This window comes from Pristiophorus japonicus, unplaced genomic scaffold, assembly GCF_044704955.1.
Source record: "Pristiophorus japonicus isolate sPriJap1 unplaced genomic scaffold, sPriJap1.hap1 HAP1_SCAFFOLD_224, whole genome shotgun sequence".
Classification (NCBI taxonomy): domain Eukaryota; kingdom Metazoa; phylum Chordata; class Chondrichthyes; family Pristiophoridae; genus Pristiophorus; species Pristiophorus japonicus.
In genome coordinates, this window is record NW_027251951.1 from 275,604 (window position 1) to 560,919 (window position 285,316).

The following is a 285,316-nucleotide window of genomic DNA, read 5'->3' on the forward strand; positions in this document are numbered from 1 at the left end:
GAAAGTTTGCTTAATGGTGCCTTTTATTTCAGCATTGTGGCCAAGAGGACACAGTGATGGTCAATATCAAAGGGAAGGTAAGGTGTGGGACAAATGTTGAAAGGGTAATTTGAGTTGAGATCACTGGTGCTGCAGGCAGATGATTTGATTCCGGATATCCCAGCCAGAAAGGGGCTATTTGCATTGCATCTTTCCTTCCGCTTCCTCCTCTTCTGTGTCTTCCTCTTCCCTTTGTGAGAAACTTTTCTCCTTTACTGCCTGTGCTTCATCTCTATGTGCCCTCCTGGACAGTGAACAAGTGGTCTTCTCAGAGGAAAAATACTGTGGATGCTGGAAATCTGAAATAAAAGCAGAAAATGCTGGAAATATTCAGCGGGTCAGGCAGCATCTTGACCTGAAACGTTAACTCTGTTCTCTCTCCACGGATGCTACTGATCTGCCCATTATTTCCAATATATTTTCTCTGCTCATATGCCATCCTTTACCATCCAAAGCCTTGCAAGCATACAGCAGCCACCCTGCATACTTAATAACTTTTATTAAACCTCTACTTCAATAAAATATCTTTTTTTTAAAAGTTAAAAAGCTGAAATCCAAACTTACCCGAAAGATGTGTGTGTCTCTTTAAGAAGCACTGCCAGCTTCTCTGCAGGGCTGCTAAGTGCACGTTTTGCTGTGTGTAGTTAGGAGAGGGTGTTATGGCATGCGGCGTCATCCAGAATAGCAGTCATGATGTCACAATCTGCACATTTAAATTTGAGAGGCCTGTGCTGGCAAAGGCAGTGCTATGGCCCTCACCAAAATGGCAGCCGCCATGTCCTGCACCAGGAGTGGGTGGAAGCGAGGCGGTTGCCATTTTTTGAAGAAATCCAGAGCAAACATGCGCCGCTAAGGTAGAGAATTTCTTGGCCAATAGCTTCGGAACACAGAAGGAGATGAAAAAGAGAGACAGAAACAGAAGTTGAGAACTCAGAGAGAAAAGTAGCAACACAAAGACAACAGAGACAGGTGAAAGAGAGAGAGACCATAGTCAATTAACTAGTGGTAGCATAAAAGGGCAGAATGTTTGGCTACCTGAAATCAGCCTTCCTTTGCAAATATGGCCAGGCTTGAGACACCTCTGTCCCCTTGTGCTGTCATAGCTCAGCATTCCTCCAAATCCTGCCATGCCCAGACTACACTGCTTTCTGAATCTCCCTTTCCATCACTCATGCTAACCCCAGACCCGAGTGCCCATGTAATAAGAACCTAAGAAATAGGCAGGAGTAATGCGGAAAAATGCAATAATATATTGCGCATTATGTGGCACAATGCTCCTGCCATTAGAAAACAGCATATCCTTTTACTCACCATGAGTCCTCTTCTTATTAGGCGGTCCCTTGTATCGAGGATGACTTTTATCCACACCAAAAAGGGATGAGTTCGCAGGTGTTTCAATGAAGGATCTGATATTCCAAGTCCAGAACTACACGTTGAAGGGTGGAAGATGCCAGTGTGTGGATTTTTTTAACATGTGATGACCGTTGCACACCAGCCACCACACGGGCTTGACAGAGCTAGGTCTTGGTCCAGTGGCAAGAGTTAACCAAGACGACTAGAGACCAGCTGTGCTGCACGGACCGAGTGCACACTCATATCGCAGTGTGGGCTGGCCTGAGTAATGCCACGCGATCTGCTAGTATATTATGGAAGCCCAATAAACCACATCCAAGCGAAATCTACAATCATTTCAATTTCATTTTGGGTTCATTGGGGTTACATAATAATTTGCCGCACATCAGACTTCATTTTGCAATAAACTAGCGTGGAGACGTGAATGGGAAATCGGTATGTTTTGACATAATGATGGAGAAGCAGATGACGACTCCTGGGGAAATGGCTGAGCAGCTCCACTGTGTAATTAGTAGGAAAAAAAAATCCTGGCAGTCATAATTGCCAACTTTACTGCATGCATTTTATTTTTATGTCATTTTAAACTCTTTAATGGTTATTGCTGTACGGTGCCAGACTTAATTTAGAACACTGTATGGGAAAGAACTCATTGAAAGTAAAAGCTGTATCAGGTTATGATTTTGGCTGGGCTCCAGAAAGCTGGTGCTCACAGCAGGAGAGCAGCCAATAAAGTACCTGGAGTAATTGTGCATTCAATTTGATAATTTCCACTTAGCCCACATGCCAGTAAAAGCAAGATATTTGTTTTACAATGTTCCGTTAGGTTCCAGGCATAAACTGTAAAACTTGGATCGAACTGCATTTGGAATAGATTTTGGCTTACTCCCTACTTACATCACAGCATAACAGAGGAAAACAGGTGATCAGCGGAGGAAATCTGGTCGGCGTCTTAGACACCCATTTGCCTGCCTGCTTCAATTTTAAGGCAGGCTTTTAAATGAGTGCCTAAAATAGCTGGGAGGCTCTATAAATATATAAATTGGTTCCTACGCTATTCATAGGGAATCGATTGCAATTTTAATGCACTGATGGGTGGAGCATGGTCTGTGCATGCGAGTCCGAATTGTAGCAAGTATTGACCAGTCTAACCAACGGTCCTTAAAGGGACCGCACAGAAAACAAATAAGGTTTTGTTTTTTTTGAAGATTTTGTTTGGCCCAAAATAATATTCCGGCCCGCTGTCAGCCCATTCTTGCCTCCCATTCACAGGGATCTGCTCTACTTCCATCACCAACCCCCCCACCCTACCCCGCCAATCCACACCACCGACAAGGCCTACCTGCCAGCCAATTCTGTGCAGAAGCTGGCTATTTTCTGCCATCTGAAACCAGCAATCTGCAGGGGAATGCCTGTTTGGCACCTGCATTTCTCTGGTACTATTCAACCATTCATAATTGCATTGATCTCTTGTAATGACCTCCCTACTCTGGCACCACACAGTCACCTGCAGTGTGCCCCTCGGCTCCCTCCAATTTCTCCTATACATGCTGTCCCTCAGATACATTATCTATGAGCATGGGGTTAGTTTCCATTTCTACCAGCACTGTTGACTCCATGATGGCTGTTGTGCTGTTGAACAACTACAGCTTCCTGCAACTAAACATTGACGAGACCCAAATCCATCCTGTTTTGTTCTTGTCGGAAACTTCGTAACTTCAGCCATGAGGAGATTCTGCCAAAAATAAAATTTAAGGAGGAACCATCCAATAAAATCAAAATTAATGATCCAGAAGAAATAGCAAAAGCAGCCAGGAGAAGCAAAAAGTAAAATTAGGAGGACTAAGAATATTAAAAAATAAAGAAAAATAGTAAAGGCTTTTATAAGCACATCAAAGCAGGTAGCTAGAGAAAGGTTGTGGCCACCAATAGACAAAGAATGGGCGTAATGCTTAACAAATATTATGCCCCTCTATTTACATTAGAGGATGAAAGAAGGAGTGCAGAAGTACCAGAGGTGCAAATAATAGATATAAATAAAAATTAAATTGCATTAAAAGATTTAATCGCACTTGAAGTTATGCTTCAGAAGGAGGCATTACTGGATCTGGTTCTGGAGAATGAGGTGGGTCAAGTAGAGCAAGTGTCTATAGGGGACTATTTTTGGAGCAGTGATCACAGTATCATAAGGTTTAGATGAGCAATGGAAAAGGACTGGGAGAAATCTAGAATAAAAATACTTAATTTCAGTGGGTTGAGAATAGATTTGGCCCGGGTAAACTGGAATCAAAGATTGGCAGGCAAAACTGTAATTGAACAATGGGCTGCCTTTGAAGAGGAGATGGTTCAGGTACAGTCGAGGTACATTCCCATAAGAAGGAAAGGTAGGGCAACCAAAACTAGAGCTATTTGGATGACGAAAGAGATATAGAGTAAGATGAAGAAGAATGACAGATGTCAGGTTGAAAAAACAAGTCAGAACCAAGCTGAATATAGAAAGTACGGAGGGGACGTGAAAAAGGAAATAGAAAGGCAAAGAGAGAGTATGAGAATAGATTGGCAGCTAACATAAAAGGGAATCCAATATTCTATAGGCATATAAAAAGTAAACAGATAGTTAGAGGAGGGATGGGGCCGATTAGGGAACGTAAATGGAGACCTACGCATGGAGGCAGAGGGAATGGCTGAGGTACTAAAATGAATACTTTGCATCTGTCTTTGCCAAGAAAGAAGATGCTGCCAAAGTCATAGTGAAAGAGAAGGTAGTTGAGATGCTGAATGGGATAAAAATTGATAAAGAAGAGGTACTAGAAAGGCTGGCTGTATTTAAAGTAGATAAGTCACCAGGACCGGATGGGATGCATCCTCGAATGCTGAGGGAAGTTAAAGATGGAAATTGTGGAGGTACTCGCCATAATCTTCCAATCCTCCTTGGATACAGGGCTGGTGCCAAAGGACGAGAGTATTGCAACCTTGTTCAAAAAAAGGGTGCAAGGATAAACCCAGCAACTACAGGCCAGTCAGTTTAACCTCGGCAGTGGGAAAGCTTTCAGAAACGATAATCCGGGATAAAATTAACAGTCACTTGGACACGTATGGATTTATTAAGGAAAGCCAGCATAGATTTGTTAAAGGCAGATCATGTTTAACTAACCTGATTGAGTTTTTTGTTGAGGTAACAGAAAGGGTTGATGAGGGCAATGCAGTTGATGTAGAAACATAGAAACATATAAATTTACAGCGCAGAAGGAGGCCATTTCGTCCCATCGTGTCCACACCAGCCGACAAAGAGCCGCACGGCCCTTGGTCAGCAGTCCTAAAGGTTACGTATAAACCTATGAACAATGGCGGAAAGGCAAAGAGCACCCAGCCCAACCAGTATGCCTCACACAACTGCGACACCCCTTATACTGAAACATTCTACACGCCTTCCCAACCGGAGCCATGTGATCTCCTGGGAGAGACAAAAACCAGATAAAAACCCAGGCAAATTTAGGGAGAAAAAATCTGGGAAAATTCCTCTCCAACCCATCCAGGTGATCGAAACTAGTCTAGGAGATCACCCTGGTCGTATTCTATTCCCTGCAGTACTTACCATTATATCTGCACCGTCCAACAAAAGGTCATCCAGTCTAATCCCAATTACCAGCTCTAAGTCCTTAAACCTGCAGGTTACTGCACTTTAAAAATGGTGAGGGTTTCTGCATTGACCACTCTTCCAGGCAGTGAGTTCCAGATCCCCACAATCCTCTGCGTAAAGAAGCACCCCCCCTCAAATCCCCCCTAAACCTTCCACCAACCACCTTAAACCTATGCCCCCTCATAATAAACCCCTCCACCAATGTAAATAGACCCTTACTATCCACTATGTCCAGGCCCCTCAATATTTTGTACACCTCGATGAGGCCTCTCAACCTCCTCTGTTCCAATGAGAACAAACCCAGCCTATCCAATCTGTCCTCATAACTAAGATTCTCCATTCCAGGCAGCATCCTAGTAAATCTCCTCTGCACCCTCTCTAGTGCAATCACGTCCTTCCTATAATACAGCGACAAGAACTGCATGCAGTACTCCAGCTGTATTCTAACCAAAGTATTATACAATTTAAGCATAACCTCCCTGCTCTTATATTCTATACTTCGGCAATAAAGGCAAGCATTTCGTATGCTTTCTTAACCACCTTATCCACCTGGCCTGCTACTTTCAGGGATCTGTGGACAAGCACTCCAAGGTCCGTTTGTTCATCTACACTATTAAGTGGCCTACTGCTTAATGTGGTATACCCTGTCCTGACATGTGGTGTACATGGACTTCCAAAAGGCATTTGATAAAGTGCCACATAATAGGCTTGCCAGCAAAGTTGAAGCCTGTGGAATAAAGGGGACAGTGGCAGCATGGTTATCAAATTGGCTAAATGACAGGAAACAGAGAGTAGTGGTGAACTGTTGTTTTTTGGATTGGAGGAAGGTATACAGTGGTGTTCCCCAGGGGTCGGTACTAGGACCACTACTTCTCTTGATATATAGTAATGACTTAGACCTGGGCGTACAGGGCACAATTTCAAAATTTGCAGCTGATACAAAACTTGGAAGTATAGTGAACAGTGAGGAGGATAGTGAAAGACTCCAAGAAAGCTTAGACAGGCTGGTAGAATGGGCGGACACATGGCAGATGAAATATAACGTAGAAGAGTGCGAAGTGATACATTTTGGTAGAAAGAACGAGGAGCGGCAATATAAACTAAAGGGTAGAATTGTAAAGCGGGTGCATGAACAGAGAGACCTGGGGGTATATGTGCACAAACCATTGAAGGTGGCAGGGCAGGTTGAGAAAGTAGTTAAAAAAACATATGGGGTTCTGGGCTTCATAAATAGAGGCGTAGAGTACAAAAGCCAGGAAGTTATGATGAACCTTTATAAAAGTGGTTTGATCTCAACTGGAGTATTGCATCCAATTCTAGACACCGCACTTTAGGAGGATGTGAAGGTCTTAGAGAGGGTGCTGAAAAGATTTACAAGAATGTTTCCAGGAATGATGGACTTCAGTTACGTAGATAGACTGGAGAAGCTGGGGTTGTTCGCCTTAGAGCAGAGAAGGTTGAGAGGAGATTTGATAGAGGTGTTCAAAATCATGAGGGGTGTAGGGGAGAGAGAAACTGTTCCCATTGGTGGAAGAGTCGAGAACCAGAGGACACCAATTTAAGGTGATTGGCAGAAGAACCAAAGGCAACATGAGGAAAAACTTTTTTACGTAGCGAGTGGTTAGAATCTGGAATGCACTGTCTGAAAAGGTAGTGGAGGCAGAATCAAACTTGGCTTTCAAAAGAGAATTGGATAAGTTCCTGAAGAAAAAAAAGCTGCAGGGCTATGGGGAATAAGCAGGGGAGTGGGACTAGCTGAAATGCTCTTTCAGAGAACCAGCATGGGCTCGATGGGTCGAATGGCCTCCTTCTGTACTGTCACCATTCTATGATTCAGAAAACATGACAAGTTTAATGATGCAATAGCACAGGTACTAACCATAATTTTCCAAAATAGGAATTGCACCAAAGGTTGAGCGATTATAATCAGGGATCCTCAGGAGGGCAGAATTATAGGTGCGCAGACATCTCGGAGGGCGGGGGTGGGCGGTTTGTGGGGCTGAAGGAAATTACAGAAATAGAGAGGGGCGAGGCCATGGAAGGATTTTAAAATAAGCATGACAATTTTGAAATCGAGGCGTTGCTTAACCGGAAGCGAATGTAGGTCAATGAACACAGATGTGATGGGTGAGCGGGACTTGGTGCGAGATAGGACACCGGCAGCGAGTTTTGGATCATTTCTCATTTACATAGGGTAGAATGTGGGAGCCAGCCAGGAGTGCTTTGGAATAGTCAAGTCTCGAGGTAGTAAAGGCAAGGATGAGGGCTTCAGCAGCGGATAAGCTGAGGCAAGAGCCTCATAAAGATAAAGGACCATGGTATTCCAGGTTATGGTGATGGCATGGATTAAGATGGATAGCTGAAAGACAGAAACCACAGAATAGAATGAGTATATGTATGTTTTTCATCTTGGCAAATTGAAGTTGCATAGCCTGGAGCTCTGTGTTGGGTCTTTCTTCTCCATTTACATTTGGACATAGTCATAGAGGGATTGATATAAAAATTTGTCAATGATCCTCAACTAAGGAACATAGCAAACTGAGGGTGCCCGAAGGAAACTACAGGATGGCGAAGTGGAGATGATAGATGTACAGTGAATGGATTCAAGATAGTTAAATATGAAGGAGTACATTTTGGGAAGAAAAAAAAGAGAACGGTGATTTACCTTAAATTGCATAACAATGGAGCAAAGGAACAGTGATCGAGAGATACGAATACATGGATCTTTAAAAACATGGTTGTGGCACAAAGAGCAATAAAAAGGTTTTATAAAGGGTCGTTGAACACAGGAGCAAGGAGGTAATGATGAATTCGTACAAGATATTGGTTAGACCATGAATACTGTGCAGATTTGGACACACAATTATAGAAAGGAAAAAGGTATGTAGATTGATTTGGTTAATACTGAAATTAAAGTGGTGCTAAGAACCTTTAAAAACCAGAGCTACTTGAGCAGAGAAGGGTCATCATCATCATCATCATCATAGGCGGTCCCTCGAAGCGAGGATGACTTGCTTCCACGTCAAAAAGGGATGAGTTCACAGGCGTTTCAATGAAGGGCCTAATATTCCAGATCCCGAACTACATGTTGAAGGGTAGAAGATGCTTGTGCATGGATTTTTTTAAACGTGTGGTGGCTGTTGCACACCAGCCACCACACAGGCTTGACAGAGTTAGGTCTTGGTCCAGTGGCAAGGATTACCCAAGACGAATGGAGACCAGCTCTGCTGCACGGACCCAGCGCGCACACGTATCGCAGTGTGGGCTGGCCTGTGCTGCCCCAAGGCCTCTGCTGAGCACCAAACTCACGCCTCTCCAGTGCCCCGGTCACTTCCCTCTACAAACTCTTGCCACTCCTTCACCCCTCCTGCTGTGTCTGCCCGCACTGCAATCAGCGACCTGGCTGCTCCCGCTAATGGTCTTGCAGGCCGGGACCGCGGCGATTTCCTGGCCGGACAGGGTAGATGCTGAGTGGTTGCTTCCCTTGGCTGAAGAGTTCAGAACTAGGGTCATAGTCTCCAGATAATGGGTCAGCCATTTAGGACTGAGATGAGAAGAAATTTGTTCACTCAGAGAGTTGTGAATCTTTGGAATTCTCTACCCCAGAAGGCTGTGGATGCTCAGTCGTTGAGTATATTGATAGATTTTTGGGCACCAAGGGAATCAAAGGATATGGGGATAAGGCGGGAAAGTGGGCTTGATGTACAAATTCAGCCATGATCTTATTGAATGGCAGAGCAGGCTCGAAGGGCTGTATGGCCTCCTGTTCCTTTTTCTTTTTTTAACAAAGTGACACAGGTTCAAACTAGTAAAAGGCAATTTTAGGACTGATATCAGGAAACTCTTTTTCACTCAGTGATCAGATATGGAATAAACTTCCAGATAGACTCATGGAGGCCATGCAGAGAAGAGCTGTGAGGTAGAATTCTGTCTTAGAGATCTCAGTTACGAGGAAAGAATGGATACTTGGGTCCTTCAACATTGAAAGGGGATCTTGTCGCGGTGATCTTAAAAGGTAAACAGGATTGTAAGCAGTATAGAAAAGGTAAATCCATAAAACTACTTTACATTGAACTGTGAGTGTAGAATAAGGAGTCACAGATCTAAAATAGTAAAGGACAAATTTAGAACAAATATTATGAAATTCTTCACACAAGTAATGGTCAATACATGGAATTGGCTCCCAGATAGAGTCGTGGAAATAAAAACACGAATCACTGAAGAACCAAGCAGATTCTGCAATGAGGAGACTTTAAAGTCTCTCTGGAGGGATAAACTGAGATGGGCTGAATGCCTCCACCACCTTATCAGTAATTATTTTGTGTTGTGTTTTCCCTTCCCCTTTTCTCCTCAAAAACTGTGAAAGGCACTGTTTAGTTAAATTTTCAATGTTATGATATTATGGGGCTGAAATTGCCCCCCTCCATAAGCTCTATTACTGCCTCTAAGGGGCGGGAATGGAATGGAGAGGGCTCTTGGGTGCTATGCCGCTGGCCCGGCCGAATCACTTCGGGTCCTAATAAAGCAGAGCCAGGTTTGTACCTGCGTTAGTTTATAGTATTCAGTCTATTAAGTTATTACATACATAACATTGGGTGACGAGGTAACTTAAGAACCTTCGCATACAAAAATGAGCACAATTGGAATTCTGGAGAGATTCTTGGAGAGAGAGGACTGGGCAGATTTTGTAGCTCACCTGGACCAGTACTTTGTGGCCAACAAAATGGAGGAACCTACTGACGCAGTTAGGCGCAGGGTGGTCTTCCTCGCGGTTTGCAGTCCGAAAATCTATGGACTCATAAAGAATCTTCTCTCGCCTGCAAGTCCAACGGATAAGGACTTTGAGGAATTGTGTGCTCTGGTATGTGACAATCTCAAACCAGAAGAAGGCATCATCATCTCACAATATCAATTCTACACACACGTTCGTTCTGAGGGCCAGAATGTGTCGGAATTAGTTGCCGACCTAAGATGTCTAGCTGGATCGTGTAAGTTTGAAAATGCGTTGGGAGACATGCTGCGGGACTTCTTTGTAATCGGCATCAACCACAAGGTGATCCTGCATAAGCTACTGGCGGCGGATACGGTGGATTTGAGCAAGGCCATCACGATTGCCCAGGCATGCATGATGACGGACAAGAACTTAAAGCAGATATAATCGAAAAATCTGAACTCAGCAAGTAATGTAAACAAGATTCTATTGTCGTTTGGCAGAGCTGTATATATGGCAGGGCCTACTCGACTGCATATGCGAAACCTGTGGCTGTCCAAAGTCTGCCAATGGGAATGAATCCGATTTCACTGTGTTGGCATTGTGGGGGCACGCATCAGCCTCATTAGTGTCTGTTTAAACAGTACATTTGTGAAGGCTGTTCGAGACTGGGGCATCCCAGCGCATATGTCTGCAACTGAGCAAGCGTGCTGTGACATACCACGTGGAGGATGATGACCAGTGTAGCGCGGATCCGGATATGCAATCTGAGATACCAGATTAGGAAGTGTATGGACTGTATTCGTTCCTAACAAAGAGTCAACCGATAATGATTAATGTAAAACTTAATGGTGTGCCGGTACCAATGGAATAGGACACGGGTGCGAGTCAATCAATAATGAGCTAGAGGACATTCGACAAGCTGTGGGATACTAAGGCTGTGAGGCCTAAGCTGAGTCCAATCAATGCCAAGTTGCGTATGTACACTAAAGAACTCATAACGGTGATTGGCAGTTCAGTAGTCAAGGTATTTTATGATGGTACGGTTCGTGATTTACCGTTATGGATTGTTCCAGACAATGGTCCAACGCTGTTCGGCACAAATCGGCAAGAAAAAATCAAATGGAAATGGAACGATATCAAAGCGTTGTTGTCGGAGGATGATACTCCATGTGCTCAAGTACTGAGCAAGTTCCCCTCGCTGTTTGAACCAGGCATCGGCAATTTCACGGGAGCCAAGGTGCAGATCCACGTGAACTCGGATGCAAGACAAGTCCATCATAAAGCTCAGGCAGTTCCGTACGTGATGAGAGAGAAGGTTGAAATCGAACTGGACAGACTCCAGTGTGAAGGGGTCATATCACCGGTCAAATTTAACGAATGGGCCAGTCCCATTGTTCCTGTGTTGAAGAGTGATGGCACTGTCAGGATTTGTGGAGACTACAAGGTTACGATCAACCGAGTTTCGAAACAGGATTAATATCTATTACCGAAGACTGATGACCTGTTTGCAATGCGAGCCGGGGGAAAGTCGTTCACTAAACTGGATCTGACATCAGCCTACATGACACAGGACTTGGTTGAGATGTCGAAGAAACTTACGTGCATCAACACTCATAAAGGACTGTTTATCTACAACAGGTGTCCTTTCGGAATTCACTCGGCTGCAGCCATACTTCAGAGGAACATGGAGAGTTTACTAAAATCCATCCCTAGAACCATCGTGTTCCAAGATGACAACATCCTGGTCACAGGTCGTGACACCGCCTAACATCTAAACAACCTGGAAGAGGTTCGACATCATCTGGACAAAGTGAGACATGGACTGAAACATCCGAATTGCGTATTCATGGCACTGGAAGTTGAATTCCTGGGGAGAAAAATTGCTGCTGACGGCATCAGGCCTACGAACTTGAAAACCAAGGCCATCAAAAATGGACCCAAGCCTCAGAATGTGACGGAGCTGCATTCGTTCCTTGGTCTACTCAACTACTTCGGTTATTTCCAACCTAGATTGAACACTTTATTAGAGCCACTGCACATGCTGCTAAGAAAAGGCGACAACTGGGTTTGGGATGTGTCTCAGGATTGGGCTTTTGAGAAAGCTACTAATCTGCTTTGCTCTAACAAGCTGCTGGTACATTATGATCCGTGTAAGCGTCTAGTATTGGCCTGTGATGCTTCGTCATATGGAGTTGGTTGCATGCTCCGACAAGCTAATGAGTCGGGTAAACTACAACCTGTTGCATATGCTTCTAAAAGTTTGTCAAAGGCGGAAAGAGCCTACAGCATAGTAGAAAAAGAAGCATTAGCCTGTGTGTATGGGGTTAAAAAGATGCATCTGTACCTGTTTGGTCTTCAGTTTGAACTGGAAACCGATCACAAACCCCTCATTTCATTGTTTTCGGAAAACAAACCAATACATCATCCCGCATCCAGAGGTGCGCTGACATTATCTGCCTATGATTATGTCATTTGCCATAGACCTGGCACTGAGAATTGTGCCGATGCACTGAGCGGTCTGCCATTGCCCACGCCGGAGGTGGAGATGCCACAACCTGCAGATCTACTGTTAGTCATGGATGCTTTTGAAAGTGAAGGGACCCCTGTCACAGCTCAACAAGTTAAGACCTGGATCAGCCAGGACCCGATATTATCGGTTGTGAAATGTTGTGTCCTTAGTGGTGATTGGTCTGTCATACCCAAGCGAATGTGTGAGGAGACCAAACCTTACATCCGTCGCAAAGACGAACTATCCATTCAGTCAGATTGTATACTGTGGGGTAATCGTGTTGTTATGCCTAAGAAAGGCAGAGAGAAATTTGTACATGATCTACATAGCACTCATTCTAGTATTGTCATGATGAAAGTCATTGCCAATTCTTATGTATGGTGGCCTGGAATTGTCTCTGATCTGGAATCATGTGTGCATCAGTGCAACACTTGCATGCAGCTAAGTAAAGCACCAGTGGAGCCGCTGCTGAGTCTGTGGTCGTGGCCATCTAAACCATGGTCCAGGATCCACATCGAATCTGCAGGTCCCTTCCTGGGAAAGATGTTTTTAGTTGTGGTGGATGCATATTCCAAGTGGATAGAGTGTATAATCATGTCATCTAGTACATCTACAGCTATCATTGAGAGACTTCGTGTCATGTTTGCCACTCATGGTCTGCCCAACATCGTTGTAAGCGACAACGGACCTTGCTTCACTAGTCTGGAGTTTCAAGAGTTCATAAAACTCAATGGTATCAAATATATGAGATCAGCAACATTCAAACCCACATCTAATGGTCAAGCAGAGCGTGCTGCCCAAACCATCAAGCAAAATCGTGTAACTCAAGGTTTATTGCAGACTCGCTTGTCATGCATATTGCTTAGTTACATGACAAGATCCCACACGCTTACCGGGGTCGCCCCTGCTGAACTATTGAGGAAGAAAGGTCTCAAGACCAAACTCTCTCTTGTCCACCCTGACTTGAACGATCATGTTGAATATAGATGTCAAAGTCAGCAGTGGTATCATGATTGCACTGCTGTGTCACGCAACATTTCTGTTAACGATCCTGTGTATGTACTAAATTATGGTCATGATCCCAAGTGGATCACCGGTACTGTTATGGCCAAGGAGGGTAACAGAGAGTTTATCGTCAAGCTCAAGAATGGGCAGACATGCAGGAAACATGTCGATCAGATAAAGCTGCGACACACGGATGAACCGGAACAGTCTGAGGAAGACACAATCAGTGACCAACCAACCTACCCTCAGTCATCAGAGGACTCCGCTGTCATCAATGAATTTGGACTTTCAAACACTGACATGGTCAATGAATCTGGACTTTCAATCCCTGACATGGTCATTGCCACTCCCATCAGATCGGCTACCCAGCCCCCAGTCATAACAGACTCAGAATGCTCACCCAAGGCTGGGGTTGAACTGAGACGATCAACTCTGGAGCAGAAAGCCCCAGACCGTCTCAATTTGTAAAAAGACAGTTACTAATATCTTAAAGGGGGATATTGTCATGTAAGTATGCTCGGGGTTACTAGCCACCAGGTGGCGCCACTGTCAGAGCTCATTGGGCTGTATGCACATCTGTGCGGCCCAGGTATAAAAGGCCGGCCATCATGTAATGTAATCACTTTGGGCCCTAATATAGCAAAGCCAGGTTTGTACCTGTGTTAGTTTACAGTATTCAGTCTATCGAGTTAATACATACATAACATTACTAATGCGCTCCTGTTTATTTATCAGCCGTTAAACTCCTCAGCCTTTCAATAGACTCCCTCAGTAACTCTGATGGGAGTCTGACAGAACAGCAGGAGGCTCTGCTGAATCCTGCTCGCAGTGACAGGTAGCTCATTGCTCCTATTAAGTGAGATGGCTTCCCACTGACCGTACGTACCCCAGCAGGGTCACCAGTGAGCGTGATCTCAATGTAATTCCTTGGATCGTGGTCCAAGCATTATCAGGCCCAGCATGTTTAAACACAGCACTTTTTTTTTTACAGACTTTCCTTCTTACTTTAATGGTCTTTCCAAGACTTCCACTCTTAATTAATCATTTTTTTTTGCTGCACTTTTAAGTTTTATCTCAAATACACACATATAAAAGATTCAACCAACCCCAAATACTCAAAATATATTACAAAATAAAGAATGAATACAACATTTCAAATGCTAGGTTTGACTTGTCACTTACAATGACTGTTATTCCTTTTCTTCTGGTCGTGATAGACAGACAGGGATGGAGAAGCAGACAGCGCAATCAAAATTGCAGTCATATCCTCTGAACTCTCACTGGCATAAATGTAGTTTTATGTTTAAATTATACTGCACAGCAAGCTTGTTTTATTTTTAAATAATACGTTTCACAGTGATTAATAGACAAAAATATTCAGAAATGAGTTCACATCAACCAGGAATTAAACTTACTGTGCAAGTGTCGGTGTGGTCACAGCTTGTTGGTGAAAGGATTGGGAGCATCTCACATTTCTGAAGCTATTTTTCTAAATTGCACTGACGTCCTTCAATTATCTTCCAAACCTTTCCTCTTTTGTTTATGATTTCAAACTACATTTATCAACTTCTTTCAGGTTGCACGAGTCCAGTACTCACAAGCTCCATTTCTTTTTAATTTAATGACTAAGTTATCACCTTTTTAATATTCCTCATTCTCTTTGATAAGGTGTTGAAAATCTTGTTACCTTCAAATATTCAGAAACAAAGTTTCTTCATGTCTTTCGTAAGTTTGGCCAACAGTTGCTATTTATCTTTGAAGGCTTCACTTAGTCTCTTGTGTCGCTCCTTGTCTGATTATGCTTCTATAAAATGCCATGTGACAGTTTTTCTACATTAAAGTTGGTATATAAATGTAAGCTGCTGTTGTTATGTTGACATTCTTTTTCTTGCTTATCGTCTCTGAACTCAAATGGAACACCCACATCGGCTCCTGTGCTGCCTCCAAAATGTTTGGTTTCCTTTTTCTTGCCAAGCAAGTTTGAACTCTCCGTGAAGCCCAAAACATTGCAAGACTAGAATTCTGCTCCCATATTTTGGCTGCCTCTTCTAACACCTGTCATCCACTCCTGAGCAACATAAAAGAGAAAGCTTGTCATCTGATTGGCAATCTCACTATCACCTCATTTCCACCTTTCTTGTCTCTATTTATTTTATTGACAAGCTCCTTGGAATGCTTCTCTCTTCTTCCTCCAAAATGACCGATGGCTTGGTGATACCATCATGAATAGTCTTTCTTGTCCCTTCGCTCTCACTGTTTTGAAACCAAGACGCCTGTTCTATTTCATTCTTTTTAATGACCTCCTCATTTTCTTCAGCCCTTACATCCTCCTACAATCGTCATGGTTTTAAAGACCTAAGCTCGGCATCATCTAATCACTAATTCCTGATTCACTTTGTTTGTCTTATTTCTTTCAACCTTGGCAGTAACCTCTATTATGAGTCTCGGTGCCGGATTTTCGGCTTTGATGATTTTGGGGCAGTAATGGCGGCAGGGCGGTAAAGTTTGCAGCCAGGAACAGTTTGCGCCTCTCATCAAAATTGAGCAGCTGGACCCCGAGTCTGGGGCGCAGCACGAAGGGAGGCGTTAGCATGGGAAAATCACAAGCTAAAAGCTGCCGCAGGAAAGACGCCTGGGTTAAAAAAAAACTGGAAAAAACCCCCCACAAAAACATCCCCAATGCATAGCTCACGCCACCATAACACAAATCGCAAAAAAATTAAAAGAAAAAGCAATCACACTTACCTTAGGACGCCGTTACTTACCCCTCTGTAGTCGGTCTAGGTTGGAATGCCCGTATTTACAGGCGGTCACAGCAGGGCATGCTGCGGGGCGTACGGGTCGGGCGGGATTCAAAAAGCGCGCCGGTGTCGCAACCAGGGACGGTGCACACTGTCCGGGCAGTGCTGCTCCATGCTGCCGCAAAACCGGCCCCAAAAACCCCCGCGGGGCACTGGCGGCTGACCACCCGCCCAGAAGACCTCACCGCGCCATTGCCCCCACTCTGGGGTGAAAAACGGAGCGCAAAAGACCGGTAAATGCGCCCCCTTAGGTCTTTCACATTGTATTTATTTTTTAAATTGATAAACCAATGGTGGACAGTGTGCTGATTGGAAAAGAAGTTATGGATTACATGGGTAAATCTAGGAAACAATTAAGGAAATAAAGAACTGGGTTGCATATTATAAATCAAAGGAATGTATTGTTTCTACATATAGGGCCTAAAATTGTGGTCAGAGGCCTGGATTCGCTATGCAGCACATGGGAAGATGCCTTTCAGGTACATAAATCCAAGCTGGAATCACACGGGTCTGGAAAACCAATCGCGTGCAGTATTCTCATTGATTTAAAACGGGAACTCCGTTTGTACGAGTTCCAATTACTATCAATGAGAAAACACCCAAATAAAGCATAATAAATAAATAAAACACCTCACATATTTAAAATTAATTGAAATTAAATGTAATTAAATCTTTTGGAAAAAAAAAGATTTTTTGGAATTTTTTTTAACGTGTTTTAATAGTGTTAAAAATCAACTTACCTTAATGGACAGGGTTTTTACTATAAAAATGTGTATTTAAATATAATTTTTACATGTTATAAAACTCTTACATTGGTAAAAATAGGCTATGCGCCTGCTTTCACTAGGCATAAAAGTTTGAAGGACATTTGCTGGGCACGAGTTGGGCAAATAGCCCAATCTCTCCCACGCGGATGTCCTTCTCCCAGGGATGCGGAGGATCTGCCAAGAGAAATCTTTGACAGATCGGAAAAGCTGGTTTCTGGCGCATGCGCATTGTACCCCAAAAAATGGCTTTTGCGAGACCTCGTCGGGTCGGTGCACACTTCGGAAAGGCCAGAATTTTAGGCCCAAGGTGTTGCTTGGACTATCATTGGAGTACTGTGTGCATTTTTGGTCACCTAATCATAAGTATATGTTTACCTTTGAGAAAAGTGTGAACAGAGACTTTAAGTTATAAGGAAAGGCTAAGAAAATTGTGCTTACTTTCCTCTCAAATGAAGGAAGGATCAAGTGCTTTGGCTGCCTTGTCCATTTAGCAAGGAGAAAGTGGATCAATGCCTCCTGACTACTCCGATGGAATTAAGACCATATTTGCCATGTTAAAAAAAGTGGAGATTGTCTCCTTATAATCTCTTTATATAGTTTCAGAACCTACAGTTTATTACTCTTTGTAATAACTTTGAGTTTGTCCTTTTGTACTTGCTCCTGTTCTTATGCCCAAAACATAAAATAAGAAAATTCAGAGCGAGGTAAGATAATTTGACACAATAACTCCAGTCCATCTAGAATCCTTATATGATTATTCTATCATGGACTTCCTGCTTGTTCATAGAATCATAGGGGCCGATTTTCATCAAGGCCTCCACCCGCCCAAGTGCCGCTCAAAGTGTTGTTGAGGTATTGGATGGTATTTCGGCAGGATATTCATCGCCGATGTCCCTCGACGGTTGGCAGGTGGCAAATGGACGACGTACGCCACCAATCTGGGCGGCAGCAGGCGGGAGATCTCACTCTCGGCGGCAAAGGCACTTGCTGCCCAAATGCCACCGAGGATGGAGTCGGGCCGAAGGGTCGAAGACCTGGAAAAAAAATGCAGCAGTAAAAAACGTAAAAACTATCAGACAGACCTCCAGGGAACCCCATGCAGAAACTGTAGCGGGGGAAAAAAATTAAAAATGCTCACTTACCTTTTCTTCAGGTTCTTCCTACTTACCGTCGGGGGCAGACCAGCCTCCACGTAGCGGTCCAACCCCGTCCTGCCGCCGACTCCCGCCCGCAGCCACCTGGGTGCTCCGTGGGCAGGAGGTCAGTTGCGCTACTCGGCCGTCGGCTGACGTCAGGGGGCGGTTCCCGCCGGCTCTCCCATCCTGCCCGCTCCAGGCCACCTCCAAAGTGGCACTGGGCAGATCAAGAAGAGCAATGTGGGCGGCAGTCGGCAGCAGTCGGCGGCAACGGCGGTGAAGTGATGAATTTCGGGCCCATAGAAACTTACAACACAGAAGAAGGCCATTTGACCCATCGTGCTTGTACTGGCTCTTTCAAAGAGCTGTCGTGCTCAGTCCCAACTCCCCACTTTTTGTCCGTAACCCTGTAAGTTCCTCATTCTCAAGTACCTGTCCAACTCCCTTTTAAAATTATTTGTGGAATCGGCATCGACCATCTTTTCAGGTAGAGCATTCCGGATCCCAACAACTCTGAGTGAAAAAAAATGATCCTCCTCTCCCCTCGATATTTTGCCAATGATTTTAAATAACCTCTGGTTATTGACCCGCTCACCAGAGGGAATAGTTTTTCTCTATCTATTTTATCAATACCTCTCATCATCTTGAAAACCTCTTATCCATCTCTGTTCCAAGGAGAACAGTCCTAACTTCACCAACCTCTCATCATAACTGAAGTCCCTTATTCCTGCTAACATCCTGGTAATCCTCCTTTTTACCCTTTCTAAGGCCTTTACATCTTTCCTGAAATGCGGTGCTCAGTGATTTATAAAATTCCTGCATTATCTCTGCTTTTATGTTGTATACTTCTACGAATAAATCCAAGTAACCCATATGCTTTTTTAACCACCTTATCAACTTACCCTGCCACCTTTAAGGATGTGTATATGGACACCAATGTCTCTGTGCTTATCTACACATTTCAAAATGGTGCTATTTATAGTATACTGTCTTTCTATATTAGTTCTCCCAAAGTGCATCACTTCACACTTCACCACATCAAACACCACCTGCCATGCCCTGCCCATTTCACCATCCTGTTGATGCCATCCTATTGATTTCCTACTTTAGAGAATTAAGGGGGTGAAATTTCCCTGCATCCCGATTGGGGACGGTAACCTGCTCGGGGCGTGACTTCCTGCGCCTGGGGCGTGACTTCCTGCGTCCGGTGTGGAACTCGCGCCCCGGCTGCTGAATTGAGCTTACCGGCCCTCAAAGGAAGTGAAGCGCAATCTCGTGCACTCCACTTCCTGTCGAGGCAGGACCAGAGGTGCTAACAGGGTGTATTCGGGAGCGCTACACGGATGCTCTGCGCAGCGCTGACGCGCTTCAACACCCGTCCCTTTTGCTTAAAGGGTCAGGCACACTGCAAGGCCTCTGAAGGCCTCCACTGGACCACCAGGGCAGTGTGATAGTGGGCCTGCAGCCTGGCACCCAAAACGGAATGCCGGGCTGCACGATGGCACGCTAGGGCGCCATTCTGTGGGCCGACCGGAGAGTCGGCAAAACTTTAAAGATGGTGGCGCACGGCACTGGCGACTTCGCTTTAACTTTTGCCCCACGAGCGGATTTCGGCCAGATTCATGGACCATGAAGATGGCACTGAAACCCACTTGGCCAGCCTCGCGGAGCAGAAAGGGGTCACCGCACACGCCAATGTCATCATTGGCGGTTGTGTGGTAGTCCGGAGCGCTACCTGTGGGGCATGGTGCTATCGATAGCGTGTCCCCCCACCCCCCTGGGCAAAATGTGTTTTGCATCCCGTTAGCACCCTCCAAAGGTGCTAACGAGTGTCGCATAAAGAGACAATTCCGCCCCCTAAGTTCCTTCCCTCACCTTCTCTGAAAAGAAAAATAAACAGTTAAATGCTATTACAGGGTATCTCTATGACCCTCAATTCTCCTTTTATCAATGCAGCTCTCTTGTAAAAACTCCAATTGATGGCAATTAACCACCTTTTCTTTGCTCTCTTGTAAAAATAAAACGTTTTCAAATCTCTAACCATGTTCAAGGTTTGTACCATGTATATATTTATTTGTGTATGTGTATTATGTCTTATGATCATTATATCAGTAAAGGATTTAAGTAATCAATAAAGACTTATATTTAAATGAGTACTAAAGCATTTTGCTTATCTGGTCATTTTCAGTTCCATTTATAATAGCGTTCGACCACCGTAAGACTGTTTATTTTCACAATAAGAATATTTTGACACCTTTTTGCAGAACTGCCTGTGGCTCACAAAGAAATGATTACTACCCTGACCGAATGTAGAAATGCCTACAGAATACATGAAGGGTGGAGTGCAGCATAAGTCTATTTTTTTTTTGCTGAATTGTAAGCATTCAAGGCCCATAAAATTAATATTGTGCACATTTAAACAGTTCTACCATATACTGAATGCTTAAAAAAATATTTTTATTTCCCATTCCTATAGGACTTTCCATGTCATTAGCAATTCAGTAACCAATAGGGAGGTTCTGGGTCTCTGTCAGCACCACTAGGAAATTATCCCTTAAGAGGTGAACAAGAACAATACTTTTTGATTTACCCACTGTTTTTTCTTTCTTCCTCTCCTTCGTCAGGGCAATTGCCGCATCTCTGTCCTATTAAGCCCTAATTGAGATTAGTAATTCACTCAGTGGAAAATCAGGGAGAGTTTGCAGTCGACTACTCTGATATCAGTGCTGCACATTACCAGAGGGACAAGCTTCAAATTACGTTTATTAGTATTAAATTATTTTCTAAATATTAAATGTTGTGAAACTCACAGTTGATAGCAGGAATATAGTTTAATATTTTTGAACTAATGTTATTCGTTCCCATCATTCATCCTGATTTAATTTGAGTTGGAGTCAAGAGTTAATGTCATACACGCACAAAAATTTGATTTGCTAAAGTTACTTAATATCGGAACAATGTGGCAGACTTGGCACTTTCTTCAACAGCTTTGAAGCTCCCATCAGATTCTGCTACAATGTATTTTCCATTGGGTCCTTTAAGAATCATTTGGTGTGAAGTGATCAATTCAATAGTGAAGTTAACAGGCACTTCCCCAGTGGCAGTGATAAAGCCCTCTTCATCTACTTCCCAGTATTTGTCCAGAAGTACTATTTTGAACTGATAAAAGCCATCATCAGTTAAAATTATTTTGCTTGCCTCGTACATAGGCCTGTTGCAAACCAATCTCTGCTTCCCAGGAATAGTGCCAATGAAACCAAAATCACTCTGGAGTATTAGCTGTGATCGGTTGGCAAGTTTGAAAACAAATTCCTCCTGTTTCCCAATTACAACTGGCCCTACCAAGAGTTGGCCACCAGCATTCAGAGTCACATATCTTGCATTTGATGTCTTTAGAGCTACCTTTTCCCCGTTGTACACAAGTTGAAACCAGCAGTGAAAATCTAGAGTCTTACAGACTTCAATGAAGCCTTTAGCAACAACTGCAAGATAGTAGTTTGAAATATTTTGGAAGCAGACTTTCTTTGTGGCGGAATCCTGCATAATTTGGAAGATTCCAGCATTATTTATATCAATAACATTTGAATAGACAGCTGGACCAGGTGTGCAGGAGATATACTTCCTATTCACCAACGACATGATACTGATCTGCCCAGGAGATGGGTCTATGACAAAAAGTTCATCCATGCTAGGATTCAAAGTTTTGATCGTTTTAACATTACAGTCCTTCACAGATAGGAATTTTCCATACATATCCTTCAGACCTATCATCCCATTCTTTATCTCTAGACGATATAATGTTCTGTGTGTTACTTCAGACTCAATCTTCCCATTGCAAGCAAGGAAGCTACCATTTCCAGTCCTTATGGCATATTTTTTCTCTTTGATGTCAAAGTAAAATGTCATTACACAGTCAGCGCCCCAGGGTAGGTTCTTATCACAGCACACTCTTCCACTTTGCTCATTCAACCGGAGGTAATTTTTCCTGCCAGGGTTGAACATGTTGACACTGGGGTGGGTGTCCAGGTGTAGCACCCACTTCTCGCTGTCTGAGATAGCCTGGGCAAAGCACGTGATGTTGTCCAGGTTTCCTCCTAAATACCGTTTGAAAGGTTCCGACTGGAAGGAAACTCTTCCGTCCGGATGAAGCATCATGAGGAAAACACAATTTGGATGGGGAGCCTCCTGATCACAGGTGATCTTGCCATTCTTGTCTGCAGCAATGTATCTGTTAAATGAACTCTTGATATGGATCATAGGAGAGTCCTCCCTGGTGAACTCAATTATCCATATCTGGCTCCTCTTCAGTGAGGAACCCGTTGCGTTCACTTTGTAGTTGAACACCTCTCCAGTCAAATATTTTTGGGCTGAATTAATTAGACCAAAAGAAAGCACTTTAAATTCCATGTCCCACTGCTTCACAACTTGTTGATGAATACGTGCTGTATCTGGTCAGTAACTGTTGTTATATGTCCAATGACATCATTGTCCTACTCCTTAGCAATGCTTGTGACATAGTACATAGTGACAAAAGTTCACTGACATTCAGCAATGCCATGTAAGGGGTTGTCTTAAACATTTCCACTCTTACCCCAATGTATGGTGTTTTTAACAGAATTCATGATTCACTTCCCCACTCCAAAAAATGAAACTGCACATAAAATAAACAGTGCTGAGAATAAATATGATTAAAATGAGATCTTTTTTCTAAGGAAACTGATTTTTTGATGCCTGTGTAATTTTAGCTCTGAAAATGCAGTCAGTGCCTATTATTGGGAGAATAATTGCTGTTGTGACATTGTAAGTGAAGATCTCTACTCGCTAGTACTTCCATGGAAATTGCAAACATGTTTTCAATCCTACACATGTTGACCAGAGCAGCTCTGCCTCCCACCACATGAGCAAACACTGAAGACAAATCCAAAATGAAGAAGGGAAGACAATTGACCACCACAGAAATAAAACAGTATTACCACTGAGGTATTTGGGGGCAGTCCCTATCTTTGCGGTTTAAACAAAATAAGGATCATCATGGCACCAAAGTCTCATAAAAATAATCATGATCAAATCACAGCAAAAAGTCATTAATGCCTCAAGCTGCAGCCTAGCTGTGATACCTTGTCTTGATTATACTAATCTTCATTATACTACCACTTGGGGTTTCCCTGGAGGCACAATCCACCAGTATGATGGGACAGGATTTCTGCCAACCCGACATCTTTTGCACTGATCCCTCCATAGTTTTGGGGACCATCTAAATTGGAATATTGAGGGTGATGACACCTCTTTGAGAGTGCACATGTGCAGGGGTTTCATATAGTGGTCTAGAAATCGGTTTGCTTCCTGCACCGGAACAGGTAGGTCCCAAGCACATCCGATATTGGGCCTTGTGTAAATGAGGCCAGCGAGTGGCAGACCCCTGCTGGGTGTCCCTTGGCAGCTAGCCAGAGAAGAGAATTTCAATTTCCGCAGTGGTCCTCGGAGATCCTTGAAGAGGCGCAGAAGCGATTGGTTGGGGGTATTTGCGGGGGAGGAGGGGGTGGGGAGAGATAAGTGAGGGGAAAGCCCTGAGGGAGGGAGCAAGGGAGGGTGCGATTGGGTAGGAGGGAGGGCGCTGAGTGGGGACTGAATAATCTTTGGCACTGTAGTGGAGCCTGGAGGAGCACTCCTTTTTTTAAAAAGACCGTGGGTTAGGTCGCATGCAGACCACGTTTTCCTGAGTGCAGCCGACACAGTGTCTCATCATGGCCTTAAACTTAGGCTGCTTATTAACATAACATAATAAATAGGAGCTGGAGCAGGATATTTGGCCCTTTGAGTCTGCTCTGCCATTCAACAAGATCATGGCTGATCTTCTACCTCAACTCCACCTTTCTGCACTATCCCCATATGCCTTAATTCACTTTGTTCCCAAAAATGTATCTACCTCTGTCTTGAATATACTCAATGACTGAGCAACCACCACTCTCTGGGACAGAGAATTCTAAAGATTCACATCCTTTGAGTGAAGAAATATCTCCTCATCTCAGTCCTAAATGGCCTACCCCTTATTCTGGGATTGTAACCCCGTGTTCTGGATTTCCCAGCCAGAGGAAACATTTTCTCAGCATTAACCCTGTCAAACTCCTTAAGAATTTTATATGTTTCAAGTAGATCACTTCTAAACTCTAGGGAATATAGGACTAGTCTGCTCAATCTCTCCTCACAGGGCAATCCCCTCATCCCAGGAACCAGTCTAGTGAACCTCCGTTGTACTCCCTATATGGCAAGTATGTCTTTCCTTAAGTAAGGAGATCAGAACTGTACACCGTACTCCAGTTATGGCCTCACCAATGCTCTGTATACTTGTAGTAAGACTTCTTTACTCTTATACTCTAATCTCTTTTGCTTATGTAAAGGGACTAATGCCTGTTTCAAGCGCGGGCCCTGGACGCTTCTTGATCTGCCTTCACCAATATGGTGGAATTGTACTTCTGGCACTGAAGAGTGCACGCACCCCACTCACCTTAACGGATGCTTTGGCACCTCAAAAACAGGCTTGGCGCCATCAAACTTTTAGACAGTTTGCTGCTGCAGGACTTAAACATTTGCAGCAGCTTAAAGGGTTAGGCATCATCAAAACATTTTTTGCTGCAAGCCAGGAAGGTTGGAGTATCACTGACTGGAACATATCAGATAGTTCTGCAGTAGCGCATAGAGCTCTCCGCCTCATTGATGCAGAAATTGAAGTGCTCCTGCAGGAGTGAGGTGCCTTTTGGAACTAGCAGTTAGAGAGCCCCAAGAAGAGTAGTCTGCAGAGAAATAGGAGAAGGTGACAAGGGCAGTAAATGTTCATTCCATTCTTCGGCACATGGCCACGCAATGCTGCAGAAGGTTAATCGCCTTAAGAGGTCAGAGGAGTCAGACTTTCCATGAATGCACTGTACTAAGCATATCTTTACTTACAACTATTTGCCCCTAATTGTCTTAAAATACTTGAAAAGCTTAACCTTATTGCTCATGAAGTGCCCTTCACACCAAAAAGTGATCTCTCACTCACATCCTGGCATGCAATCACCCTACTAAAAGCTTCACATGGTAGAGGACAGAGGAGGAAGACCAGGCAGATAGTGCAGGAGCCCCTGAGTGCATCTCGCTCTCCAACCAGTATTCTGTACTGAGTACTGGTGGGGGCGATGATTCTTCTGTGGAATGCAGCCAGAGCCAAGTCCACGTCACCACGGGTGGCTCAGCTGTACAGGGAGGGAAGAGGAAGAGAGGAAGAGTTATAGTGCTAGGGAATTCGATAATTAGGGTAGTAGACAGGCATTTCTGTGGACACAGATGTACTCCAGGATGGTATGTTGCCTCCCTGGTGCCAGGGTCAAGGATGTCACTGGGCGGCCACAGGACATTCTGAGGGGGGAGGGTGAACAGCCAGAGGTAGTGGTCCATATCGGCACCAATGACATAGGAAGAAAGAGGGCTGAGGTCCTGCAGGCAGATTTTAGGGAGCGAGGAGGGAGATTAAAAAGCAGGACCCAAAAGGTAGTAATCTCCGGATTACTCGTGGTGCCACATGCTAGTGAGTATAGAAATTGGAGGATAGAACAGATGAATATGTGGCTAGTGCAGGAGGGAGGGATTTAGATTCCTGAGGTATTGGGACTGCGTCTGGGGGAGATGGGACCTGTACAAGCCGTACAGGTTTCGTCTCAGCAGAGCCGGGTGGAGGGGGGGGAGGCGGGGCGCGAGGGGTGGTTGCTGGTGCTGTTGGGGAAGGTTTAAACTAGCTTGGCAGGGGGTTTGGAATCTGAGAGCATTGTCAGAAGGGAGAAGCGCCAAGCTGGAAATGGAAGGCAGGAAAATTAGTAAGCTAGTTTGGAAGGCAGAGGAAGCAAAGACTCGAAAATAGACAATGAGGAGGTAGGGCAATGTTACATGGTATACAGGTTGAACCTGTCTTATCCGGCACCACCCTTTGTCCGGCACCCCCCCTGGCCGCCGGGTGGCGCATGCGTAGACACTTCTTGGGGCCCACTCGGACCGCTGACCTCCTCCCCCCGCCCCACCCCGACCTCGGGCAACCTCCTCCCCTCCCTGACCTCGAGCGATCTCCTCCCCCAACCCTCACCCCAGGCGCCTCCGCCCCCCCCACCCACCCCTCCTCGGGCCGATGACTTTCCCTCATCCGGCAAAATATCTCATTCAGTACAGGCCAGGTCTCAAGAGTGCCGGCTAAGGGAGGTTCAACCTGTATACTTTAATGCAAGGAGTCTAGGAAATAAAGCAGATGAGCTAAAGACATAGTCAGACACATGGGATTATGGTATTATAGCCATTACTGAGACATGGCTGACAGAAGGGTAGGAATGGCAGCTCAACATTCCTAGTTACAGGGTTTTCAGGCGAGATAGAGAGGGAGTTAAAAAAGGAGGGTGGGGTGGGGGGGTGGTTACAGTATTGATTAAAGAAACAATTACAGCTGTGATGAGGGATGATATGTTAGAAGGATCATCAAATGAGGCTACAACTCCAGGCTAGAAGAAAAAAGGGGCAATCACACTGCTGGGAGTGTACTATAGACCCCCAAATAGTCTGAGGGAGAAAGAAGAGCAAATTTGCATGCAAATTTCTGAAAAGTGCAAAAACAATCGGACAGTAATAGTGGGGGCTTTCAATTACCCTAATATTAACTGGGATACTATCAGTGTAAAAGGTACAGAGGACAAAGAATTCCTAAATTGCATTCTGTATCTTTTAGCCAATATGTAGCAAGCCCAACAAGAGGGCGGGGGTGGCGTGCAGATCTGGATTTAGGGTTAGGGATTGAAGCTCAGCGGGTGGAATGCGTATCAGTGGGAGAGCATTTTTGTGGTAGTGATCATAATTTAGTTAGTTTTAGCATAAATATGGATAATGACAAAGAAGAAACAGGAGTAAAGGTTCTATATTGGGGGAAGGCCAAATTTACTAGGCGGAGATGTGATTTAGCAAAAATGAACTGGAAAGAGATACTTGAAGGTAAATCAGTGCCAGAGTAGTGGGAGACATTCAAGAGAGAGATATATGGAGTTCAGGGTAAACATATTCCCACAAAGAAAAAGGGTAGAACTGCCAAATTTAGAGCCCCTGGAAGACAAGGTGCATACAGGGTAAGATAAGGCAAAAAAGGGAAGCCTATATCAGAGATCGTGAGCTCAATACTGTAGAAAGCTTAAACGAGTATAGAAAGTGCAGGAAATTAGGAAAGCAAAATGAGGGCATGAAAAAATACTGGCAAGTAGGATCAAAGAAAACCCAGAAATGTTCTACAATTACATAAAGAGCAAGAGGATAACAAAGGAAAGAGTAGGGCCTATTAGGGACCAAAATGGTGATCTATGTGTGGAGGCAGAGGATGTGGGTATGGTACTAAATGAATACTTTGCGGCTGTCTTCAAAAAATATGGGGACGATGCCGACATTGAAGTTCAGGAGGAAGGTAGTGAAATATTAGATGGGATAAACATAGTAAGTGAGGAAGCATTATGGGGTTTAGCATCCTTGAAAGTAGATCAATCGCCAGGACTGAATGAAATATATGCGAGGCTATTAAAAGAAGCAAGGGAGGAAATTGCAGAGGCTCTGACCATCATTTTCCAATCCTCCCTGGCTACAGGAGTTGTGCCAGAGGATTGGAGAACTGCTAATATTGTACCATTTTTCAAAAATGAGGACGGGATAAACCGAATAATTACAGGCCAGTTAGTTTAACCTCGGTGGTAGGCAAATTACTGGAATCAGTTCTGAGGGACAGTGTAAACCTTCATTTAGAACCTTCTGGAAACACTAGGGGACTGCGGGTCTAGTGAGAAGGAGGAACTGAAGGAAATCCTTATTAGGCAGGAAATTGTGTTCTGGAAATTGATGGGATTGAAGGCTGGTAAATCTCCGGGGTCTGATGGTCTGCATCCCAGAGTACTTAAGGAAGTGGCCCTAGAAATAGTGGATGCATTGGTGATCATTTTCCAACAGTCTATCAACTCTTGGTCAGTACCTATGGACTGGAGGCAGCTAATGTAACCCCACTTTTTAAAAAAGGAGGGAGAGAGAAAACGGATAATTGTGGACCGGTTAGCCTGACATCAATAGTGGGGAAAATGTTGGAAGCAATTATTAAAGATGAAATAGCAGTGCATTTGGAAAGCAGTGACAGGATCAGTCCAAGTCAGCATGGATTTATGAAAGGGAAATCATGCTTGACAAATCTTCTGGAATTTTTTGAGGATGTAACTAGTAGAGTGGACAAGGGAGAACCAGTGGATGTGGTGTATTTGGACTTTCAAAAGGCTTTTTGACAAAGTCCCGCAAAAGAGATTAGTGTGCAAAATTAAAGCACATGGTATTGGGGGTAATGTACTGACATGGATAGAGAACTGGTTGGCAGACAGGAAGCAGAGAGTCGGGATAAATGGGTCCTTTTCAGAATGGCAAGCAGTGACTATTGGGATGCCGCAGGGCTCAGTGCTGGGACCCCAGCTATTTACAATATACATTAATGATTTAGATGATGGAATTGATTGTAATATCTCCAAGTTTGCAGATGACACTAAGCTGGGTGGCAGTGTGAGCTGTGAGGAGGATGCTAAGAGGCTGCAGGGTGACTTGGACAGGTTAGATGAGTGGGGAAATGCATGGCAGATGCAGTATAATATGGATAAATGTGAGGTTATCCACTTTGGTGGCAAAAACACGAAGGCAGAATATTATCTGAATGGCGGCAGATTAGAAAAAGTGGAGGTGCAACAAGACCTGGGTGTCATGGTACATCAGTCATTGAAAGTAGGCATACAGGTACAGCAGGCGGTGAAGAACGCAAATTGTATGTTGGCTTTCAAAGCTGGGGATTTGAGTATAGGAGCAGGGAGGTCTTACTGCAGTTGTACAGGGCCTTGGTGAGGCCTCACCTGGAATATTGCGTTCAGTTTTGGTCTCTTAATCTGAGGAAGGACGTTCTTGCTATTGAGGGATTGCAGCGAAGGTTTACCAGACTGATTCCCGGGATGACAGGACTGACATATGAGGAGAGACTGGATCGACTGGGCCGGTATTCACTGGAGTTTAGAAAGATGAGAGGGGATCTCATAGAAACATATAAAAGTCTGACGGGACTGGACAGGTTAGCTGCAGGAAGAATGTTCCCGATGTTGGGGGAGTCCAGAACCAGGGGACACTGTCTAAGGATAAGGAGTAAACCATTTAGGACTGAGATGAGGAAAAACTTCTTCTCAGTTGTTAATCTGTGGAATTCCCTACCGCAGAGAGTTGTTGATTCCAGTTCATTGGATATATTCAAGAGGGAGTTAGATATGGCCCTTAGGGTAAAAGGGATCAAGGGGTATGGAGAGAAAGCAGGAAAGGGGTACTGAGGTGAATGATCAGCCATGATCTTGAATGGTGGTGCAGGCTCGAAGGGCCGAATGGCCTACTCCTGCACCTATTTTCTATGTTTTTATGTTTCTATGTTTCTATCACCGCCGGAAACAGAATTTTAATTTGATTGGCAAATTCAATTTGATTCCCAGTTAATTTCTAAATTTATGGGTTCTAGTGCCCTTACTAAAAGGGGGCACTTGATTTAAAGTTTAGTTTAAAATAGTTGGAGAGCTTTTGAGTGGGAGTGGCTTAGCCAGTCACATGATGTTCACAAGACCCAATAAAACCCCAGCCAGTTGGGTTTGGGGAATCCATGATGTCGCAGGTGGTTGTGAGCCTGGTGGATGAACTGGTAATGTGTAGTGTGATTGTTAAACCTTTTGCTAATAAACCAACTAGTTCTTAATAGCAATATGTTGCTATAAATTCTTAAACAAAGAACCCAAGAAGCAAATACCTTACAGAAGTAGCAGTCCAGGAAGAAGAACAGTCAAGTCCCTCTGCTTCTGACCTGCAAGTATTTTGTGGCACCCACTTACAATCACTTTCTCTCTTCCAAGAACCTGACTAGAGACGCCATCCAAGGGTCACTAGAGAGAGAGTCAGTTGAGCATAAGTTGAGCAATTAGGATTGGAACATTATGAAATGTTGTCCCATAGCTGAAGAGCTTGGAGACCCATATCTCATGGATTCTGCTTTTAAAAGAAGAATGCTTGCAGTGCATCAAATTTACATGCAGGCACTGGGGTTTGATCTCCAAGCTATGTAGATGAATTGGAGAAGTCCAAAGCCCACATCTTCAGTACGTTGATAGATGTCTTCACAGTATTGCAGTTCATCCTGGAGCATGTATGGGCAGAATTGATAGGAAAATCCAATCTGATGTGTTGTCTCAAATATGGAAACTTTCTTAATATTCCACACTTTATATTGTGGTTGTTCTAACACTCGTGTTAAGAAATGCCAACATGGAAAGAAAGGAAACCATCTTGTCCATAGCATGATGTTACAGAGACAAATGTCTGGAAATTACTGTTGTACAAACATATAAAGCACTCATTATCAAGTCGGTCCTCCATTATTTAAATAGACACTAATCCATTTATTTTTAAACAGCGGAGAATTTAATAAAAATGCTTTAAGCATTTGTTTAATAACACCGTTCACTGAAATTTCCAGGCTAAAGCAATCTTTTTTTTAGTGACAACTTTTGTGGCTTATGATTTTGGCACTCATGATTTACACAGTTGCCCTCATTTCTCAAGGTAATTATCATGCGGTACATTTTATAAATTCAGGCACAGAGAGAGCTTCATGTGACATGAGTGTGCTTCGGAAGTTCGAGTGTGGAGGTCATCGCTCCGAATGTGATATGAAAAATCGTGCAAGTCTGGCTGCTAGAATGAGAAAAAATATTTCATTGATCATCAATAACATGCCTCATACTGATGAACTCAAATAAAGAGTCACTTAATGAATACTAATAATTAAGCTGGCATAAGTTAGATTCATTACAAGGTACCTACTTAAGTAATTGCATCCTACCATCCATTAGGCTGATACTTTTTCTGACTATCATGACCACAGTGGCTTTCAAATGAATTATGAGCATGTCCTTTAGTCCTTTATGTAATCTCTATGGTTACAACATAAGCCCTATGACATCACTGATGTATTGCAGCCTTTCAGAAGTTACAAAAGCACTCTTCCCTTGTAAGAAGAGGTATGACTTCACAAAGCTGAGACATCCTTTGGTTTTAAAATTAATTAAAATAATTAATTTCTCTTATTCAGCATGTTTATAAAAGTGCTTTATTATGCTTTACTTGCATGTTTATTTTTATTTGTTCGAGGCCAGCATTTAATGCCCATCCCTAATTGCCCTTGACAAGGTGATGGTGAGCCGCCTTCTTGAACTGCGAGGCCCATGAGCTGAAGATACTCCCATGGTGCTGTTAGGGAGGGAGTTCCAGGATTTTGACCCAGCGATGATGAAAGGAATGGCAATATATTTCCAAGTCAGGATGGTGTGTGACCTGGAGGGAAACTAGGAGGTGCTGATGTTCCCATGCACCAGCGCCTGTCCTTCTAGCTGGTAGAGGCCACGGGTTCGGGAGGTGCTGCCGAGGAAGCTTTGGTGAGTTGCTGCAGTGCCTCTTGTAGATTGTATACACCGCAGTCACGATGCGCCGGTGGTGGAGGTGAGGTGAATGTTTAAGGTGGTGGGTGGGGTGCCAATCAAGTGGGCTGCTTTGTCCTGGATGGTGTCAAACCTCTTGAATATTGTTGAGCTGCACTCATCCAGGTAAGTGGAGAGTATTTCATCACACTCCGGACTTGTGACTTGTAGATGATGGAAAGGCATTAGGGAGTCAGGAAGTGAGTCACTTGTCACAGAATACTCAGCCTCTTACCTGCTCTTGTTGCCATAGTATTTATGTGGCTAGTCCAGCTAAGTATCTGATCAGTAGTGACCTCCAGGATGTTGATGGTATGGGATTCAACAATGGTAATGCCGTTGAATGTCAACGGGTTGTGTTTAGAATCTCTCTTGTTGGAGATCGTCATTGCCTGGCACTTGTGTGGCACAAATGTCACTTGGCACTTATAGCCCAAGCCTGAATTTCAAGGTCTTGCTGCATGCGGGCACGGACTGCTTCATTATCTGAGGAGTTGCGTATGGAACTGAACATTGTGTAATCATCAGCAAACATCCCTAATTCTGACCTTATGATGGAGGGAAGGTCATTGATGAAGCTGGTTGGGTCTAGGTCACTGCCCTGAGGAACTCCTGCAGCAATGTCCTGGGGCTGAGAATTTGCCTCCAACAACCAAAACATCTTCCTTTGTGTTAAGGATGACTCCAGCCAGTGGAAAGTTTTCCCCTTGATACTATGGACTTCAGTTTTACTAAGGCTCCTTGATGCTACACTCGGTCAAATACCGCCTTCATGTCAAGGACAGTCACTCTCACCTCACCTCTGGAATTCAGTTCCTTTGCACATGTTTGGACCAAGGCTGTAAGAAAGTCTGGAGCCGAGTGGTGCTGATGGAACCCAAACTGAGGATCGGTGAGCAGGTTGTTGGTGAGTAAGTGCCGCTTGATAGCACTGTTGATGACTCCTTCCATCACTTTGCTGAGGATTGAGAGTAGACTAATGTGGAGCTAATTAGTCATATTGGATTTGTCATGCTTTTTGTGGACAGGACATACCTGGGCAATTTTCCATATTATTAGGTTGATGCCAGTATTGTAGCTGTACTGGAACAGCTTGGCTACAGGTGCACTAGTTCTGGAGCACAGGTCTTCAGCACAACAGCCGAGATGTTGTTGGAGCCCATTGCCTTTGCTGTATCCAGTATGCTCATCTGTTTCTTGATATCACATGGAGTGAATCGAATTGGCTGAAGACTGGCTTCTGTGATGGTGGGAGCCATGGGAGGAGGCTGAAATGGATCATCCACTTGGTACTTCTGGCCGGAGATGGTTGTAAACGCATCAGCCTTGTCTCGTGCACTCATTTGCTGGGCTCTGCCATCATTGAGGATGGGGTTGTTCATGGAGCCTCCTCCTCCTCCTGCCAGTTGTTTAATGGTCCACCACCATTCACGACTGGATGTGGCAGGACTGCAGAACTTTGATCTGATCCGTTGGTTGTGGGATTCCTTAGCTCTGTCTATAGTGTGCTGTTTCCGATGTTTAGCATGTAAGTAGTCCTGTGTTGTAGCTTCCCCAGGTTGGCACCTCATTTTTAGCTATGCATGGTGCTGATCCTTGCATTCTCTTCTACACTCCTCATTGAACCAGGATTGGTCCCCTGGCATGATGGTAATGCTAGAGTGAGGGATATGCCGGGCCTTGAGGTTACAGATTGTGATGGAATATAATTCTGCTGCTGCTGATGGTTCACAGTGCCTCAGGGATGCCCAGTTTTGAGCTGCTATATCTGTTCTGAATCTATCCCATTGAGCACGGTGGTAGTGCCACACAACACAATAGAGGGTGTCCTCAGTATGAAGATCAGATGAGATCAGTATGTTTTTCCCTCGTGTTGGTTCACTCACCATCTGCCACAAGCCCAGTCTGGCATCTATGTCCTTCAGGATTCTGCCAGCTTGATCAGTAGCGGTGCTACTCTTGGTGATGGACATCCAAAGTATGTTCTGGGCCCTTGCTACCCTCATTGCTTTTTCCAAGTAGCGTTCAACATGGAGGAGTACTGATTCATCAGCTGAGGGAGGGCGGTAGGTGGTAATCAGCAGGAGGTTTCCTTGCCTAATAGTTACAACAATGACAGAGGTATTAGGATTGGTACAGTTAATTGAGGAGGATGCAAAGAGGCTGCAAGGGGATATACACAGGTTAATGTGGAGAAATGTGAAGTTATCCACTTTGTAGGAAAAATAGAAAAGCAGAGTAATTTTAAATGGTGAGAGATTGGGAAATGTTGGACCTGGGTATCCTTGTATATGAACCACTGAAAGTAAAATCCAGGTACAGCAAGCAATTAGGAAAGCAAATGGTACATTGGCCTTTATTACAAAAGGATTTGAGTATAAGAGTAAAGACGTCTTACTGCAATTGTATAGGGCCCTGGTGAGACCACACCTGGAGTATGGTCTCCTTACCTAAGGAAGGATATACTTGCCATAGAGGGTGTGCAACAGAGGTTCAGGGGGGGATGCTGAGGGGACTGTCCTACGGGGAGAGATTGAGTAGATTAGGCCTATCGTCTCTTGAGTTGAGAAGAATGATAAGTGATCTTATTGAAACATACAAAATTCTTACAGAGCTTAACAGGCTAGATGCAGGGAGGATGTTTCCCCTGGCTGGGGAGTCTAGAACCAGGGGTCTGTAAGGGGGTGTGGTCTCTATGAGGGGGTCAGGTTCCCTTCTGACCAACTTGAGCGGTTCAAATCGCTCCCACTCCCTTGGGTTCTGTACTCTGGATTTATTTGGGGGATGTGGCAAAAGTGCAAAGGACACTGGTTTGATGCAAAGAACTTTATTTTTATTACAGTCAAGGTAATACAGGCGTATTACTCTAGTAAGAAAATATAAGGCCAAATTACAATCACTCTAATAAAGAACAATACAAGGAAAGGTGCAAGGTCAAACTTAAAATCACAAGTCACTCTAATAAAGAACCATGCACTACACATTCAAAGGGGGGTCACAGTAAATTATACCTCCCACCTCCCAATACCTAATTCTAGCTAGGTTAGACTCCAGGGCATGCAGGGACTATGCTTACCAACCCTTTTGATAGTTAACGGTAGATCGCGGTTATTTTTCCCTTGATACCACGTTGACTGTGGTCGGTCGCTGCTGCGATGGTGATGTTCTTCCTTCCTTCAGGACTTCAGGACTTCAAGGCTGGAGAAGTTAGTTTACAACTGTCGCGTTAGTTTCTCTCCTTGTCTTGATGACATACTCGCAGTATAGCACCTGGTGTAGTTTGGCAACTGAGGTAGTAGCAGCCTTGTAGCTACCTAGCAACCACCTACCCTCTGTCAATTATACGATTTCAGTGTTCTAATCTTGCCGCCAAATCTGTTCAAAATCCTTTGTATAATTTTGGTGGGCTTGGTTTTTTTCTGTAATATTTTGTCGGGCTCATTAAAAGTTGATATGTCTTGGGTGGGTTGATGTTTGAAAACTGATTCCTGATGGAAATATTAGTTTTGTAATTTCAATGTCCTTTTGTGCTTAGTCTTTCGCATACAGGCTGGATTGGGCCTCTTTGTGATGTATATGCTGAAATGGTTGTCCAGACCCATGTTGAGGGGTAGCTACCTCTGGGTGATTTTGTGATGTTAATGTCTCTTGTGGGGGAAGGATTTTCAAATACTCATTCTTCCAGACAGGTTAACTCAGTCCTCACACCCAGGTCGCTTTACTTAATTAGGTTGTCTCTTGCTAGTTCTGTAGGTCCGCCCACAGCCTTGAGTTTGTCTTTTAAAATCCAAAATTCTATTAAAGTTTCTTCCATAAGCACTTTAGAGTTCCAAACTTTTCAGTAGATAGTCCCAAATTAAATTTCTTTTTGAATGAGCCCAAACATAGCGGGGGGGTTCCTTATGAATTTTGCATTCCTTCAGATCACAGTCTCAGAATAAAGGTTCGGCCATTTAGGAGAAGTTGAAGAGAAATTTCTTCACTCAGAAGATGGGAAATCTTTGGAATTCTCTACCCCAGAGGGCTGTGCAGGTTCAGTCAAGTAGGCAGAGATCGATAGATTTTTGGATATTAAGGGAATCAAGGGATATAGGAAAGTGGAGTTGAGGTAGAAGATCAGCTATGATCTCATTAAATGGCAGAGCAGGCTCGAAGGGCCGAATGGCCTACTCCTGCTCCTATTTCTTATGTTCTTATGGAGCCTTCCAAAGCTTTGCACAACAGGGCTGTGAGTCATGGATTCATGCCTCAATTTCCTAGACATTGAAGCCTGCTCTCAGCCCTGCTGCTTTGGTTGGCACCAAGTAGAAGCCCAAATGCTTTTCCACAGAAAGGAAATGAAGATTTAAGTCATACTCATACAGCTCTTAGAGGCCAGTTTCAGAAAGCCAGTGGCAGAATCTTGGAAACAGCAAGGAGAAAACACTTCAAAGGGAGGGTAGCTCACCATCGGTGATTGGAGTGGCAGGCACAATTGTACAAGAGGACTGAAAAGCTGAAAGTTGAATGATTCTGTTTGCCAATGTGGTGCACGTTGCTGCTAGGATTTTCGCAGGTGAGAAATATTGGTCTAGATTTTGCAGTAGTGGGGCATCCAGCAGCATCTGCCATTAGTTAGACTTGTTACTGCACCCTTCAGCTTTTCTGCCCACTAAGTTGCTGAAAGAGCGAACTGGTAATGGCACAATGAGGGACCTCAGTGAGCAGAACAACCAGCAGGATAGCTCCGTAACCAATGAGATTTAAGGATTAGAAAAAAAACAACGGCAGGACTGAGAGCGAGGGAGAATAAAGAGGGGGTGAATTCAATGTAAAATCAGGTTACGAGAGGGAAAGAAAGATTGAAGTGAGAGAGAGGGAAACAAGAGATGGAAAGGAAAAGTAACCAAAAAGATGCAAAATTTAAAATTTGACATTTTTAAAATCTCCGAAAACAATTCACACCCCAAAGGAATGAGACTCCACATTTATAATAGTTAATTTTCAGTGCCTGAGAGGTTGATTTGCAGTGATTATCATTCATCACATTGTTAAAAACGGTACTTATACTTGTAATTACTAACTCTAAATATCTGCAGTGGATTTAGTTCCTATCTACTGTGCAAATACAGGAACTTTACGACATTCAATGCATGTCAATGGTGAGGCAGACAGTAAGACGCCATTTTCGCGAAGCAACTCAGACAGCAACTTGTGTTTGCATTTAACCGTGCATCTGCCCCTCGCCTGAAATTGTTGCACCATTTATACATAAATAACGGTGAGCGCCATTTGCCTCACCATTATTCTGACATCAAAATCTGGCCCATTAAAAAATAATTTCACAAATAAATTGCAATTCAGTTTAAATAATTTTTCATATTTTAAAGATGCATCATCTTCACAAAAATAAAATTTTTGTTGTGACGGAAAAGGGAGGAAAAAACAAAACCTAATTAGCCCAGATTTTCTGATGGGACATGACTCCTACCAGAAATATGATGGGGCAGGAAATCTGGTTATTGAATTAGATGAACACAGAAGTTTTCAGGGTCAGTTTAATTATGATATTGTGCGCAAGGCTCTCATTGAGGCCAGGATGTAGTCAGCTGCTGCTTCAGGATTTAAACGTCTGCAGCAGCTTAAAGCGCCAGCAATCTGAAAATTGATTTTGGAGCAGAGACTAACAATTTGTTCATTAAAAGTGCCTATTACTTTTGCAAAACTGCACAGAACCCCCCAGATCCTGTGAGCAGAGGAAGGAAGCCTTGTTTGGGACAAAGTGGTGAAGGCTCCCACCGAGATCTGTTCAGGTTCAATAGAAGATATAGCTGAAAATTGTACAATCCCACATATTGCAACTCAATGCCACAGAAGTTTTATTGACTTTACCAGCTCAGGCAACATTAAAGGAGCCAGCTACTCCTTCCACAAATGCACTCTACTAAGCATGCCTGATGCTTAAAGGTTCCTTCCTCTCACTGTGTTGATGTGTACCATCAAAGCTCAGGAGATAATGACTTTAGACCTTCAGCTTTCATCTGGAGGTGGACCTTCACTGGCAATCTTATCAGTCTGCCTCTGCACCTCATTAAAAGCTATTCATGGTATGTTAATATTTGATTCATGTGTCTGTCATGACTTTTATTATGGTTTGCAAGCTAACACCTGGGTTCACGGCAAGCAGACTGCATTTTTTATTAAAGGAGTAGACTGCTCATAACAGAGAGATTGGCTGCAGGTGGTTGGCTGCTTAAGCTCCACCATGTCACTTTTACAAGGAAGAAGCGATGGACCTCTGGTGAGGAAGGCAGAGACAGCGAAATATGAGGCAATATGCCAGCTACAGATTCATCATGGCATTCTGCTTCTCTTCGTTGTCATTCTAATGTGACCTGCATTGTTTGTCAGCAGACCAGATCACAAAAGCTTCATGTCGCTCCTACTGAAAGTGAGATGTGAACTCTGCTTCTCAGAAACTCACTCTAACCTCTCTTCATCTTGCCCTTCCTCGTGCCCTCCTCTACATGTGCCAAAAAAGCAGAGCAGGAAGAAGAACAACAAAGCTCCTCTGCTACTGGCCCTGCCAACACTTCATCAATCAGGTGCCAATCACTATCCCTCTTCCAAGCACCAGGCCAGAGACATCCACCTGGGGGAGTTATTAAAGAGTGAGCCAGTGGTAGATGCACAGAGGGATGCACAGAGCACAATAGGGCAGGAGAAGCTACAAGTAGGAAAACGAAAAGGAAGGTGCTGCTAGCTGGAAGGTCAGGAAATGTTGGGAACCTCAATCTGACGGGTTTCTCATAAAAGGATGCCCGCAGAGCAGAGCATGAGACATGTGTGCAGGAACTGGTGATGTGTCCAGCGACATGAGGTATATGGTAGGTCAATTGGAGAACGAGCCTACGACCCATATTGGAGAACGATTTTTCTTCCCTGACCACCCAGATTACATTGGTTTCTCAGCACAACGGCACAAGAAATTCAGGCTCCATAACTCCAGCTTCTTATGTCTCTTTTGACAGCTGCCAGTTCTGTTTCTCCATGAACAAGGATTGGAATCGGCCATGCCATGGAGGCGACCCTCCTTAAAAAATACATTTTATAGGAGTTGGGAATGAGCCCGAAGGTCAATCTGCGCACCTCAAATGATAATATATAGGGCCATATTTTGCTGTGAGTGGCAAATGAACAGCACCCGCCATTTGTTAGACTGTAAGTCTAAGTGGTTTTGCATTGGTGTTAGCTGTGGCTCAGTGGGCAGCACTCTCACCTCTGAGTCAGAAGGTTGTAGGTTCAAATTCCACTCCAGGGATTTGAGCACACAAATCTAGGCTGACACTCCAGTGCAATACTGAGGGAGTGCTGCACTGTTGGAGGTGTCGTCTTTCAGATGAGAAGTTAAACCGAGGCCCCATCTGCTCTCTCAGGCGGATGTAAAAGATCCTATGGCACTATTTCTAAGAAGAGCAGGGGAGTTATTCCCAGTGTCCTGGACAATATTTATCCCTCAATCAACACAGCTAGAACAGATTATCTGGTCATTATCATACTGCTGTTTGTGGGAGCTTGCTGTGCGCAAATTGGCTGCTGCGTTTCCTACGTTACAACAGTGAGTACACTTCAAAAAGTATTTAATTGGCTGTAAAGTGCTTTGGAATGTCGGTCATGAAAGGCGCTATATAAATATAGGTATTTTTTTCATTGCAACTTGCTGTCGGCTAACCATTCAAATAGTGCAGCACCCACTAGTGGGCATCTGGGACCTGTGAGTACAGAGCAAGCGACTGTTTATCCCCTTAACCAATCAGATTGAAGAATCATTGATGAGCAGCGCAGAGTCTGAACCAAGAAGTGTCAGTTAGAATAGTGAATTCAATGTCAAATCACGTACAGAAAGCAAAATTAAGAGAGGGATAGCACAGTTGGATAATGAGAGATAAAAGAGACAGAAAGAAAAAGTAAAAAAATTCTTTACATTTAAAAAAAATCTCCAACAATAATTAAAAGCTGAAGATTTGAGACTCCTCATTTGTAAAAGTCAATTTTCAGTGCCGGAGAGGTTGTTTAGCCGTAATTAAGATGTATCACTTTATTGAAAGGATACTTAGACTGGAATGGACCAACCCTAACTATTTGTGGTGAGTTTAGTCTGTATCTGTGACATCAATGCAGGAACTTTGCACCGTTCAAGCATTTGAATGGGAAGCCAGATGGCGAGATGCCGTTTTTGCAGTTTATGGAGGAGCAGTACATCTCGGACATCAACTTTTGGATTTTCATGTATAACTGCGTATGTGCGCTCGCAGGAAGTTACTGTTGTTATTTTTGCAGCACTATCTGGCGCATTATAATTTTGGTCTGGAGTGGGTTAAATTAATTCATGACTGACATGGATTGTTTGACTTCCTTGCATGGTATGGGTCATGACTGGAAGCAGATGCTTTTTAATTTAAATGCCTAGCAGTGCTGGCCCACGTGTGATTACCAATAACTTCCTATTACAACCGATTTATCTTATGTAGGGAGGCCATTACCACTCACTTATCACAACTGCTCATCTTTTTTCAAACGTTTTTTGAAAGTATAGTGAGTATTGCTGTAGGGGCGGATGGCGGGGTGGGGGAAGGTAACAGAAACGCTGGCTTTTTTCCCGTAGATGCTGCCATACTGCCGGACACAGCTGCTTTGTTTCTCCCAGACCTGCCTTGTTTCATTTGATGCTCATGGCGAAATGGAACTCACTTTTCCACTTTGGTTTGCCTGAATGCGTGACTCATTTTCAGCCCAGAAAACATTGATTCCAAACAAGTGTTTTCAAGCTTCAGTTGGAATACATTTATAAGAGTTGACACTTTATTAAAAGGCTGTAAAGTGGCACAATATAAAGTATACACTTTATACACGATATATAATGGGTCGGCACAGGCAACACTGCATTCTTGGAGCATGCATGCATGGAGGTTTAAAAATGCTAGGAAGAAAGGCACAGTAAAAGAAAGCAATCTCTAGGGAAGGAGGAATTCTCAAGCACCAGACCCCTGAGAGAGGGTGCTCCTCTGGTTGCAAAACTTATTGGCCTATATTATGGGTAAGTGTTACATGTTTGCGTCTTTCTACCTTCTTGATATAGATTCTATTCGGTTTCAGTACTTTGGATCACTCTCGACCAAGGGAACAGCAGCATAGTGGTTATGTTATTGGAGGCCTGGACTAATGATCCAAAGACATGAGGAGCTGAGGAATTTTAATTCAGTTAATTAAATAATTCAGTTAGCTAAATAAAAAGCGAGTATCAGTAATCGTGACCATGTAACTACTGGATTGTCATAAAAACCTATCTAATTCTCTAATGTCCTTTAGGGAATGAAATCTGCTGTCCTTACCCAGTCTGGCCTATATGTTACTCCAGATCTACAGCAATGTAGTTGACTCTTAACAGCCATTAAATGGCATAGCAAGTCTCTAAGTTGTACAAAACCACTGCAACACACCACACAGACTGCAGTGGTTCAAGAAGGTGGTTTACCCTCTCAAGGGCAATTACAGATGGGCAAGAAATGCTGGCCGTGCCAGCGATGCCCACATCCCGTGAACGAATAAATAAAAAACTCTCATAGGGGCTCCAAATTATCTATGCCTTTATGAATATGTTTATTAGCCTTGATATTTTGGTAAGCTTTTGGCATAATGAATAATGCTACCAGAGTAATGGACAGAAAACACTTTTGGTAATTATTTTCCAGCTACTAGAATTATTTGGTGCCTCTCCATTATCTTCGATACATAAATAGTCCATCACACCATCAGACCTTGTTTAAGTTTAAAAGCATCAAGCAAAATTGTTTAATAAAAGACAAACATAGAAACATAGAAAATAGTGCAGGAGTAGGCCATTCGGCCCTTCGAGCCTGCACCACCATTCAATAAGGTCATGGCTGATCATTCCTTCAGTACACCTTTCCTGCTTTCTCTCCATACCCCTTGATCCATTTAGCCATAAGGGCCATATCGAACTCCCTCTTGAATATATCCAATGAACTGGCATCAACAACTCTCTGCGGCAGGGAATTTCACAGGTTAACAACTCTCTGAGTGAAGAAGTTTCTCCCCATCTCAGTCCTAAACGGCCTGCCCCTTATCCTAAGACTGTGTCCCCTGGTTCTGGACTTCCCCAACATCGGGAACATTCTTCCCGCCTCTAGCCTGTCCAGTCCAGTCAGAATCTTATATGTTTCTATGAGATCCCCTCTCATCCTTCTAAACTCCAGTGAATAAAGGCCCAGTTGATCCAGTCTCTCCTCATATGTCAGTCCAGCCATTCCTGGAATCAGTCTGGTGAACCTTCGCTGCACTCCCTCAATAGCAAGAACGTCCTTCCTCAGATTAGGAGACCAAAACTGAACACAATATTCCAGGTGGGGCCTCACCAAGGCCCTGTACAACTGCAGCAAGACTTCCCTGCTCCTATACTCAAATCGCCTTGCTATGAAGGCCAACATACCATTTGCCTTCTTCACCACCTGCTGTACTTGCATGCCAACTTTCAATGACTGATGAACCATGACACCCAAGTCTCGCTGCACCTCCCGTTTTCCTAATCTGCCGCCATTCAGATAATATTCTGCCTTCGTGTTTTTGCCCCCAAAGTGGATAACCTCACATTTATCCACATTATACTGCATCTGCCATATATTTGCCCACTCACCTAACCTGTCCAAATCACCCTGCAGCCTCTTCGCATCCTCCTCACAGCTCACACCGCCACCCAGTTTAGTGTCATCTGCAAACTTGGAGATATTACACTCAATTCCATCATCTAAATCATTAATATATATTGTAAAGAGCTGGGGTCCCAGCACTGAGCCCTGCGGCACTCCATTAGTCACTGCCTGCCATTCTGAAAAGGACCCGCTAATCCCGACCCGCTGCTTCCTGTCTGCCAACCCGATCTCTATCCATGTCAGTACATTACCTCCAATAACATGTGATTTGATTTTGCACACCAATCTTCTGTGTGGGACCTTGTCAAAAGCCTTTCGAAATTCCAAATACATCACATCCACTGGTTCTCCCTTGTCCACTCTACTAGTTACATCCTCAAAAAATTCCAGAAGATTTGTCAAGCATGATTTCCCTTTCATAAATCCATGCTGACTTGGACCAATCCTATCACTGCTCTCCAAATGCACTGCTATTTCATCCTTAATGATTGATTCCAACATTTTCCCCAACACCGATGTCAGGCTAACCGATCTATAATTACCCGTTTTCTCTCTCTCTCCTTTTTTAAAAAGTGGTGTTACATTAGCAACCCTCCAATCCATAGGAATTGATCCAGAGTTGATAGACTGTTGGAAAATTATCACCAATGCATCCATTATTTCTAGGGCCACTTCCTTAAGTACTCTGGGATGTAGACTATCAGGCCCCGGGGATTTATCGGCCTTCAATCCCGTCAATTTCCCTAACACAATTTCCCGCCTAATAAGGATATCCTTCAGTTCCTCCTTCTCACTAGACCCTCGGTCCCCTAGTACATCCGGAAGGTTATTTGTGTCTTCCTTTGTGAAGACAGAACCAAAGTACACGTTCAATTGGTCTGCCATTTCTTTGTTCCCCATTATAAATTCACCCGAATCCGACTACAAGGGACCTACAAACAAATAAGTAATAGTGTTAAGTATTCACAGTAGAAATTCTTCAACTTACCTTGTCAGGATAATAAGAAAAGAAAAAAGACATGCATTTATATCGAAGCAAAATACTGCGGATGCTGGAATCTGGAATAAAAACAGAAAAATGCTGGAAATCTCAGCAGGTCAGGCAGCATCTGTGGAGAGAAAGTAGAGTTAACGTTTTTATGCCATAGTATTATTTTGATTTGGAACGAACTATTCAGCCAGTTTTCAGTTTCCTCGTTATTTAGAGAAAAAGAGTCATTATTTTATCCTCTCCTTGAAAAATTAAAAGAGTTACAACTTTGTAATTCTGATTTACATTGTCTTGTTTCTTTTTCTTTCTGCCTTTCTATAGATTTTTGAATATCTTTATTTCAATGGTGAGTGCCGATGAGTGATGACATCATTGGGTGAGGGTCGCCTGGCTCAGAGGAGTTACTGCAGCCAACGGTATGATGAAGCGGACATCAGTAGCTGCATTCATCGACTCGAAGGTGCTTCAGTGATCTTATCACACCAATCACATACAAGTTAAGACAACACCTGTGCATAGCTTGGATCAGTGGGGTAAATTTTCTAAGACCCCATGTCACCAGCAGGGCTTTGTGTGCAGCGAGGAGACTGATTGCAAAATCGTAGGTGCACTGGCTGCAATTTTCTGCCTGTTGAAAAAAATCAGCGAACTTGTGATTTTCCAACAAGTCATCTGCTAGCACTACATATCACCATGTCAGTGATAAGGGATCTCAGAAAATTTCCATCAATAATCTTTCAAGTTCATCATCACTTACCACATAACAGAAGTATTATAATTTCTTTCTGATTGATTACGGTGCCACATTGCATTAAAGTTTGCTCAGTGTGGTTTCTTCAAAAGGAATAAAAGATTTTAAAATAGATTAACTTTAAACTGGAATTATAGCTGCCCTTCTTAACAACTAATACAAAGTATTTTCCTCTCTCTAATTTGCAGCTCTACTTCTCTGCCCATTTGGCTTTTATAATTGTATTTGTGTTCATTTAAATCAGCAACACACATAGTTTGGAGTTCAGTTTCCATTTCCCACCGTATTTCTTATTGAGTCCCGAGGAGAGGAACGGGTAGGGAAAGCACATACATTTTAACACAAAAGTAAAATACTGCAGATGCTGGAATCTGAAATAAAAACAGAAAATGCTGGAAATCTCAGCATCTGTGGAGAGAGAAACAGAGTTATGTTTCAGGTTGAAGACTCTTCATCAGAACTGACAATAGTTTGAAATATAACAGATTCTTAAGTAAGTGCTGGGGCCCTGAAAAGGGGGTGGGGGAGGTGGGGGGGGAAAGAACAAAAAGGAAGGTATGTGATAGGGTGGAAGGCAGAAAAAATTTGAGAGACAAAGGGGTTTAATTGAGATGGTAATAGCACAAATTAGGAAACAAAAGGTGAGTCTAGAGGGTGTGAATGGCAGAATGATTACCAGCTGCCATGTAAAACAGAGCGAAACAAATTAAAAATAAAGAGGGGAGGGGAGTTTTTGTTAAAAAAGAAAACGAGGAAAGGGAACAAAATGTGGGCAGAGGTTATGGTCTGAAATTGTTGAACTCGATGTTGAGTCCGGAAGGCTGTAAAGGGCCTAAACGAAAGATGAGGTGCTGTTCCTTGAGCTTGCATTGAGCTTCATTGGAACAGTGCAAGAGGCTGAGGACGGAGAGGTCAGAATGGGAATGGAGCGGAGAATTAAAGTCACAGGTGACCGGAAGCTCGGGGTCACCTTGCGGACTGAACGGAGATGTTCTGCAAAGTGGTCACCCAATCTGCGTTTGGTCTTCCCAATGTAGAGGAGACCACATCGTGAGCAGCGAATACAGTATAGTAAATTGAAAGAAGTACACGTAAATCACTGTTTCGCCTGGAAGGAGTGTTTGGGGCCCTGGACAGTGGGAAGGGAGGAGGTAAAAGGGCAGGTGTTGCATCTCCTGCACTTGCACGGGAAGGTGCTATGGGAAGGTGAGGGGGTGCTGGGGTGACTGCGGAATGGACCAGGGTCTTGCAGAGGGGGCGGTCTCTTTGGAATGCTGAGAGGGGAGGGGAGGGGAAGATATGATTGGTGGTGGGATCACGCTGGAGATGGCGGAAATGGCGTAGGATGATCCGTTGAGCATAGAGGCTGGTGGGGTGAAAGGGGAATTCTGTCATGGTTCTGAGAGGGAGGGGAAGGGGTGAGATCAGAGGTGCAGGAAATAGAACAGACACAGTTGAGGGCCATGTTAACCATGAGGAAAAAGGAAGACATGTCAGAGGCACTCGTGCAGAAGGTGACATCATCAGAGCAGATGCGACGGAGACGGAGAAACTGGAAGAATGGAATAGAGTCCTTACAGGAAGTGGGGTGGGAGGACGTGTAGTCCAGGTAGCTGTGGGAGTCAGTGGGCTTATAGTGAATGTTTGTCAATACTCTATCCCCAGAAATTGAGACAGAGATGTCGAGGAAGGGAAGGGAAGAGTCGGAAATGGACCTTGTGAAGGTGAAAGAAGGGTGGAAATTGGATGCAAAGTGAATTACATTTTCTAGTTCAGGACGAGAGCAGGAAACTCATTTTAACTTGTGTCTAGATATCGAGTTAATGGGCTTTGTCATCTTACAAAAAAGCCCCTTGAATTCTGTGCTTTATACCTGGCACACAGAGAGGACTATCTGGGTCTGCATCATGTAGAAGTAGATGACCAGTGGAATCGCAGGCAGGTACTAAGCACTTGTCTCCAATAGCACAGTGGTGTTCAAGCTTTTCAGTGTGGGAGATATTGACCTACCCTAACTTCTGAAAGACCTTGTCAGCTGCTGAAGAGTGCTACCATTGCAGGCATCTTTTGCAATCGAAATTACTTTGAAGTAATTCAGCAATACAGAATAATAGGGAGATCTGATCACCCACAAAGATCGAGTGAGCTCACAGACCTCCTGGCTCCCCTCACAGACTCCTAGGATGCAGAGACTCCAGTTTAAAACCTATTCCATGAAACATTACTTGATACTAATTAGGAAGTTTTGATGTATAATTAATGTAAAAATAAACATTGATTTATGCATAACAATGGGAAAATCAATCACTTGGAATGTAAAAACCCATGCTGAGTAATTTTAGTTCAAATAGTTTGTAAAGTTTTGAATTCTTTCCGGTTTACAGAAACAACTATGTGCAGGCCTCAAGAGAAAACATTGCATTTGGCCGATGTGCTGCATGGAGTTCATGTGCCCCGCCATCTCGCTCTTGGGGGTTTCCTTTTTGGCAAATAATATGTGTGTCTCTTTCAGGGTCAATATTCTTCTATATGTGCAAAATGCTGTAGCTCATACAATGGAAGTGGTTGCAAAATTTTTTTAAAGACACTAACGGTCCAGTAGATTTCTGACATGTGAACGTGTGTCTTTTTCTTGTGGGGTCTGGCAGTCCCGTAGAGATGTCATCAATCACATCACCTGTCAAGAGAGCACTGCCCACTCCAGACAATCCCAGGCAGTGGGGACTGTAACTCTGAACTCTGGGTTGGCATCGGGGGATACTCATATCCAATGGCACGGGATAAGAACAAGGGCATCATTATGAATATAATTGTTCCAGTGACGGTACATGTTGAGGCTAATTTTCTGATTGTGTGCCCCTAGCCTGGCACCTTGCTCATTTGAAGCAGATATCAGAGAAATCATGTTCAAGCACTTCCCACTTCCCATTAATCATAATGAACAGAAAACCATGGGCCGAATACATGCATTTTTTCTGATGCACGCTCCCAGTACTGGGAGAAAATAATTGGAAAATTTGCCTTCCTGTGTTTTGGGACATAGAAACATAGAAGATAGGTGCAGGAGTAGGCCATTTGGCCCTTCGAGTCTGCACCGCCATTCAATAAGATCATGGCTAATCATTCCCTCAGTACCCCTTTCCTGCTTTCTCTCCATATCCCTTGATCCCCTTAGCCGTAAGGGCCATATCTAACTCCCTCTTGAATATATCCAATTAACTGGCATCAACAACTCTCTGCGGCAGGGAATTCCACAGGTTAACAATTCTCTAAGTGAAGAAGTTTCTCCTCATCTCAGTCCTAAATGGCTTACAACTTATCCTAAGACTGTGTCCCCTGGTTCTGGAGTTCCCCAACATCGGGAACATTCTACCCGCATCTAACCTGTCCCGTCCCGTCAGAATCTTATATGTTTCTGTGAGATCCCCTCTCATCTTTCTAAACTCCAATGTATAAAGGCCCAGTTGATCCAGTCTCTCCTCATATGTCAGTCCTGCCATTCCGGGAATCAGTCTGATGAACCTTCGCTGCACTCCCTCAATAGCAAGAACGTCCTTCCTCAGATTAGGAGACCAAAACTGAACACAATATTCCAGGTGAGGCCTCACCAAGGCCCTGTACAACTGCAGTAAGACCTCCCTGCTTCTATACTCAAATCCTCTAGCTATGAAGGCCAACTTACCATTTGCCTTCTTCACCGCCTGCTGTATCTGTATGCCCACTTTCAATGACTGATGAACCATAACATCCAGGTCTCATTGCACCTCCCATTTTCCTAATCTGCCGCCATTCAGATAATATTCTGTCTTCGCGTTTTTGCCCCCAAAGTGGATATCCTCACGTTTATCCACATTATACTGCATCTGCTATGCTTTTGCCCACTCACCTAACCTGTCCAAGTCGACCTGCAGCCTCCTAGCGTCCCTCTCACAGCTCACACCGCCATCCAGTTTAGTGTCATCCGCAAACTTGGAGATATTACACTCAATTCCTTCATCCAAATCATTGATGTATATTGTAAAGATCTGCGGTCCCAGCACTGAGCCCTGCGGCATTCTACTAGTCACTAGCTTCCATTCCGAAAAGGATGCATTTATCCCGACTCTCTGCTTCCTGTCTGCCAACCAGTTCTCTATCCACATCAGTATATTACCCCCAATACCATGTGCTTTGAATTTGCACACCAATCTCTTGTGTGGGACCTTGTCAAATGGCTTTTGAAAGTCCAAATACACCACATCCACTGGTTCTCCCTTGTCCACTCTACTAGTTAAATCCTCAAAAAATTCCAGAAGATTTGTCAAGCATGATTTCCCCTTCATAAATCCATGCTGACTTGGACCGTTCCTGTCACTACTTTCCAAATGCACTGCTATTTCATCCTTAATAATTGATTCCAACATTTTCCCCACCACTGATGTTAGGCTAACCTGTCTATAATTACCCGTTTTTTCTCTCCCTCCTTTTTTAAAAAGTGGTGTTACGTTAGCTACCCTCCAGTCCATAGCTATTTCATCCTTAATAATTGATTCCAACATTTTCCCCACTACTGATGATGTCAGAATTACTGTTTTCTCTCTCTCTCCTTTTTTAAAAAGTGGTGTTACATTAGCTACCCTCCAGTCCATAGGTACTGATCCAGAGTCGATAGACTGCTGGAAAATGATCACCAATGCATCCACTATTTCTAGGGCCACTTCCTTAAGTACTCTGGGATGCAGACTATTAAGCCCCGGGGATTTATCAGCCTTCAATCCCATCAATTTCCCGAACACAATTTCCCGCCTACTAAGGATATCCTTCAGTTCCTCCTTCTCACTAGACCCTCAGTCCCCTAGTACTTCCGAAAGGTTATTTGTGTCTTCCTTCATGAAGACAGAACCAAAGTATTTGTTCAATTGGTCTGCCATTTCTTTGTTCCTCATTATAAATTCATCTGAATCAGAATGCAAGGGACCTACGTTTGTCTTCACTAATATTTTTCTCTTCACATATCTATAGAAGCTTTTGTAGTCAGTTTTTATGTTCCCGGCAAGCTTCTTCTCGTTCTCTATTTTCCCCCTCTGAATTAAACCCTTTGTCCTCCTCTGCTGAATTCTAAATTTCTCCCAGTCGTCAGGTTTGTTGCTTTTTCTGACCAATTTATATGCCTCTTCCTTGGATTTAACACTATCCTTAATTTCCCTTGTTAGCCATGGTTGAGCCACCTTCACCATTTTATTTTTACTCCAGACAGGGATGTACAATTGCTGAAGTTCATCCATGTGATCTTTAAATGTTTGCCATTGCCTATCCACTGTCAACCCTTTAAGTATCATTTGCCAGTCTATTCTAGCCAATTCACGCCTCAAACCATCGAAGTTACCTTTCCTTAAGTTCAGGATCCTAGTTTCTGAATTAACTGTGTCACTTTCCATCTTAATACAGAATTCTACCATGTTATGGTTACTCTTCCCCAAGGAGCCTCGCACAACAAGATTGCTAATTAGTCCTTTCTCATTACACATCACCCAGTCTAGGATGGCCAGCTCCCTAGCTGGTTCCTCAACATATTGGTCTAGAAAATCATCCCTAAATACACTCCAGGAAATCCTCCTCCACCACATTGCTACCAGTTTGGTTAGCCCAATCTATATGTAGATTAAAGTCACCCATGGTAACTGCTGTACCTTTATTGCACACATCCCTAATTTCTTCTTTGATGCTGTCCTCAACCTCACTACTACTGTTTGGAGGTCTGTACACAACTCCCACTAGCGTTTTCTGCCCCTTGGTATTCCACAGCTCCATCCATACCGATTCCACATCATCCAAACTAATGTCTTTTCTTACTATTGCATTAATTTCCTCTTTAACCAGCAATGCCACCCCGCCTCCTTTTCCTTTCTGTCTATCCTTCCTAACTGTTGAATACCCCTGGATGTTGAGTTCCCAGCCTTGGTCACCCTGGAGCCATGTCTCTGTGATGCCAATTACATCATACCCTTTAACTGCTATCTGCGCAGTTAATTCGTCCACCTTATTCCGAATACTCCTCGCATTGAGGCACAGAGTTTTCAGGCTTGTGTTTCTAACACACTTTGCCCCTTTAGAATTTTGGTGTAATGTGGCCTTTTTTGCTTTTTGCCTTAGGTTTCTCTGCCCTCCACTTTTACTTTTCTTCTTTCTATCTTTTGCTTCTGCCCCATTCTACTTCCCTCTGTCTCCCTGCATAGGTTCCCATCCCCCTGCCATATTAGTTTAACTTCTCCCCAACAACACTAGCAAACACTCCCCCCCCCCCCCCCCCTAGGACATTGGTTCCGGTCCTGCCCAGGTGCAGACCGTCCGGTTTGTACTGGTCCCACCTCCCCCAGATCTGGTTCAAATGTCTCAGGAATTTGAATCCCTCCATTGTGCACCATTCCTCAAGCCACGTATTCATCTGAGCTATCCTGCGATTCCTACTCTGACTAGCATGTGGCACTGACAGAGTGCCATTACTGCTTTTGAGAATATAATTTCATGCATTATGTAAGAAATTTTTCTGAGCGGTAATGAACGGAAGCCCAGTGCCCAAGCCCGTACCCCAACAAAGAATGAATACCTTCAGGAGATGAAGGGAGATTATAACATTTGACTATAAGAATTTGTAAGCCTGTGTTATCCTATGAAGAGTACTCAGTCTTTTTAAGCAATTCACTAAAACAGTACTGCCAAAGTGAACACTTGCCCAAATAGTTCATGTTTGTTCTCAGATATAGCAGTTCATATCTTCTGAAAACTGTACTGTGGTTACTCCAAACTGCAACAATAACCAGCATCTATGCAGTGTCTTTAGCATAGAAAAATGTTCCAATATATAAATAATGTTCATTAATTTTGTTCAGATAAGTTTTTCGCACCCATTTTTCATCAATTCAAACCTAAGCCCCAGAGTTAAACATTGTTTTCTAAAAAAAAAACAGAAAATGCTGGAAATACTCAGCAAGTCAGGCAGCATCTGTGGAGAGAGAAACTGAGTTAATGGGCCCAATTTTGGCCATGACTTGCATCAATTTTTTTGGAGTAAATTGATTTTTCTGACGTAAGTTTAAAAAACCCCATTTTCTCCAATAAACTTGCTCCAGAGTAACTTTTAGTTCGGTACGATTTTTTTAGTTCAGTTCTTTTTTCAAAGGGGGGCGTTCCCAGACACTTACGCCTGTTTTGGCCAGCTGACACTTAACCAAATCGACTTAGGTCAGCGTATGTGGCCAGCTCTAAAAAACTTTGTGGGCAGTTATGAAATCGGCTCATGTAAGTAAGTAAGGACCTGCACCCAAGCACCAAGCAGCAAACATTCCAAATAAAAGTTAAAATAACGAAATAAAAATAAAGAACTCAGGTAAACAATTAATTAACAATTAAATATTTGAAGTAAATGCTATCTTGGGCTTGGGAAAGCAGCGGGCTGGCCTATACGGGAGTCCATTCAGTATGGGATAGGGGCGGTCGGCAAAGACGCATCGGGAGGCTTGCGGTGGGGGGGGGGGGGGTTGGGGGAAGGGAGAGGAAAGGCTGGGCTCCATGGCATCGGGAGGGAGGAAGAGGAAAGACAGGGCTTGACGGCATCGGAAGGAGGGAGAGGAATGGCTGGGCTTGACGACATCTCGGGTGGGTTCTGGCAGCCTGGGCTGCATTCAGACGTGGGCGACCATTCGGCCATGGCTAGGGGTGGTGAACATTGGGTCCTGCTGACAGCTTGCAGGACACACTGGGAGGGTAAGGAGTATGCGTGCAGACTCCACTGTGCATGCGGACTGCTGCCAGCAGTGTTTTCAGTGCAGGGCTGTAGTTCCGCGCCCCCACTCCACCATGGATGCCGCGCCAGAGCCCGGGACACTCGGCAGAAGGGCCAGGATACTAAGAACATTTTTTGCCGCCCTTTCCAGCGCACAAAGTTGGCACATAAAGGGTCAGTGCGCCAAAAAAACGGGTTGACCAAAATTGGGCCCACTGTTTCAGGATGAAGACCTTTCGTCAGAACTGGAAAAAGTTAGAGATGTAACAGTATTTTGAGCAAGTGTAGGGGCAGGGAATGTCTGGATGGGAGGCAAGAACAAAAGGGAAGGTGATAATAGAAGAGATTAAGAGACAAAAGGGATGATGGTGCAAGGCAAAAGGAGATGGTAATGGGACAAGTTAAGAAACAAAAGACAATCATTCCAAGTGAAACAACGATTTACTTGTACTTCTTTCAATTTAGTATACTGTGTTCGCTGCTCACGATGTGGTCTCCTCTACATTGGGGAGACCAATCTCAGATTGGGTGACCACTTTGCAGAACACCTTCATTCAGTCCGTGAGCATGACCCCGACCTTCCAGTGGCCTGTCACTTTAATTCTCTGCTCGGTTAGCCTGACATCAGTAGTGGGGAAAATGTTGGAATCAATTATTAAAGATGAAATAGCAGCACATTTGGAAAGCAGTGACAGGATTGGTCCAAGTCAGAATAGATTTATGAAAGGGAAATCATGCTTGACAAATCTTTTAGAATTTTTTGAGGATGTAACTAGTAGAGTGGACAAGGGAGAACCAGTGGATGTGGTATATTTGGACTTTCAAAAGGCTTTTGACAAGGTCCCACACAAGAGATTGGTGTGCAAAATTAAAGCACATGGTATTGGGGGTAATATATTGACGTGGATAGGGAACTGGTTGACAGACAGGAAGCAGAGAGTCGGGATCCTTTTCAGAATGGCAGACAGTGACTAGTGGGGTGCCGCAGGGCTTAGTGCTGGGACTCCAGCTATTTACAATATACATCAATGATTTAGAGGAAGGAATTGAGTGTAATATCTCCAAGTTTGCAGATGACACTAAGCTGGGTGGTGGTATGAGCTGTGAGGAGGTTGCTAAGAGGCTGCAGGGTGACTTGGACAGGTTAGGTGAGCGGGCAGATGCAGTGTAATGTGGATAAATGTGAGGTTATCCACTTTTGGGGCAAAAACATGAAGGTAGAATATTATCTGAATGGCGGCAGTTTAGGAAAAGGGGAGGTGCAATGAGACCTGGGTGTCATGGTACATCAATCATTGAAAGTTGGCATGCAGATACGGCATGCAGGTACAGCAGGCGGTGAAGAAGGCAACTGGCATGTTGGCCTTCATAGGTAGGGGATTTGAGTATAGGAGCAGGGAAGTCTTACTGCAGTTGTACAGGGCCTTGGTGAGGCCTCACCTGGAATATGTGTTCAGTTTTGGTCTCCTAATCTGAGGAAGGATGTTCTTGCTATTGAGGGAGTACAGCGAAGGTTCACCAGACTGATTTCTGGGGTGGCTTGACTGACATATGAGGAGAGACTGGATCGACTGGGCCTGTATTCACTGGAGTTTAGAAGAATGAGAGGGGATCTCATAGAAACATATAAAATTCTGACGGGACTGGACAGGTTAGATGCAGGAAGAATGTTCCCAATGTTGGGGAAGTCCAGAACCAGGGGTCACAGTCTAAGGATAAGGGGTAAACCAGTTAGGACTGAGATGAGGAGAAACTTCTTCACTCAGAGAGTTGTTAACCTGTGGAATTCTCTACCGCAGAGAGTTGTTGATGCCAGTTCATTGGATATATTCAAGAGGGAGTTAGATATGGCCCTTACGGCTAAAGGGATCGAGGGGTATGGAGAGAAAGCAGGAAAGGGGTACTGAGGTGAATGATCAGTCATGATCTTATTGAATGGTGGTGCGGGCTCGAAGGGCCGAATGGCCTACTCCTGCACCTATTTTCCATGTTTCTATTCTCTGATCTCTCCATCCTCAGCCTCTTGCACTGTTCCAATGAAGCTCAACATAAGCTCAAGGAACAGCACCTCATCTTTCGTTTAGGCACTTTATAACCTTCTGGACTCAACATCGAGTTCAACAATTTCAAATCATAACCTCTGTCGCTACTTTTTTTCTATTTTTCTGTTTTTTCTCTTTCCCACGGCAGGTGTTGATGATTCTGCTATTTCCGTTTGCACCCTATCAAGACTCATCCTTTGTTTCCACAAATGCTGCCTGACCTGCTGAGTATTTCCAGTATTTTCTGTTTTTATTTCAGATTCCAACAGTATTTTGCTTTTGTATTGTTTTTTGAAATACTGCTATTCCTTTCCCCAAAACAGGTGAAACCCTGATCACACGGATTAAAATCACCCAATTACTGAAGGTCATAATTTTAAAAGCTCCATTTAATCTGCACCATATTAGGTGGAACAGAGAAGCAAAGCTTCTAAGCTTTTGTATTGTGATGTTATCCTATCTTAACTATGTGATTTTATTGGGTTTTCATTGTAATGGTGATCCTTTATTTCAATGTGAAGGGTACCAGAAAATCTGTATAATTTGCTATATCTGATACACTGCCATCATAATTTCATTGATGCTATAGGTCAGTCACATATTTATTCTTTTATGTTAAAAAAAATCTGTACTTTTTGATCTGTTTTCTCATGCAAGACACATTTTATCAACATAAGGTGTTTCAACTTTAATCAGTATCAGTTACAGAGACTGACAGGGTGGAAGATCTAAATTAATCCATTAACTAGTTTTGACCTTTTCTCAGCTGTCAACAAGCACCATGTTAATGCAGGCACAAAAACAGACCAGGAACATTAATGATCATGCAAAGAATAGGACAACTGAGTCTGTAAACATGAGTGAGTGTTCTTCGGGGCAGGAAGCAAGGGAGATCATGCGGCAATTTAGCATCCAAAAGAAGTTTAGTGCTGAGTAATGAAGACAAGAAAATGATTGCCACCATCAGTTTCCTGGCACCAAGTAAAAGAAACATTAGCGGTGAATTTCTTCAGGGCATCTTCTTCTCCGCTGTCATAGCTTTGGTGGAAATTTGGCGGAGACCCCATTTACGTTTGCGAATAGGATTTACACGTGTAAATGGGATTTACGGTGGAGGAGAGAGGGAGACCGCGAGAGAATTAACCCCTAATAATGCTGAGAATATAAATAGTGATTTCACAACCTCTTTAATTGCAGTAAAAATATAAACATTCCCTTAAGGTGTCTTACATTTATCATAATTTTTATTTGCATCCTTGACTGAAGGAAACTGGAATCAGATCCAAATCAGAGAAATGGGATGTATGTCCCTTCTCTCTGCTGGCTAGCCTTAACCTAGTTCCCAGTGGATAAAAATTCACACCACGAAACTGTCTATAATTGAGCAGCTTTTCTCAGGGATGCCACACGTATGGCTGGTGTACATCATAGTGAAATCGCACTGCTGCATTAGCAGTGCTTATCTGTGGCTTTGAGATGATGGCATTTTGTGGGTGTAGTATAGAGGAAGCTTTGTCTTGTACCCAGCCAGTGCTTTACCAGACCTGATAAAAAGCTAAACGGTTCTTTTGCTCAGCAAGAGATATTTGTCACTTTGAAAATCATAAAAGTAAACAATTTTTTTTCAAAAAACAAGACTATATAGATAAGCACGTGGTTTATCAGATTATAGTAAATCAAAGCTCCGTGGAGCTACATGAACAAACTGCTTGGAAATCTTCATAAGAAATTTTGGAGCACATTAACCAGCCTGAATAAGGTGAAAAAAACACCATCTATTGCTTACCCAGGACAGAGATTAGAAGCCATGTTGCACAGCATGGATCTGACAGGTATAATTGGAAGACTCACCATTACATCTGCCAGCAGGTTAGACACTTGTCAGATCAAGCACGGTGTAATGAGTTAGTAATGTGACACAGTGGTTTTCAACATGCTATTCATCTAAAGTATGATGTGAGGTGGATAATACCGTGGGGCAGGAGCAGGTATCAGACAGTAACCAAATCTTATTTGTTGAAGGACTTAATGACCCTGGAGGATGAGAATCAAGAGGGACACACGTCTACATTAGATAACTCGTTATGGGCCTTTCACATAAATTTCCAGGGTGGGTAGGATGATTATACACATTAGCAGATCATTTTACCCTAATTGAAATATGCTGTTCCTACTGTCTGTTGTACTCTCATACTCAAGTATTGATACCTGTATCAGGTTGAGAGTACCATCACAAACTAGTCCTATGAAGCAGCAGACACATGCTGTTTGCTTATACAGTCTCCAATGCTGGAAAAAAATAAAGTTGAGAACATTTTCAAGGTAATGGATGTGAGTGCAGGGCATGCTTTTCCATTTTTACCATCAAATGTTAGCATCAAGCACTCCCTAATCAGGTATGTTTTTAATTGATGCAGAGTAAACCTCACTTTTCCCTGCCACAAGAAAATGCCTTAACCTAGTCTATATATACCAATCTAGAAAACTAGCAAAAGTTGACACTGGTCCTAACTTAAGAAAACTCTTTACATGTGAAAGCAAGTTGTTAATTTTGTAACTTAAGTGGTAGGTATATCCACGTGGTGATTGGCAAGGCCTTTACACTGCTGGAAAAATAAGTGTCCACTGGTGATTTTGGGAGATTTTTATGAGTTTCCTGGGTTAGAACATTTGCTTATTGGAATAGTGCTTGGTGTAAAGCTTGTGTAAAATGGGTGTAATCTGCTGGGATATATGAGAATTAGAGTGCTGCCATTCTGCCTGTAGATTGCAGCAATTGGATGGGGGAGCAGCAGTTAAGTAAGGGACGGTGCTTGACTCGCTTACCTGACAGTCAGCTAGCTTGACCGCATGCCTCATGAATGTTTTGTGCCATTTTGCAAAAATGTGTACCGCAGGAGCAGCTGGCACCTGCAGTCAAACAAAACAATTAGCACAGAAAATGCCACAGTTTCAAAGTCTGACCTGCAAGCTCTCCTTGATGAAATTGAGATTAGGGGTTATCAGCTGTGGGTGTCTGTGGCAGGAAACCTGCCAGAAGTATCACTCATGCTATGTGGAGGGAGGTAGCACTAGCACGGAGTCACAGGTGGGACAGATAGTCGTTGAGGGAAAGGGTTGGTGGGACAGATTTGCCGCATGCTCTTTCCACTGCCTGCGCTTGATTTCTGCATGGTCTCGGCAATGAGACTCAAGGTGCTCAGCGCCCTCCCGGATGCACTTCCTCCACTTAGGGGGGGTCTTTGGCCAGGGACTCCCAGGTGTTGATGAGAATGTTGCACTTTATCAGGGAGGCTTTGAGGGTGTCCTTGTAAAGTTTCCTCTGCCCACCTTTGGCTTGTTTGTCGTGAAGGAGTTCCGAGTAGAGCGCTTGCTTTGGGAGTCTCGTGTCTGACATGCGGACAATGTGGCCTGCCCAGCAGAGCTGATCAAGTGTAGTCAGTGCTTCAATGCTGGGGATGTTGGCCTGGTTGAGGATGCTAATGTTGGTGCATCTGTCCTCCCAGGGGATTTGTAGGATCTTGCGGAGACATCGTTGGTGGTATTTCTCCAGCGATTTGAGGTGTCTACATTGTCCATGTCTCTGAGCCATACAGGAGGGTGGGTATTACTACAGTCCTGTAGACCATGAGTTTGGTGGTAGATTTGAGGGCCTGGTCTTCGAACACTCTTTTCCTTAGGCGACCGAAGGCTGCACTGGCGTACTGGAGGCTGTGTTGAATCTCGTCATCAATGTCTGCTCTTGTTGATAAGGGGCACCCGAGATATGGGAAATGGTTCACATTGTCCAGGGCCGCGCCATGGATCTTGATGACTGGGGGCAGTGCTGTGCGGCGAGGACAGGCTGGTGGAGGACCTTAGTCTTCAAAAACAAAAGTAACAGCTGTACAACTAACTCTCATAATGCATTCTGTTTGGCGGGGTAGGGGTGAACTAACTCGGGATCTCACATCATAATTACCCATCTTTCCTAAAAGCAAGTATTTGCATGAACAGTCCTAACTCCCTTTCTCCACCTTAACAGGCTGATACCACCACATCTCTTACTCCAGTTCTCTCATATCACTTGGCACACACTCCTCAACTGCCAGCCTTCCACTAATTGACTTTTAGTCTCGTTGCAGCAGAAAATGGCGCACAATGCCTGCGAAAGGCAGGCCGCCGGATGGGATATCCCCAACCTTAAACACCTCATGCCCGACGAGGAAAAGACCATTGAGCTCATGTCATGGGAGATGGAAAGGTCATGGGCTGGAGCATCTGAGGAAGCAAGATAAGGACAACATCATGAATGTCATCCATATCTATGAGAGTTTTTCCTTCCATAACCACATCTGTATGACCTTTGAACTATTCAGCATGAACCTCTATGAACTCATCAAAAAGAATAAGTTCCAAGGATTCAGTCTGCCCTTGGTCCGTAAATTTGCACACTCCATCCTGCAGTGCCTTGATGCTTTGCATAAGAGCCATATCATCCATTGTGACTTGAAGCCTGAGAACATCCTGTTGAAGCAACAGGGCCGTAGTGGAGTTAAAGTGATTGACTTTGGGTCCAGCTGCTATGACCATCAAAGAATTTACACATACATTCAATCACGTTTTTACCGAGCTCCTGAGGTGATTCTCGGAGCACGGTATGGGATGTCTATTGATATGTGGAGTTTGGGATGCATTCTTGCTGAACTGCTGACTGGACATCCACTGCTACCAGGGGAAGATGAGGGAGATCAGCTAGCTTGCATGATGGAATTGTTAGGAATGCCATCTAAACTACTGCTGGAATTTTCCAAAAGGGCCAAAATGTTCATCAGTTCTAAGGGTTACCCTAGATATTCTTCGGTTGTAACACTTCCTGATGGGACTGTGCATTTAAATGGTGGACGATCTCGGAGAGGAAAAAATCGAGGTCCCCCTGGTCAACGGGACTGGACCAGCGCTCTAAAGGGCTGCGACGACCAATCCTTCATTGACTTCCTGAAACACTGCCTGGAGTGGGATCCTGCCTTACGCATGACACCAGCACAGGCCTTAAGGCACCCTTGGCTGCGAAGACGTCTGCCAAAGCCTCCAATGAATGACAAAACAACATTTGTAAAACGCATGTCAACAAGCCCGACTGCTCTCTTGGACGCAGTGGCTAAACTACCTCCTACTTCTGCCAGCATTGCCAACAAGCTGAGATCCAATCAAAATAATGATCCCAATCGCAACATGACTCAGACAACTGTACTGCCAAAGCTGGTCAGTTGATTGGAAACTTGAAGAAAAAGAAGTAATTACTGTTACTCAGTCAGAATATGAATTCGTGTGGCATGCGGTATACAGGGAACACAATTTCTTCCTTTCTACATTCCAATGTGACTTGAGCCAACAGGTCTTTAATTATTACAAGGCTGTAAGTCTGCACTGAGCATGCTCCAGGACTACTGGGCAGCACCTGCCTGGCCACACTGTACACATCGGTTTACACTGTTCAATGACACAAACTATCCATCGACATTCACAGTAAAGCAGTTGGGCTAGATGCACAAATTAAAAGGTGTTCTTTGATTGGATAATTATTTATTTTATATCAGTAGAACCCCACACAGAAATAGCTGTGTGGTACTCCTTTGCTCCCCACATATTTGAAGGCCAAAAGTGTCCTTGTATTTACTGATGAAACTGCTGTGAACAAAAGTGACTTTAACCCATTCACTTTCTAAAATAAAATAACCAAGGAAGACTATATTCATTTAAAAGATTCTCACTTAACAATGGATTTGGCCTGTTAGTTATTGTACTTTCACCTTAGTTAGGATCTATACTTCCATTGGAAACTGAATATTAGCTGGCAGTCTAAAGCGGACATTTATATGTATTGGAAGAGAGGTAGCAGTGTCCAGGCACATAGGGGGAATGAGCTAAGGGTTGCTGATTCCATTGGTTTGTCTGAGGTGCTGTGTTAATATATATGCAGAGATACCACTGTCTAGGTGCATTTGCAAATGAACAGCAACTCCATAGCATTGTGGTGATTTTTCTTAGTGACAAAGCTGCCAATGTCAAAAATCATAGGTAGTTCACCTCGATTTTTTAACAATTGAGGAGTGATAATTTGCCATTTATATTTTGAGTTTGTGTCCAGGATATTTTATTGCATCAGTTCCTGTTTTATGAAGGTATATGATACATTAAAGGAGTTTGCAGAAAGGAACTATCATTGGTACAGCTCAGATAGAGAAATACAAATCAGTTTATTTATTTGTATGCTATTTTATATTTTTGCCTCTTTCTCTTTTTTAGTCCCTTGTGCTATGTAATTTTCAAACTAAAAGGACAGGCAGGTAACCTGGCCGAGGACAATGGCACCCTACAAGCAGCAAACTGAGAAGTGTCTGAGGTGATCTTCTCTCCAATTTCCCATCCTTCCCTCTGGGAGCAGTGCCTGCACATGTGAGACTTTGAGCTTACCAAGTGGGAAATCAAAGGAACTTACCCATGCCTTGCTATTCTAAGACACGTTTTGAAGCTTCAACACACCACAACACTGTGCTGTCACAGTAAGTAGTGTCTAAAACCCCAAGTACCACACACAATTCAGAATTTTCTTCAATATGCAGTAACAGAAACCTACTGTAGGGTCCACATTTTAAAAGATCCCATAAAGGTAAGGACCCCTATTGATGTGCCAGGTAGGATTGTACACGGTTTTGTCTTGTAGCCTATTTAGCACATTTTAGGAGATGGCACTTTTGGAGAGGATCATTGGGAGGTTGGATTAAGCAGTTGTGCATGTGGTCAGACCATCCTATTTTTCCAGTTATTAGTAACAAGAAAATCAGGAGAGTTGTGAATGGGTTCACTACCTCTGTTGCTGATTGTTTGATCTGTCGTCCATCAAACAAGGCTGTGCGCCAGGTACACGATCTCATAAAATTTACCCCTTATAGCTGATAATCCAGTTTTGCTCATTATAAATGCACAGTTAATTTGAATATCATAGCTGTTCCCACAAACAATGACAACTTACTGAAACATTCATTGCACTCGCCAGGCAAAACGAAATAGACCTTGTTGTTTAGTTGGATAACGTATTCGTGGAAATTTCTGACCGCAATTCCAGTGGGGAGCTTTGCTAACCAGGAGCACCTATAAGAAATTATTGTAATGTATGCGCTCCACATGATGGTCAGAAAATCAGATGCAACACACACCCAAATTTCTGCTAGCTGTGCTGGTGATCGGGATCCTGCTGGCAGTGTAAAGTGGGAAAGGTCACCCATTTCCTTTAATAATGTCCCTTTAATAGGGAAGAGGATACAATCAACGAGGAATTTTTTTCCTGATTGCTATCCAGTGACCCCTGCCTGGAAGTGCATGTATGTGTGGGGATGTCAGATGGGGATATCATTGGGCTTTCCTGCTATCAGACCCCAACTAAGGGCAAGGCAATCTAGGCATGCCTCTAGGGAAGAGAAAGAAAGGGTTACAGTTTGACATTTTTGTGAGACTTGCTGTAGTTTAGAATGTACTCGTGCCTTTTCTTTGGGCAAGTTGAGGTCCTGACATGGTCTCCCAAGGTAATGATAAATTTGTATTTACATAAGATGTTGAGGCCGAAAATATGTGGGTCTGCAATTGTAATGTAGGCACCGAGGTATGCCTGCTGTGAGCCTCCGTTGCTGACCCCGGAAAAATATCCAGGATCGGGGGAGGCTTCCTCAGTTCAATAAAATCGCAGGACAGGAGAATATATTTGAACAAGGCAGAAGGGGTAAAAAAAATAGCAAGTGTCAGCTAATGTCCTGCGACCCAGATTCTATAACCAGACCACTGATTTATGGCCCCAATTTTAACTCCCCTGGCCTGGCAGAAACTGGGTGGAGGAGCAGTTAAAATGAAGGCAACAACTGGCCCCTCCTCTGCTTCCTGCCATGTCTTAATGCAAAGCTGTGCTTTTAAGCAGGCAAGAAGGACACCTGCAGGAAGGCAGCAGGCTCCTACTCCAAATATGATGTCTTTGGGACTTGATCTGAGCGGAGAAGCAGTGACGTCTTCCACGTCAGGCCAAAATAGCTGGGAGCTGAATCGTGAGCCAGAAGAGGCCAAGCAAGGCATTTTATTTTATTTTAGATTACCTTGTGGACAAAAGGAGGAGGTGTGCTCCTCCAGGCCTCAGAAGGAAGCCTTGGGCATCCCTTGCCTCAGACTCCCCCTCTCCCCCTCAATCGAATCCAGATCCCCCTCCCCTCTATAGCCCTGCCTATATCTATTAACTTGGATGGGCTGAGCCACTGCAATCTTCTGCACTTTTTGGCATCATCATCACCAAACTTCCATATAATTTCTTTTGTGCCTATGTCTAAATCATTTATATAAATAGAAAACTATTGAGGTTCCAACACAATTTCATGAGCACACCACTCCTGTTCTATCAAAAAATACATTTACCCCTATTTTTTGTGCCCTAGCCATCCCCCTATCCATATGGATGCATTCCATTTAGTACGATGTACCTACATTTTTGTCGCAAGTCTTTTACGTGCATTTGCATTCACAACAAAATAGATGAATTAATAGCACAGAAATAAATGGGTTTGTTCTAATAGCCATTACGGAGATGTGGTGACCAAGGTTGGGAACTAAATATCCAGGAAATTTGACTTTTAGAATAGGTAGGCAAAATGAAAAAAGTGTGTGTCAGGGTGGGGGGGGGGGGCAGCAGTAGCCCTGATAATAAAAGGATGGGATAAAAACAGTGGAGAGCAAGCTTATTAGCTCAGAAAATCAAGATGAAGAATCAGTTTGGACAGACTAAGAAATAACAAGGGACAGAAAACACTGGTAGGAGTAGTTTATAGGTTCCCTAACAGTAGTTGTAGTATTGGGCAGAGTATAAATCAGGAAATTAGAGGTGCATTTAAAAGTGTAATACACTAATCATAGGGGAACGTTAATTTTCATTTAGACTGGGCAAACCAAATTTGCAATGGAATGCATTCAAGATAGTTTTCTAGATTAGTATGTTGAGCAACCAACTTGGGAACACACTATTGTAGATCTAGTATTGTGCAATGAGACAGGGTTAATGAATAGCCTTGTAGTAAAGGAGCCTCAGGGGAAGGGTGATCATAATATGACAGAATTTTATATTGAGTTTGAGAGTGATTTAGTTTAATACAAAACTAGGGCCTTAAATCTGAACAAAGTAAACTACGTAGATATGAGGGACAAGTTGGCTAAGGCAAATTGGGAAGCTAGATTAAAAGATATGATTGTAGATAAGCAGAGGCAAACATTTAAAGAAATAATTCATAAGTCACAATGAATATACATTCTCTTCAGGAACAAAAGCCCCATAGGAAAAGTGGTCCAACCGTGGCTAACCAGAGAAGTTAAAGATGGTATTTGATTAAAGAAAGAGGCTTATAATGTTGCCAAAAAGAATAGTAAGCCTGAGGATTTGGAGGATTTTAGATTATAGCAAAAGATGACCAAGAAATTGATAAAGAGAGAGAAAACAGAATATGAGAGTAAACTAGCAAGAAACATAAAAACAAATTGTAAAAGCTTCTATAGGTATGTAAAAAGGAAGAGATTAGCAAAAGTAAACATGGGTCCCTTCGAGGGAGACAGGAGAAATTATAATGGGGAATAAGGAAATGGCAGAGACATTAAACAAATACTTTTTATCTGTCTTTTCTATAGAAGGCACAAAAACATTCCAGAAATAGTCGGGAAACAAGGGTCTAGTGAGAATGAGGAACTTAAAGAAATAAGTATTAGTAAAGAAATAGCATTGGAGAAATTAAAGGGACTAAAAGCCAACAAATCCCCTGGACCTGATGGCCTCCATCCTAGGGTTTTAAAACAGGTGGCTACAGAGATAGTAGATGCATTGGTTTTGATCTTCCAAAATTCCCTAGATTTTAGAATGGTCCCCGCAGATTGGAAGGTATTAAACATAGCCCTGCTATATAAGAAGGGAGGGAGAGAGAAAACAGGGAACTACAGGCCAGTTAGCCTGACATTAGTAGTAGGGAAAGTGCTGGAATCTATTATTAGGGACGTGGCAACAGGACACTTAGAAAATCACAATATGATTGGGCAGATTCAACACGGATTTATGAAAGGACAAATATGTTTGACAAATCTAATAGATTTGTTTTGAGGTTGTAACTAATAGGGTAGATAAGGGGGAACGAGTGGATGTAGTGTTTTTGGATTCGCAAAAAGCATTTAAAAAGGTGCCACACAAGAGATTATTACACAAAATGAGGGCTTATGGGATTAGGGGTAATATATTTGCGAGGATTGGTTAATGGAGAGAAAACATAGTGTAGGACTTAACACTTCATTTTCAGTTTGGCGGGCTGTAACTAATGGAGTACCACAAAGATCAGTGCTTGGGCCTCAGCTATTTACAATCTATATCAATTACTTAGATGAGGGGACCGAATGTAATGCATTTAAGTTTACTTACGATACAAAACTGGGTGGAAAAGTCAGCTATGATGATCCAAAGGGGTCGAGACAGGTTAAGTGATTGGGAAAGAACGTGGCAGGTGGAATATAATGTGGAGAAATGTAAAGTTATTCACTTTGGTAAGAAAAATAGAAAAGCAGAGTATGTTTTAAATGGTGAGAGATTGGGAAATGTTGGTGTTCAGAGGGACCTGAGTGTCCTTGTACACAAATCACATAAAGTTAGCATGCAGGTACAGCAAGCAATTAGCAAAGCAAATGGCATCTTAACATTTATTACAAAGGGATTGGAATATAAGAATAAAGAAGTTTTACTGCAATTATATAGGGCTTTGATGAGACCACACCTGAAAGACTCTGTACAGCTTTGGTCTTCTTACATAAGAAAGGATATACTTTCCTTAAAGGACGTGCAACAAAGATTCACCAGACTGATTCCTGGGATGAGGGGATTGTCCTACGAGGAGAGATTGAGTAGATTAGGCCTATATCCCCTAGAATTTAGACGAATGAGAGGTGATCTCAATGAAACATAAACATCTTACAAGGCTGAGAGGATGTTTCCCCTGGCTGGGGATTCTAGAACTAGGAGTCACAGTCTCAGAATAAAGGGTCAGCCATTTAGGACTGAGATGAGGAGACATTTCTTCACTCAAAGGGTTGTGAATCTTTGAAATTATCTACCCAGAGGGCTGTGGATACTCAGTCATTGACTATATTCAAGACAGGGATCAACAGATTTTTGGATACTAGGGGAATCAAGGGATTTGGGTTTAGAGTGGGAAAGTGGAGTTGAGATAGAAGTTCAGCCATGATCTTATTGAATGGCGGAGCAGGCTTGAAGGACTAAATAACCTACTCCTGCTCCTATTTCTTATTTTCTTATGTCGCATGTTATCAAAAACCTAATTGAAAATCCATATATAGGACATATGTTTCATTCCCTTTATTTGTACACTCTGATTTCTTCAGTGGTAAAGTCAGAAAATGGTGTCATGCTGTCTTGCAAATGCCTCTGATCATTGGAGTGAAAAAGGGGAGGGACCTAATATTTGCTGGAGTTCAAGTGGCTACACAGGGCTCTCATGGATCTCATGCTGCTGTGTATTTATTTGGCAGACCGTATGACAAAAAGCTCCAGTGACACAGGTAACACAGAAAATAATACATGTAAATAAAATATCCAATTAATAATCTACCTTAAGCAATTTGCTTAACCATGCAGTATCTTGCCCACATAAAAACAGAGATGATGCTATTTAATTGCCTAAGATGTTTGCCTAATGTTCTTTTCAGTTCCAGTTCTATTTTACAGCATGTACCACAGCTTGAGGGGTCCCTGAGCTAGGAAGGCGAAAAAAATCATCAGGACATTAGAGGCTGCAACAATGAGTTGAGGGAAAAGTGAGAATCTTTACACACATGCCAATCACCATTTTAAGATGCCAGCCAGTGTTCCAATGCATATTTGACCCTGAGCTGAGTTAAAAATCCCAAATCTTAGCCACCACAAAGACTGCTTATTTTCACCTCTGCAGCATTGCATGTGTCAGCTCTGACCTCACACCTAATCACTGAAATGCTTATTCACATCTTAGTCACATTCAGACTAAATTACTCCAATGCTCTCCCTAGTTCTGTCCTTCACAAATTGCAACTTGTCCAAAACTGCATCACTCGCATCCTGTCCCACTCCTTGGTCATCCTGCCTTGCCAACTTTCATTGGCTATCTACCCTCTATCACATCAGTTTCACGTCCTTGTCCTCATTTACAAGTCCCTCAATGCCCTGGCCCCTCCCTATCACTGCAACCTCCTTCATTCAAATACAAGTTTTCTGACTTTAAACTCTTTTTAATCTCTTTTGCATCCCTCACCCTCTGCCTCACCTTGAGCAATATGCAGAGCTTTAACCATCCTAGGCCCACACTTTGGAACTCTCTTCCTGAACCCATCAATCTTTATATCATTCTCTCTCCTCAGAACATATCTCTTTGATAAAGTCTTTGGTGAGCATCCTTCTCCCACGACTGCTGATGTCCAGTTATTATTGCCTCTGCTTAAGTTGCATTTATATTGCACCTTTATCATCTCACAAGAAAAAAATACTGTTTTCACTAAGATTGAAAGCTGTCAGCATCAACCATTTAGAAGGCAAGACTAGAGGCTATAGAACCAATCAGATTGTTTCAAGGTCAATGACCAATGGATAGAAAAAAATCATCTCAGTGGCGAGCAGAACTGGACGTTGTCAGATTGATTGGGGACTAAGTGATTAGTAACTAGAGGACACAGGTTTAAAATAATTGGCAAAAAAGCCAGGTGGAGGTGAGAATGTTATTTTATTCAGTGAGTTGTTATGATCTCGAATGCACTGCCTAAAAGGATGATGAAAGCAGATTTAATAATAACTTTCAAAAGGGAATTGGATCAACTTAAAAAAGAAAAATCTGGAGGACTATGGGGAAAGAGTGAGGGAATGAGACAATTGGATAGTTATTTGAAAGCTGGCACAGGCACGATGGGCTGTATGATTTTATTTCTGTGATGATTGGGTGCACACAAACTTGAGTGGCAAAGTTTTAAGGTGAGCTGATATCTTCTGAGAATTGTAGTTACAGCTGTTTGTTTAGTTTTTTTTTAAAACAGGTCATATTTAATAAAAACTGATAAATGCAGTTTTGAAATCTTTTCTTTATTTTCCAAAAGGAACTTTCTAGGGTATGTCTGGCTATAGCCTTATTCAAAGGTTTATTCATTTCAAGGCTCGTTCCAGCCATTTTGGGGATAATGAGGAGATTTCTTGGAGTGAATGCACTAATTGGCTTTATTTGATCCTTCCTGTCACTGCACTTGTAAAGTTGCCCAGATTTTGAATTTATTAGCAAAAATTACACTGAGATTCCTATGTTTAAGGATTTTACTTCTGTGTGCTACTGATGTGTGATGTGGACTGTTGGTCTGTTTGTGGGTGACAGTAGTACTCAATGGCAAACATTTAAAGATCACATGGATGAACTTCAACAATTATACATCCCTGTCTGGAGTAAAAATAAAACGGGGAAGGTGGCTCAACCGTGGCTAACAAGGGAAATTAAGGATAGTGTTAAACCCAAGGAAGAATTCTGGTTAGAAAAAGCAGCAAACCTGAGGATTGGGAGAAACTTAGAATTCAGCAGAGAAGGACAAAGGACTTAATTAGGAGGGGGGAAATAGAGTATGAGAGGAAGCTTACCCGGAACATAAAAACTGACTGCAAAAGCTTCTATAGATATGTGACGAGAAAAAGATTAGTGAAGACAAACCTAGGTCCTTTGCAGTCAGATTCAAGTGAATTTATAATGGGGAACAAAGAAATGGCAGACCAGTTGAACAAATACTTTGGTTCTGTCTTCACGAAGGAAGACACAAATAACCTTCCAGAAGTACTAGGGAACCGAGGGTCTAGTGAGAAGGAGGAACTGAAGGACATCCTTATTAGGCGGGAAAGTGTGTTAGGGAAACTGATGGGATTGAAGGCCGATAAATCCCCGGGGCCTAATAGTCTGCATCCCAGAGTACTTAAGGAAGTGGCCCTAGAAATAGTGGATGCATTGGTGATCATTTTCCAGCAGTCTATCGACTCTGGATCAGTACCTATGGACTGGAGGGTAGCTAATGTAACACCACTTTTTAAAAAAGGAGAGAGAGAGAAAACGGTAAATCTGACATCATCAGTAGTGGGGAAAATGTTGGAATCAATTATTAAGGATGAAATAGCAGCGCATTTGGAAAGCAGTGACAGGATCGATCCAAGTCAGCATGGATTTATGAAATGGAAATCATGCATGACAAATCTTCAGGAACTTTTTGAAGATGTAACAAGGGAGAACCAGTGGATGTGGTGTATTTGGACTTTCAAAAGGCTTTTGACAAGGTCCCACACAAGAGATTGGTGTGCAAGATCAAAGCACATGGTATTGGGGGTAATGTACTGACGTGGATAGAGAACTGGTTGGCAGACAGGAAGCAGAGAGTCGAGATAATCATTTTCAGAATGGCACGCAGTGACTAGTGGGCTGACGTAGGGCTCAGTGCTGGGACCCTAGCTATTTACAATATACATTAACGATTTCGATGAAGGAATTGAGTGTAATATCTCCAAGTTTGCAGATGACACTAAGCTGGGTGGTGGTGTGAGCTGTGAGGAGGATGCTAAGAGGCTGCAGGGTGACTTGGACAGGTTAGGTGAGTGGGCAAACGCATGGCAGATGCAGTATAATGTGGATAAATGTGAGGTTATCCACTTTGGTGGCAAAAACACGAAGGCAGAATATTATCTGAATGGCGGCAGATTAGGAAAAGGGGAGGTGCAACGAGATCTGGGTGTCATGGTTCATCAGGTCATTGAAAGTTGGCATGCAGGTACAGAAGGCGGTGAAGAAGGCAAATGGTATGTTGGCCTTCATAGCTAGGGGATTTGAGTATAGGAGCAGGGAGGTCTTACAGGGCCTTGGTGAGGCCGCACCTGGAATATTGTGTTCAGTTTTGGTCTCCTAATCTGAGGAAGGACATTCTTGCTATTGAGGGAGTGCAGCGAAGGTTTACCAGACTGATTCCCGGGATGGCTGGACTGACATATGAGGAGAGACTGGATCAACTGGGCCTTTATATACTGGAGTTTAGAAGGATGAGAGGGGATCTCATAGAAACATATAAGATTCTGACGGGACTGGACAGATTAGATACAGGAAGAATGTTCCCGATTTTGGCGAAGTCCAGAACCAGGGGACACAGTCTTAGGATAAGGAGTAGGCCATTTAGGACTGAGATGAGGAGAAACTTTTTCACTCAGAGAGTTGTTAACCAGTGGAATTCCCTACCGCAGAGAGTTGTTGATGCCAGTTCATTGGATATATTCAAGAGGGAGTTAGATATGGCCCTTACGGCTAAAGGGATCAAGGGGTATGGAGAGAAAGCAGGAAAGGAGTACTGAGGGAATGATCAGCCATGATCTTATTGAATGGTGGTGCAGGATCGAAGAGCCGATTGGCCTACTCCTGCACCTATTTGCTATGTTTCTATGTTTTTCTGTTATTTTCTGTAACATTGAAAGCTGTTTTCAGTTTGTTTATGTGGTTGTGATAGAGGCCACTTTGTTACTATGCAGTAACCAGAGCCCGGACTGCTCCTAATAGCACAGTTATTGTTCACTGGAAATGTAATGAATGATAATGAATAAGAGTATAATAGATTGCAAAACACAGATCAGAGGCAGTCAATCAAGTTCACTTGAGACCATATTATCCGGTCCCCAGTTCCTAGAAACCATAATTGTGTGGACTTTTTTTAATGAGTGTAGTCTACTTGCGAATTTTCAATAAAATTTCAACCAGTAAAGTGCATTTGTAAAATCAGCCCTGTATACTATTCTGTTTTCCCATTTGGTTAACTACAGTAGCATTCTTACGTGCTAAATTTTTATCGACCTATATAGCTGTCTACCAACTATAATGATGGAAGAATCTATCTAATTAATGGTTGAAATTATTTTACACCACACGCCACTAGCAGTGTCTTGCACATAGCGGGCCCAATTTGCGAGCCGCGCCTAGAACAGCGCATTCCCTAGCCCTGGCCAAATGGCCTCACTGGGGCTGCGTGAATAAGGCTCCTCCCACGGCCAGCTCCTGCTTCCTCCCGACCCGACTCGACTCCTGCTTCCCGCCTCCGGACCGGACCCGACACCAACCCCGACCCGACTCCCGCTCACCCCCCCCCGCCCCCGGAATGGATCCGACCTGACCTCCCTCCCCCCGACCTGACCTCCCTCTCCCTCCCTCCCCCGACCCGAACCGAATCAACCTCCCTCCCACCATCCTCCCGACCCGCGCTCCCCCCGACCCGACCCAACGCCACCTACCTGTAAATCTGGTGCTGGGGACGGGCCCTGCCCGAAGTCTAGGGCCCGGCCCGTTCAGCCTCCCTCCCCCTTCTCCTTTCCCCCCCCCCAATCTCCTTCCCCCTCAATCTCCTTCCCCCCATCTCCTTCCCCCCCATCTCCTTCCCCACCATCCCCTTTACCCCCCATCTCCTTTCCCCCCCATCTCCTTCCCCCCACCTCCTTCCCCCCCATCTCCTTTCCCCCATCTCCTTTCTCCCCCTTCTCCCCCCACCCCCTTCTCCCCCATCCATCCCCCTTCTCCCCCATCCCTCCCCCTTCCCTCCCTCTGCTCCCCCCCTCTCTCCCACTACCCCACTCCTCCCCCTCCCCTCGCTGTCAGAAACACAGACACTGACAGACAGAATGAGAGACACACACAGACAGACAGAGAGATAGAGACACTGACAGAGACACACTGGGGGGGGGGGGGGGGGGGGCATCCTAGCACGCTGTTGGAGGGCTCCCGGTGCTGCAGTTGGTAAGTAGAAAATGTTTTATTTATTGATTTAAAAAAAAAAAATTATTTCTTATTAATTTTTTTTGATTGATTTATTGATTGATTTATTGATGTTTTTATCATTTATTATTGATGATGGCTCTTTATTTGTAAAACTGAAGTGTTTAATGTTTGTAAACTTCCCTTTAAAACCCCCCCCCCCGCATTCCCTACGCCTGATTTGTAACCTACGCCTGATTTTCTAAAGTGTAGACAAGGTTTTTTCGAGCATACAAAAATCTTCACTTACTCCATTCTAAGTTAGTTTGGAGTAAGTTTTCACTGACGAAACTTTGAAAACAGGCGTAAGTGGCCGGACACGCACCCTTTTGAAAAAAAAATTCTGTTCCAAAGTGAAACTGTTCTAACTGACTAGAACTGGAGCAAACTAAATGCCGAGAATTCCGATTTTTAAGATACTCCGTTCTACACCAGTTGCTCCTAAAAATCAGGAGCAAATCATGTGGAAATTTGGGGCCAGCAAGTGGTGTATTAGAAAATCACAGGTGCACTAACTGTAATAAAATTAATGGATGGAAAGTTTTCTTCCTATTTGCTTCCTTTCATCCAGCATTTCATCATTTCAAACACTGTTCTCCTGTAGTCCAGTTTCTTAATATGTTTTATTATCTGCTCTGTCCTCAATTTAATATTAAAATTAAGCACTTTGTCATCACTAAACCACACATAGTTCCGGACTTCAACCTGACTCATTAGTGCACCTTCATTACTTCGGAGGAAATTCAATATCGCCTTCCCCCTTGTGGGCTCCTTCACTCGCTGTTTAAGAAAAGATTTTTGAAATACTTCAATAAATTCCTTCATGCATACTAATTCCCCCAGCACAGGTCCTAGCCGATGTCAGGAAGTTTAAAATCTCCTGTAATTACAACTGTGACCTCAGCACAAATCTCCCTGAGCTCCCACAGCAGTACACTCACTTCCATTTTATTTTGTGGTGGTGTATAATATGTTCCTACCATTAATATTTTCCCCTGTCTATCTTCCTGATCCATCCAGAAAGTCTTTCCCAATACCAGTTGCTAGTTCTTTCCTCGCAGCTCCATTTAAAGATTGACACCCTATACCTTTTCATTCAGTCTTTCCTGAGCATACATAGCCCTGCAGTTTGCTTCCTCACTCACTCCCTTCCTTTATTCAGGTTTCAGTAACTCCTACAATTTTCGATTAGCTCCTGATTTACCATCATTTCTAGCTATTTTGTTGCACTTCTAATGCTCTTTATCTATTTTGCTGTATTCACATGACTCCTTCCTAATAATTGGTCCATACTAGTTGGTTTGTTCTCAATATAGGAGCAGGAGTCGGCCTTTTGCCCCTCGAGCTTGCTTTGTCATTCAATAAGATCATGGCTGATCTGATCTTGGCCTCAACTCCACATTCCTGCCTGTTCCCCATAACTCTTGACTTCCCTGTAGTTCAAAAAACTGTCTATCTCCACCTTAAATATATTCAATGACCCAGCCTCCGTAGCTCTCTGGGGTAGATAATTCGACAGATTCATGACAATCTGAGAGAATAAATTCCTCCTCATTTCTGTTTTAAATGGGCGTCCCCTTATTCTGAAACTATTCCCCCTAGTTCTAGGTTGCTCCACGAGGGGAAACATCCTCTATGCATCTACTCTGTCAAGCCCTCTCAGAATCTTATATGTTTCAATAAGATCACCTTCCATTCTTCTAAACTCCAATGAATGTAGGCCCAACCTTCCTTCATAACTTCTCATAACAGGATCTTATCCATCTGCCTGGTCAAGACCTGAGCCCTGGCACCTGGGATGCAACGCCTTTCGAGATTCCATTCATGCGCGCAGAAAATTCTATCAATCTCTCTTAGAACATAAGAACATAAGAAATAGGAGCAAGAGTAGGCCATTTGGCCCCTTGAGACTGCTCCGCCATTTAATAAGATCATGGCTGATCTGATCATGGACTCAGCTCCATTTCCCTACCCGCTCCCCATAACCCTTTATTCCCTTATCGCTCAAAAAACTGTCTATCTACGCCTTAAATATATTCAATGACCCAGCCTCCACAGCTCTCTGGGGCAGAGAATTTCATAGATTTACAACCCTCTGAGAGAAGAAATTCCTCCACATCTCAGTTTTGAATGGGCGGCTCCTTATTCTGAGACTATGTCCCCTAGTTTCATTTTCCCCTATGAGTGGAAATGTCCACTTTGTCGAGCCCCCTCATTATCTTATACGTTTTGATAAGATCACCTCTCATTCTTCTGAACCCCAATATCAATAGGCCCAACCTACTCAACCTATCTTCATAAGTCAACCCCCTCATCTCCGGAATTAACCTAGTGAACCGTCTCTGAACAGCCTCTAATGCAAGTATATCCTTCTTTTAAATACGGAGACCAAAACTGTCGCAGTACTCTAGGTGAGGCCTCACCAATACCCTGCACAGTTGTAGCAGGGCTTCTCTGCTTTTATACTCTATCCCCCTTGAAATAAAGGCCAACATTACATTTGGCTTCCTGATTACTTGCTATACCTGCATACTAACTTTTTGTGTTTCATGCACAAGGACCCCCAGGTCCCTCTGTATTGCAGCACTTTGCATTTTTCTCCATTTAAATTATAATTTGCTTTTCTATTATTTTTGCCAAAGAGGATAACCTCACATTTTCCAATATTATGCTCCATCTGCTAAATTTTTGCCCACTCACTTAGCCTGTCTATACCCCTTTGCAGATTTTTTGTCCTCCTCACAATTTGTTTTCCCACCCATCTTTGTATCATCAGCAAACTCGGCTACATTACACTCGGTCCCTTCGTCCAAGTCATTAATATAGATTGTAAATAGTTGAGGACCCAGCACCGATCTCTGCGGCACTCCACTAGTTACTGTTTGCCAACCGGAAAATGACCCATTTATCCCGACTCTCTGTTTTTTGTTAGTTAGCCAATCCTCTATCTATGCTAATATATTACCCCCAACTCCGTGAACTTTTATCTTGTGCAGTAACATTTTATATGGCGCCTTATCGAATGCCTTCTGGAAATCCAAATAAACCACATCCATTGGTTCCCCCTTATCCACCCTGCTCATTATATCCTCAAAGAACTCCAGCAAATTTGTCAAACATGATTTCCCTTTCATAAAACCATGCTGGCTCCGCTTGACTAAATTATGCTTTTCCAAATGTCCCGCTACTGCTTCCGCAATAATGGACTCCAGCATTTTCCTAATGACAGATGTTAGACTAACTGGTCTATAGTTTCCTGCTTTTTGTCTGTCTCCTTTTTTTAAATAGGGGTGTTACATTTGCGGTTTTCCAATCCGTTGGGACTGCCCCAGAATCCAGAGAATTTTGGTAAATTACAATCAATGCATCCACTATCTCTGCAGTCACTTTTTTTAAGACCCTAGGAGGTAAGCCATCTGGTCCAGGGGACTTGTCCGCCTTTAGTTTCATTATTTTACCGAGTAATACTTCATTAGTGATAGTGATTGTATTAAGTTGCTCCCTCCCTGTAGCCCCTTGATTATCTACTATTGGGATGTTTTTAATGTCTTCTACCGTGAAGACCAATACAAAATATTTGTTCAACATCTCTGCCATTTCCCTGTTCTCCATTATTAATTCCCCAGTCTCATCCTCTAGGGGACCAACATTTATGCTAGCCACTCTTTTACTTTTATGTACCTGTAGAAACTCTTACTTTCTGTTTTTATATTTCATGCTAGATTACTTTCATAATCTATCTTCCCTCTCGTTATCATTTTTTTTAGTCGTTCTTTGCTGGCTTTTAAAAGTTTCTCAATCCTCTGGCCTCTCACTAGTCTTGGCCACATTGTATGCCCTTGTTTTCAATTTGATACCATCCCTTATTTCCTTCGTTAGCCACGGATGGTTATCCCTTCTCCTTGGGATATATTTTTGTTGCGAGTTATGAAATACCTTCTTAAATGTCTGCCACTGCTCATCAACTGTCCCATACTTTAATCTATTTTCCCAGTCCACTTTAGCCAACTATGCCCTCATGCCTTGTAGGCTCCTTTATTTAAGCTTGGGACGCTGGTTTGAGATCCAACTTTCTCACCCTCCAACTGAATTGAAATTTCACCATATTATGGTCACTCATTCATAGAGCATCCTTTACTAAGATAGCCTGCTCCATGGTTGGTTCCACAATGTACTGTTCAAGGAAACTATCCCGGATGGCTTGAGCAGTGGTGCAGCAGGGAGGGATTCAAATTCGTGGGGCATTGGAACAGGTTCTGGGGGAGGTGGGACCAGGACAAACTGGACGGTCTGCACTTGGGCAGGACTGGAACCAATGTCCTAGGGGGAGTGTTTGCTAGTGCTGTTGGGGAGGAGTTAAACTAATATGGCAGGGGGATGGGAACCAATACAGGGAGACAGAGGGAAACAAAAAGGAGACAAAAACAAAAGACAGAAAAGAGATGAGTAAAAGTGGAGGGCAGAGAAACCAAAAGCAAGAAACTAAAAGGGCCACTGAATATAAAAGGGCTGCAAGAGGGGTCAAAACTAAAAATCATGGGTTAAAAACTAGGATGAAAACACTCTACCCAAATGCACGCAGCATTCGAAATAAAGTAAATGAGTTGACGGCACAAATCATTACAAATGGGTATGATTTGGTGCCATTACAGAAACATGGTTCCAAGGTGACCAAGACTGGGAATTAAACATACAGGGGTATCTGACGATTCAGAAAGATAGGCAAGAAGGGAAAGGAGGTGGGGTAGCTCTGTTAATAAAAGATGATATCAGGGCAGTTGTGAGGGATGATATTGGCTCCAATGAACAAAATGTTGAATCATTGTGGGTGGAGATTAGAGATAGTAAGGGGAAAAAGTCACGGGTCAGCGTAGTTTATAGGGCCCCAAATAATAACTTCACGGTGGGCCGGGCAATAATCAAGGGAATAATGGAGGCATGTGAAAAAGGAACGGCAGTAGTCATGGGGGATTTTAACCGACATATCGATTGGTCAAATCAAATCGCACGGGGTAGCCTGGAGGAGGAATTCATAGAATGCATACGAGATTGTTTCTTAGAACAGTATGTAACAGAACCTACAAGGGAGCAAGCCATCTTAGATCTGGTCCTGTGTAATGAGACAGGAAAAATAAACGATCTCCTCGTAAAAGATCCTCTCGGAATGAGTGATCACAATTTGGTTGAATTTGTAATACAGATTGAGGATGAGGAAGTTGTGTCAGAAACGAGCGTACTATGCTTAAACAAAGGGGACTACAGTGGGATGAGGACAGAGTTGGCTAAAGTAGACTGGAAACACAGACTAAACGGTGGCACAATTGAGGAACAGTGGAGGACTTTTAAGGAGCTCTTTCATAGTGCGCAACAAAAATATATTCCAGTGAAAAAGAACGGCGGCAAGAGAAGGGATAACCAGCCGTGGATAACCAATGAAATAAAGGAAAGTATCAAATCAAAGACCAATGCGTATAATGTGGCCAAGGTTAGTGGGAAACTAGAGGATTGGGAAGATTTTAAGCAACAGCAAAGAATGACTAAAATAGCAATAAAGAAAGGAAAGATAGATTACGAAGGTAAACTTGCGCAAAACATAAAAACAGATAGTAAAAGCTTTTACAGATATATAAAACGGAAAAGAGTGACTAAAGTAAATGTTGGTCCCTTAGAAGATGAAAAGGGGGATTTAATAATGGGAAATGTGGAAATGGCTGAGACCTTAAACAATTATTTTGCTTCCGTCTTCACAGTGGACGACACAAAAACCATGCCAAAATTTGCAGGCCACAGGAATGTGGGAAGGGAGGACCTTGAAACAATCACTATCACTAGGGGGGTAGTGCTGGACAGGCTAATGGGACTGAAGGTAGACAAGTCCCCTGGTCCTGATGAAATGCATTCCAGGGTATTAAAAGAGATGGCGGAAGTTATAGCAGATGCATTCGTTATAATCTACCAAAATTCTCTGGACTCTGGGGAGGTACCAGCGGATTGGAAAGCAGCTAATGTACCGCCTCGGTTTAAAAAAGGGGGCAGGCAAAAGGCAGGTAACTATAGGCCGGTTAGTTTAACATCTGTAGTGGGGAAAATGCTTGAAACTATCATTAAGGAAGAAATAGCGGGACATCTAGATAGGAATAGTGCAATCAAGCAGACGCAGCATGGATTCATGAAAGGGAAATCATGTTTAACTAACTTACTGGAATTATTTGAGGATATAATGAGCATGGTGGATAGAGGTGTACCGATGGATGTGGTGTATTTAGATTTCCAAAAGGCATTTGGTAAGGTGTCACACAAAAGGTTACTGCAGAAGATAAAGGTACGCGGAATCAGAGGAAATGTATTAGCATGGATAGAGAATTGGCTGGCGAACAGTAAGCAGAGAGTCGGGATAAATGGGTCCTTTTCCGGTTGGAAATCAGTGGTTAGTGGTGTGCCACAGGGATCAGTGCTGGGACCACAACTGTTTACAATATACATAGATGACCTAGAAGAGGGGACAGAGTGTAGTGCAACAAAATTTGCAGATGACACTAAGATTAGTGGGAAAGCGGGTTGTGTAGAGGACTCAGAGAGGCTGCAAGGAGATTTGGGTAGGTTAAGCGAATGGGCTAAGGTTTGGCAGATGGAATACAATGTCGGAAAGTGTGAGGTCATCCACCTTGGGAAAAAAAAACAGTAAAAGAGAATATTATTTGAATGGGGAGAAATTACAACATGCTGCGGTGCAGAGGGACCTGGGGGTCCTTGTGCATGAATCCCAAAAGGTTAGTTTGCAGGTGCAGCAGGTAATCAGGAAGGCAAATGGAATGTTGGCCTTCATTGCGAGAGGGATGGAGTACAAAAGCAGGGAGGTTTTGCTGCAACTGTATAAGGTATTGGTAAGGCCGCACCTGGAGTACTGCATGCAGTTTTGGTCACCTTACTTAAGGAAGGATATACTAGCTTTAGAAGGGGTACAGAGACGTTTCACTAGGCTGATTCCAGAAATGAGGGGGTTACCTTATGATGATAGATTGAGTAGACTGGGTCTTTACTCCTTGGAGTTCAGAAGGATGAGGGGTGATCTTATAGAAACATTTAAAATCATGAAAGGGATAGACAAGATAGAGGCAGAGAGGTTGTTTCCATTGGTAGGGGAGACTAGAACTAGGGGGCACAGCCTCAAAATACGGAGGAGCCAATTTAAAACCGAGTTGAGAAAGAATTTCTTCTCCCAGAGGGTTGTGAATCTTTGGAATTCTCTGCCCAAGGAAGCAGTTGAGGCTAGCTCATTGAATGTTTTCAAGTCAAAGATCGATAGATTTTTAACCAATAAGGGAAGTAAGAGTTACGGGGAAAGGGCGGCAAAGTGGAGCTGAGTCCACGACCAGATCAGCCATGATCTTATTGAATGGCGGAGCAGGCTCGAGGGGCTAGATGGCCTACTCCTGTTCCTAATTCTTATGTTCTTATGTTCTTATACACTCTATGAACTCTTTCTCAAGGCTACCCTGGCCAATTTGCTTTGTCCAATCAAGATGAAGTTTAAAATCGCCCATGATTACTGTGGAATATCCAACAACTACAGTGTTTCCTTTAATCTTGTCAGATATCTGTTACCCTTCAGCAGACACTTGCTGTAATGCGCCTTTGGCGATCACCATCCCCTTTGGTTCCATACTTGTTCACTTCCAGTACTGAAAAGTTGTTGGGTAACTCTAGTTCCACAGATTTCCTGTGTTTCTTTTTACATACCCTCGGGACTGCCACCAATATTTTTGCTGCATTATCTGCCTATATCATGGCGGTGACCCTATGGAAGTCTCTTCCAGACACTTTTCCTCCTTGTGTATAGTGCACGGTGTATCTAGTTGGTCTTTGAGCACAGGAATTAATTTCGAGAAGGACTCAGTTAGTTGGCATTCCATGCAAACAGACTCTCTCTCGGTAGTTTGAGGATCTAAGGTGGCCCAAGTCTATCACACATGCTATAAGCTTAGCATCAACAACAGCCATTCAAATTCAGCTGTGTGGGACAGAGTAGTTGGTTAATCTTTTTTTAGAGTGTACTTTTATAAATTAACCCCATTTCTTTAGTCCCAACTCCCTTAAATTAAAAAAAAGCTTCTCACTCTGCCATATGTTTTTTCTACTTCACTGCTATTTTTATAGAATTATATGGAATTTTACAGTACAGCAACAGGCCATTTGGCCCAACAAGTCTATGCCAGTGCTTTTGTTCCATACGAGCCTGCTCCTACCTTACTTTATCTCACACTATCAATATATCCTTCTATTTACTTATCTAGCTTCCTCTCAGTTGCATCAACCACTCCACATGGTAGCGAGTTCCACATTCTCACCACTCTCTAGGTAAAGACGTCGCACCTGAATTCATTATTGGATTTATTAGTGACTATCTTATATTTATGGCCCTTAGTTTTGGACGCCCCACAAGTGGAAACATCTACTCTACTTCTACCCTATCGAACCCCTTCATAATTATAATTTTCATTAAAATGAAAACAAATTAATATTCTTTCCTATATGGGCACGTACTGATCACTACTGCAATCAGCTGCATTATATTATGCAAAAGCCTTTTGAAGAAAATGAAAACAACCCTTGCATCGATATCCGGGGTTTAAATGCTAGTTGATAGTAACAGCCCAATACAGGATATGTGAGTTGATCGTAATGGAACAGTAATATTACATGCTTATTACTGTGTAATTGTGCTTGGTAGTCTAGCCAATCTGTGGGCTGTTGTAATTCTGCAATTTAACGGGAGAGGGGAATATTTGTAACCGGAGAGTACTGTAAACATACAGGCCCAGTGATTATACTATGGGATATCAGCGAATATTGCTGAACACGGTCACCAGAAATTTGTCTCCCCACTATTTTAGTGATGATGTTAACCCCTTCATTTAAATTGGCTAGTACTTCTGCTGAGAGAACAGAGGGAGGAAACACAAACGTGTTAAGCAATCATATAGTAATATTCCACGCCATATTTTTGATGCCACAGAAATGAAAGATTGAGCCCTTGTGCTGAGTTGCAAGTGAATGGATTCTGTATGTGCCCGTATGTTTTTTCTTCATCATGACTTTCAATGAAATTGTAGATGTGGCATCAATTATTCAGATAATTTAGCTGGTCCAATGGGAATTGCCTGTATGTTAGTCTTGCTGGCAAGACTGTTTTTCTTTAATGATGGTAGTGCTGGAAACCAGTGACAAAAGAGTAAAAGGAGAGATGAAATTATTATTTTTTTCTATACAGGGCTGGAGAAAGCACATTTAGGGGTTAAGTCCAACATTGCCCATTGTATCTTGAAATGACACACTGCTGTAGCACAGAGCTGCACAGTAGGAGACAAGGTTTACCTACAATAAATTATTATCAATGATTGAATAGTTTGTTTGGACTCCCCACCCCCAGATAATGAAATTATGTCAGTGTTAATTATTTTCATGAAAACCAGCATTATTTTTGTGGAGTGGCTCGAAATGGGTAGGATTAGTAGGTATAGTATCTGTCCTTCCTTTTTATGATTATCTCAATAAAAAGTTGCCTTAAAGATGAGTGTGCTGAAATATAAGGGCTTATAACCTTAATTTTATGCTTATGGTGAAATAAGTTCTTAATTCAGGCCTAGCTGTGATGTCTTCTGGTGGCTTCCATTGTGGAACAGCCTGATAGCACTCATTGTCCAGGTGCACACGTTAATAATAGAAACATAGAAACATAGAAAATAGGTGCAGGAGTAGGCCATTCAGCCCTTCGAGCCTGTACCGCCATTCAATGAGTTCATGGCTGAACATGCAACTTCAGTACCCCATTCCTGCTTTCTCGCCATACCCCTTGATCCCGCTAGTAGTAAGGACTACATCTAACTCCTTTTTGAATATATTTAGTGAATTGGCCTCAACAACTTTCTGTGGTAGAGAATTCCACAGGTTCACCACTCTCTGGGTGAAGAAGTTTCTCCTCATCTCGGTCCTAAATGGCTTACCCCTTATCCTTAGATTGTGACCCCTGGTTCTGGACTTCCCCAACATTGGGAACATTCTTCCTGCATCTAACCTGTCCAAACCCATCAGAATTTTAAATGTTTCTATGAGATCCCCTCTCATTCTTCTGAACTCCAGTGAATACAAGCCCAGTTGAACCAGTCTTTCTTGATATGTCAGTCCCGCCATCCCGGGAATCAGTCTGGTGAACCTTCGCTGCACTCTCTCAATAGCAAGAATGTCCTTCCTCAAGTTAGGAGACCAAAACTGTACACAATACTCTCGGTGTGGCCTCACCAAGGCCCTGTATAACTGTAGTAACACCTCCCTGTCCCTGTACTCAAATCCCCTCGCTATGAAGGCCAACATGCCATTTGCTTTCTTAACCGCCTGCTGTACCTGCATAGCAATCTTCAATGACTGATGTACCATGACACCCAGGTCTCGTTGCACCTCCCCTTTTCCTAATTTGTCACCATTCAGATAATAGTCTGTCTCTCTGTTTTTACCACCAAAGTGGATAACCTCACATTTATCCACATTATGCTTCATCTGCCACGCATTTGCCCACTCACCTAACCTATCTAAGTCACTCTGCAGCCTCATAGCATCCTCCTCGCAGCTCACACTGCCACCCAACTGAGTGTCATCTGCAAATTTGGAGATACTACATTTAATCCCCTCGTCTAAATCATTAATGTACAATGTAAACAGCTGGGGCCCCAGCACAGAACCTTGCGGTACCCCACTAGTCACTGCCTGCCATTCTGAAAAGTACCCATTTACTCCTACTCTTTGCTTCCTGTCTGACACCAGTTTTCAACCCACGTCAGCACACAACCCCCAATCCCATGTGCTTTAACTTTGCACATTAATCTCTTGTGTGGGACCTTGTCAAAAGCTTTCTGAAAGTCCAAACACATGACATCAACTGGTTCTCCCTTGTCCACTCTATTGGAAACGTCCTCAAAAAATTCCAGAAGATTTGTCAAGCATGATTTCCCTTTCACAAATCCATGCTGACTTGGTCACTTTGGTGAGGTAACAGAGGGCTGCCAATACCTACAAAAATGTAGCCCAGCACGAGTCACCCCTTTCAGGAGAGGAAGGAGAAAAGTGGAGAAAATTGAAAAAAATCATTACAGCAGGCAGCTGTATTTATGCACTCTCTTTGCTGTGCTGCACCCAGGGTGGTAGAGTATGGATTTGTGCCATGTGTCTCTGCAATGTGAGTCTCTGTTCTTTCCCAGAACACAAGGTGAGGATAAGATTAGGCTTGATGGACAAGTTCTCCATAAAAAGAGTAGCCTGCTAGCGCTCACTGTCTCAATGACCACTTTGATTTTGCACTAGAGAGCAGTTTGCACTGTTGGAACTACTCCACATAAGTCAACTTTCAGAATAGGAAAGAGAGGGTGGGAGATTGCTTGTAACTTACTTATGGTTTCTGGACACCATTTTACTTTCTATTCAGAACTTGGATCAGAAGTTCCTTTACATCACTTCCCAGTTTAAAGACTTTAAAAAAAATCAGTTGAAAGTATTGAAAATAAACATTTTGAAAGGTGTTTTGAATTCTTTTCTGGTGTAAAGAAAGCTCCTTGTCTTTTGGTTGGCATTTCCCAAACAAGAAATGCTGCCAAAACTTCCTGGGAACACAGTGGTACCTTACCCTCTGATAGCCTGAGGGACCGCATGTAATTTCTGTTTTGCTGAACCTAAAGAAAAGCCCACTACGATGGTAATTGAACAGTTTGTCGCTCTCAGGTATATCACATGATGTAATCTCAGGCCAACCACCACACCGAATCTGAATCATGTGACTGGTGGTTACTCAGTGATATATATCAGTGGATAGGTTAGTTAATTGTAACTCAGTGTGTGAATTGATTTATGACACCATAATTGCCAAAACTTTGTTTTCCTCTTTGCAGATTACTTTGTTTTCTCCCCATTCTTTCATTTTAAATAAGTTCAGTCCTTCAGACTTTATAAGGTTAAACATTAAACCCAGAAGTCTAATTTTAATAGCAATATTTCTATATAATATAAAGGGTGTATGATGGCCATATAACATTTGGTGAATTAAAATTCTAGATTACTGCAGTAGTAGTCATGAGTTATGTGGTAAAATAGCACAGCTTGAGTCATTTGACTCGATCCTGATACTCGATTAATTCTCGGCCAGATTTCTGATGAAGTGTTAAGATGTTTAATTTTTTGTATATTAAGATAGTATGCTTAGAACAATATTTCAAGATATTAGCACATCTCGCGATTCAAATATCATGGTAGCTCCTCTTGCAGCTGTTTGTATTTTTCCTTTCTACTTTTCTGCAGTTTAAATGCAATTAGTAATACATTTTTGTATAAATATGACAAACATGATCGAATAACAACAATGGATTCCAAGCTGCACCTATAATTGGGGGATTACCACACCAGCCACAGTTTTAGCCTTTGGCTCTGCATTATCTGTAAACAATTTGTGGCATAATAAAACTCCCAATGTATTTATGTACACATCATGTCATTCATTATTGTCTACTTACCAGGAGTACTTTTCACAATAGCCATAATTTGATGCATTTAAAGGGCATTATCGCCAGTACAAACTGCCAACCTCTCTTCCACTGTTTCTCAACACACAACACAATGACAGTATCTGTATGAAAACATGTCATCACATTGCCATACAAATCATTGCATGACTTTCTATGTGATGAAAACAACACAGGGCTCCAAGCTCTAAAGCTGCCGTCCCTCTCTGGCTTGTTAGTTGGGATCTGGTTCTGTTTCAGTATTTCCAGACGTGTGCATCTTTTTTGAAACCTGATGGGTATGTCATAGAAATTCCCAGCTTGCAGGCCTGTGCCTTAACCCACTGTTACTACAGTAAAACCAATTTGTGCATTGTACAGGTGTGTCTATCACTTATTTACTGTTTTATCTGTTCAAGATGCTTTTACCCCAATAGGCAGATGTGATTCCTGATACCTCTGATTATTTAATGCAAATAAGAGATTAATATAAGGACTGTTTGTGTTGTATTTCTGTAGAAAAAGTGTTGGACCAGTTAAAGAATCAGCTTTGTTAATGACTGTTAGTGTTAGAGGATGTGTTACCTTGGCAATAGATACTTACTAGCATTGTAATATTTACTAAGATGATATTGTATGAAATATAGGTATGCAGTTGAGCCATTGCGTTCATAACATAATTTTAATTCTAACAGTTGTATTAATATTGTACGAAAAGAAAATCAGTTTTAAGGTGTTTTGGTTCGTGAATATATACACATATATGTTCAGTTACACCTTTACACTTTTTGTTTAGAATAAAGCGGAACACTAATAAATAATTTTGGATCATTGTTGCTCAGTTCTTCAAAAATGAGAGTTCTGAGTTGAGAGAACTGGTGGGGAAAAGTGGTCAAAGCTTCACTGGGATCTGGCTAATGTTATTATAAAATGATCCTTTCGAGTCAACACAATGGTGCAATATGTCTCACATCAGGATCAGAATGGTATTCCGATATTCATCCCCGTATGCCCCAGAAAAATGGGAAGTATGGAAACACTGCCTTTGGTAGTTTAGATTTGGCGAATAGTAAAGAATACATAGGCCCCTATTTTCGTCACGATTGGGCGCCGTTTTCTGGCGTGAAATCCTCCTTTTGCAACTTTGGCAAGTTTGCGCTCCGGCGCCCACTGTCAGCGGCAGTTTTATTTTGGGAGCGCTCGATGACATCATAACTGGATCGGGCGCCGAATTAGGCTGTTTTTTTACAGTTAAGTGATTTTCCCCGTGTGCGATTTTTTTTTTGCGCACGGCGCACAGTGGCCAAAAGCATCGCAAAAACAACCCTCTGTTAACTTAAGGAAGTCGGTGCGGTGCACAAGACGACATGGAGCGAGGCAAAAGACAAATTAAAATACAAATGCATGATTATTTTTTCACAGGGAACTCTGAAATTGGAGCAAGGGAAGATGATTTTTCAGAGGGAACTATTTAAGGGTTTTTCATCTGTTGGCCTAACCCGCTGTAATCCAGGGCCGAAAGGATTGCTCCCCCCGCTGTAACCTGGGCCGAATGCCCCCCCTCCCGGTCCTGCTGCAACCCCGGACTGTGGAACTTCCAACTCGCAGGGGGAGCAGGACCGGGAGCGGGGGGGTATTCGGCCCGGGATTACAGCGAGGGGAGCAATCCTTTCTGGCTGGGGTTACAGCAGAAGGGGGCGGGCTTCACCTTGCTTCAGCTGTCAGTGTGTCTCTGGTTGCCGTGGCAATCTCAGCTTTTTGCGCATGCCCACAGAGTTTTTGGCGCACACTTGGAGCTCTGCCCCCAGAATTAACTTCAGGTAGCGTGGCACCAAAATTAAATTTTACTTTGGGGAAGGTTGCGATTTCTTTTTTGGCGCAATCGGGCAAAAAAACATACGCGGGCGCCAAAAATCGGGAACGTGGAAAATAGGGGCCATTAGCTCTTTCTCACAGAGTCTGACTACCTCATGAGTCTTTAAGTGCCATTTTTACAAAGGGGTCCTGTGCATTGCAAATTGTATTGGTGATGCTACCGACGTCGTCATAGAGGATGTCGATGTACAACTGTTCTGTTTCGACTATTCTGTAATATCACAGATTTCAATTGCTGCTACCTGTTAGTGGTCTGTTAATGAGGATTGCAGTACATCCGGATAATATAACCTGACCTTTGTTTATTAGTAAGCAATTGTTGGTTATCAACCATTAAAGTTGCAGTCATGCCACAATCTACTGATCAAAAGATCTTATTTCCTGTTGTTACACTTTTATGTCAATTTTTTTCTATTATAAATTTCCATGCCTACAGTTGTAATGGAAATCGCTGATGTAAGCTCCTACGCTGTAATTAGAATCTGGCAACTGGGTGGCTTTTCCCCACAAATTGCTCAAAATGTTTCCTGAATAATTTTGATTCACCATTTTTCTTCAGTAATTAAATTTCTAGGGGCCGAAATTGCCCCCTCCGGATAGGCCTTACGAACCGGGGGCAAGTGGATGGGCCAACCCATCCTATATTGCCTCAGGGCTGGGAGCCGTGGGAACAGGATTCTGCGCCACCCGAGTACCCGAGTTGCCGCCCTTCGGGCATGCGCCGACCCCCTTCCAAACAGCAGCGACTCTCTTGGGAAAATGTCCTGTGAGAAATTGCCCCGTGGGAAATTGCCCTGCGGGAACGGCGCTGCTGCCGGTTGGTGCCACTGACAGCTTCCCCCTGTGGCGTGTCTGCCCTTAAAGGGGAGGGCGCCCTGCCACGGTCGCCATCTTATTTTAATTGTCAGCCGACTGCTAAATCGGCCCATGGGTTCGGTCAGGACACCAACAGGCAGCTCGGCACCTCCCTCTTGGGTGCCATGCCGCTGGCCCAGCCAAAATCCTCCCTGGTGGCCCAGTGTTTGGCACTAACATGGCTGCAGAGTTTTCAGTGGCCTTCCCCTTTAACTGAAGGAGAGGGTCGTTGTGACATCATCAGCACGGCGCTGATGACTCAGAGCGACGGCCGCTCCGATGCAAGGGCACTTCCACCCCGCAGCCAATAGCAACATCACCCCGACCGAAAAAACTAAACAATCAGCTGAATATCGGTCGACTCGCCACCCCATGGATTGGGGCGGAGGAAAAACTACAAAACCGGTGAGTGCGCCACTTTTTCGTCGGGGGGGCAAATTTCGGCCCCTAATGTCTAAAATAAGGGTTTAAACAAAATTTAAAAATTAGAATAACATGGAAGTCAAAAAGCTGGGTCATTCCTTGCTGAACTAAATTCAATTAAATTTGTGGGGTTAGTGTTCTGAAGAAGATCCAAAGTCAGACAGTGCAGTGAGCCACATTTTTCCAGAAAAACAGTGGCTGTTGCAGCCCTTTCACCTGCTGCAGCACCAGATTCTCCTGTCTCCCCTCCCCAACCCCACACCATAGTTGGACACCGTATAGAAGATGGTATTAGTGCCAAGAGCCCTCCATAAATATTTAATATAAGTACATCAGGAAAAATGTGTCTGGCTTTCAGTGATCGAACACCAGCCAGTAAAAACACAATTCCTGCCCAATTTTGATGGTAACTGACCAAGGAGAAACGTGTAGGATATAAGTGGCAAGTAAAATTCATGCCACACAAATGCCAGGCAATGACTATCTCCAACAATGGACTCTAGCCACTTCTCCTTAATGGTCAACAGAATTACCATCACCGAATCCTCTATCATCAATATCCTGGTGGGTCACCATTGACCAGAAACTTAACTGGACCAGCCACATAAACACTGTGGCTACAAGAACAGGTCAGAGGCTGAGTATTCTGTGGTAAGTGACTCACCTCCTGATTCCCCAAAGCATTTCCACTATCTATAAGGCACAAGTCAGAGGTGTGATGGAATACTCTCCACTTGCCTGGATGAGTGCACCTCCAACAATACTCAAAAAACTCAACATCATCCTGGACAAAACAGCCCGCTTGATTTGCACCCCATCTACCACCGACGCACCGTGGCTGCAGTGTGTACTATCTGTAAGATGCACTGCAGCAACTCGCCAAGGCTTCTTCGACAGCACTCCCAAACCCACGACCTCTACCACCGAGAAGCACAAAGGCAAGTTCCCCTCCAAGTTACACACTATTCTGATTTGGAAATATATCACTGTTCATTCATTGTTGCTGGGTCAAAATCCTAGAACTCCCTCCCTAGCAGCACTGTGGAAGTACCTTCACCACACGGACTGCAGTGGTTCAAGAAGGCGGCTCACCACCACCTTCTCAAGGGCAATTAAGGATGGACAATAAATGCTGGCTTTGTCAGCGATGCTCACATCCCATGAATGAATTTTTAAAAATTCTGTGTGCTGTTCACACCACAGACTGCACTGTATAGACCATGGGGCAATATTCACCAGATACAATTGTTCTTCCTTTATTTAAACAAATTATTTTCCTTTCCTCCCCATGAATGCATGAACTTCTTGGTAAGACAGTGAGATATATTTTGCTATGGGTGTTAATTAGATATGAGTAAACAGCTGGGAAGTATTAATAGACTATAATAATCTGAATCCTACTCACAGCTGAATTGGGTATAAGTAAATTAAGCAGATAAAACACCTGCAAAAACTACTTATTAAGGAGTGTGAAATCTTGTTAAAGGCCTATAAATGAGAAATGAGTCCTAAATCTCCATGGGATTTGTTATACAAAGGAAGGCTGAGATTTGGAGTTATCAACACTGCGTTTTCAGAAGTGAATAGTGTAGCCACACATGATGGGTGGTGCTGAAAGTATTGGTTATTTCACGTTTCAGTTGGAGGAGGAGCTGGATTAAAGGTCAGAGGTGCTCTACTCATAGCGAACAGAATTACCGAGATGGGCATTACAGAGTAGTCTATGAGTCGGCTTGGCCTCAGCCGGAAGGCTGTGACTGAGCTGTGGTTCTCGAAGACCTGCAGGCACGGTTAACAATAAGCTTTGCACTACCACTGGCAGTGAAGGTCATCACTGCTCTCAACGATCGTGTCACAGGAAATTTCCAGGCACCTATCGCAGACCTTGCAGGAGTCACTTCCTCGGCTGTGTACTGGTTGCATTAAGCAGGTAACTGATGTCCTGTTTTGCCATGCAGCCACCTGCAGATGTTTCAGTAAAGACCACCAACATTAGCAGATTTTCAACATTGGTAGCTTCCTCAAAGTACAAGGCCTTAGTCACTGTATGCATGCAACTATTTATTTGCCTACTCTCTCTTCTCTTGGGCAGTCCCTCGGATTCGAGGATGACTTGCTTCCACACTAAAAATGAGTTCTCAGGTGACTGAAGAGTCCAATGCGGGACCTACAGTCTCTGTCACAGGTGAGACGGACGGTGGTTGGAGGAACGGGAGGCTGGGATGCCTGGATTGCTGAGCACTCCTTCCGCTGTCTATGCTTGGCTTCAGCTTGCTCTCGGCGAAGAGACTCGAGGTGTTCAACGCCTTCCCGGATGTTTTTCCTCCAATTTGGGCAGTCTTCAGCCAGGGATTCCCAGGTGTCGATGAGGATGTTGTACATTTCAAGGGTGCTTTGAGGGTGTCCTTGAAGCATTTCATCTGCCCACCTGGGGCTTGTTTGCCGTATCGGAGCTCTGAGTATAGCGTTTGTTTTGGGAGCCTCGTGTCAGGCACACGTGCGATGTGGCCCGTCCAGCGGAGCTGATCAAACGTGATCATTGCTTCGATGCTGGGGATGTTGGCCTGGGCCAGAACACTGACGTTGGTGCGCTTATCCTGCCAATGGATTTGCAGGACCTTGCGGAGGCAGCGTTGGTGGTACTTCTCCAGTGTTTTGAGGTGCCTGCTGTATGTAGTCCATGTCACTGAGCCACTTGGAGGGCGGGTGTCACCACTGCTCTGCAGACCATGATCTTGGTGCCGGGTTTGAGGTCCTGGCCTTCAAACACTCTCTTCCTCAGGCAGCCGAAGGCTGCACTGGCACACTGAAAACGGTGTTGGGCCTCGTCATCAATGTCTGCCCTTGTTGACAGTAGGCTCCCAGGTATGTGAAATGGTTCATGTTGTCCAAAGCCTCGTCATGGATTTTGATAACCGGGGAGCAGTGCTGTGTGACGGGGACAATTTGGTAGATGATATGTCCTTACTATACAGTATAAATGCACATGAAGCCCATACTTGAGAGAAGGTCACTCTGTTACCTTTATTACCAAGCCCTCAAGAGACTCTAGATGGGTGGAGCTACCCCTTTTATACCGGAAAGTCCAGGTTAGGAGTGTCTCGCACAAGTTCACCCCCTTGTGGTCAGTGTTCTCACAGTGTACAACTTAGGTCAGCTTATACATGGGTTACAATGATAGTTGAATACATGACATCACCTCCCCCCCAAAGTCTTATTGGGATCACAGGTTAAGTCTCTCTGATGGTTTACGCTCCCTTGTAGAGCGCCTGAGTTGGGGCTCCGGTTGTTGGGTACTGGCCTGAGTGCCTGCTGTTTGTGATGCCTCAGACCTGTCCGGACTGCCCACAGTGACTGGGCTCTGCTCTGCTTGGTTCCGGTGTTTGGTCACCTGTGGTGGAGTACACTCTACATCGTGTTCTTCCTCTGCTTCTTCTATGGGGTTGCTGAACCTCCTTTTAGTTTGATCCACGTGTTTGCAGCAGATTTGTCCATTGGTAAGTTTAACTACCAGAATCCTATTCCCCTCTTTGGCAATCACAGTGCCTGCAAGCCATTTGAGCCCTGCAGCGTAATTAAGAACAAAAACAGGGTCATTGATATTAATACATCGCGCCCTCGTATTCCTGTCATGGTGGTCACATTGTGACTGACGCCTGCTCTCAACAATTTCTTCCATAGTAGGGTGTATAAGGGATAACCTGGTTTTGAGCGTCCTTTTCATTAGCAGCTCTGCGGGTGGAACCCCTGTGAGCGAGTGTGGTCGGGATCTATTGGCCAACAGGAGGCATGATAAGCGGCTTTGTAGGGAACCCCCTTGGACTCGTCGCTGCCCGAGTCAGTTTTACAGAGGGAATTCCCCCATTTTGTCCTTCACAAGGACAACTAAATCCATTCTGATCTTGTACAGTCTTTCTATTTCCATTTCCACACAAGAGCCTTCAGTAGTTGTTGCTACCATAACTCTAGCCGTGGTCTCGGTAGGTAACATGTTTTTTCCCACCCTGGCACAGCAACATTTAACCAAGACAAATAATAGATATAGGGCGAAGACTATCAGCAGGATATGATCAAACCCTGTACCACAGATCTCCCTAGGGATCTCAAACATCCCGATGCCCAACCCCACAAGGTGATACTGCCCTGGCCAACTGCGTGTTTATACTCTATTACCTTTTTCCTAATGTATTCAGCTAGACTGCCGATTTCTTCTGATTTATCCGGGATAAACGTACAGCATTCCCCACCTATTAATGCGCATGTCCCTCCTTCCTTGACTAGGAGATAATCTAAGGCCATACGATTTTGGAGAGCCACTGTTTGAATAGTTACCATTTCATCATTTACCCCTTCAAAGGCGTTGGAAGTCACGTTGGCTACTGATTCGACTAAGTTAGCCAGTTCCCGTAACTGCCATTCGGTTAATGCTATTCCATAGGGTGGCACCATTACCTTGAATATTCCATTTAGCCATGTCAAATCCCGTTTAAATCTATGACTTCCATAGGCATCCCTTAGAGTCTTTATTGATCTGATAAAGGGTACCACATATCCTAAGTAACAGGACCCTGTCCAGTTGGCTGGTAACCATGGGTAGGCTTTATGGCCACAAATAAAGTAGGTGCAATTATAGGACGTCAGCTCCTGGTCCTTTCGCGCCATCCCTACTCGAGTGGTCTCACCTTCCCACCCTTCACCTGGGGCTTTGTTATGGACCATTGTCCAGCCAATGGTTGCTGTCTTTCTCCCATTAGTGGGATTAGTTGTGGCTTGCCATTTAGCCATTTGGGAACACTTGCTGCGTCCCATTTCTGGTCCTTTAGTCTCATTACTCACTAGGCATATTATACCTTCAGGATTTCCTATTCTGGGAGTAATGCTTAGGAAGGGAGGCTGATGGTTATTATTATAATTGGGCTGGTACCATCCCTGGAAGGCTGTAAGTTTATACCCTGCTGACCTCCATTCTGTTTGCTCCTTCGTTTCTGACACCTTGGTTAGGTTTGTCCTATTTTGCACTATCAACCATTCTACCATTTCTGATTCATTAAAGGGGACAGATCTCAGGGGAATACTCCCTTCGGAGTGGACAGGTACATGGGAACATATCCAACAACTCGACAAGTTTCTTTCTTGAGCATACTTATGACTCAGTGCCATAAATATGTTTGCTTGCAGTTCCCTTCGGTGGCGTGTCTGTACCTCTGGTATAATCAATAATGCAAAGTAAAACCCTGTCAAGCTCAGCACCATCAGTCCCCATAGTCCATACAGTTCCTTATTCAGTCTTCCTTTTTCTGTTCCTCTGGTTCCTTCTTCCCTTCCTCCTGGTCGGGTGCCCTTTTGCAATGGGACGCATGGATCCATGTTGGTCTTTCCTTTACTTTGATTGCAGTATTAGTCGCCAGCAAGACCTGGTATGGTCCTTCAAATCTTGGCTGTAGACTGCTTTTTCTTTTAAAGATTTTGATGTAAACAAATTCCCCGGGCTCCAGGTTATGACACTTCCCTTCCGCTGGCTTGACTTGAGCTTCCTTTACCTGTGAATGAAAGCTGGAAATACATTTGGTTAGTGCAATACAATAATTCAACATATATTCCTCCATTTTGTGGATGACCATTGTTTTGCAGTAAATGGTGCTGTAAAAGGTAGTCATTAGGGACGTCCCATAACTATCTCATGCGGTGACAGGCCTGTTGTTCTGTTGGTTGCAGATCGCATTACCATCAAAGCTAAGGGCAGCAGTTCTGTCCGTTTTAGTCCAGTGTCATTCAATAATTTTGCCAGCTTATTTTTAAGCATTCCATTATATCTTTCAACAAGTCCAGCTGATTGTGGATGATAACTGCAATGAAAACGTTGATTAATCTGTAAAGCTTTACACATTTCTCTAATAACAGTTCCCGTGAAATGTGACCCGTTATCACTAGATAGCTTAGCAGGGATTCCGAAGCGCGGTACGATTTCTTTTAACAAACATTTAGCAACAGTAGTGGCATCGGCCTTTTTACATGGAAAGGCTTCAATCCATCTAGAGAACACATCTACAATAACTAATACATATTTGAATCCCATACCCATAGGTAATTCAATAAAATCCATTTGTAAATGTACAAAAGGCCCGACTGGATTTGGGTGGGAGGCAGATTCTACTTTTTCCGTCTTACCCGGATTCATTGTCTGACAGGTAACACAATTTTCACAGATTTGTTTTGTAATTGCCGAAATACCTGGTGCATACCAAGTTGCCAAAATATAATCTAACATCTCCCTTTGCCCGCATGTGTGAATGTATGAACACATCGGGCAATCCATGGAAGTAAGGATCTAGGGGCCACCACGCAGCCGTCATGGTGAACCCATATTCCTTCTGAAATTTTATAACATTGATCCTTCGTCCAGGTCACCACCTCCTCCGTACTGGCCTGTGTCTGAAAGGCCAGCATGTCATTAATAGTGGGTGGCGGGTCTGAGCAATTATTTTTCCTCAGTGGGAACAATGACACCTGCATCCCCCCTTTTGACAGAGCTGCTGACTTAGCTGCATTATCAACTCTGGCGTTCCCAAGTGCCACCTCATTCGACTGGCCTGTATGTGCTTGGCATTTGACAATGGCAAGTTTCAAGGGGCATTGAATGGCTCGCAGAAGATTTTCCACTTGTTCTGCATTTTTGATAGTGGTTCCTGAAGAAGTCAGGTACCCGCGAATCTTCCAAATTTGACCATAGTCATGTGATACCCCAAAAGCATACCTGGAGTCAGTGTAGATAGTAACTGTTTGTCCTTCAGCCAGAATACAGGCTCGAGTTAACGCAAACAATTCAGCTTGTTGGGCTGAAAAGGAGTCTGGAAGAGAGGCTGTTTTGACAACATTAAACTGCGTGACAATTGCATAAGCCGCTCTAGGTTGGCCCCGATCATTTCGTAAGGCTGATCCGTCAACATAGTACACTAGGTCAGGGTTACACATTGGTACATCTGTTAAATTGATACATGGTTTAGTCACTAATTGGGTTACCATTTCACATGAATGGGGTTCGCTGTCTTCTTCCATGGGGAGTAGAGTGGCTGGATTTAAGGTAGTACATCCTTTTAATAAGGTTCGGATTTTGTATCAGTTCAACTTCATATTTAGTGGTTCTTGCGGAGGTTAGATGTTGGGTGGCACATTTAGTAAGTAAAATATCGATAGAGTGTGGGATGTATAGAATGGTCTGATGATTTAGAGTTATTGTCTGAGCATGTTGTAAAGCATAATAAGCTGCTGCCAATGAAGGAAGACATTCTGGTAGTCCGCGTGCCATTGGGTCTAGTTAGGTATTGAAATACGCTACCGGTCGCTGCCTGTCCTCATGTAACTGAGTCAAAACAGATTGTGCAAAACCCGACTTGTGATGAACAAATAAGTTGAATGGCTTAGTGTAATCTGGTAATCCCAAGGCTGGTGCTGTAGTGAGGGACTGTTTAAGATTCTGGAAAGCATTCTGGGAGACTTCATTCCAAATCCTTCTTTAACATTGTGAGAATATAGTAGATTCATTCACAGCTCGTAGGTCTTGGACAAACCTCCATTTGTCACTATTGGACTTCTGAACCGGAAGAATTGGTGTGTTGCACGGACTTCTCATTTATGCTTCTCGTGATTCACAGATCACAGAATGTAAAGTATTTGTTTTATAATTTTATTAAAAGGCTTCCAAACCCAAGATTTTTCCAGTATATCCAAAATGTTGATCAAGGAGATCACCTGAAATATCTCAAAATCCCAATTCAAATATTGTACTGCCACTCTTTATCTAAAAAACAAATCCTCTTACTGAGCTAGAAGCTTTCGCGTCAAGATTTTACACTAAGGAGAATGGGAGCGTACTCCCCCAGCCTGAAGCCTCGAGAGACCCACAAAAGCTTATTTTTTTAAAAGGCATTACAACTTCCCAAGGCATTACAACTTCCCTTCCCCGTTCTTTATCTTACTCCTAGACTAAATTTATGTCTTTCATACAATGTAATCAATGATTGCGTGTCTTCTTTCGACAAGTAAGTGAGCGTGTCAAATAAATTCTCTTGTTTTTTAAACCACCGGGACCATGTCTCAACAAACCTACCCTTTGTGCATTTCCTAGCTCCGTAACTTCTCATCCGAATAAATCCACACCTGCGTTTCTAACTTAAAATGTTTTAAACTTCCCACATACAGGACAACACTATGAAGGGTTAAAAAAAAAACTTCACACTACTTGAAATAGTGGGTGGAGCACCACCTTTCCAAACAGGTTTCCAGACACGAGAGAAAAAAAACACAGAAGCACTCTCATTCAAAGACAGACATTCACAAAAGTCGTTCTTCATTCAATAAAGCTTTTTTTCTGTTGGCCAGCTTTATTTTTTTTTGAATCCATGAGTCACTATCAGGTTCTCTTTTTTTTTACATATTGATTTACTTCCTCTGTTAATTTTATATGGGCTTGAAGAATCGGAACCCAGGCCTTTTCGGTTGCTTTCCTTTTTTTTTACCTCTTCTACCTGGATCTGTTTATAAGACACTCTTCTAGACATGTTGTTCTCTCTAAATTAAATGAACCATCCGGTGGAAATGGCCTGTTTTCACCCTTCGTCCACTTTACCCATTTTTTTTGGTGGTCAATTGAAGACTGACCACAATTTTGGAGCATAAAATAGGCTGGTGTGCCTTTTGTGGTGTTTTAACTTGCTCCGGCACCCATTCTGGATGATTAAGATTTTCCACAGTTTCTGATCTCACAATCCTTTTGGCCAACCGAGTTCTCTACGCCCACTTCTCCTGGCTGTTATGTGGCCTGAAAAGGCTCTTAATTCGGGCTCAGACTGGGTGTGTGAGAGATGTTGGCACGAACCAACCATAGTTGATCAATCAGTTACTGTTTCTTCTCTTAATCAATCCTTGTTTTTCCAAATCACAACTTTTCCCTAGTGACTCTTCTCGTTTCTCTAATTGCAATGTCACGCCAAAGTATTGCACACAACAGTATAACAAGGACAACTAGGACAAACAACATTCACGCGAGTATACAAATCATAACATTAAACTCTATCCTGCTGCACCTGCAAACGAACTTTTTGGGATTCATGCACAAGGACCCCCAGGTCCCTCTGCACCACAGCATGTTGTAATTTCTCCCCATTCAAATAATATTCCCTTTTGCTGTTTTTTTTTCCAAAGTGGATGACCTCACATTTTCCGACATTGTATTCCATCTGCCAAACCTTAGCCCATTCGCTTAACCTATCTAAATCTCTTTGCAACCTCTCTGTGTCCTCTACACAACCCGCTTTCCCACTAAGCCAAGGAAGTGGCATACAAATTGGCCAGAAATAGCAGCGAACCTGGGGACTGGGAGAAATTTAGAACTCAGCAGAGGAGGACAAAGGGTTTGATTAGGGCAGGGAAAATGGAGTATGAGAAGAAGCTTGCAGGGAACATTAAGACGGATTGCAAAAGTTTCTATAGATATGTAAAGAGAAAAAGGTTAGTAAAGACAAACATAGGTCCCCTGCAGTCAGAATCAGGGGAAGTCATAACGGGGAACAAAGAAATGGCGGATCAATTGAACAAGTACTTTGGTTCGGTATTCACGAAGGAGGACACAAACAACCTTCCGGTTATAAAAGGGGTCGGGGGGTCTAGTAAGGAGGAGGAACTGAGGGAAATCCTTATTAGCCGGGAAATTGTGTTGGGGAAATTGATGGGACTGAAGGCCGATAAATCCCCAGGGCCTGATGGACTGCATCCCAGAGTACTTAAGGAGGTGACCTTGGAAATAGTGGATGCGTTGACAGTCATTTTCCAACATTCCATTGACTCTGGATCAGTTCCTATGGAGTGGAGGGTAGCCAATGTAACCCCACTTTTTAAAAAAGGAGGGAGAGAGAAAACAGGGAATTATAGACCGGTCAGCCTGACATCGGTAGTGGGTAAAATGATGGAATCAATTATTAAGGATGTCATAGCAGTGCATTTGGAAAGAGGTGACATGATAGGTCCAAGTCAGTATGGATTTGTGAAAGGGAAATCATGCTTGAGAAATCTTCTGGAATTTTTTGAGGATGTTTCCAGTAGAGTGGATAAGGGAGAACCAGTTGATGTGGTATATTTGGACTTTCAGAAGGCGTTCGACAAGGTCCCACACAAGAGATTGATGTGCAAAGTTAGAGCACATGGGATTGGGGGTAGTGTACTGACATGGATTGAGAACTGGTTGTCAGACAGGAAGCAAAGAGTAGGAGTAAATGGGTACTTTTCAGAATGGCAGGCAGTGACTAGTGGGGTACCGCAAGGTTCTGTGCTGGGGCCCCAGCTGTTTACACTGTACATTAATGATTTAGATGAGGGGATTAAATGTAGTATCTCCAAATTTGCGGATGACACTAAGTTGGGTGGCAGTGTGAGCTGCGAGGAGGATGCTGTGAGGCTGCAGAGCGACTTGGATAGGTTAGGTGAGTGGGCAAATGCATGGCAGGTGAAGTATAATGTGGATAAATGTGAGGTTATCCACTTTGGTGGTAAAAACAGAGAGACAGACTATTATCTGAATGGTGACAGATTAGGAAAAGGGGAGGTGCAAAGAGACCTGGGTGTCATGGTACATCAGTCATTGAAGGTTGGCATGCAGGTGCAGCAGGCGGTTAAGAAAGCAAATGGCATGTTGGCCTTCATAGCAAGGGGATTTGAGTACAGGGGCAGGGAGGTGTTGCTACAGTTGTACAGGGCATTGGTGAGGCCACACCTGGAGTATTGTGTACAGTTTTGGTCTCCTAACCTGAGGAAGGACATTCTTGCTATTGAGGGAGTGCAGCGAAGGTTCACCAGACTGATTCCCGGGATGGCGGGACTGACCTATCAAGAAAGACTGGATCAACTGGGCATGTATTCACTGGAGTTCAGAAGAATGAGAGGGGACTTCATAGAAACATTTAAAATTCTGACGGGGTTAGACAGGTTAGATGCAGGAAGAATGTTCCCAATGTTGGGGAAGTCCAGAACCAGAGGTCACAGTCTAAGGATAAGGGGTAAGCCATTTAGGACCGAGATGCGGAGGAACTTCTTCACCCAGAGAGTGGTGAACCTGTGGAATTCTCTACCACAGAAAGTTGTTGAGGCCAATTCACTAAATATATTCAAAAAGGAGTTAGATGAGGTCCTTACTACTAGGGGGATCAACGGCTATGGCGAGAAAGCAGGAATGGGGTACTGAAGTTGAATGTTGAGCCATGAACTCATTGAATGGCGGTGCAGGCTAGAAGGGCCGAATGGCCTACTCCTGCACCTATTTTCTATGTTTCTATGTTTCTATGTAATCTTTATGTCATCTGCAAATTTTGTTACACTACACTCTGTCCCCTCTTCCAAGTCATCTATGTATATTGTAAACAGTTGTGGTCCCAGCACCGATCCCTGTGGCACACCACTGACCACCGATTTCCAACCTGAAAAGGACCCAATTATCCCGACTCTCTGCTTTCTGTTAGCCAGCCAATTCCTTATCCATGCTAATACATTTCCTCTGACTCTGCGTACCTTTATCTTCTGCAGTAACCTTTTGTGTGGCACCTTATCGAATGCCTTTTGGAAATCTAAATACAACACATCCATCGGTGCACCTCTATCCACCATGCTCGTTATATCCTCAAAGAATTCCAGTAAGTTAGTTAAACATGATTTCCCCTTCATGAATCCATGTTGCGTCTGCTTGAATGCACTATTCCTATCTAGATGTCCCGCTATTTCTTCCTTAATGATAGCTTCAAGCATTTTCCCCACTACAGATGTTGAACTAACCGGCCTATAGTTACCTGCCTTTTGTCTGCCCCCTTTTTTAAATAGAGGAGTTACATTAGCTGCTTTCCAATCCAATGGTACCTCCCCAGAGTCCAGAGAATTTTGGTAGATTATAACGAATGCATCTGCCATAACTTCCGCCATTTCTTTTAATACCCTGGGATGCATGACATCAGGACCAGGGGACTTGTCTACCTTGAGTCCCATTATCCTGTCCAGCACTACCTCCCCAGTGATAGTGATTGTCTCGAGGTCCTCCCTTCCCACATTCCCGTGATCAGCAATTTTTGGCATGGTTTTTGTGTCTTCCACTGTGAAGACCGAAGCAAAATAATTTTTTAAGGTCTCAGCCATTTCCACATTTCCCATTATTAATTCCCCCTTCTGATCTTCTGTTAGCGCGAATGTTTTCCTGCAAGGATCACTCGACACTCTGGGTCGGTTCCAATGCCAAAACGGCTTTTATTACGCTGGCGGGGAGAGAGCCTTTGGTCCAACTCCAGGCACTCCACTCCACCGAACAAAGAAATTCATCGATATTTATATGTTTTACAATAGTTCATTACAGTTACTCAGCCCACTTCGGCTGGACACAATCCAATCATAATGATTATAGATTACATATAGGTTTAAATGGGCCAATAGAATTAACCCTGGTACATCAGGGAGCTGCATGATCAGTTTGTGACAGTTGGAGGCTGATTCCTATCCGTGTGATGCTCTCCAGGTCCCCCTTAACTTCGTTGCTCATGGATTCTGCCAGTGCCTAGCTCCTTATCTCTATGGTTGCTAGGCACCCTATATGGGGGTCACTGACTTGAGGACATTCCGTACTAGGTACCGCAGTGTTCTGTATACTATCTTGTCTCAAGCTGTTGATTCAAGACATTCCTGAGATCAGGCTCTGCAGAGTCAGTGTTCAGTCAGCAGCTTTAGTTAACTTGGCTAACCGAGCCCCCATCAAGCTTTGTTAAGCCCCCTGGCAGCCATTTTATATTTGGCTAACATTTTAAACATACATACATACATATATATTTATATATCCAGCAGGTGCCTTTGCCTTCCTACAACATCTTCTAAGGGACCAACATTTACTTGAGTCACTCTTTTCCGTTTTATATATCGGTAAAAGCTTTTACTATCTGTTTTTATGTTTGCGCAAGTTTACTTTCGTAATCTATCTTTCCTTTCTTTATTGCTTTCTTAGTCATTCTTGGCTGTCGTTTAAAATTTTCCCAATCTTCTAGTTTCCCACTAACTTTGGCCACCTTATACGCATTGGTTTTTAATTTGATACTCTCCTTTATTTCCTTGGTTATCCACGGCTGTTTATCCCTTCTCTTACCGCCCTTCTTTTTCACTGGAATATATTTTTGTTGAGCACTATGAAAGAGCGCCTTAAAAGTCCTCCACTGTTCCTCAATTGTGCCACCGTTTAGTCTGTGTTTCCAGTCAATTTAGCCAACTCTGCCCTCATCCCACTGTAGTCCCCTTTGTTTAAGCATAGTACGCTCGTTTGAGACACTACTTCCTCACCCTCAATCTGTATTACAAATTCAACCATACTGTGATCACTCATTCCGAGAGGATCTTTTACTGGGAGATCGTTTATTATTCCTGTCTCATTACACAGGACCAGATCGAAGATCGCTTGCTCCCTTGTAGGTTCTGTAACATACTGTTCTAAGAAACAATCCCGTATGCATTCTATGAATTCCTCCTCAAGGCTACCCGTGCAATTTGATTTGACCAATCGATATGTAGGTTAAAATCCCCCATGATTACTGCCATTCCTTTTTCACATGCCTCCATTATTCCCTTGATGATTGTCCGCCCCACCGTGAAGTTATTATTTGGGGGCCTATAAACTACGCCCACCAGTGACTTTTTCCCCTTACTATCTCTAATCTCCACCCACAATGATTCAACATTTTGTTCATTAGAGCCAATATCGTCTCTCACAACTGCCCTGATATCATCCTTTATTAACAGAGCTACCCCACCTCCTTTCCCTTCTTGTCTATCTTTCCGAATTGTCAGATACCCCTGTATGTTTAATTCCCAGTCTTGGCCACCCTGCAACCACGTTTCTGTAATGGCCACTAAATCATACCCATTTGTAATGATTTGTGCCGTCAACTCATTTACTTTGTTTCGAATGCTGCATATGTTTAGGTAAAGTGTTTCAATACTAGTTTTTAAACCATGATTTTTAGTTTTGACCCCTCCTGCAGCCCTTTTATATTCATAGATATTGTCCCTTCCTATCACCTTGTGGTTTACACTTACCCCAGTGCTACTCTGCTCTGTTGCCTCCTGCCTTTTGCATTCTTTCTTGGGGTTCTGTTCATCTGAACTCTCACCCACTCTAACTAGCTCAGAGACCCCTCCTGGGTTCCCATCCCCCTGCCAAGCTAGTTTAAAGCCCTCCCAACCGTACTATCAAAACCACCCGCGAGAACATTGGTCCCGTCTCTGTTGAGGTGTAACCTGTCCGACTTGTACAGGTCCCACCTACCCCAGAAGCGGTCCCAATTGTTCAGGAAACAAAAGCCCTCCTTCCTACACCAACGGGAATGTGAAGAGCACCAGTTCCAACTGTCACAGGACGGGAGAGTGGAGAGCACCAGTTCCAATTGTCGCAGGATGGGAGAGTGGAGAGCACCAGTTCCAATTGTCGCAGGACGGGAGAGTGGAGAGCACCAGTTCCAACTGTCACATGACGAGAGAGTGGAGAGCACCAGTTCCAATTGTCGCAGGACGGGAGAGTGGAGAGCACCAGTTCCAATTGTCGCAGGACGGGAGAGTGGAGAGCACCAGTTCTAATTGTCACAGGACGAGAGAATGGACAGCACCAGTTCAAACTGTCACAGGACAGGAGAGTGGAGTTTGCGGGGCTCTAGCAGCAGTCGGTTGCTCCAATGCTGTTTTCCCATGTTGTTAGCAGCCTGCCAGTGAATCTGTTTAAGGTGTTCAAACAGATTCCTGACAAAGCTATCCCGGTTCCCTTCCCTAAGCTGACCTTCCGTGAGTACCGAGGCTAAAACATGGGTGGGGATTTGCATGGCTCTGCCGGTCATGAGCTCGTACGGGGAGTACCCCATGCTCTTTGACTGGCTGGCCTGGATCCCCATGAGGACCAGTGGTAGGACCTCTACCCACCGGAAAAGAGTGACTAAAGTAAATGTTGTTCCCTTAGAAGATGAGAAGGGGGATTTAATAATGGGAAATGTGGAAATGGCTGAGACCTTAAATAATTATTTTGCTTCGGTCTTCACAGTGGAAGATAGTAACCCTCCTTTGGCTTCATGGTGCACCATCCCATTGCCCTGTTTTCCTGGGATAACCATGACCTCACTCTCCTGTCCCGTACAGACTGACCCCCAAAGACAGTGGTTTCTTAAATCCACTAGGATCCTGTGCCTAGTATGAAGTCAGCCCCCAGGATCCCTCTCCCTTCCTGTTCCCACTTCATCAGGACACAAGTCCACTTAATGTGGAGTGTACCTAAATGAATGAAGAGTGGAACGGAGAATGAGCCAGTCTCTTCAGTGCCTGTGAAACCCACCAAGCTGTAGGAGACCCCGCTAGACAGAGGTGAGACGATGGGGTTCGCTGCGTAGGCCAGCAGGTAAGTCCCTTTCACCTTATCCACTTCCATCTGAACGGTCGGTCTCCCCCACGCATCATACTCGAGGGAGCACAGGTGGCCAGGCTGCGCCTGTCCGAGTCACGGTTTTGGTTGGGAGGGGGCAGATGGGATTTCAGGATCGGTGGCGGTGGCTACCCTCCCAGGGCCATCTAACATGGTTCGGAGTGCGATTAGGAAGGTATCGAACGAGTGGGGAGGGACTGGCTTATCGGTCGCGGGTCCTTTTCACCGGGGCTGGAGAACTCTTTCCTGCGCTACTCTTCCAAGGATTTCCACAATCCTTTCTCCAGTGCCCACTTTTTCCACACCCGAAGCAGGTATGTTTTGTATCGGAGGGGTTGCCCCCGTCGTGGAGCCATTCCCTCTTATTCTGGCTAGGTCGGATTTCATGGACCCTTCCCTTTTGTGGGTGCTCTTCCATCCCTCCGCCGTTCCAGTAAGCCAGCGTCAGTTGCTTAAACACTCCCTGTTCGGTGGTTTGGGGATCTCTTGGGTCGAACCAGGCCTCAGCCTTGGTTCTTATTCGGGGTAAACTGTTAGCCACTCGGCTTCGGAGCCAGTAGGCTAACTCGTCCAGGTTTAAGTGATTTCGGTCGAGGTCCCCACCACAGGCGCTCTGGTACACAGGCCACAGTCGCTCTGCGAACGCCTGTGGCGTTTCTCCTGTGAGCTGCACCGTTTTCTCTACTCTGGTGAAGGGACTCCCGTCATTGCAGCCCATGGCTTCTAAAATGTTTTTCTGGATGGCGGCAAATGTTCTCCGTTCCTTTTGCTCTCGGTAGGAGACAGGAGGAGCATCTTTGCCATTTCTGCATCATCGCACCCATTAATAACCCCTGCCTGTTCCACCTCCATAAAGTAGGCCGAGGGGTCTCCCTTTGGAGTTAGTTTTCCCAGGTGGCTTATCATAGCCCTAAGCTGTTGGGGAGTGTGGGGAACCACAAACTGACTTTCCAGGGGCCCTTGACCCCCTGGTGGGCGGGCCAAACTTCTGTTGCCGGACCGCGCACATTGGCCCTGGTCCTGGCTCTCCTTGTCCTGGCTTGCCTACCCCTCCTCCCTGCTGCCAGACCGAGCTGAAACTCAGCGTCACAGGGGATGGTGTTTCGCTATCCCTGTCTGCCTCACAGCTCGTTTGCCCCTCCTGCTGCTGCACCAGTGTAGTCACCGGTGCCACAGCGGGTGGTCGAACAGTTTCCTCCTTCTCTTCCAGGTTTACCTGGGGTGTACCTGGGCTTATTAGGCATACCGTGCCTTTTGCGTTGGACAGAGCAAGGTTTAAACTTTTGATTTGTTGCTGGCAGAGACCGTGGTCTCCCGATTCAAGCCCATTAGTGTTAGCTACTTTATACACTGCCTGCACATCTTTTAATTTTCCTGGAGCTCTTTTACTTGGAGAGTGAGGCGAGTGATTTCCTCCCGCAGTAACTTTTCATTATTTATGGCCTCGGTAACCTGACATTGAAAATAGTACTGACTGTTTTTAAACCTTTCCATTAGCTGGGTCTTTTCCTGTTTTAGCTTACGGAGTTCTGCCTATAACCTCTCTTCTGTCATACCCTTTCTTGGTGGTACTCTGCGCATTCCCATAGTTCTGCTTGTCGTGACTCAGTGGTTTTGTCTATGAGTTGGACCTGTCACTGTAGACAGACCAACCAAATTGCCTTCTCTACTGCTTCTTTGTGATCCTTGCTTGCTGTCCACTGGGCTGCAGCGTCCGCTGGACGCTCAGCATGCACTAGACCAAGCACCCATTCCTTAGTGACATTGCTTCTTATACACATAGGAGGAAATCCTCTCTTCCATCTTGGTTCTTTCCCCCAAACTAGCACTCTCCGCATCACACCCCTTGTACCAGAGTCCTGCCGTGGTCGCCATTTTGTAAGGGATAGCTCCGGGGATCAGGTTCACCTCTGACCAACCTCAGCGGTTCGAATCACTTCCACTCCCTTAGGTTCTAGACTCTGGGTTTATTTGGGGGTTGTGATAAAGTGCAAAGGACAACTGATTTGATGCAAAAGAACTTTGATTTTATTACAGGCAAGAAAGTACAATGTCAAACTTATAATCATTCTAATAAAGAACAATACATTACACATTCAAAGGGTGTTACAGTAAGAATTACACTTCCCACCTCCCAATATCTAATCGTAGCTAGGTTAGACTCCAGGGCAGGCAGGGACTATGCTTACCAATCCTTACTGGTCAGTTAGCGGTAGTTTGCGATTTCAGGGTTTGTTGAATTCTGTAGGTTCTGCTTGCCATACCCCGACTGTCGGAGAAGTCTTCTTACTGCGCAATCTTCAGTTGGGTTGAGTCCGCTGATGCGGTAAGGCGCGTTTTGGATCTATGGGGTAAGTACCCGGTTTCCTTCGTTAGAAATAGGTTCAAAGTCTCTTTAGGTAATGTTTTCACCTGTTGGTTGTCAGGACTTAGATTGTAGAGTGGAAACTTTCGATTCTTCGGTTTCTTTCTGTTGGAGTTTCATTTTAAAATTGGTCGATCGTAGTGATCTTTCGGTGGTACCACGTTGGCTGTGGTTGGTTGCTGCTGTGATGGTGATGTTCTTCCTTCCTTTGGACTTCAGGACTTCGAGGCTGGAGAATTTAGTTTACAACTGTCGTGTTGGTTTTTCTCCCTTATTGATGGCCTTGTCGCAGTATGGCCCCTGGTGTACTATGGCACAGGCGTAGTATGGCATACTCCCTGTTAAAAAAGAGGGCCAGTTATACCATTTGATTTATCCTAATCTTTGTGCCAAATCAGTCCAGAATTCTTTGTTTAATATTGGCAGGCTTGATATTTCTTTGCAATATTTTGGCGGACTCGTTAAAAGTTAACATGTCTTGGGTGGGTTGCTCTTATGAATCTGTTTCCTGATGGAAAATATTAGCCTGGTAATTGCAATGTCCTTTTGTGCTTGGTTTTTGCATACAGGCTGTAGTGGACCCCTTTGTTCTTATTCATGTTGAAGAAGGTTTTTCTCGGTTTAGTTTGATGGCTGGCCATCACTGAGTTATTGTTGTAATGTTAATGCCTCTTTTGGAGAAGGGTTTTCAAATATCCATTTCTCCAGACAATTTACCTTAGTCCCAACATCCAGACAGTTCCAATAACCAAACTGGCTCCTTTTAGTTCCTTAGGCCCGCCCACAGACTTGAATTTGTCTGGTAATAGTCCAAAATTCGATTAAAGTTCGTAGTTTCTTCCATAAGCACTTTAGGATTTCAAATTTTCTGGTAGATAGTCCCAAATTAAATTTCCTTTCCAATGAGTCTAAACACTGGGGAGGTACCCGTGAAATTTGACCTTTCACAGCAGAACCTCTTTCTTTGTCCTACCTGTGCAACAGCCAAACACATTGAACGGAAGCCACAACACTCTGGTAGGCATATGTGCCACAACAGCAGAGAAACCCTGTCTGAACCCTTCCTATTTTTCTCTTTGCGATCGAAGCACTCCCATAATAGGAGGGAGCAGCTGCAGACAGACAGGGATCCACCTCAACTAATCCCCTTGACGGATGTTGAGCAATGGGGCTCGGCCCTCATCAGAGTCCCAGCTCGGGTAGGTGCCAGGGGTAATGCTGAGCCCCCTTCGGGTAGTGAGAGTATGTAAATGAATAGCTCAACTCAAGACACTGCATTGAGAAATATTATGAAGTTGCGGTGGCCCTTCAAATGAACATATGCAATGCCACCTTCCTCATATCACCTGCTTCCGCCCCCGCTGTTAACCACTCCTCTGTTGTTTTCTACTTCCAGATGACCAGAAGCGCAGCGTCCCTCGCAGGAGGTCTCCACATCACGCCATGGTGGAGACAATGAGGGAGGGGAGGCGACTGCTCCGGCAGAGCATCACAGCCCACCAGTAGGCCCATCGGAACTAAGTTCATCTGGTGACATGCTGATTTCCCGGGGTTTGAGGAGTCGGAGGCTCCTGGTCCCGATCGTGTAGAGCAACACAGTGCCAGAGGGGAATTTTGTAGGCCAGAGGGTGAGTCGGCAAAGTTGGACTGCTCAACAACAGGCAGACATGGAACTGGACCTGGTGGAAATGTCCAAGGAAACCATAGTTATGCAGCATGAGCTTATTGTTGCATTGGGACGGATCCTAGCGAGCATCGACAAGCTCACTGAGACTGTTGTGGGGGCAGCGTCACAGGATGTCAGTGTGATTCTGGAGTCCAGCGAGGCCATCACTGCTCACACACAGAGGCTGGTGGTCTCAAACAGCGACAGTGGAGATCCATAATGTGTGGCGCGTGCCATTGATCACACCGCAGACTTGGGCGCATCGCAAGCACAAGCTTTGCTTCAGCTTGGGCAAGTGATGCATTCCATGTCTGCTTCCATACTGTCTGCATTCCCCACGGTCCAATGGGGAAATAACAGTGCTGAAGCAGGCCAGCAAGTTGTTGAGCCACATCGTGCTCCGGTTGCTAAGGCAACCGGAGCCAGTGGCTCCTCAGGAAGACAGCATTCTGGCTCCCACCACTCACTCAACAACCATGCACCATATACAGTTGAGTTGACACCTCAGCCAACTGTGACTGGTCATGCCGATGATGAGGCGCACTAGTCGGCAGCCAGGCCTTTCAAGCCAAGAGCTGGTCCATAGCATCCCCAGACGCCATCTGCATTGTCTGGCCCCCCAACACAGCAGCCCTCTAGCAGCCTTGCTGTATGCACTGAGAACTCATTGAGGAGGAGCAGCAGGCATGGGAGGGGGTTGAAGGGAAGGGGGAGTGGGAGGGGCAAGTCATGTAAAGTCATATTAAGGCCTGGCACCACTTCAGTGCCAGGAATGTCTGTACCATTGTCCACATTGTATCTAGTTGTGTGATAACAATGCACTCCTCTCCTCTGGTGTTGCTGGATAAAGAATTTTGTGGTCATTGACATTTTGTTCACAGCAGGAACCAGTTTTGTGGTAATTTACATTGGCTTTAAATATTGTATCGTTTGTTTTTTTTGGGAGGGGGGAAACATTGTTAATTTTGCATTTCTATAAAATTGCTTGCTTTACCTTTGTCATTGGTGTCTTGTGCCTCATTGCAGAATTAAGTGTAGATTAGCCAGCATGGTGGCATAAAATAGCGAATCAACGCTGCAACCCCACCTTTCCTGTTCAAGTAAACCGGTCAATGATGAGCTGCTGATGCAAGGCTCTTGCTGCGGCCACATCTCCAGCTGCCTCCGCTGTGGTTGTGGTGGATGTGCAATGAGTTCCTCGCCGGGCTCCTCTTACTTGTCCTCCTCCTCCTGAGGTGGTCCTGCAATCCCTCCTGGCAATGCCTGTCTCCACATGATGGCTAAGGTGTGTAGCATGCAGCACACGCCAATGAATTCGGAGATCTGTTGTGGGGAGTATTGATGGCTACCTCCAGAGCGGTCCTGGCATCGGAAGCGCTGCTTCAACATGCCAATTATCTGTTTAATGATGCTGCGGGTGGCTGCATGGCTGTCATTATAGCGCTGCTCGGCTTCTGTGGTGGAGTTCCGGACCCTCTGGGGAGTCATGAGCCAGGTGGCCAGGCCGTAACCTTTGTCCCCGATCAGCCAACCCTGGCCTTGTCTTTGTCGCTGAAACATTCGTGACACACTGCTCTCATGCAAGATGAAAGCATCATGTGCGCACCCTGGATAGCGGGCATTCACTGTGAGAATGTGCTGCGTGTAGGAAGTGGTATTCCTTTTGGTCTCTGAAGACCTCTGCATTATGTGATGGTGCTCACAAGGTGATGGGTGCAGTCAATGGCACATTGAACCTTGGGAAAGCCTGCAAATCGTCCAAACCCTAGAGCCATTCTGGCTGTCCGTGCTCATTGGAAACTTTATGAAGTAATTTCTGTGTGCGCACAATGCCCTTGTAACCTGGTGAATGCAGCAATGTGCAGCATGCTGAGAGATGCTCCATATGTTCCCTGCTTCTGCATGAAAGGAGCCATAGATGGCCATCACCACAGTAACTTTCACCTCGACAGGCAGCGTAGTCCTGTTGGTGCTGATAGTCTGTAGTTATGCCTGTAGGAGCTGGCATATCTCTGTCAGCACTTCTTTTCATAAATGCAGCCTTCTAATGCACTGCACATCAGAGATGTGGAGGTATGAGCGATGTTCCCTGTAAAAACATGGGGGGTGGGGGGGTAAGGCCTCCTTCCCATATGTCTGTGACCTCTTCGATTCCATGGCCCAACATGGCCAAGAACCTTTCTTCCAGCTTGAAGCCACCTGCCAATGGCAACAAGCATGATTTACTGGTAAACTAATATTGCCTCCATTGAAATCCCTCACTAACCTTGTAAGCAAAATGTCATGGCCCATAAAAGCGCACTTTTCAACTCTAGCCTCACGCAGCATTTTGTGCCATGTACAGTGGCTCAAACACCCCCACTCGGGCGTAATTACGGACCATTACCTGGTCCCGCACCTCCCATTCATGTGTGCGCTGAGGCTCTAGCAGCAGCCGATTCTGTTGGTGCTGCCTCCCCAGGCTGCTGGCTGCCTGCATGTGAACTTGTTTTAAATACTGTACAGCTGCTGTACAAACTTATCCTGGTCTACCTCCCGGTGCTGTGTCTCGGTGAGGACCGGCGCCAACACATGGGTTGGAATGTGCATGGACCTCCTGGTCATCAGCTCATAAGGGGAGTACCCTGTGCTCCTGGAGGGGCTGGCCCAGAACCCCATGAGAAGCAGAGGCAGAACCTCATCCCAGGTTTTTGGGAAATGGCCCACCTCCTTCCTCAACCGTTCCTTCAGGTTCCGGTTCATGCGCTCCACTATCCCCGATGACTAGGGGTTGTGAGCCACATGCCATTTCCCCTCTATCCCCAGGAGTTTCAGGGTGATTTGCATCACTTGACGCGTAAAGTGGCTTCCCTGGTCAGACTCCACTACCTGGGGCAGCCCCTACTTGGAGAATACCTCCTTTACCAGGATCCGAGCAGTGGCCAGGGCTGTGGCCAACCGGAAAGGGAAGGCTTCAACCCACTTTGAGAAGATGTAAATGCCATCCCTAGCTCCCCTTTTGGCTAACTCATCGGCCTTTTGGTTCCCTTCCCCTCTCGGCTCTGTTTTGGAGTGAGCTTTCACCTTGTAAATCCCTCGTGTGTCAGTAGCCTCTAAAATCTTGTGCAGCAGCCACGCTATGGCCAGGAGTCTCCCATCGACGGACTTAAAACCTCGCCTTGCCCAGATTGCCAAATATTCCATGCAGGAATTGCACGTGAACAGCGAAATTGAGCAAATGGTGTATGGAGTAGGGAACTCGTCGGGATGGGTCACCACATAGGCCACTGCTGCCAGTTCGGCGTGCTGAGCACTCATGGTGTTGGGGAACTTTATGGCCTTCTCAACCTTAGCGGTTGGGTCATATATCCCACACCCGATGAGACGGTCCCCATCGGACACGGTGCTGGACCCATCCACATGGATGTCCCGGCCCGTCGGGTGTACCCCGGCGCTGAGTTCCTCCTCCACATCCCCTACCCCTTCCACCGTGCACGTATGGGCTGTTCCTGGGTAGATCATATTAGCTGCTAACTTGGGTTTGGTCAACCCCTGCCCTCTCAGATTTGTCTTTGAGAGTAGCAGGATCCAGCAAGCAATGTGGGCACTGCTCAATGTCCCATCCTTAATCCTGCATTCCAGCAGCATCTGATGGGTTAGGAGTGTCAGCGGGGATGAACCCGTAAAAGAGCTGGGAGCGTTTTACGGCCCAATGCGTGGCTAGCAAATGCCTCTCGCAGTTGGAATATTCCCATTCGACATCGGTGAGAAGCCTGGAGGAGTCATCATCATCATCATAGGAAATCCCTTGAAGCGAGGAGGACTTGCTTCCACGTCAAAAAGGAATGTGTTCACAGGTGTTTCAATGAAGGACCTAATATTTCAGATCCCGAACTACATCTTGGAGGGTGGAAGATGCCTGTGCTTGGATTTTTTTAATGTGTGGTTGCTGTTGCACACCAGCCACCACACGGGCTTGACGGAGCGAGGTCTTGGTCCAGTGGCCAGGATTACTGAAGATGACAGGAGACCAGCTCTGCTGCACGGACCGAGCGCGCACACATATAGCAGTGTGGGATGGCTCATGCTGCCCCTGGACCCTCGCCTCTTCTGGGGCCCAGACTCACGCCTCTCCTGCGACCCGGTCACTTCCTTCTACAAACTCTTGCCGCTCCTTCGCCTCTCCTGCTGTGCCTGCCCACACTGCAATCAGTGACCTGGCTTTGCAGCTATCCCCTCCTGCAATGGTATGCCATCGCACGCTGCTCCCTCTGATGGCCCCGGCCTGCTGATGGTCTTGCAGGCCGGGACCGCACCGATTTCCAGGCCGGGCCGCCGCACCTGCTCCCTCTGATGCAGCCTTTCAATCACAGTAAGTCCTCTTCAATTCACTAACGTGGAGGAGTAGACCACGTGTCTCAGCCTGGCATGTCGCTCCTGGAGCAATACCATGCTCAAGCTGTCCCCGCTGGCCTCTACTGTTGATACTGGATTCTTTTCCCTTCAATCTGTTTCAGCAAATTCACTGACACACAAACACTTTTAGTCTTAGAAACATAAGACCTTTATTAGAGATTATCCGGCCGGGACCTGTTAGGATAAAGGGAACACTCTCGATTTGAGCCTGTCCACCCCTCTCCTGACAAGTTCCGTAACAGTACAAAAGCTCAACACTTATACATTGTTACAGCAGAACACATTTGAGTGACACTCAGTTTGTACAATCATTGGTCGACTTCCCTCATAGCATACCCAATTGCAGGCTAACAACTCTTTGACATAGGGCGGGCCCTATGGATGTGTTTACAGTTTCGGTCTACAAGCATTTCCCTATTTTACGGCTGTTTATAGCAGCCCCTCGTCTGACTCATGTCTGACTTTTGCTTTTTCGCGTAACTCGTGTTTGACCACAACTCTGAGTAACCCCTTTTTGTGCTGACATTGTAGTTATCACAGCTTGACATCTTTGGTCAGCCATTTACCCATGATTCTTTCTAAAAGCCATTCTACACAAACTATTCTTCATAAACTATTCTCCTATTGCCTCTTCTCCTTCGATACACGTTCGCTGCCTTGCTATATACATTCTCATTCCCCCCTTTTATCATTCTATGATAACCCTGGTGATTATTCCAGGAGTATCGCATTCAGCCGTTCGCATTCTTGTTTCTCATACTCCTCTTGATTCTCGAGTAAACTTTTAGTCTGTTGAACCAAATTCCGGGAGGTCGTGACTGTAAGAGTTTGCTCCAATTTCGCCATCATCACCTTACAACAGACATTAAAGCAGCTAATAATCAGACAACAAGTAACTATTATCACAACGAGAATGACTGCTCCATGCATTAAATAAGATCCCCAGGATCCTCCAAATAACCAATCCAACCAACCATCTCCTTTCTTTGGGCACTGCCTAAACTCATCCAGCTGCTTTTTCATGACATCAGTGGCTTGGGTGATATTGTATGATTCATCCGTGACATGTGTTATACATTTGTCCCCTAAAATTGTGCACACTCCTCCTTGTTGGGCCAGCTGATAATCCACGGCATAGCGGGTTTGCTGCGTATACAATCTTAGTTCAGACAGCTCTCGGTTAATGGCATCCAGTCCCTTAGACGTGCTATTTCCCAAAATGATCAATCCACAAATAAGGTAGTTCCTATTTTTGGCACTAATTACCCCTGCTGATCCCCCTACAGATAGGGCCCCGAGGAACCCGTAGCCGAGTGATGATCCTAGCGTGATAGGATCCTCCCAATCGGCACAGAATTCCTTGCTGATGGCCCGTGTTACTATCCTTCTCCGGGTATGCCCCCTTTTGGGGCATGGGACAGTGAGAGGTCCTATAGTTCCTACTGCAAAGGGACCGGGAGGGTCGGTGTTGCTGTCTGGAAGGTGCCGTTGAGGAGGAACACGAATCCTTCCTTAGCTCTATAACACTTTACGTTGGTGTTGCTAACACTCGTGAACTGCTTATACCACCAATTGCTAGGTTCCCTTGAATTTGAGCCCAATCCTACCAATTGGTAAGCATCAAACGGGTATGCCCATGTTTCTGAGCTGACATGAGTTCCGTTACACTGACCGCAGATAACTTGCCTTCCTGCGGTCACATTCAGGCATCTTTGCTCGTTACAGGTACAGGTAAACTGGCCCCTACACACTTGACAGTGCTGACGGGCACACTGCATCTGCACACAGGTGGCATTCCCGGGGACCAGGGCATATACACAACCCCACCCTTGTCCTGAGAAGCAAAGTGGGTAGCTTGCAATGTCTGAGCATACCGCTCCGTTCTTTCCTTGGGATCCTCTGCACTCAGGATTCATGGAGTCTATTAATTCCACACATCTTCCCGGTATACCCTTTCTATATTCGCCCGTTTGTCCCTCACAGGGTGCGTCCGAGGTATCCGCCGTATATAAGTCGCGGGGGGTCCACCCAGGGGTAGCCACGAACAGGGCCTCTACTGATTGGGCTAGTGGGTAACACACAGTTCGATTGCCATGCAATCGGGTATGGGTCTGATAAAATAAGTTCTCCTGTAGCCCTTCCAGTTCAGCTAGGATAGCACAAGTTAGCACAATTATACCTGCTAGCTTACACATGTTTAGATAATTTTAGACGATACTATACATTAGTTAACAATAAGATAAGGATAGCTCAGAAAACAGCTAAGTCTGCTTGTTCCTTTCTCCTGCCGTGTTCTTGGCATTTTTCTTTCTTCCTGCCCCAAGGATGTGGTTTATTCAGCTATGGAGGAGAGGAAGTCTGAAACAGAAACAAGGGTTAGGACGACGACCAGTGAGATAGGCTCATTATGAAGTAATAAGTTTACAGTGGTGCAGGTGAACCCAGGCACTTTTCCCTTCAACCTTAACTGCGGTGGGGATAGTGAGTAACACCTGAAAGGGCCCCTCCCATCGTGGCTCTAGTCCCTTTCGAATCCATTTCTTAATCAGGACATACTTCCCTGGTGCCACGAGGGACGATTCGGGTAACACTGGGAGGTCAAGGTGAGCCTCTCGAACCTGGTTGTGAGCTAGTCGCAGAGCCTGAGTCAGGGAAAGAACATAGGTGGTCATCAGTCGAGCTGGGATACCATATCTAGGAACAATTTCCCTCATTAACACCTTAACAACAGTTTGAGCCTTATTGTCCAGGGTAGGATAGGCTTCGATCCATTTACTAAACACATCTACTATTACTAACACATATTTGTAACACCGAACCCTTTGCAACTCAATGTAATCCAACTGTAAGGTCTCAAAGGGGCCTTCTGGTAGGGGCGTCTTACCCTGATCACAGGGGACTCCCTTCCTGGATTATGCTGTTGGCAAACAAGGCAACGACTACTGATGTTCTGGGCTAGCATCCGGAGTCTAGGGTGCCACCAAGTGGCCAAAAGCGTATCACTTGTTGTCCTTGCTCCACAATGAGTAGCAAAATGCATACATTCAATAACCCATAGAGCCAACTCGTCAGACATGCAAGTCTGTTCCGCGGGAGTGGTCCAGAGTTTAGAAACATTGTCATAAGTACATCCATAATCTTTCCACAACAGTTTATCTTTTTCAGGAGCGTCCTCCTGTGCTTTAATGACATCTTGGATGGTTGGCATTGGTTTTTCCGAGGCTAACTTATCCTTGGCAGGATTTTTAGTTTGACTCATCATTCTAGGCACCACCATTTGTTGTCCACAAGAGGCCTTTTTGCCTCTCTGTCAGCACAGCGGTTTCCTATGTCAACCGGAGAGTTTCCGGTAGTGTGGGCAGTGCACTTGACAATAGCAATACGTTTAGGGAGCATGAGGGCTTGCAACAAATTGGATACTAGTTGCCTATGAGATATCTCGTTTCCCTGTGAGGTCAGGAATCCCCTATTTTTCCATAACTGTCCGAAATCATGGGCTACCCCTAAGGCATACCTAGAGTCGGTATAGATATTGACTTTGAGGTCTTTGGCCAAGATACAGGCTCGGGTGAGGGCGAATAGTTCAGCTTGTTGGGCAGAACAGGCGGTTTCAAAGGCGGCCGATTGCAAGACTTGATCCTTCTGGTTTACTATGGCGTATCCTGAGATTCGTTTACCTTCTGGATTAATAGAAGAGCTCCCGTCCACATACATATTACAGTCTGGGTCTTCCATTGGTACGTCAACTAAATCTTCCCTGACCGATGAGGCCTCCTGAATTCAAGATAAACAATCATGACTGGGTTCTTCCTCATCTTGGGGTGGCTCAGTAAGAAAACAGGCCGGATTAATGGTAGTACAGTGCCGAAAGGTCATCTTAGGATTATTCAGTAGGTAGATCTCATATCTGCTTTGCCTGGCCATTGTAAGGTGTTAAGTCTGCAGTTGGCCCAGGAGGGCAGCTACGGAGTGAGAGGTGTACACAACAATATCCTGCTGGAGGGTAATGTTGGCAGCGGATTGAAGGCTATTGTAGATGGCGGTTAATATTTGAGTACATACAGGGTGCCCCAAGGCAACGGGGTCTATTTTGGAAGAGTAGTAGGCAACAGGCCTATGCTTATCCCCGTGTTTCTGAGTTAAGACAGCGGTAGCACAGTCTTTCAAGATTGTACAATACAGTTGAAAGGGCCGGTCATAGAGGGGCCGGCCCAAAGCCGGAGCTTGCAGCAGAGCTGTTTTTAGTTCCTTAAAGGCTTGGATGTCTGCAGTTTTTACTTCAAAGCTGCCTTCCTTATTTGTATACGGGGTGAGGTGCTTAGTCATCAGGGCAACATTAGGGATCCAGGATCTACAGTAATTGATCATCCCCAACCACTGTCGCATCTGTTTAGCCGTGCTAGGGACTGGAAACTGGCAAATTGGTTCGTCATCTGGGGAGGTTCTCTGTACAATCAAGCTACGTAATCGGGGGACGGTTGGCCAAAGGGGTTGTTCTGGGAGAAGTTAGTGTAAGATCCCCGTGCTCTCCCCCCTTGCCCCCCTCCTCTTCCTCCTCTTCCTCTTTCGTGCCGACGGGAGGGACACTCTCTACTCCAATGTCCTTCTTGCCCACATTTAAAGCATCCATCTCGTCTTTCCCAGCCCCGACCTCTTCCCATACCAGGCCGGGGACAGTAGGGCGGTCCGTAATTAGCAGGGCCCGGGCCATTTGGGTGTTTGGTATAACCATATCCCTGTTTATCCACCCAACCCTGCACGCAATACTGCGGTTCCATCTAGTATTCCCTTGCGTCAGGTTTTGGTCCTTCCACCCGAGGCGGCTCTTCCTTTCTAGTCACGTATTCAGTCTTGACCCGGGTTGGGGGCGCACCTCCCCCCTCTCCTTTCTTTTCCTGCCAATAATATTTAACTGCCCTTTCCATCTGGGCTTTACTGTTATCTGCCCAATTCATATTATTTGTCCGGATAGCGTGAGCAATCGAATAGGGCAGACACTGAAGTAGGATAGCGCAGAATTGAGGTGAATTATCCCCTGCCCTGAAGGCATTATCTCCTGATTGACCTCCGTATATTTCAATAAATCTTTCCATGAATTCGTCGGCAGTTTCTTCTCGTTTGGGTTTAGTTTCTAACACTGCTGCCATACTGATGGGCTTCTGAAGGGTCTTGCTGAGAGCATTAAAGATAGCGTCTAGGCGATCCTGGGCATTATTAGGATGGGCAGTCACTAACTCATCATGGGTGGCTCGCCTCAAATTTTCTAAGAACCGGACATGTTCAGTCGGGCTCAGGGTCTGCTGCACTAAGGACCACAAGTCTCTTGATTCCGCATTATAAACTCCAATGGTGAGTCGGAGGCGATCTATAAACTTGACAGGTTCTCTCTTTCGATCTGGTATTGTAGCCAGGATAGCCATAATCTCATTCGGCTTCCATGGCACATATACATCTATGGTGGGGTGATCCGCAGCCTGTGCTGCATCCGGATTAGGCATGGGTCGAACTGGGAACTGCCTAGTTCCTACCTTAGTTTTCTGGATGGAAGTATTATTTCCTGAGGCCGTTTCTCTATCCGAAGAACACTCCGAGCCTGTAGAACTAATGCTGGAGCTTCGGCTATGACGAGTGGGTCGTTGCTGATGGCCCCGAGGTTCAGACTGAGAGCGGGACTGATGAGAGTGCCCTCGTCGCCTCTCCGGACTAGGGGTCGCTGTTTTCTGAATGGTCAGGCTACGTCTTCTAGTCTTAGATCTGGTCCTACCGGCTACAGGGTCTGTGAACTGAGGACTTGAGTCATGGTAGGAGTCACTATCTGAAGAGGAAGAGTCCGTCTGGGCTTTTTGGTTCATTGGTGTGGGGTTAAGGCTATCGTCACCTCCTACCGCCGGAGTGTAGGGTGGAGGTTGGCGGGAAGGGGACTGTGGTGAGGGGCCCGGGGCTACGGGAGGCACTGTTGGGGTTGGGCGCCGAGTCAGTGACCATTCATCAAATTCATCATCCTCGGTCAACGCAAAGTCAACCATTCGACTACGTAGTCTATCGGTACTCTTCTCAGAGGTCCCAGGGGAACTCTTAGTACGTTTCTCGTGCGCGCACTCTTTCTTTAAGACGTCCACAGTTTTAACATGTCCTCCTTCAGTCAAGGACAGCCCTAATTTAGTGGCGTTTTCCTGCCAGCTTGACAGAAGGGACTCATCTTTCAGCTTTTGACAGTACTGTCTCCATTTGGCTATTAAATCCTTATCCCTTTTTCCTCTCCCCTTTTTCCAAATTATTCCCTGTGCTTGTTTTACTACTTCCAAGCTTTTGGTGCCACCTAATGGCCATTGATCATCTCCTAATAATTTATTCAAAGTTCCAGATAACAGTCTAAATTGCCCAGCTCTTTCAGGGAATTCTTCACATAACTTCTGTAGCGGACTACCCGCATCCATAGTTTTATCGACCTGATTACCCATCCTCGTGTCGCCCCGCATCGGATCGGGGTCCTAATTAATCCGAATCGTCCCCACGCCGCCCCGTGGTAGTCTCAGTTTAGCTTACCCAGAGCCTAGGTGGACCAAGTGATAAACAAGATCGACACTGTACCTGGCATAAGTACAATTTCAAATTTACACACTCCCACATCGCCCCGAGGCTTAATTCCCTGACCTCCGTGTTCCATTACACGGTTCGCGCGATTCTCGATCTCTCCGTGTAGCCGCACGGTTTCCCTATTTTAGCTTGCTCTAGTTTCCCGATTTAAATCCAATCAGTGCCTTGCCGGGCCAAGTGATATACAAGGTCGACATCACACCTGACTTGGACACTTATTTCCTAAGTTTAGAAAGTGTTCGCCAGATTGATCTGGATCTCGTTCAGACACCACCTGAGAACCAGCGAGTGGCTAAACTTTCCTCAGACTTTTGAAACCGGAGGAAACTGGAGCAGCATTGAAATTATACTTACTCCAGTGGCCATTTTCCTCTCGTCTCGTCCAAGGCTAGTCTAGCTCTTAATTTGCAAGTTTTCAGCAGTCGTCCGTTGAGATCCCACTTCTGACACCAAATGTTGATACTGGATTCTTTTCCCTTCAATCTGTTTCAGCAAATTCACTGACACACAAACACTTTTAGTCTTAGAAACATAAGACCTTTATTAGAGATTATCCAGCCGGGACCTGTTAGGATAAAGGGAACACTCTCAATTTGAGCCTGTCCACCCCTCTCCTGACAAGTTCCGTAACAGTACAAAAGCTCAACACTTATACATTGTTACAGCAGAACACATTTGAGTGACACTCAGTTTGTACAATCATTGGTCGACTTCCCTCATAGCATACCCAATTGCAGGCTAACAACTCTTTGACATAGGGCGGGCCCTATGGATGTGTTTACAGTTTCGGTCTACAAGCATTTCCCTATTTTACGGCTGTTTATAGCAGCCCCTTGTCTGACTCATGTCTGACTTTTGCTTTTCGCGTAACTCGTGTTTGACCACAACTCTGAGTAACCCCTTTTTGTGCTGACATTGTAGTTATCACAGCTTGACATCTTTGGTCAGCCATTTACCCATGATTCTTTCTAAAAGCCATTCTACACAAACTATTCTTCATAAACTATTCTCCTATTGCCTCTTCTCCTTCGATACACGTTCGCTGCCTTGCTATATACATTCTCATTCCCCCCTTTTATCATTCTATGAAAACCCTGGTGATAATTCCAGGAGTATCGCATTCAGCCGTTCGCATTCTTGTTTCTCATACTCCTCTTGATTCTCGAGTAAACTTTTAGTCTGTTGAACCAAATTCCGGGAGGTCGTGACTGTAAGAGTTTGCTCCAATTTCGCCATCATCACCTTACAACAGACATTAAAGCAGCCAATAATCAGACAACAAGTAACTATTATCACAACGAGAATGACTGCTCCATGCATTAAATAAGATCCCCAGGATCCTCCAAATAACCAATCCAACCAACCATCTCCTTTCTTTGGGCACTGCCTAAACTCATCCAGCTGCTTTTTTATGGCATCAATGGCTTGGGTGATATTGTATGATTCATCCGTGACATGTGTTATACAATTTGTCCCCTAAAATTGTGCACACTCCTCCTTGTTGGGCCAGCTGATAATCCACGGCATAGCGGGTTTGCTGCGTATACAATCTTAGTTCAGACAGCTCTCGGTTAATGGCATCCAGTCCCTTAGACGTGCTATTTCCCAAAATGATCAATCCACAAATAAGGTAGTTCCTATTTTTGGCACTAATTACCCCTGCTGATCCCCCTACAGATAGGGCCCCGAGGAACCCGTAGCCGAGTGATGATCCTAGCGTGATAGGATCCTCCCAATCGGCACAGAATTCCTTGCTGATGGCCCGTGTTACTATCCTTCTCCGGATATGCCCCCTTTTGGGGCATGGGACAGTGAGTGGTCCTATAGTTCCTACTGCAAAGGGAGCGGGAGGGTCGGTGTTGCTGTCTGGAAGGTGCCGTTGAGGAGGAACACGAATCCTTCCTTAGCTCTATAACACTTTACGTTGGTGTTGCTAACACTCGTGAACTGCTTATACCACCAATTGCTAGGTTCCCTTGAATTTGAGCCCGATCCTACCAATTGGTAAGCATCAAACGGGTATGCCCATGTTTCTGAGCTGACATGAGTTCCGTTACACTGACCGCAGATAACTTGCCTTCCTGCGGTCACATTCAGGCATCTTTGCTCGTTACAGGTACAGGTAAACTGGCCCCTACGCACTTGACAGTGCTGACGGGCACACTGCGTCTGCACACAGGTGGCGTTCCCGGGGACCAGGGCATATACACAACCCCACCCTGAGAAGCAAAGTGGGTAGCTTGCAATGTCTGAGCATACCGCTCCGTTCTTTCCTTGGGATCCTCTGCACTCAGGATTCATGGAGTCTATTAATTCCACACATCTTCCCGGTATACCCTTTCTATATTCGCCCGTTTGTCCCTCACAGGGTGCGTCCGAGGTATCCGCCGTATATAAGTCGCGGGGGGTCCACCCAGGGGTAGCCACGAATAGGGCCTCTACTGATTGGGCTAGTGGGTAACACACAGTTCGATTGCCATGCAATCGGGTATGGGTCTGATAAAATAAGTTCTCCTGTAGCCCTTCCAGTTCAGCTAGGATAGCACAAGTTAGCACAATTATACCTGCTAGCTTACACATGTTTAGATAATTTTAGACGATACTATACATTAGTTAACAATAAGATAAGGATAGCTCAGAAAACAGCTAAGTCTGCTTGTTCCTTTCTCCTGCCGTGTTCTTGGCATTTTTCTTTCTTCCTGCCCCAAGGATGTGGTTTATTCAGCTATGGAGGAGAGGAAGTCTGAAACAGAAACAAGGGTTAGGACGACGACCAGTGAGATAGGCTCATTATGAAGTAATAAGTTTACAGTGGTGCAGGTGAACCCAGGCACTTTTCCCTTCAACCTTAACTGCGGTGGGGATAGTGAGTAACACCTGAAAGGGCCCCTCCCATCGTGGCTCTAGTCCCTTTCGAATCCATTTCTTAATCAGGACATACTTCCCTGGTGCCACGAGGGACGATTCGGGCAAAACTGGGAGGTCAAGGTGAGCCTCTCGAACCTGGTTGTGAGCTAGTCGCAGAGCCTGAGTCAGGGAAAGAACATAGGTGGTCATCAGTCGAGCTGGGATACCATATCTAGGAACAATTTCCCTCATTAACACCTTAACAACAGTTTGAGCCTTATTGTCCAGGGTAGGATAGGCTTCGATCCATTTACTAAACACATCTACTATTACTAACACATACTTGTAACACCGAACCCTTTGCAACTCAATGTAATCCAACTGTAAGGTCTCAAAGGGGCCTTCTGGTAGGGGCGTCTTACCCTGATCACAGGGGACTCCCTTCCTGGATTATGCTGTTGGCAAACAAGGCAACGACTACTGATGTTCTGGGCTAGCATCTGGAGTCTAGGGTGCCACCAAGTGGCCAAAAGAGTATCACTTGTTGTCCTTGCTCCACAATGAGTAGCAAAATGCATACATTCAATAACCCATAGAGCCAACTCGTCAGACATGCAAGTCTGTTCCGCGGGAGTGGTCCAGAGTTTAGAAACATTGTCATAAGTACATCCATAATCTTTCCATAACAGTTTATCTTTTTCAGGAGCGTCCTCCTGTGCTTTAATGACATCTTGGATGGTTGGCATTGGTTTTTCCGAGGCTAACTTATCCTTGGCAGGATTTTTAGTTTGACTCATCATTCTAGGCACCACCATTTGTTGTCCACAAGAGGACTTTTTAGCCTCTCTGTCAGCACAGCGGTTTCCTATGTCAACCGGAGAGTTTCCGGTAGTGTGGGCAGTGCACTTGACAATAGCAATACGTTTAGGGAGCATGAGGGCTTGCAACAAATTGGATACTAGTTGCCTATGAGATATCTCGTTTCCCTGTGAGGTCAGGAATCCCCTATTTTTCCATAACTGTCCGAAATCATGGGCTACCCCTAAGGCATACCTAGAGTCGGTATAGATATTGACTTTGAGGTCTTTGGCCAAGATACAGGCTCGGGTGAGGGCGAATAGTTCAGCTTGTTGGGCAGAACAGGCGGTTTCAAAGGCGGCCGATTGCAAGACTTGATCCTTCTGGTTTACTATGGCGTATCCTGAGATTCGTTTACCTTCTGGATTAATAGAAGACTCCCGTCCACATATATATTACAGTCTGGGTCTTCCATTGGTACGTCAACTAAATCTTCCCTGACCGATGAGGCCTCCTGAATTCAAGATAAACAATCATGACTGGGTTCTTCCTCATCTTGGGGTGGCTCAGTAAGAAAACAGGCCGGATTAATGGTAGTACAGTGCCGAAAGGTCATCTTAGGATTATTCAGTAGGTAGATCTCATATCTGCTTTGCCTGGCCATTGTAAGGTGTTAAGTCTGCAGTTGGCCCAGGAGGGCAGCTACGGAGTGAGAGGTGTACACAACAATATCCTGCTGGAGGGTAATGTTGGCAGCGGATTGAAGGCTATTGTAGATGGCGGTTAATATTTGAGTACATACAGGGTGCCCCAAGGCAACGGGGTCTATTTTGGAAGAGTAGTAGGCAACAGGCCTATGCTTATCCCCGTGTTTCTGAGTTAAGACAGCGGTAGCACAGTCTTTCAAGATTGTACAATACAGTTGAAAGGGCCGGTCATAGAGGGGCCGGCCCAAAGCCGGAGCTTGCAGCAGAGCTGTTTTTAGTTCCTTAAAGGCTTGGATGTCTGCAGTTTTTACTTCAAAGCTGCCTTCCTTATTTGTATACGGGGTGAGGTGCTTAGTCATCAGGGCAACATTAGGGATCCAGGATCTACAGTAATTGATCATCCCCAACCACTGTCGCATCTGTTTAGCCGTGCTAGGGACTGGAAACTGGCAAATTGGTTCGTCATCTGGGGAGGTTCTCTGTACAATCAAGCTACGTAATCGGGGGACGGTTGGCCAAAGGGGTTGTTCTGGGAGAAGTTAGTGTAAGATCCCCGTGCTCTCCCCCCTTGCCCCCCTCCTCTTCCTCCTCTTCCTCTTTCGTGCCGACGGGAGGGACACTCTCTACTCCAATGTCCTTCTTGCCCACATTTAAAGCATCCATCTCGTCTTTCCCAGCCCCGACCTCTTCCCATACCAGGCCGGGGACAGTAGGGCGGTCCGTAATTAGCAGGGCCCGGGCCATTTGGGTGTTTGGTATAACCATATCCTTGTTTATCCACCCAACCCTGCACGCAATACTACGGTTCCATCTGGTATTCCCTTGGGTCGGGTTTTGGTCCTTCCACCCGAGGTGGCTCTTCCTTTCTAGTCACGTATTCAGTCTTGACCCGGGTTGGGGGCGCACCTCCCCCCTCTCCTTTCTTTTCCTGCCAATAATATTTAACTGCCCTTTCCATCTGGGCTTTACTGTTATCTGCCCAATTCATATTATTTGTCCGGATAGCGTGAGCATTCGAATAGGGCAGACACTGAAGTAGGATAGCGCAGAATTGAGGTGAATTATCCCCTGCCCTGAAGGCATTGTCTCCTGATTGACCTCCGTATATTTCAATAAATCTTTCCATGAATTCGTCGGCAGTTTCTTCTCGTTTGGGTTTAGTTTCTAACACTGCTGCCATACTGATGGGCTTCTGAAGGGTCTTGCTGAGAGCATTAAAGATAGCGTCTAGGCGATCCTGGGCATTATTAGGATGGGCAGTCACTAACTCATCATGGGTGGCTCGCCTCAAATTTTCTAAGAACCGGACATGTTCAGTCGGGCTCAGGGTCTGCTGCACTAAGGACCACAAGTCTCTTGATTCCGCATTATAAACTCCAATGGTGAATCGGAGGCGATCTATAAACTTGACAGGTTCTCTCTTTCGATCTGGTATTGTAGCCAGGATAGCCATAATCTCATTCGGCTTCCATGGCACATATACATCTATGGTGGGGTGATCCGCAGCCTGTGCTGCATCCGGATTAGGCATGGGTCGAACTGGGAACTGCCTAGTTCCTACCCTAGTTTTCTGGATGGAAGTATTATTTCCTGAGGCCGTTTCTCTATCCGAAGAACACTCCGAGCCTGTAGAACTAATGCTGGAGCTTCGGCTATGACGAGTGGGTCGTTGCTGATGGCCCCGAGGTTCAGACTGAGAGCGGGGCTGATGAGAGTGCCCGCGTCGCCTCTCCGGACTAGGGGTCGCTGTTTTCTGAATGATCAGGCTACGTCTTCTAGTCTTAGATCTGGTCCTACCGGCTACAGGGTCTGTGAACTGAGGACTTGAGTCATGGTAGGAGTCACTATCTGAAGAGGAAGAGTCCGTCTGGGCTTTTTGGTTCATTGGTGTGGGGTTACGGCTATCGTCACCTCCTACCGCCGGAGTGTAGGGTGGAGGTTGGCGGGAAGGGGACTGTGGTGAGGGGCCCGGGGCTACGGGAGGCACTGTTGGGGTTGGGCGCCGAGTCAGTGACCATTCATCAAATTCATCATCCTCGGTCAACGCAAAGTCAACCATTCGACTACGTAGTCTATCGGTACTCTTCTCAGAGGTCCCAGGGGAACTCTTAGTACGTTTCTCGTGCGCGCACTCTTTCTTTAAGACGTCCACAGTTTTAACATGTCCTCCTTCAGTCAAGGACAGCCCTAATTTAGTGGCGTTTTCCTGCCAGCTTGACAGAAGGGACTCATCTTTCAGCTTTTGACAGTACTGTCTCCATTTGGCTATTAAATCCTTACCCTTTTTCCTCTCCCCTTTTTCCAAATTATTCCCTGTGCTTGTTTTACTACTTCCAAGCTTTTGGTGCCACCTAATGGCCATTGATCATCTCCTAATAATTTATTCAAAGTTCCAGATAACAGTCTAAATTGCCCAGCTCTTTCAGGGAATTCTTCACATAACTTCTGTAGCGGACTACCCGCATCCATAATTTTATCGACCTGATTACCCATCCTCGTGTCGCCCCGCATCGGATCGGGGTCCTAATTAATCCGAATCGTCCCCACGCCGCCCCGTGGTAGTCTCAGTTTAGCTTACCCAGAGCCTAGGTGGACCAAGTGATAAACAAGATCGACACTGTACCTGGCATAAGTACAATTTCAAATTTACACACTCCCACATCGCCCCGAGGCTTAATTCCCTGACCTCTGTGTTCCCTTACACGGTTCGCGCGATTCTCGATCTCTCCGTGTCGCCGCACGGTTTTCCTATTTTAGCTTGCTCTAGTTTCCCGATTTAAATCCAATCAGTGCCTAGACGGGCCAAGTGATATACAAGGTCGACATCACACCTGACTTGGACACTTATTTCCTAAGTTTAGAAAGTGTTCGCCAGATTGATCTGGATCTCGTTCAGACACCACCTGAGAACCAGCGAGTGGCTAAACTTTCCTCAGACTTTTGAAACCGGAGGAAACTGGAGCAGCATTGAAATTATACTTACTCCAGTGGCCATTTTCCTCTCGTCTCGTCCAAGGCTAGTCTAGCTCTTAATTTGCAAGTTTTCAGCAGTCGTCCGTTGAGATCCCACTTCTGACACCAAATGTTGATACTGGATTCTTTTCCCTTCAATCTGTTTCAGCAAATTCACTGACACACAAACACTTTTAGTCTTAGAAACATAAGACCTTTATTAGAGATTATCCAGCCGGGACCTGTTAGGATAAAGGGAACACTCTCAATTTGAGCCTGTCCACCCCTCTCCTGACAAGTTCCGTAACAGTACAAAAGCTCAACACTTATACATTGTTACAGCAGAACACATTTGAGTGACACTCAGTTTGTACAATCATTGGTCGACTTCCCTCATAGCATACCCAATTGCAGGCTAACAACTCTTTGACATAGGGCGGGCCCTATGGATGTGTTTACAGTTTCGGTCTACAAGCATTTCCCTATTTTACGGCTGTTTATAGCAGCCCCTTGTCTGACTCATGTCTGACTTTTGCTTTTCGCGTAACTCGTGTTTGACCACAACTCTGAGTAACCCCTTTTTGTGCTGACATTGTAGTTATCACAGCTTGACATCTTTGGTCAGCCATTTACCCATGATTCTTTCTAAAAGCCATTCTACACAAACTATTCTTCATAAACTATTCTCCTATTGCCTCTTCTCCTTCGATACACGTTCGCTGCCTTGCTATATACATTCTCATTCCCCCCTTTTATCATTCTATGAAAACCCTGGTGATAATTCCAGGAGTATCGCATTCAGCCGTTCGCATTCTTGTTTCTCATACTCCTCTTGATTCTCGAGTAAACTTTTAGTCTGTTGAACCAAATTCCGGGAGGTCGTGACTGTAAGAGTTTGCTCCAATTTCGCCATCATCACCTTACAACAGACATTAAAGCAGCCAATAATCAGACAACAAGTAACTATTATCACAACGAGAATGACTGCTCCATGCATTAAATAAGATCCCCAGGATCCTCCAAATAACCAATCCAACCAACCATCTCCTTTCTTTGGGCACTGCCTAAACTCATCCAGCTGCTTTTTTATGGCATCAATGGCTTGGGTGATATTGTATGATTCATCCGTGACATGTGTTATACAATTTGTCCCCTAAAATTGTGCACACTCCTCCTTGTTGGGCCAGCTGATAATCCACGGCATAGCGGGTTTGCTGCGTATACAATCTTAGTTCAGACAGCTCTCGGTTAATGGCATCCAGTCCCTTAGACGTGCTATTTCCCAAAATGATCAATCCACAAATAAGGTAGTTCCTATTTTTGGCACTAATTACCCCTGCTGATCCCCCTACAGATAGGGCCCCGAGGAACCCGTAGCCGAGTGATGATCCTAGCGTGATAGGATCCTCCCAATCGGCACAGAATTCCTTGCTGATGGCCCGTGTTACTATCCTTCTCCGGGTATGCCCCCTTTTGGGGCATGGGACAGTGAGTGGTCCTATAGTTCCTACTGCAAAGGGAGCGGGAGGGTCGGTGTTGCTGTCTGGAAGGTGCCGTTGAGGAAGAACACGAATCCTTCCTTAGCTCTATAACACTTTACGTTGGTGTTGCTAACACTCGTGAACTGCTTATACCACCAATTGCTAGGTTCCCTTGAATTTGAGCCCGATCCTACCAATTGGTAAGCATCAAACGGGTATGCCCATGTTTCTGAGCTGACATGAGTTCCGTTACACTGACCGCAGATAACTTGCCTTCCTGCGGTCACATTCAGGCATCTTTGCTCGTTACAGGTACAGGTAAACTGGCCTCTACGCACTTGACAGTGCTGACGGGCACACTGCGTCTGCACACAGGTGGCGTTCCCGGGGACCAGGGCATATACACAACCCCACCCTGAGAAGCAAAGTGGGTAGCTTGCAATGTCTGAGCATACCGCTCCGTTCTTTCCTTGGGATCCTCTGCACTCAGGATTCATGGAGTCTATTAATTCCACACATCTTCCCGGTATACCCTTTCTATATTCGCCCGTTTGTCCCTCACAGGGTGCGTCCGAGGTATCCGCCGTATATAAGTCGCGGGGGGTCCACCCAGGGGTAGCCACGAATAGGGCCTCTACTGATTGGGCTAGTGGGTAACACACAGTTCGATTGCCATGCAATCGGGTATGGGTCTGATAAAATAAGTTCTCCTGTAGCCCTTCCAGTTCAGCTAGGATAGCACAAGTTAGCACAATTATACCTGCTAGCTTACACATGTTTAGATAATTTTAGACGATACTATACATTAGTTAACAATAAGATAAGGATAGCTCAGAAAACAGCTAAGTCTGCTTGTTCCTTTCTCCTGCCGTGTTCTTGGCATTTTTCTTTCTTCCTGCCCCAAGGATGTGGTTTATTCAGCTATGGAGGAGAGGAAGTCTGAAACAGAAACAAGGGTTAGGACGACGACCAGTGAGATAGGCTCATTATGAAGTAATAAGTTTACAGTGGTGCAGGTGAACCCAGGCACTTTTCCCTTCAACCTTAACTGCGGTGGGGATAGTGAGTAACACCTGAAAGGGCCCCTCCCATCGTGGCTCTAGTCCCTTTCGAATCCATTTCTTAATCAGGACATACTTCCCTGGTGCCACGAGGGACGATTCGGGCAAAACTGGGAGGTCAAGGTGAGCCTCTCGAACCTGGTTGTGAGCTAGTCGCAGAGCCTGAGTCAGGGAAAGAACATAGGTGGTCATCAGTCGAGCTGGGATACCATATCTAGGAACAATTTCCCTCATTAACACCTTAACAACAGTTTGAGCCTTATTGTCCAGGGTAGGATAGGCTTCGATCCATTTACTAAACACATCTACTATTACTAACACATACTTGTAACACCGAACCCTTTGCAACTCAATGTAATCCAACTGTAAGGTCTCAAAGGGGCCTTCTGGTAGGGGCGTCTTACCCTGATCACAGGGGACTCCCTTCCTGGATTATGCTGTTGGCAAACAAGGCAACGACTACTGATGTTCTGGGCTAGCATCTGGAGTCTAGGGTGCCACCAAGTGGCCAAAAGAGTATCACTTGTTGTCCTTGCTCCACAATGAGTAGCAAAATGCATACATTCAATAACCCATAGAGCCAACTCGTCAGACATGCAAGTCTGTTCCGCGGGAGTGGTCCAGAGTTTAGAAACATTGTCATAAGTACATCCATAATCTTTCCATAACAGTTTATCTTTTTCAGGAGCGTCCTCCTGTGCTTTAATGACATCTTGGATGGTTGGCATTGGTTTTTCCGAGGCTAACTTATCCTTGGCAGGATTTTTAGTTTGACTCATCATTCTAGGCACCACCATTTGTTGTCCACAAGAGGACTTTTTAGCCTCTCTGTCAGCACAGCGGTTTCCTATGTCAACCGGAGAGTTTCCGGTAGTGTGGGCAGTGCACTTGACAATAGCAATACGTTTAGGGAGCATGAGGGCTTGCAACAAATTGGATACTAGTTGCCTATGAGATATCTCGTTTCCCTGTGAGGTCAGGAATCCCCTATTTTTCCATAACTGTCCGAAATCATGGGCTACCCCTAAGGCATACCTAGAGTCGGTATAGATATTGACTTTGAGGTCTTTGGCCAAGATACAGGCTCGGGTGAGGGCGAATAGTTCAGCTTGTTGGGCAGAACAGGCGGTTTCAAAGGCGGCCGATTGCAAGACTTGATCCTTCTGGTTTACTATGGCGTATCCTGAGATTCGTTTACCTTCTGGATTAATAGAAGAGCTCCCGTCCACATATATATTACAGTCTGGGTCTTCCATTGGTACGTCAACTAAATCTTCCCTGACCGATGAGGCCTCCTGAATTCAAGATAAACAATCATGACTGGGTTCTTCCTCATCTTGGGGTGGCTCAGTAAGAAAACAGGCCGGATTAATGGTAGTACAGTGCCGAAAGGTCATCTTAGGATTATTCAGTAGGTAGATCTCATATCTGCTTTGCCTGGCCATTGTAAGGTGTTAAGTCTGCAGTTGGCCCAGGAGGGCAGCTACGGAGTGAGAGGTGTACACAACAATATCCTGCTGGAGGGTAATGTTGGCAGCGGATTGAAGGCTATTGTAGATGGCGGTTAATATTTGAGTACATACAGGGTGCCCCAAGGCAACGGGGTCTATTTTGGAAGAGTAGTAGGCAACAGGCCTATGCTTATCCCCGTGTTTCTGAGTTAAGACAGCGGTAGCACAGTCTTTCAAGATTGTACAATACAGTTGAAAGGGCCGGTCATAGAGGGGCCGGCCCAAAGCCGGAGCTTGCAGCAGGGCTGTTTTTAGTTCCTTAAAGTCTTGGATGTCTGCAGTTTTTACTTCAAAGCTGCCTTCCTTATTTGTATACGGGGTGAGGTGCTTAGTCATCAGGGCAACATTAGGGATCCAGGATCTACAGTAATTGATCATCCCCAACCACTGTCGCATCTGTTTAGCCGTGCTAGGGACTGGAAACTGGCAAATTGGTTCGTCATCTGGGGAGGTTCTCTGTACAATCAAGCTACGTAATCGGGGGACGGTTGGCCAAAGGGGTTGTTCTGGGAGAAGTTAGTGTAAGATCCCCGTGCTCTCCCCCCTTGCCCCCCTCCTCTTCCTCCTCTTCCTCTTTCGTGCCGACGGGAGGGACACTCTCTACTCCAATGTCCTTCTTGCCCACATTTAAAGCATCCATCTCGTCTTTCCCAGCCCCGACCTCTTCCCATACCAGGCCGGGGACAGTAGGGCGGTCCGTAATTAGCAGGGCCCGGGCCATTTGGGTGTTTGGTATAACCATATCCTTGTTTATCCACCCAACCCTGCACGCAATACTACGGTTCCATCTGGTATTCCCTTGGGTCGGGTTTTGGTCCTTCCACCCGAGGTGGCTCTTCCTTTCTAGTCACGTATTCAGTCTTGACCCGGGTTGGGGGCGCACCTCCCCCCTCTCCTTTCTTTTCCTGCCAATAATATTTAACTGCCCTTTCCATCTGGGCTTTACTGTTATCTGCCCAATTCATATTATTTGTCCGGATAGCGTGAGCATTCGAATAGGGCAGACACTGAAGTAGGATAGCGCAGAATTGAGGTGAATTATCCCCTGCCCTGAAGGCATTGTCTCCTGATTGACCTCCGTATATTTCAATAAATCTTTCCATGAATTCGTCGGCAGTTTCTTCTCGTTTGGGTTTAGTTTCTAACACTGCTGCCATACTGATGGGCTTCTGAAGGGTCTTGCTGAGAGCATTAAAGATAGCGTCTAGGCGATCCTGGGCATTATTAGGATGGGCAGTCACTAACTCATCATGGGTGGCTCGCCTCAAATTTTCTAAGAACCGGACATGTTCAGTCGGGCTCAGGGTCTGCTGCACTAAGGACCACAAGTCTCTTGATTCCGCATTATAAACTCCAATGGTGAATCGGAGGCGATCTATAAACTTGACAGGTTCTCTCTTTCGATCTGGTATTGTAGCCAGGATAGCCATAATCTCATTCGGCTTCCATGGCACATATACATCTATGGTGGGGTGATCCGCAGCCTGTGCTGCATCCGGATTAGGCATGGGTCGAACTGGGAACTGCCTAGTTCCTACCCTAGTTTTCTGGATGGAAGTATTATTTCCTGAGGCCGTTTCTCTATCCGAAGAACACTCCGAGCCTGTAGAACTAATGCTGGAGCTTCGGCTATGACGAGTGGGTCGTTGCTGATGGCCCCGAGGTTCAGACTGAGAGCGGGGCTGATGAGAGTGCCCGCGTCGCCTCTCCGGACTAGGGGTCGCTGTTTTCTGAATGATCAGGCTACGTCTTCTAGTCTTAGATCTGGTCCTACCGGCTACAGGGTCTGTGAACTGAGGACTTGAGTCATGGTAGGAGTCACTATCTGAAGAGGAAGAGTCCGTCTGGGCTTTTTGGTTCATTGGTGTGGGGTTACGGCTATCGTCACCTCCTACCGCCGGAGTGTAGGGTGGAGGTTGGCGGGAAGGGGACTGTGGTGAGGGGCCCGGGGCTACGGGAGGCACTGTTGGGGTTGGGCGCCGAGTCAGTGACCATTCATCAAATTCATCATCCTCGGTCAACGCAAAGTCAACCATTCGACTACGTAGTCTATCGGTACTCTTCTCAGAGGTCCCAGGGGAACTCTTAGTACGTTTCTCGTGCGCGCACTCTTTCTTTAAGACGTCCACAGTTTTAACATGTCCTCCTTCAGTCAAGGACAGCCCTAATTTAGTGGCGTTTTCCTGCCAGCTTGACAGAAGGGACTCATCTTTCAGCTTTTGACAGTACTGTCTCCATTTGGCTATTAAATCCTTATCCCTTTTTCCTCTCCCCTTTTTCCAAATTATTCCCTGTGCTTGTTTTACTACTTCCAAGCTTTTGGTGCCACCTAATGGCCATTGATCATCTCCTAATAATTTATTCAAAGTTCCAGATAACAGTCTAAATTGCCCAGCTCTTTCAGGGAATTCTTCACATAACTTCTGTAGCGGACTACCCGCATCCATAGTTTTATCGACCTGATTACCCATCCTCGCGTCGCGCCGCGTCGGATCGGGGTCCTAATTAATCCGAATCGTCCCCACGCCGCCCCGTGGTAGTCTCAGTTTAGCTTACCCAGAGCCTAGGTGGACCAAGTGATATACAAGATCGACACTGTACCTGGCGAAAGTACAATTTCAAATTTACACACTCCCACGTCGCCCCGAGGCTTAATTCCCTGACCTCCGTGTTCCCTTACACGGTTCGCGCGATTCTCGATCTCTCCGTGTCGCCGCACGGTTTTCCTATTTTAGCTTGCTCTAGTTTCCCGATTTAAATCCAATCAGTGCCTAGACGGGCCAAGTGATATACAAGGTCGACATCACACCTGACTTGGACACTTATTTCCTAAGTTTAGAAAGTGTTCGCCAGATTGATCTGGATCTCGTTCAGACACCACCTGAGAACCAGCGAGTGGCTAAACTTTCCTCAGACTTTTGAAACCGGAGGAAACTGGAGCAGCATTGAAATTATACTTACTCCAGTGGCCATTTTCCTCTCGTCTCGTCCAAGGCTAGTCTAGCTCTTAATTTGCAAGTTTTCAGCAGTCGTCCGTTGAGATCCCACTTCTGACACCAAATGTTGATACTGGATTCTTTTCCCTTCAATCTGTTTCAGCAAATTCACTGACACACAAACACTTTTAGTCTTAGAAACATAAGACCTTTATTAGAGATTATCCAGCCGGGACCTGTTAGGATAAAGGGAACACTCTCAATTTGAGCCTGTCCACCCCTCTCCTGACAAGTTCCGTAACAGTACAAAAGCTCAACACTTATACATTGTTACAGCAGAACACATTTGAGTGACACTCAGTTTGTACAATCATTGGTCGACTTCCCTCATAGCATACCCAATTGCAGGCTAACAACTCTTTGACATAGGGCGGGCCCTATGGATGTGTTTACAGTTTCGGTCTACAAGCATTTCCCTATTTTGCGGCTGTTTATAGCAGCCCCTCGTCTGACTCATGTCTGACTTTTGCTTTTTCGCGTAACTCGTGTTTGACCACAACTCTGAGTAACCCCTTTTTGTGCTGACATTGTAGTTATCACAGCTTGACATCTTTGGTCAGCCATTTACCCATGATTCTTTCTAAAAGCCATTCTACACAAACTATTCTTCATAAACTATTCTCCTATTGCCTCTTCTCCTTCGATACACGTTCGCTGCCTTGCTATATACATTCTCACTACCTCCAGGCAGAACTCTTCCCCCTGATTAATCGCACCCAATGCAGGTGCTGTCTGCAAATCCCTTTTCAGATAAGTGAATACCTCCTGGAAATTGAGGTCCCACTCCCATTCGACTCCCTTGCGGAGGAGCCGAAGTAGAGGGGTTGCCATGGCTGCATAACCCTGCAGTAACCAGTGAGTCCCAGGAAAGACCTGACCCCCGATACGTTTTGGGGAGCCTGGGATCTCTTGTATTGCCTTATGCCTGGCTTCATCAATGGCCCTCTCACCCACTCTGATGGTCAGTCCGAGGAATTTCACCTCCTTCTGACCAACCTGTGCTTTCTTCGGGTTAACTTTAAAACCAGCCTCCCTTAATAGTTTTAGCAGCTCGTCCAGCAGTGGCCTGTGCTCCTCTCTATCCGAAGAGAAAAGGAGAATGTCGTCCACATACTGAATGAGCTGCTGGGGCTGGCTAAATTGTTTCAGAGCATTGTCCATGCTCTGGTGGAAAATGGAGGGACTGTTGTGAAAACCCTGGGGAAGACACGTCTAAGTATACTGTTGTCCTTTAAACGTAAAGGCAAACTTATATTGATCTTCCCAGCGGAGGGGGATTGACCATAACCCATTGGAACTATCCAGCACCGTGACATGGTCGCAGTCGCTGGGATATTTTCGATCAGGTCGGCGACAGCTGTGACTGTGGACACGCAAGTTGGGATGTTGTTGTTGAGGATCCAATAGTCCACAGTGGCTCTCCACGACTGGTTGGGTTTCTTGACCGGCCAGAGTGGGGAGTTCACGTGCATGGCAATCGTTCTCAACACTTCCTTTTATACGAAGGATCCCAGCGCCATTTCCAAGTCTGCCTCCGCTTCCCGGGTATTATGTATAACTTTCATGGTTATACATAACAAAATATATGGAATTATTTTGCCATATTTACAAATCAAGCTTAACCACATGTTTTCTGTTTCGAAGAGGATACTTTCGCTCTCGAACAGAACCTTCCAAACATGGTGTCGAACTTAGACTCATTCGAGGCTGATCTGAGGCAAGTTCTCCTCCAAGGGATGCCCTTGATTTACATTTGAACTCTCTATAACTTCAGACTGTTTGTCCGCCTAGCTCGGACTCAGACTTAAATTCTGACTTTCTCTTGGACTTGTTTCCAGTATATTTGATGTAGGATATGCTACTGCTACTTTACTTGTATCAAAACTATCTGATGAGTCAGAAATAATTGAATCATTCCAACCTTCAACTCCTTCCACGGCTGTAGGTAAAATATGATCAATGTGAATAAATTTATCCTGTCCATGATCAAACATCTTTACCAAATATGTGCGAGGACCACATATCTTCACCACTCTTCCTAGTAACCACTTTACCCATTTATGGTGATGGTTCTTCACTCTCACCTTCTGGTTTAATTTCACACTTCTCTCTTTTACTCTACCTCTATCATGATTCTCTTTCTGTCTTAATTGTTTCTCTTCTATGGACTGTGCCAAGTTTGGTTTTAACAACGTGAATCTGGTCCGTGGCTGTCATTTGAGAAACAACTCTGCTGGTGTTCTACCAATAGTTGTATGAGGAGTATTAGGACACGTAATTAGAAAATTAGCCAATTTGTGGTCCAATGACAACTGTCATTTCTTTGGATTTGGATCCAACATCTCTTTCATAAGGGCATGTTTTACAATTTGTACTCTGCGCTCTGCTGCACCATTTGAAGTAGGGTGGTACGGTGGAACCTTGGTATGTTACACACTATTTTTGCTCGTGACCTATGCAAATTCTTCTGAACAAAATTGTGGTCCGTTATCAGAAACAATTTCTTCTGGGAGGCTGTATGTAGAAAATAATCTTTGCAAATTGTCCAATGTTTTATTTGTTGTTATTTTCCACATTGGCAACACCTAGACCCACTTCGAATGGTTATCAATTACAATGAACAATTGTTGCCCTTTTCGGTCAGAAAAATGTAACCTTAGCCACACCCTGGGAAGTTATTTCCATGGCTGTAATGGTACTAATGGTGGTTTCTTGCTTACCGATTGACATGTCGTACACTGACTGATGATGTACTCTATATCTTTATCTAGACCTGGCCACCATAAATAACTGCGTGCAAAACTCTTGGTCAAGCACATTCCCAGGTTCTGGTCATGGACGTCTCCTAATAATTTGGACCTGAATTTATTTGGTATAACCACTCTTGCATCCCACATGATACAATCTTTATCGACTGATAATTCATTCCTACGAATGAAGAATGGATGAATATCTTTGTCTGTTACTTCGTTTGGCCAGCCATTTGCAATATAATCATACATCTTTGACATAACTGGGTCATGTCTGGTTGCTCTACCAATCTCTTCAGCTGTGATTGGCAATTCATCAATGTATGAAAAATAGAACACTTCTTTCCTATCGGGTCTAACTTATGATGGGGAAGGCAATCTAGGCATAGCATCAGCATTACTATAATCAGTTGATCGTCTGTATTCAACATATGTATATGCCGACAACATCAAAGCCCATTTGGGCTGCAGCTAATGTTGGAACTGGGAACTTTGGATGGAGGATTGCTGTCAGAGGCTTATGATCCATAACAATGGTAAACTTATGACCATGCAAGTATTTGTGGAACTTTTTGACCCCAAAAGTTAATGCTCATGCTTCTCTTTTGATGTGTGCCTAATTACGCTCACTTGTAAGAATTCGGCAAAAACAGACTTTTTGACATTGTTTGGACACATTTTCTGTTACTGCAGAGAAGCATCCAGCACTGACTTAGGGCAGTTCCAAACATGTTTAATTTGAATACACATCAGCTGGGTGGGAATGAATCAATGGCTGAAAGCAGGGACATCATGGTTGATTGGCGCCTTTTATCATGGAATGGGAACCCATAAGTGAGACATTAATCAAAGTGGCCAGTGTTCCGGCCATCGAAAGACAAAGGAAAGCTATTTGATCACAGACTAGTCAGAACCAGATCCACAGGAAGAGGCCCAGTTGACAAAGGAACAGGTCAAAGACTTGATTTTGCTTTTCAGTTGGACTGCCTCGGGCGAACCAACAGTTGAAAGTTTGGCGCAAGAAGAAGCTTTTTGCAAGTGTAAGAGATGGCAGTTGCAGCCACCTCTCTCTCTCCCCTCTTCTATGCCTGCTTGCTTTGTTCAACGCACAAGGACAGAGCACTCCATCTGGGATGGAGAGAAGAAACACCATCCACAAGCAAAGAGAGCCTTACTACTTCGACTGGGAAGCAGACCTTGAGACTGGACTTGAATACCACACATTGGTATGGACCCAGAAGATACGCCTCATCGGGAGAAGCAGCGAGTAAGCCAGAGGGGTAATAGTGAGCATTTATCTCAGCCCACACATCTTTCAGACCATCGGATAGTGTGAAAGGGTGTTGTGTGTCCCAACCAAGCCTTAGGGGTTAGTGGGGAGGTTAGGGAAAGAATCGTACGCGTACGCACATTCTGTTGGACAGATTTCAGTGGTACACTTTTGAATCCGGGCAGGGGTGTTTTAGACATGGGTACTTCGCGTTAGGGGCCTGTTTAGACAGGCCAGACTGTGTGTTATACTGTGTTTGTTTGTTTTACACAACCAGGGTGTGTTTTTACTGGGTGCAGGTGTGTGCTTTAACTTGAATGAAAGCATTGTGATGGTTGAGACCGAAAAGATCTGTCTATGACTGTATATTATTTTTCACGACTACAATTCCGGTGTCTAGAACTGTTGTAAAGGGGGTGATTCGAAACCACAAAGGGCAAAACCACTTACATACTGGCACTGAGAATGCATGAAGCAAAAGCAATTGGTCTCTCCTCCCCACTGTGTAGTACATGAGAGATCACTGCCCCAACTCCATATGGAGAGGCATTACATGCTAGCTTGATCTCCTTAGATACGTCATAGTGAACTTACATGGTGCTCTCTACCAATTGACTTTTACACTCCTTGAATGCTGTGTCATATTGTTCTGACCACTTCCAATGGACCTGTTTTTTCAATAGTTCATTCAGTGAATGTAACACTGTAGCCAAATTTTGTAGGAACTTCCCATAATAGTTCAAAAGACCCAAAAATGATCGAAGTTCAGTGACATTCTTGGGAGTGGGTGCATTTCTGATTGCATCCAGCTTTCCCTTGGTTGGATGTAAACCATCTTTGTCTGCCCTGTACCTAAAGTACTCCATTGAGTTTTGAAATACTCACATTTGCGAGCAGTCACTTGTACTCTCTGCTTCTCTAGCCGTTTGAGGACTTCATTCAATATGTTATTTGCCTATTAGAATTTGCTGAAATTAGTATGTCATCTTCAATACCTTGCAAAATCTGGTTCATCACCCCTTGGAATATGGCAGGGGTGGAAGATATTCCAAATGATAGCCTATTAAATTGATATAGACCTAGATGAGTATTTATAGTCAAGCATGACTTGGACTCCTCATCTAGGCATTCGTAAGATCTAATTTTGAGAAAATCTGACCACCTGTCAGTGTTGTGAACAAATCTTTTACATTCGGCAATGTATTGGGGACATTACCCTCTACAACCTGGTTTACGGTTACATTATAATCACCACACAACCTTACCTTACCATCTGACTTAGGAACAACAACAATGGGTGTAGCCCAATTACATAGATCTATCTTAAAAATAATGTTCTCAGTCTCTAGTCTTTTGAGTTCTTGCTCAACATTCTCCTTGAGTGCATATGGTACGGGACGTGGCTTGCAGTAAACTGGTCTAGCGGCCTTCTGTACCCTGACACTCGCCTTGAAGCCTTGGATCGGACTGCCTATTTCACAGAACACCTTCGGATATTTCTGGATGACATCATCCTTTGATGCAAATCTCATTTCAACACGAAAAATCTCACTTCAATCCAGCTTCAGTGATCCCAACCAATTTCTTCCGAGTAAGGCAGGCAGAGTGGCAAGCTCTGAAATTGATCCTTGCATTTCACCGGTATGGTGATACAACCTCGCAGCTCTATCTTGGATTTCTCCCATGGGAAATCAGGCAATTTGTCGAGGTATAGCAATTCCGGTACTACACTCACGGATGCACCAGTGTCGATTTCCATGTTCCTGCAACATCTACATGGATGATGATACTTTTTGAATCGTTGTTAGATATCCTCGTGCTCCTGATGATGTGTAGCTCTAAAAGCTCCTCGTCCTGTTGTTTTTCTTCCATGCTATGTACTCTCTGGGAATTTCTACTTATAGCTTTGAAAGTTGGTTTACTCTTCAGTGGGCATGCTTTCGCAAGATGCCCAGTTTTCCTGCAGAAGAAACACTCTGCCTTCACATATGGACAACTTTGAACAATGTGTTGTCCCAGGCACCGATAGCATGACTTCAATGCTCTGTTACCATTGCCAGTTGCTGAGACCTTGAGGCCCAACTGCCTTTTACTTTTAACCTGCAGGCAATTCACCTCGGTTGTCTGACGACTGGAAATATTACGAAATTCTCGGGAATATTGGTCGGCCATGTCCATTGATATAGCTGTGACACGCTAAATCAAAAGTCAAGTTAGGAGTTGTCAATAACTTTCTTCTGATCGCATCATTTTTCATCCTACAAACAAAGCGATCACGTAATGCTCGGTCCTGAGTGTTTTGAAATTACAGTGAATAGCTAGCTTTTTTAATGCTACCATGTACTCACTGATATTTTCTTCGGTTAACTGATTTTGTATTCCGAAACGATAACTTTCAGCAATTTCCAGGGGCTCAGGACTGTAGTGTTGTTTTAACTTAGTTAAAATCTGCTAAAGTGATGTATCCTTTTTCAGGGTTTCAAACACCTCGGGCCCTGCTTCAGTTAAGAAAAAAGCACGTTTTCTTTCCAGCACCACCCAGTTATGGTTTTCAGTATTGGGGACTTTGATGATACTATTTGCAGTGAAAAGCATTTCTAGCCACTCCACATACGCTCTGAAACTTCCACGGTTGTGTTGAAACTCCCCCAAACGCCCTTTTATTCCCATAGGCATTGCCATCTGGACTCTGGCAGTGCCGCATTAGTCCATTGAGTGGAGCTATATATATTACACCGGGAAAAACTGTTTCTGAGGCCATGACATAGGATCCCCATCCACCCAAATCTCTACTCCAGTCACCCGTCCACAATCATGTTTGTGAGTGGCGAATGCTGCGAGGTTATTCCTCATATCCATCTGGTACTGGGCTGGGGTAGTATTGACCAACTGTTCCAGGTCGTAACTCCCCTTGGGTTTCATGGTGCACACACTACCCCTGCCCCCCTTGTCCCTGGGAATAACTACCACCTCTTCCACCTTGTCTGATCCTACTGCCCCCCATAGGCAGCGATTCCTCATGTTTACAATGATCCTGTGTGCTAACCTAAAATCGGACCCGATGAATCCCCACCCAGGTTGCTCCCATTTCATTAACACACACTCCCACGTGGTGGTGAGGGATCTTAATTCTATCTTTAGGGGTTTGGACTTCACTCCCGCCTATTCGCTCTCTGTGAACCCTATTAAACTAAATGGGACCTTGTCAGACCAGGACGAGTTAGTTGGGCCCTTTGGATGGACCACCGTGCTTGAAGCTCCAGTGTCCACCAAATACTTCCCCCTGTACCGTCTCGACCCCCATCTTCACACAGGGCCTGCCCCACTCATCGTAGAGGAGTGGACACAGATACTGAGGGTGGGCACGTTCTAGTCAGGATGAGGGAGGGCACACGGGCTCGGTCAGCATAACGCTGCTTATGGCAGCGTCTAGCATCCCTCTGTCTTTCCCTAGCACCATGCAGAGGGCTGCCACCAGGACCTCGAAGGGTTCCTCAATCGCCCTTTTCACCTCGGTGGGCTGGCGTTTCCTCCCAGGAGGTCCTCCTTGGCCGGGTCCCATTTTCTGGAGAGGGCAGTCCTGTCTCCAGTGCTCCATTTCTCCACACCTAAAACAAGTATTACACTCGTCAGTGTGGGGCCCCTCCTGATGCCATTCCCTCCTATCCCCTTTACTGGCCTTAATCACGTGGATTACTTTTGGTCTCTTCTCCGCAGCTGGTCTTAAAGGCCAGTCCTAACTTACGGGGCACGCCTGCCTCCATGTTTGCGGGGTCCTTGGCTTTAACCCGTGGCAAGCTGTTCGCGATTAGGGTCCTGAGCCAGTGATTTCTGAGGGCTCCAATCAGTGGCACACGATTTGACGCCCCTCCAGTTGCCCTTGCGTAACTGGCCATAGCCTGTCACCAAAGGCAACTGGTGCCTTGCTGGCCAACTGTAGGGTCCGCTCTACCTGTGAGAATGGATTATCCTGGGTATGTCCCATCGCTCTCAGGATTGCCTCCTTTAACCCCCCTATGGTGCCTCATCCAGCTTTCATGTCTGTGGACAAGTTCTGATATAGTTTCGCATCCAGGGAAAACAGTATCAGCCTGTGGGTCTTGTCATCATTGCACCCATTAATCCCCCCTACTTGCTCGATTTCCGTGAAGTGAACCAAGGGATCCCCATCCTGTTTTAACTTTGGTAGCTCAGCTACCATGGTCTGTAACTGAGGGGTGGTGAATGGGACCACGTAATCATTATGTAACGGTCCTTGGTCGTCGTTTGGTGCGGGTGGGCTGTACCTCTGTTGCCGCAGAGGACACATTGGTCTCGGTTGCAACTCTGGTGCCATTGGGACTCCCCTAACCTGAGCTTCCTCCTCCTGTACCGGTGGAGGTTCCTGCCCTTCCCATTCAACCCGCCATTTGCCCAGCGCTATAAGGCAGTCCATGCCTCGGGCTCCTGACAAAGCTTGGGTTAAGTTCTTAATTCTTTGCTCGCCGGGACCATGGGCACAATCCTCGTAGCTACGACTCCTAGCTGCCCTGTAAGTGGCCTTAATGTTCCTTAACTGGCTTTCTAGCTCTTCAGCTTTTGCTGCTAACCTGGCGTTTTCTTCTCTTAACACATGCTCATTGCACTTGGCTTCCGTGACCTGGCATCGGAGGTACTCCCCAACATTACGGGAAGATTCATTCAATGCTCGCCTCTCCTGCCTCTCCTCATACAAGTCCTCCACTAACCTTTTACCCACTATCTCTCTAGTGTCAGACTGCTCTTCTGACACTTTCAGCCCCACTTTGAGTCATTCGACCTCATGCCGGAGCAGTCGGACTTGGCTTTGTAGGCACAAGAGCCAAACTGCCTTTTCCTTTGACACTTATGCTTTACACTCCCTGAGCACTCTGCAGCCCTATCCTGAGGGTGGTCAGAATGAACCATGTCCAGCACCCATTGCTGGGCCACATTAATCTTTGTAAAAATGTTTGGGGCTATCCTATCCTCCATACCGGATCTTTTACTTTCCACACTGGTCATTCTCACAGATATATCCGTAACCTTTCCGGTCCCTTCGTGGTTGCCAGATCTGTAAGTGGTCAGTCTACAGTTATTTCCGAATGGTTTTGAGGCCTCGCCGTAGGGTCCAAATTCATAAGGGTTTTTAACTTGGCAGTGACCGGTGCCAAATCGGTCCTGCCTTGCTTGCTGCGCTACGGGTTGGTTTTCCGCAGAGACCGGTGCCAATAGGTCTCTCACAGTTATCCAATCTGCTGTTTATGATTTAACACCCGCTTATTGCAAGCACACCAACCCTGTCCTTATGCTCGGGCGAAAAGAGTTACAACGATTGTCTTGTAGTGAGACATGGACCAATGTTTCAAGTTCAAAATCACAAAAGGTTTATTACAACAGATCAACACCTCCACTCCACTTGCCAGATGCTTGTGAAGTAGAACCACACAGTGCAGTAATACCCAGTAAAATAGTGCACTTTCCTTGTTAGCCTTACAACAGACCAACCCTTCCCATGGACCGACCTACCTCTAAACCCCACTCTGGTTTGGTTAGGGCACACTGACACCTCCTCACACACTTACATAGATCGGTTGGTGAGCGTGCAACTATTGAGTTCTCACCCAATTCACCCTTCCTTGCTCGCTGGTCCTTCCTCAGCGGTTCGATTCCACGGCTCCGTGCTTGACTGAAGCATGCGAGATCCAGGTTGAAGTTGAAGTCCAGCGGGTTGGAGAATATAAGAACATAAGAAATAGGAGCAGGAGTAGGCCATACGGCCCCTTGAGCCTGCTCCGCCATTCAACACGATCATGGCTGATTCGATCATGGACTCAGGTCCAATTCCCTGCCCGCTCTCCTTATTCCTTTATCGTTTAAGAAACTATCTATTTCTGTCTTTAATTTATTCAATGTCCCAGCTTCCACAGCTCTCTGAGGCAGCGAATTCCACAGATCCACAACCCACTGAGAGAAGAAATTTCTCCTCCTCTCAGTTTTAAATGGGCGGCCCCTTGTTCTAAGATTATGCCTTCTCGTTCTAGTCTCCCCTATCCTCTTTGCATCCACCTTATCAAGTCCCCTCATAATCTTATACATTTCGATAAGAACACCTCTCATTCTTCTGAATTCCAATGAATAGAAGCCCAACCTACTCAACCTTTCCTCATAAGTCAACTACCTCATCTCCAGAATCAACCTAGTGAACCTTCTCTGAACTGCCTCCAAAGCAAGTATATCCTTTCGTAAATATGGAAACCAAAACTGCACGCAGTATTCCAGGTGTGGCCTCACCAATACCCTGTACAACTGTAGCAAGACTTCCCTGCTTTTATACTCCATCCCCTTTGCCAAGATTCCATTGGCCTTCCTGATTACTTGCTGTACCTGCATACTAACCGTTTGTGTTTCATGCATAAGTACCCCCAGGTCCCGCTGTACTGCAGCACTTTGCAATCTTTCTCCATTTAAATAATAACTTGCTCTTTGATTTTTTTCTGCCAAAGTGCATGACCTCACACTTTCCAACATTATACTCCATCTGCCAAATTTTTGCCCACTCACTTAGCCTGACTATGTCCTTTTGCAGATTTACCTTTTATGTTAACTGCCATTCTATTCTCATACCCTCTTTTTGCCCCTGTGTGCATGAGTGTGTGTGCGACTGAATGTGTGAATGAATGTGTGTGTGTGTGTGTGCACATGTGTGAGAATGTGATACTGAGTGAGTCATTGAGTGAGGGGAGGAAGATTAATGAGAAGCGGATGGTACTAGCCCTGACTTTCGCGAAGCCCTTCAGCCTTCCCATGGCCCATTCTATATTCTCTGGCAAACCAAGTTTATTAGCGCAATGGTCCAGACGAGATGCGGAAGTGGTGAAGTCACTTTTCCAAATGGACATGAGTTCAGTAGCATCGTGTGCCCTGCATCACTGCAGATATGCAAAACATGCGTTCTGAGGGTATAACGTGCGTGAAAAGGGTGCGAGGAATACTGCGTAAGGTTTTGGTTTCCATATTTACAAAAGGATATACCTGCTTTGGAGGCAGTTCAGAGAAGGTTCACAAGGTTGATTCCGGGGATGAGGGGGTTGACTTATGAGGAAAGGTTGAATAGGTTGGGCCTCTAATCATTGGAATTCAGAAGAATGAGAGGTGATCTTATCGAAATGTATAAGATTATGAGGGGGCTTGACAAGGTGGATGCAGAGAGGATGTTTCCGCTGATAGGAGACTAGAACTAGAGGGCATAATCTTAGAATAATGGGCCGCCCATTTAAAACTGAGATGAGGAGAAATTTCTTCTCTCAGAGGGTTGTAAATCTGTGGAATTTGCTGCCTCAGAAAGTTGTGGAAGCTGAGACATTGAATACATTTAAGACAGAAATAAACGATAAGGAAATAAGGGGTTATGGGGAGCTGGCAGGGAAGTGGACCTGAGTCCATGATCAGATCAGCTATGATCGTATTAAATGGCGGAGCAGGCTCAAGGGTCCATATGGCCTTCTCCTGCTCCTATTTCTTATGTTTTTATGTTAAACGGTTCGTGAGCTTGATGCTTTGCCCATCTATCTGCTATAGTGCAGTGCTGATGAGCCTCACCTTACCAGGCTTCTTCAGGATATCGATTTATGACCATATCTACTTCCAGGACCTTTGGATAGTTGACATCACATCGATTCTCCATCAGTGCTACATTGAAGTGTCAGCCGAGATTATGTGCTCATGTTTCGGACTCAAGTGAGAGTCCAGGCTGACATCTGGCAGTTTGAATTGAGTCTCGAGACTCATACATAACTTTTATTTTAGAAAATGCAGAATTCATTTAAACCTATGACATAAAGCAACTGGTCTAAGCATGTACCTGCACTGAAGCAGGAACGAGTCTGAAAGACAATTAATCTTTATACTCACTTTTGGTCTGGCTCTTGAAATTCTACCACAGTATTCAGCTGTAAAATTTGGACGCTGCTGTTAATGTTTAATTTTATTGATCATCACGATTTTATTTAACAGCATTTGTGGCAATGTTAAAGTATGTTCATAAAAGTAAATTCTCCCTACTGTTTCCTGCTGAAACTTAGAGCTGCGGGTGGGGTTCCTGTCCAACAGGTGACGACATATGCTGTCTGACTCGGGATAAAGTTAGGAGCCGGAGCCAGAGTCGCTAAACTGGACCAAACGAGGCCAGTGAGTGAATACTGAAATTATTTAAATGCTCCAGTAATAACCTTTGTGGGTACTTTTCAAATGATATAACTCAGCTGGCAGCGATTAGAAAAACATAAAAATGCACGTTTTAAATTAATGTTATTTTTGGTGTATTGATAAGTAGAACATTCACCCACTGATTCCAGCAGATTATCATCGGTAAGTCAGTCACGACCCAGCGCTTCCCTTCCTGTCTGTGGTTGGGTAGATTTCATTCTGATTCTAAGGCTGCTTAAACCAATTCATTGGGTATGAGTTAACTTACTGGGTCGTGTTTTCGTGCTGCAATATGCTGGTTACTTTTATTTAACATTAAATTTCAATTTGCTCATTTGCAGTGGAGCTGCTGTCTTTAGTGAGGAATGTGGTAATTCAAGGAGAACTCGTGCGTCAAGACTCCTGGGGCAAAGGTAAGCAGAACAGATCTGCTGCTCCCACTTCCAGTGCTGTTTCTATTTTTAACCAGCTGAACTGCCTGCTAATTAAAGCACTTCATCTTACTTTCAGATCAGATCGCGTTGGAGATCAAGAATAATAAAAGGCGCATAGAAGGTAGGCCCACCTTTAGACTAGTATTTTACTGGAAGCTGCATCAACCTGCTGAAATTGCTCCTCACTGTATTACTGTATTTGTAGATATGTAAAAAGATTCATTCTTGGGATGTGGGCATCACTGACAAGGCCAGCATTTATTGTCCATGCTTAGTTGCTCTATTTGCAGTTTGAATCAGGCATGAAGGACCAAACTGACTCCAAAGAGCAGCAGAGTGAGACTTCCTCCTGCGGGAGATTCACTCTGGTGTCAGGTGAGGCTTGGCCCAATCACTGCAACATCAGTGTGAAGTGAAATAGTTCTGCATTGACACTACAATTGTAATGTGAAGGCAACTTTAATCAACGTAAATCTGTCAACATTGATTCGTTTGGAGGTTCTCACTTTGTTATTGGTCACTGACAAGTTCACATCAGGGACAAACACCCCTCACACCCTACTCTGATACATGCATTAATGGTAACACCCTTGGTTAGAACCAGATGGGGACTTATTCATGGAATTCCCCCATAAAAATGACACAAATTTTAGCTCTGGCTTTCACTGAAGTCACAGAGCTCACCTCTGGCTCCCCCTGCCCCCAATCTAGGGTTGGCTGAAAGGAGAAAATATGTTGGAGGGGCATCCATTAATTTTGATGTATGGCGGGTCCTCTCACCTATGGCACCATCTGGAGGATGCTGGTATCTGATAACCTATAAAGATGAAAGTACTAGCACGCTGCTGGTGTCACGAAGGTCACGTAAGTTCAGTGAAGATCACATTGCAAAGAAAGAAAAAGAAGAAAGAACTTGTATTTTGGCTTTTAGGTTTTCAGGACGTCCCAAAGCACTTCATATTCAGTGAAGTAATTTTTGAAGTGTTGTCACTGTTTTAATGTCTGTCTGGAAAGGTAGCAGCCAATCTCCACACAGCAAGATCCCACAACAGCAATGAAATAAATGATTAGATTATGAGTATGCCAGCTGGAGATTGTTACATAAAGGGTGCAGATTCTAAACAGATAGCAATTGGAGGGGAATGGAGGCAGCTCACGCACTTGGTACAACATTATGGAGTACATCAATTGGGAAAGCAGGCAAGCAGACTAAAGCAAGAGAGTGCAGTAATGCTGACAGGAAGGAGGCACAGTTTAAAATCTGGTAAAAGATGGGAAGTAAATTCAAGGCAGTCCAGACCAGAAATTAATGACCAGGGACTTTGAGTAGGAGGAAGATTCACAGAGATACAGCAGCAAGTGAAGCTAGCCTCAAGTGGGATTATGTAAAATAGTGCAACAGAAAAGGACCAAACAAAGGAAATCCATTTGAAAAGGTTGGAGACCAGATCCTCGAAGTTTAGGAAAAATTACTAAAAGTGACAGTATGTGAGGAAGAAAGAAGAAACTACAAGACATGAATAAGTAAAGGAAACCAACAGAAACACAACAAAAGAGAGTGAGACGTGGGCAACAGATCAGGGAGACTCTGCTAAAAGTGAATACCCCAAAAAAAGAAAGGAAAGAGAATCAGAATTTGCAGAGTTCGTTATCACATTTCTCAAAAATATCCCAAAAGCTTCACAACCAATTAATATTTGATTAAAATGTCACTGATGCTGTGTAGGCAGCAGAAAGAATGGAAAAGTCTCGATGGAAAGCTCAGCAATAGAATTGTGCTGCAGTGCAAAGACTGTAAAACCAAGTAAATAGCTGAGACCAAACATATGTAGAGTAAGGATCAAGGACAGACTTAGGTAGGTAAAGAGACCATGTGCAGTCAAAGGGACAGACGTTGACAAGCCAGCAACTATACAAGCAGCAAGAGCAGAGGAATCAAAATGGAGTGTTGCTAACCTACCTCAGTGAGAGTTTGAAGAGGACAAGATCTAAGAGTGTGAGTTTTCGAAGTTATGGAGACAGGTAGGTGTGGAGTTTACTTGTGGTTCGGAGACATATAACCGCGGGGAGCCTCTGACCACAATTTCCAGCTCCATGATGCACCAAGACTGACCTACAGTCTAAAAACTCTTGGGGATAATTTTCAGCCCTAAGTTTGGGGTTAATTTTCAGGGGCAATAGTACGGCGTGAGGAGGAGATGTTTGGTGGGCAGGAAGCATCCATGACGGCACCAGTCGTGAGGCCCGGGGTCATTTTAACTCTCGGGCCTTATTTCAACTTTTGAAAATCAGACTCCCACCTGAAGTCATTAGAAAGGATGAAATGGCCGGGGGGCAGGTGTGGGAAATCGCATGGCAGCAAGCTGCCAATGAGGACCCAAGAAAACGGTCAACGGTTGAGGGGGGGGGGGGGGCGGGGGGGGGAATGGTTCCAAGATGATCGTGGTCATGGGAAGGAGAAGGGAAGCCTAGGGCAGGAGAGGCCAAGGATGCCTTGCGGGGCCTCGGTGAGCACTCGTGCTCCTCAAGGTCCAAATGGAAACAAAAATCAAATGAAATATCTTACTTTTGTTGGCCTCTTTTGGCCATGAATCATAGAGTGATTACAGCACAGAAGGAGGCCATTCGGCCCATCAAGCTCATGCCGGCTCTCTGCAAGAGCACCTCAGCTCCTCCCATACCCCCAACTTTACCTCGTAGCCCAGAAAATGATTTTCCTTCAGGTACTTATCCAATTCCCTTTTGAACCCACAATTGAGTGGCTGCCACCAGCTTCCACTGTCAGCTCCGGCACTAAGCTTCACTGCTGAGACTAGCAGTTAAAATCATGCCGAGGTCTGAATGATGTCTTATGACCCTCGACATTTCAATATTAATAGTGAAATATTGATGCTGTCCAAAAGTGAGGAGTTAAAACGTGTTGGGAAAGTAACTGAAAATGCTCGACCAGCATTTCAACCACCTGCAGGGTTAAAATCGGAACTTTAGAGTCTTGCTGACTGAGCTGATATTTTACCAAACACAGGACTCTTTCTGCAATTGGCATCAACTCCCCTGATCTATAAAGTAGAAAAAATTCTGCTCCCAAATCTTCCCTCACTGATCCCTTCTGGAAAATGCAAATGTTACTTTTGTGGCTTTGTGCATAGTAGTGGTCAGAAAATCGCGTGTAGTGTGAGCCAATAGCATAGAGCCAGAAATTACCCCTTGCACCTCTGTGGAGTTCAAGAGAGCGGAGAGTCAGACAGAATGGTGATGGCTCTCACGATAAAATATCCAGCTGACACATGAGGAATGGTCATTTCAGTAAGGTACTGGGGAGCTGCCAATACCCATTAAACTACAGCCTGGCAAGAATCATCACCTTCAGGAGAGAAGCATAGCAAATGAGGCAGGAAGTGTCGCTCATAGAATCATACAGCAAAGCAGGTGGCCATTTGGCCCGTCATGTCTGTGGTGGCTGTTTGAAAGAGCTATCCAATTAGTCCTAAAACCTTGCTCTTTCCCCATAGCCCTGCATGTTTTTCCTTTTCAAGTATTTATCCAATTCACTTTTGGAAGTTACTATTGAATCTGCTTCCACCACCCTTTCAGGCAGTCCATTCCAGATCATAACAACTTACTGCGTAAAAAAACCTTTTCTTTTACCAATTATCTTAAACATGGACTAAAAACATTGGTCACCATCAAACTAATTATGTGGAGAGCAAGAGATTTCATTTCAAATACGCAAAATGCAAATTTGCAACATTATAATATTTGCCAAAATAAAAATTTAAAATTTTTTTGACCATTGTAACAATATAAAATTAACTATTAAACTTTAATTATTCAATTCATATGATGCGACTGATATTACAAATTAAAGCAGGACTCAAAGGATAAAGTGTGGCACATGACAGGGAAGGTGAAATAGTACTGTCTGTCTCACGTGCTACATTTTACTCTTTGAGTCCTGTCCTAATATCTGCTTATGTAGCTCAGTGTCACATTTTGTTTGATAACAATCCTGTAAAGTGCTTTGAGATGATTTACTGCATTAATCTGCATTAAGGGGTAAAAGCACAAGGCACAGAAATGATGCAACATGATTGTGCATTGAATTGGAAATGTGAAGAAAAATCTGCATATTAATATAGACACTTAATTCCAGAAAGGTTGAATCTTGTGATGGTGTCTGACATGTACTCTGCCTATGGTGTGCAGCTAAAAACTGTTGTTACTGTATGAGATGTGATACTGTACTGGCTGTTTGGATAGTTTTGCTGTATACAGTGGAGTCAATCTCTCTAATATTTTATATAATAGAGATCTGCATCAGCTGTGGGAGTCTACAAGTGATTACTCAGCATCCACTCTTTGAAGGAGGGCTTTGTGATCCATGTAAGGTACTGTGCATAAAATGAACTGGAAGGAAAATGTAATGTAAATGAGAATTGCAAGTGTGTGCTATTTATGTTAACTAGTGAATGTCCCGTGGCATTTGCTCACAATTACTGAGAGGTAATGGGATGTCCTTTATCTGTCGGCAGATGTCGAAATATTTTACTGAACTGAGCCTGATGCAGATTGTTTGTTTTACAGACTGCAAGTAAAAATACAGATGTAGCCATTGTAAACAAGTCTCGCTAAATTACAGAACAAGAAAAATAAGGAAAATATACTGCAAAAGCACTTTTAGCAAGCATGCTTAACTTTTCCTGATCAGTCTTTTGATTGTGAATGGTTCTGGGCTTGAGATGGGTGCATTTCTCCTCACGTATTCCTCCTTCCTACATGGCTATGGACTGGTTTTAGTTTTGACTCTCTAGATAATTTCGAACTGCAAAATCTACAATTTAGCTTTCAGCTCAGGGCCCAGGCCTGTCCCTCACAATTTAAAACCTCATTAAAAGATTCTCTATTTCTCAGTTCTACCCGTTTCCAGAAAGTGGAAGGGCCGTGCCTCCATGTTCTCCCCCATTCAGGGATAAACCATTGGATTTGGCAACCAAACTAATTACTTCCTCTCTCAAAAGTATATTCTCAGCCAATGCCACATACTGGAATCACATCATTAGAATCATATGCACCATAATAAGTGGATTTTCTTTAGGCCTACAGAGGCAAGATAATGTATTGGTTGATGTCCTTTAACATTCTGGACAGCAATAAGAGTCGTTGGCTCATTATCTTCTCATGTCTCAGTGGCTTTGGATTCACTTTGTTTTAAAACACAACATTTAAATATAAATCCTACAATGTTTCTATGAAGAAAAATAAAGATAAAAAATTCTAAAACATGACATCTTTTAAAAGTAATACTGTTAGACAAGGCCTAGAAATTGGCCTCCTTAGCCTCTGAGGAGTGATAATGGGGTGCTAACGCCTTACTGACCAGTTGTGGTGAGAAGATCGGCTCCCGCCATATTCGGCGGGAGGTTTGCGGTGGCGGTACTGCGATGCAATCCGATTCCCTTCGCCCGGAGATCGTGATGTCATTATTCTGCGCATAGCCAAGGTAGCATCCCGGACCCGAACTTGCGTTCTGCCCCCTGCAGCATTGCCGGCCGAAACACCGGCACAGGTGCTTTGGAGGCGATGCTTAAAGGTGAGGTGGCTGAAGTAAGTTTAAAAAAAAATGTGATTCCTCTGTTTGATTTTTTTTCTCCGTTTGTTGCCCGCGATCGATCAGCCCAGCACTCTGCTGCAGTGCATCGGGCTGATCGGGCTGGATCGCAGCTGCGTCCAGGAGAAGCTAAGTCTTTTGCAGAGCCTGGAATGATAGCCCTTCCTTTTAAGAGAAGGAATGAGCCTTCCAACGTAGCAGTGCTGCACGGCCCATTGTGCAGCGCTGCACACCTACTGCTCCGCTTGCTGCCTCTTGCGCTTCAGGAAGGAATCGGATTGCTTGATTTAGCGCTCCACTTCCTTCTTGGAGCGCAAATGCTGAATTCTTTTAAAGTTTGAAAACATTGTCGCCTGTCGCTAATTTATTAAATTTTTTAAAGTTAGCACCCGAGACTGAGTGCTCCCAAATTTCTACCCCTAAATCCTACCTATCAGCTTTACCAAAGTCACAAAAGTATTATTAAATGATGACAAAAGGAAATACATATGACAATCATGGGCAGATAGATATTCCATGGGGCTTACCGATCACCAGAGGGTTTTCGCCAGATATTGATGGTTTTCACCAGTTATTGAGAGTTTATGCCAGTTATTGCTGGGATCCCAGCTATTTACAATCTATATTAATGACTTGGAGGAAGGGACTGTGTGTAACCTAGCCAAGTTTGTTGATGATACAACAATGGGAGGAAAAGCAATGTGTGAGGAGGCCACACAAAATCTGCAAAAGGACATAGACAGGCTAAGTTAGTGGGCAAAAATTTGGCAGATGGAGTGTAATGTTGGAAAGTGTGAGGTCATGCACTTTGGCAGCAAAAAAATCAAAGAACAAGTTATTATTTAAATGGAGAAAGATCGCAAAGTGCTGCAGTACAGCGGGACCTGGGGATACGTGTGCATGAAGCACAAACGGTTAGTATGCAGGTACATCATCATCATAGGCAGTCCCTCGGAATCGAGGAAGACTTGCTTACACTCCTAAAGTGAGTCCTTTGGTGGCTGAACAGTCCAATACGAGAGCCAGACCCTGTCACAAATGGGACAGACATTCGTCGGGGGAAGGAGGGGGTTGGACTGATTTGCCGCATGCCCCTTCCGCTGTGCGCCTGACCTCTTCACGCTTGCGACGTTGAGATTTGAAGAGCTCCTGGATGCACTTTCTCCACCTAGGGTGGTCTTTGGCCAGGGACTCCCAGGTGCCAGTGGTGATGTCGCACTTTACCAGGGAGGCTTTGAGGGAGTCCTTGTAACGTTTCCTCTGGCCACTTTTGGCTCATTTACCGTGAAGGAGCTCTGCATAGAGCAATTGCTTAGGGAGTCCCATGTCTGGCATGCGAACTATGTGGCCTGCCCAGCGAACTTGATCGAGTGTGGTCAATGCTTCAATGCTGGAGATGTTAGCCTGGGCGAGGACACTGATGTTGGTGTGCCTGTCCTCCCAGGGGATTTGCAGGATCTTGCGGAGATATCGTTGGTGATATATCTCCAGCAATTTGAGGTGTCTTCTGTACATCATCCATGCCTCTGATTCATACAGGAGGTCTACAGGGCTGTAGTAATGTAGGTACAGCAAGTGATCAGGAATCTTGGCTTTTATTGCAAAGGGGATGGCGTGTAAAAGCAGGGAAGTCTTGCTACAGTTGTACAGGGTATTGTTGAGTCCACACCTGGAATACTGCATGCAGTTTTGGTTTCCATATTTACGAAAGGATATACTTGCTTTGGAGCCAGTTCAGAGAAGGTTCACTAGGTTGATTCCCGAGATGAGGGGGTTAATTTATGAGGAAAGGTTGAGAAGGTTGGGCATCTACTCATTGGAATTCAGAAGAATGAGAGGTGATATTATCGAAACGTACAAGATTATGAGGGCGCTTGACAAGGTGGATGCAGAGAGGATGTTTCCACTGATGGGGGAAACTAGAACTAGAGGGCATAATCTTAGAATAAGGAGCCGCCCATTTAAAATTGAGATGAGGAGAAATTTCTTCTCTCAGAGGGTTGTAAATCTGTGGGATTCGCTGCCTCAGAGAGCTGTGGAAGCTGGGACATGGAATAAATTTAAGACAGAAATAGATAGTTTCTTAAACGATAAGGGGATAAGGGGTTATGGAGAGCAGGCAGGGAAGTGGACCTGAATCCATGATTGGATCAGCCATGATCCTATTAAATGGCGGAGCAGACTCGAGGGGCCGTATGGCCTACTCCTGCTCCTATTTCTTATGTTCTTATGTTCTTATGCCAGTTATTGAGGGTTTATGTCAGTTATTGATGGTTTTAGAAATTTAGAAACATAGAAACATAGAAACATTGAAATTTACAGCGCAGAAGGAGGCCATTTCGGCCCATCGTGTCTGCGCCGGACGACAAACAGCCACACGGCCCATCATCAGCAGTCCTAAAAATTACATACAAACCCATGAACAATTGCGGAAGGGCAAAGAGCACCCAGCCCAACCAGTCCGCCCCACACCACTGCAACACCCCTTATACTGAAACATTCTACATTCTACCCCAACCGGAGCCATGTGATCTCCTGGGAGAGGCAAAAACCAGATAAAAACCCAGGCCAATTTAGGGAGAAAAAATCTGGGAAAATTCCTCTCTGACCCATCCAGGCGACGGAAACTAGTCCAGGAGATCACCCTGGCCACATTCTATTCCCTGCAGTACTTACCATTATATCTGCACCGTCCAACAAAAGGTCATCTAGTCTAATCCCAATTACCAGCTCTAGGTCTGTAACCCTGCAGCTTATGGCACTTTAAGTGCCCATCCCACCCTCTCGTAAAAGTGGTGAGGATCTCTGCATCCAGCACTCTTCCAGGCAGCGAATTCCAGATCCCCACAACCCTCTGCGTAAAGAAGCCCCCCCTCAAATTTCCTCGAAACCTTTCACCAACCACCTTAAAACTATGCCCCCTCGTAATAGCCCCCTCCACCAATGAAAATAGATACTTACTATCCACTATGTCCATGCCCCTCATTATTTTGTACACCTCAATGAGGTCTCCTTTCAACCTCCCTGTTCCAATGAGAACAAACCCAGCCTATCCAATCTGTCCTCATAACTAAGATCCTCCATTCCAAGCAACATCCTAGTAAATCTCCTCTGCACCCTCTCTAGTGCAGTCACATCCTTCCTATAATACGGCGACCAGAACTGCACGCAGTACTCCAGCTGTGGCGTAACCAAAGTATTATACAATTTAAGCATAACCTCCCTGCTTTTATATTCTATGCCTTGGCCAATAAAGGCAAGCATTCCATATGCCTTCTTAACCACCTTATCCACCAGGCCTGCTACTTTCAGCAATCTGTGGACAAGCACTCCAAGGTCCCTTTGTTCATCTACACTATTAAGTGGCCTAATGCTTAATGTGTCGACCTTTTCCTTATTAGCCCTCCAAAAGTGCATCACCCACACTTCTCTGAATTAAATTCCATTTGCGACTGCTCTGCCCACCTGACCAGTAGATTAATATCCTCCTGCAGCCCATGAATTTCCCCTTCGTTATCAACCACACAGTCAATTTTAGTGTCATTTGCAAACTTCTTAATCATACTTCCTATATTCAAATCTAAATCGTTGATATATACACAAAAAGCAAGGGATCCAGTACAGAGCTCTGTGGTACCCACTGGAAACATCCTTCCAGTCACAAAAACATTCATCAATCATTACCCTTTGCTTCCAACCTCCAAGCCAATTTTGGATCCAATTTGCCACTTTGCCCTGGATCCAATGGGCTTTAACCTTCATGACCAGTCTACCACGCGGGACCTTATCAAAAGCCTTGCTAAAGTGCATATATACTACATTGTATGCACTACCGTCATCGACCCTCTTGGTTACTTCCTCAAAAGATTTCATCAGGTTAGTCAAACACGATCTTCCCTTAACAAATCCGTGCTGACTGTCCCCAATATAATCCTTGCCAATCCAAATTCAGATTTATCCTGTCTTTCAGGATTTATTTCAATAATTTTCCCACCACTGACATTAGGCTGACAGGCCTGTAATTATTCAGCCTATCCCTTTTTCCATTCTTAAACAAGGGTACTGTATTAGCAGTCCTCCAATCCAATGGCATCATGCCCATATCCAAAGAGGACTGGAAAATGATGGTCAAGGCCTCTGCTATTTCCTCTTTTACTTCGCCCAACAACCTGGGATGCATTTCATCCGGGCCTGGGGACTTATCTACTTTAAAAGCTGCTAAACCCCTTAATACTTCCCCTCTCACTATATTTATTTCATCCAGAATATCACACTCCTCCTCAATAGCAGTATCTGCATTACCTCTTTCCTTTGTGAAAACAGATGGAAAGTATTTGTTAAGAACCCTACCAACATCCTCCGCATCCACACAAAGATTACCCTCATCGTCTCTAATAGGACATACCCTTTCCTTAGTTACCCTCTTACTCTTAATATATTTATAGAACATCTTAGGATTTTCCTTAATTTTACTGTCCAAGAATTTCTTGTACTCTCTCTTAGCATTCCTAATATAGAAACATAGAAACATAGAAAATAGGTGCAGGAGTAGGCCATTCGACCCTTCTAGCCTGCTCCGCCATTCAATGAGTTCATGGCTGAACATGCAACTTCAGTACCCCATTCCTGCTTTCTCGCCATACCCCTTGATCTCCCTAGTAGTAAGGACTGCATCTAACTCCTTTGTGAATATATTTAGTGAATTGGCCTCAACAACTTTCTGTGGTAGAGAATTCCATAGGTTCACCACTCTCTGGGTGAAGAAGTTTCTCCTCATCTCGGTCCTAAATGGCTTACCCCTTATCCTTAGACTGTGACCCCTGGTTCTGGACTTCCCAATCATTGGGAACATTCTTCCTGCATCTAACCTGTCTAAACCCATCAGAATTTTAAACGTTTCTATGAGGTCCCCTCTCATTCTTCTGAACTCCAGTGAATACAAGCCCAGTTGATCCAGTCTTTCTTGATAGGTCAGTCCCACCATCCCGGGAATCAGTCTGGTGAACCTTCGTTGCACTCCCTCAATAGCAAGAATGTCCTTCCTCAGATTAGGAGACCAAAAGTGTACACAACACTTCAGGTGTGGCCTCACCAAGGCCCTGTACAACTGTAGGAACACCTCCCTGCCCCTGTACTCAAATCCCCTCGCTATGAAGGCCAACATGCCATTTGCTTTCTGAACCGCCTGCTGTACCTGCATGCCAACCTTCAATGACTGATGTACCATGACAATACCCAGGTCTCTTGCATCTCCCCTTTTCCTAATCTGTCACCATTCAGATAATAGTCTGTCTCTCTGTTTTTACCACCAAAGTGGATAACCTCACATTTATCCACATTATACTTCATCTGTCATGCATTTTCCCACTCACCTAACCTATCCAAGTCACTCTGCAGCCTCATAGCATCCTCCTTGCAGCTCACACTGCCACCTCACTTAGTGTCATCCGCAAATTTGGAGATACTACATTTAATCCCCTCATCTAAATCATTAATGTACAGTGTAAACAGCTGGGGCCCCAGCACAGAACCTTGCGGTACCCCACTAGTCACAGCCTGCCATTCTGAAAAGTACCCATTTACTCCTACTCTCTGCTTCCTGTCTGACAACCAGTTCTCAATCCATGTCAGCACACTACCCCCAATCCCATGTGCTTTAACTTTGCACATTAATTTCTTGTGTGGGACCTTATAGAAAGCCTTCTGAAAGTCCAAATATACCACATCAACTGGTTCTCCCTTGTCCACTCTACTGGAAACATCCTCAAAAAATTCCAGAAGATTTGTCAAGCATGATTTCCCTTTCACAAATCCATGCTGACTTGGACCTATCATGTCACCTCTTTCCAAATGCGCTGCTATGACATCCTTAATAATTGATTCCATCATCTTACCCACTACCGATGTCAGGCTGACCGGTCTATAATTCCCTGTTTTCTCTCTCCCTCCTTTTTTAAAAAGTAGGGTTATATTGGCTACCCTCCACTTGATAGGAACTGATCCAGAGTCAGTGGAATGTTGGAAAATGACTGTCAATGCATCCACTATTTCCAAGGCCACCTCCTTAAGTACTCTGGGGTGCAGTGCATCAGGCCCTGGGGATTTATCGTTTAAAAAAAAAAAAAAAAATAATTTTAAAAATATTTTCCTCTTAACTTTCTATATTCCTCTAAAAATGCTAAAGTATTTAGCCATTGATATGTGACATAAGCATCCCTTTTTTTCTTAATCCTCCCCTGTAAGTCCCTCAACATCTAGGGAGCTCTAGAATTATTTTTCCCAGCCTTTTTCTTTGAGGGCACATGTTTGGCCTGAACCTTTTGGATCTCCTCCTTGAATGCCTCCCATTGTTCTGACACCGATTTACCCACAAGTAGCTGTTTCCAACCCACTATGGCCAAATCACTCCTTAACTTAACAAAACTAGCTTTTCCCCAATTCAGAACTTTTATTCCAGACCTATTCTTGTCCTTATCCATAACCAACTTGAATCTGACTGAATTATGGTCACTGATACCAAAATGCTCCCCCACTAATATCCCTTCAACCTGCCCAGCTTCATTCCCCAAAACTAAATCCAAGACCGCCCCCTCTCATGTTGGGCTTGCTACATACTGACTAAAAAAGTTCTCTTGAATGCATTTCAAGAATTCCGCACCCTCTATATCCTTCACACTATATTTTTCCCAATCAATATTTGGATAGTTAACATCCCCTACTACTACTACCCTATGGTTTTTAGATCAGTTATTGCCAGTTATTGAGGGTTTATGCCTGTTATTGAATATTTATGCCAGTTATTGAGGGTTTATGCTAGTTTTTCGGGGTTCACGCCAATCCCCCACTGAAATTACAACATGAGACCAGATAACCACCACAGAAACTCTAGGTGGCAGGCTCATGAATTGAAATATTTGTAAATTCAATGCCGGAACATTATCCTTCAGTGTAAACCCCAGCTGTCACATCCCATTATTATGGCTTAATCCTTGTGAATAAAAAATGCAAAAAAGACCATCACTTAAGAATGTATTATACTAAATTCCGCATAGTTTAGGATCATTTTTAAAAACAGGATTTTGAATTATTTTAAAGATTAGGCAAATGTTTATTGTGGGACTGCAAAATAATCTAGAAAAGTATGTGAATTAAAATTGGATTAAAAGCAATAATACTGGAAATTGACCGAAAGAGTAATTGTACAAAATTGTGCACCCAGCGTCTTTTCCGTCCATTACTGGCACAAACATTTCCAGGATGCGCTGATGATGGGTAAGGCTCCAGTTCAGGATCACACTGGTGTAAAATTTTTCCTAGGTGCTCAATCCGCATTGCTAAAGAGAAAAGACGGGTTAATGTTCCAGCCAACGAGCACAGAACCTGACAAAGGTTTATATCTGAAACATTAGCTATTTCTTTGCTCCTTACAGATGCCAACTGACTGCTGTGCATTTCCAGGGTCGTCTGTGTTTTCCTTTTTATTTGCAAGGTAACATCTGTGTGTTTCTTTCACAAGGACAACTTCCTGGAGTCTATCTTCTTGTATGATCAGGATGGATACCAGTCCTATTGCACAATTTGTTGTGGTGGAAGTAAAGTGCTGATGTGTGGAAATTCTGGATGTAAGAGGTAAAGCATCCATTTGTCAAACTCTCTTGAAAGTGATCATATCCTGACATCTTACGCAAAAACAGTCTGACATCAATATTCATCAGAAGCTTCAATATACGATCTATAGGAGAATGTTGGTCTCCTTGTCTTAGTCTACCACAAGTTACCTCATGAACAAAGAATTAATTTCAAAGTTGCCGAGCTTTATCTCTTTTCTTGGGCGAACTATTAGGCAGAAAGTTACAAACATTTTGCTTCCACTATCTGTGTAGGTGCATGATATCTGCTGAGCTAATAAGCAATATCTGTTAATGAGCATTATCTCTCTGTGTTAATGAACAATATCTGTGTGTGTTAATGAACAATAACTGTCTGTTAATGACCAATAACTGTTAATGACCAATATCTGTCTGTGTTAATGACCAATATCTGTCTGTTAATTACCAATATCTGTGTGTGTTAATGAACAATATCTGTGTGTGTTAATGAACAATAACTGTCTGTTAATGACCAATAACTGTTAATGACCAATATCTGTCTGTGTTAATGACCAATATCTGTCTGTTAATTACCAATATCTGTGTGTGTTAATGAACAATATCTGTGTGTGTTAATGAACAATAACTGTCTGGTAATGACCAATATCTGTGTGTGTTAATGACCAATATCTGTGTGTGTTAATGACCAATATCTGTGTGTTAATGACCAATATCTCTGTGTTAATGAACAATATCTGTGTGTTAATGACCAATATCTCTGTGTTAATGAACAATATCTGTGTGTGTTAATGATGAATATCTGTCTGTGAATGACCAATATCTGTGTGTGTTAATGACCAATATCTGTGTGTTAATGACCAATATCTATGTGTGTTACATAGACATAGAAAACATTGAAAATAGGTGCAGGAGTAGGCCATTCGGCCCTTCTAGCCTGCACCGCCATTCAATGAGTTCATGGCTGAACATTCAACTTCAGTACCCCATTCCTGCTTTCTCGCCATACCCCTTGATCCCCCTAGTAGTAAGGACCTCATCTAACTCCTTTTTGAATATATTTAGTGAATTGGCCTCAACAACTTTCTGTGGTAGAGAATTCCACAGGTTCACCACTCTCTGGGTGAAGAAGTTCCTCCGCATCTCGGTCCTAAATGGCTTACCCCTTATCCTTAGACTGTGACCTCTGGTTCTGGACTTCCCCAACATTGGGAACATTCTTCCTGCATCTAACCTGTCTAACCCTGTCAGAATTTTAAATGTTTCTATGAGGTCCCCTCTCATTCTTCTGAACTCCAGTGAATACAAGCCCAGTTGATCCAGTCTTTCTTGATAGGTCAGTCCCGCCATCCCGGGAATCAGTCTGGTGAACCTTCGCTGCACTCCCTCAATAGCAAGAATGTCCTTCCTCAGGTTAGGAGACCAAAACTGTACACAATACTCCAGGTGTGGCCTCACCAATGCCCTGTACAACTGTAGCAACACCTCCCTGCCCCTGTACTCAAATCCCCTTGCTATGAAGGCCAACATGCCATTTGCTTTCTTAACCGCCTGCTGCACCTGCATGCCAACCTTCAATGACTGATGTACCATGACACCCAGGTCTCTTTGCACCTCCCCTTTTCCTAATCTGTCACCATTCAGATAATAGCCTGTCTCTCTGCTTTTACCACCAAAGTGGATAACCTCACATTTATCCACATTATACTTCATCTGCCATGCATTTGCCCACTCACCTAACCTATCCAAGTCGCTCTGCAGCCTCACAGCATCCTCCTCGCAGCTCACACTGCCACCCAACTTAGTGTCATCCGCAAATTTGGAGATACTACATTTAATCCCCTCATCTAAATCATTAATGTACAGTGTAAACAGCTGGGGCCCCAGCACAGAACCTTGCGGTACCCCACTAGTCACAGCCTGCCATTCTGAAAAGTACCCATTTACTCCTACTCTCTGCTTCCTGTCTGACAACCAGTTCTCAATCCATGTCAGCACACTACCCCCAATCCCATGTGCTCTAACTTTGCACATCAATCTCTTGTGTGGGACCTTGTCGAACGCCTTCTGAAAGTCCAAATATACCACATCAACTGGTTCTCCCTTATCCACTCTACTGGAAACATCCTCAAAAAATTCCAGAAGATTTGTCAAGCATGATTTCCCTTTCACAAATCCATGCTGACTTGGACCTATCATGTCACCTCTTTCCAAATGCACTGCTATGACATCCTTAATAATTGATTCCATCATTTTACCCACTACCGATGTCAGGCTGACTGGTCTATAATTCCCTGTTTTCTCTCTCCCTCCTTTTTTAAAAAGTGGGGTTACATTGGCTACCCTCCACTCCATAGGAACTGATCCAGAGTCAATGGAATGTTGGAAAATGACTGTCAATGCATCCACTATTTCCAAGGCCACCTCCTTAAGTACTCTGGGATGCAGTCCATCAGGCCCTGGGGATTTATCGGCCTTCAATCCCATCAATTTCCCCAACACAATTTCCCGGCTAATAAGGATTTCCCTCAGTTCCTCCTCCTTACTAGACCCCTGACCCCTTTTATAACCGGAAGGTTGTTAGTGTTCTCCTTCGTGAATACCGAACCAAAGTACTTGTTCAATTGGTCCGCCATTTCTTTGTTCCCCGTTATGACTTCCCCTGATTCTGACTGCAGGGGACCTACGTTTGTCTTTACTAACCTTTTTCTCTTTACATATCTATAGAAACTTTTGCAATCCGTCTTAATGACCAATATCTCTGTGTTAATGAACAATATCTGTGTGTGTTAATGACCAATATCTGTGTATTAATGACCAATATCTGTGTGTTAATGACCAATATCTCTGTGTTAATGACCAATATCTGTGTGTGTTAATGACCAATAACTGTTCATGTCCAATACCTGTGTGTTAATGACCAATATCTGTGTATTAATGACCAATATCTGTGTGTTAATGACCAATATCTCTGTGTTAATGAACAATATCTGTGTGTGTTAATGATGAATATCTGTGTGTTAATGATGAATAACTGTCAGTTAATTACCAATATCTGTGTGTGTTAATGAACAATATCTGTGTGTGTTAATAGAAACATAGAAATTGGGTGCAGGAGCAGGCCATTCGGCCCTTCAAGCCTGTATCGCCATTCAATAAGATCGTGTCTGATCATTCAACCTCAGTACCCCTTTCCTGCTTTCTCGCCATACCCCTTGATCCCTTCGGCCATTAGGGCCACATCTAACTCCCTCTTGAAAATATCTAACGAACTGGCATCAACAACTTTCTGCGGTAGAGAATTCCACAGGTTAACCACTCTCTGAGTGAAGAAGTTTCTCCTCATCTCGGTCCTAAATGGCTCACCCATTATTCTTAAACTGTGACCCCTGGTTCTGGAACTCCCCAGCAACGGGAACATTCTTCCTGCCTCTAACCTGTCCAATCCCGTCAGAATTTTGTATGTTTCTATGAGATCCCCTCTCATTCTTCTAAAGTCCAGTGGATACAGGCCCAGTCTCTCTTCATATGCCATCCCGGGCATCAGTCTGGTGAACCTTCGCTGTACTCCCTCAATAGCAAGAATGTCCTTCCTCAGATTAGGGGACCAAAACTGAACACAGTATTCTAGGTGTGGCCTCACCAAGGCCCTGTACAACTGCAGTAAGACCTCCCTGCTCCTATGAAGACCAACATGCCATTTGCCGCCTTCGCCGCCTGCTGTACCTGCATGCCAACCTTCAATGACTGATATACCATGACACCCAGGTCTCATTGCACCTCTTCTTTTCCTAATCTGTCACCATTCAGATAATATTCTGTCTTCCTGTTTTTGCCACCAAAGTGGATAACCTCACATTTATCCACATTATACTGCATCTGCCATGCATTTTCCCACTCAGCTAACCTGTCCATGTCACCCTGCAGCCTCTTAGCATCCTCCTCACAGCTCACACCGCCGCCCAGCTTAGTGTCGTCTGCAAATTTGGAGATATTACATTCAATTCCTTCATCTAAATCATTGATGTAGTTTGTAAATAGCTGGGGTCCCAGCACTGAACCCTGCGGCACCCCACTGGTCACTGCCTGCCATTCTGAAAAGGACAAATTTATTCCGACTCTCTGCTTCCTGTCTGCCAACCAGTTTTCTATCCACATCAATACATTACTCCCAATAGCATGTGCTTTAATTTTGCACACTAATCTCCTGTGTGGGACCTTGTCAACAGTCTTTTGAAAGTCCAAAAACACATCCACTGGTTCTCCCCCATCCACCCTAGTAGCCACATCCCCAAAAAACTCCAGAAGATCCGCCAAGCATGACCTCCCCCTCACAAATCCATGCTGTTCTGAACCGATCCTGTCACTGCTTTCCAAATCTGCTGCCATTTCACCTTCAACAATTGATTCCAACACTTTCCCCACCACCGACGCCAGATCAACTGGTCTACAATTCCCCACCTTCTCTCTACCTCCCTTTCCAAAAAGCGATGTTACATTAGCTACCCTCCAGTCCATAGGAACTGATCCAGAGTCAATAGAATGTTGAAAAATGATGACCAATGCATCCACTATTTCTAGGGCCACTTCCTTAAGTACTCTAGGGTGCAGACTATCAGGCCCTGGGGATTTATCGGCCTTCAATCCCATCAATTTCACTGACGCAATTTCCTGACTAATAAGAATTTCCTTCAGTTCCTCCTTTTCGCTAGACCCTTGAACTCCTAGTATTTCCAGAAGGTTATTTGTGTCTTCCTTAGTGAAGACAGATCCAAAGTATTTGTTCAATTGGTCTGCCATTTCTTTGTTCCCCATTATAAATTCACCTGATTCTGACTGCAAAAGACCTACGTTGGTCTTCACTAATCTTTTTCTCTTCACATATTTATAGAAGCTTTTGCAGTCAGTTTTTATGTTCCCTGCAAGCTTCTATTTTTCCCCTCCTAATTCGACCCTTTGTCCTCCTCTGCTCATTTCTAAATTTCTCCCAGTCCTCAGGTTTTATGTTTTTTCTGGCCAATTTATATGCCTCTTCCTTGAATTTAACACTATCCCTAATTTCTCTTGTTAGCCACGGTTGAGCTACCTTCCCCATTTTATTTTTACTCCAGACAGGGATGTACAATTGATGAAGTTCATCCATGTGATCTATAAATGTCTGCCATTGCCTATCCACCGTCAACTCTTTAAGTTGGGTGGCAGTGTGAGCTGCGAGGAGGATGCTGTGAGGCTGCAGAGCGACTTGGATAGGTTAGGTGAGTGGGCAAATGCATGGCAGATGAAGTATAATGTGGATAAATGTGAGGTTATCCACTTTGGTGGTAAAAACAGAGAGACAGACTATTATCTGAATGGTGACAGATTAGGAAAAGGGGAGGTGCAAAGAGACCTGGGTGTCGTAGTACATCAGTCATTGAAGGTTGGCATGCAGGTGCAGCAGGCGGTTAAGAAAGCAAATGGCATGTTGGCCTTCATAGCAAGGGGATTTGACTACAGGGGCAGGGAGGTGTTGCTACAGTTGTACAGGGCATTGGTGAGGCCACACCCGGAGTATTGTGTACAGTTTTGGTCTCCTAACCTGAGGAAGGACATTCTTGCTATTGAGGGAGTGCAGCGAAGGTTCACCAGACTGATTCCCGGGATGGCGGGACTGACCTATCAAGAAAGACTGGATCAACTGGGCTTGTATTCACTGGAGTTCAGAAGAATGAGAGGGGACCTCATAGAAACATTTAAAATTCTGATGGGGTTAGACAGGTTAGATGCAGGAAGATTGTTCCCAATGTTGGGGAATTCCAGAACCAGAGGTCACAGTCTAAGGATAAGGGGTAAGCCATTTAGGACTGAGATGCGGAGGAACTTCTTCACCCAGAGAGTGGTGAACCTGTGGAATTCTCTACCACAGAAAGTTGTTGAGGCCAATTCACTAAATATATTCAAAAAGGAGTTAGATGAGGTCCTTACTACTAGGGGGATCAAGGGGTATGGCGAGAAAGCAGGAATGGGGTACTGAAGTTGAATGTTCAGCCATGAACTCATTGAATGGCGGTGCAGGCTAGAAGGGCCGAATGGCCTACTCTTGCACCTATTTTCTATGTTTCTATTTGCCAGTCTATCCTAGCCAATTCACGTCTCATACCATCATAGTTACCTTTCCTTAAGTTCAGGACCCTAGTCTCTGAATTAACACTGTCACTCTCCATCTTAAGAAAGAATTCTACCATATTATGGTCACTCTTCCCCTTTTACCAGCAATGCTACCCCACCTCCTTTTCCTTTCTGTCTATCCTTACTGAATGTTGAATAACCCTGGATGTTGAGTTCCCAACCTTGGTCACCCTGGAGCCATGTCTCCGTAATCCCAATTATATCATATCCGTTAACTTCTGACTGCGCAGTTAATTCATCCACCTTATTATGAATACTCCTCTCATTGAGGCACAGAGCCTTCAGGCTTGTCTTTTTAACATTCTTTGTCCCTTTAGAATTTTGCTGTAATGTGGCCCTTTTTGATTTTGCCTTGGGTTTCTTTGCCCTCCACTTTTACTATTCTCCTTTCTATTGCTTGCTTCTTCCCCCATTTTATTTCCCTCCGTCTCCCTACATAGGTTCCCATCCCCCTGCCAACTTAGTTTATACCCTCCCCAACAGCACTAGCAAACACTTCCCCTAGGACCTGGGTTCTGGTCCTGCCCAGGTGGAGACCGTCCGGTTTGTACTGGTCCCACCTCCCCAGAGCCGGTTCCAATGTCCCAGGAATTTGAATTCCTCCCTCTTGCACCACTCCTCAAGCCACGTATTCATCTCAACTATCCTGCTATTCCTACTCTGACTAGCACGTGGCACTGGTAGCAAATCCTGAGATTTCTACCTTTGAGGTCCTACTTTTTAAATTTAACTACTAGCTCCCTAAATTCAGCCTGTAGGAACTCATCCTGCTTTTTACCTATTTCGTTGATACCTATATGCACCACAACAACTGGCTGTTTACCCTCCCCCTCCAGAATGCCGTGCAGCCGCTCCGACACTTCCTTGCACCAGGGAGGCAACATACCATCCTGGAGTCTCGGTTATGACTGCAGAAACGCCTATCTATCCCCCTTATAATCCCCCTTAGAATCCCCTACCACTATAGCTCTCCCACTCTTTTCCCTGCCCTCCTGTGCAGCAGAGCCACCCCTGGTACCATGAACTTGGCTGCTGCTGCCTTCCCCTGGTGAGCCATCTCCCCCAATATCCAAAGCAGTATATCTGTTTTGGAGGGAGATGACCGCAGGGGAGTCCTGCACTGCCTTCCTACTCTTACTCTGCCTGATGGTCACCCTATCTGCCTTTGTAACCTTTACCTGCGGTGTGACCAACTCATTGAACGTGCTATCCACGACATCCTCAGCATCGCACATGGTCCAGAGTGAATCCATCCACAGCTCCAGTGCTGTCATGCAGACATAGTAGTCAGGGACATTGGAAGCGTATGGAGAGCAGTGGGGGGGTGAGGTGTATGGAGAGTGGGGTGTGGCTATGGAGAGCAATTGGTGGGGGGGGTGGAGAGTGAGGTGTATGGAGAGCAAGGTGTGGAGAACAGTGGGGTGGGGGGGTGGGGCGTGGTGTATGGAGAGCGGGGTGTGGATGTGTGGAGCAGATGGGAGGGGGAGGTGAGGTGTATGGAAAACGGGGTGTGGAGAGCAGTGGGGGGGGTAAGGTGTATGGAGAGCGGGGTGTGGGGTGTGGGGTGTAGGGTCTGCCGTTCATGTGGGCAAACTGTACTGTTTGGTCGGAAATTTAAATTGCTTATCTCCTGGGCTGCTGCAGGCAGTGTTTGGGATAGGATTCCGGGAAAATCCCAGTCATTCGAGGAGGGTTGGGAACACTCATCCCCTGGCTCCACATTAAAACTTTAAACAGTTAATTGACCATTGAGGTGCAGGCTGCTTGCTGGGCTGAATCCTGTAAAACCTGAGTGGAGCAAGCCCACCTGACACCTCCTCCACTCAGGGGACCCCGATTACTTGGGGGGAGACCTAGAACAGGCGTTAGGCCCCTCATTAACATATGCAATGTGTCCAACACCTGCTGTGTGTGGCTACCTGGAATGCATGAAAGAGAGTTTGACCCAAACTGGGGTCAGACGTATCTCAAGTGTCTTCTGTGCATGGGAGACAGTACCATGAAATTGGATCTCGTTCTGCGCCGTTTTACATTGAACAATATCTGTTTTACATATCTGTGTGTTAATGACCAATATCTGTGTGTGTTAATGAGCAATATTTGTCTGTGTTAAGGACCAATAAATGTGTCTGTTAATGAACAATATCTGTGTGTTAATGACCAATATCTGTCTGTATTAATGAAGAATATCTGTCTGTGTTAATGACCAACATCTGTGTGTGTTAATGAACAATAGCTGTGTGTTAATGAACAATATCTGTGTGTGTTAATGGACTATAACTGTCTGTTAATGACCAATACCTGTGTGTGTTAGTGATGAATGTCTGTTAATGACCAATATCTGCTTGTGTTAATGACCAATATCTGTTTGTTAATTACGAATATCTGTGTGTTAATGACTAATATCTCTGTGTGTTAATGAACAATAACTGTCTGTTAATGACCAATATCTATGGCTGTGAATGAACAATATCTGTGTGTGTTAATGAACAATAACTGTCTGTTAATGACCAATATCTGTGTGTTAATGAACACTATCTGTGTGTATTACTGACCAATATCTGTCTGTTAATGACCAATATCCGTCTATTATTTACCAATATCTGTGTATTAATGATGAATATCTGCATGTTAATGAACAATAACTGTTGATGACCACTATCTGTGTGTGTTAATGAACAATATCTGTCTGTTAGTGAACAATATCTGTGTGTGTTAAGGAACAATAACTGTCTGTTAATGACCAATACCTGTCTGTTAATGAACAATAACTGTCTGTTGATGACCAATATCTGTGTGTGTTAATTAGAAATAGCTGCCTGTTAATGACCAATATCTCTCTGTAAATGAACAATAACTTTCTGTTAATGAACAATATCTGTGCATGTTAATGAACAATAACTGTTGATGACCAATATCTGTGTCTGTTAATGAACAATATCTGTCTGTCAGTGAACAATATCTGTGCATGTTAATGAACAATAACTGTCTGTTGATGAACAATACCTGTCTGTTAATGACCAAAGCTGTCTGTTATTTACCAATATCTGTGTATTAATGACTCATATCTGTGTGTGTTAATGAACAATATCTGTCTGTTAATGACCAATATCCGTCTGTTATTTACCAATATCTGTGTGTTAATGACCAATAGCTGTGTGTTTATGACCAACATCTGCGTGTTAATGAACAATATCTGTGTGTGTTAATGACCAATATCTGTTTTTGTTAATAACTAATATCTGTGTTTGTTAATGACCAATATCTGCATGTTAATGACCAATATCTGTGTGTGTTAATGAGCAATATTTGTCTGTGTTAAGGACCAATAAATGTGTCTGTTAATGAACAATAGCTGTGTGTTAATGAACAATATCTGTGTGTGTTAATGACCAATATCCGTGTCTGTTAATGACCAATATCTGTGTGTGTTAATGACCAATATCTGTTTTTGTTAATGAACATTATCTGTGTGTTAATGAACACTATCTGTTTGTGTTAATGAACTATAACTGTCTGTTAATGACCAATATTTGTGTGTGTTAATGACCAATATTTGTGTGTGTTAATGACCAATATCTGTGTGTGTTAATGACCAATAACAGTCTGTTGATGACCAATATCTGTGTGTGTTAATGAACAATATCTGTCTGTTAATGAACAATATCTGTGTATTAATGAACAGTATCTGTGTGTGTTACTGACCAATATCTGTCTGTTAATGACCAATATCCATCTGTTATTTACCAATATCTGTGTGTTAATGAACAATATCTGTGTGCGTTAATGAACTATAACTGTCTGTTAATGACCAATACCTGTGTGTTAATGACCAATATCTGTGTCTGTTAATGATGAATATCTGTCTGTTAATGAACAATAACTGTCTGTTAATGAACAATATCTGTGCATGTTAATGAACAATAACTGTTGATGACCAATATCTGTGTGTGTTAATGAACAATATCTGTCTGTTAGTGAACAATATCTGTGTGTGATAATGAACAATAACTGTCTGTTAATGACCAATACCTGTCTGTTAATGAACAATAACTGTCTGTTGATGACCAATATCTGTGTGTGTTAATGAACAATAGCTGTCTGTTAATTACCAATATCTGTCTGTAAATGAACAATAACTTTCTGTTAATGAACAATATCTGTGCATGTTAATGAACAATAACTGTTGATGAACAATATCTGTGTGTGTTAATGAACAATATCTGTCTGTTAGTGAACAATATCTGTGCATGTTAATGAACAATAACTGTCTGTTGATGAACAATACTTGTCTGTTAATGACCAAAGCTGTCTGTTAATTACCAATATCTGTCTGTTATTTAGCAATAACTGTGTATTAATGACTAATATCTGTGTGTGTTAATGAACAATAGCTGCGTGTTAATGACCAATAGCTGTGTGTTAATGACCAATAGCTGTGTGTTTATGACTAGTATCTGTGTGTTAATGACCAAAATCTGTGTTTGTTAATGACCAATATCGGTGTTTGTGAATGACCAATATCTGTCTGTTAATGAACAATATCTGTGTGTGTTAATGACCAATATCTGTGTGTTAATGAACAATATCTGCGTGTTAATGACCAATACCTGTGTATTAATGACCAATATCTGTGTGTGTTAATGATGAATATCTGTCTGTTAATGACCAATATCTGTCTGTGTTAATGAACAATATCTGTCTGTTAATGAACAATATCTGTGTGTGTTAATGACCAATATCTGTCTGTAAATGAAGAATAACTTTCTGTTAGTGAACAATATCTGTGCATGTTAATGAACAATAACTGTCTGTTGATGAACAATACCTGTCTGTTAATGACCAAAGCTGTCTGTTAATTACCAATATCTGTCTGTTATTTAGCAATATCTGTGTATTAATGACTACTATCTGTGTGTGTTAATGACCAATATCTTTTTTGTTAATGACTAATATCTGTGTTTGTTAATGACCAATATCTGCGTGTTAATGACCAATATCTGTGTGTGTTAATGAGCAATATTTGTCTGTGTTAAGGACCAATAAATGTGTCTGTTAATGAACAATATCTGTGTGTTAATGACCAATATCTGTTTTTGTTAATGACTAATATCTGTGTTTGTTAATGACCAATATCTGCATGTTAATGAACAATATCTGCGTGTTAATGAACAATATCTGTGTGTGTTAATGAACAATAACTGTCTGTTAATGACCAATACCTGTGTGTTAATGAACAGTATCTGTGTGTGTTAATGAACTATAACTATCTGTTAATGACCAATACCTGTGTGTTAATGACCAATATCTGTGTGTTAATGAACAATATCTGCGTGTTAATGACCAATACCTGTGTATTAATGACCAATATCTGTGTGTTTATGACTAGTATCTGTGTGTTAATGACCAATATCTGTGTTTGTTAATGACCAATATCGGTGTTTGTGAATGACCAATATCTGTCTGTTAATGAACAATATCTGTGTGTGTTAATGACCAATATCTGTGTGTTAATGAACAATATCTGCGTGTTAATGACCAATACCTGTGTATTAATGACCAATATCTGTGTGTGTTAATGATGAATATCTGTCTGTTAATGACCAATATCTGTATGTTAATGAACAATATCTGCCTCTTAATGAACAATATCTGTGTGTGTTAATGACCAATATCTGTGTGTTAATGACCAATATCTGTGTTTGTTAATGACCAATATCGGTGTTTGTGAATGACCAATATCTGCGTGTTAATGAACAATATCTGTGTGTTAATGAACAATAACTGTTAATGACCAATACCTGTCTGTTAATGAACAATAACTGTCTGTTGATGACCAATATCTGTGTGTGTTAATGAACAATAACTGTTTGTTAATGACCAATACCTGTGTGTTAATGACCAATATCTGTGTGTGTTAATGATGAATATCTGTCTGTTAATGACCAATATCTGTCTGTGTTAATGAACAATATCTGTCTGTTAATGAACAATATCTGTGTGTGTTAATGACCAATATCTGTCTGTAAATGAAGAATAACTTTCTGTTAGTGAACAATATCTGTGCATGTTAATGAACAATAACTGTCTGTTGATGAACAATACCTGTCTGTTAATGACCAAAGCTGTCTGTTAATTACCAATATCTGTCTGTTATTTAGCAATATCTGTGTATTAATGACTACTATCTGTGTGTGTTAATGACCAATATCTTTTTTGTTAATGACTAATATCTGTGTTTGTTAATGACCAATATCTGCGTGTTAATGACCAATATCTGTGTGTGTTAATGAGCAATATTTGTCTGTGTTAAGGACCAATAAATGTGTCTGTTAATGAACAATATCTGTGTGTTAATGACCAATATCTGTTTTTGTTAATGACTAATATCTGTGTTTGTTAATGACCAATATCTGCGTGTTAATGAACAATATCTGCGTGTTAATGAACAATATCTGTGTGTGTTAATGAACAATAACTGTCTGTTAATGACCAATACCTGTGTGTTAATGAACAGTATCTGTGTGTGTTAATGAACTATAACTATCTGTTAATGACCAATACCTGTGTGTTAATGACCAATATCTGTATGTGTTAATGAACAATATCTGCGTGTTAATGACCAATACCTGTGTATTAATGACCAATATCTGTGTGTGTTAATGATGAATATCTGTCTGTTAATGACCAATATCTGTCTGTTAATGAACAATATCTGCCTCTTAATGAACAATATCTGTGTGTGTTAATGACCAATATCTGTGTTTGTTAATGACCAATATCGGTGTTTGTGAATGACCAATATCTGCGTGTTAATGAACAATATCTGTGTGTGTTAATGAACAATAACTGTTAATGACCAATACCTGTGTGTTAATGAACAATATCTGTGTGCGTTAATTAACTATAACAGTCTGTTAATGACCAATATCTGTGTGTTAATGAACAATAACTGTCTGTTAATGAACAATATATGTGCATGTTCATGAACAATAACTGTTGATGACCAATATCTGTGTGTTAATGACCAATATCTGTGTGTTAATGAACAATAACTGTTTGTTAATGACCAATACCTGTGTGTTAATGACCAATATCTGTGTGTGTTAATGATGAATATCTGTGTTTGTTAATGACCAATATCTGCGTGTTAATGAACAATATCTGCATGTTAATGAACAATGTCTGTGTGTGTTAATGAACAATAACTGTCTGTTAATGAACAATATCTGTGCATGTTCATGAACAATAACTGTTGATGACCAATACCTGTGTGTTAATGAACAATAACTGTTTGTTAATGACCAATACCTGTGTGTTAATGACCAATATCTGTGTGTGTTAATGATGAATATCTGTCTGTTAATGACCAATATCTGTCTGTGTTAATGAACAATATCTGTCTGTTAATGAACAATATATGTGTGTGTTAATGACCAATATCTGTCTGTAAATGAAGAATAACTTTCTGTTAGTGAACAATATCTGTGCATGTTAATGAACAATACCTGTCTGTTGATGAACAATACCTGTCTGTTAATGACCAAAGCTGTCTGTTAATTACCAATATCTGTCTGTTATTTAGCAATATCTGTGTATTAATGACTAATATCTGTGTGTGTTAATGAACAATATCTTTTTTGTTAATGACTAATATCTGTGTTTGTTAATGACCAATATCTGCGTGTTAATGACCAATATCTATGTGTGTTAATGAGCAATATTTGTCTGTGTTAAGGACCAATAAATGTGTCTGTTAATGAACAATATCTGTGTGTTAATGACCAATATCTGTGTGTTAATGAACAATATCTGCGTGTTAATGAACAATATCTGTGTGTGTTAATGAACAATAACTGTCTGTTAATGACCAATACCTGTGTGTTAATGACCAATATCTGCATGTGTTAATGAACAATATCTGTGTGTGTTAATGAACAATATCTGTGTGTGTTAATGAACAATAACTGTCTGTTAATGACCAATATCTGTGTGTTAATGAACACTATCTGTGTGTGTTACTGACCAATATCTTTCTGTTAATGACCAATATCCGTCTGTTATTTACCAATATCTGTGTGTTAATGAACAATATCTGTGTGTGTTGATGATCAATAGCTGCGTGTTAATGACCAATAGCTGTGTGTTTATGACCAATATCTGTGTGTTAATGACCAATATCTGTGTGCGTTAATGAACTATAACTGTCTGTTAATGACCAATATCTGTGTGTTAATGAACACTATCTGTGTGTGTTAATGAACAATAACTCTGTTAATGACCAATACCTGTGTGTTAATGACCAATATCTGTGTATGTTAATGATGAATATCTGTCTGTTAATGAACAATAACTGTCTGTTAATGAACAATATCTGTGCATGTTAATGAACAATAACTGTTGATGACCAATATCTGTTTTTGTTAATGACTAATATCTGTGTTAATGACCAATATCTGCGTGTTAATGACCAATATCTGTGTGTGTTAATGAACAATATCTGTCTGTTAATGACCAATACCTGTCTGTTAATGAACAATAACTGTCTGTTGATGACCAATATCTGTGTGTGTTAATGAACAATAGCTGTCTGTTAATGACCAATATCTGTCTGTAAATGAACAATAACTTTCTGTTAATGAACAATATCTGTGCATGTTAATGAACAATAACTGTTGATGACCAATATCTGTGTGTGTTAATGAACAATATCTGTCTGTTAGTGAACAATATATGTGCATGTTAATGAACAATAACTGTCTGTTAGTGAACAATATCTGTGCATGTTAATGAACAATAACTGTCTGTTGATGAACAATACTTGTCTGTTAATGACCAAAGCTGTCCGTTAATTACCAATATCTGTCTGTTATTTACCAATATCTGTGTATTAATGACTAATATCTGTGTGTGTTAATGAACAATATCTGTCTGTTAAGGACCAATATCCGTCTGTTCTTTACCAATATCTGTGTGTTTATGACCAATATCTGCGTGTTAATGAACAATATCTGTGTGTGTTATTGACCAATATCTGTTTTTGCTAATGACTAATATCTGTGTTAATGAACAATATCTGTCTGTTAAGGACCAATATCCGTCTGTTCTTTACCAATATCTATGTGTTTATGACCAATATCTGTGTGTTTATGACCAATATCCGTGTCTGTTAATGACCAATATCCGTGTCTGTTAATGACCAATATCTGTGTGTGTTAATGACCAATATCTGTCTGTAAATGAACAAAAACTTTCTGTTAATGAACAATATCTGTGCATGTTAATGAACAATAACTGTTGATGACCAATATCTGTGTGTGTTAATGAACAATATCTGTCTGTTAGTGAACAATATCTGTGTGTGTTAATGACTAATATCTGTTTTTGTTAATGACTAATATCTGTGTTTGTTAATGACCAATATCTGCGTGTTAATGACCAATATCTGTGTGTGTTAATGAGAAATATTTGTCTGTGTTAAGGACCAATAAATGTGTCTGCTAATGAACAATAGCTGTGTGTTAATGAACAATATCTGTGTGTGTTAATGACCAATATCCGTGTCTGTTAATGACCAATATCTGTGTGTGTTAATGACCAATATCTGTTTTTGTTAATGACTAATATCTGTGTTAATGACCAATATCTGCGTGTTAATGAACAATATCTGTGTGTGTTAATGACCAATATCTGCTTGTTAATGATGAATATCTGTCTGTTAATGAACAATATATTTGTGTTAATGACGAATATCTGTGTGTGTTAATGACCAATATCTGTGTGTGTTAATGACCAATATCTGTTAATGACCAATAGCTGTGTGTTAATGACCAATATCTGAGTATGTTAATGACCAATATCTGCGTGTTAATGATGAATATCTGTCTGTTAATGACCAATATCTGCGTGTTAATGATGATTATCTGTCTGTTAATGAACAATATCTGTGTGTGTTAATGACCAATATCTGTGTGTGTTAATGACCAATATCTGTTAATGACCAATAGCTGTGTGTTAATGACCAATATCTGTGTATGTTAATGACCAATATCTGCATGTTAATGACGAATATCTGTGTGTTAATGAACAATATCTGTGTGTTAATGAACAATATCTGTTTGTGTTAATGAACTATAACTGTCTGTTAATGACCAATATTTGTGTGTGTTAATGACCAATATCTGTGTGTGTTAATGAACAATAACTGTCTGTTGATGACCAATATCAGTGTGTGTTAATGAACAATATCTGTCTGTTAATGAACAATATCTGTGTGTTAATGAACAATATCTGTGTGCGTTAATGAACTATATCTGTCTGTTAATGACCAATAACTGTCTGTTGATGACCAATATCTGTGTGTGTTAATGAACAATATCTGTCTGTTAGTGAACAATATCTTTGTGTGATAATGAACAATAACTGTCTGTTGATGAACAATACTTGCATGTTAATGACCAAAGCTGTCTGTTAATTACCAATATCTGTGTATTAATGACTAATATCTGTGTGTGTTAATGACCAATAGCTGCGTATTAATGACCAATAGCTGTGTGTTAATGACCAATAGCTGTGTGTTTATGACTAATATCTGTGTGTTAATGACCAATATCTGTGTTTGTTAATGACCAATATCGGTGTTTGTGAATGACCAATATCTGTCTGTTAATGATCAATACCTGTGTGTTAATGACCAATATCTGTGTGTGTTAATGATGAATATCTGTCTGTTAATGACCAATACCTGTGTGTTAATGACCAATATCTGTGTCTGTTAATGATGAATATCTGTCTGTTAATGAACAATAACTGTCTGTTAATGAACAATATCTGTGCATGTTAATGAACAATAACTGTTGATGACCAATATCTGTGTGTGTTAATGAACAATATTTGTCTGTTAGTGAACAATATCTGTGTGTGATAATGAACAATAACTGTCTGTTAATGACCAATACCTGTCTGTTAATGAACAATAACTTTCTGTTGATGACCAATATCTGTGTGTGTTAATGAACAATAGCTGTCTGTTAATGACCAATATCTGTCTGTAAATGAACAATAACTTTCTGTTAATGAACAATATCTGTGCATGTTAATGAACAATAACTGTTGATGACCAATATCTGTGTGTGTTAATGAACAATATCTGTCTGTTAATGAACAATAACTGTCTGTTAATGACCAATACCTGTGTGTTAATGACCAATATCTGTGTCTGTTAATGATGAATATCTGTCTGTTAATGAACAATAACTGTCTGTTAATGAACAATATCTGTGTGTTAATGACCAATATCTGTGTCTGTTAATGATGAATATCTGTCTGTTAGTGAACAATATCTGTGTGTGATAATGAACAATAACTGTCTGTTAATGACCAATACCTGTCTGTTAATGAACAATAACTTTCTGTTGATGACCAATATCTGTGTGTGTTAATGAACAATAGCTGTCTGTTAATGACCAATATCTGTCTGTAAATGAACAATAACTTTCTGTTAATGAACAATATCTGTGCATGTTAATGAACAATAACTGTTGATGACCAATATCTGTGTGTGTTAATGAACAATATCTGTCTGTTAATGAACAATAACTGTCTGTTAATGACCAATACCTGTGTGTTAATGACCAATATCTGTGTCTGTTAATGATGAATATCTGTCTGTTAATGAACAATAACTGTCTGTTAATGAACAATATCTGTGCATGTTAATGAACAATAACTGTTGATGACCAATATCTGTGTGTGTTAATGAACAATATCTGTCTGTTAGTGAACAATATCTGTGTGTGATAATGAACAATAACTGTCTGTTAATGACCAATACCTGTCTGTTAATGAACAATAACTTTCTGTTGATGACCAATATCTGTGTGTGTTAATGAACAATAGCTGTCTGTTAATGACCAATATCTGTCTGTAAATGAACAATAACTTTCTGTTAATGAACAATATCTGTGCATGTTAATGAACAATAACTGTTGATGACCAATATCTGTGTGTGTTAATGAACAATATCTGTCTGTTAATGAACAATAACTGTCTGTTAATGACCAATACCTGTGTGTTAATGACCAATATCTGTGTCTGTTAATGATGAATATCTGTCTGTTAATGAACAATAACTGTCTGTTAATGAACAATATCTGTGCATGTTAATGAACAATAACTGTTGATGACCAATATCTGTGTGTGTTAATGAACAATATCTGTCTGTTAGTGAACAATATCTGTGTGTGATAATGAACAATAACTGTCTGTTAATGACCAATACCTGTGTGTTAATGACCAATATCTGTGTCTGTTAATGATGAATATCTGTCTGTTAATGAACAATATCTGTCTGTTAATGAACAATAACTGTCTGTTAATGACCAATACCTGTGTGTTAATGACCAATATCTGTCTGTGTTAATGAACAATATCTGTGTGTGTTAATGACCAATATCTGTCTGCTAATGAACAATAACTGTCTGTTAATGAACAATATCTGTGGATGTTAATGAACAATAACTGTTGATGACCAATATCTGTGTGTGTTAATGAACAATAACTGTCTGTTAATGACCAATACCTGTCTGTTAATGAACAATAACTGTCTGTTGATGACCAATATCTGTGTGTGTTAATGAACAATAGCTGTCTGTTAATTACCAATATCTGTCTGTTATTTACCAATATCTGTGTATTAATGACTAATATCTGTGTGTGTTAATGAACAATATCTGTCTGTTAAGGACCAATATCCATCTGTTCTTTACCAATATCTGTGTGTTAATGACCAATAGCTGTGTGTTTATGACCAATATCTGCGTGTTAATGAACAATATCTGTGTGTGTTAATGACCAATATCTGTTTTTGTTAATGACTAATATCTGTGTTAATGAACAATATCTGTGTGTTAATGAACAATATCTGCGTGTTAATGAACAATATCTGTGTGTGTTAATGAACAATAACTGTCTGTTAATGACCAATACCTGTGTGTTAATGACCAATATCTGCATGTGTTAATGAACAATATCTGTGTGTGTTAATGACCAATATCTGTGTGTGTTAATGAACAATAGCTGTCTGTTAATGACCAATATCTGTCTGTAAATGAACAATAACTTTCTGTTAATGAACAATATCTGTGCATGTTAATGAACAATAACTGTTGATGACCAATATCTGTGTGTGTTAATGAACAATATCTGTCTGTTAATGAACAATAACTGTCTGTTAATGACCAATACCTGTGTGTTAATGACCAATATCTGTGTCTGTTAATGATGAATATCTGTCTGTTAATGAACAATAACTGTCTGTTAATGAACAATATCTGTGCATGTTAATGAACAATAACTGTTGATGACCAATATCTGTGTGTGTTAATGAACAATATCTGTCTGTTAGTGAACAATATCTGTGTGTGATAATGAACAATAACTGTCTGTTAATGACCAATACCTGTCTGTTAATGAACAATAACTTTCTGTTGATGACCAATATCTGTGTGTGTTAATGAACAATAGCTGTCTGTTAATGACCAATATCTGTCTGTAAATGAACAATAACTTTCTGTTAATGAACAATATCTGTGCATGTTAATGAACAATAACTGTTGATGACCAATATCTGTGTGTGTTAATGAACAATATCTGTCTGTTAATGAACAATAACTGTCTGTTAATGACCAATACCTGTGTGTTAATGACCAATATCTGTGTCTGTTAATGATGAATATCTGTCTGTTAATGAACAATAACTGTCTGTTAATGAACAATATCTGTGCATGTTAATGAACAATAACTGTTGATGACCAATATCTGTGTGTGTTAATGAACAATATCTGTCTGTTAGTGAACAATATCTGTGTGTGATAATGAACAATAACTGTCTGTTAATGACCAATACCTGTCTGTTAATGAACAATAACTTTCTGTTGATGACCAATATCTGTGTGTGTTAATGAACAATAGCTGTCTGTTAATGACCAATATCTGTCTGTAAATGAACAATAACTTTCTGTTAATGAACAATATCTGTGCATGTTAATGAACAATAACTGTTGATGACCAATATCTGTGTGTGTTAATGAACAATATCTGTCTGTTAATGAACAATAACTGTCTGTTAATGACCAATACCTGTGTGTTAATGACCAATATCTGTGTCTGTTAATGATGAATATCTGTCTGTTAATGAACAATAACTGTCTGTTAATGAACAATATCTGTGCATGTTAATGAACAATAACTGTTGATGACCAATATCTGTGTGTGTTAATGAACAATATCTGTCTGTTAGTGAACAATATCTGTGTGTGATAATGAACAATAACTGTCTGTTAATGACCAATACCTGTGTGTTAATGACCAATATCTGTGTCTGTTAATGATGAATATCTGTCTGTTAATGAACAATATCTGTCTGTTAATGAACAATAACTGTCTGTTAATGACCAATACCTGTGTGTTAATGACCAATATCTGTCTGTGTTAATGAACAATATCTGTGTGTGTTAATGACCAATATCTGTCTGCTAATGAACAATAACTGTCTGTTAATGAACAATATCTGTGGATGTTAATGAACAATAACTGTTGATGACCAATATCTGTGTGTGTTAATGAACAATAACTGTCTGTTAATGACCAATACCTGTCTGTTAATGAACAATAACTGTCTGTTGATGACCAATATCTGTGTGTGTTAATGAACAATAGCTGTCTGTTAATTACCAATATCTGTCTGTTATTTACCAATATCTGTGTATTAATGACTAATATCTGTGTGTGTTAATGAACAATATCTGTCTGTTAAGGACCAATATCCATCTGTTCTTTACCAATATCTGTGTGTTAATGACCAATAGCTGTGTGTTTATGACCAATATCTGCGTGTTAATGAACAATATCTGTGTGTGTTAATGACCAATATCTGTTTTTGTTAATGACTAATATCTGTGTTAATGAACAATATCTGTGTGTTAATGAACAATATCTGCGTGTTAATGAACAATATCTGTGTGTGTTAATGAACAATAACTGTCTGTTAATGACCAATACCTGTGTGTTAATGACCAATATCTGCATGTGTTAATGAACAATATCTGTGTGTGTTAATGAACAATATCTGTGTGTGTTAATGAACAATAGCTGTCTGTTAATGACCAATATCTGTCTGTAAATGAACAATAACTTTCTGTTAATGAACAATATCTGTGCATGTTAATGAACAATAACTGTTGATGACCAATATCTGTGTGTGTTAATGAACAATATCTGTCTGTTAATGAACAATAACTGTCTGTTAATGACCAATACCTGTGTGTTAATGACCAATATCTGTGTCTGTTAATGATGAATATCTGTCTGTTAATGAACAATAACTGTCTGTTAATGAACAATATCTGTGCATGTTAATGAACAATAACTGTTGATGACCAATATCTGTGTGTGTTAATGAACAATATCTGTCTGTTAGTGAACAATATCTGTGTGTGATAATGAACAATAACTGTCTGTTAATGACCAATACCTGTCTGTTAATGAACAATAACTTTCTGTTGATGACCAATATCTGTGTGTGTTAATGAACAATAGCTGTCTGTTAATGACCAATATCTGTCTGTAAATGAACAATAACTTTCTGTTAATGAACAATATCTGTGCATGTTAATGAACAATAACTGTTGATGACCAATATCTGTGTGTGTTAATGAACAATATCTGTCTGTTAATGAACAATAACTGTCTGTTAATGACCAATACCTGTGTGTTAATGACCAATATCTGTGTCTGTTAATGATGAATATCTGTCTGTTAATGAACAATAACTGTCTGTTAATGAACAATATCTGTGCATGTTAATGAACAATAACTGTTGATGACCAATATCTGTGTGTGTTAATGAACAATATCTGTCTGTTAGTGAACAATATCTGTGTGTGATAATGAACAATAACTGTCTGTTAATGACCAATACCTGTGTGTTAATGACCAATATCTGTGTCTGTTAATGATGAATATCTGTCTGTTAATGAACAATATCTGTCTGTTAATGAACAATAACTGTCTGTTAATGACCAATACCTGTGTGTTAATGACCAATATCTGTCTGTGTTAATGAACAATATCTGTGTGTGTTAATGACCAATATCTGTCTGCTAATGAACAATAACTGTCTGTTAATGAACAATATCTGTGGATGTTAATGAACAATAACTGTTGATGACCAATATCTGTGTGTGTTAATGAACAATAACTGTCTGTTAATGACCAATACCTGTCTGTTAATGAACAATAACTGTCTGTTGATGACCGATATCTGTGTGTGTTAATGAACAATAGCTGTCTGTTAATTACCAATATCTGTCTGTTATTTACCAATATCTGTGTATTAATGACTAATATCTGTGTGTGTTAATGAACAATATCTGTCTGTTAAGGACCAATATCCATCTGTTCTTTACCAATATCTGTGTGTTAATGACCAATAGCTGTGTGTTTATGACCAATATCTGCGTGTTAATGAACAATATCTGTGTGTGTTAATGACCAATATCTGTTTTTGTTAATGACTAATATCTGTGTTAATGAACAATATCTGTGTGTTAATGACCAATATCTGTGTGTGTTAATGACCAATATCCGTGTCTGTTAATGACCAATATCTGTGTGTGTTAATGACCAATATCTGTTTTTGTTAATGACTAATATCTGTGTTTGTTAATGACCAATATCTGCATGTTAATGAACAATATCTGTGTGTGTTAATGAACAATAACTGTCTGTTAATGACCAATACCTGTCTGTTAATGAACAGTATCTGTGTGTGTTAATGAACTATAACTGTCTGTTAATGACCAATACCTGTGTGTTAATGACCAATATCTGTGTGTGTTAGTGATGAATATCTGTCTGTTAATGGCCAATATCTGTGTGTGTTAATGACCAATATCTGTATGTGTTAATGAACAATATCTGTGTGTGTTACTGACCAATATCTGTCTGTTAATGACCAATATCCGTCTGTTATTTACCAATATCTGTGTGTTAATGAAGAATATCTGTGTGTGTTAATGATCAATAGCTGCGTGTTTATGACTAATATCTGTGTGTTAATGACCAATATCTGTGTGCGTTAATGAACTATAACTGTCTGTTAATGACCAATATCTGTGTGTTAATGAACACTATCTGTGTGTGTTAATGAACAATAACTGTATGTTAATGACCAATACCTGTGTGTTAATGACCAATATCTGTGTGTGCTAATGATGAATATCTGTCTGTTAATGAACAATATCTGTGCATGTTAATTAACAATAACTGTTGATGACCAATATCTGTATGTGTTAATGAACAATATCTGTCTGTTAGTGAACAATATCTGTGTGTGATAATGAACAATAACTGTCTGTTAATGACCAATACCTGTCCTTTAATGAACAATAACTGTCTGTTGATGACCAATATCTGTGTGTGTTAATGACCAATAGCTGTGTGTTTATGACCAATATCTGCGTGTTAATGAACAATATCTGTGTGTGTTAATTACTAATATCGGTGTTTGTTAATGACTAATATCAGTGTTTGTTAATGACCAATATCTGTGTGTTAATGAACAATAACTGTCTGTTAATGAACAATAACTGTCTGTCAATGACCAATATCTGTCTGTTAATGACCAATATCTGTGCGTTAATGAACAATATCTGTGCATGTTAATGAACAATAACTGTCTGATGACCAATATCTGTGTGTGTTAATGAACAATATCTGTCTGTTAATGACCAATATCTGTCTGTTAATGAACAATAACTCTCTGTTAATGAACAATACCTGTCTGTTAATGACCAAAGCTGTCTGTTAATTACCAATATCTGTCTGTTATTTACCAATATCTGTGTATTAATGACTAATATCTGTGTGTTAATGACCAATACCTGTGTGTTAATGACGAATATCTATGTGTGTTAATGATGAATATCTGTCTGTTAATGACCAATATCTGTGTGTGTTAATGACCAATATTTGTGTGTGTTAATGACCAATATCTGTGTGTTAATGACCAATATCTGTGTGTGTTACTGACCAATATCTGTCTATTAATCACCAATATCCGTCTGTTATTTACCAATAGCTGTGTGTTAATGACCAATAGCTGTGTGTTTATGACCAATATCTGTGTTTGTTAATGACCAATATCGGTGTTTGTGAATGACCAATATCTGCGTGTTAATGAACAATATCTGTGTGTGTTAATGATGAATGTCTGTCTGTTAATGACCAATATCTGTCTGTGTTAATGAACAATATCTGTCTGTTAATGAACAATATCTGTGTGTGTTAATGACTAATATCTGTGTGTTAATGAACAATAACTGTCTGTTAATGACCAATACCTGTGTGTTAATGACCAATATCTGTGTGTGTTAATGACCAATATCTGTGTGTTAATGATGAATATCTGTCTGTTAATGACCAATATCTGTCTGTGTTTATGACCAATATCTGTGTGTTAATGACCAATATCTGTGTTTGTTAATGACCAATATCGGTGTTTGTGAATGACCAATATCTGCGTGTTAATAAACAATATCTGTGTGTGTTAATGAACAATAACTGTTAATGACCAATACCTGTGTGTTAATGAACAATATCTGTGTGCGTTAATTAACCATAACTGTCTGTTAATGACCAATATCTGTGTGTTAACGAACAATAACTCTCTGTTAATGAACAATATCTGTGCATGTTAATGAACAATAACTGTTGATGACCAATATCTGTGTGTGTTAATGACCAATATCTGTGTGTTAATGAACAATAACTGTCTGTTAATGACCAATACCTGTGTGTTAATGACCAATATCTGTGTGTGCTAATGATGAATATCTGTCTGTTAATGAACAATATCTGTGCATGTTAATTAACAATAACTGTTGATGACCAATATCTGTATGTGTTAATGAACAATATCTGTCTGTTAGTGAACAATATCTGTGTGTGATAATGAACAATAACTGTCTGTTAATGACCAATACCTGTCCTTTAATGAACAATAACTGTCTGTTGATGACCAATATCTGCGTGTTAATGAACAATATCTGTGTGTGTTAATTACTAATATCGGTGTTTGTTAATGACTAATATCAGTGTTTGTTAATGACCAATATCTGTGTGTTAATGAACAATAACTGTCTGTTAATGAACAATAACTGTCTGTCAATGACCAATATCTGTCTGTTAATGACCAATATCTGTGCGTTAATGAACAATATCTGTGCATGTTAATGAACAATAACTGTCTGATGACCAATATCTGTGTGTGTTAATGAACAATATCTGTCTGTTAATGACCAATATCTGTCTGTTAATGAACAATAACTCTCTGTTAATGAACAATACCTGTCTGTTAATGAACAATATCTGTGCATGTTAATTACCAATATCTGTCTGTTATTTACCAATATCTGTGTATTAATGACTAATATCTGTGTGTTAATGACCAATACCTGTGTGTTAATGACGAATATCTATGTGTGTTAATGATGAATATCTGTCTGTTAATGACCAATATCTGTGTGTGTTAATGACCAATATTTGTGTGTGTTAATGACCAATATCTGTGTGTTAATGACCAATATCTGTGTGTGTTACTGACCAATATCTGTCTATTAATCACCAATATCCGTCTGTTATTTACCAATATCTGTGTGTTAATGAACAATATCTGTGTGTGTTGATGACCAATAGCTGTGTGTTAATGACCAATAGCTGTGTGTTTATGACCAATATCTGTGTTTGTTAATGACCAATATCGGTGTTTGTGAATGACCAATATCTGCGTGTTAATGAACAATATCTGTGTGTGTTAATGATGAATGTCTGTCTGTTAATGACCAATATCTGTCTGTGTTAATGAACAATATCTGTCTGTTAATGAACAATATCTGTGTGTGTTAATGACTAATATCTGTGTGTTAATGAACAATAACTGTCTGTTAATGACCAATACCTGTGTGTTAATGACCAATATCTGTGTGTGTTAATGACCAATATCTGTGTGTTAATGATGAATATCTGTCTGTTAATGACCAATATCTGTCTGTGTTTATGACCAATATCTGTGTGTTAATGACCAATATCTGTGTTTGTTAATGACCAATATCGGTGTTTGTGAATGACCAATATCTGCGTGTTAATAAACAATATCTGTGTGTGTTAATGAACAATAACTGTTAATGACCAATACCTGTGTGTTAATGAACAATATCTGTTTGCGTTAATTAACCATAACTGTCTGTTAATGACCAATATCTGTGTGTTAACGAACAATAACTCTCTGTTAATGAACAATATCTGTGCATGTTAATGAACAATAACTGTTGATGACCAATATCTGTGTGTGTTAATGACCAATATCTGTGTGTTAATGAACAATAACTGTCTGTTAATGACCAATACCTGTGTGTTAATGACCAATATCTGTGTGTGTTAATGATGAATATCTGTCTGTTAATGACCAATATCTGTCTGTGTTAATGAACAATATCTGTCTGTTAATGAACAATATCTGTGTGTGTTAATGACCAATGAACAATATCTGTGCATGTTAATGAACAATAACTGTTGATGACCAATATCTGTGTGTGTTAATGAACAATAGCTGTCTGTTAATGACCAATATCTGTCTGTAAATGAACAATAACTTTCTGTTAATGAACAATATCTGTGCATGTTAATGAACAATAACTGTTGATGACCAATATCTGTGTGTTAATGAACAATATCTGTCTGTTAGTGAACAATATCTGTGCATGTTAATGAACAATAACTGTCTGTTGATGAACAATACCTGTCTGTTAATGACCAAAGCTGTCTGTTAATTACCAATATCTGTCTGTTATTTACCAATATCTGTGTATTAATGACTAATATCTGTGTGTGTTAATGAACAATATCTGTCAATGACCAATATCCGTCTGTTATTTACCAATATCTGTGTGTTAATGACCAATAGCTGTGTGTTTATGACCAATATCTGCGTGTTAATGACCAATATCTGCGTGTTAATGACCAATATCTGTGTGTGTTAATGTGCAATATTTGTCTGTGTTAAGGACCAATAAATGTGTCTGTTAATGAACAATATCTGTGTGTTAATGACCAATATCTGTCTGTATTAATGAAGAATATCTGTCTGTGTTAATGACCAAAATCTGTGTGTGTTAATGAACAATAGCTGTGTGTTAATGAACAATATCTGTGTGTTAATGACCAATATCCGTGTCTGTTAATGACCAATATCTGTGTGTTAGTGACCAATATCTGTCTGTATTAATGAAGAATGTCTGTCTGTGTTAATGACCAAAATCTGTGTGTTAATAACCAATATCTGTGTGTGTTAATGACCAATATCTATGTGTTAATGACCAATATATGTGTGTGTGTTAATGACCAATATCTGTGTGTGTTAATGAACAATATCTGTGTGTGTTACTAACCAATATCTGTGTGAGGTAATCTGGAATATCTGTCTGTTAGTGGGCAATACCTGTATGTGATAGTGTGGAATATCTGTCCAAATGTGGAAAAATAGAGTTTCGAGTTGAGTTGCTCATGCAATACGAACAGTATACAATGGATGAAGCTCAAACACTGGAGCAATAATCCTACCAATCTTTACACCCTGTGAGCTGCATTTGTTGTACAGACGTGAGTGTACTATTATATCCAGAATGACTCCACAAGACTGTGTTTTAAGCTCAAACCATTGTGAACTTGGTCTCTTTAATGTAACTCCAAAGTGAGGAAGCAGCATGGTGGATTGCCTTTTATACCTGCTTGCTCGGAGTGCACAGGTGACCCTTACGTCTCCCACAGGTGTGCCCCCTGGTGGCAAGTGTTACACATTGGTGACGTTTGCATACATAACAGATACATTTTACGAATTTGCGCTTCGAACACAGAGCTTCACGTGACAGGAATTTGCATTGGTCCCGAACAGGAAAACATATATCCCTGGAGGTCCCAGCAGATTGGAAAACCGCAAATGTAACGCTCTTATTTAAAAAAGGATGCAGACAAAATAATAGACCAGTTAGCCTAACATCTGTGGCTGGGAAAATGTTGGAGCCCATTATTAAAGAAGCAGTAGCAGGACATTTGGAAAAGCATAATTCAGTCAGGCAGAGTCAGCATGGATTTATGAAGGGGAAGTCATGTTTGACAAATTTTCTGGAATTCTTTGAGTATGTAACGAACAGGGTGGATAAAGGGGAACCAGTGGATGTGTATTTGGACTTCCAGAAGGTATTTGACAAACTGCCACATCAAAGGTTAATGCAGAAGATAAAAGTTCACTGGGTTAGAGTAATATTTTAGCATGGATAGAGGATTGGCTAACTAACGGAAAACAGAGAGTTGGGATAAATGTTTCATTCTCGGGTTGGCAATCAATAACTAGTGGCTTGTCACAGGGATTGTCATGTATGTAACCTTCATGTAACTGTAAACTTCATGTAACAACACTGCATACTATATACACCTAAGAATTGCACACCTTGACCACAGGGGGTGAACTTGTGGGAGACACGCCTCGCCTAGTCTTTCAGGTATAAAAGGGGAAGCTCCACCCACCTTCTTCACTTCTTGGTCCTGTGAATAAAGGTTAGGTCACAGAGTGACTTTGTCTGCAGAATGTGTCTCGTATGAATTTATAGTAGTGTGTAAGGACACAACAGGGATCAGTGTTGGGATCCTAACTATTTACAATCTATATTAATGACTTGGAAAAAGGACCGAGTGTAACATAGCCAATTTTGCTAATGATACAAAAATGGGAGGAAAAGCAACGTGTGAGGAGGACACAAAAAACCTGCAAAAGGACATAGACAGGCTAAGTGAGTGAGCAAAACTTTGACAGATGGAGTATAATGTTGGAAAGTGTGAGGTCATGCACATTGGCAGAAGAAATCAAAGAGCAAATTATTATTTAAATGGAAAACAATTGCAAATGCTGCAGTACAGCAGGACCTGGGGGTAATTGTACATGAAACACAAAAGGATAATATGCAGGTACAGTAAGTGATCAGGAAGGCCAATGGTATCTTTGGCCTTTATTGCAAAGGGGATGGAGTATAAAAGCAGGGAAGTCTTGCTACAGTTGTACAGGTTATTGGTGACGCCACACCTGGAATACTGCATACAGTTTTGGTTTCTATATTTAGGAAAGGATATACTTGTTTTGGAGGCAGTTCAGAGAAGGTTCACTCGGTTCATTCCTGAGATGAGGGGGTTGACTTATGAGGAAAGGTTGAGTAGGTTGGGCCTCTACTCATTGGAATTCAGAAGAGTGAGAGATGATCTTAGCGAAATGTATAAGATTATGAGGGGGCTTGACAAGATGGATGCAGAGAGGATGTTTCCACTGATAGTGGAGACTAGAACTAGGGGCATAATCTTAGAATAAAGGGCTGCCCATTTAAAGCTGAGATGAGGAGGAATTTCTTCTCTCAGAGGGTTATAAATCTATGGAATTCGCTGCCTCAGAGAGCTGTGGAAGCTGGGACATTGAATAAATTTAAGACAGAAATAGACAGTTTCTTGATCGATAAGGGATTAAGGAGTTATTGGGAGCGGGCAGGAAAGTGGACCTGAGTCCATAATCAGATCAGTCATGATCGTATTAAATGATAGAGCTGGCTCGAAGGGCCGTATGACCTACTCCTGCTCATATTCCTTATATTCTTATGTTCTTATATTGAGAATTTGGATAGGTCAGGTCATCATGCCCCATGTGATTTTGTTTGGGATATGTTGACTTCCATGCCCATGTTCCCGAGACAGGCCCTTGCCATAAAAGCTCTGCCCTGCCAGCAAATAATTAAAAATCTTCCCTGTGGACAGACATTGTGACTTGTATTTATACAGTGCAAGTGTCCCAGCCATCAGAACTTTCATGATATGAAATGCATTTTAGTGTAACAATCATTTATAAAAATGCATTTTAATGTCGATGCTGTGGTGGAGATGGAAGAATAATCGCAGATTAGTACAAAAGAAAATCATCATCATCATAGGCAGCCCCTCGGAATCGAGGAAGACTTGCTTCCATTCTTAAAATGAGACCTTACGTGGCTGAACAGTCCAATACGAGAACCACAGTCCCTGTCACGGGTGGGACAGATAGTCGTTCAGGGAAGGGGTGGATGGGACAGGTTTGTCGCACGCTCTTTCCGCTGCCTGCGCTTGATTTCTGCATGCTCTCGGCAATGAGACTCGAGGTGCTCAGCGCCCTCCCGGATGCACTTTCTCCACTTAGGGCGGGCGGCCTTTGACCAGGGACTCCCAGGTGTCAGTGGGGATGTTACACTTTTATCAGGGAGGCTTTGAGGGTGTCCTAATAACGTTTCCTCTGCTCGTTTGCCGTGAAGGAGTTCCAAGTAGAGCGCTTGCTTTGGGAGTCTTGTGTCTGGCATGTGGACAATGTGGCCTCCCCAGCGGAGCTGATCAAGTGTGGTCAGTGCTTCAGTGCTGGGGATGTTGGCCTAGTCGAGGACGCTAATGTTGGTGCGTCTGTCCTCCCAGGGGATTTGTAGGATCTTGCGGAGTCATCATTGGTGGTATTTCTCCAGCGACTTGGGGTGTCTACTGTACATGGTCCATGTCTCTGAGCCATACAGAAGGGCGGGTATTACTACAGCCCTGTAGACCATGAGCTTGGTGTGCCTGGTCTTCAAACACTCTTTTCCTCAGGCGGCCGAAGGCTGCACTGGCACACTGGAGGCGGAGTTGAATCTCGTCGACAATGTCTGCTCTTGTTGATAAGAGGCTCCCGAGGAATGGGAAATGGTCCACTTGCTTTTATATGCCTCAGTAAATACATTGACTGTCTTCGAGTTCACAAAAGCAAAATACTGTCGATGATGGCATCTGAAATTAAAACAGAAAATGCTGGAAATACTCAGCAGGTCAGACAGCATCTGTGGGGAGAGAAACTGCGTTAACGTTTCTGGTCAATGACGGTCTCTCTCCACAGATGCTGTATGGCTTCCTGAGTATTTCCAGCATTTTCTGTTTTCATTCTAATAACAGATTAGTGATTTGGTATAGTTTTGCCAGTTTCATTGCTTACCGTGAATAACAGCCAGTCAGTTGCAATGTGCACCTGCTTAACACTGACGGTAATTCTCATTTATTTCTGTTCGAATGAAGTAAAACATTTTTAACAGTGATGCCAATGCCCTGCAGGTGCTACTGCTGTGAATGTTTGGATGCCCTTGTGAACCCTGGTGCTGCAAAAATAGCTGAAGCAATGGATCACTGGACATGTTTCATGTGCCGTTCGGCAAGGTTTTTCGGGCTGCTCCGAAGGAAGAGGAAGTGGCAGCTAAAACTGAAGCAGTTCTTTGACCAGGAGAGTGTAAGTGTAATCAAAACTGCTACTTCAGTTGATATAGGAACAGAAGTAGACCATATAGCCACTTGAGTCTGTTCTGCCTTCAGTAAGTTCATGTCTGATCTGTAATCTAACTCCATATATGCGCCTTTGTCCCGGATCTCTTAAAATCTTTGGTTAACAAAAATCTATCAATCTCAGATTTAAAATTAACAATTGATCTAGCATCAATTGTCGATTGCGGAAGAGAGTGCCAAACTTCTACCACCCTTTGTGTGTAGAAGTGTTTCCTAACTTTGCTCCTGAAAGGCCTGGCTCTAATTTTTAGACAAAGCTCCATAGTCATAGACTCCCAAACCAGCAGAAATAGTTTCTCTCTACCCTATCAGTTCCCCTTAATATCTTGAAAACTTCAATCAAATCAACCGTAACCGCCTAAATTCCTGGGAATACGACCCTATTTTGTGTAGTTTCTCCTTGCAATTTAATCTTTTGGGCTGGAAATTGGCAAGCCTTGCGCCCGTTTTTTCAGTGATATTTCGCTGTTTTTGGCAGATAAAGGTGATCAGGTAAATTGGCCAAAGTCTTGTGCCGGCGGTTTTGAAATACCGCTGAAAAGCGGACCACCGTCATGCAAGACGAAAAAAAAGCGCAATCGCTTTAAATTGCCATATTCTGGATGAAAAAAAACACCCGAGAAAAGGCTGCATTGTAGCCCCAGAAACAGCAATAAGTATGAAGACCTGTAAAAATGGTAAGTTAAAGTTTTTGGGCTAAACTTTCCCAAGAGCCCCCCCAAAGCCCGATTGCCGCCCAGAAAAAATGCTAACGTTTTGCAACTAATGCAGCCGAGAATTTCCATATTTAAGGTAAAAATAATCGCTTGGTGAGAAAATGGATCCTGCACCAGTATTCTCGGCAGTTTCTTGGCGGTTAAAGGCGAAACTAGATGAAACGGGCGGTTCTTAACATTTTTTAAAAAGTTTACTCCAAGACTGCGGTTGGGCCTAAGGAGGGCGGAATTTTTTTTTTTTATTTCACGAAAAGAAAAAAGAAAAAGCTAAAAAACATTCCCAAGATAGTTTTACAGTTAATCGCCATTTTACAATTAAAAAATAAATAAATAAAGAACCTTTAACTTAGCTTTCTTTGCAGAGTAATCACCTACTGCCCTGTTTAAGCAGCTTTCACAGGGCGGTTCTCTCGACGATCTGGGCGGGCTTCTGTTGAGGCCAAACTTACGCACTGTCGATTTTCTCAGCGGTGCACGTCGGTGGTTTGCTCCCGGTGGGCGTTTCGAGATGTGGGCGGTACCATTCAAAAAGTAAGGGGGAAACTTTCACCGGCCGGTTTCTCTCAAAACCGCCAAAAATGAAGGTGAAAGTCTCCCCCTTTATTTTTAAATTATTTTTCAGTGATTCGGTAGATAAGTGTCTTGTGAATGTTTTGTGATTTTTTTTATTTTTTGTTTTTTGCAATTTATTGGGGGGGGTGGGGGTTTCCCCCCTCCCAGGGCCTCAGACTAAAGTTGGCGAGGTCCACCGTCTCCACTGTGAATCCTTGTGCAACGCCGATTTTTACCAGTGGGCGCATTTGTTTTCCAATTTTAGGCCTTTAAAAAATGGCGCCGTGATTAGTGGTATTTTTGGTGAAAAATGGCAGAATAATACCGCTATCACCTAAAGACCAATTTCTAGCCCAAATTAGATTCCAGATATTCTGGTAAACCTATGCTGAAACAAAGCCAATGTTTCCTCCCTTAAGGTATTGTGCGTAGAACTACCCATAGTACTCCAGGTGTGGTCTAACCAGGGATTTGTATAGCTGTCGCATATCTTCTAGATATAAAAGTCAGCAATTCATTAGTCTTTTTGATTATTTTCTACAAATCTCCATGACATTTTAATGATCTATGTTCATGAACCCCCATGTCTCTTTGGATCTCCAATGTTTCTAGCTTTGAACCAATTGGAAAATTCTACACTTTTTTGGTCCGAAGGGGATGAGCTCACATTTGCCTAAATTGAAAATCCATTTGCTACAGTTTTACCCATTCATAAGAACATAAGAACATAAGAAATAGATGCAGGAGTAGGCCATACGGCCCCTCAAGCCTGCTCCGCCATTTAATACAATCATGGCTGATCCGATAATGGACTCAGGTCCACTTCCCTGCCCGCTCCTCATAACCCCTTATTCCCTTATCAGTTAAGAAACCGTCTATCTCTGTCTTAAATTTATTCAATGTCCCAGTTTCCACAGCTCTCTGAGGCAACGAATTCCATAAATGTACAACCCTCTGTGAGAAGAAATTCCTCCTCATCTCAGTTTTAAATGGGCAGCCCTTTATTCTAAGATTATGCTCCCTAGTTCTAGTCTCCACTATCAGTGGAAACATCCTTTCTGCATCCACCTTGTCAAGCCCCCTCATAATTTTATACATTTCGATAAGATCACCTCTCATTTTTCTGAGTAGAGGCCCTTCATCTCTGGAATCAACCTAGTGAACCTTCTCTGAATAGCATCCAAAGCAAGTGTATCCTTTCATAAATATGGAAACCAAAACTGCACGCAGTATTCTAGGTGTGGCCTCACCAATAACCTGTATAACTGTGGCAAGACTTCCCTGCTTTTATACTCCATCTCTTTTGCAATAAAGGCCAAGATTCCATTAGCCGTCCTGAGCACTTGCTGTACATGCATACTAACCTTTTGTCTTTCATGCACCAGGACCCCCAGGTCCCGCTGTACTACAGCACTTTGCAATTTTTCTCCATTTAAATAATAACTTGCTCTTTGATTTTTCTGTCAAAGTGCATGACCTCACACTTTCCAACATTATACGCCATCTGCCAAATTTTTGCCCACTCACTTAGCCTGTCTATGTCCTTTTGCAGATTTTTTTGTGTCCTCCTCACACATTGCTTTTCCGCCCATCTTTGTATCATCAGCAAACTTGGCTACGTTACACTCAGTCCCTTCTTCCAAGTCGTTAATATAGATTGTAAATAGTTGGGGTCCCAGCACTGATCCCTGCGGCACCCCACTAGTTACTAATTGCCAACCCGAAAATGAACCATTTATCCCGACTCTCTGTTTTCTGTTAGTTAGCCAATCCTCTATCCATCCTAAAATATTACCCCCAACCCTGTGAACTTTTATCTTGTGCAGTAACCTTTTATGTGGCACCGTGTCAAATGCCTTCTGGAAGTCCTAATATACCACATCCACTGGTTCCCCTTTATCCACCCTGTTCGTTACATCCTCAAAGAATTCCAGCAAATTTGTCAAACATGACTTCCCCTTCATAAGTCCATGCTGACTCTGCCTGACTGAATTATGCTTTTCCAAATGTCCTGCTACTGCTTCTTTAATAATGGACTCCAACATTTTCCCAACCACGGATGTCAGGCTAACTGGTCTATAGTTTCCTGCTTTTTGTCTGCCTCCTTTTTTAAATAGGGCATTACATTTGCAGTTTTCCAATTTGCTGGGACCTCCCAGAATCCAGGGAATTTTGGTAAATTACAACCAATGCATCCACTATCCCTGCCGCTACTTCTCTTAAGACCTTAGGATGCAAGCCATCAGGTGCAGGGGATTTATCCACCTTTAGTCCCATTATCTTACTGTGTACCACCTCCTTCATGATTCACTTAATCTAATAATTTTGTTTTGTAATTTTATGCTTCCATTGCTTCTCACAATGCCACCTATATTTGTGTCATCGGCAAATTTGAATATGTGGCTTTCTATCCCAACAGCTAACTAAGTACAGTGAATAGTTGAGGCCCCAACACAGATCCTTGCGGGACACCATTAGTCACATCCTGTCCATTATGAGTACTCTCTGTCTCCTGATGCTCAGCCAATTTCCTAACAAGCTTAATAATTTCCCTTCAATTCCATGAGCTTCAATTTTAGCTAACAATCTCTTATGAGGGACTTTAACAATGCCTTCTGGAAGTTCATACAAAGAACATCCATAGATATTCCCCTGTCCACTACATTAGTCACCTCTTCAAAAAATTCCTTCAACTTCATCAGGTATGACCTAAACTTTATGAATCGATGCTGACTCTCCGTGGTGAGCTGAAAATTTTCAAGGTGTTTAAACACTCTATCCTTAATTATAGACTGAGTAACATGGGACATAACATCAGTGACTAAACTTCAGTTGATATATCATGCTACAGAACACCAGTGACTATACTTGATTCAAATGCCATTCATTGGATGCTTTGGACATCCTGGGGATATTATAAGGTTCTATATAAATCCAAGTTTTTTTTCTTTATTATAGAGTGTTTTTGAGGAATATGTGTAGAAAGCTAAATGTGTGACTGAGGGCTCAATTTTCCCTAATGCCGTTTTTTGGCGAACTGCAAGAGTTACACCCATTTTTTTTTTAGCCCCGACTACTTCAAAAAACTAACTAGCAAGTTTCCCCGTTCTATCTTTTGAATTTGGCGCCGTGCAGCCGGTCCTTTCGCTTTGGGGAGTGGAGCCTAATGTCTGCGCCGATAAAAAATAATGCCTCCGCGTTCTGCGCATGTACAAAAAAAAGGACGTTTTTGACATGACTGCTGTGGGCGCGCATGCCCAGTACAGCTCCCGGCATTAGGACATTTTTAAAGAGCCAGTTGTGTGTGAGAACTTTAATTCTCAGTGGAAAAATCGGAGTGGCAATACAAAATGCAATGCAGCTCAAGGACCAAGAATTTCTTACAGGATGAAGTAGAAGCACTGGTTACTGTAATCGAGGCCAGATTGCATGAGCTGGACACCAACAGAGGTCACATAAAAGTTTCACCAAAAGAAATGAAGAAACGCTGGAACTTGCACAAGATTACTGTGCAGTGGTGACCACCCCGAGGTCGAGGCCAGTACAAAAAGAAGTGGCGGGACCTTGATCAAGTAGTTAGTGCAAGTAATATTTTCATTTATTCAATGAAATTGCAATTGTAAATGTGACCATCTGTATATGTCCCACCCAGCAGAAAGACACCCTCTCTAAAACGTTATATTTTCATCTTTGCAGAGGAAGGTGGCACACAACAAAAGAACTCAAACAGGAGAAGGCCCGGCAAATCTGCACCCACTGACACCCTTGGAAGAGCGGGATGCTGCTTTAATGGGTCCTGCCTAGAGAAAAACAACCACCACTGCTCATGCTGGGCCTACACTCAAGGGAGAGGGTAAGTCCTGCAAATTGTACAGTCTGGCCTTGCTAAATGTTAAGTACTGCGCGGGCTAGCCATGCTTTGCTTCATGGGGATGTCTCTGTCAGCTACGCTTCAGTTGATACAATGTGCTATCATTCTTCGTGGTCCTTCAAATCAGCCTGTTGCCTGCACTGTGTGAGCCTACTCATGCTACCCACCCTGCCCTCTCCTCTGCTGCAAACCATTTGTCTTTTCTGTTATATTTTACAGAACTTGAGGCCAACCCTGACGAGGCTGAAGCTGATGCAGAAGAAGGTTCAGACGTGGATAAGCCTGAAGAGGAGAACATCTTCCAATTCCACCTTCAGACCAAGAGCATGGGGGTGAGTGGGAGGAGCAAGGGGAGGGGATGGTAAAGCTCCCACAGTTGTACTCACTCTGGAAGAGGTGCAGATGCTGCCCATTGAGGTGCCAGGCGTGTACGAGTGTTGGTGGGACATTTCTTGGTTTCTCACAGTCTGAGGCCAGAGATTCCAGTGGGGTGCAGTGAGGCACACCCAAGGCCCCACCGTCTGAGGCTGCGGATCACAGTGGGATGCCGCTAGGCACACCCAGGGCCCCACCATCAGAAGATGCGGGGGTCCCAGTGAGATGCAGTGAGCCACACCCGGGGTGAGGAGAAAAAAAAGAGCTTGACAGCGCTCTCCTGAGATGCAGGATCTAACAGATGTGGTTCAGATGATGGCAATGAGTGCGGAGAGCATTGACCTTAAACGATCACTCCTGGACACCATCAATGGGGTGGGTGATGAGGTATCAGAATTGTCGGGTGAAGTAACTACACGCTCACGAGAAATGGGAACACTGGGAACATGAGAGAGGAAATGTCACAGGCAGCTGATACAATGTCAGTGCACATGTGGGAGGGAATGCCACAGATAGCTGATGCATTGTCAGTGAACATGAGGGAGGAAATGTTGCAGGTAGTTGAAACACTGCCAGTGAACATGAGGGAGGGCATGTTGCAGGTAGTTGACACACTGTTGGTCAACATGAGGGAGGGAAAGTCACAGGTAGTTGAGACACTGTTGGCGAACATGAGGGAGGGAATGTTGGAGGTTGTTGAGACACTGTCAGGGCACATGAGGGAGAGAATGTCAGAGTTAGCTGCTGCAATAATGGAACATACCCAGACCCCGCACTCATTGACAGAGTCAACTGCCACTCCCACTCCAATCCCCAGACCAGCCTCCACATTACCGCCTGCCCATGCACCCCATCAAGAAGTGCGCATTACCCGAGATGTTCGAAAGAATAAGCTTGGTTCCAATCTGAGAAACGTTGCGCCACCGTCTGCGGGGAGGGGCGGAGTCAACAAGACCAAGCGCAGCAAGCAGTCTTAGAATAAGGTGGAGGAGAGATGGGTGCAGCCTTTCTTTGCTGCTGCTGTTGTTGTTAATGTTATTATTGTTGTTACTGTTGTAACTGTTCTGAACTTAAAAGTTTTTTGTAAGTTATATAAATTTACCAGTTTAAAAGTTTGTAAGTGATCTTAGAGTTTTTAAGTGATCTTAACTGAAAACTTTTAAAGTATGATCCAAGAATATTTTTTAAAAAGTTAAGTTAAGTACAAACAAGTGTTTGTTAAACTTTTGAATAAAATATATTTTAAATTATAACTGAATCATTTCCATTATTTGTTCCATTATTAACACAACTATTTGAAGTAAAGAAGAATCATTTCCATTATTTGTTCCATTAACACAACATTACGGAACAGGTCCAAACAGTAAACATGGGTCCATTTGGAATAGTTACCGCTGAGCCTTCAGGCAGAAAAGTGTTCACAGATGAGCTGCTGGCGCAAGGCTCGAGCAATCGTTAAAAGGGCACGACAGCCCGCCCTCCTCCGTCATTGTGCTCCGGGTCCTAGTAGTTACATGACTTCCTCGTCCTCCTACTCCTCCTCCTCATTATCTGCATCTTCCACTTCATCATCAGCCACTCTCACCCTCAGGTGGGCCTTCTACTACCAGCTGCTGCTGCCTTATGATGGCTAAGTTATGCAGCATGCAGCACACAACAGTGAACTGACTGACGGTCTCAGGGGAATATTGCAAGTAGCCTCCGGCATGGTCCAGGCATTGGAAACACTGTTTCAAGAGGCCAATGGTCCTCTCTACTATGCTGCGCATCGCAATGTGTGACATATTGTATTCCCAGTCAGCTTCCGTCTGGGTAAAGTGTAGGGGCGTCATGAGCCAGGTGGCGAGGTCGTACCCTTTGTCTCTCAGTAGCCAGCTCTGCCCTTCTGGCTACTGCTGAAACGGCAGATATAGCACTCTCGTGCAGGATGAATGCATGGGTGCTCCCAAGGTATCTTGCATCAAACTGACATAATGCATGTCATCACACACGAGCTGCACATTAATGGAGTGGAAGCCTTTTCTGTTCCTGTACATCTCGGAATCCTCCAAAGGTGCTCGCAAAGCGCTGTGGGTGCAATCAATGCAGCTCTGTACCTGTGGGAAGTCAGCAATCCTAGAGAAACCCACAGCCCTTTTACACATTGCCTGGGCAGTCATGGGGAATGTTATATAGTCATTTCCCCGAGCATATAGTACAGCAGTCACCTGCTGAATGCAGATATGTGTTGCCTGTTGAGAAATGGTGCACACATCCCCAGTCGTGGCCTGGAATGATCCAGAGGCATAGAATGAAAGTGCAGCTGTAACGTTCACTTCAACTAACAAAGCAATCCTCCTGCGCTTCTAGGTTGCAGGTCTGCTTTTACTAACTCACAGATCTCAGTTACAACTTATTTGCAGAAGCACAGCCTTCTCACACAATCTGCATCACTCAGCTGCAGGTATAAATGCCTGTATTGATATACCCGATGTGGGTAAGGCCTCCTGCCCATCATCCTACGTGCTCTGAGGTTCCTCATGCGATGATGTCGAACCAATCATCTCCTTTGCAGCACCATCATGCAGAAGGCTTGCACAAAGTATGGCATTGTCCGTATTGCCTCCATGATTAAATTGTACCTTTGCAAGAAGCTCAAAACAGCAGAACAAACTTCTTTCTTCACTCTCTCCCCAAGGTTGATGCCCTAGTATGGACCACACCCTGGTCTGGGCATGTGCAATAGGCTTGCTGAGAACGGGAAGCAAGGCACTCAAATGAGGACATTTGGGGCACCGAAGCCTATTGTAATTCTTTAATTTTAGATTTTTTTTCAAAGTACCACCCCACCATCGACCGAATGTCTCCTCACCGGGCTCAAGGTTCAGCTGGCGGAATCGCTCCCTCGCACAGACACAGGGGCTCGGCAAACACCCCCATCCCCCACCCCCCTCCAACCCCTGGGCTGCTGCATAGTGTAAGGGTTCTCATCTCTTCAGTTGGGCTTCCACACACAGCCTCCCCGCTCCCTCTCCCCCCCGCCCCGCCACTGCCCCCAGGCTTCATTTGATGCTGCTGCATAGTGTAAGGGTTCTCATCTCTTCAGTTCGACTTCCACACCGCACCCCCCCCCCCCCCCACTAGGCTTCTTTTGAAGCCGAGCACCGAGTCACTGTGTCCAGGCGAGGAACTGATTCTGCCGTCCAATGCTCCGACCTTCGACTCCGGTTTGGATATGTTCGGTGGTGGCATGGCACTTTGGAAAAAATCCCAAATTAAAGAATTGCATAGACTTCCATTGTCTGTGTTTTAACTATGAAAAAAAATTAAGCTTCATGATGCATATTTACTGTGTTCTTGACTCCCTCCAAAACTTCCTATAAAAACAATGGCGTCTTTCTGTGCCGATTTTTTAATGTGACCTGGTTTTTCTTAAGTGCCCAGAAGGTTTTTTGGGAGTGGTCACATATGCTGCCCTAGAAGAAATGTAAGTTGGCCAAACTTGCATAAATGTGAAAAACTGGCACAGACATCAGGTTACCAAAAAAAAGTTATGGCGCAAAAAATAACTAACCTAAAAAAATCATAACTAACTGAGTTACGCTGGCGCACAATCTTTGGGAAAACTTGGATATTTTAATTTAGGCAAAAAAAAGTGGCACGTGCCATAAAAATGGTGCAGATCACTGGGGAAAATTGAGCCCTGAGAATGTAGTGTCTACTGACCCAAGCATATGGGGTTTTATCTTTCCCTATCAAAGTCATAAACAAAAACATTCAGTTGCAAACGGCCTCAGTTTTAACTATATTAGAGCCATTTTCTAGGTTCGTAGTAATCAGGAGTCATGTTGGAAATTCAGGCATGACCTGACCATCATTTCCCATCAATTTGTTTTAATGGCTCACAACTGCAGCAGTGCACAATCAAATTTTCACTATACTCACCTGACAGGCAAGGCTCGCCAATGGGAGCTCAAATTCGGCATGTTATCTCCACGTATAATTTGTCAATTTCTGATGAAGACATTTTGGTGAAATAGTGTGCAATTCATCTGAGGGCATGTGTGTACAAGCAATGATTGATAGATGTTTTTGTGACTGGAAGGATGTTTCCAGTGGAATTCCGCAGGGCTCAGTACTGGGTCCTTTGCTTTTTGTGGTATATATCAACGATTTAGATTTGAATATAGGGAGTATGATTAAGAAGTTTGCAGACGACACTAAAATTGGCTGTGTGGTTGATAATGAAGAGGAAAGTCATGTTCTGCAGGAGGTTATCAATCTACTGGTCAGGTGGGCAGAGCAGTGGCAAATGGAATTTAATTCAGAGAAGTGTGAGGTGATGCACTTTGGGAGGGCTAATAAGGAAAGGGTATACACATTAAGCGGTAGGCCACTTAATAGTGTAGATGAACAAAGGGATCTTGGAATGCTTGTCCACAGATCCCTGAAAGTAGCAGGCCAGGTGGATAAGGTGGTTAAGAAGGCACAAGGAATGCTTGCCTTTATTTGCCAAGGCATCGAATATAAGAGCAGGGAGGTTATGCTTAAATTGTATAATACTTTGTTTAGACCACAGCTGGAGTACTGCGTGCAGTTCTTGTCGCTGTATTATAGGAAGGACGTGATTGCACTAGAGAGGGTGCAGAGGAGATTTACTAGGATGCTGCCTGGGATGGAGAATCTTAGCTATGAGGACAGATTGGATAGGTTGGGTTTGTTCTCATTGGAACAGAGGAGATTGAGAGGAGACCTCATCGAGGTGTACAAAATATTGAGGAGTATGGACATGGTGGATAGTAAGAGTCTATTTCCATTAGTGGAGTTGTCTATTACGAGGGGGCATAGTTTTAAGGTGGTTGGTGGAAGGTTTAGAGGGGATTTGAGGGGGGTGGGGGCTTCTTTACACAGAGGGTTGTGGGGATCTGGAACTCGCTGCCTGAAAGAGTGGTGGATGCAGAAACCCTCACTACTTTGAAGAGATGGTTGGATGGGCACTTAAAGTGCAGCAACCTGCAGGGTTACGGACCTAGAGCTGCTAATTGAGATTAGGCTGGATGACCTTTTGTTGGTCGTTGCAGATATAATGGTAAGTACTGCAGGGAATAGAGTATGGCCAGGGTGATCTCCTGGACTAGTTTCGATCTCCTGGATGGGGCGGAGAGGAATTTTCCCAGATTTTTTCTCCATAAATTGGCCTGGGTTTTTATCTGTTTTTTGTCTCTACCAGGAGATCACATGGCTCCAGTTGGGGTGGAGTGTAGAATGTTTCAGTATAAGGGGTATTGCAGTGGTGTGGGGTGGACTGGTTGGGCTGGGTGCTCTTTGCCCTCCCGTCATTGTTCATGGGTTTGTATGTAATCTTTAGAGTTGCTGATGAAGGGCCGTGCGGCTCTTTGTCGTCCGGCGCAGACACGATGGGCAGAAATAGCCTCCTTCTGCGCTGTAAATTCCTATGTTTCTATGTTTCTAATAGCATTTTGACCTCCATCCTTTATGTTTATCACACTTGATGGCATAAAGCCTCCTGCCCTTTTAGGATAATTATGCATCTGTATTTAACAAACCTTACATTTGTGTGCACTTTCTGTTAACATTTTCCATTATAAATTCCCATATGCATAATTATAATGGAAACTGTCCATGTAAGCTTGACACTCGCCCCACCCTGGCCCCTGAACACTCCACGAGGCCCCCACCCACTCTAGCCCCTGATCACTCCACGAGGCCCCCACCTCCCCCACCCACTCTGGCCCCTGATCACTTCACGAGGCCCCCAACTCCCCCACCCACCCTAGCCCCTGATCACTCCACAAGGCCCACCCTGCCCAGACCGCTGAGTTCGCCCTTTTCTCCGGCCCTCCCCATCCTGCTCCTCGGGCTCCCAATCTTCTCACAATCCTCCTCACTTCCCCTCCCCCCCCCCCCCCATCCTCTTCCCGGTCCAGCCCCCGATCTACCGCCCGACACCCCCCACCCCCCCAGATTCTCTTCCCGGCACAAGCACTACGAGCACACTACCTCCCTCCTCTGTGTGGCCTAGTGCTGCACGCCTACTCACTCAGCACAGCCAGCCTCTCAATCTGGTCAGCTGCGGGCCCTGCAGGTAAATTTGAGAATCCTGTTCTTTAGGGTTTCCTGCCGGCCTCAGAGCCCACTCCCCACCCTCAACCCGCCTTCTCCATTATAATCCAGCCCCACATCTCAGAAAGGATATATAAAAATGTAATATACCCAAGTTTGCTGATGATACAAAGCTTGGTGGGAATGTAAGTTGTGAGGAGGATGCAAAGAGACTTCAAGGGGATATAGATAGATTAAGTGGTTGGGCAAGTACATGGCAAATGGAATATAATGTGGGGAAATATAAAGTTCTCCACTTTGGTAGGAAAAATAGAAAAGCAGAATAGAGAATTCTAAAGATTCACAACCCTCTGAGAGAAGAAATTCCTCCACATCTCCGTTTTAAATGGGTGACCCCTTATTCTGAAACTATGGCCCCTAGATCTAGATTCCTCCACGAGGGGAAATATCTCCTCTGCATCTACCCTGTCAAGCCCCCTCAGAATCTTATACGTTTCAATAAGATCACCTCTCATGCTTCTAAACTCCAATGAGTATAGGCCCAATCTGCTCAACCTTTCTTCATAAGACAGCCCTTGATTTCAAGAACCAACCTAATGAACCTTCTCTGAACTGCCTTCAATGCAAGTATATCCCTCCTTAAATAAGGAGACCAAAACTGTACGCAGTACTCTAGGTGTGGTCTCACCAACACTCTGTACAGTTGTAGCAAGTCTTCTCTGCTATTATACTCTATCCCCTTTGCAATAAAGACCAACATTCCATTTGCCTTCATAATTACTTGCTGTACCTGCATGCTAACTTTTTGTGTTTTATGTACAAGGACCCCCAGATCCCTCTGTACCACAGCATTTTGCCGTCTCTCAATTTAAATAATAATTTGTTTTTTTATTCTTTCTACCTTACCTTTTCCCACATTATACTCCATCTGCCAAATTTTTGCCCACTCACTTAACCTATCTATGTTCCTTTGCAGATTCTTTGCGTCCTCTTCAAAACTTGTGTCTCCCTCACAGCTTGCTTTCCCACCTATCTTTGTATCATCAGCAAATTTGGCTACATTACACTCAGTCCCTTTGGGAAAAATATGTCTTCAGTGGAAAGATAATAGTAGGATGTGACTCTTACACATCCTACTATTATCTTTCCACTGAATGTGTCAACCTGATAACTCTGTTTAGGTAGGGGAGGTTTTATTACGGCAGTAAATCAATTAGAAGAGTTGAGAGCCTGGTTGGCGTTTGTATGTACCTTTGAGGTGCTATGATTTATTGGTAGGATGCATCGAATATAGTGATCAAAGGCAAACATATAGGGGGCAAGTTTCGAGCCGAGTTTAGAATGGAGCACCTCCAAGAGGCACGCCTGTTTTGTGGGATAAAAGTGCGCCTAATACTTGCAGCGGGATTCTCCGCTTCGAATCGGGCCCGTTCCAGGTCGGCGCATCATGGAAGCATCTGCGGGAAGCAGGGCCAAAGCATAGCGCCGATTCTCTGCTGGCAGGGGGGCGGGGCTAGCTCACAGAAGCCGATGTCGTGCCAGCAGCCCTGCGCATGCGCGCTGCAGCGTGCGCGCATGCGCAGTGTGTGGCCTGACGCCTCCTGCCCCTGTCCCCTGGCCGAACGGCCTGAATCTTCGCAGCTAGAAGGCTGCTGCTGCTGCTTCAGACAGGTAGGAAAATTCAATGTATTTTTTATTTGCTTTATTTAACATTTATTATTCAGGATGGCTCTTTATCTGTAGAAGTGAAACTGTTAAATGCTTGTAAAATTCAATTACTTCCCTTCCGCACCTCCCTCCCACCCCCACATCTCTCATTCCCTACGCCTAATTCCTAAAGTGTAGGCAAGGTTTTTCTGAGAATACAAAAATCTACACCTCCACCATTCTAAGTTAGTTTGGAGTAAGTTTTCGCTGCCTAAACTTGCAAAACAGGCGCAAGTGGCTGGACACGCACCCTTTTGAAAAAAAAATCTGTTCTACAATGAAATTATTCTAACTCACTAGAACTGGAGCAAACTAAATGCCGAGAATTGCAATTTCTAAGATGCTCCATTCTAAACTAGTTGCTCCAAAAAATAGGAGCAACTCAGGCTGAAACTTGAGTCCTTAGTATAAGAAATGTAAAGAAATACTGTTTATCAGCTCACGTTGAAATTGGAAAGTGTGATGTCTCAGCAGCTTGTTAAGCACATGCTGCAGACTAGAGATGGCAGAATGTATATTCAAGAGCATTATGTGCCCAGTCACAGAGGTGGCACACTGAGGAGGAGGATGAGAACTTATACCTCACATACTTACAGGGAGAAGCGGTCTTATCTGAGACAATGCGCAACAAGGTTATGCGAAATAAAAAACATTTAATGAGAACATTTGTATAAAATTATAATTATAACTGTAGAAAACACCCCACTCCACCCCACCTCACCCACAACAAATTGATGACATTTATATCATTCATAAAAGTGTTCACATTTCCAACAAAACTTCATAAAGAACACAAATGCAAAAAAACAAGGCACCCCCCTACCCCCTTCCCCCAAACCTCCCAACAAAATAGAAGAATCGGAGAATCTCTGAGCTCGTTTTCATCCTCCCAATAGTTCCTCTTCCACCTCACTGCTTTCGCCAGCATCCTCAGTCTGCACAGCGTGCTGTGTCGCCTCCTCCATCCCCAAAACTATATATTTTTCCCCCAAAACTCTGTGCGAACAAAGTTATTTGTGCGTTCAATTATTTTTGCTGCTGGTAAATCTCCTACCTCCCACAAAAGCCAAACAACCACACAACACACCCACACATGCTTTCAGTTCCTCTCTGCTCCCTCTCTCCTGCATGTATTGATGACCCCTGACCTCCTGAAACGCGGGAAACGACCATTGCCATGGCATTGCTATGGACGCCGACAGTTTATTAATGCTGATGCCCATTTCACATCGCTCGTGGTAACGCCCATTTTATAAAGTGGAAAGTTGGAGTTTTGAAAATGGGCGATAATCCGGTGATCTCAAAACCCATATTAACCACTAACGCTGGAAATAACGCCCATTTTTGCGTGATGTGCGCAAAAGTGGAAAGTCTAGCCCATAACAGTTTTTTCCGCCAAAAAAACCACTACGATTCAAAACTTAATTTCCAGCCCTATATAGTTCTTATTCTGTTACTCTAGTTCATTTCTTTTTGTATCTGTGCACTAGCTTTTGTGAGTTGTGTATCTAGATACCCAAATCCCTTTCCCTTCCTTCCTCCAAATTTCTAGTCTTTCATCAGAAATAAATATTTGTTTTTCTTGGATTCAAACTAGATGACCTCAACCTGTTTTCCACAGTTTTGCCCACTTAATTAATTTGTTTCTGTCCCATTGTAACTTCCTGCTCCCATCTACACAACTTACTGTGCCTTCTATCTTATACTTTTTTTGATTAAAACAGGAACTGCAAAGGCTTAGCTCTATTTCATGATCGTGTGGTAACTGCAGCCTAATTGATGAAAGAATATAAACTAAGGTTATGTCCAACTCTAAAGTTATCTTTGTATTTCTGCATTAATTGTTCAAACAGAAAAAAAATTAGATTTCTGAAATAATTTATTGTGTTTATCTGAATGCAGGCAAGATTATGCACAAAAGTTTAACATCAGTAAAATGTCAAATATTCATTTTATATCAGGAACATCTTCGAATCTATGCACCAGTCCCTATAAATAGACAGAACCCAATTAGAGTCCTGTCCCTCTTCAGTAATGTAACTAAAGGTAAGCACCAATTGATCATAGTACAAGTTAATTCACAACATAACAATTTTCTGTGGATCTTCTCAAGTTAATGATTGTGTACAGGTATAAGTTAAATGCAGTGATCCCGCAGTTCTGCCTCCAACTCACACTCCTTTCAGGAGCATGCGGGCACTAAATTTATCTGGTAAGCTGTGAGTTCCTGACTCTCTGAGGATGCATTCGGTACAGTTGAGTCACTCCTGTTCCAAGAGGAATGGAATATTATATCTAGATTACTTTCTTGCACCTTTCAATAAACAAGTTATTAAATATTCTTGAGGGGTAACTTTAGAACGCTGCAGTCCTGGTGGGAAGTCTTAATCTCTAGCAGTGCACATCGGAAGTTCAGGCATGTGCAGCCCGTACCTAATTTCCAATATGCACCTCCGTCCCTGCCCACAAAGTGATTTTAGAAAATGACCCCTTTGATATGTTGGCGTACAAAAAAATAAAGTGGGGAGAAAATAAATTAAATGGAATTCTACAAATAAATAAGATATCACAATGATTGAAGAGAACACAAAATTAATATCCAGAAGAGAATGGACTTTCCCAATGCCTCAGCTGGTGAATGTACTGCTCAGTGTCGACCGGAATCATGTAGGCTTCTTAGGCCTCGGAATTGACATTTAAGTGTTCTACGTTAACCAGTGTGATAGTATGGAGCTAAAGTAGATCTCAGTGCCCTTGGATTAAGGAGGAGATAAATCAGCCATGGTTCCTGCTTCTCACCATCCAGTGAACCCTGCTAGAAAGTGTTTACACCAGGGGAAGACGGCAGGGGGATGAGTGGTGATATCGTCCATGGCTGTCCACACTCATTGTCTAGGTTCAAACATGAATATTATTCTATAATCTAGTTCTCTCACTGCAGAGTGGTAATCATGAGGAATGCATGCAAGAAAATTTCGGGCATGCAGCCTATTGATTTTAATGGACAGAAAGTCATCAACTGTGTTCACCCAATTTCTTGAGATGTGAGACCCAAATTTCCTCAGCTCTAAGAATGCAAAATCGCCATTATGTGAGGGCAGAATTTGGGGCAGGGCTGGGATGAATCCCTTTTATTTCTCTGATTTTACAACCAGAGGTTTTTAAAAATTCATTAATAGGATGTGGGCATCGATGGCAAGGCCAGCATTTATTGCTTATCCCTAATTGCCCTTGAGAAGGTGGTTGTGAACAAATAGCCTCCTTGAACCACTGCAGTCCATGTGGTGAAGGTGCTCCCACAGTGCTGTTAGGGAAGGAGTTCCAGGATTTTTACCCAACGACAGTGAAGGAACAGCAATATATTTCCAGATCAGAATGGTGTTTAACCAGGAGGGGAACTTGGAGGTGGCGGTGTTCCCATGCACCTGCTGCCCTTGTCCTTCTAGCTGGAAGAGGTCGTGGGTTTGGGAGGTGCTGCCAAAGGCTGTGCCCAGGGGTTCTTATTGCATCCACACATTTCCATGCAGACATCACAGAAAGGGGTGGGGCTGGCAGGATGAACCCAACTGCCAAAATTCCTGGAAGTGCTGCTTCCGTTGCCCCCAATGTTGTGCATCGCTGCATCACAGGTTCTGATCCTGACAGAAGTAAGGCTCATTGCCCTTTCATAGGAGAGTTTCTCTGTGACAATGGATCTCAGAATGTCAATCACCTTTGGGAAAGCAGCAAGTTCAAATTAGATTTTTTACAATTTCTTTGAAGATCTTCAGCCCTCACAGCTCTACTGTCCTCCCCCACCATCCCACCCACATCACCCTCCTGCCCCCCAATGCCCCTGCCTTAGGGATGGGTGCATGCCTCCAAAATATGTTAATGCTCATGAACTGATCATTTGGGACGTGAAGGGGTGCAAAATTCACAAGAACCTCCCCCCCCCCCCACCCCCCGCCACCCCCCACCCAGTGTTTGGGCTCATTCGAAAGGAAATTTAATTTGGGACTATCTACCAGAAAGTTTGAAATCCTAAAGTGCTTATGGAAGAAACTACAGACTTTAATAGAATTTTGAACTTTTACAAGACAAATTCAAGGCTGTGGGTGGGTCTAAAAGGACTGACAGGAGACAACCTGATTAGTGAGACTACCTGGGTGTGAGGACTAAAGTAACCTGTCTGGAGAAATGGGTATTCGAGAATCCTTCTCCACAAGAGACATTAACATTACAAAATAGCTACCCATCAACTTGAAACTGGAAAACCATCTCAGCATATACATCACAAAGAGGCCCAATCCAGCCTGTATACAAAAAACTAAACACAAAAGGACATTGCAATTACCAAACTAATATTTCCATCAAGAAACAGTTTTCGCACATCAATCCACCCAAAACATATCAACTTTTAACGAGCCCACCAAAATATTACAAAGAAGAGCCAAGCCTGCCAAATTTAATCAAAGAATTCTGAACAGATTTGGCGCCAAGATTAGAACCACTCAAACTGTATAACTGGCCCCCTGTTTCAACAGAGGGTATGACAGACTACTACCACACTACACTGGTGTCACCAAGACAAGGAGAGAAACCAACGCAACAGTTGTAAACTAACTTCTCCAGCCTCGAAGTCCTTAAGTCCTGAAGGAAGGAAGAACATCACCATCGCGGCAGCAACCGACCAAGCCAACGTGGTATCAACGAAAAACCACCATGATCAACCAAACTGGAAACAAACTCCAATGGGAAAAAAACCAAAAAATCAAAAAGTTTCCACTCTACAAACTAATCCTGACCTACCAACAGGTAAAACACTACCTAAAAGACGGTAGAAACCTATTTCTAGCCAAAGAAAACGGGTATTTACCCCACAGATCCAAAACGCATCTTACCGCATCAGCGGACTCAACCCAAATGAAGATTGCACAGCAAGATGTCTTCTCCAACGTTCAGGGTACGGCAAGCAGACCCTACCGCGTCCAGCAATCCCCAAAACCGTGATATACCACTAACTGTCAAAAGGATTGGTAAGCATAGTCCCTGCCTGCCCTGGAGTCTAACCTAGCTAGAATTAGGTATTGGGAGGTGGGAGGTGGGAGGTGTAATTCTACTGTAACCCCCTTTGAATATGTGATGTATTGTTCTCTGTTAGAGTCATTATAAGTGATTGTAACCCCCTCTGAGTGTGTACGGTACTGTTCTTCAATAAGTTTGAATACGTTCTGACATTGTACTTTCTTATTAGAGTAATTATAAGTTGTAATTTTCTTGACTGTAATAAAACCAAAGTTCTTTTGCATCAAATCAGTGTCCTTTGCACTTTGTCACATCCCCCAAATAAATCCAGAGTCTAGGACCCAAGGGAGTGGGAGCGATTCGAACCGCTCAAGTTGGTCAGAAGGGAACCTGACCCCCTCATAGAGACCACCCACTTACAGAAGAGATCATGAGGGGACGCATGTAACATTCTGCTCCTACCCTGATTTCCCCCCCTCCAGCAGTGCTACCATGAGAGTCTGCAGGCTGTGCTTCCAACGAGTGACAGTCCCCACTGGGAGCACTGGATTGCAGATCTGAGAGGATACCGAGCCTGTATTCCCATACCAGTCGGAGCTTTCAGGAGCTGGAGGAAATTAAAACAAAACAGAAAAAAGAATGAAGCGAAATAGAGAACAATAAAGCACTGTAATTAAATCTAGATGTCAATTGATTCATCTCTTGTTTCGCTCTCTCAATGTGTGACTATAAAGAGCAAATTCACTGATCCCATGTTCCCAGCGGGTTGCCTCTCTTGACATGGGTTGGAGAATCAGTGTTACAGTGTCACAGCCCTATCTCTTTCAGGTGGAATCGGTGAATTTATGCTTAAATATATAATTCCCTGTATCATTACATAGTATTCACTTTCTCTGTTAATTCAGATTTACAGGATATCAGAATTTTGGACAGGGTTCCTGATTCTAATCAAGAAATGTTAACATTCTTCGAGGATTTGGACAACATTACTCGACAAAATGTAAGGACAACAAAATTAATCTCAGAAATGACATTTGGTGTACCTTTGAACTTCTTTGTATATGTGTTTAAATATGCTCTGATCTCTTCATAATAGATAGAACAGAGGGGACCATTTGACTTTGTGATTGGTGCCTGCCCACAGAACACTTCAGTGGACCACTCTTCAGGTAAGAGCTGCTAAAGGATTTAGGTGTGAAACCAAGGTTCTGATGTGAGTCTAAATCATAAGAAGCAAGATTGCTCATACTGGCATCACATGGAAGAATCTTTTCTCTCCCCACCAGCTCTGCTCCCTCCTCTTCTCACTCTGCCACTTATTCTCTCCCTGCCTCACCACTCCCTGCTTTCAAAACTTTTCTCTTTGAAAGTGCCTTCAATGCCCTCTATATCTATAAGATACCAATGTACTGGTCAGGTGGGCAGAACAGTGGCAAATGGAATTCAATCCGGATAATTGTGAGGTAATGCATTTGGGGAGGTCTAACAAGGCAAGGGAACACACATTAAATGGTACAACACTGAAAAGTGTAGAGGAACAAAGGGACATTGGAGTGCAGGTCCACAGATCCCTGAAGGTAGCAGGCCAGGTAATAAGGTGGTTAAGAAGACATATGGAATACTTGCCTTTATTAGTTGAGGCATGGAATACAAGAGCAAGGAGATTATGCTTGAACTGTATAGAACACTGGTTGGGCCACAGCTGGAGTACTGTGTGCAGTTCTAGTCACCACATTACAGGAAAGGTGTGATTGCACTGGGAAGGGTGCAAGAATGTTGCCTGGACTGGAGAACTTTGGCTATGAAGAAAGATTGGTGATGCTGGGTCTGTTTTCTTTAGAACAGCTGAGGGGAGACCTGATTGAGGTGTATAAAATTATGAGGGGCCTGAATAGAGCAGATAGGAAGGACCTGTTTGCCTTGGCAGAGGGGTCAACAATCGGGGGCATAGATTTAAAGTAATTGTGGGGAGGTTTAGAAGAGATATGAGGGGAAATGTCTTCACCAAGAGGGTGGTGGGAGTCTGGAACTCACTGCCTCGAAAGGGTGGTAGAGGCAGAAAACCTCACCACATTTAAAAAATGCTTGTATGTGCACTTAAAGTGGCATAACCAACAGAGCGACGGACCAAGAGCTGGAAAGTGGGATTAGGCTGATAGCTCTTGATCGGTCGGCGCGGACACGATGGGCTGAAATGGCCTCCTTCCGTGCTGTAAATTTCTATGATTCTATGATTCTAACCCTTCTGATTTTTCTCCTGCTCATATTCACTGTTTCCTGTCCTTAATGATAAACACTTTGTGACATTTTGAATCTCCTGAGGAATGCTGTAGAAATACAGATCACTGTTGATGCTAGCACTAATAAACAGTGCTACTGGAACTTAAAAGTAAAGATGGTGAACATACCCATCTTAGGCTCGTGCACTCTTGAGATTGTGAGAGTGTCGTTTATGGATTGCAACCAGCAAATATGTTGTAATATAGATTATAATGTTACATTAATAACCACGAGTGATTATCACAGAGAGATCTTGTGGTAGTTCACCTCCAGAGAGTAAAGGGCTAATTTTGGGAGGTGAGGCTTTCGACTGGAAAATCTGGAGTGCCGCGACTCAGCTACTCTGACCTCCTCAACCTGATCTCAGATCCGCGCTTGTTCGAGGCTCTGGGACACAAGCCTCGATCGCAACATTTACCCACAAGATATAGTTGGGAACAGCACAAGTCTGTCGAAAGGATTGGGCTCAGTGGGCTTAAAGAATTAACACCAGTACTTTTCAGCACATTACATCACCTATGTTTGTTTTAGAGATGGCTCCACTTCCTTTGAGTGAAGCAAAGCTTTGGTAATCTGTTTTTAAAGATGTGGGGGCCAAAATTTACCTTCGCCTGAAACAGGTCGCACTTTCCGCTCCTAATGTGTTTTTTCCGCTGCATCGGATAAGGTCGACTCTTTCGCGGAAATCAGGTCTTTGGCGGGTTTTTTTTGGTGGACTGGAAGTCGGTCATAATGGGGGCAGAAGTGGGGCGGTAAGTACTACAGAGAGGTGGAAGTGGAGGCAGGATGGAATCTCCGCCACTGTCAGTCAGCAGCGTGTGTCACCACACTCTCCCCTTCACTTAAAGGGGAGAACCTTTGGCATTCAGAAACTTCGGTCCAATGGGCGATCAGGGTGGGTTTCAGCTGGGCCAGCAGTCTGGCACCCAAGAGGGGTTGCCAGGATGCCTGTTGACGGCCCGGCCGAACATGAGGGCATATTTGGCTGGCCGATCTGGAAGTCGGCCGGCAAAAAAAAATATGGTGGCCGCGGCAGTGCACCTGCCCCTTGAAAGGCTGCCGTGCTGCCATGGCTCACAGATTAAAAGCAAGGTGCACCGACAGAAAAACCTGTTGGGGGCACCGCGGAGCGGATTTAAGATTTTTCAAAGGAAATTTCGCAGGTGGTGCGAGAGATCGACGGTACGCCTTTTGACGACGCGCTTAGAAAGGTCGGCAGCAGCGGGGTGGAAGTGGGGAACGCCGGAAAAGTCCCCGAGGTGAATTTCGCTGGCGGCGGCCATTGGACCGGAAGTCAGCGGCCGCTCGACTCCATCACCTGGCCACCACTTTTTGGTGGTAAATGGCCTTTTTGGGGACCTGAATTTCAACCCCGTGAGCTCACACTCACCAGTGGGGTAAACTGTACGATTCCGCAATCCCACTGCAGAACTTTACACAACAGCAGCTCACATCAGGATTTTGGGCATGACTGATGTGACTGATTCACTGCCGGCATGATTTTCTATCCATTAATATTAACTAGGAGGTCATTGTTGAGTAATTCCTTCAGACCTTGAGAAAACAAATGCCTATCTTAGATTAACCCCATAGTTAAAGTCATATACTCATGTTTGGTGGTTGTTAGGAAGATTGGTAGCAAACAGCCAAGAAGATACCAGATGAAGTGACACCTCCAGGAAGCGAAAGGCAGGTTGAAAAAGTTGCAGAGGAACTGTGCCTCTTTTTCCTTCTGAAGTCTAGCTTTTTAAAAGCTCTTTTTAACCAAGAACCACACTACATTTTTTTGTGGCAATCCATCTGATCTTCATCCCAAATTGTACTTAGTAAAATTGTGCAGCATTTCTTTCAGTAGTTCATTTTATATATGTACAATTACATAAATTAGAAGACAAATATACAAAAGGGAAATTTAATAGAATAGGAATATTCCCGAATTGCAAATTACTATCAGTCTATTATTTGATACTTTGCTTTTCCATGAATAAAAAAATATTGGCTTTGGGGGAGGAGTCAGCCAGCACCATAGCAGTTGCAGACATGCTGCTAAGGCAATAAAAAAATTGCTGTGAAAAGTTTAGATGGCAACTATATGATTCCATAAAGCAGCTTTTTACCCTATCTTTTTCTAAAAAGAATGAAGTGCCTATTTATAGTGGTATCATGTAAATTCCAGTCAAAAGAAATACACCAGCTTTCTAATCAAAAACATTTTCCAATGGCTAGATGTTAATCAAAATTAACCGAATGTAGGAATTGGGGAAAAAAAAGGAGGAAAAAAAAACTTCAAGGAACAACTTAGAAGATTTCAGTTGCAATGCATGCAGCCATTTACCTACTCCATCATTGGCAGCACTCACATGGAACAGATATAATGAAGGGCCTGCCTTCTGCACAATAAAAAATGGTCCTTGCTAAGCTGGCTTTTGGAATGATTTCTTCTCTAAGATCTGCTGTACCATCACCCTAACTCCTATTGCAAAACTCTTGAGGGATAACATCCTTATCTTAGTACAGCTGCATCTTTCTCTGGGTCTGACCACTAATAACTGATACTTCCGTATGCAGCTCCCTCATATGTTCCACTAATTGTTTGACCCACTCTTCCATGGCAAAGATCTGCTGCAACATATATCATCATCATAGGCAGTCCCTCAAAATCGAGGAAGAATTGCTTCCACTCCTCAAGTGAATTCTTTGGTGGCTGAACAGTCCAACATGAGAGCCACAGACCCTGTCACAGGTGGGACAGATATTTGTCGGGGGAAGCAGTGGGTAGCACTGATTAGCCACACGCTCCTACCGCTGCCTGCGCCCAACCTCTTCATGCTCACAGCATTGAGATTCATAGAGCTCAACGCCCTCCCGGATGTACTTTCTCCACCTCGGGCGGTGTTCGGCCAGAGTCTCCCACAGGTGTCAGTGGTGATGTCGCACTTCACCAGGGAGGCTTTGAGGGTGTCCTTGTAACGTTTCCGCTGCCCACCTTAGGCTCGTTTGCCATGAAGGAGCTCCGCGTATAGCAATTGCTTAGGGAGACTTGTGTCTGGCATGCAAACTATGTGGCCTGTCCAGCGAAGCTGATCGAGCGTGGTTAGTGCTTCAATGCTGGGGTTGTTAGCCTGGGCGAGTACACTGATGTTGGTGCGTCTGTCCTCCCAGGGGATTTGCAGGATCTTGCAGAGACATCGTTGGTGATATATCTCCAGGGACTTGATGTGTCTTCTGTACATCGTCCATGCCTCTGATCCATACAGGAGGATGGGTATTACTACAGCCCTGTAGACCATGAGCTTGGTGGTAGGTTTGAGGGCCTGGTCTTTGAACACTCTTTTCCTCAGGCGGCCGAAGGCTGCACTAGCGCACTGGAGGTGATGTTGAATCTTCGCATCAATGTCTGCCTTTGTTGATAAGAGGCTCCCGAGGTATGGGAAGTGGTACACGTTGTCAAGGGCCGCGCTGTGAATCTTGATGACTGGGGGGCAGTGCTATGCGGCGAGGACAGGTTGGTGAAAGACCTTTGTCTTACGGATGTTAAGCATGAGGCCCATGCTTTCATATGCCTCGATGAACACATCGACTATATCCTGGAGTTCAGCCTCAGAATGTACGCAGACGCAGGCATCGTCCGCGTACTATGTTTCAATGACAGAGGTTGGGGTGATCTTGGATCTGCCTGGAGGTGGCGTAGGTTAAACAGCTTCCCACTGGTTCTGTAGTTTAGTTCCACTCCAGCGGGGAGCTTGTCGACAGTGAGGTGGAGCATGGCAGCGAGGAAGATTGAGAAGAGGGTTGGAGCAATGAAGCAGCCCTGTTTGACCAAGGTCCGGACATGGAATGGATCTGTAATGGATCCGCTGATAAGGATCACGGCCTGCATGTCGCTGTGGAGCAGGCGACGGATGTTGACAAACTTTCGGGGCATCCAAAACGGAGGAGGATGCTCCATAAGCCCTCACAATTGACAGTGTCAAAGGCATTTGTAAGATCAAAAAAGGCCATGTATAAGGGCTGGTGCTGCTCCCTACATTTTCCCTGCAGTTGTCGTGCTGCAAAGATCATGTCCACTTTTCCCTGTAGGGGACGAAATCCGCATTGCGACTCCGGGAGGAGCTCCTCGGCCACAGGGAGAAGACGGTTGAGGAGAACTCTAGCGACAGCTTTCCCAGTGGTTGATAGGAGGGCAATTCCCCTGTAGTTGCCACAGTCAGATTTGTTCCCTTTTTAAAAAATGGACACGATCACTGCATCTCTGAGATCTCCCAGCAAGCTCTCCTCCCTCCAAATGAGAGTGATGAGCTCATGTATCTGCGCCAACAGCGCCTCTCCGCCATATTTTAGCGCCTCAGCAGGGATTCCATCCGCTCCCGTAGCTTTGTTGTTCCTGAGCTGTTTTTTTGGCTTTTCCTACCTTGTGCAGCGTCGGGGTTTCACTGAGGTGGTGGTGGGTCGCATGCTGCGTGATGGAGATGAGAACACTCGAGTCAAAGGTAGAGTCTCGATTGAGGAGATCTTCAAAGTGCTCTTTCCAGCGGGCCCTGACCGCCTTGGTGTCCTTGATGAGTGTTTCCCCATTCTTGGCCAGGAGTGGGGTGGGGCCTTGGGAGTTTGGACCGTAGGTGGCCATGACTGGAGTGAAGAATCCTCGCGTGTCGTGGCTGTTGGTTAGTTGTTGTATCACCTGCGCTTTCTCCATCCACCGCCTGTTCTTTAGGTCCCGGGTTTTTTGTTGGACCTCAGCCTTGAGCCCTGTGTAATGTTGCTTTGTAGCTCCAGAGTTGGATTGTTGCTTGAGGCTCAGAAATGCCCTGCGCTTACGATTTACTAGCTCTTGGATCCCCTGATCATTTTCATCAAACCAGTCCTGGTGTTTTCTGGTTGAGTAATCATGTGACCATCACCTAATCTGATCCGTCATCAATATTAACATAGCCCCAAAGCAGAGAGGACAGCAGAAGCAGTGTCGCAATAAAGTTAATACCGGGGCACTTAAAGACCCAGCTAAGAGAGCCCTGTATAGCCAACGCCTCACAGCCATTCTGGCGTGCCTTGATGACCCTGAGATACTGAATGCCCACAATGCTTGGTCTGCCCTCCAGGACTCCATAACCAGTGCCTGTGAAGAGACGCTTGGTGTAACATATGTGCCATGGGGGCAGCTTAGAGGTGTTCCAGAAGACACATTTTGCATCCCATTTTAACTTCAAAAGGTGATGCAGCAGTAATTTTAGACACAATAGCCTAGAAATTCGCTGGTGTAGTGCTAGTGTTGACAAAATGACAGCTGCCTCGCATCCATCCACATCCCGCAGAGGACCCGGCGGCTGCCATTTTGGTGAGGACCAAAGTGCTGCTGATGACAGCGCTGGTCTCTCAAATTTAAATAAGCAGAGCATGACATCAATCGGTGTGCAATGCCTGATTTGACGCCAGGACTATTATTTTGGATGTTCTCGCTCTCTATAACGTCATGTGTTAAGTTAATAGTGAGGTTGGGGATGGTATCAAACAGGAAATTAGGGATGCATGCAATAAAGGTACAGCAGTTATCATGGGTGACTTTAATCTGCATATAGATTGGGCTAACCAAACTGGTAGCAGTATGGTTGTAAGGGGAGTTTGGGGTGTGGGTTCGAATCCACACTCCCCTGGGGTTCTGTACGTGCGATTTATGAGGATGGGTGAGTAATGAGGCACCAGACACAGTGGATAAGAGTACAAAATGGCTAATGTTGTTTATTTAGAATAGTAAACACCAAGATAGAGGGCATAGGAAGAGGTCATAAATAGCAGTAATGGCACAATCTCACTCAACAACACGAAAAATCTCGCAACAGGGAAGGGGAAAATAAGAGGTTAAAACATTCCACTCACACACAACCCCACCTCCCACTTCCTCCCTTCTTACCAATTCCTATCCTAAATTGAGTCTGTGAGGGGGTTTGAGCTATATTCACAATCCTATCAACTCCGGGGTTCTGGGGGCACTTATTTCAGCTCGGGGTGCCTCTGGGGTGGGTTTTACGTTGTTGGTTGTTTCGGTTTTCCTCCTCAATGTTGCGTCGGTTTCTTCTCTTTGCCTTTCGGTTGGCTCCTAAGCAAAAAGCTGCTGGAGTTAAGCACATCTTCCCCAGAGCGAGGGCCCTGTGAAAAGCTGACTTAACTCCTAAAAGCTGACTTCAACCTCCAAACTCTGGTTGGTTTCCACTGCCACTGCCTGCTGGTTTTCAGTCTCGATGGCTTCGTCTGCGGAACTGCTGCTTCTTCCTCTGGTGGAGTGAGAGCGAGTGGGAGAGAGAGCTCTCTCTGGATACAAGCTGCAAGCTGCAAGCTCCAAGCTTCCAAACCCTCCCCCCTCCCCAAAACCTCCAACCTCTCCAACTTCCTTGTGTGTTTTTGCAGCTTTTCTTATCGTCCGTTCATGGGGTGTGAATGGCAGTTCGATGTGTATCTGTCTGTCTGGAATGAAGATGATTGTTCACTATCTCGACAGAGGTACCACTCTGTCTGGGCTGGCCAAACTGATTGCATCAAACCTGTGGGCCTTTGTTTAATTATTCAAACTGATACCCTTTCTGTTGCCTTGTGTATTACCCTGGAGATTTTGCCTGTACATGGTGGCCAGAGTCCCATCATCCTCCGCGGTTTACAGGCTGTTGGCTGCAGTTGGTCATTTTAAACATGGCATCTTCCCATTCTCCCTGCCACATGTCTCCGTGGTTGGTTTTACAGAACCTTAAAGTCCCCCGTTAAAACACTCTGTCTCCGGGTGTTTTCAAAATGTGAAGCAAAACCTTTTCCCTCTCACAGAGCCAATCTTCCCCAAATCTTACCTAAACCCATGATAAAACCTTAAAATACATCAATGGTATTCATACATTTGGAACCAATACAATACTGAAAATGTAAAAATGCTTCTCAACCAATACCCTTCACCAAAATCATAATAGTACATAGTATCACGCATCATAGTATTACAGATAGGGAGGTACGGACCTTTTACAAGGTACAGACTTTTCTTTACAGTGCAATACATTCGGCTTGTACAATCAGTCCCGTCATACTGCATAGACTTTGCTAACCCTCCCTTTCCGTTTGGCCTTTGACTTGGTCTCACTCATAGCTTTCTCAATTTTCAAACGACGGCCCTTTTTCCTAAGCTGGCAGCGGATCGCCAGCAAATCGGCTACGATGATCAGCTGTGCCACGACTAGGGCGTGAGAGAGGATGCGGTCCTAATCTGAGGAAGGACGTTCTTGCTATTGAGGGAGTGCAGCAAAGGTTCACCAGACTGATTCCCAGGATGGCAGGACTGACATATGAGCAGAGACTGGGCCTGTATTCTCTGGAGTTTAGAAGAATGAGAAGGGATGTCATAGAAACATATAACATTCTGACGGGACTGGACAGGTTAGATGCAGGAAGAATGTTCCCGATGATGGGGGAGTCCAGAACCAGAGGTCACAGTCTAAGGATAAGGGGTAAGCCATTTAGGACTGAGATGAGGAGAAACTTCTTCATTCAGAGAGTTGTTAACTGTGGAATTCTCTTCCGCAGAGAGTTGTTGATGTCAGTTCATTAGATATATTCAAGAGGAAAGGGCTACTGAGGTGAATGATCAGTCATGATCTTATTGAATGGTGGTGCAGGCTCGAAGGCCGAATGGCCTACTTCTGCACCTATTTTTCTATGTTTCTAAGTTTCTATGCACAGAAAAACGTGCATAAAGAAGCCCTGCAGAGGCGCTGTCAGCGCTTCTTAAAGGGATAGACACATCTTTCAGGTTTGGATTTCAGCTTTTGGACTTTAATAAAATATTTTATTGAAGTAGTGGCTTGCATTTAAAAAGATATTAAAGTATGCAGGGAGTGCTGCTGGATGCTTGCAAGGCTTTGGATAGTAAAGGAAGGCTTCTGAGAAGAAACAAAATGCTGGAAATACGCAGCAGGTCAAGCAACATCTGTGGACAGAGAAACAAAGTTCAAACAGATGGCCTACTCCTGCTCCTATTTCTTATGTTCTTATGTCTCAGGTCAAGATGCTGCCTGACCTGCTGAGTAGTTCCAGCATTTTCTACTTTTGTTTCAAATTTCCAGCATCCGCAGTATTTTGCCTCTGAGAAGACCACTCGCTCACAGTCCTGGGAGGCTCACAGTCCTGTGAGGCACATGGAGATAAAGCATGTGGCAGCAAAGGAGACAAGCTGCTTGCCAAGGGAGGAGGAGGAAGCAGAAGGAAGGATGCCAACCAGACAGCTGGCTGCGATATCCAGGATGGAATCAGCCGTCTGCAGTACCAGTGACCACAACCCCAATTCCCCTTTCAACATTTGTCCCACAGCTTACCTTCACTCTCACTGACCATCACACAGTCCTCTTGGCCACAATACTGAAATAAAAGCCACCACAAAACAAACTTTCCAATTCAACTTTATCCATATATGCATTCAATATGACATCAAGAAATCAGCTAAGCACCCTTGTGCATTCCCTTAGTGACTGTGACTTTAACGCCAGAGTCGGTAAGGACACAGACCTCCTGGGAGGCGTGATTGGCAGAGAGGGGGTAGGGAAAACCCTGCTCCTGACAAAATGCATAGAACACGACCTTGTCGTCACCAACACTTTGTTCCGCCAGAGGGACAAGTACAAGGCATTGTGGCAACACCCTCGCTCCAAGCACTGGCACCTGCTTGACCACGTCATTGTTCGAGTAAGGGATCGCAAAGCCATGCGCATCACCCGCACCATGACAGGAGCTGACGACTGCTGGACGGACCACTGCCTAATCCGTTCCATCATCAACATTGATATAGCCCCAAAGCGATGACGGCAACAGAAGCAGTGCCGCAGAAAAATCAACATCGAGGCACTCAAACACCTAGCTAAGAGAGCCCTATACAGCCAGTGCCTCACTGTTAATCTGGCCACCCTTGATGACCCCGAGACGCAGAGTGCCCACAGCGTTTGGTCTGCCCTCCAGGCCACCATAATCAATGTCTGCAAAGAGACGTTGGCTCACTCAACCAGGAAACACTGGGACTGGTTTGATGAGAATGACCAGGAGATCCAAGAGCTAAATGCAGGGCATTTCTGAACTTAAAACAACAACCCAACTCGGGAGTAGCTAAGCAGCTTTACAGACGGCTTAAGGCCGAGGTCCAACAAAAAACCCGCGACCTAAAGAATAGATGGTGGGTGAAGAAAGCACATGAGATTCAGCAGCTGGCCAAAGGCATGATGTGCGAGATTTCTTCACCACAGTCAAGTCCACCTACGGCCCAAGCACCCAAGGCCCCCCCCCCCCCCGCCACTGCTGGTCAAGAACAGGGAGACAATCATCAAGGACACCGAGGCAGTCAGGAACGGTTGGGAGGAGTACTTCGAAGATCTCCTTAATCGAGACTCTGCCTTTGACATGAGTGTCCTTGACTCCATCCCACAGCATGCTACCCACCACCATCTCAGCAAGACCCCAGCCCTGCAGGAGATAGAAAAGGCCATCCGTCAGCTCAAGAACAACAAGGCATTGGGAGCAGATGGAATCACCGCTGAGGCACTAAAGTATGGCAGAGAAGTGCTATTGGCATGAATGCATGACCTCATCTCTCTCATCTGGAAGGAGGAGAGCATGCCAGGAGATCTCAGAGATGCAGTAATCGTGACTATCTTTAAAAAAGTGGACAAGTCCGACTGCGGCAACTACAGAGGAATCTCCCTGTTTTCAGCCATTAGGAAAGTCATCTCTAGAATCTTCTCCCTGAGGTTGAGGAGCTCCTCCCGGAGTCACAGTGCGGATTCCGTTCACTACGGGGTACAACGGATATGATCTTTACGGCACGACAACTAAAAGAGAAATGCAAGGAACAGCACAGTCAACAAGCTCCCCGTTGGAGTGGAACTAAACTATAGAACCAGTGGGAACCTGTTCAACCTTTTCGCCTCCAGGCTAGATCCAAGACTGTCCTATCCTCTGCCATCAAACTATAATATGCAGATGACGCTTGCGCTTGCGCACATTCAGAGACTGAACTGCAAGCCATCGTCAGCATCTTAACCGAGGCATACGAAAGCATGGGCCTTACACTAAATATCCAGAAGACAAATGACCTCCCCCAGCCTGACCCCATCACACAGCACTGCCCCCCAGTCATCAAGATCCACGGAAAACGTAGACCACTTTCCATACCTCGGGAGCCTATTATCAGCAAGGGCAGACATCGACGACGAGGTCCAACACCACCTCCAGTGCACCAGCACAGTCTTCGGCTGCCTGAGGAAGAGAGTGTTCGAAGATCAGGCCCTCAAATCTGGCACCACGCTTATGGTCTACAGGGCTGTAGTGATATCCGCCCTCCTGTATGGCTCAGAGATGTGGAGCATATACAGTAAACAGCTCAAATCGCTGGAGAAATACCACCAATGATGTCTCCGCAAGATCCTGAAAATCCCCTGGGAGGATAGACGCACCAACGTCAGTGTTCTCTATCAGGCCAACATCCCCAGCATCGAAGCACTGACCACACTTGACTAGCTCCGTTGGGCGGGCCACATTGTCCGCATGCACAACACAAGACTCCCAAAGCAAGCGCTCTACTCGGAACTCCTACACGGCAAGCGAGCCCCAGGTGGGCAGAGGAAATGTTTCAAGGACACCCTCAAAGCTTCCTTGATAAAGTGCAACATCCCCATTGACACCTGGGAGTACCTGGCCAAAGACCGCCCTAAGTCAAGGAAGAGCATCCAGGAGGGCGCTGAGCAACTCGAGTCTGGTCGCCGAGAGCGTGCAGAAAACAAGCACAGGCAGCTGAAGGAGCATGTGGCAAAGCAGACTTCCCACCCACTCTTTCCTTCAATGATCATCTGTCCCACCTGTGACAGAGACTGTAATTCCCATATTGGACTGTTCAGTCACCTAAGAACTCATTTTTAAAGTGGAAGCAAGTCTTCCTCGATTTCAAGGGACTGCCTATGATGATGGTGAGTGACTGTCTTGTGTGCCTTTACCTATCCTACTGATGTTAAGCATCATCATCATCATAGGCAGTCCCTCAGAATCGAGGAAGTCTTGCTTCCACTCCTGAAGTGAGTTCTTTGGTGGCTGAACAGATCAATATGAGAGCCACAAACTCTGTCACAGGTGGGACAGACAGTCGTTGAGGGAAGGGGTGGGTGGGACTGATTTGCAGCATGCACTTTCCGCTGCCTGCGCTTGATTTCTGCACAATCTCAACGTTGAGACTCGAAGTGCTCAACACCCTCCCGGATCCACTTCCTCCACTTAGGGCAGTCTTTGGCCAGGAACTCCCAGGTGTCAGTGGTGATGTCACATTTTATCAGGGAGGCTTTGAGGTTGTCCTTGTAGCATTTCCACCGCCCACCTTCGGCTCGTTTGCCGTGAAGGAGCTCTGCATAGAGCACCTGCTTTGGGAGTCTCATGTCTGGCATGCGAACTATATGGCCTGCCCAGCGAAGCTGATTGAGTGTTTTCAGTGCTTCAATGCTGGGGATGTTAGCCTGGACGAGGACACTGATGTTGGTGCACCTGTCCTCCCAGGGGATTTGCAGGATCTTGCGGAGACATCATTGGTGGTATATCTCCAGCGACTTGAGGTGTCCATGCCTCTGAACCATACAGGAGGGCGGGTATTACAATAGCCCTGTAGACCATGATCTTGGTGGTAGATTTGAGGGCCTGATCTTCAAACACTCTTATCCTCAGGTGGCCGAAGACAGCACTGATGCACTGGAGGCGGTGTTGAATCTCCGTATCAATGTCTGCTTTTGTTGACAAGAGGCTCCCGAAGTATGGGAAATGGTCCACGTTGTCGAGGACCGCGCCATGGATGTTGATGACTGGGTGTGCAGTGCTGTGCGGCGAGAACAGGCTGGTGGAAGACCTTTGTCTTACAGATGTTTAGCATAAGGCCCATGCTTTCATATGCCTTAGTAAATACATTGACTATATCCTGGAGTTCAGCCTCAGAATGTGCACAGATGCAGGCGTCGTCTGCATACTGTAGCTCAATAACAGAGGTTGGGGTGATCTTGGACCTGGCCTGGAGGCGGCGTAGGTTAAACAGCTTTGCACTGGTTCTGTAGTTTAGTTCCACTCCAGTGGGGAGCGTCAAGCAGTACCACCTCAGTGGCTGCAGCATGGCTGGATGAAGGCTGCTGACTTTCCATGGGGGACACTGCAGATGGTCTTGCAGGACAACCTCAAGGAGCTGGTGGCTGGGAGTGTCAAATTGAGTTATGGTGTTTCTTCTTCTTCCCTCTCCTCTCCATCTTGTTGGGCAACCACTGGCTGGGCAGGCTGCATTTCTTGGGTGTGTGAAATGAGGAAAGCACAAGGGTAGAGTTGTGGTGAGGGGAGGGCGAAGAAGCAAGAGGTGTATGTTTACACCATGCACACCTTGTAAATCAGAAGATATTGTGGGATGAGGGGGAAGTGGGATGTGAGAAGGAGGATAACATATGAGGACGCAAGCATCTTGTATTCTTTCAGCTCCGCCGCTGGCCAAGGTCTCAGGTATGCCCCTTGCAAGAATGGCCAGCACTGTGTCCTCCAAGGGGGTGAGGTGAAGCTAGGAATGTGAGGTGTGCCTTGTGTTTGGTACAGATTGTTGGTAGGTGAGTGATGGGGGGGGTCATGCAATGATCAGTATGTGAGGCTCATGGTGCAGTTGGTAGGAGGTGGCTTTTGAAGAAGCATAGATGCATTCACTGACCTTGATCACTGGTCTGAGGTCATGAAACTTCTTTGGGTACTGGAGCCAGTTGGTGGGGGTGACACTGCTGGCAGTAATGGCCTCACTGATCTGGTCCCACATCGTTCTTTCTTGAGGGCCTCATGGCCCCCTATGGGTAGAGGGCCTCTCTTGCAGTGCTGATCCCCTGCACAAAGCTGGAGTGCTGCCTATTGAACCATTTGCATTAGCGTTGAAGCATTTTTACCAATTTTTTTACGTGCAGAAGGCAGTTCAGCTTTAAAAGCTGAAGACTGCCATTTTGTAATTTTTAATGTTTTTTTTTAAAGGCAGTTGAGCTTTAAGAGCTAAAGACTGCCTATTTTAAAATTATTTTTAATTTTTTTAATTTTAGAAGGCAGTTCCCCTTTAAGGACTGCTTTCTAAATCGACATACTAGCCTTAAGACAACACTACCTTGCTCCAGGTATGCTACAGCCACACTACATTGGGCCTGATCATTTAAATCAGTATGCAGCACCATAATAACGGTGCTGCCTGCGCTCTTTTTATGGGCGGGAGTTAACCTCACCCCGCACTGGCACTGGCCATTTTCCCACGTTAGCTATTTCTAGGTCAGTGCCTCTAGTTGCTAACAAAATCAGGTCCCAGTCTCACTAACTACCTTCTTCAACATTGTCTTATTCTATTTGCTCTTTCTACGCTTTCGAGTGGTATGGGATATGGAATTTGTGTTCTATCCCTAATACGGTGCATATTCTCTCCATAAATTATGCTCCATTATCACTAGCAATGACTCGAAGCATTCCCCACCTGGAAAGAACTTGTTCTACAGGAACCTTCGTGGTAATGAGCACCGTACACCGACGAGTGAGTATCGCTTGACCCACTTGGTGAAGGAGTCAGTGATAACAATTTGTTATCTCCAGCAGTTGTCAGGAGTGATCTGCTTTGCTATCAACATAGGCATTAAACTAACTGACAATGCTCTATCTACTACCATCGCTCATTGATTTTCCCTTATAGATGATGGCACAATGGGTTGTTCCCACCTGTTTAGCTTAAAATAGGCAACCATGGTAGACTGGTGGGAAGGAGGTAGCGCCTGTCATTGTGGAGGTTCCCAGTCCCGTGGTGGGTGACAGGTGCTGTTTCCTGACTGCAAAGGCATCTATTCTCATCTATCACTTTCCTTAATTGGTCCTTAAACTCAGAGTAGGAAGGTCGCTGATGGTAGTATCTGCTCCTGTCATGGTCTCTTCCTCTACCTCGAAAGAAGTATGCATTCGGTCAGGGCTCATCCGGAGTGAAAGACTCGGCATTATGCGCGTTAGGTCTGACACCATCCAATCAGAAAGCGCAAGCCTCATCATTAGGGAGGTCATCATGGGTTCCACTCCTTTGCAAGATGACAACCTGGCCCTTAATTTCAGGACTCATATGCTCCAACAAGCAGCTGGTATTGTCGTTATCAGCATGGTGGTAGTTGGACAACGTAAACCACAGGAGGTCATTATATGAGTGGTGATTCTCATTAGGTCTCAGAGCAATGCCTCCAAATATTATAATCTCCTCACTGGACCCAGTCTCTCGGAGCACCACTTCTCTGACCAGGGACAAATATTTTCCGTCAACGTGTATCACTATTGAGTATTATAAAGTGTGTAGAGCCCATCCTCTGCTTGACAAGCGGCCTGACATCACTCATGGTCATTAGCAACTCTCAAGCTATTAAGCTGGTGCAGCCAGTCAATCAGGTCATTAATACCCTTACCGCATGGAAAGGGGCCCAATTCTTTCATGAAGCATACTATTTCCGCAGGGTTAAGGGGACGAGTTACAGTGGTGGTCTTCCTGCTAACATTACGATCAGCTGACTGAGCACCCTGCCGACTGAGTGTGGAGGTAGGAATGAGCTTAACGGAAGGTAGGAACGGGTTGCCGAGCAGTCCACTTCTGACGAACCGAAGGGCTGTGGGATGTGAGTGCAGCGGCAATAATGGATACAAAGAGGGATTGTGATTGGGTTATTGTTAATACAGAGGAGGGGTCTCTTAACGATACAAGGTCATCTTCTAGCACCGTAACCACGTGATGCAAGCCCCGCGGCCCTAATTCCTGTAGAGTTTGTATTGTTTGTCTAAAGATACACATCAGGTCATCGCTGTATAATTCAACCTCACTCATATTATTCTGTCATTCCAGTACACTTCATTCCAATACCACACATCTTTGACTTCTCTCTATCAAAGCCACCGCACATGTAACATTGTTTGCCCTAGTTACGTAAGATGGTCTATCAATTGCTCCGTTTCCTGTTCTTTCTTGGAGACATCTTTCATCCTCTTACACTCTTTAAACCTTTATTCGTATCATAGAATCATAAAAATTTACAGCACGGAAGGAGGCCATTCAGCCCATCTTGTCCGTGCAATCTTTGTATTATCACACACATAGTCCCATCCTTCCTGGGTTTGCTCAAAAAATCTTTTTTGAGTATCTCTGCCAACTCTTCTAGGGGATTTGCTTTACCACAAGATCTCCGATCTTAAGGGGTCCACCTCATGCCTTGCGAGATATTGGGCTACATACTCTTTCTAATTTATTAATTGTCCAAATATTCGTGGAACACTTATATTGTTTTTACTGCTGTCAAATTCTGATCAAAATCAGAGCCGGCCATCCCTGATTCGACGTTCAAACAATTACTCATCTTGGCTTCTGCCTGGCTCACCAATTGTTACATAATTCCTTCTGTACACTTTAAACAGATTCTTAAAACTAGACACATCTGTCTATCTCCGCCTTAAATATATTCAATGACCCAGCCGCCACTGCTCTCTGGGACAGAGAATTCCATAGATTTACAACCCTCAGAGAAGAAATTCGTCCTCATCTCAGTATTAAATGGGCAGCCCCTTATTCTGAGACTATGTCCCCTAGTTTTAGTTTCCCGTATGAGTGAAAATATCCTCTCTGCATCCACCTTGTCATGTCCTCTCATTATCTTATAAGTTTTGATAAGATCACCTCTCATTCTTCTGAACTCCAATGAGTATAGGCCCAACCTACTCAACCTATCTTCATAAGTTAACCCCCTCATCTCCAGAATCAACCTAGTGAACCTTCTCTGAACAGCCTCCAATGCAAGTATATCCTTCCTTAAATATGGAGACCAAAACTGTACGCAGTACTCCGTGTGTGGCCTCACCAATACCCTGTACAGTTGTAGCAGGATTTCTCTGCTTTTATACTCTATCCCCCTTGTAATAAAGGCCAGCATTCCATTTTCTTCCTGATTACTTGCTGTACCTGCATACTAACTTTTTGTGTTTCATGCATAAGGACCCCCAGGTCCCTCTGTACTGCAGCACTTTGCAATTTTTCTCCATTTAAATTATAATTTGTTGTTCTACTTTTTCTGCTAAAGTGGATAACTTCACATTTTCCTACATCATACTCCATCTGCCAAATTTTTGCGCACTCACTTAGCCTGTCTATTGCCCTTTGCAGATTGTTTGTGTCCTCCTCACAATTTTCTTTCTCACCCATCTTTTATCAACAGCAAACTTGGCTACATTATACTCAGTCCCTTCATTCAAGTCATTAATGTAGATTGTAAATAGTTGCGGCCCCAGCACCGATCCCTGCGGCATCCCATTAGTTACTGTTTGCCAACCGGAAAATTACCCATTTATCCCGACTCTCTGTTTTCTGTTAGTTTGCCAATCCTCTATCCATGCTAATATATTACCCCTAACCCCGTGAACTTTTATCTTTTACAACTACCCATTTGTTTCAAATAGTTTGCCAACAGAGATGAGAGGTCTCATATCCTTTACACACTAGACTGTTATTTCTTAATGATTGCCCCCCGAACGATCCTCTGATGTAAACAGTGCCTTGATGTAGGCACTCACTGTACCCACTGCTGTGATATAAGCCTGTGTTTCGAAAGCTTCTCTTAGTAGCAGTGTTGAGGCTTTTGAGAAAACATGACTGGGAAATGACAGGCTTTTTCAAGAACATGATTTAAACAAATCCTTTCCATATTATGGTTTTGTGTCTCTTAAAAACAAAAGCAATGTAAAATCATACTGGTATTCTTACAGTCATGAGGGTCACCAAGCAGATTCACTGATCACTGAACATAGTATATGCTCCCATTGTGTGGAGCTTAGTGCCTCGAGCACTAAATCTATCACTTTACCTCCATCATATGGTTTGATTGTCAGCAAGAATATAACTTACCTTTTCTCTGAATCAGGGAGAATCATCTTTCAGTATTGCCGCATACTTCAATACGCAAGGCCCAATGAAGCAGAGGAACGACCTTTCTTTTGGATGTTTATGGATCCAGAAACCTTAACTGAAAATGATATAAATGATGCCTCACGCTTTCTGGAGGTATTGTGCACTATCCACTATTGATTTCATGCGTGTTTGTGCCCAGGTCTCAGTTCTACTGGTACTTACAGGTAGCTTGATCATTGTTAGTGAGACTAAAAGTAACTCAGGACAAGATTACTCAGTGTGTGCGTGTGTGTGTGTGTGTGTGCATGTGTGAAAGAGAGAATAGCAGTTGATAATTTCACACAACATGCTAGGAGTGGTTAGCAATCTTCCTTCAGTCTAAGCAATATTAAGTAATGTGTTGCTGAGGATTTTGTTGGATTTCAATCATATCCAGTAAAGCTGAAGTACAAAATCACTGCAGTTTCCATAACTAGCACTGCAGCAGTAAAATAGTAGCAAGAATTGTGATGTCACGTGGCAGTAATATGCAGATATTCGCATGAAAAAGCCAAGTGAGGAGTCTTTAAGAATGAAGCATAGAGATAGAGCTTGGAAATGGAAAAGAAAAATGTCAACCAAACAAAACTGGTTAAGCCTGGTCAGAGCAAAAAGGAATAATTTGGAAATATCACTGATAGAAACAGGAGATGGCTGTGGGAAGGCATGGGTGACATTGGGGTGGGGTCAGGAGATGGACGGATAGAGAGTCAGGAGATTGGCTGCCGTAGGTTCCTAACACAGATGAGACTGCACACAGGGAGGTTAAAGTAACAGTGACCTCAGTCTTTATTAAGACACTCCAGAGTGAGGAACAGGCCTTATGGGCCGGCTTATATACAGTGCTCCCAAGGGATGCTGGGATCCCTTGGGACTTCAGGGGATGCGCTCCGTGGTGGTGGGACATGGGAGTGCATGCTTTACAGATACACAACAAATAACAATACTAAAAGAGTACATATAAATATGCCATTTGCTGGGATACTGAACCATGAAGGTAACGACGGTTCCTGGTATATGCTGAGTTACTCAAACTTTGCCATGGCTACAGTGGAGCACTAATGTCTTCAATTTTCCAGACTAGAAAAGGGAAAAATTAGCAAAGATTCCTGCTTTTGAATATTATCCAGTGAAATGCAAATGTGCAAATTCTGGGTGAGAATAGATGATGCCCTCATAGTCAAATCACTCACTTTCTCATAAAGAATAATGAATTAGGTGAGATTCCAGAAGGCCAATGGTTGCTGCTCATTGAGTTGTACCCCAGGGTAACACTACTATCACAAGAGGAGGGTGAGGGCAGAAGAGCAACACAGTAATGGTGGAGAAATAAACAAAAGAAGGGAAAAAAAGCTTCCCTGTTGCCCAGTGAGTAATGGAATGATACAGACCGACGAGCTGCTAATTTTGATCCTCAGGATTTCTCGTGGGTTGCAGCAATTTCCTGATGTGTGCTTGCAGTATGCATGGCTCCAACTGAGTTCATTAAAGTGGAACATTTCTCCTTCAAAGACAAAGTAGAGAAGTTTTCCAGCCATCACTGGATAGTTGTGGAGCTGTTATAAGTTTAGGGTTTGCTGTAGATAACTTCTTGGATTCAGTCACTTCTGTAGCTGCATCCCATGTCCTTTGCATGCTGGAGTAGACTCACACTGCTCAATATCTACTCATACAATAGCAGAACCCAGGAGTTTATACCTTGTGATCTGAACCAGATGTAAATGTTTTTACCTGTGTCTCTCCAATCTTCTCGAAGGTGGGGCTGAGAAAACATTTGGTAAGATGAGACCAGAGACGAGTCAGTAAGTTGCTTTGTTTCACAGTAGGTAAACATACCGAGCAACTGTTATGATCAGGCTTATTTCATCTAATCAGTACAACTTGTCTTTCTGTCATAGTACAAAGTTGAATAAAAGGGACAGTGGCAGCATGGATACGGAATTGGCTAAGTGACAGGAAACAGAGAGTAGTGTGAACGGTTGTTTATCAGACTGGAGGAAGATATACAGTGGTGTTCCCCAGGGGCCGGTTCTAGAACCACTGCCTTTCTTGATATAAAGCAATGACTTGAACTTGGGATTACAAGGCACAATTTCAAAATTTATAGATGATTCAAAACTCGTAAGTATATTGAATAGGGAGGAGGATAGTGATAGACTTCAAGAAGACATAGACAGGCTGGTGAAATGAATGGACACATGGCAGATGAAATTTAATGCAGATAAGTGCGAAGTGATACATTTTGGTAGGAAGAACAAAGAGAGGCAATATAAACTAAAGGGTACAATTCTAAAGCTGATGCATCAGCAGAGAGACATGGGCATATATGTGTACAAATTGTTGAACGTGGTTGGGCAGGTTGAGAAAGTGGTTGAAAAAGCATACGGGCTTCATAAATAGAGGCATAGAGTACAAAAGCAACGAAGTTATGATGAATCGTCCTCAACTGGAGTATTTTGTCCAATTCTGGACACCGCACTTTAGGATGGATGTGACGGCCTTAGAGAGGGTACAATAAAGATTTACAAGAATGGTTCCAGGGATCAGGGACTTCAGTAACGTGGATAGACTGGAAAAGCTGGCATTGTTCTCCTTGGAGCAGCGACGATTGAGAGGAGATTTGATAGAGGTGTTCAAAATCATGAGGGGTCTGGACAGAGTAGATAGAGAGAAACTGTAGTGATTGTCCACAGATCCCTGAAATTAGCAGGCCAGGTGGATAAGATGGTTAAGAAGGCATACGGAATGCTTGCCTTTATTGGCCGAGGCATAGAATATAAGAGCAGGGAGGTTATGCTTAAATTGTATAATACTTTGGTTAGACCACAGCTGGAGTATTGCGTGCAGTTCTGGTCACCGTATTATAGGAAGGACGTGATTGCAGAGGGTGCAGAGGAGATTTACTCGGATGCTGCCTGGAATGGAGAATCTTAGTTATGAGGATAGATTGGATAGGCTGGGTTTGTTCTCATTGGAACAGAGGAGGTTGAGAAAGACCTCATTGGGGTGTACAAAATATTGAGGGGCCTGGACATAGTGGATAGTAAGGGTCTATTTCCATTGGTGGAGGGGTCTATTTCCATTGGTGGAGGGGTCTATTATGAAGGGGCATAGTTTTAAGATGGTTGGTGGAAGATTTAGAGGGGATTTGAGGGGGGGCTTCATTACACAGAGGGTTGTGGGGATCTGGAACTCGCTGCCTGGAAGAGTGGTGGATGCAGAGACCCTCACCACTTTTAAGAGATAGTTAGATGAGCATTAAATTGCAGGAACCTAGAGCTGGTAATTGGGATTAGACTGGATGAACTTTTGTTGGACGGAGCAGATATAATGGTAAGTACTGCAGGGAATAGAATACGGCCAGGGTGATCTCCTGGACTAGTTTCGATCGCCTGGATGGGTCGGAGAGTAATTTTCCCAGATTTTTTCTCTCTAAATTGGGCTGGGTTTTTATCTGGTTTTTGTCTCTTCCAGGCGATCACATGGCTCCGGTTGGGTAGATTGTAAAAATATTTTAGTATAAGGGTTGTCACAGTTGTGGTGAGGCGGATTGGTTGGGCTGGCTCCTCTTTGCCTTTCCGTCATTGTTCATAATTTTATATGTAACTTTTAGGACTGCTGACCAAGGGCTGTCTGGTTCTTTGTCGGCCAGCGCGAACACGATGGGCTGGAATGACCTCCTTCTGCGCTGTAAATTTCTATGTTTCTATGTTTCTACAAATTGGCCATTTAGCCCATTATGCTTGTGCCAGCTCTATGGAAGAGCTATCCAATTAGTCACACTATCCCGCCCTGCAGCCTCTTGGCATCCTCCTCACAGCTCACACCGCCACCCAGCTTAGTCTTATCAGCAAACTTGGAGATATTACACTCAATTCCTTTATCCAAATTATTAATGTATATTATAAATAGCTCTGGTCCCAGCACTAAACCTTGCGGCACCCACTGCCTGCCATTCTGAAAAGGACCCGTTCATTCCCACTCTTTGCTTCCTGTCTGCCAACCAATAATCTATCCACGTCAATACATTACCCCCAATACCATGTGCCTTAATTTTGCACACTAATCTCTTCTGTGAGACCTTGTCAAAAGCCTTTTGAAAGTCCAGATACACCACATCCATTGGTTCTCCCTTATCCACTCTACTAGTTACATCCTCAAAAAACTCGAGAAGATTTGTCAAGCATGATTTCCCTTTCATAAATCTATGCTGACTTGGACCGACCCTATAGCATGTGCTGCTATTTCATCTTTAATAATTGATTCCAGCATTTTCCCCACCACCGATGTCAGACTAACCGGTCTATAATTCCCTGATTTCTCTCTCCCTCCTTTTTTAAAAAGTGGGGTTACAGTAGCTACCCTCCAATCCATAGGTACTGATCCAGAGTCCATGAAATTTTGGAAAATGACCACCAATGCATCTACTATTTCTAGGGCCACTTCCTTAAGTACTCTGGGATGCAGACTATCCGGTCCTAGGGATTTATCGGCCTTCAGTTCCATCAGTTTCCCTAACACCATTTCCTGACTAATAAGGATTTCCCTCAGTTCCTCCTTCTCGCTAGACCCTCGGTCCCCAAGTATTTTCAGGAGGTTATTCATGCCTTCCTTAGTGAAGAAAGTATAGTTTGCTTAATGATGAGAAAAAGCTTCATTGCTCAAGTCTTATGTTATTGATCACATATTGTAATAATATTAAATGATACAACAGAGCCCAGAAATAGTAAACCATGATCTTATTAAAATGCGGAACAGGTTCGAGGGGCCAAATGGCCTACTCCTGCATTTCTTATGTTTTTATGTTCTTAAATAGAACTTCAATGTTAGTGAGTGTATTCAGGGCATGCAGTAATCTTCAAAATGACAGATTGGGCCAGGTGAATGTTGGTTATTAAAATAACCGTGACTAGTGGAACATGAACCAATTCATACAGTGCTGAAATCACTCGCTCAAACTACTAATACAATGTAAATTTTAAGCAGTTTGAACTTTGTCATCAGGATAGAGATAATAATCAAATCATAAAGGAAGACTAGATTATTTGAGTTAATTAATACAATAACAGTCATTACTATGGCAACATTTGATTGTAAAACATGTCTTGCTCCTTCTCTGCAGTGCGATCCTGTAATTATTCATGATATCAGTGACTCAGTTCGATTGTGGAGTAATATACCCTCACTCAAGAGGTAAGATGCTAATTAAATGCTAATTAATGGCTGGCGGATTGGGAGCACCATGAATCGGGTACATTGAACTCCATGTTGGATTTTGCGCTTTGAACTCCCATCAAGGGAGTCTTGGCAAGTTTATCAACAGTAATAATTTGCATTTATATAATGCCTTTAATGTAGATAAACATCTCAATGCGGTTCTGAATGGAAAAATGGAAACTGAGCTAAAAAAAGAAAGGGATTTTAGGTGGGAAGTGATTCAGACTATGTGGCTGAAGTCATGGCCACTAATGATGGACAAAGGCAGGGGGGGATGTTGTAGTCAGAGCAACGGAGAGGTTTTGGGGGTGGAGGAGGGATGGTTGTAGCACTGGTGCAAATTACTGCAATGCTAAAAGTGTGGTATATTCTCTACGACATTACAAGCACACTTTTATAAGCTGGCTCTTAAGACAAGAACTTGTCAGGTGATGTGTCGAATTTACAGCAATGGCTGCATTATCACAGTTGTCCACTAGATGGAGCAGTAGTCCCCTAGGTGGAACTATATTACACTTCTCCTTTAATGAAGAAGATATTATAACAAAATAATTATCATACATAACTTGCATGGTTATAGATAAAAAAAGATATGGACATAAAACTTAACCACTTGTTTTCTGTTTCGAAGAGGATATCTTCGCTTTGGAACAGAACTTCCCAAACATGGTGTCGAACTTAGACTCATTCTAGGCTGAGCCTGAGGAGAATTTTCATCCAAGGGTAACCCTTGATTTACATTTTTACTCTCTACAAGTTTAGACTGTTTGTCTGCCTGACTTGGACTCAGAATTAAATTCGGACTTTCTCTTGGACTTGTTTCTAGTACTTTTGATGTAGGATATAAAAACATAAGAACATAAAAAATGGAAGCAGGAGTAGGTCACCTGGCTCCTTGAGCCTGCTCTGCCATTTAATAAGATCGTGGCTGATCTGATCATGAATTCAGCTCGGCTTCCTTGCCCGTTCCCCATAACCCTTAATTCTCTTATCGCTCAAAAATACTCCAGGTGAGGCCTCACCAAGGTCCTGTACAGCTGCAGCAAGACCTTCCTGTGTTCAGTTTTGGTTTCCTAATCTGAGGAACGATGTTCTTGCTGTTGAGGGAGTGCAGCGAAGGTTCACCAGACTGATTCCCGGGATGGCAGGACTGACATATATGAGGAGAGACTAGATCGACTAGGTCTGTATTCACTGGAGTTTAGAAGAATGAGAGAGGATCTCATAGAAACATATAAAATTCTGATGAGTTTAGACAGGTTAGATGCAGGAAGAATGTTTCTGATGTTGGGGGAGTCCAGAACCAGGGGTCACAGCCTAAGGATAAGGGGTAAGCCATTTAGGACCGAGATGAGGAGAAACTTCTTCACTCAGTGAATTGTTAACCTGTGGAATTCTCTTCCGCAGAGAGTTTTTGATGTCAGTTCGTTAGATATATTCAAGAGGGTGTTGGATATGGCCCTTATGGCTAAAGGGATCAAGGGGTATGGAGAGAAAGCAGGAAAAGGGTACTGAGGTGAATGATCAGCCATGATCTTATTGAATGGTGGTGCAAACTCGAAGGGCCGAATGGCCTACTCGTGCACCTATTTTCTTTGTTTCTATGTTTCTATGTTTGAAGCCTTGCATCAAACTGCTTGTTTCGCAGAACACCTTCAGATACTTCTTGATGACATCCTCTTTCAATCCAATCCAGCTTCAGTGATCCCAACTAATTTCTACCTAGTAAAGCAGGCTTGTCTCCTGCCACTACTAAGAAAGGGAAGCTCTGAAATTGATCCTTGTATTTCACCAGTATGGTGATGCGACTGGTGGTGACGGGATTTTGCTGTCCTGAGTAGTCTCACAGCTCTATCTTGGATTTCTCCAATGGGAAATCACACAATATGTCGAGGTATAGCGATTCCGGTACTACGCTCACAGATGCGCCAGTGTCAATTTCCATGGGTTCCTGCAACACTTACTTGGATGATGATACTTTTTAAATTACTGTTAGATACACTCGTGCTCTTGATGACGTGTAGCTTTTCGTCCTGTTGCTTTTCTTCCATGCTATGTAGCCTCTGGGGATTTCTACTTATAGCCTTGAAAGTTGATTTACTTTTCAGTCAGCATGCCTTTGAAAGATGCCCAGTTTTCTTGCAGAAGAAACACTCTGCCCTCACATCTGGACAACTTTGAGCAATGTGTTGTCCCAGGCACCAATAGCATGACTTCAATGCTCTGTTACCATTGCCAGTTGCTGAGGCCTTGGGGCCCACTGCCTTTTTCTTCTCACCTGCAGGCGATTCACCCCAGGAATCTGACGACTGGAAATGGTATATAATTCTCGGAAATATTGGTCGGCCATATCCGTAGATATAGCTGTCTGACAAGCTAAATCAAAAGTCAAGTTAGGGGTTGTCAACAACTTTCTTCTGATCACTTCATTTTTCATCCCTCAAACAAAGGGACCACGCAATGCTCGTCCTGAAAGTTTCTGAAATGACAGTGAATAAATAGCTTCTTTAATGCTACAAAGAACTCACGGATACTTTTGTCAATGAATTGATCTGGTGATACAAAATGCTAACTTTCAGCAATTCCAGGGGCTCAGGATTGTAGTGCTGTTCTAACTTGTTTAGAATCTCCGTAAATGATGTGTCCTTTGGTTGATGGGAACAAGCACATTTTTCAGGGTTTCATACACCTCTGGGCCTACTTCAGTCAGGAAAATAGCCCTTTTTCTTTCTAACACCACCCGGGACAGGTTTTCATCATCGGTGACTTTGATGTAACTATTTGTGGTGAAAAATATTTTGAGTCTCTCGGTCACGTTGAAACTCGTCCAAGCGTTCAGGTACAGCCATCTGGACTCTTCAGTTCAGCCAAGTGTGCTTGTTATTTACCTTGGATTTTTAGCTGTTCTGCAACATAAAGGACCTCTCCTGTCTCTCTGTTGTTTGGCTGGTATCATCCACCGACAAAAACTTCAGCTAGGGTATCCAGGAATCCAATCCTACGTCGCCAAAGTGGTATATTCTGTGCGACATCACAAACACCTGTCACCTGATGCCTTTATTGAATGTAAATCAATGGCTGCATTATCACAGTTGTCCACTAGGTGTAGCAGTAGTCCACTAGGTGGAACTGTGGGCTAGAATTTCCACGTTTTATGCATGCTTAATGCCCACTTAACATCCATTTTTCCACTGAAATGATGCAAAATGCTCATATATCACCCATTTAGCCACAAAATTGAAACTGACGAGCATTTTTCGGAAACTTATCGCCGAGCGTTACTTTCCCCAATAATACTGCCCGCCCACTTTTTTGGGGCAGAATCATCAGAATGGGCAAAATCAATGCCCATAATATTGCCCAGTGTTAGTTTCCGTACGGAATTAACGCCGAGAATCAATAATACTGCCCGGCCACTTTTTTTTTGTCATAAAGATCACATTTGCTGAAATAACGCCCAGTAGATCGCCCAGCGTCACTTTCACCACTTCGTACACATATCGCACACAATATCACTCGCCCAAAAAACCGCCCGGAAAAAGTGGAACTGTTCTGAACTAAAGCCAGCGATGTGGCTGCCATTTTTAAAATCGCAAGTCGCTTCATTCAAAAGGCTGCTTCAACTTCGGGGGAGTTTGCATTGACTCTGGAGTTCTTCTCAGGTGAAGTGACCATCTCAACAGACACATTTTCAGACTCTGGACTATTGGGGGTTTACTCTAGGTGTATTTTAGTGAGGAAATTATTGTTTCTGATCAATCGCTATTATACTTTCATTGCAATGGGGCCAGCTATTTCTCAGCCTGCATCGATTAATACGCAGATATTGCAGAGTGCAGATGGCTCAATGTGTGATGCACATCATTATGTGCCCAATTTAAGACATGCAAGAATGAGGAGGAGGGCCAGACCATACACACCCCACACTTACAGGGAAAAGAGGTCTTACCTCGACATGTCCGAACATACCTGCCTTCAGAAACTGCGCTTCCACAAGGTGGTGATCAATGAAATATGTGAGCTCATCAGGCCACATGTGCAGCCTGGCATCAGGACATCGGTCAAGGTCAAGGTCACCGTGGCACTGTCTTTCTACACGTCCGGTTCCTTTTGGGCCTCGGTGGTAGAGATTTTTCCTCTGCCTCACCATGCCACCCATCGCTGCATTAGACAAGTCACGGAGGCCCTGGACGCGCGAAGGATGGACTTTATCAGCTTCCCCATGACCACGGAGGCTCAGACTGACAGGGCTGGAGCATTTTACCACATTGCTAAGTTCCCCAGGGTGCAGGGAGCAATACAGTGCACTCACATCGCCATGCGGACACCTTCTCAGGACCCCGAGCTTTTACGTAACAGAAAAGGATTTCACTCCCTGAAGGTCCAACTAGTTGTCGACCACAACCAGATCATAATGGCAATGAATGCCAAATGTCCGGGCACCTTCGATGAGGCTCACATCTAGCGTGAGAGTGCTGTCTCTGACATCTTTAAGAGTCAGCCACAAGAACAATGCTGGATGCTTGGTGACAACCGATAAGGCCTAGCCACCTGGCTGATGACCCCCCCTGCGTGACACCCACACCGAGGCCAAGAAGCGATACAACCAGAGCCACAGAGACACACGCAATGTGGTCCAGAAAACAATAACTGTGCTTAAGCAGCACTTCAGATGTCTGGACCACTCAGGAGGGAGCTACAATACAACCCTGAGCAAGTAGGTAAATTCTTGGTCATGTGCTCCATGCTGCACAACCTGGCTATCAGGAGGGGTCAAGAATTGTCAGATGGGACTGATGCTCCACCTCAGGAGAGAGAGGAAGAGGAGGACAAGGGGCTGGACGCTGACCTAGGGCCAGACAATCAGGCTGGCAATGTAACCTTACCCACGACCCCCTCCAGACCACAGGAAAGGGTCCGTGGTGGTTACATAGCTGCAAGACTCTTGCGTGAGGAGCTGATATCTGAACGATTTGCCTAAAAGAACATTGCTGTGAGTGACAACGCTGACACATTGCTGTGTGTGTGCAGCTCAGACATCGATGGTGCCCATCACCTTGAAGCCAGTTAAAGTTTACATTGATAGACGTTAAGTTTTATTTAACCCTTTCAAGTTACGGAATCACCAGAGTGTAATGGTCCAGCTATGTGAGACAATGCGCAACAAGGTTATGTTCAATAAAAAACATTTTATACCAACATTGCTCTGAAATCATAAGTATCACGGGCAAAACACCCAAACCCCACCCACACCCCACTTTTTCCACCATTGACATCAATCAAATATTCATCATGTCCAGCAACACAGAATACAAATGCAAAGCAGGAGCTTGCTCCCCTCCCCCCATACATTACAACAAATTGCACACACCGAGATGGAGATATAACACAGCTATCACCTACGGACCTGCACCTCGCTTTCCTTCCCCCCCCTCCCCTTCTTCTCCCCATGTCTACCCCTTTCCCTCCTCGCTCCACGCCGCCTGGCCGAAGAGCTCCTCAGGCAATGCCTCATTGGGGGGGATGAAGGCAGAGGCGGTGGTTGCACGGGTACGGGAGCAGGTGGTGCCGAGGGGGGAACATTCTCTGATGCAGAAGCAGGATCTTGGTCCTGCCTCTCATCTGTCGTTCGCAGTGGAGGTGTGGAACTTAGGGGAGGAATGCCGTGCTCCGGGACCACTGGGAGGCGTCTGCCAGCAAAGTTCCTGGCTAACGCCTCCAGGGTCTCCGCCATCCGCGGAACGTACTCAGTTATGGTGGCCAGCTGTTGGGATATGCCCCCCAATGCTTTGAGGAGCTAGTCACCAATGTCTACAGTCCTCCTGTACAACTCTCATGTCGCGTTTGTGGACCAGATCTGCCGCGTCCACAAAACCTCCGCGGGGTCGGCGCCATCATGGGGACAAATGGGGTGCCCTGTGGCGAGGTGCTTGGGGCTGGTACCTCCAGAGTGGAGGTGGGAATGACCGGAGGAGCACAAGATGGCCTTGGGATGGAATGGCTTCTGGAGCCTGGCGATGCAGGTTCCTCGAAGTCAGCTATCTCATCCATAGAGAACAAACCCAGTGGATTGACAGGCGAGAATCGGAGATCCTCAGCAGATGTAGGATCGTCCAGTGAGTCAGGCCCCGCGGCCCCACCTTCTGGACTCGGTGGTCTTGCCTGAGGCCGTGCTGCTGGCTGAGCTGCAAAACACAAATGAGGTTATTAGAGGAGAAGGGGGTGCTAGGGTCACAAGGTGATTCCAGCGCTACACACAGCATATGCACGACAAAAGCACCACCGCGATCAAGATCATCACAGACATCACATTTCATGACCATCAACACATGGTGCATTGTAATGATTTTCATTAGACCAGCATTATTTCTAGGACAATTTTAGAAATCATCTATCATATGATTGGATGTGAGTGGGTGTGGCATCTATTACTTTTCATCATGCAATGGTGTCAACTTTACTCACGTCGCTTCACTTCAGGGTCTGCAGATGCTTCCGTGACTGTCCGGGGGTGCTTTCCCACGAGTGCGAACACTCGCTCCTCCATGTCAGTGATGTCACTGACAACTGGTGGCCTCTCACCCGTTCGCCTCTGCACGGACCTCATCGTCGACAGCTTCTTCTGTAAAAGGTGACAGGATGACATGGCATGAGATCATTGCATGATATCATTGCTGGATACTGTCACAGACACTGATACAACACAAAACCGACAGATGTAATCATGATTATTATGATAATTATCATTCTTTACCAAAAGACGTGCACCGTGACCACAGGCTTTGAGTACAACATTCCCGGTAAAAGTGAAAGACCTCACATCTGCTGATAGTCATGACTGTTACAAATCAGGTTATATAAAGATATAAGTACATGTAAATAATTTTAATACTCTTGCGGATCCCACAAGGTCGTTCCATCATTTGTGGCATTGGTTGCCCTCACACACCTTGTTGGTCGCCGACGAGACCACCTCTGCTATCTCGGCCAATATCTTCTGGTAGGCCTTTGGGGTGGGCTTCCCACGCCCTCCCTGGGTCAACTCACCCCCAGCATAACTCGACCTCCTGCAGGAGGGAGGCATTTGCCTCATCCGAGAACATCCTCGCTCTTTTGCGCCCTCCAATGTGCTCCTCTCCCAGCTCACTGCTCTCGTCAGCATCAGTTTCCACAGTGTGCTGTGTTGCCTCCTTTCCCTCCATTATAGACCAAATTCAGGCAAATATGTGGCTGGTAACAGCTAAGTTTTGTTTCCCTATTTGCTATAAAGCTCTAAACTCTCCCTCCTTCCTCCCAAAGCAGCCACATCACATTCACACACGCCTCCAGTCCCTCTCAGCTCCCTCTTTCTCTGTCTCCTCTTCTGCGCATGTCATGGTGACCCTTGACCTCCTGAATCGCGGGAATCGAGCGTTGCCATGCTGTTGCTAAGGATGGCGACACTTTACGGCAGAAGGTCAGAGAGATTTAACACTAACGCCCATTTCATATCGCTCACGGTAATGCACAATTTCAAAAATGGAGACTAAGGGCTTTGAGAATGGGTGAGAAACTGGCGATCTGAAAACCCATTTTTACCGCCCACACTAGAAGTAATGCCCATTTTTGGGCGATCTGCATAAAAGTGTAAAATCTAGCCCTATATTGCAAAGAACAAGGCTATGAAGAGATTTAAACATGAGGATTTGAATTTTAAATTAGAGAAATTGGAGGTCTAAAAGTTAATATACGTCAACAAGGACAGAGATGATTTTGCAGGGCTCTGGGAAAGATTAGAAAAGTGGGATTAATTGGATAGCTCTTTCAAAGAGCCAGGAACGATGGGCATGTCATCAGTGTACATGTGAAAGCTGACCCCATGCCTGCAAATGATGATGCCAAGGACAAATATATAGATGGGGAAGAGGAGAGGGCCAAGGAAATTCTGGATGACAAGGTGGGATAATGCATTATGGTTGCAGCCACAGAGAATTTCTTTCATGACTATTTAGTGTCATTTTGTTGCTTTGAGAGTGGTGGAAAACTGATGGAGAGATTCAACCATGGATCTGGCAAGGAGAAGAAAGAAGGGAAATTGGGTGGTAAGTAGTTTAATGGGAGTGGGCTTAAGGGAGCAGAAAGTGGGTTTTATGGAAGAAACTCACTCATTGAGAGCATGGGGGAGATGGGAGAGAAACAGTGCTCAAGGCAAGGGCAAGTGGGCAATTTAAATTCATGGACAAGGAGGGGAGAAGCGGCAGAGGCAGCTGAATGGACAGTCTTTATTTTGGTGACAAGGCAGTTTATGAGCTCGACATGTTTGTTGTTGGAGATGAGGGTGGAAGAGGCAGGGGCAAGGGCTTTAAGGAGAAGGTTAATAGTAGAGAAAATAAGTTGGATGATGCTGGACCAGTGGGTGATTTTGCTGGAGGGTAAGGTCTGGTAGAGCAATTGATACCAGTTGTGTGCCCGTTACGCACAAGTCTGCAGCCCTTGTGTTTGTGGTAGTGAAGATAGAGGCCAGAGGGAATGACCAGATGGCCAGCATTGGAGGCAGCAAAGGTTTTTCTGGAGACAAAATTGGAGTAAAAGGAGTAGTTAAATAAAACAATGGCTGCAGATGTATCATGGTAAACGGAAGGCCAAAGTGCAGTTATGAGTGATTTGAGAGAGTTTTTTATGAGGCAAAGCAGAAGAAGTGGGGTTGGAAGGGGGTAGGAGGATGTAGGTGGTGAGGGATGCCAGTAAGTGGTCAGAAATGTTTCCACCTGCACTGGGGATCAGTCGTGGATGGGGCAGATGGAGCAGGTGGTGGGATATCATGGCTACCTGCTGCAGTTTAAAGGGGTTGGCAGAAAGAAGTGTGGAGCCTTGTGAATACTGACAAAAACTGCCAGTGGAATAATAGTACATTGATCACCTCGTGCAATTTAAAGGGAGGGGTGGGATTTAAGGAGAGATCTTTAAACTGTGGGAAAAAGTGTCAAAAGACCCTGTCAGCAGTGGCAAAGGGAGGGAAGCTGGGGGATGGGAACGCACAGTAGTCAAGAGCTGGAAAGGCGGGGAGTACGAGCAATGGAGTAGAACTGGAGGAGGTTGTAGAGGGAGCCACAGAGGAATGAGGCAATGGAGGAATTTACAGAGGAAGGTGTAAAAATTCCGCTGTTGTGCTGCCACACTACGATCTTCCACCCATCCACTTTAAGGGGCCAAAGTTGTAGGCTAGTGAATACAGGAGAGGGATTTCTACCCCAGGGACTTGAAATTGATGTAATTGGTGATGGGGAGTCATTGGAGGTCAGCAATGACAGGGGTGACAAGTGAGTAGGATTTTGTACCAGATAGAATGTAGGTGGCAGATGTAAGGTGGATGGCGCTCAAATGTATTGAAACATTCCCCCTTTCCACACTCAAAAACTCAAAGAGATTATAGTAGAGATCAATATCTCAGTAAGATACCTATACCAGCTACATCAGGAAAATCAAAATTTGGTAACAGAGATTGAGGGGCTAGGAAGGATATCAGGGTGGAAGCACATAAATAACATCTCGATACATCTATGGATAAAAATTATTTCATAACTGTTAGTTATTTTCTAATGCTGTATATTGGAGCTAGGCATTATCATGTACATATTGCTCAGACAAGCCCTTATTAAATTAAAGAAGAAAACAAGGAGCCAGTCAGCAGAGCGCTCTCCCAAGCATGGAGTACAATGGAACTCACAGTTAATTATCAACAAATGAAAAATGTTAGATGAGCTTACATAAATGTAATAGTAATCAACTGTAAACTGTAAGCTAGAAAGAAAGTGAGTGACTCTGAGTAATTGGGATTGTTAGAATGTTTCAAGATGATTTAAAAAGTCAATCTATTCCAGCATTCCTTTCTTTTAGCATTTTTAGTGGCAGAGCAAATATCAGAGAAAGGGCAAGAGACAGTTCCAATTTTAACACATACCACAGAAAGAGATAAGATATAGTCTACATATTTACTGTACTCTAAATAAAGCTTATAGCACAGAGGCACAGGCTGAACAGATTATGTTGGATAAACACCTAAAAATACAGGATCTGCACTTTTATGTTGTGGGCAGATGTAGCTCAAGGTAGCCAAATAGTATAAGAATGGGACATATATCTTCTGTAGTCAGATAACCATCTCATTGGCTGGCGGAAGCCCACAGTCACCCATGCAGCCCTAGAATGATCACTTCGGGTCTGGGACCAGGTAGTGTTATTTGCATGCCATCTTGTTATTTAATATAACACAGTAGAACAGTTATATAAAATTTAATACTGTTATTAGTCAATGTAATAAAGCTTGTTATTAGAATAAATATTTGTCCATGAATGTTAAGTGGAGTTATTGTCACTAGATTAATAACCCTTTGTTGCGACGGAACCAGAAATCCAGCAAGAGAAAATCTCACTGCTGCCAGTTCTAATTGCTTCAGCACTGAAACTATAAATTCAGCATTTAAGTAACGCAATCTCACTCTGGATGGCTAGTGTGGGAAATAGAAAATATCACATTGGCGCAATAGGAGGCATTCTACTGAGGTTGGGGCAGAGTGGATGGAGCTTCACTAACTGCCCTGTACTTGACATGGGTATGCTTGGTGCTGATGCATGATGTCCAACATGGAGAATGTTCCATTCCCTAGCACTGACACTATTTACTTTGATCAACATTCAACATGTAAAGAGTGAGGATAAAGGTTGTGGTAAAGTAATACATTTATTTTCCATGTCTCTTCAGTAAATTTGCTGCAAATATGTATAACCCAACTTGGAAGAAGAGAGGAAAAAACACTACAGAAAAAACCTATATGAAAATGGTCAAGCAATTCTTGGTTCCACTGAAAGATTATTTTAAAAGTTACATTTAAGATGATGTTCATTAGTATATTTATAGTTGACTGGCTGATTTTGCTTTGAAAAACTTGTTTTAGCTTGTTTAGCATTCCACATACTATACTGATGTCTTAACAGGGTATATTTCCTGATCAGTGTAGTTCAGGGGTGAACATAAGACATAAGAATTAGGAACAGGCCATTAGGCCCCTCGTGCCTGCTCCGCCATTCAGTAAGATCATGGCTGATCTTCTACCTCAACTCCACTTTCCTGCACTATCCCCATATCCCTTTATTCCCTTAATATTCAAAAATCTAACAATCTCTATCTTGAATGTACTCAAGGACTGAGCCTCCACAGCCCTCTAGGGTAGAAATTTCCAAAGATTCACCACCCTCTAAGTTTCTCCTCATCTCAGTCTAAATGGCTGATCCCTTATTCTGAGACTGTAACCCCCTTGTTCTAGACTCCCCAGCCAAAGGAAACATCCTCCCTGCATCTACTCTATCAAGCCCTGTAAGAATTTTATATGTTTCAATGAGATATATACTCTCGAGAATATAGGCCTAGTCTACTGAATCTCTCCTCATAGGACAATCCCCCCATCCCAGGAATCAGCCTGATGAACCTTTGTTGCACTCCCTCTATAGCAATTATATCTTTCCTTGGGTAAGGAGACCAAAACTATACACAATACTCCAGATGCAGTCTCACCAGAACCCTATATAATTGCAGTAAGATGTCTTTACTCTTGTACTCAAATCCTCTTGTAATAATGGCCAACTTATCATGTGCTTTCTTAATTGCATGCTGTACCTGCATGTTAACTTTCAGTGATTTGTGTAGAAGGACACCCAGGTCCATCTGAACACCAACATTTTCGAATCTCTCACCATTTAAAAAATGGTGCTTAATGTGCTCAGACGGGAATTCTATGTACGCTATTTTTAAGCAGACATTAACCACTTTTAAATAAACAGATTAACACTTGGCTGAATATAGCACACAGAGGAATGCAGGACAAGTGTGTTAAGTGTTCACTTCCAATCTTCGCTAATCAGAAAATAGACTTCCACATAACCCTGTGATTCACAATGGATAAATAAATAGTTTTATTTTAATGGGATGTGTTTATGGAACGACGGCTCCTTTGTGCCAAATATGTTCCATTTTTGTTGATTAAGCAACTTTTTATTTTACTTCAAGTTTTTATTCCCTTGAGTGTTGTGTGGCAAGCTTACAAATAAAGTTCAGCAATTTAAAGTATCGCAGAGTTGATTATTTTCAAGTCTAAGATCATGGGGGAGTAGAGTGTCCGTTAGGGCAGCAATTCGCCCGAAAACGGCCAAACCAGTACAAAAGATTGAACAATTTTAAGTGCAATTTACACCTAGTGCAAATCGAATTTCCACAATCTTTTGCGCTGGTTCAAGAAACATTGTGCTGGAACCTGGCACCATCCACAAAACTGGTCCACCCCTAAATTGAATTAATCACCATGGTAAATTTCCGCTAATTTCACCCATTGCGGCCCTTCAAGGAGACTTCTAAAGGGCACTTTTAAACAGTTGTTAAATATTCAAAAACATTTAATTTTCTTAGAAACTGAGTACTGTGCACCAAAGTAACTAGGAAATGGTTCTGTGTAGTTTTTAAAAGTCATTTTCAGTTATTTTAAATCGGTTTACTCAGGTGGTGGACCAGACACTCCCATTAAAAATGTTTATTTAGTGTGATAAACCCATTTTCAGTTGTATTAATAAAACTGCAGCAGGTTACCACTCTTAAATATATCAAGGAATATTTTTTTAAAAAGAAAAAATTATGTTCTAAAATGCAGACCGATTGCACTGGTTCATAGAAGATTATGGGCTTTGGTATCGGCCATTTTGAGATGTTAATCCTGGCGGAACGGTAACTGTAACATCCTCGGAAAGTTTGCGCTGACTACCGCATAATTAGGTTTCATTGCCCCAAGAGGGAAAGGGAGCACTAAATTAGTCATTCCCAATTCTCCTACGGTGGTGGAACTGAAAATCTCAGCGATAAATTTGAAGAACGAATGTGCATGTTGCGAACGCAGCTATTCATCCGTGGACAGCTGATTCTTAAAGGTGTGATAAGATAAGTATGTGCATGCCCAGTTCCAACTTCTCAGTCTGCTCAGAGTGGAAAAATGGACGAGCAAGAAGGTCGCCAGTGTGCTCACCGCTCCTCGCCCACAGCCATCGACGCCTTAATTGAGGCTGTGAAAGGCGGTGAAATGTGCTGCAACCACCTAGTGGAAGGAGGCCCATTCCTAGAGTGATCAGAAGACTTTGGAGGGAGGTGGGCCAGCACGTCTCCGCCAGAACTGTGACACAATGTCGTAAGAAGTTCAACAACCTCACTAGGATCACAAGGGTAAGTACCCTTTCTATTAACGTTGCAATGAATCTCACTGTCTCACACATTGTCAAATCTTTGCAGTATCTGCTCCTTCACTATGTGTACCAGACCATGGTCTTCGTTGGTGAAGCCATCATAAAAGTTCAGGCTCAATTCACGAGCCATGCCCTGCCCTTCCAAGCGTCGTTCATCTTCTTGTTCTTTACTCAGCCTGGCCCCTCCTTGCATTACCGTTTCACTCTTGATATGCGCTCGCAATACTTCAGCCTCATCCATAAGCTTAGGGGGTTGTCACCTAATCCCACCGTTCAGACACCCAACTCTGTGCAGCCATGCAGAGTCAAATGGAGATCTACACACTTGCAGCTATTCAACTATAAAAGGCAAATGTTGCAACCGATGAGCTGCATAGTCACACATCTTTTGTTTGTTATTGCGATCGAAACTGGTGCACAACAGGCGCGAATCAAGGAGCACCGGAGGAGGGGAGCCTGACATCCAGAACCTCACCGAGGTGGAGCAGCGAGTGTCCGCCCTCATGTGCATACCAGTTGGTGTAGCGGTCGGTGAAGCCGAGCCCCCTGTGGACAGTGACAGTATGTTAAATTCCTTTGCGTTTTATGTGAGGCCCTTTACCCTTGATACCAGATGCCTTACCCCCTTTACATTTAAATGTCCAAAGCCACCTCCTTCTTCCCTTCCTGCCCCCTCTCCTGCTGCTAGCCACAGTTCTGTTGCTTTATGCTTACAGATGAGCAAGAAGCGCAGTAGCCGGCCCATGAGCCCTCCACATCGAACGATGGGGGAGATGAGGAGGAAGGGGACGAAAATGATGCAACAGAGTGGGATGCTCTATCAGCTGCACCGAGTGGGGACAGCACCTCGGTGGAAGACAAGCCATTCCTGGGCTTTGAAGAGCCTGAGGCTCCTGTCCCCAGTGGCCTGTAGCAATGCCCAGTGCAAGAGGAAGCTTGGGAACCAGCTCCCCGGAGGGTGAGTCAACCCATGAATCCTGCTCAGAGACACTCAGACGTGGACCTGGACTTGGAGGATATGTGGCGAAAGTCCATGGTAATGTACTGCGAGCTTATGGGTGCATTGGAAAGGGTCCCGCAGAGCATGGATGTACTTGCTCCAAGGTTGGAGGAGGCCACCTCAAGCATTGCCCACGCCTCTCAGCAGCCCAATGAGCCCACTGTTCTCTTAACTTAACCCGAATATATCAGCAATTCAGGCTTGGGTACATAGCTTGGGGAATCAAAGTGAATTGCAAACAGAGTGAAGACTTTAAAATGGGAATTTGGTGAGAGTGGGAATTATGTGCAGAGGGAGAAGACGGTGCTGAGTAATTTAACCCAAGGGACTAGAGTAAACAAGTAAATACATAAATAATTTGAGTAATTAATTGATGGAAAGGGATAAAATTGAAATTAACAATGCGGAGAGTACAAAATTCAAGGGATCTGAATTAAATAAAATCTGATATATACATAAATAATAAATAAATAATAATACAAGTTAAGGGGATAGTTAACTAAAAGGTATATATAAATAACCTAAGAGATATACATATATGTAAATAAGTAGATAGCCTTTTTAAATAAAATAAACAGAAAGCTGAGACCAGTTACCTGCAATTCCTGTGTCATGTGGGAAATCCAGGATGCTTCATATATCCGGGATAACCACATGTTCAGGAAGTGCCTTCTGCTGCTCGAACTCAAGCTCTGGGTTTCTGAGGTTGAGGACCAGCTGGAATCAGTGCAAAGCATACATGAGACTGAGAATTTCCTGGAGCACACATTCTAAGCGGTGGTTACCCTGGAGCCACAGGGAGTACAGGAGGACAGTAAGTGGATGGCCATCTAGCAGGGTAGGAAGAGGCAGGCAGTGCAGGAATCCTATTGGGATTGTAGCACTCTCAAATTAGTTGCAGTACTGAAAACCAAGAAGGGTGACAACACCTCAAAGGAGTGCAGTCTAGTGCACATTCACAGCACCGTGGGCAAAATACTGCACAGGGAGACACAGTGATTTACAGAACTAGGGGATTTGATAATCGGGGTACAGGCAGGCGTTTCTGCAACTGTCGATGTGAGTCCAGCATGGTGTGTTGCTTCCCTGGTGCTAGGATAAAGTACATCAGTGAGAGGGTGCAAAACATTTTGCAGGCGGAAGGGGAGCAGCCAGAAGTCATGGTGCATGTTGGAACCAATGACATAGGTAGGAAAAGGGTTGAGACCCCAAAGACAGAGTTCCAGGAGCTAGGGAGGAAGTTAAAGCGCATAACCGCAGATGTAGTAATCTCTGGATTACTCACAGTACCACATGCTAGTGACTATAGAAGCAGTAAGGAAATACAGGTTAATGTGTGGCTGGTGATATGATGCAGGAAGGAGGGCTTCAGATTCATAGAACCAAAGAATCATAGAAATTTATAGTACGGAAGGAGGCCATTTCAGCCCACCGCGCCGGCTGACCAAGAGCTATCCAGCCTAATCCCACTTTCTAGTTCTGGTCTGTAGCCCTGTAGGTTATGGCACTTTAAGTGCACATCCAAGTATTTTTTAAATGTGGTGAGGGTTTCTGCCTCCACCGTCCTTTCAGGCAGTGAGTTCCAGACACCCACCACCCTCTGGATGAAGAGATTTCCCCTCATATCTCCTCTATACCTCCCCCCAATTAATTTAAATCTATGTCCCCTGTTTGTTGACCCCTCTGCCAAGGGAAACAGGTCCTTCCTATCTACTCTATCCAGACCCCTCATAATTTTATGCACCTTAATCAGGTCTACCCTCAGCCTCCTCTGTTCCAAAGAAAACAGACCCAGCATAGAAACATTGACATAGAAATTTACAGCATGGAAGGAGGCCAATTCGGCCCATTGTGTCCGTGCCGGCAGAAAAGAGCCCCATGATCCTTGGTCAGCAGCCCTGTAGGTTACAAAAGGTGCCACATAAAAGGTTACTGCACAAGATAAAAGTTCACGGAGTTGGGGATTATATAAGCATGGATAAAGGATTGGCTAACAAACAGAAAACAGAGAGTCGGGATAAATGGTTCATTCTCGGGTTGGCAATCAGTAACCAGTGGGGTGCCGCAGGGATCAGTGCTGGGACCCCAACTATTTCCAATCTATATTAATGACTTGGAAGAAGGGGCCGAATGTAACGTAGCCAAGTTTGCTGATGATACAAAGATGGGAGGAAAAGCAATGTATGAGGAGGACACAAAACATCTGCAAAAGGACATAGACAGGCTAAGTGAGTGGGCAAAAATTTGGCAGATGGAATATAATGTTGGAAAGTGTGAGATCATGCACTTTGGCAGAAAAAAATCAAAGAGCAAGTTATTTAAATGGAGAAAGATTGCAAAGTGTTGCAGTACAGCAGGACCTGGTGGTACTTGTGCATGAAAAGGTTAGTATGCAGGTACAGCAAGTGATAAGGAAGGTGAGTGGAATATTGGCCTTTATTGCAAAGGGGATGGAGTATAAAAGCAGGGAAATCTTGCTACAGTTGTACAGAGTATTAGTGAGGCCACGCCTGGAATACTGTGTGCAGTTTTGGTTTCCATATTTACCAAAAGATATAATTGCTTTGGAGGCAGTTCAGAGAAGGTTCACTAGGTTGATTCCGGAGATGAGGGGGTTGACTTATGAGGAAAAATGTAGGTTGGGCCTCTACTCATTGGAATTCAGAAGAATGAGAGTTGATCTTATTGAAACATATAAGATTATGAGGGGGCTTGACAGGATGGATGCAGAGAGGATGTTTCCACTGATAGTGGAGACGAGAACGAGAAGGCATAATCTTAGAATAAGAGGCCGCCCATTTAAAACTGAGATGAGGAAAAATTTCTTCTCTCAGAGGGTTGTGGATCTGTGGAATTCGCTGTCTCAGAGAGCTGTGAAAGCTGGGACATTGAATAAATTTAAGACAGAAATAGACAGTTTCTTAAACGCTAAGGGAATAAGGGGTTATGGAGAGCGGGCAGGGAAGTAGACCTGAGTCCATGATCGGATCAGCCATGATCGTGTTGAATGGCGGAGTAGGCTCGAGGGGCCATATGGTCTACTCCTGTTCCTATTTCTTATGTTCTTAAAGAAGCCTATAAACAATGTACAATGGCAGAAATTTAAAGAGCACCCAGCCCAACCAGTCCGCCCCACACAACTGCGACATCCCTTACACTAAAACATTCTACATTCCACCCCAATCGGAGCCATGTGATCCCCTGGGAGAGGCAAAGTCCAGATAAAAATGCAGGCCAATTGTGGGAAAAGAAATCTGGGAAAATTCCTCTCCGACCCATCCAGGTGATCAAAACTAGTCCAGGAGATCACCTTTGCCATATTCGATTATCTGCAGTACTTACCATCATATCTGCGCCAGCCAACAAAAGGTCATCCAGTCTAATCCCAATAACTATTTCTAAGTCCGTAATCCTGCAGGTTACGGCATTTTAAGTGCGCATCAAAGCACCTTTTAAATGTGGTGAGTGTTTCTGCATCCACCACCCTTCCAAGCAGTGAGTTCCAGACCACCACAACCCTCTGTGTGAAGAAGCACCCCCTCAAATCCCCTCTGAGCCTTCCACCAACCACCTTAAAACTATGCCCCTCATAATTGACCCCTCCACCAATGGAAATAGACCCTTGCTATCCACTATATCCAGGCCCCTCAAAATTTTGTACACCTCGAGGTCCCCTCTCAACCTCCTTTGTTCCAATGAGAACAAACCCAGCCTATCCAATCTGTCCTCATAGCTAAGATTCTCCATTGCAGGCAGCATCCTAGTAAATCTCCTCTGCACCCTCTTTAGCGCAATCACGTCCTTTCTATAATACGGTGAACAGAACTGCACGCAGTACTCCATCTGTGGCCTAACCAGAGTATTGTACAATTTAAGCATAACCTTCCTGCTCTTGTATTCCATGTCTCGGCCAATAAAGGCAAGCATTCCATATGCCTTCTTAACCACCTTATCCACCTGGCCTGCTAATTTCAGGGAATCTGTGGACCAATGGTGAAGCTTTGGAGGCGTGGCCTATTCAGTTGGAGCTCTGTTGCTGTGAGAGAAGGAACTCCCTGCTGTTGTTCCTGTCTGGAAAGCCTTTGTGAGACCTGTGAAACAGCCCAGGAAAAGGAGGAAGGGGCTTTCTTCAATTCCAATCCATCCAGAGGGAGAGGAGGAGAGCTGAAAATTCAACAACTTTATTACATCTACAGAGAGTTGGAGAGAGGGGAAAAAAGAACAACTATCCAGTGTGGAAGGAGGGAGAAACTTCATCAACCAAAGGAGGGTGTGTTTTGGTGCATTCCCCGAAAGACTTTGTTGTATCGGTGGGGGAAGGAAAGAAGACCATTTCGAGGGCCGGAACATCGCGGGGGGCGTGTGTGTGTGGAAGTGTCTGTGGGGGTCTTGCTTACAGCTAGGCCCTACACACCACTGAAGCACCCCTCCCCATTGCCTAGCCTGGGATAGCTGGAGCTACCTGGCTGAAGACTGATTAATTACCCTATTTAACATCGTTGGGAGTGTGTGCCTGGGTGGCTCCAGCTACCCCAGGTGAAGACATCTTCTCCCCCCACCCGAAGACCATCTACAAAGACGGTGTTTTTTGCCATCTGGGGAGTGCACCCCAAGAAACACCCACCCATCGTTGTTAGGGGAGACTTGCCCTCGCTGCTTCCCTCTTTCCCACCCCCGCCCTCTTTCTCTCTCTCTCTGTTTTCCCCCTCTCTCTCTGAGAGCCCTTTCCTCCTAATTTGGAAATAAGACAATTAAGACAACTGAGCAGAGGGAGCAAGGCCCCTCCCCATTCGTTAACTAGGGGAGAGGTGTGCCCCATTAAGAGCTCCCTCTGCTCAAAACACCAACAAGGCCAATTAAAGACCATTAAGGTCTGTGACTTTGGGGTGGGTGTAGCTCTTAAAGGGACCCCATGATGGCGACCCCATCCACGCCGATGGCAGGGCCAGCTAAGACATACGCGCAGGCGGCGTCCACATGCATGGCACCTCCTGCGCCTCCTGCTGCCCTGCCACCATTCAGACTGATAACCAAAAAACACGGGGTCAAGAGCTACACTCACCCCACAATGAGCATCGAGGAGTGCGTGCGGGCAATGGCTGGGGTAGTCGGCCCCTCGGCCATTGTCGCGGCCTCCAAGATGTCTGGGAAGGCTGTATTCTTCCTGGGGTCGGAGCGGGCGGTGTCCCTGGCCCTCGAAAAGGGGCTCACGGTGGGCGGGACATTCCTGCCGATGGACCCTCTCGAGGCCACCGCGCAGAGGGTCATCATTTCTAACGTCCCGCCCTTTGTTCCCGCTGGACTCCTCCTCCCTCACCTACACCAACTGGGGGAGGTGAGGTCGGGGATCAACCCCATACCGCTCGGCCTCAGGGAGAACAGCCTGCGCCACGTGTTCTCCTTCCGCCGCCAGCTTTTTGTCCGGGCTAGTGCGGGAGGAGACGACGGAGGGAAGTTTTAATGTGGTGCACGAGGGGACTGCCTACCGCGTCTTCTGGACGTCGGACGGCGTGCGGTGCCATGCCTGTAGGGAGGTGGGGCACGTTCGCAAGAATTGCCCCACCTCCAAGGCCGCCAAACCACCGAAGGCGGCCAAGGCTGGCGCCGCCGCCACCCCTCCCCCTAGTAGCATCCGCGTGCCGGGAGCTGTAGGTGCGTGGGCATCATCGGGGGCCTTTGTTTTCACGGCCTCCGGCGGGGGGGAGGGAGAGCGTCCGATCGGAAGGAAGGCGCGGAGGAAGGCGAAACATCTCGAGGCGGGTCCCCTCAGTGCGCCAGACAGCTTGAACACCGCGCTCAGCCCAACCCTGACACCGGTGAGCGCGAGGTGCCCTGAGCCCATGCCCGAGCCCTTGATCAATATCACAGAGGGGCTCGGGCGCGGGCAAGATAAGAAAAAGGGGGGAGTGGAGCGGGAGGCCTCGGCAGACATGGAGGTCTCCCTGCCTCCGCGCACTCCCAGGAACAAAAGGAGGCACCGCTCCAATGAGGCGGAGGGGGAACAACATCCCTCCGCAGAGGAGTCGGTGCCCACCGCGTGTCCCACGTCCCCTACCAGCGCCCCCAAATTGCGCTGTAGGTGAGAGGAGTCTGTCCCCGGGGAGGGTGAGACAGTCGAGGCTGCCCAGCCTCTGCCTCCCGGGGATGGCGTGGAAGATCTGCCTGTCGTGGGGGGCGTGGGGCCAGCGAAGGAATGCGTTTCCGTCGGGTCGAGCGTCCCGGGTACTGAGGCGGGCGGGGCCGAAAAGGCCGAATCTGAGCCTGTCCAGCTATTAACCAACTTCCCCCGGAGTCACTCGACCCGGCAGAAACTGAAAATGCTAATAATTTTACAGAACATCCACACGCTGGGCCGGGGGGTGGCGGCGGGGAGGGGGAAGAACAACAACCCTCACCCCCTACTTTGGAGCTGGGGTACTTGGAGGACCTGGAACATTACTTTGACCAGGTCTCTCCGTGTTCCCCGGCTCCTGGGGCGGAGGAGGAACCCCTTCCGCTGTCGCTTCCAGACCCAGCACCATTTTTAAAAGAGCCCAGTGGGGACTCCTCTGCCGACGATCCTGGGGGTGGGATCGGGGCAGAGCCAGGGCCGGATGGAGCGGCTGGGCCGTTCGCCGTACCTCGTGCGGTCGACGGGCCGGCTGCTAGCGGCGACCTCCCGGAGGGGGACAGGGACTCGGTGGGGGACGAGGGAGAAGATCTCGAGTCCATCGCCAGTGAGGCGGTGGATCTCCTCGTGCCCGCCGCTGAGTCCCCCCTCATTCCTGCAAAGGAACTCCAGGACTTTTTGGTCCAGAGCCAGGGTCGCCGCAACCGAGCCCATCTGGCCCTGGAAAGATGGTCCGAGCCGGGGCTGATCATCGCGTCTGTCCGCGCCGCCTCTAAAACCATGGCCGCGGGCAGGCCCTCATCAAAGGCGCAAGGCCTTGAGCTGCGCCGGCTCAAAAGGTTCCTCGCTGGGCTGCTGAAGGAGTGGAGGTCAACAAAAGACTCCACTCCCCCCCACAATAGGTTAAGGTAGAGGTTGCACTATGCTTTTGTCATGAAGATAACCATAGCCAGCCTCAACATCAACGGCGGCAGAGAGGCACACCGTAGATTTAACAATTTTTCGCTCCTGCGGGAGGGAAAATATGCGGTGTGCTTCCTGCAAGAAACCCACACCGTTCCGGGAGACGAAGCCACGTGACTCCTGGAATGGCAAGGAGAGGTCCGCATGAGCCACCACACGACCACTTCTTGTGGGGTGGCCATCTTGTTGGCCCCGCATTTTCAGCCGGAGATCTTGGGGGTTGAGGAGCCCGTGCCAGGCCGCTTGCTGCACGTCATGGTTCGCCTGGGGGACGTGCCACTCCATCTCGTGAACGTGTACGCCCCTCAGCCCGGACCGCAGCAAACGCGCTTCTTCGAAGAGGTGTCCGCTCTTCTTGGCTCCGTCGACGTCGGCGACTGCATTGTCCTCGGGGGAGATTTTAATTGCACCCTCGAGGCGAGGGACTGCTCTGGTGCCCCACAGAGCATGACGGCGATGGAGAAGTTGAGGGACCTGGTCGGGTCCTTCGACTTGGTGGACGTCTGGCGAAATCTCCATCCCGACTCCAGCGGCTTAACTTGGGTGAGGCCTGGAGTAGGATGGTCCAGAGTCGACCGCCTTTACATGTCTCGGGCGTACGTTTCCTGCGTCCCGGCGGCCTCCATGCGACCGGTGCCGTGTTCGGACCACCACCTGGTGTGGGCGGAGCTCGCTTCATTCCGCGCGAAGACGGGGTCCGCGTACTGGCATTTTAACAACCAGCTGCTGGAGGATGTGCGGTTCCAGGACTTGTTCCGTCGTTTCTGGGCCAACTGGAGAAGGAAGCAGGGGGGCTTCCCCTCCTTGAGGCTATAGTGGGACGTGGGCAAGGCTCACGTCCGCATCTTCTGTCAAGAGTACGCGAGTGGGTCGACCAAGAGGCGGGTGGCCAGGGTCGGGCGCCTAGAAAAAGAGGTGCTCGAACTGGAGTCCCGTCTCGGTCAAGTTGTCGAGGACCCGGCCCTGCGGATGGTGTACGAAGCGAAGAAGGCCGCGCTGAAGGACCTGCAGCTCGTCGGGTCCCGTGACGCATTCGTGAGGTCGCGGATCCGGTTCCTGCGGGATCTGGACCGCGGCTCCCCCTTCTTCTACTCGCTGGAAAAAAGACAGAGTGTCCGTAAGCAGCTCTTGACGCTGCTGGCCGACGACGGCTCTCTCGTCTCGGATCCGGAGGGCGTCAACAACAGAGTCTGTGAATATTACGGGGCTCTGTTCTTTCCGGAGCCGTCCAGCGAGGAAGCGCGTAGAGTTTTGTGGGAGGACCTGCCAAAGGTCAGCCCGGAGGACGCCGAAAATCTGGAAGCTCCGCTAAGCCTGGCGGAGCTGACCGGCGCCCTTGCCCGGCTCTCGAGGGGAAAATCCCCGGGGCTGGACGGGCTAACCGTGGAGTTCCACAGGGCGTTCTGGGATGTCCTGGGGGGCGACTACGCGCGGGTCCTGGGGGAAAGTCCCTCTCTTGGCGCATTGCAGTCATCGTCCTGCTGCCTAAGAAGGGCGATCTCCGCCTCCTTAAAAACTGGCGCCCGGTCTCCCTCCACAGCACGGACTACAAAATCTTCGCCAGGGTGATGTCTGCTCGCCTTGGTGCCGTGCTGGACCACATGATCCACCCCGACCAGTCCTACACGGTCCCGGGCCGGACAATCCACGATAACATCCATCTGGTCCGGGACCTCATCCATCATTCCCAGGAGGCTGGTCTGTCGGTCGCCTTCCTATCTCTCGACCAAGAGAAGGCGTTCGACAGAGTGGATCATGACTATCTCTTCGGAACTCTGCGCGCTTTCGGGTTCGGGACGCATTTCGTCGCCCGGATCCAACTTTTGTACGCCGCCACGGAGTGTCTGATTAAGGTTAACGGGTCCTTGACGGTGCACCTTCGCTTTGGGAGAGGGGTGCGCCAGGGATACCACATGCCCGGCCAGTTATATGCCATCTGCGTGGAGCCTTTCCTGCGCCTCCTGCGGACGAGGTTGACGGGACTGGCTCTGCAAGGGCCGGGCGTGGAGATCGTCCTCTCGGCTTACGCCGATGACATGCTCCTCGCGGTAGAGGATCCCGCTGACCTGCGGAGGATGCGAGAGTGCCAGGAGATTTACTCGGCCGCATCCTCTGCCAGGATCAACTGGGAGAAATGTTCTGGACTCCTGGTGGGTCAGTGGCGGGTGGACTCTCTGCCGGAGGAGCTCAGGCCTTTTGCCTGGAGCACGACCCATCTCCTCTATCTGGGAGTCTACCTTAGCCCCGACGAGGAAGCCTGGCTGGCGAACTGGCAAGAGCTGGAGGCCAAGGTTGCCGCTCGCCTAGGGCGCTGGACAGGACTGCTCCAAGTGCTGTCCTACAGGGGTCGAGCGCTAGTCATAAACCAGCTGGTGGCCGCCATGTTGTGGTACTGGCTGGTCACTTTGACCCCTCCCCCTGCGTTTGTCGCCAAGATACAGAAGAAGCTGGTGGACATCTTCTGGAACAACAGGAAGCACTGGGTCTCTGCCGCGGTCTTGATTCTCCCACTTGGGGAGGGCGGTCAGTCGTTGGTGTGTGTCAGCACCCAGCTCGCGACTTTCCGTCTTCAGACCCTGCAGAGATACCTTTACGTCGAGCCCCCTCCTAGGTGGCATGCTCTGGCGAGGTATTTCTTCCGCCAGCAGCGCGACCTCAACTACGACATGCAGCTCCTGTTTGTGAGCTCGGGGGGCGTCAGGACCGCCTTCCAGGAGCTGCCTGTCTTTTACAAGGAACTCATCAGGGTCTGGAAAAAAGTCTCCACCAAGCGCAGCTCTCCACCGGCTGGAGTGGCGGCTGTCCTGCAGGAGCGGCTGCTCGGGAATCCGTACCTCCATAACCGAGGTTTTAGGTGGTGGTTGGACGAGAGGGCGGTAGCTGGTGAGGTGACCAGGGTCAGGGACCTGCTCAATGGTGGAGGAGTGGGCTGGATGGCGCCAGACACGCTGGCGCGGCGCCTAAATTCGACCAACGTCCGCCGCGCGGCCGATGCCATCGAGTCGCTAAAAACAGCTCTGGGCCCTGACTCCGTTAGGTGCATCGAGGAGGCTCAAGCACGTGGGGAGATCCGTGTCTGAACTGACCCCCGTCCGGACGGAATTTCTCATCGGCGCCAAACCCCGGAACCTCCCTCGGGAGCCGGCGCCTCACAACTTGAGCCACCTCGGGGAAATCCCCTCCGTGCCTTTCAGTTCCGCACGGAGGGGTTTCCTGTACGGGCTGCTCCTGCACACTCTCAACTTTGCCATCCTCGCCTGCTGTCTGGACACGCCATGGCGTACCATCTTGCCGTCCGGAGGAGGCGGGGTTCCCCGATGGAGGGCACTCTACGCGGGAGTCCTCCCACTATTTACTGGGGACTTGGCCTGGAGGGTGGTGCATGGAGCAGTGCCGTGCAATAAATTTTTAAGCCAGTTCACGGGCTCCCAGGCCGCCTGCAATTTCTGCGGTCTGGAAGAGTCCGTGTTCCATGTTTTTATTGAATGCACGAGGTTGCAGCCCATGTTTTATTATTTAAAGGGGCTGCTCCTGAAATTCTGGCTGCACTTCAGTCCCACACTCCTGATCCTCGGGCACCCTGTGTGGAGGGGAGCGGGTAGGTCCGAGGGCACGGCCAAGGGTGCCATCAGCCGGTCCAGGCAGCGGGCGGTCGAGGGGGTCGTTCAGCCTGACTGCCTGCCTCTCTTCTGCGCGTACATCCGCGCCAGGGTGTCCTTGGAGATGGAGCACGCGGTGTCCACCGGTACACTCACGGATTTCCGCGAGAGGTGGGCACCGGAGGGACTGGAGTGCATCATCACCCCCGGCAACCAAATTTTAATTTGATTTTATGTTTTTAAGTTTAATTTGTTTTAATTGCCGGTGTTTTTAGTGTCCCCCTCCCCTTTTATAGGGGGCACTTGGAGAAAAAAATATGATTTTAGTGCCCCAAAAAAAACTTTAAAAAAAACTTTAAAAAAAAACAAAAAAACAAAAAATAAAGGGGCCTTGTAAATGTTTGGTGCGTCCCCCAGATCGGGGGGCCACGATTTAATGTTTTAGTTTCTTCCCAAAAAGAGTTCTGTGGACAAGCATTCCAAGGTCCCTTTGTTCATCTACACTATTAAGTGGCCTAAAGCTTAATGTGTACACCCTTTCCTTATTAGCCCTCCCAAAGTGCATTACCTCACACTTCTCTGAATTAAATTCCATTTGCCACTGCTCTGCCCACCTGATCAGTAGATTGATATCCTCCTGCAGTCTATGACTTTCCTCTTCATTATCAACCACACAGCCAATTTTCGTGTTATCTGCAAACTTCTTAATCATACTCCCTATATTCAAATCTAAATCATTGATATGCATCACAAAAAGCAAGGGACCCAGTACTGAGCCCTGCAGAATCCCACTGGAAACATCCTTCCAGTCACAAAAACATCCATCAACCATTACCCTTTGCTTCCTACCTTCAAGCCAATTTTGGATCCTACTTGCCACTTTACGCTGGATCCCATGGTCTTTAACCTTCGTGACCAGTATACCATGTAGGACCTTATCAAAAGCTTTGCTAAAGTTCATATACAATACATCGTATGCACTACCCTCATTGACCATCTTGGTTACCTCCTCAAAAAATTCGATCAGGTTAGTCAAACACGATCTCTTAAAAAATCCGTGCTGACTGTCCCTAATAATCCTGCCTTTCCAAATGTAGATTTATCTTGCCTTTCAGGATTTTTTCCAATAATTTTCCCACAACTGAGGTTAGCCTGACAGGCCTGTAATTACTCGGCCTATCCCTTTCTTCTTAAACACGGGTAGCACATTAGCAGTCCTCCAATCCTCCGGCACCATGCCCAATTCCAAAGAGGACTGGAAAATGATGGTCAAGGCCTCTGCTATTTCCTCTTTTACTTTGCTCAACAGCCTGAGATGCATTTCATCCAGGCCTGGTGACTTATCTACTTTCCAAACTGCTAAACCCCTTAATACCCCCGTTCTCACTCAATCCAGAACTTCACGCTCCTCCTCAATAGCAATATCTGCATTGCCCCTTTCCTTTGTGAAAACAGATGCAAAGTATTCATTAAGAACCATACCAACATCTTCTGTCTCCATATAAACATTACCCTCAAGGTCTCTAATAGGCCCTACCCTCTCTTTAGTTATCCTTGTAAGGGTACATCTATTTTTCTTGGAATAAGACACAGGAAGAGGCTACAAACAAACGTTTTTAAAGTAAAACATTTTGGACCATCTGGGAGGGGAAACGGTGCCAGCCTGAGGCAAGTGGTGAATCATCACCCATTAAAAGCAATCTCTATGGCCAAGGTCTAAACTTGATTATGCATACAGACAAAGAGATTGATGCTATCTATCCGAGGAGCCTCGGAGTTGATTGGCCGCAGGGGGTAAAACAGTTCACCCCAGAGACTACAAGTCTGCAAGAAATCAAGACTACAAAGGATCCTGCGAAATGCACATTTTTGGAAAACAGGGCATTAAGGATAAGGAGTTATCTTTTGCCCTGTCGACTCTATGTAGCAATTCAAACTCATCACCACAGCCAGTTAAACAAATCACTACACCGATCCAGATGCATTAATCAGACCCCAGCCCAGCAGGAAACTTATGGATATAAATATGCGAACATAGGAGTTGCAGGTAGTCTGCGAAAAAAAGGAGTCTCAGGGAGGCCAAGGTGACTAGGAGACCAGGAACGAAACAGTCTCTCACAGACCGGAGTAGTCTCAGGTCAAATAGGGTAGCCAAAGAGAGAAGCCTGAGTAACAGGAACCACAGGTCACTGCGAGGTGGTCTCAGGTGAGACCAAGGTAGTCAGGGAGAATTTCTCAGCCAGAGGCACAGGAAATGGACTCACTGCAGCAAAATGCGGCAGAGCCCGCGGCTAAAGGTAGTCGTAGAAAGTCCATGGAGGCTAAGGTAGCTGCATATATATGCAACAACTTGGACATTTCAAAGCCATGGGCACAGGAAATGCTGCACTCTGGGGAGCCACAGGAAAAAGTGGCAGAGTGGACAGTCAGTAGCGACTACAAATGATCAAAAGAGAAGGCTCATGTGTCTGCAAAAGCACAACTATTAAGAGAAAGGGTAGAAAAGGAGGAGGAGGATAATAAAAGACGTGGTAGCCAGTATCGAGAAAGAAAGGCAGGACCAGGGTAGGAAACATAGAAATATAGAAACATAGAAAATAGGTGCAGGAGTAGGCCATTCGGCCCTTCGACCCTGCACCACCATTCAATAAGATCATGGTTGATCATTCACCTCAGTACCCTCAACAACTCTCTGCGGTACGGAATTCCACAGGTTAACAAATCTATAAGTGAAGAAGTTTCTCCTCATCTCAGTTTTATATGGCTTATCCCTTATCCTTAGTCTGTGTCCTCTGGTTCTGGACATTCCCAACATTGGGAACATTCTTCCTGCATCTAACCTGTCCAGTCCCGTCAGAATTTTATATGTTTCTATGAGATCCCCTCTCATTCTTCTAAATTCCAGTGATCCAGTTTCTCCTCATATGTCAGTCCAGCCATCCCAGGAATCAGTCTGGTGAATCTACACTGCACTCCCTCAATAGCAAGAATGTCCTTCCCCAGATTAGGAGACCAAAACTGAACACAATATTCCAGGTGAGGTCTCACCAAGGCCCTGTACAATTGCAGTAAGACCTCCCTGCTCCTATACTCAAATCCCCTAGCTATGAAGGCCAACATACCATTTGCCTTCTTCACCACCTGCTGTATCTGTATGCCAACTTTCAATGACTGATGAACCATGGCACCCAGGTCTCGTTGCACCTCCCCTTTTCCTAATCTGCCACCATTCAGATAATATTCTGTCTTCGCGTTTTTGCCCCCAAAGTGGATAACCTCACATTTATCCACATTATATTGCACCTGCCATGCATTTGCCCACTCACCTAACCTGTCTAAGTCACCCTGCAGCCTCTTAGCATCCTCCTCACAGCTCACACCACACCCAGTTTAGTGTCATCTGCAAACTTGGAGATATTACACTCAATTCCTTCATCCAAATCATTGATGTATATTGTAAAGAGCTGGGGTCCCAGCACTGAGCCCTCCGGCACCCCACTAGTCACTGCCTGCCATTCTGAAAAGGACCCATTTATCCCGACTCTCTGCTTCCTGTCTGCCAACCAGTTCTCTATCCACGTTAGTACATTACCCCCAATACCATGCGCTTTGATTTTGCACACCAATCTCTTGTGTGGGACCTTGTCAAAAGCCTTTTGAAAGTCCAAATACACCACATCCACTGGTTCTCCCTTGTCCACTCTATTAGTTTCATCATCAAAAAATTTCAGAAGATTTGTCAAGCATGATTTCCGTTTCATAAATCCATGCTGACTTGGACCGATCCTGTCACTGCTTTCCAAATGCGCTGCTATTTCATCTTTAATAATTGATTCCAACATTTTCCCCACTACTGATGTCAGGCTAACCAGTCTATAATTACCCATTTTCTCTCCCTCATTTTTTAAAAAGTGGTGTTACATTAGTGTCATATTTTCACAGAGCACAAGCACACAAAGCTTCCTAACATGGCAGGCAGCTCTCTCGGAAGTCTCCGGAAATCTGCCTAGTTCTGTTTATTATTAACGCTGCACTTGCAGTATACAATACATCCATATCCACAGTGTGGAGCTACAAACATTACAAACTTACAGACATTACACTTCTCCCTCCTTAATGAAGAAGCTATCATAACAAACATCATACATAACTTTCCTGTTTATACATAACACCGGATATAAACTTATTTTTTTCCTTATTTATAAATGTAACTTTACCACTTGTTTTCTGTTTTGAAGAGGATACCGTCGCTTTCGAACCAAACATGGTCTTGAATCTAAATTCATTCGAGGCTCGTCCTGAGGAACGTTTTCCTCCACGGAATTTCCTTCATTTTCATTTGAACTCACTCTAACTTTAAGCTCTTTGTTTTCCTGACTCGGAAACAGACTTTCATTCTGATTCTCTCCTGGATTTGTTTCCAGTACATTGGATTTAGGATTTCCTACTGGTGTATCATAACTATCTGGTGATTCAGAAATAATTGAATTATTCCCACATTCAAAACTCTTGTTCAAGCACATTCCCAGTTGCTGGTCACGGAGGTCTCCTAATAATTGGACCTGAATTTATTTGGTATAACCACTTTTGCACCCCACATGATACAATCTTTATCTACTGATAATTCATTCCTACGAATGAAGGATGGATGTTTATCTTTGTCTATTACCTGGTTTGACCATCCATTTGCAATATACTCATACACCTTTGACATCACTGGGTCACGTTTGGTTGCTCTACCAATCTCTTCAGCTGTGACTGGCAGTTCATCAATGTATGAAAAATAAAACACTTCTTCCCTATCTGGTGTAACTTGTAATGGGGAAGGCAATCTAGACATAGCATCAGCATTAATGTGATCAGTTGATCGTCTGTATTCAATATCATATGAATATGCTGACAAAATCAAAGCCCATCTCATTCGGGCTGCAGCTAATGTTGGAACTGGGGACTTTGGATGGAGGATTGCTGTTAGGGGCTTATGGTCCATAACGATGGTAAACTTACGACCATACATGTATTTGTGAAACTTCTTGACCCCAAAAATTAATGCCAAAGCTTCTCTTTCAATTTGCACATAATTACTCTCACTGGCACTGAGAGTGCGTGAAGCAAAATCAATTGGTCTCTCCTCCCCACTACGTGATATATGAGAGATTACTGCCCCAACTCCATACGGAGAGGCATCACATGCTAGCTTAATCCCCTTAGATATGTCATAGTGACTAAGATGGTGCTCTCTACCGATTTGCTTTTACACTCCTTGAATGCTATATCGCATTCTTTTGACCATTTCCAATGGACCTGTTTTTTCAAAAGTTCATTCAGTGGATGTAATACTGTAGCCAAATTTGGTAGGAACTTCCCATAATAGTTCAAAGGACCCAAGAATGAACAAAGTTCAGTGACATTCCTGGGAGTGGGTGCATTTCTGATCGCATCCAATGTTTCCATGGTTGGATGTAAACCATCTTTGTCTGCTCTGTACCCTAAGTACTCCATTGAACTTTTAAATAACTCACACTTACCAGCAGTCACTCGTACTCTGTGCTTCTTTAGCCGTTTGAGGACTTCATTCAATATGTTATTATGAATTTGCCTATTTGGTGCTGAAATTAGTATTTCATCCAAATAACATACTATCCCTTCAATACCTTGCAAAATCTGGTTCATCACCCCTTGGAACATGGCAGGGGCGGAAGACACTCCAAACGATAGCCTATTAAATTGATATAGGCCTAGATGACTTGGACTCCTCATCTATTTCAAGCTGTAAGTAGGCATTTGTAAGATCCAGTTTTGAGAAGATCTGACCACCTGTCAGTGTTGTGAACAAATCTTCTATATTCGGCAATGTATTGGGGACATTACCCTCTAGAACCTGGTTTACGGTTACTTTATAATCACCACACAATCTTACCTTACCATCGGACTTGTGTACAATAACAATGGGTGCAGCCCAATTACATTGATCTATCTTACGAATAATGTTCTCAGTCTCTTGTCTTTTGAGTTCTTGCTCAGCTTTCTCCTTGAGTGCATATGGTACGGAATGTGGCTTGTAGTAAACCGATCTAGCGTCCTTCTGTACCCTGACACTCGCCTTGAAGCCTTGGATCGGACTGCCCGTTTCACAAAACACCTTCGGACACTTCTTAATAACCTCATCCATTAATGAAAATCTCGCTTCCACACAGAAAATCTTACTCCAATCCAGCTTCAATGAGCTCAACCAATTTCTTCCTAGTAAGGCAGGCTTGTCTCCTTTCACTACTATTAGAGGCAAGTTCTGAAATTGATCTTTATATTTCACCAGTACGGTGATACGACCTACCACAGGAATTTTCTCTATGTGGATTTTGATGCTTTCCGAATCGCTGTCTGTTAACCTCGTGCTCCTGATGACGTGCAACTCTAATATCTCCTCATCCTGTTGTTGTTCTTCCATGCTATATATTCTCTTGGGATTTCTACTCATAGCTTTGAACTCTGGATTCATAGCTTTAAAAGCTGGTTTACCCTTCAGTCGGCATGCCTTCGCAAGATGCCCAGTCTTCCTGCAGAAGAAACACTCTGCCTTCACGTATGGGTAACTTTAAGCAATGTGTTGTCCCAGGCACCTATAGCATGACTTCGACGCTCTGTTAGAATTGCCAGTTTCTGAGATTTTGGGCCCCCATTGTCTTTTACTTTGATCCTGCAGGTGATTTACCTCGGTTGACTGATGACCGTAATCATTATTTAATTCTCGGGAATATTGTTCAGCCATGCTCATCGACCTCGCTGTCTGACAAGCAATCTCAAAAGTCAAGTCATCCGTCGTCAATAACTTCCTTCTGATCACATAATTTTTCACCCCACAAACAAAATTATCCCGTAATGCTCGGTTTTGAAAGTTTCCAAAATTACAGTGCACCGATAGCTTTTTTAATGCTACGATGTAATCACTGATAATTTAATCAGCCTTTTGATTCTGAATCCCGATATGATAGCTTTCAGCAATTTCTAATGGTTTGGGGTTATAGTGCTGCTCCAGCTTCATTAAAATCTCTTTAAGCGTTGTGTCCTTTGGCTTGTCAGGCACAAGCAGATCTACAAGGGTTTCGTATAATGCTGGAACTGCCACCGATGAGAAGATCACTTTCTTATGTTCCAACACAGCACCGTTCTGGACTGCATTGTCTGGAACTTCGATTATGTTATTTGCAATGAAATAAATTCTAGCCAATCCACATATGCTTTAAAACATTTCCGTTCGTGTCTATACTCACTCAAATATCCCAATACACCTGCCATTTTAATCTCTAGCCATTCACACCGTGTGCTGTATTTTACCTCGGATTTTGTAGGTTTTTTCCAAAGACAGAAACTTCCAAAGTCTCTCTGTCGGCTGGCTGAATCCTTCACCAACAAAAATTAAGCTTTAAATCATCCGAAAAATCCCATCTCAATCACCAAATGTGATAACTTCACAGAGCACAAGCACACAAAGCTTCCCAACATGGCAGGCAGCTCTCTCGGAAGTCTCCGGAAATTTGCCGAGTTCTGTTTATTATTAACTCTGCACTTGCAGTACACAATACGTCCACATCCATGGTGTAGCGCTACAAACATTACAAGCTTACAGACATTACAATTTGCTACCCTCCAGTCCATAGGAACTGATCCAGAATCGATAGACGGTTGGAAAATGATCACCAATGCATCAGGAAGGAAGAAACGGCGCGGAATCACTGAAGAGTATTTACAATGCCAGGTGACCGAGTGTAAAAAGCAGCAGCAGACCTATATTGAACAAAGTGAAAGGCACTTAGAAAAAGCCAGAGTCAGAGGAATAGCTCAGGAGAATCAAGATAGCCTATCGGAAACAGGGTTACGAGAGGGCAGATCACGAACCTTATAAGGAAAAGAGCCGCAAGTTAACGGCAGAGTTAGACGGGGCCAAAGTGATGGTTTGTCTCATGGCACCCGGAACAGGCGAGGGAGGTTGGGATCCAGAAGGGAAACAGTCAGATGATGGGCCCGAGTATAGCGAGCATCCAGAGGCACCGGGACCCCCGAAATCGATGTGTCGCTTGAGACAGCAGAAATTCGGCCCACCCTCACCAAACAGTGGTCCGGCTCAATTACAGAGCAATTACGTGAACCCATACATGCCGCTTCAGCTGCAGGAGATGCTGACAGGTGTAGTAAAGTTAAAACAAGGAGGAGATGCCTCCGTTCATTTTGCTAATATAGAGCAAATAGGGGATATAAATAACTGCAGTGAGGAGGAAAAAAATGAAGCTAACACTACTCTCCCTGGAAGGGAAGCTTTATCAGAGCTTGTTGACAGCCACCAAGTTAGCTGGAGGAACTCCACAGGGCTTAAAGGAGGAAATCATGGCAGCGCAAGGGTACAGACAGGGTAGTCTATTCTGTCATGTAGAACAGACTAGGCAGCACGTAAATGAATCACCCGATATGTTTGCAGATAGACTTATTTAAGGGCCACTGGAGGGAATATGGTACAGGCCGACTTAATAGGGGAACCCAGAAACCATTGGCTGAGAACCATAATGGCTAACAGTTTGCCACAGCTCAGAGCAAAGGTCGAAGCATGGTTTGACCCAGCGACCTCCAGAATACAGAGGCAGGGGTGTTACGAAGATTAACTCGAGCTTTTAAGTCCAGGCAAGGGGAAGAGGAGAAACTAAAAGGGAAGGTGCACAAAATAAAAGGAGAGGTTAGGCAAAAGAAAGAATGGAGACAAGAGGGAGGTAATGCGGGTCAATCCCAAGAGTGTTATAACTGTGGGAAGTTGGGACACTGGAGCAGGGATTGTAGGCTTCCGAAAGAAGGGAAGCCAGGTTACGAGGGTGCTGAGGCAAAACAGAGCCACAGGAAGTCAGCCGACTACCCAGTACAGATTTTAGTGGCTGCATTACAGCAGGTTATGGGCACGGGTGGAGGAATGCTGGGCGCAGCCGTGAGAGAAAAAGGACCCTATGCGTCAGCATCCTCACTGTGACGGCGCGCCCAGTCAGAACACCTGTGTCTGCTCATATATGATGAGTGGGGCAGGCCATGTGTGGATGTGAAGGTGGAAACAGGGGAAGGAATTTAATAGATACAGGAGCCTCTAGCATGGTTGTCCACTCACTGAATCGACCACTTCTCCGTGATCGAGCGGAGTCCCATTTACACTGGCTGGTTTTACAAGTAATGAACAGGCTGCGGCAGTGTTGAAACCTTTAACCATAGAGTTAGGACCTAACATAACGAAGTGGGAATGCATTTTAATGAGGTGGGAACAGCCCAGTTCGGGAGTTCTTGAGGCCGACTACATGTTGTCACACCATGCTAAAGTGGATATGAAAAACAATTGTCTATCGGGAGCAGTTGATGCAGATAGGATGGGAGAGATCCTAGTGATTCCCAGGGACAGTACAGACAAAGGCAGCACCTGCACAATGAAGCCGAAAGGTAGTTATGACTTAGAAGGATTAGTTGATAACATTCCAGCCAGGTATCAAGGGTATGTACTGGAGAATATGGATGCATTTACCATGCACAAGCATGATTGCGGGAGAGTAACTGGGGTAGAGGTGAAGGTAGACGGGGATCTGATGACACGGCCCCAGAAACAGTATAATTTTCCCGGGAAGCAGAAAGGGATTTGGAAACTGCTATTGGAAACCTCACCCGCAAAGAAGCCCGATAACTCATAGAGGGCCACGGTAGATTACCGAGTCCTGAATAAAAATATTTCAGCCTGTGCACCCACAGTAGCGGTGGTAGCAGATTTGATAGGAAATATCCCCGCAGCCGCTACAACTTTCACCGTGCTAGACATTTCAAATGGGTTTTGGTCCATTCCCCTGAGATGGGAGGACCAGTATAAATTTGCCTTTACCTTTAAGGGTCAGCAGTATATGTGGACATGTCTTCCACAAGGGTTTCACAACAGTTCCTCAATCTTTCACCAGAGTATAGCCGAGGCATTAAAAGGTTTTAGTCAGCCAGATTGCTTGGTCCAATATGTGGACGACCTGTTGTTATTCTCCGAAAGTGAGGAGGATCACAGGCCATTATTGAGTGAATTACTGCATTTGTTGAAGGAAGCAGGTTTTAAAATAAATCCCAAGAAAGTACAAAGAGGCAAAGAGGAGGTGCAGTTTCTAGGTTTGACCATTAGGGCAGGAGAGAGAGCCATAGATGGAGCTCAGAGTAAGACAGTCCAGGAACTACCTGTTCCTTAGGACGTGTCTAGAGTAAGGTCTTTCTTGGGAATAACAGGTTACTGCAGGGAATTCATAGAGGGATATGCAACCATGACAGCTCATTTGTTGAGGCTTCTTAGGAAAGAAGTAGAGTGGGAATGGAGTGAGAGTTGTTAAGAAACATTCATCCGGTTAAAATAGGTGTTACAGACAGCACCAGCGTTGGGAGCAGTAAATGGGGACCAGGACTTTAGTCTGGACATAGCAGCGACTGGGGACAGTTTGAGTGCAGTGTTACTCCAGGAGTGACACGGCAAGCTGGGACCGGTAGCCTACGCTTCCCGGGTTCTCACTGAATAGAAAAGAGCTTTTCAAACTGCGAACGACATCTGTTAGCAACTTTTTGGGCACTAAAGCACTTTCGGTCGCTCACAGGGTTAGCTACAGTGACTTTGCTGACATGTCACATCCCGACACAGATGTTACTGGATGGTAGAATAAAAGATGGGACAATGAGCAGTAACAGGATTGCTCGCTGGACATTGTTGCTTACTCAGTTAGACCTGAAGGTCGAGAGGCTAGGGGAACCAAAGCTAGCCCCGAACCTGGTTTATCCGGGGGCAGCTCATGTGTGTTCAGTGGAAGGAATGTGGATGTAGATGTGGGATTCCGAACAGGGGAACACCCGACAGGCAAGGACATCTATGAAGGTGGGTCCAGTTCAGTGACCAATGGAAAGAGAAAGACAGGCTGTGGGATTTACGATCCAGAGGCAAGGATCAAAAAAGCCATAAGGCTCCCCAACACTTTGGCCCCAAGTTTCCACACGCGGCAAAACAGGTGCCCCTCCGAGCTGGGTGCCCGTTTTTTGCGGCGAAAATGGCGCCTGAAAAAAAACGCGTTATTCTCGAGCGCTTTGCAGCTCGATGTCAGCTTGGCGCGGCGCCCAGAGGGCGGAGCCTACCACTCACGCCGATTTTGTAAGTAGGAGGGGGCGGGTACCATTTAAATGAGTTTTTTTCATGCCGGCAACCCAGCGCGGCGCGTTGGAGCGTTTGCGCACGCACAATTGTGAAGGAAACATTGGCACTCGGCCATTTTTGTAGTTCTTTGTAGCTGTTCAATTTTTAACATTTTTTAATAAAACCACATTGCCCTTCCATGATCAGCACTGAGGCTTCTTGCAGCAGTGAGAAGGCTGCAGGAAGCCTCAGAAGTTGAGGCAGCCGTTTCCCGACGGGCGCGACCGACGGCAGGGGGGCCTCCCCCCTCCTGCCGTCGGGAATGGCTGCCTCAACTTCTGAGGCTTCCTGCAGCCTTCTCACTGCCTCCTCCCCGCTGCCGTCGGTCGGGCCCTCACTCCCTCCCCCCTCCTGCCGTCGGGAATGGCTGCCTCAACTTCTGAGGCTTCCTGCAGCCTTCTCCCTGCCTCCCCCCCGCTGCCGTCGGTCGGGCCCTCACTGCCTCCCCCCCCAGTCGCTGGGAACGGCTGCTGCCGTCGGTCGAGCCCTCACTGCCCTCCCCCCCAGTCGCTGGGAACGGCTGCTGCCGTCGGTCGGGCCCTCACTGCCTCCCCCCCCCCCCAGTCGCTGGGAACGGCTGCTGCCGTCGGTCGGGCCCTCACTGCCTCCCCCCACCCTGCTGTCGGGAGTGGCTGCCTCAACTTGTGAGGCTTCCTGCAGCCTTCTCCCTGCCTCAAAGGCCTGCCTGAAGCACTTTCACACAGGTAGGAACATGGTTTATTTAATCTTTTCTTTGCTTATAAATGTTTATTCAGGTTGGAATTATTTGTATAATATTTGTATAAGTATAACTAAAGATTTATTGTAGAATGTAATGACTTCCCTTCCCCCCGCCCCCCCCCCCCCCGCCCACCTCGTTCCGGACGCCTAATTTGTAACCTGTGCCTGATTTTTTTAATGTGTAGACAAGGTTTTTTCAGGCGTACAAAAATCTTCACTTGCTCCATTCTAAGTTAGTTTGGAGTACGTTTTCACTGTGGAAACTTTCAAATCAGGCATCAGTGGCCGGACACGCCCCCTTTTGAAAAAAAAATTCTGTTCAAAAGTGAAACTATTCTAACTGACTAGAACTGCAGAAAACTTAAATGTGGAGAATTCCGATTTATAAGATACTCCGTTCTCCACCACTTGCTCCTAAAAATCAGGAGCAAATCATGTGGAAACTTGACAGGCTGAGCTAGCAGTGGTAGCATATGTGTTCAGATACCCTAGTGAATTCCCAACTCCCTATACGATATGTTCAGACCTTCCGGGAATATTAGGGGACTGAGAGTCTAGCAAGAAGGAGGAACTAAAGGAAATCCTTATTGGTCAGAAAATTGTGTTAGGAAAATTGATGGGATTGAAGGCCGATAAGTCCCCGGGACCTGATAGTCTGCATTCCAGAGTACTTAAGGAAGTGGCCCTAAAAATAGTGGATGCATTGCTGGTCATTTTCCAACATTCTATAGACTCTGGATCAGTCTCTATGGACTGGAGGGTAGCTAATGTCACCCCACTTTTTAAAAAAGGAGGGAGAGAGAAAATAGGGAATTATAGACTGGTCAGCCTGACATCGGTGGTGGGGAAAATGTTGGAATCACTTATTAAACATGTAATAGTAGCGCATTTGGAAAGCAGTGACAGGATCGGACCAAGTCAGCATGGATTTATGAAAGGGAAATCATGCTTGACAAATCTTCTAGAATTTTTTGAGGATGTAACTAATTGAGTGGACAAGGGAGAACCAGTGGATGTGGTGTATTTGGACTTTCAAAAGGCTTTTGACAAGGTTCCACACAAGAGATTAATGTGCAAAATTAAAGCACATAGTATTGAGGGTAATGTATTGATGTGGATAGAGAACTGGTTGACAGACAGGAAGCAAAGAGTAGGAATAAACGGGTCCTTTTCAGAATGGCAGGCAGTGACGAGTGGAGTACCGCAGGGTTCAGTGCTGGGACCTCAGCTATTTATAATATACATTGATGATTTAGACAAAGGAATTGAATGTATTATCTCCAAGTTTGCAGATGACACTAAGCTGGGTGGCAGTGTGAGCCATGAGGAGGATGCTAAGAGTGACTTGGACAGGTGAGGTGCGTGGGCAAATACATGGCAGAAGCAGTATAATGTAGATAAATGTGAGGTTATCCACTTTGGTGGTAAAAATAGGAAGGCAGATTATTATCTGAATGGTGACAGATTTGGAAAAGGGGAGGTGCAACAAGACCTGGGTGTCATGGTACATCAGTCATTGAAAGTTGGCATGCAGGTACAGAAGGCGGTGAAGAAGGCAAATGGCATGTTGGCCTTCATAGCGAGAGAATTTGAGTAAAGGAGTAGGGAGGTCTTACTAAAGTTGTACAGTGTTTTGGTGAGGCCATACTTTGAATATTGTGTACCGTCTTGGTCTCCTAATCTGAGGAAGGATGTTCTTGCTATTGAGGGAGTGCAGCGAAGGTTCACCACACTGATGCCCGGGATGACAGGACTGACATATGAAGAAAGACTGGATCAACTAGGCTTATATTCAATGGAATTTAGAAGAATGAGAGGGGATCTCATAGAAACATCTAAAATTCTGACGGGATTGGACAGATTAGATGCAGGAAGAATGTTCCCGATGTTGGGGAAGTTCAGAACAGGGGTCACAGTCTAAGGATAAGGGGTAAGCCATTTAGGACCGAGATGAGGAGAAACCTCTTCACTCAGAGAGTTGTGACCATGTGGAATTCTCTACCACAGAAAGTTGTTGAGGCCAGTTCGTTAGATATATTCAAAAGGGAGTTAGATGTGACCCTTACGGCTAAAGGGATCAAGGGGTATGGAGAGAAAACAGGAATGGGGTACTGAAGTGCATGATCAGCCATGATCATATTGAATGGTGGTGCAGGTTCGAAGGGCCAAATGGTCTACTCCTACACCTATTTTCTATCTTTCTATGTTTCCATGTTCACTTGTAACTCTTATACAGTGTATTTAGCCATATGGGCTAGGCGAGGGTTTAAGTCCTCAGACGAAAAACCGTTGGTGACGGCTCCGTTGTTAAAAGTCATTTTGGATGTCATGGGTAGGGACCAGAAGGATTATTACATCCAAAAAGTCAAAGCACACTCTAAGACACGGCCTAAGTGGAAAGGGAATGAAAAAGCAGACACACTGGGCAAAACAGGGGCAGGAGAACGGACACCTTGGGACCCATTTCACTGTGGACAGATTATGGCTGTAACAGGCAGAGAGGGGCCCAAAGAAGTACCATTGCCGCCTGATTTAAAACAGGCTCAGTAGCAGGTGCAGACCTTAGAGCAGCGATTAGAGACAAGATAGACAGGAAGTCGGTTGCGGGAACTTTGGGAGCTGTGGACATAGCTGTAAAGCACTGGAGCTGCGGGTGGATTCACTCTGGAGCATGCACGATGCTGAGAATGACGTGAATAGCACGTTTAGTGAGTTGATCGTACCGCAGGAAAAGGGTAAGCAGGCAGTTAGGAAATGGATGACCAACAGGAAGAGCAGTGCAAGGAAAATAGTGCAGGGGTCCCCTGCGGTCATCCCCCTGCAAAACAGATACACTGCTTTGGGTACTGTTGGAGGGGGGGGGATGACTCACCAGGGGAGGGCAGCAGCAGCCAAGTTCATGGCACCATGGGTGACTCCGCTCCATAGGAGGGCAGGGGAAAGAGTGGGAGAGCTATAGTGATAGGGGATTCTATTGTAAAGGGAATAGATAGGCGTTTCTGTGGCCGCAACCGAGACTCCAGGATGGTATGTTGCCTCCATGGTACAAGGGTCAAGGATGTCTCGGAACAGGTGCAGGGCATTCTGAAAAGGGAGGGTGAACAGCCTGTTGTCGTGGTGCATATAGGTACCAACGATATTGGTAATAAAAAGGGATGAGGTCCTACAAGACGAATTTAGGGATCTAGGAGCTAAATTAAAAAGTAGGACCTCAAAAGTAGTAATCTCAGGATTGCTATCAGTGCCACGTGCTAGTCAGAATAGGAATCGCAGGATAGCTCAGATTGGTGCAGCAGGGAGGGATTCAAATTCCTGGTACATTGGAACGGGGAAGAATTCTTGCAGCTAGGGCATGGAGGTCCAGGAGCTGGACATCCAGGGCCAGAAATGATGTGGGATAAAGTAGAAGCCATGGGATGGTGGCCCTGGCTTAGAAGTGATGTAAGGGATTATTGTCAGAATTGTTTGGCATGTGCCGCAAACAATCCAGACCCCCACCGGAAAAAGGATCCGTTGGGACACACAAGGAGGGTAGAGGGACCAAGGCAGTCTATACAGATAGATTCCATAGGGCCATTGCCCACCTCAGGCAGAGGCAATAAATATTGCTTGGTGTTAATAGATCTCTTTATAAAATGGGTGGAAGCTTTTTTTTTTAGGGTGACCACCACAGTCGTCACTGCAAAGATTTTGGTCCGAGAAGTATTTTCTCGATGGGGACTGCCCCTGATAGTAGAATCAGATCAAGGGAGTCATTTCACTGGAGCAGTAATGAAGGCTACCCTAAATCTGTTAGGGACACAGGGGAAATGGCATATGGAGTATAAACCTCAATCGTCAGGTCCAGTAGACAAACCAGACCCCCTAAAAGAGAGGCTTAGAAAGGAGATAGGAAATACCCCGAAGAAATGGGATGAGATCCTACCCCTAATACTGATGAGCCACCGAGCCAGTCTCTCTAAAAGTCCGGGACATTCCCTACATGCGCTGATGACAGGGAGACTAATGAGGACTCCGACCCATATCCTAGCACCAGTCCTGACCGAAAAGCAGATTAAAGAGGTCACACGGGACAGGTTTGTCAGAGATCTGTACGATACTCTGAAGGGGCTGCATTGAGAAGCAGCTAACAATATGGGCAGGCAGCACCAGCAGAATAAACTGCTGCTGGAACCCCGGGTTACACAGGAATGAAAGGTCGGGGATCAGGTAATGGTCAGGCATTTGGACCACTGTACAAATGACCATATAGCATTATAGACAAGGCAAGCCCGATGGTGTACACGATCCAGCTGCCAAAATGTATAAAATGGTTCCATATAAACCAGCGTAAGCTATACAACCCAGGAGAGTAAAAAGTGGGCCAAGGCCCAAGGAACTATAATGAGTTTGATCAGTGTAAGCCTTCCACCAATGCTGTGGGATGATGAGGATAGAGAGGTAAGGGATAGAGCAGCAAGACAGAGTGGTTGGGTACTGCGACCTAGGGTGCCCTGGATGCCTCTTCCATCTCCACCACCGAGTCTCCGTAAGCCCAAGCATCAGGATAAGAGGAGAGGGAAGCAGTGATCCTAAAAAGGTGTTATGTTCATATGTAAATAACTGAAAAAGGATCTGTGAGGGGGAGGCCCCCACAGAACAAAAATATTTTCTTTCATTTTTTGTCTCCATAGGAGTGAATCGATCCAGGGATACAAGACGAGGTGGACATTGTGGATAGGCCTGTGGATGGCCATTATTATTAAAGAATTGTGAGATCGGGGAGACACTGGGGAGATTTGGGTGTATGGGAGGAACTTGTCCCACTGTAAATCAAGGGGGAGCCATGCAGTGCAACAAGGGCACAAACGCCTATGCTCACACTGGGAGTGGACTAGGGTGGTTAAGGTCAAATTCAACCAAATACTCCAGACAAACCAGAAACAAACTTGGGGAGGTGTCAGTATCCTGCCCCAGGCTAAACATCACGACCAGGAAGGTATGGGTGAGCGAGGGTAGACGAGTTTGTCGAGAATGTAAAGGGATTACCCCCATGGGAGGATGGTGGTGGTTACTGTTATGTCCTTACACACTACAGCAAATCAACACGAGGCACATACTGGAGACAAGGTCACTCTGTGACCTGTACCTTTATTCACAGGAGCAAGAAGTGATGACCCTGCGTGGGACCTCCCTTTATATACCTGGATGACCAGGTGAGGAGTGTCTCCCTCTGTGGTCAAGGTGTGCATTTCTTATGTGTATACAGTGTACAGTGTTGTTACATGAAGGTTACAGTTACATGAAGGTTACAAACATGACATCACCTCCCCCCAACGTGTTTGGGTCAAAGATTGAGTCTTTCAGGCGGTCGACGCTCTCTCGTGGAGCGCCGCAATTGGGGCTCTGGTTGTTGAGCCTTGGCATGCGTCTTTGTCACCTGTGGTGATTCCGGCTCGTCCAGGCTAGCCGCAGGGACTGTGCATGCTGCTGATGGTTCTTGTTGCTCATTCACTGGCAGTGGTGTGGGCAGCATCTTATGATTTTCCTCAGGTTCCTCAGTGTCCATGCTGAACCTTTTCTTTACTTGGTCCAGATGCTTGCGGCATATCTGTCCATTATTAAGTCTGACTACTATGACTCTATTCCCCTCTTTACCAATTACAGTACCCTCGAGCCACTTGGGCCCCACAGCGTGATTAAGAACAAATACAGGGTCATCGATTTCTATGCATCTGCCCTTTGCGTTACGGCCGTGGCACTCATTTTGGAACTCAACAATGTCTGACAGGACTGGATGGATGAGGGACAGCCGAGTTTTAAGTGTACGTTTCATGAGTAGTTCTGCGGGCGGGACTCCCGTGAGTGAGTGCAATCTGGACCTATCGGCCAGCAGGAGGCGCAGTAGATGGTATTGAAGGGAGGGTCCTTGAATCCGGAGCATGCCTTGCTTTATTATTTGGACCGCACGTTCTGCCTAGCCATTGGAAGCTGGCTTGAACGGTGCTGTCCTGACATGTTTGATGCCAATACCCGACATGAACTCCTGGAATTCATAACTGGTGAAGCACGGGCAGTTGTTGCTAACCAGGATGTCGGCAGGCCATGGGTTGCAAAGACCACACGCAGATTCTCCACTGTGGTGAATGTCGTGCACGAATTCAATATGATACACTCGATCCATTTTGAGTACGCATCAACAACAATGAGGAACATTTTCCCCATGAACGGGCCCACGTAGTCTACATGAATGCGTGACCATGGCTTGGTGGGCCAGGGCCACGGGCTGAGTGGGGCTTCCCAAGGGGCATTGTCTAGCTGGGCACACGTCGTGCACCTGTGAACACAGTGTTCCAGGTCTGCATCAATTCCCGGCCACCATACTTGTGACCGGGCAATGGCCTTCATTAGCACAATGCCTGGGTACTCGCTGTGGAGTTCCCTGATAAATGCTTCCCCACTCCTCTGGGGCATGACTACCCGACTGCCCCATAGTCGGCAGTCGGCTTGGATGGAGAGTTCATCCATCCGTTTGTGCAACGGTCTGACCTCTTCAGGGCATGCTCCGTGTGTGGGCGCCCAACCCCCAGTCAGGACATATTTCTTAATCAGGGATAGGAGGGGGTCTCTGTTTGTCCAGGTTTTGATCTGGTGGGATGTGATGGGGGAGCCTGCGCTGTCAAAGGCATCGACAGCCATGACCATCTCAGCGCTTTGCTCCGCTGCCCTCTCAGTGGTGGCCAGTGGAAGCCTGCTGAGTGCATCAGCGCAATTTTCGGTGCCTGGCCGGTGCCGTATCGTGTAATCATATGCAGCCAGCGTGAGAGCTCATCGCTGGATGCGAGCTGACGCATTGGCTTTGACAGCTTTGCTGTTGGACAACAAGGATGTTAATGGCTTGTGGTCCGTTTCTAACTTGAACCTTCTGCCAAAAAGGTACTAGTGCATCTTTTTCACCCCGTAGACACATGCGAGTACTTCCTTTTCAACCATCCCATAACCCCTTTCTGCTTGGGAAAGCGACCTGGAAGCATAAGCCACAGGTTGGAGTTGGCCCTCATCATTACTCTGCAGCAACACGCACCCAACCCCATAGGATGATGCATCATATGTCAAAACCAATTTTTTACAGGGGTTGTACAGGGTCAATAGCTTATTAGAATAAAGCAAGTTCCGCGCCCGATTGAGAGCCCATTCCTGACAATCCCCCCAAAACCAATTGCAACCCTTACGCAGGAGCACGTGCAGCGGTTCCAACAATATACTTAAGTTCGGCAGAAAGCTCCCGAAATGGTTCAAGAGTCCCAGAAATGAACGCAACTCTGATGTGTTGTCGGGCCTGGGCGCGCGACGGATCGCCTCCATTTTGGATTCGGTAGGCCGGATCCCGTCTGCGGCAGCGCTCCTGCCCAAAAACTCGACCTCTGAGGCCAAAAACACACATTTGGACTTCTTTAGTCGCAGGCCTACCCGGTCCAGTCAGCGTGGCACCTCCTCCAGGTTGTGGAGGTGTTCCTCGGTGTCTCGACCTGTGATAAGGATGTCGTCCTGAAATATGATTGTTCCGGGGATGGATTTGAGCAGGCTTTCCATGTTCCTTTGAAAGATAGCAGCTGCTGAACGAATGCCAAACGGACACCTGTTGTAGACAAACAGCCCCTTGACCCTGTGTGGGACCTCCCTTTATATACCTGAATGACCAGGTGAGGAGTGTCTCCCACAAGTTCAACCCTGTGGTCAAGGTGTGCATTTCTTAGGTGTATACAGTGTACAGTGTTGTTACATGAAGGTTACAGTTACATGAAGGTTACAAATATGACAGTTACAAAAAACAGACAGGGGAAAAACTAATGCATCTACAGAGTGGGAGAAACTGGATAATAGTTCTAACAGGCGAACCACAGGAACTAAAGAAGGGGCAAAATTGTGCTGGGAAAAGTGGTGGAAGGAGTAACAAGGGATTTATGCCTGTGTGGTTGGATCTAGCCACAAATGCAGGAGAGGTGTGGGATTGTCTTTAAAAGGCAATGGCAGGATTCTGGGTCAGTAATTAATTGGACACAGGGTTTTGATTCCTGTGTAAACTTGAACCCGTCAAAAACAGTCAATGCAACCGAACTAATCGCGACCAAATTAATACCTCTCCCTAAAATATCGGCGATTCCAAACCAAGAAATTCCATGTCCTGTCCTAAAACCCAAGCCTAAGAATGGGCTGGAGTTGTTCCCAACTGGTAAGATGTTATATCATTCTGTATATTATGAAGTAGCGTCAATTATTCTAAATTTAACAGAGTTACAATTGCCCTGGTGGTGCCCGCCAGAAACGGAAAAGTTATATGAAAAATTGTTAAAGGAAATGTTTAAACAATTCTATCAAAAAGAATTACAGGGATGAGAGTCAGGAGGAAGCATACAAACCGAGACGGAAAAAGGGGCTAATGAGTGATGTAGCTGCAGCATTTAATACTGGGGCATCACTGGTAAATAGTGTGGACAACGCGCAGTTGCAAGTCCAAGTGAATACCTTAAGGGACCAGTTAAAGAAGATACTGGAGGAGGGTAGTGATATAGAGGGTAACTAACTACAGGAGGACCAGGTAATGATAATTCATTTGAAAGAGATGGTAGCTGAGGTGGAATCACATGCTCAGACCATCAATCCTTTAATCAGATCAAGCTGCTCAGAATGACATGTGTGTCATTTGCGGATTGGTTGTTAAATGAAGGACGCAGTAATTTAGAGGATTTAAAACAAGACCACTTACTGTCGTGGGTCAGTAACAAGCATGTAAAGGCATTGAGTGTCCATAACAACCTCCTGAATTCGTGCCAACTACAGTCAGCCTCTGAAGCGTATCCAGTCCCAGTCAACTGTGGTCAGAATAAACAATCTATAATGGGAATAGTGCTTTGAATACCAGTGTTGGATCAGTCACAACGACCCACACCTATATACCGGGTGGAAAACATTGGGGTAATTCGGAACGGGGTACATGTGAAACATCATAAAACCCTGCAGTATGTGGTAAAATTGGGAGACTCAATAACCGGTGCTGGCCTGGAGGGATGCCAGAGAGGAGGTACACATGTGATATTGTGCCCCTATCATCTGAACCCTTTCGACCGGCCGGGATGTGGGTTCAAGTACGAGGACGGGCAGCCTATAAGCTGTATCATGGAAGTGACGGCTCACGACCATGTTCCGCCAGAGATGGCGTACAATGGAAACGGGACATACTGTGTCACCACCAGCGAAAGTCGGTATAGAATACACCAGGATACTTGGTGCCCAGTGAGGGATTCTATCTTTTGTTTCAAACCCCAGGGAGAGACACAAGTAGCACAAGAAAGGACAATTCCTATTTCAGATTACAAGCACATAAGTGTCACAACCAATGGTACTTTACCGAACCTCCAGGAATACATATTACGTTTTGGATACGATATCCCGCCGTTACCCAAACATTTGCCTGAACTATTAAAGAACATCAAACTGTCCCACAACCATTATTATACGTTACACCAGGAGAATGATAAAGTAAGGGGAGAAATTGAGGAAATGGTGGCCCCTCCACGATGGGATCTGGGACTCAATATTGAAATCCTCCCCCCGGATTCGAATGGTATCACACTCATTAGTAATTGTACAGTTGATAATAGTATTCTATCTACTTGTCCTGTCCTGTAAATTAAAGAAAAGGATGAGGGAAGGGAATCTGGAAGGGTTATTAAAATAAACCCAGGCTGAAGTGTTGGTAAAAAGTTATAAACCGAAGTTAGATTAAGGCAAAACAACGTTTTGTTGTAAGAAATACTGTTGTGTTGTAAAAACATTTGGTTTTGTGAGTAAAAAAGAATGTAATGGGGAGATTTGACTGAAGGCTAAAATCACTCAAAACGCTCGTGGAAAAGAAGATGCCACCCAGAGTAATGTCTCTGAGTTTATTATATGAGATATTAAAAGGAGGGAGTGTCAGGGTACATCTATTTTTCTTGGAACAAGGCGCAGGAAGAAGCTATGAACAAACTGTTTTAAACTACCTGGGAGGGGAAAATGCGCCAGCCTGAGGCAAGTGATGACTCATCACCCATTGAAAGCAATCTCTGTGGTCAAGGACTAAACTTGATTATGCATACAGACAAAGAGATTGATACTATCTATCTGAGGAGCCCCGGAGGTTGATTGCCTACAGGGGTAAAACAGTTCACTCCAGAGACTACAAGTCTGCAAGAAACCAGGACTACAAAGGGCCCTACGAAATGCACATTTTTTGGATAACAGGGCATTAAGGATAAGGAGTTATCTTTTGCACTGTTGATTCTGTGTGCAAATTAGTAGCCATTCAAACTCCTCACCACAGTCAGTTAAACAAATCACCACATCGATCGAGATGCATTAATTGGACCCCGGCCCAATGGGAAACTTATTCAGACTATAGATATAAATATATGAACACAAGGGACGAAGAAAAAAATGAAGAAGGACAAACAGAGTGACAGAAGGACAGGAACAGGAACAGCACTGCAGAGAACAAACAGAAGAAGAACCAACCAGTCACGAACCTACAATAGCTACAGCCAGGGATGGTGATTGCATGTCTTAAGTCAATTTCTCTCAGAAGTCTAGTCCTGTAGCTTTAGTCGGTTTTTGATGCGTAATAAAACTGACACTGGGTTAAGCCACGTGTTGTCCTTTCCCACTATAAGTTCCGAGGTCTAAGAATCAGAGTAGAGTGAAAAACAAACACCCTACACCCTGTTGCTCTTAATATATTTCTAGAACATCTTTGGGTTTTCCTTAATTTTACTAGCCAAGAATTTTTCATGCTCTCTCTTACCATTCCTAATATCCTTTTTAATTTTACCTGTAACCTTCTATATTCCTCCAAAGATTCTATAATATTTAGCCGTCGGTATATGACATAAGCTTCCCTTTCTTTATCCTCTCCTGTAAGTCCCTATCATCCAGGGAGCTCTAGAAATGTTATTCCCACCCCTTTTCTTTAAGGGCACATGTTTGGCCTGAGCCTTCCGGATATCCTCCTTGAATGCTTCCCACTGTTACGACACTGATTTACCCACAAGTAGCTGTTTCCAGTCCACTGAGGCCAACTCACTCCAACTTAGCAAAGTGAGCTTTTCCCCAATTTGGGAGTTTTATTCCAGACCTATCCTCGTCTTTATCCGTAACTACTAACTTGAATCTGACTGAATTATGGTCACTGGCACCCAAGTGCTCTCCCATTAATACTCCTTCCACCTGCCCAGCTTCATACCCCAAAACTAAATCCAAAATCGTCCCCTCTCGTGTTGGGCTGTTACATACTGACTCGAAACGTTCTCTTGATTGCATTTTAAGAATTCCACATCTTCTATACCCTTCACACTATATTTGTCCCAATCAATATTCAGATAGTTAAAATCCCCTACTATAACTACCCTGTGATTTTTGGACTTCACAGCAGTTTGCCAACATATTTGCTCTTTTATCTCCCTCCCACTGTTTCGGGTCAGTAATACACACCCAGCACTGTGATCATCCCTTTTTTATTTTTCATTTCGACCCATCTGGCCTCATTTGATGATCCCTCTAACATATCATCCCTCCTCACCGCTGTAATAGTTTCTTTAATCAGTACCGTGACCCCTCATTTTTACCACGTTCTCTGTCTTGTCTAAAAATCCTGTAACCGGGAATATTGATCTGCCAAACCTGCCCCTCTTTCAGCCATGTCTCTGTAATGGCTATAATGTCATACTCCCAAGTATCTACCTGTGCTCTTAACTCATCCGCCTTATTCGTTATACTCCTTGCATTAAAGTATATACCATTTAGCACAAGAAGACCTCCTTGATTACTACTTACTAACCCTTGTTTCCTCTGTCTTACAGATTCGCTTTCTACATTCTTGCTATCCAATTTCTGCTTTACTTCCCTATTGAATCTATTCTCAGGTTCCCATTCCCCTGCCAAGCTGGTTTAAACTCTCCCCAACAGCACTAGAAAACTCCCCGCGAGGGTATTGGTCCTAGCGCTGTTGAGGTGCAAACTGTCTGGTTTGTACAGGTCCCATCTCCCCCAAAGCGGTCCCAATGCCTCAAGAATTTAAAGCCCTCCCTCCTACACCAACTCTCTATCCTTCTATTCTTGTACTCATTAGCACGTGGCACTGGTAGTAACCCGGAGATTACTACCTTTGACCAATATGTTGAGGAACCAACTAGGGGGGAGGCCATCTTAGACTGGGTGTTGTGTAATGAGAGAGGATTAATTAGCAATCTCATTGTGCGAGGCCCCTTGGGGAAGAGTGACCATAATATGGTGGAATTCTGCATTAGGATGGAGAATGAAACAGTAAATTCAGAGACCATGGTCCAGAACTTAAAGAAGGGTAACTTTGAAGGTATGAGGTGTGAATTGGCTAGGATAGATTGGCGAATGATACTTAGGGGGTTGACCGTGGATGGGCAATGGCAGACATTTAGAGACCGCATGGATGAATTACAACAATTGTACATTCCTGTCTGGCGTAAAAATAAAAAAGGGAAGGTGGCTCAACCGTGGCTATCTAGGGAAATCAGGGATAGTATTAAAGCCAAGGAAGTGGCATACAAATTGGCCAGAAATAGCAGCGAACCTGGGGACTAGGAGAAATTTAGAACTCAGCAGAGGAGGACAAAGGGTTTGATTAGGGCAGGGAAACTGGAGTACGAGAAGAAGCTTGCAGGGAACATTAAGGTGGATTGCAAAAGTTTCTATAGGTATGTGAAGAGAAAAAGGTTAGTAAAGATAAACGTAGGTCCCCTGCAGTCAGAATCAGGGGAAGTCATAATGGGGAACAAAGAAATGGCCGACCAATTGAACAAGTACTTTAGTTCGGTATTCACTAAGGAGGAAACAAACAACCTTCCGGATATAAAAGGGGTCAGAGGGTCTAGTAAGGAGGGGGAACTGAGGGAAATCTTTATTAGTCGGGAAATTGTGTTGGGGAAATTGTTGGGATTGAAGGCCGATAAATCCCCAGGGCCTGATGGACTGCATCCCAGAGTACTTAAGGAGGTGGCCTTGGAAATAGTGGATGCGTTGACAGTCATTTTCCAACATTCCATTGACTCTGGATCAGTTCCTATGGAGTGGAGGGTAGCCAATGTAACCCCACTTTTTAAAAAAGGAGGGAGAGATATAACAGGGAATTATAGACCGGTCAGTCTGACCTCAGTAGTGGGTAAAATGATGGAATCAATTATTAAGGATGTCATAGCAGTGCATCTGGAAAATGGTGACATGATAGGTCCAAGTCAGCATGGATTTGTGAAAGGGAAATCATGCTTGACAAATCTTCTGGAATTTTTTGAGGATGTTTCCAGTAAAGTGGACAAAGGAGAACCAGTTGATGTGGTATATTTGGACTTTCAGAAGGCTTTCGACAAGGTCCCACACAAGAGATTAATGTGCAAAGTTAAAGCACATGGGATTGGGGGTAGTGTGCTGATGTGGATTGAGAACTGGTTGTCAGACAGGAAGCAAAGAGTAGGAGTAAACGGATACTTTTCAGAATGGCAGGCAGTGACTAGTGGGGTGCCGCAAGGTTCTGTGCTGGGGCCCCAGCTTTTTTCATTGTACATTAATGATTTAGACGAGGGGATTAAAAGCAGTATCTCCAAATTTGCGGATGACACTAAGTTGGGTGGCAGTGTGAGCTGCGAGGAGGATGCTATTAGGCTGCAGAGTGACTTGAATTGAGAATGTCACACTCGATCCATTTGGAGTGGGCGTCTCCTACAACCAAAAACATTTTTTCCATGAAAGGACCTTCGTAGTCCACATGGATACGTGACCATGGCTTGGTGGGCCAGGACCAGGGGCTAAGGGGGGCTTCCCTGGGCGCATTGCCCAGCTGGGCACATGTGTTGCGCCTGCAAACACAAAGTTCCAGGTCTGCATCTATCCCTGGCCACCAAACGTGTGACCTGGCAATTGCCTTCATCATGACAATGTCCGGGTGCTCATTGTAGAGTTCTCTGATGAACATTTCTCTGCTCATCTGGGGCATGACTACTCGGTTTCCCCACAGTAGGCAATCAGCCTGAATCGAGAGTTCATCCTTGCGCCTGCGAAATGGTTTGAATTCCTCAGGGCATGCCCCGTATGTGGCTACTCAGTCCCCATTCAGGACACATTTCCTGACTAAAGACAATAGCGGGTCTCTATTTGTCCAGACTTTGATCTGACAGGCTGTCACAGATGAGCCTTCGCTTTCGAAAGCTTCAACTGCCATGACCATCTCAGCAGCATGCTCGGTTGCCCCCTTGGTGGTGGCTAGTGGGAGCCTGCTGAGTGCATCGGCGCAGTTTTCAGTGCCCGGTCTGTGCCGAATTTTGTAGTCATAGGCGGCTAACGTGAGTCCCCACCTCTGTATGCGGGCCGATGCATTTGCATTTATGGCCTTGTTGTCGGCCAAAAGGGACGTTCGGGGTTTGTGATCTGTCTCCAGCTCAAATTTCCTGCCAAACAGGTAGTGGTGCATTTATTTTTTACTGCATATACACATGCTAGCGCTTCCTTTTCTACCATCCCATAGCCCCTTTCTGCCTGGGACAGACTTCTGGAGGCATAAGCTATCGGCTGTAATGACCTTTGGCATTAACATGCTGCAACACACACCCAACCCCATAGGATGATGCATCGCATGTTATAACAAGTTTGTTACATAGGTCATATAGCGTTAACAGTTTGTTGGAGCATAACAAATTGCATGCTCTATCAAAAGCCCTTTCCCGGCTGTTCCCCCAGACCCATTCCGTGACCTTTGCGTAGACGCACATGTAGCGGCTCTCACAGTGTGCTCAATTTGGGAAGAAAGTTATCAAAATAGTTCAGGAGCCCCAGGAATGAACGCAGCTCCGTCGTATTACGGGGTCTGGGTGCTCTCTCGATCACTTCTGTTTTGGACGCAGTAGTTCTGATCCCGTCTGCTGCTACCCTCATCCCCAGAAATTCTAACTCTGGAGCTAGGAAGACGCACTTCGCCTTTTTCAGTCGCAGCCCTACCCGTTCCAATCTGCATAGCACCTCCTCCAGGTTGTGTAGGTGTTCTTCAATATCGCAAATCGTGATGAGGATGTCGTCTTGAAAAACCACCGTCCTTGGAATCGACTTGAGGAGGTTTTCCATATTTCATTGAAAGATCGCGGCGGCCGAGCGAATCCCGAACGGACATCTGTTGTATTCAAACAATCCCTTGTGTGTCGTGATGGTGGTCAGCTTCTTCGACTCACTTGCCAGCTCCTGGGTCATGTAAACTGAGGTCAGGTCCAATTTTTTTAAAAGTTTGCCACTGATAGCGTCGCAAAGAGGTCCTCCGCTCTCGGTAGTGACACCTGATTGATGGTGGCCTTGTAATCACCACATATCCTGACCAACCCATCCGCCTTGAGCACCAGCACAATTGGGCTCGCTCAGTCATTGAATTCGACTGGCAAGATGATGCCTTCCCTCAGCAGGCGGTCCAATTCGCCTTCTATCTTTTCTCGCATCACGTACGGCGCCACTCTGGCCTTGTGGTGTACTGGCCTGGTGTCCGGGTTTATGTGAATCACTACCTTGGTCCCCATGAAAGTGCCAATGCCGGGTTGAAATAACGAGTCAAACTTGTCCAGGACCTGTAAGCATGATATTCGCTCCACAGAATAAATTGCATTGCCATCACCCCATTTCCAGTTCATGACAGCAAGCCAACTCCTCCCCAGTAGTGCTGGACCATCCCCCGGGACAATCCAGAGTGGCAATCTGTTCTCCGAATCTTTGTGGGTCACGACTACCGTGGCGCTGCCTCACACCGGAATGATCTCCTTTGTATATGTCCATAGCTGTGCGTCAGTCGGCAACAATTTTGGCCTCCTGGCGTTGGACGCCCATAATTTGTTGAACTGTTTGATACTCATCAGGGACTGGCTGGCCCCTGTGTCTAGCTCCATTAATACTGGGATGCCATTGATGAGCACTTTCATCATTATCGGTGGCGTCCTGGTGTATGAACTGTATATGTGCTCCACATGAACTCGCTGAACATCAGCTTCCAGCGATTTCCCCCAGTGTTCATTTGGCCTCGTAGGGCTTATATCGGGCCCGTCCTCCTCGTACATCAACCTGGCTGCAGGCTTCCTGCACATACGCGCCAAGTGACCGCTGACATTGCAATTTCTGCAGGTATATTGCTGATACCTGCAAGCTCTGGCTGGATGTTAGCCTCCACACCTCCAACATGAGCCGTTGTTGGAAACAAAAGGTCCATTACCAGTCGATGGTCTCTGACTGTCTCTGTAACTGTCCTTAAGCGCACCATTGACAGTTGTTGATGGCCCCATTACTGGCCGCAATGTCCCTTGCGATGGCATGAATCAGCGTTCAGCTAGCCATTGTCTCTGTTGAATTTCCCCTTTGGGTTCGACTACATGTTGCGGCATGTCCGATTGCCCCTGTCTGCCTGGAAAACTGTGAGCCGCGTTAACAATGTTGACTCCCTGTCCATTTGCTGCATTTAAGCCAAGATTTTTGTCAAGCATCATTCTGGTCTCTTCCTCTCCTGAGATAAATGTCTGGGCCATCAAAGCCGCCTTTTCCAGGGTCAAGTCTTTGGTCTCAATCAGTTTCCTGAAAACCCCAGCATGCCCGATGCCCTCAATAAAAAAGTCTCGCAGCATCTCTGCTCTGCATGCATCTAGAACTTAGATAGGCTTGGCAGTCGCCGGAGGTCTGCCATGAAGTCTGGAACGCTTTGCCCTTCTCATCGCCGGTGTGTGTAAAACCGGTGTCTCACCATATGCATGCTGCTCGCTGGTTTAAAGTGTTCCCCGATCAACTTACTGAGCTCTTCAAAAGTCTTGTCCGCCGGCTTCTCTGGCGCTAGAAGATCCTTCATCA

At 44.3% G+C, this 285,316-nt stretch overlaps 3 protein-coding genes and 1 long non-coding RNA gene across 4 annotated transcripts; 3 read left to right on the forward strand and 1 right to left on the reverse strand.

The window, feature by feature from the left end:
* The first annotated feature begins 16,133 nt into the window (after window positions 1–16,133).
* Window positions 16,134–19,267, forward strand: LOC139245598 (uncharacterized). The gene is made up of 3 exons (XR_011590009.1): window positions 16,134–16,291; window positions 16,476–16,537; window positions 17,613–19,267. It is a non-coding gene; the product is annotated as an uncharacterized lncRNA (long non-coding RNA).
* A 1,637-nt stretch (window positions 19,268–20,904) lies between these two features.
* Window positions 20,905–22,368, reverse strand: LOC139245603 (fascin-like). The gene has a single exon (XM_070871199.1). It carries the CDS (start codon window positions 22,366–22,368, stop codon window positions 20,905–20,907), a length of 1,464 nt encoding a protein of 487 aa, XP_070727300.1.
* A 35,565-nt stretch (window positions 22,369–57,933) lies between these two features.
* On the forward strand, window positions 57,934–59,046 carry LOC139245600 (dual specificity tyrosine-phosphorylation-regulated kinase 2-like). Its single transcript, XM_070871197.1, has one exon. It carries the CDS (start codon window positions 57,934–57,936, stop codon window positions 59,044–59,046), a length of 1,113 nt encoding a protein of 370 aa, XP_070727298.1.
* Window positions 59,047–105,763: 46,717 nt separating this feature from the next.
* Window positions 105,764–243,461, forward strand: LOC139245601 (DNA (cytosine-5)-methyltransferase 3-like; the record flags this gene model as incomplete). The annotated part of the gene is made up of 12 exons (XM_070871198.1): window positions 105,764–105,842; window positions 143,792–143,863; window positions 143,961–144,005; window positions 148,193–148,272; window positions 157,009–157,121; window positions 188,522–188,693; window positions 203,992–204,076; window positions 207,943–208,037; window positions 208,134–208,206; window positions 226,294–226,433; window positions 231,442–231,512; window positions 242,278–243,461. Coding segments are annotated over 12 exons (1,155 nt in total), but the record flags the coding sequence as incomplete, so codon positions are not given.
* Window positions 243,462–285,316: the final 41,855 nt, after the last annotated feature.

What these genes read in the sequence shown, in the direction of transcription:
- LOC139245603 (XM_070871199.1), bottom strand. Translation starts at nt 22,368, where the DNA reads ATGGAATTTAAAGTGCTTTCTTTTGGTCTAATTAATTCAGCCCAAAAA.
- LOC139245600 (XM_070871197.1), top strand. Translation starts at nt 57,934, where the DNA reads ATGCCTGCGAAAGGCAGGCCGCCGGATGGGATATCCCCAACCTTAAAC.